Source organism: Cupressus sempervirens, chromosome 11, assembly GCF_028749045.1.
Source record: "Cupressus sempervirens isolate cs-2001-9-10 chromosome 11, ASM2874904v1, whole genome shotgun sequence".
NCBI classification, from domain to species: Eukaryota; Viridiplantae; Streptophyta; class Pinopsida; order Cupressales; family Cupressaceae; genus Cupressus; species Cupressus sempervirens.
In genome coordinates this window covers 322,095,916-322,384,273 of record NC_143128.1, presented here as the reverse complement: position 1 = coordinate 322,384,273, position 288,358 = coordinate 322,095,916, and the positions used below count along the sequence as shown (strand labels likewise).

General features: G+C 35.3%; 1 protein-coding gene across 2 annotated transcripts; it reads left to right on the top strand.

Annotated features, from left to right (window-relative positions):
• Positions 1-120,870: 120,870 nt before the first annotated feature.
• UBP25 (ubiquitin-specific protease 25) lies at positions 120,871-229,650 on the top strand. 2 transcript variants are annotated; one of them, XR_016358409.1, is made up of 10 exons: positions 120,871-121,469; positions 122,564-123,035; positions 150,247-150,322; positions 150,406-150,498; positions 177,677-177,763; positions 177,958-178,943; positions 190,790-190,918; positions 228,615-228,752; positions 228,871-228,972; positions 229,126-229,650. XR_016358409.1 is itself a non-coding variant. In XM_089808470.1 (9 exons), exons 1-8 carry the CDS (start codon positions 121,307-121,309, stop codon positions 228,721-228,723), a joined length of 2,115 nt encoding a protein of 704 aa, XP_089664596.1. In that variant the 5' UTR covers positions 120,871-121,306; the 3' UTR covers positions 228,724-228,752; positions 228,871-229,650. The 2 variants fall into 2 exon arrangements, 1 of the variants encoding a protein (XP_089664596.1); XM_089808470.1 differs by having other exon boundaries at positions 228,871-229,650.
• Positions 229,651-288,358: the final 58,708 nt, after the last annotated feature.

Sequence of the window (288,358 nt, the reverse complement as noted above, 5' to 3'; positions counted from 1 at the left end):
TCAACTACAATTTCACATCTCAAGTCTCAATACCAAGTATTTAAAATTCAATGCATCATCTCACCAAATTTTTCATTTTGGTAAAGCTTTAATAATGATACACAAGAATTCCTTTCACATATTCCTTTTAGGTTTTGTTTAGAGTCATGTTGTTGCATCAACATTTTTTGTCACCTTCAAAGAGTATTGCATCATCAAGGCATAATACATCTTACTTCTCTAATCTAGTCTTTCTATATATCAACATGCTTTAAATTCAATTTTATTTCTTACACTGGGATAAACTTTGGCAAAACCCCTTTTTCCAAAAAATTCCCTTATTTCCCATGTATTATAACAAGTGAGAAATGCATGCAAAGACTTATATTCATATATGGAGGAGAGCTATAATCTACAATTAGTTAAATCTAAAAATGTTAGTAGCAGATTGAGCAAGGCATCCCAATTTAGGGAGCAAGGTGATGGATACCTCAATATCTTTTATTTTACTTGGATTTCATGATGCAAGTCAGCTAATATGATTTTCTTAAGTCTTCTTCCAAAATATACTTGTAAATCCTTTCTATTCTTGTGCATACACAAAATCATCCTTTCACCCTATTTAGCCCCATTTATGGCATTCTTTATTTATAATTACATGATTGTAGTGCCCAATAATGAAGGGTCATTGAATCCCCTTTACACTTGATCCACCTTGATCCTAGTGGAATATTCTCCTTCCAATGTAGGTGGATAAGTATTAAGAGGATTCCTTGTTGCATGCATAAACTTGTGGATCTGTTTCACCTTTTCCTACACTACAACTTATGTCTAGTATAGATCATACTAATTATGTATTAAAACAATATATTATTGTGCTTAGATTTACTACCTCCTTTTGAAGAATATCTTAGAGTTTGGATTGTCTTAAAAAATTATGAAAATCAATTTATTTTATACAAACTTGGTATGAAATATAAAGTTAATTTAAACTTTATGAAATTGATGTTCTACAGAGAATGCATGATTGCTTATTTTCCACTGCCTTCGAAATATTTTGAATTAATTTTATTATTATCTAAAACTATTGTTGAGGAGTTCGATAAGTCAATAGTTGAACAAGATCTCATAGGACTAGCCCCTTGGTGAATCAAATTAGCAATGTCAAGAAGGATTAGAGATAATATGTATACACATGCATTTGGCCTATATAATAATCATGCATGTCTGACATAAATTACATTATTAATTAGGTGTGCTCAAATTAATGTTTTTTTATCTTTTATTTATCTAACGAGATCAAGTGCAAAATGAATGTCCTTAAATGTTATGACATATAACCATAACAAATTAAATATAGGCTACTTGATCTTATAATAACTAGTAAAATGAGTAATTAAAGTTTGAAGTTGAAATTGAGGCTTTCAAAATTCAATTATCATTCTCATTCTCTGTGGGATTGACTTGGATTGATTTGAAGCCACTTTGAAACAATTTATCATCCAATTAAGTGTGGGTCTTCAATAAGGTGTAAATATTTGAAATTAGTGTAAATAAAGACCAAAAGAAAAGATGAATATACAAATTAGAATTTTATAATATGAAATTTGATTAATGGTAGACCACCAATTCATGCATACATTGGAAGGGGTTATAAAATATGGCCCCTTTTGGAAACTAATATATGATTAGCACAACCCAAGTAGAGAGAGGGGTTCTAATTCAAGATCTTGTGTCAAAAGGATGTATGATTATAGAGTCCTTTCCATCTAATGTATGAATGTATTAATGTAAATGTAATATACATGCAAGTAAAGTAAAACAAATCCTTAAGCAATGAAAAACAACAAGATATTATATCCAATAGATCAAAGTATGTGTTATGAAATGATAAAGAATGCAAATATGCTCATTAGAAGAGGATGCAATTTTAGATATGCAAAAGCCTTGTCAAACTGTGTCAAATCCGGTAACGGGTTTGGATCTAGAACTAAGAAGATTGAATTTGCAATATGGGAAAATCTTAGAGCTCTAGGAACATGTCAACTTACTGGTTATATGTAAAAATTTATGTAGATAGGTCAAACTTGGTTCGTCCTATACCTGAGATGTTGAAATTGAAAGTCACAGGATAGAGACCAATACTACATCTTCAAATTGGAAAATTATAATTTAAAACTTTTTGATCTACACCTAGACACAAGAGAGAAAGAGAAATTATTATGGGGAGGGGCTTGCCTTGGTCTAGCCCCTGGTTAGGGATTTACCTTGAATTAAAACAAAGGAAATAATATCATTAAGTAGAGATTAAATAATAATGAATAATATCATACCATGCACTTGGTATGTAATCAAGTATGTTGATGCTATATCTTTGACTCAAAAGAAAAAAGAAAATAAAACCATGTAAGACAAAACATTATGTAGTAGAAGCTTTTAATTTTCCTTAATGTTGAATTTAAGAAGAGAAGAGGAAGAATTGAAAGGATGAATGTAGATCTCTTCCCTTTATGACCAATACTTATACCTTCTACAGAGAAATAAGAGAAGTATATGTACCATCTATAGAGAAACAAGAGAAATATATGTACAAATGAATGCTTGATTTATTATTTTCTTAAAACTATTGAATGCACCTTATCTTAGTTTCTTGAGAGCTTAGAATTATTTATAGAGATGAGATGTGAAAATGAAGAGAGTAAGCCTCCTTTTATAGTGATTTCAGGGTTAATTTTCACAAAGATGAACTCCACTAGGAAGGAAAAATCAAATACTTAACCTCAAGCCTTAAAACTCACCAAAATTAAATTTCCAAGGTATAGGTTGAATTAGGTGTAACCTATACCTGAAAGTGTTAATTTTGAAGTAAATTTTGTGCAGGGTTCGAGAAGCATTTTAGTTTCGCAAGAAAATAGAAAAATGGGTGGGGAAATCTAGCATAAATGCTAAGATAGGGCCTAAGAGGGAAATTAATTATGTGAATCGATGGATAAATGAGAAATTGTGCATAGAAATTAGGACCAAATTAGAGTTTTAAGAAATATTGAAGGAGAAAGAGGACTTTGATTTAAATAATGTATGCAATTAAATGCAATGTGAGATTCTAATATAGCGATCACATTATCACACTAAGGAGGGCTAAAAAATGATCTAAAAAAACACAAAGTAAGTACTTATTTTTTAAGACTATACATTTAGCCCCAACTTTAGTGGGCATATGAGAAAGGCACATGCTCACCATAGAGAGAGAGAGAGAGAGAGAGAGAGAGAGAGAGAGAGAGAGAGAGAGAGAGAGAGAGAGAGAGAGAGAGAGAGAGAGAGAGAGAGAGAGAGAGAGAGAGAGAGAGAGAGAGAGAGAGAGAGAGAGAGAGAGAGAGAGATTATTACTTAGTCCCAGAAATATTTTTTATTTTATTGCAAACCATGAAAAAGTTATAATTGAAAGTCCTATTGAGTTAGTACAAGAAAGAATTTTTGCTTTATTGCAAACCATGAAAAAGATATAATTGAAAGTCCTATTGGGTTTGTGTGTCATGCTAGTAAATTCTCAAAAAGATCATGCCTAATGGAACCTCTTTTGATGTGCACTTCATAAATGTACATAGATCACTTATATTATGAATATTATGTTGTGTGTACACTTAATTGATGGATATATATCACTTATAACCATGAAGGTTGTTTTTGTGTATGTGCACCCCATGATTGGATAAAATCTCTTATAAAATAGGGATGAGTTTTTGTATGTGCATCTCATGGAAGTATATAGATAACTTATAACAATGAGTATTGGTTGTGTATGTTCACCCTAGGTGTGGATACAAATCACTTATACCCATGGAGAATGGTGCAGGAGAATCTATTGGCTTCTGATTTTGAAGAATTTCAACTACCTTATAAAATGTGAAATATGCCTAGTAGATAGCTAATTCCCATAATTAGTATATCACATCATTAATAAGTACCAACTAAAAAAGAAACCTAGCTTCCTACACTTTGAACTCTATAGGATTCAGGTGGGTACACCTAGGATTAGACTCATAATCTATGATTTCAACATCTTTACTTTATTCCTTGATAAGAAAATTATAACCTTTAAATCTCCGTACTCATGTATAATAACTCATAATGTAATATCTAATCACATTGTTTTGTCCTTCCACAAGCAAAGTGAGGGTTGACACTTCAGATCTACAATTATAAATGAAAATATGATTTTAATTTGATTTTAAATTATGAGATGAATAAATGCTTGCTTGAAAATTAACCATAGACTAGTGCCCTATCCATTGGGTTATTCCTAATTTGCTCACAAAACACTATTTGAATGATTTATTTATTTACTTTGCAAACAAAAATTAGGAAATCATTATAATAAAAAATTATTACAAAAATCCTCTACAAAAATTCATTAACTTAATCAAATTATACCAAGCATTTACTAGATCCCTTATATCTATAATAAAGCAAAATAAGACATACAAATTAATTTGCAACTATTATTCATGTTATTTGTTCATAATATATAGAGTATCATAAAATCTCAATAAGAGAGAAAAAAAAAACTCATAATAATAGAACTTCTTGTAATGCTTTCCTTGTATTTATTTCCTTGAATGTAAGACAAATGGACATATGATCAAAACACGAAATGAAAACAACAAAGACTATTATTTACTCTTATTAATTTGTCACTTTAGTACCTATTGACATTAAGGTCCATTTGTTTACTAGTGATTCACACTTAGTCAATGTACAGTTGCTACCAAGCTTCAGAACCTATGTATAGTTCATGCCAAGTGTAGCAGTGTTTATCAAGTTGTTCAGAACAAGTGATGGAAACTCCCACGTTAACCGAGCTCCATAGTGTTAACCAAGTTACACAATGTTAACCATATTCTCCAGTGTCTATCGAGCTAGCAGTGTTAGTGATGTGAATCTAGTGTTGACCGAGCCATAGAGTATCAACCGAGTGATTCAGTATATGTCAAGTTTTGCAATGTTCACTGAGTCACATAGTGCCTACCAAGTTCAAGCTACTTGGAAGTGATCAGTATGAACCGAGCCTCTTTTTCAACCAAGTGCTAGATTATTTCAAGTTTTGACAATGGTTGTCGAGTATCAAAACATCACCGAGTTTGTCATCAGAACTTAAGTTACAACAGTTGGGCTAACTTTGTGGATTTTGGTGAAACTTGTATTGTAGTTGACTCCAATAAGTTGTGATTTGGATTGGTATATATGTAATGCTATGTATCATACCCAAATAAGGTATGTAAGCATATGATGAGCAGTAGTGAAAATTAAAGAAGGCTATAAGCAATATAAGGGACATCAAAATATTATCTATCATAGTAAGGTGATCATTACAATTCAAGGAATCTCAACCAGCAAATCAGACATTGGCCTCTAGTTCATCCTAATAGGTACATCAGTCAAATCCTTTAACAAGGTAGACTTAATAGTATTTGATAAATCTCTTTACTAAGTCCACACTTCATTATATGTTTGTAAATCCTTTGACAAGGTGGATCTCATAGTCTGTATTGCTCCTAACAGGGCAGATCATCAGAAGTGATCAATTGTAAGCCTTAATAGGCCAACTTTATACTACAACACTAAAGCTTGTTGGTATAATCTCCACCGCAATTTTACTTTCTATTTGGAAGGTTTTTAGGTCACCATACCTTGTGTCAAATTCCTATGAATTTTTATTTGCTTTCATTCTTTCATGCATGCAATTAGATCATAATATTATATGAAAGATTAATTGGTGAAATAAGATTAAGTTTTATTGGTTATCGATTCACCCCTCCCCTCTTAGTAACCTTGCCTAACTCATATTTTTAACAGTACCAACATGACATCACATTTACATGGCATATTGATTGATCAAAATATAGAGAAGTATTCATACCAATGAAATTCAAACCCCTTATCCTAATCTTGATAATCCTTTTATAAAGAAGGATTACAAAATGCTTCAAATATGGGAGAATGACACATGTCTTTTTTTAAATTGGATACAAAATATTTTATACAATAAGACAAAGTGTCCACATTTCCAAAATAGACAGCTAGCAACACATATTCTTCAGGATCACTCTTGGTTTGTTATGTAGGCATGATCATAGAAATTGAAATGTGAAGGTAAAGCATTCTATTCATGTGACCTATCCTTCCTTGCATATTTTTCATCCAACTTTATCTTTAACTTCCCTCAAGTAGTGGTGTAGAAGCTTTAACTTTGTCCTTTTCCCCCAAATCAGGTGCCACCTATGCATTTGCCTCATCTAAATTGTATTTTGTTACCCAATCATTAAAAAAAGTGTCACTAGGCCATTGAAACTAAAAAACTTTATATTTTGTTACAGTTAAATATTTCAACCTTGCTTTCAACTATTTTACCTCAAGCCTAAAAGAATCAAATAAATATTTCAGCCTTTACAATCTCCTCAATAGTTCTTGTAAATAAATAATTGTCATCATTGCTAATATTGTTGATTCTAGAGTCGAGGATGACATCTAACTCTTCCACCTACTCTTCATGAGTTTTAATACTTTTGCATCTTTTAAATACAAGGAAAAAGATCAAAATTAATTTTAACATACTAAAAAAGAAGAGACTTCATCTTCCTTTGCAAGGAGTTTCATTTGATGGAAAACTCTAGCAAATTTGCAACATAATTATATGTTTTCTCAATAAAATTATCTACCTCTATGTGTTCCCTGGCCATTGAAGAAATCATATCTAGCTCATTTTCTTGACCAATCCACTTATTTAAAATCCTCTCTAAAAGATTCTAATCCTCTTTGAAATAATTTTGGATATCAACAAGCTTTAATACCCAATAATAAAGAATCCTAGTATTTACAATATTGATGAGATGAAAAATTATGTGCTTAATTTTCTCTTCATATCTCTGGACCACATTTATTTCCAAGGCCTTGAGCTTAGCCTTCTCTTCTTGTAATCCTTCATGAAATTGTATATCAGGGATCATTGGGGAGGGAGATATTTAAAAAATGAGGCTTTTCGGGGATGTGGGAGATGATGCAATTAATTTTTAAGAGGACTTGCCAATTTACAAATGTTGAGCACCCATATAATGCTATGTGGACATAATAATTTCTCTATGCAAACCAAACTTTCAACAAATTTAGACCACTAAGAATTTTTTTTACATCCCTCAACCAATTACCCTTGTCATACAAACCTTCATCAACCTTCACACGGGGTGAACTAGGGACAAGCATTTGTTTCCTTTTGTAAAATATTTTGTGGACTGGTCTAATTATTCTAGGAAATCATCATAAACAACCCTATCTTGGTAATTTATTTTTCCAGTGAAATCCCTATGAGGTCATTTTGTGGTCTCGAGTTTTCAAGATACAATTCAACATAATACTACACAATATTTTTACAATAAAATGTAAACTTGGCAAGCTCACAAAAAATTACTTACTAATTTAAAAATGGGAACCTGTAATATCTATCGCAAAACTCTAGCTCTAAAAAATCTTTTAATCAGCACCTTCACATAATCCAATTTTTCTCTAAGTATCTTGAAAACTTTGTGAAATGATATTTATCTTGGAAGGAATTATAAATCTACAATACTAATGGTCGCACACTCTACATTAGTTTCCACCAAAATTGAATGCTACAACTAATGCATGAAAACTCCACCGTGAAACAAGTTTGAATTTGAGTTGTCGATCAACTTCCATGCAAGCATGTTTCTATGGTTCATATTCATCCTAAAATATATTGGCCCACCCTTTATGTTGACCAAAAATTTGACCAATGAAAATAAAACACCTTTAAGCCACTTGGTGAGCAGACCCCACCACCAAGCCCTCCATCCATCATAGACAAATGTCACTCAATTGTGAAGCCGTGATGAGTAAAAATTATGCAACTTTCCATTATGGGTTTGGAACTATTGTTTGATCTTGCCTGCATTAACTAGATCTCTTTCTACTTTTAAGGACATGTGTCACTCAATTGTAAAGCCACAAATCTTAAACAAACTCCATCTTCCCATCATGGGTTCATTACCGCCATTGGATCTTACCTGCATTAACTAGATCTAACTTGCATAGTAAAGTGTAAAATAAATAACTGTTCTTTAGTCATCAATCCACAAATATTAAAACAAGCTCCACTTTCTCGTCATGGATTCACAATGATCATTGGATCAGATCATAATCTCATCTTGTCATGTTTGCACTGTGAGAATCACCAGGGACATGTGGCATTCAATCACAAGGCCATAAAGAGTAAACCTCATACATATCTTTATCATAAGTTTATAACCACTCTTAGATCTAATCATATGATAGTGACATAAGATACAAGATTGGTGAGTTCACTATTATGGACCAAGCATTATCAGTGAGAAGCTACCATACATAATAAAAACAAAACACCATCAAACTGTATCTCTATAGGACCAAAAAGGTAATTGTTCTTATGGACTTAGGGACTTTTTAATAATGATGACCATGGTAAGACCTAAAACATTAAAAGGTTATGAATTGGTAGGAAAACAAAAAGGACCTTCCACACAATAACCAACCCATCCTTAAGTTATATGAAGAAATAACTTTGGGATATAGAATAGCAAGGTATGAACATCAAGATATATCATTAGGAAAATTAAAACCCCCCCTCTCCACAACACGTGAAACCTTCTTTAAGTTGCTTAACAAGTAACTCAAAAATATAACATGGTGAGGGTTTTTCAAAGGTTTTACCTAGGGTTTCTTGCACTTAGATAACTTTTTTAAAGATATCTAGAAATATGCAGAAACCCATTCTCATGACAAAAGTTGAAAGATTTATGACACATCTCCAAGATTTTACATTTCACTAGAAATAGGGCTAATAGTGACTCTGTCTATAGATGATGGGAAACTTTTGTCTATTCAAGAACATTAGAATCTTAGGGTGAGAAAACCACAAACTCAACAAATTGACAACTCAAAGAGTACTAAGCAAGGAAACAACAACAAATCAGGAAAAAACCAAGGCAAAACATATATAGAAGAGAAACAACAAAACTGAAAGCAAAAACACCTATGTACAAGATCTACAAGCGTATATATACCTATCTACTATTCATAGAAGAAAATATTTTCAATGGAATTATTTCTTTAGGAATTGTCCAAGAATAGGATATTCCATAAGGTTACTAGAATGTTCTCTGATAAGATATGAATTCTCACCCCATTTCTCATGGATCAAGTAGGGTCATAACTAGATGGGGTTAAAAATCCCATGTTTATCCTTATCTTCCAATTTAGTATTCCACAATAACACATATTCATCAATTTTAAACTTCCTATTAGTTACCCTCTTGTCATAAAGATTTTTCACCTACAACTGTAATTTAGCATTTTTTACTGCATCTTCCCTCGTGGTTTAATTTAGTTGTAATATGTCATCTATTTTTCTCTGAATTTCATCAAAGATGTCATTATCATATGATTGAAAAAATTTATACATATCCATCAAATTATTTTGAGGCAACCTTGCTTGTATACCATAGACCAAATCAAAAGGAGCACATCCAATGGTCTTTTTTACTATCACCCTATCAGCCCAAAGTGCTATGGGTAGTTTTGTATCATAGGCTTTCTTTTTTGTATCTAAAATACTCTTGATAATCTTAAAAAAACTCTTTTTGATATATTTATCATGTCCATTTCCTTTTAGATGATAAGGAGATGAGGTGGACTTAACAATCCCATACTTTTCATATAATAGAGCATATTTATCTAACTAGAAATGTGTGACATTGTCTATAACAACCCTTGTAAGGCACCCAAATATTATAATGTTATTATTCAAAATAAAATCCATTACTATCTTGCTTGTCAATCTTGTTGGAAATATAAGAGGAGTAACTAAGAGGGGAGGGGTGAATCAGTTACCACAAAAACAAATCTAAGATCCCTTAAGATGTCAATAATGTTGAAAACAATTGGTTAATTGTGTATTGTCTTTGATGTTACACAAAATGTCATATCATTTCTAGTTTGTGTATGTCGAGTTTACTAAGGCGACAAAGGGAAGTTTGCAGAAGTTGAGTGTTAACTGAGCTCACTTAGTTAATGAAGGAAATGTTGGATGGAACCAGTGTTAACCAAGCTCACTCAGTTACCAAAGGAAATTTGTGAATATGTAGTGTTAACCAAGTTCACTTGGTTAACATAGGAAAATCGTCTCTGAGTTAGTGTCTACCAAGTAGGGTCAGCTAACAAAGGATTTTCTTGTTTTGGTATATTGAGTTTAATAGTTTTTTTTGTTGGTTCTAGCCAACCAAGGAGATGAATATTAAGAATTCTAACTTGTATTCAAGCTGACTTGACAATGTGTAAGATATAAAGATAAGGTCAAGTTAAGAATTGAATGTGTGGAAGAGAATAGAAGATTTGAGGATGCTTAGAGGAAGAAAAATAGAAGGATAAGTAGAATATGCTTGTTGAACTGCAAAGATACATTTGATCATAAAGGATCAAGTATACAAGCTAGAATTGAGATCTATAATCAATAATTATGTTACATCATTAATTAAGTCATCTCATTGTAACTCTCTAACCATTATAGTAGTGATCTAAATCTCTTAACAGAGTTCGCTTAACAGCTATTTGTAAATCCTCTAAAAAGGTGGCATTTCTAGATCGAAGTGTCTAAAGATATCTAACAAGGCCACTCCTAACAGGGTGATTAAATCCCTAGCAGGGTCACACCTAACAATGTGTTTTGTAACCTTTAATAAGGTTGGATCCTAATAGGGCTCACTTCAAAAGAGTGAAAATAAATAACTAGTTACAATTGGTAGTTTTTCCCAAATTGGGTTTCCACGTTAAATCTTAGTGTCACTTGTGCTCATTTTATTTCTATTATGTGTATGCAACTAAGTTAAGTAAGATTAATCATAGATAATATCTTAAAATTTTCATGTTAAGCAGTTGTTGAGTTATTTCAGTGCTTACCAAGTTACAACATTTTTGTTGTGTAAATTGAGGGACTGTGTGTTTACCGAGCATCAGTATTTTTAATGAATTTTTTGTTATGTATTGACATCTAAGGGATCTAGGATTTATTTTTGTGGTAAATGATTCACCCCTCACCTCTCAGTCGCTCCTCTTATATTTCTAACAAATACAATACAAAACCAAAACTTTACTGAAACTGAAATGTTGTTGTAACTTTGTTGACATGGGAACACTCAGTTTACACTAAGAATTACTATCACTTGGTAATCACTAAAATAATTACTTCTTAAGATTTTTAGTGTGTTTAACCTTAATTAACTTAGTTGTATAATCATAAAGAAAATAACATGAACACAAGAGACACCAAGATTTAACGTGGAAACCCAATTTTGGGAAAATCACCAATTGCAACTAGTTATTATTTTTCACTTTTTTGAAGTGAGTCGTGTTAGGGGCCAACACTATTAAAAGTTAAAAAACACAATGTTAGTTGTGACCCTGTTAAAGGATTTAGTTCACCCTGTTACGAGTGGCCTTGTTAGAGGTCTTTAGACACTTCGATCTAGAAATGCCATCTTGTTAGAAGATTTGGAAAATAGTTGTTAGATGAACTATGTTAGGAGATTTGATTCACTGGTACAATTATTAGAGAGTAACAATGACTTGACCTGATTGTTGTTGCAACTATCTTTGCTGATTTTGGATCTTTGTTCTGGCTTGAATACTTGATTGTCTTTGATCAAAATGTTCTTTGTAGCTTGGTCAACTTGGATACTCTGATATCCTTCCAATTCTCTCCCTTGATTTATTTTTTCAATCCCATGCTTCTTCACAATTCAATCATCAAGTTGACCTTATATTTATATGATTTTCCTTTTCAAGTCCACTTGAATACACTTTCAAACAAATAAAATTCATCCCATGAGTTGGCAAGAACTAACCAATAAAACTATCAGATCAAATAAACTGATATAGGAAAATCCTTCATTAGCCGACCCAACTCGCTCAACACTAACTTAGAAAAGACTTTTCTTTAAACTTCCTTTGGTAACTGAGTGAGCTCAGTTAACACTAGTTTTGTGCCAACTTCCTTTGGTAACCAAGTGGACTCAGTTAACATTTTTTCTGTGTTATCTTTACTAGAATGGTCAACATACATAGGAAACTTCCTTCAACACCCGAGTGAGCTCGGCTGATAATGATTGCTTAGTAAAAGACTTGAAATTTTTGTAACATCAAAGACAACATACAATTAAATGATTTTATTCAACAGATCTTCTAATAGGGATGGTTTCCACCCAGTTGGTAAAATAGTCAATAGCTACCAATATCCATGAATGGACCCCACTAGACTTATTTGAAATTTCTCTAATGAAATCAATTTCCCACTGTTGAAATGGTATTTTCACCTCCACTTGCTTCAATGTAAAATTTCTAGAAATTTTTTATTTACCAACAAATCTCTAGCATGCATCACATTTCTTTACAAGTTGGTAGGCATATCTAAAAAGTGCAGGCCACCAAAAATCAAATCTTATTACTTTGTGCATGGTACTCTTAGCCATGTAATGGCCTCCACATACTGCATTATGCATCTCTTCCAAGATATTACTAGCTTGTTCCATGTCAACATCTTATGCCATACTTTACATAATATAATGATATATTTAGTAGCATGCAACTTAAGTGTTCTCTTCTCCTTGTCTCTTTTCTTAGGAGGAAACTTAATCTTTTGTAAGTAATGAATGATGTTATCATACCATTCACATCCATCCATATCACACAAATAAGCTTGGTGTTCCTCTTTAATGAGGTTAATCTTATTTGCATCTAAGTTAGTTTGAGTCATCAATTTAGAAAGTGCTTGACCCCTTACTAACTTTATGATTTGGATATCAATATTTAATTCTTGAATCCTATTGATCCATTTACATATCCTTCCCGAGACCTCTTGTTGAGTAAAAATATCTTTCACAGCAACACTTGGAACATAAATAAACACAATTACTCCCATCAAGTAACATCTAAAGGCTTTCATAACCTTGACCAATGCATATGTGTTCTTCTCACTTGTATCATTCTTCAATTATGTTGCTTGGATAGATTTACTAAAAAAATCTATGGGTTGTTCAAATCCTTCTCCATTCTTTTGTAACAAAACTACTATAACTATGTGAAAAGATGCAAAGGAAAATATGTGCATGGGTTTAACATAATTAGGTGCTCTCAAACTAGGAGCATCCTTAATATTTTTTTTTATATTCTAAAAAGACAATTTAGGCGCTCCTTCCCACTTCATCTCAACACCTTTCTTCAATATATTTGAGATATGTTTTCTTATTTCTACAAAATTAGTTACAAATCTTCTTAGAACATTTACCTACCCAAAGAAAGACTAAATAGCTTTGGTATTCTTAGGCCTAGGGATTTTTCAATTGTTGTAACTCTTTCTAAATAAATCGTGACTCCTTCCTTAGATACCAAACGGCCAAGGAATTTTCCTTTTGTTACTCCAAATGCACATTTTCTAGGATTAAGAGAGACACCATACTACAAGGCTCTTATGAATATTTTATGAAGATGCTTGCAATGATCCTCCTCTTTTTTGAAAAAATGGTGTAAGGTCATTCTGATATACTACTAAAAAATTAGCTATGAATTCAGAAAATGGTACATCCATTGTTCTCTAGAAAGTAGTTCCAACATAAGTCCAAATGACATTCTCACATAAACATATGTTCCCCAAGGTGTAGTGAATGTTTTCTTATATTGTTCAAATTCTTTCACCATCACCTAGTTATAACCTAAGAATCCATCCATCATAGACATTAGTTTTGATCTTGTCACCCTCTATAACATTGTTTCCATGTTAGGTAGACCATAGTTATCGTTTACTGATGAAATGTTAAGGTTCTAAAATCTACACAAGTCCTGGTATCCCCATTCTTTTCCCTAATAGGTACTAAATTAGAAACCCAAGATGAGTATCTAGTTGGTTTGATAATACCAACATCCCTTAATTTCATCAATTTTTCTTGTATTTTTGGGGAAAGAGTGTGATTAATTGGTCTCGACTTTTGTTTGAACAATTTGGCATTTTCCTTTAAAGGGATTACATGTTGAAACAAGTCCTCCCTATAAGCCTTCAAATCAGCATAAGACCAAGAAAACACGTCTATACTTTCTCAATAATTCAATTAATGTTCTCCTAACAGTAGGTGCTAGTTTCTTACCTATGTACACATTCTTTGGAGCTTCATTTGTGCCTTAACTAATGTCTTCCAATTCCTCAAGATTCTTATCTTTTGTATCAATTCTCACCCTTATTGTAAAAAATATTCTCCAAAGTAACCAAACCTTTAGGTACTTTTTTTCCTTAAGTTGGATTATCTTATTTCCTAAAATAGTATCCTTTCGATCAATTTTTTCTATAAAATCACTGCAATCTATCTCCTAACCATGGTATTTTCCTTCACCACCCAAGACATTCAAGATGTCATAATGATCCTCAAATACTTTCCATCTCTTTATATTATCTAGTACAAATGGCCTTGTTTGCACCTCTACCTTTGACATTCATGCAAAGGTCATATCATCAGGTTTTATGGCCACATTAATATGTCCATCTGTCATTTTGTTATTAACCATGTCCATCCAAATAATCCCAAAAGCATCAAATGCTTCTATCTCATCCCATACAAAATTCTTATATTGTTGGAGTCTTTTATTTTTTGAAGCATAAGAGGATCTAACTTGTAACACTATTAATTATAAATCTCCCACCACATGCAGACATTTTACACCATGTTTTGCAGCCAATCTCAAACCAAGTAATAAGGCCTTGTATTCTACAATATTATTAGTACAAGTGAAATCAAGAGTAAAAGAAAATCTAAAAGTTATCTTCTTAAGTGAGATTATTAATATTGTTACACCAACCCCTTCTTTAGAGTTAGCACCATCAATATACATAGTCCATAAGTCTCCCTTTTAGAATCTTTCCTCACCTTTTTTTATTGGTGCAAGTGTTACTTCCTTTTCCAAAATAATGACCTCTTCTTTAAAAGCATTGATATTTGTATCCATAAAAAAAGTTTTTTCTCTATCATATGCGGCACTCTAGGCTCTCTTTCCACTTTTACAAACTAATCATCAATCTATAATGTAGTATAAGACAAATCACATTGTAGACTTCCCCCCATAGCTGCACTTCACTTCCATGATAGTAACATACCATAATGAGGAGGAATGTAAATAAATAATACACTCATAGTTTAGTCCTTTTTGGCGTAAGCCACAAGTCTATAGGGAAAAGATTTGATAGTTCCAATAACATGAACATCCCTAAAATCCAAAGCACAACATCTACCTTGACTAGTATCTACCTCAAGACCTAGTGATTCCATCACCTTGTAAGTCATAATAATATTTGATGCTCCTGAATCAATCATGAATTTTTTTATAGTTCTGTTGTTCACTAAAACACTAAGGAAAAATGGGTCAATATTCTCTAAATATGCGATAGCAAAATTGACAAGGTACATTTGTGGAAATTGAGAAACTATGCCTTCATTTACTTTCACTTTTCTAGACTCCTCTACATGATCAGTAGACAAATTAATAGTAGGGGATTTTTCATCAATGATTGTGTTAACCCATGCCAAAGCTATGTTCTTATGTTCTTCTATTCTTAAAATCTTAGCTAAGGTAACTTCAATAGTAATTTGGGACAATAATGATAATGTATCAATAGGAGTATATGTAGGTAATTTAAATTGCATACTATTTTTTACCTTTGGACTCCCCCTTCTTTGCAAAAATATTTGATATCCCAACTCCTTGAACTTTTGCATTATGGATATCAAATTTCTCAATCTTCTTCTTCATATATTCATGTATCTCAAGAGTTTTGGTGACTAGAGTTGTATTTGGTTCCCACTTCTTATCTTTGTATCTCTTATCTTCATAGTGATGTTGTCACTAGGCTTACCAAAATTTTATCACTTGAACCCTTTATAAAAATGCTCGCAGACCTACCTACATCTTCATTAATCATTTTATTTCTCAAGTTTTAATTACTCTTTACTTGAGAAATCATACATGCAGTAACTCTGTCAATTTCTTCCCTAGACGACCTTCTATAGATACTTAAAATCATCCCAAACACTATATCAATTTATTTAATATTTCCTTTGGCATTATAATTAATTAATTATTAATTAATTATATTTGAAATATTCTTCTACTTATTTAATTAAATAGGTTCATTTTCCTAATGTATTTAAATTTAATTTAAATACATCCCCTCTAATGTATTAAATTTATTTAATGCATAGTGCTCCATAAAATCCCCTTTAAATAAATTCTAATTTATTTAAGTCCTTCCACTTTATTAAATTCTTTAATCCTATGATTAAGTTAAATCCAATTTAATTTAATCATAATCTCATCCTAAAACCTAGTCTACACCCATCACTCTCATCCTTCTAAGTCTACCCATTAATTAATCTCACTTAATTAATCCTAAATACCTTTCTAAACATATTTTAGTCCCTAAGTGTTTGCTCACACATGTGTGAGAAACTCAAGATCCAAGAATGCTTCCCTTTTATTATTTTATTCAAAGCCTATTACAGCTCTTACACACTTGTCCCCTTTTCTTTTCTTCAAGGTTGCTCACACATGTGTGAGTAAACCTTGAGCCATCTCTTTCACCAAAAAGGCTTATGTTGATGGTTGCATGACTTGTCCCCTTGGCCCATGTGTCTCCTTTTTGGCACCTATGTGGATGCCACATAGATGCCACCTCCCCAAGGCCTCTCTCAAGCCTATAAACAGAGCCCTTGTCTCAAGCATTTCTCATCTCCCTCATTTGCATTGTTATCATGCTAGTATAGTGTTAGAGTTTTCTTAGAGATTTGCATGCTTATTATTGACCCTTTGGTAGATGTTATATTTATTGAATTTATGCTTACATATTTCATGATAGCTTATTATTGTTAGTTTTCTTATTCATTTCCATATTCACGTCTTTAAAATCCTTTGAGGTTGACTTACTCGTAGTCATTTCTTGAAGATATTCTACACTCATCTTAGTTTAGATTCATATTTCATATTGCATTTTCATTTCAATCACTTTGGGATTCATCATAGTTGTGTTTAAGGAGAGAACATTCACATCATTCATTCTTAAGCACACCAAAAAGGTCTCTTATGGGTGCCCTTATTGAGCTACTTTGAGGTTGCATGAGGATTCTAGTTTTTTGGTTGCATAGTTTTAAAACTCAAGTCTAACATTAGTTGTATTTTGATTTGTTTTGAATTTTTTACATGCACATGTAGAACTAATGTTTGCTTATTTATGCGTGCTCCTAATAGGTTAGGATTTCTTGCATACATTTTGACACACTCAGTGGGACCCACATCCCTCTTCCACTTCTAAAATTTGGTCAAGAACTCAAATTTCATTGTTAAAACTATGCACTATTGTCTCTGTTAGGACATTGTGTCATCTATGAAGACACTTTGTCATCTTCGCAAATCAGCATCTCTGCTATTTGGCATCTCCACCACGACATCTTTTCAAAACCATTCATACTGCAAAACAAACCCATTCTGTCATCTTTGTTTCATGATGATGTCTCTGTAGTTTTGATTATCGTCTGTGTTGTTTTACCTAGTCTATTATCTTTGTTGTGGGTAGCCTAATATCTTCAAAATCTTAAACCATCATCTCTGAAGCTTAGCAGTAGACTATTGTCTATGTTGTGGTGAATTTAAGCCTATCATTTCATTAAACTACCATCTCCATTGTTTTGTCATCTATGTTGTGGGCAGTGAAAAGTCAATATTTTTAGTATTTTGTCGTTTGCGATATTCTGGCAACTCTGAGTTTTGGTGTCTTTGATACTGTTATGTCATCTTTCACTACAAGGTGTAAGTGAAAAGTATATCGTATTGGTTTGTGTTCTGTCATCTTCAAGTATTGTCATCTATGTTGTTTGTCATCTCTGCCTATTTATTGTCATCTTTGATTAGTTGTAGATTGAGTTATATTTTTGATGCCTAACTCACTAATTACTTGACATACAAGGATTATTAATCTAATTTTTATTGTAGGAGACAAACCTTGGAGTATTTTTTTTAGTGACTTTAATCACTTGAGATATTTATAGTGATTTTAATCACTTAGGAGAGTTATACTAATTTTAATCACTTTGGAGATTTATAGTGATTTTAATCACTTGTAGGATATAGATGACAAATGAAATTGTATGATTAATCACTTTTCCTTGGAATGTATGTTGCAACTAATACCAAAATCTAAACAAACTCTTGAAAGCATTTAAAGGTAACATTACACATATACTCTTGAATATTTTAAGGGAATTTGCATACATTTCATTGTAATGAATGTTGCTCAAATACACTCTTGAATACCTTAAGGAATGAACAAGCTTTTCATTGGATTGGATATGTAGAGTATCAAAATTCAATCTTGAGTGCCTTAAGGAATTGACATGCTTTTCAATGGAATGAATGGATAGATAGCAAATACACTCTTAAATGCTTAAGAATCAAAGAAGAATGTGATGAAATATTTTGATTTGGGTTTAAAACACTCTCATACAATCTTTAATGCTTAAGGGACAAAGAATCTTGTTATGAAACATTTGGACTTGGTGTTTAAAATGAATACACTCAATCTTGAATGACTTAAGGAAATTTGTTCTACTTTCATCAATTTACTTATGTTGACGACAATTGATTCACTTTTGTTGATGAATCTTCACTTTTATTATATTTATGATGTTGTCAAGTTGGAAAGAACAATGTATGCTTAAACACAAGTGTCTTCAAGAGTAGATAGAAAATCTAAAGCTTCATTGGAAAAGAACAAGTGTCTTTTAAACCCTGAAGCCACTTATGTATTCTCTCCTCTCACGCCTTCAGGTGATCTCAAGTGCAAAATAAATAAGTGGTCTTTTTTTTATTTTTAGGAGGCCTTCTTGGGGATTTCATGACCCCTTAGGATGACCTCAACTCTAGTATTCTGGCGAAGTATAAACATCGGGAGGTGAATCAAAAGACACCTCTCTTAGAAGTAAAATTTTGTCACTCTTGGCTAAGCCCCAAAGAACTTTATACCTTTGGGAAGTGAAGGTGGATATTTTTGTTACCGTCTCCTCTTGGCCATGTGGCACTATTTTCTTTCATCTACAAATTTGGGCCTCACATATCTTGTGTATATTGAGGATGCCATTTAGTTGATCTTTGTACATCTTAGTTGTAGCCTTAATAGGATTGTTGATGTGTTCAGCGTGCTTGAGTGTTTAAACATCCAAAAACCAATACCAAACATCAAATAGGTCTAAAACAAGTGAAATGGTGAGCTAAACATTCAGTTAGAAAAATGGTTGTAAGTGGGTCCTCTTAACCTATGATTATTTTAATAAATCCTTATACTTGGTCTAGCATTTGAAATTCATTAGGTCTTTTAGTCAAAATGTTTTTGTAAGATTCTTGTGCTTGATCTTGTAATTGGGGTTATTTTGTTCTTGCCATGTCCAACAAAGTCAAACTTAAGAAGGTGAAACAATCCAAACCATTTACCTACAAGGAAAGGAAAAGCCTAGCATACAGTGATAAACAATTCTAATACGCTATCAAAGATATCAAAAAGGATGAGGCCAAATAGGATCGTTATGGAAAAATCTTATACAATGCTAAACTTTGAAATTGGTTTGTTTTCCTTGGAGTAAACCCAAGATTTTTGTTTCCAATGAGAAAGGATTAAGCTATCCACATGGTGACCACATCACCCTCATTTTCCACATCAATCCATTTTCAAAATTTATAGTCTTCCATTTTTTCAAATTTCCTCTAGAGAGCTTGATCATTTGAACCTTAATCCTTTGGCCTAAGAAAATCTTAGTTACAAAACTTCTGAGATTACAATACTAGACCTTTATCCAAAAGCAAACATTTATCGTAGTTGCACTTACTCATTTGGGATCACAAGTCCATCTCCAAATTTTAAGTAATCTATTCGGTGTCCTATCTTTTCCAAATATCATTTGTCCATCTTTGGTAGTAGAAAGATAGTTTTATCCTTTATCACGCTTGGTTTGCCAAATTAACAAGGTTTTTTGTTCACATTTAGGTTGTTTTCCCTTTTATCATATAAGGTTCAATTGCTATCTCACATCTCCTTCTTCTACAAGCTTCCACTCATCGATTTGGTCACAATTGTATGGTACAAACATGATCTGGCAGACTCACATTCAATCCTATGTCACTTTTACTGGAATCACTAAGACAACAAGAGATGGATAATCATTTTCCTCCTTCATTAGCCTAATGGGGGAACACATTTCTATTGAAACAATTGATTAATTGTGTATTGTCTTTGATGTTACAAAAAATGTCATGTCATTATCAGTCAGAGTATATCGAGCTCACTCAGGCATTGAAGATCATTTTCTATGGCTACCGAGCATTTTAGAGTTTGTTCAATTCAGAAGACAATATCTACCATGTTCACTTGGGCGCTAAAGGAAAGTTTGAAGAAGATGAGTATTAACCCAAATCACTCGATTAATGAAGAAATGTTGGATGGAACCAGTGTTAACTAAGCTCACTTGATTATCAAAGGAACTTTGCGAGTATGCAATGTTGACCAAGCTCACTTGGTTAACATAGGAAAATTATTTTAGAATTAGTGTCTACAAAGCAGGGTCAGCTAACAAAGGGTTTTCTTGTTTTGACATATTGAGTTCAATTGTTTTGTTTGTTGGTTCTAGCCAACTGAGAAGATGAATATTAATTATTATAAGCCAACTGAGAAGATGAATATTAATTATTCTAAGTTATATTTGAACCGACTTGACAATATGAAAGATATAAATAAAAGGTCAAGTTGAGGATTAGAAGTGTGTGAGTGTATTTGAAGATTTGATGATGCTAAGAGGAAGCAAATCAGATGAATAAGTAGAATATCCTTATGGAGCTAAAAAGATATATTCGATCAGGAAGGATCAAGTATACAAGTCAGAATTGAGAACTGTAATCAGCAATTTAGTTGCATCTAATTCAAGTCATGTAATTATTACTCTCTAACCTTTGTAGCAGTGATCTAAATCTCTTAACAAAGTTGGCTTAACAACTATTTGTAAATCTTCTAACAAGGTGACAATTCTATTGAATTGTCTAAAGATCTCTAACAAGGCCACTTAATAGGGTGATTAAATCCATTAATAGGGCCACACCCAATAGTGTGTCTTGTAATCTTTAATAGGGTTGGGTCCTAACAAGGCTCACTTCAGAAGAGTGAAAAATAGTAACTAGTTGCAATTGGTGGTTTTTCCCAAATTGGGTTTCCACATTAAATTTTGGTGTCAAATGTGTTCATGCTGTTTCTTTTATGTATTTGCAAATAATATAAAGTAATAAGTAATCACAAATAATATCTTAAGATTTTCATATTAAGTGTTTGCTGAGCAATTTCAGTATTTACCGAGTTACAGCATTTTCAATATGTTTACCAAGCATTAATAGAGTTAAGTTTTCTCAAAGATATTTTGTATTGACATCTAAGGGATCTGGGATTTATTTTTGTAGTATTTGATTCACCACTCCCCTCTTAGTTACTCCTCTTATGTTTCTAACAATTGGTATCAGAGATTTTTGGTACTTGCAAAGAAGGTTTCAAGGACCTACACTAAAGATTAGGATGTCTTACAAAAGAGAGATTCCCAAGCTGAACCAAGACAACTTTGCAGCATGGCAAGGACTTATGAAGTTACATCTGGCAACTATCAGTGATTCAAGTTGTAAGTATCTTGATACTAAATAGAAGACTCCCACTGGAACATTATCAATTGAATATATTGTTGAAAAGAAGAATCATAGCATCATGATGATTGATATTGCATCTGCTCTTAGTTATATTGAATTTGATGAAGTAAAAGACTGCAAAACAACTCATAAAATGTGGACCAAACTAAAAGACATTTATGGAGGAGATGAAAATGTAAGAAGAGCTAAAGTAGAAAGTCACAGAGGTCATTTTGATCAAATGAAAATGAGAGAAGATGAAAATAATGCAAAATATGTGGAAAGAATCAAAGCAAGTGTAAGTGCAATCAAAGCATCTGGAGGAGACATTGATGACAAAGTAGTTGTAAGAAAGGTACTCATAAACCTTCTTCCTATTTATGCAATTAGAATGTCTACTATTCAAGAGATGAGATGTGATCCAAATAACAAAATAACTTTGGATGCTCTAGTTGGAAGATTGACAACTTTTGAGTTGGATAACTATGATAACTATGTTTCTAGTTCAAAAGCTATTGAGTCTACATTTGAAGCCAAATTCTCACTCAAGAAAAAGAGTAAGAAATCAAAGGCCAATCAATCGATAAGTGAAGAAGAAGAAAAAGAAAGTTCTAACAGTGATCTTGAAGTTGTTTAAGCACTACTTGTAAGGAAATATTCCAAAAGGCAGAGAAAAGTACAAAGGTAAAATTCCTCTAATTTGTTTTTCTTGTGAAGAAGTTGGTCACATTGTTGCTAGGTGCCCAAATAGAGAAAACAAGGATGAAAAGAAAAGAAATAAGCACAAAGGCAAGAAGGAATTCAAAAACTACAAGGACTACAAGGACAAAGGTAAGAAATCTTGTTTTATGACTAAACATTATGATAACAATGAAGATGAAATGGTATAAATTGTTGTAAAAGATGAATCTGATGATGAAAGAGATGAGATGGCACTTATCTCTCATGTTAGCAAAAATGATACATGGATTATTGACAATGGTTGCTCACATCATATGATTGGATTGACAAAACAAAGTTTGAGCACATGGAATATTATGATGGTGGTAGTGTGAGATTTGGAAACAATGAACCTTGTTGCATAAAATGAAAAGGATGTATTTCTTTGACCAAAGAACTTGTATGTGATAATGCTTATTGGTTTGAAGGACTAAAGCACAATCTACTAAGTGTGTCACAATTGAATAACATTGTGTTTAAGGTAGAATTCATGGATGGAAAGGCCAAACTGCTGGATGGAAAAGGAAATCTGGTTGGATCTGGCAAACAAACAAAAGGTAACCTATTCAATCTTGATCTCAATGAAAGCTCATGTTTTAGTGCTCAAGTAGAAGAAAGCTAGTTATGGCACAAAATATTATGTCATGTAAACTTTGATAATCTGGTTAAGATAGCAAACACAAAAGAGTAAGAGGTATTCCTAGCTTGAGGAAACCTGATATGGGTCTATGCAAGAATTGTCAAATTGCTAAGATGAGAAAGACTAGTTTCAAAAGTAAGAACTATCATTCTAAAGAAGTCTTAGAGCTTGTGCATACAGACTTATGTGGACTTATTTGAATAGAAAGTTACAATGGAGATAATTTTTTCATTCTTTTTGTTGATGACTATTCTAAAATGATGATTGTAATGTATCTAAAAGAAAAATCAAAAGTTTTTCAAAAATTCAAGTGGTATTTGGCAAGAGTAGAAAAAGAAACTAAGAAGAAATTGAAATGTTTGAGATCGGACAGAGGTGGTGAATTCATCTCCAATGAATTCTGCATAGAAAAATGAATTAAAAAATAAGTATCAGCTCTCGCTACACCTTAGCAGAATGGCATAGTTGAAAGAAGGAATAGATCCATCATGGATTGTGTAAGAACATTGATGATAGAAAAGAATGTTACAATCAAATACTAGATGGAAGCAATTAGCACTATAGTTCATACCTCGAACAGAGTATAGCTAAAGAAAGGCTCAAACCAAACTCCTTATCAACTATGGTATGGCTACAATTCTAATGTAAGTTACTTTAAAGTATTTAGTAGCAAATGTTATATTTTGAAAGAATCTAGAAAGGAAAATTTGATGTCAAAGGTGATGAAAGCATATTCCTAGGATATTCTTGCAGAAGTAAAGCATACAAGTGTTTGAATCTATCTACTCATAAAATCATAGAAAGTGCACATGTGAGAACTAATGAGTTTGTAAAAAAGAGTGAAGAAGAAAGTAGCAAAGAGCCAGAGGATTACAGAAAATTTGTTTACTATGAACTTGATACCCTTCCAAACCTATCTGAAAGAAAGGAGGCTTCACCACTTGTGTCCCCAAAATCTCCAATAGTTACAGAGTTGAAGATAATGCAACCTGAGTCACGGTCTGAAGGACCTGAGTCACAGTCAAAGGCTACTAAGCTAGTTCAAACTGAGTCTAATAGATTTGAGTCATGGACAATGGGACCAGAGCTTGATATTACAGTTCATGATGAAATCAGTTAAACTCACTCCAAATCCAAAGAACCTGTCTTAGCAAGATATGTCAAAAGATATCATGCACCTGATCAGATTATTGGAGACAAATCAGATGGAACAATGACAAGAAGCAAATTGAAAGGTACATGTTTACTTGCTAAATTTGAACCTAGAAATGTTAAAGATGCATTGGATAATGAAAGTTGGATTGAAGAAATGAATAAAGAAATAGAACAGATAGAGAAGAATAAAACTTGGACTCTTTTTTCTAGACCCAAGAATAAAAATGTAATTGGCACAAAGTGAGTACTCAGAAACAAGCTAAATGAAGATAGAAAAGTTTATAGAAACAAAGCAAGGTTGGTATGTAAAGGATATTCTCAAGGAGAAGGTATTGATTATGGTGAAACTTTTGCTCCTATTGCAAGACTAGCAGGTGTTAGAAATTTACTAGCATATGCAGCTCAAAGAGGATTTAAAGTTTATCAAATAGATGTAAAATTTGCACTCTTGAATAGAATTCTTGATGAGGAAGTCTACATTGAATAGCCTGAGGGTTTTTTTAGATCCTAGCAAAAAGGAAATGGTTTGCAAATTACACAAGGCATTAGATGGACTCAAGCAAGCTCCCAGGGCTTGGTATGAAAGACTTCATAACTACTTGATACAAATTGGTTTTCAAAGAACTAATGACAACAATAGTTTGTATATCAAAGAAGGACCAAATAAGAAGATTGTGTTGGCAAAAATATTTGTTGATGATACTTTATTCACAAGAAATGATAACTTATGCAAGGCATTTTAAAAAGAAATGAGTAAAGAATTTGAGATGTTTATGTTTGGTGAGATAAAATTATTTGTTGGATTGCAAATTTGGCAAAAGAAAAGTGGTATCTACATTACTCAATCTAAATAAATTTAGGAGATACTAAAGAAATTTGGAATGGAAGATTCAAGACTATTTGGAACCCCTATGTCTATTGGACATAAGCTTTCCAAGAATGATGATTCCAAAGAGGTAGATCAGACCACAGACAAATCAATGATTGAAAAATTGCAATATATAGTGCATACAAGGCCTGATATTGCATTAATAGTTGGTATGGTGGTAAGATTCTTAGCAAATCCCAAAGAAAATCGCATGATTGTAGTTAAAAGAATCATGAGATATCTGAAAGCTACTAAAGAATATGATTTATGGTACAAAATAGGAGGCAATTTGGACTTAAAAGTATTTACAAATGCTAATTGGGTAGCAAGTATTGATGACAAAAAAAATACTAGTGGTGGAGCATTCTTTCTTGGTAAAAGACTAGTGTCTTGGACAAGCAAGAAATAGAATTGTATCTCTCAATTCACAATAGAGGCAGAATATGTGGCAGCAGTAGTTAATTGTTCTAATATTGTTTGGTTCAAACAATTGATGATAGGTATGAAAATAGAGATCAAGGATCTAGTAGTCATATACTGTGATAACACCAGTGCAATCAATATATCAAAGAATCCAGTGATGCATACCAAAACAAAGCACATTGCTATAAAATATCATTTCTTAAGAGAATTGGTAAAGAATAAAGAAGTCAAATTGGGATATGTGAATACAAAATAACAAATTACAGAAATATTCACCAAGCCATTACCTAAGGATGAATTTATGTATCTAAGAGGTAAGTTAGGGGTCATTCCCCTATCTGAAGCTCACCAAATGAAGTTTAGCGATGCATCAACCAAAGCATGTTGAAGATCAACCAATTGGTGCAATATTGACAAGGGCATATTGCAAATGAATCTGTACTTGAGGTACATTGATATTCATTGAGCATTTTCCTTGGCATGAGATGTCAAAGAGGGAGAAGTATACTGTCATATCTCATAGAAATTTTTTTGTTTAAAAGAGGGAGAATTTTTATAAAGAGATGTCAAGAGGAAGAGAAGAGATGCCAAAGAAGGAGAATGAACTTGACAAAAGTTTTCTGATAGAGGGAGAAACTAAAAGCAAAAAGAGTTCACACTGACAGAGGGAGTTCTGATGGATAAGAATTAGATTAAAACTAAGTGTAGTGCCTTTCCCTTTTGACTTTTGTAAGTCGTCCTGATGGATGCAACCTTGTTGATCTTTTGCTGTGATGGGATCATGATTCTGACCATGAGTGGTCTACACCATTGAGGTGATTGGATTTATGTTTTTGTATCAGCTGCTTTGTTTATGCTTATGGCTGATCTATGAGATTATGTTATGATTTATGGTTCACTGAGGTTTGTGCAAGTGCTTACCAGGATCAATGTGGTAACATGAGGTTGTTCCATGATTACCTTGAGATGTGTGCAAAGATTGCACTATGTACTATTACCATGCTACACTGAACTAGGTTCTTGTAGTAGTGGTTAGTCATGTTTATGACTGTGGTTGTTTATGTGTTTTAAATTCCTTTTAATGCAGAGTAATCAACCTTTATTAAATGCTTAAATAATTAGAAATGTATTGTCCATTTGGATTACTTGGTTATGTGTTGCGGACATTTACCTTGTTATATTTTGATCTGTGAGATATTTGTTACTTATGTGATGTTTTACATTTGAGATGACCTGAGGGTTAGATGTTATACTTTGATTTCAGTATCATAGGCTTTAGACTACTATGTTGTTCAATTAATCATATTGCATGATGATGCCATTTTGTGATGACAGTGTGTTTTATGATGATATCTGGTTATCTGGTATTTGGACATACCTTTGATTATGTTAGGAGATGGATTTAATGCTATGATTATTTACTTCATTCCTGTGTTGTTATGCTTTATGTGAATGTGAGTGATGTAAATAGATTATTTTAATATAATTAAATAAATGGTTAAATTAAGTGATTTAATGCATTTATTGCTTCAGCTATGTTATTGTTACTCATTTTCGCACCCTGCCAAAAATTCAAATTTTAAATATTTGCCCGCCAACGGCTAGTTCCCAGAGTTAACATTATTTTAATGACCTGAGAAACGTCAAAAAAGATAAAAAAATAAAACTTGTTTTATGATCTGACAAGCCTACAAGTTTCTCGTCATTGGATCTCCTCAGATCAACGTTTCTCGCTTCATCACTAAGGAAAGCTACCCGATGGATATTTACAGCAACGTAGCAAATGATTACCACGTGTCTCGGCGGGCCCAGTCTGGTGGTAGTCTATTTTATTCTCCGACGTCGAGTTTTGTTATTGTCAACGGCGCTCGCTACCTCGCTACCAAAAAACTCAGGACTCCTACTATTGGCGAGGTAATGAGTCACCATAAAATAAGTGACTGGTGGGACCTCTATGATGTGGAAAGGGTAAGGTACATAGGAGAGATTGTGAGCATCAAATTAAACGAGATCAATTGTCCTCGCTGACTCACCAAGGGAAATGGCATGTTGTTTAGTCTATGCGAGTTAGCGAGAATGGGACCATCAGATGTTTAGAATGTCGGTTGCAGAATCTTGACCACTGGATCAACTTAGATCGATGGCTCTCATTTTCTCGCTATAAGAAGATACACAGAGTTTAAGTATAGCGAGTTGGCGAGTGTTTGCCACGTGTCCTTGTGGGCCCTATTCTTTGAGTTGCGAAATGTAGGACTGCTGACAATTTTTTGGGTATTTTTAGGGCCGTCGGATCAATTCAAATCGAAGGTGCTCATTACCTCACCATGGAGAGATGCGTAGAAGATAAGTATGGCAAGATAGCGAGTGAGGGACCCACCGTTGTTCTCGTTAGGATGTATCAAATGTCATCCATAGGATCAAAATAGATCTACGATTCTTGTTTGCTTGCTATAGAAAGGAGCTCGATGGTTAGGCATAGCGAGTTGGTGATTCAGCGACACGTGTCCAGGAAGATAGCACAGTTAACGAGTTGGTAGTTAGGTTGTGACCATCATGATTAAGTTTGACAGGATACCGTAGTTAAGTAAAGAAAGGATCAGTCAACTTCGTGAAGACTTTAGCAAGGTGGCAAAATAAAAGAAGCCGGTTGGTCCACGTGGCTCACCCTGGTGCTAGGGTTATATTGACTAGTTCACTTGCTAATTCGCAAAACAAAAACAATGGAAATAATATTTTGTCGCGCGATTCGATCCTGTGATCAATTATAACCACCCTGGAATGAATGTTGAATGAGGAGGAACTCTCCATCGCCTCCAGTGATCCATCTACCTGATCAGAGCGCAGTTATGGTGCCACTTCTATCTTCTCGAGGCATTCTTCAACATAGAAATCAAATTTTATGATACTTAGATCAGATTTCCTCAGATTCCTATGCTTGTTCCCTGCAGGACTTAATGGTGGTGGTTGTAGGAAATTTTGGAGGAAAATATCTTAGTTATGCCTGCACTATAAAGGCAATTTTTGTACATTTTGTTAAGGTCGACCCTTCTTTGACTTTTTCTTTGCTATTACTCTATAATTCTAGTGTAAAATTACCCCTACCTTTGAACCATATGACATTCTATTTTTCTCCCTCAGCCATTGGTATAAAAGTGCAGAACTCTCTACCTCTTACTGGTGTTTTGTGGAAATCATTAATCTGCATGGTTGTATCTCTTTCAGCCTTTGAATGAAATATAAGTGAATATTCTTCCTTGTGTCATTCATACAGCTTTTTTGATTTGCATGTGATTACTTGATTGAAAAAAGTTTGAATGTGTAATATCCTTAGTTTCATTCTGGTTCAACAGTGCATTTATGGGCAGAGATTGGTCTGAACACTCTATTTTGGTGCATCACCTCTTTAGATTAGATTAGGTAGATTTTATTTCATGCTCTCCTTCTCCATTTTCCTCTCCAAGAGTAGTTAGGTGCATCCTAATAGTAAGAGGAAGCTGGCCTTCTTCGGAGACTCAACCTCACAGTTCAAGTCCCACAGCTTGGAGGTTGTTTCCATGTTTCACTAGGTTGTCCTCAAGCATAAGCTCTGGACAAGGGTGCAAACCTAAGTAATAATAGTTTTTGGCATGCCTGGTGGAACAACAACAAATATGAAAACTTCAAGCCTACTGCTATCAAAAGGGAAGATGTCAAGATCAATGCCGACGAGATAGTACTGGCTTCGGTGTTCAAGCCTTCAAGAGGCTCATTCTTCAAAGTACTTGGTGACTCTGAGCTTCAAATACATATCTAGTTTTAGACCAAAGTTGCAATGATTTATGCCCAGAGTTGAAACAAGGGCATCTTCTAGAGGTAAGTTTCATTATCGAGAGCTTTCACTTTCAAGCCCTAGAAGAAAGAAGACTAGAATATCTTTATCACTAGTTAGGAGTGCAGTAGTAACAAATACCCCTACAAGATCTATCTCTACTCCTCCTCCTGTTAGATCTCAGCCTAGACTACCATCAATACATATCAATAGATCACTTGTCTATATGGCGTTGCCTAGAGCTCATACTTTTTCCACCTTTAATGGTGGGAGCCCTCTTCTATTAGCCCAAAGACATGACATACCAGTAGCTGCTCTCAAAAGTATACCTAAGTTTACTGGTGAAACTTCTATCTCTCCCTTAGAACATATTTAAGAGGTTGCAAATGTCTGCAATATTCATGGTATTACAGAAGACAATGTTGCAGTTAGGCTCTTAGCCTCATCCTTGAAAGGAAAGCACTACAATGGTATAGAGGCTTAGCTCACGGTTCTATAATAGATTGGGATGGATTAGGAGCAAGATTGTGCAAACATTTTGAGGATAAAAGTGACTACTTGTCTCTTTTAGAATAGTTGACTACTATAAAAAGAGCTTCCCATGAATGCATGATTGATTTTAATTATAGATTCCAAAAGACATGGAATAGAATACCTGCTTCAGTGAAGCCTACCCCTAGTAATGCCTTCTTGCATTACCTTAGAGCTTCTAACAGTGATATTGCTACCACAATCCAAACTATGGGAGGATATACCTTACCTAATGCTTATGAAATAGCAATAGAATCAAAAAATATCCTAATACAAGGAGGTAAGTTAGCTCCAAGGCCTCCTATGCCCTTCTTTCCTGATGCTCCAAATCATCAACCAGCAATGGCTCCGCTTCCCACAACTTCTACATCTCAATCCCTTGTCCCAGTCCCTCAAGCTTCCACATCCTCAAATGGGACAGATGAAATCAAAGAAATGATGCAATCTCTGATGCTGAACATAGATAACAGATTGCAAGGCCAAGAAAAGAACCTAGAGAAAGCATTACAAGATCATGCGAAGGAGTTAAAAGAGCAAGGAAAGAGGCTGGAGGATAATTCCTTTGTGATATAGAAAGTGAGCAACAAGGTGGTTACTTTAGAAAGATAGCAAGCTCAAGGTAGTAAACCTCATCAAGTGCAATATCAGACTCCAAGTGGTGGTAGGCCTCCAAATCCTAATCATTGGAATAATTCTTTTGATCAGAGTAGGTAGGGCGATCATGCTTCAACCTCAAATGTAAACCAAAGTAGGGCCATAGTCCGTCAAAATAATATGGCTCAAGATCAAGATTTTTGTCCATCCTGCAACTACTCCTATGCCTATTGCATGTGTCAGAAGGTTGAATCTTTTATGGCCTTGACAGTCCAAGAGCCTACAGCAAAACACTCATACAAGGAGGACCAATGTAAGAATTCCTCAAATATGCAAAGACAAGGTGATTGCTCTTTTATGAATCATCAGATGGAGGAGCATTGTAATGTAAACCAAGATTCCATTGCTCATAACACTTGAAGCAAAAGAAGAGCTATGGAAGATGATGTCCCTCCTCCTGCTAATCAGGCCTCAACTTCAAGTGCAACACCTCATGAGCAAGCAGCAAATAATCAATCAAGTACCTTTCAGCAGCAAAGGCAAAATCATGGCAGAAAAGACACAAGTGATCCTCAGGTGATCCCACCTCAACCTCATACAATTGCAGCTCCCGAAGCTTCTACTAAAACACCTGCTATGCCATTCAGTTTAGTAGAGCAAATGAAGAAGAAAAATGTGAATATCTCTATGCGGGATGTTGTTGCTACTATACCCATGCAAAAGAGGTTGTTGTAGCAAGAATTGGAAAGAATTGAACCAAAGAATCGGACATCTAGTATGGAAAGTGCCACAAGTCTAGTATAGCCATCAAGGGAGGTAGAAACAAGCAAAAAGGTTAGACCTCCTCCATTTTATGTTTCTCTAATTATAGGAGGCAAACTAGTCCATAATTGCATGATTGATTCAGGGGCTAGCAGTTCAGTGATGCCTAGGTGTGTTGCTGATGCTTTAGGAATGAAATATGAGCCCATTGTTAGGGATGTATTACAGCTGGATGGTAGTACTATCAAGACTGTATGGATCCTTAGGAATGTGGAGATGGCCTTACATGCATGCCCTGGTTGTACTGTAACCCAAGATATTTCTGTTGCTGAGGTCAAGCCATATTTTTCTATCTGCCTATCAGGAGACTTTACTGCCCAAATAGGTGGTTTCATATCTTCTGATTGGTCATATATGTCTTTCAAGATGAGATATGGAGCAAATTCTTCAATTAAAGAAGAGCTTCAAGCCCTCCATCATACTCAAACCTACACCCCCAACCCCATCAACATGAATTGCCCTATCCTAGAGATGGATGAGAGTGACATAGTGAATGAGCCCACTACTTCACTAGTAGAGATACCTTATTTTTTTTTAGATGAGTGGGCTAATGCATATCAATTTAACCTTATATCAAAAACCCTTGAGACAGGCCTCAGTACGTATTGTATAGTGGAAGAAGATGCTCCAGTTCCTAATCTTGTGGAAACTAAAGAAGATATAAGTGGGTTATGGAGTATGTACATTGATGGCTCAAGGAATAAGAATGGATCAGGGGCTAGTGTGATATTGATTTCTCCTACACAAATAAGGTACTACTTCTCATTCAGGCTCCAATTCAGTTGCACTAATAATGTAGCCGAGTATGAATCCTTAATTCAAGGTCTCCTACTTGCTCAAAAAAGAAGAATTCAAGCCTTAAGGTTGTATGGAGACAGTGAGTTAGAGGTTAATCAAGTGAGAAATTAGAATATCACCAAGAATGGTTTGCTCAAGTCTTATAAACATAGAGTGTGGGATTTGCTTGAAGGTTTTAATGCATTTAATATTCAAAGAATCCCTAGAAAAGAAAACAGACATGCTAATAGACTTACAACAATAGGTGCATCTTATGATGTGCCAGGGAATCTTGAGGAGGAGAAGAAGAACCAAATCAGGGTGGTAGTAAGGCCTGCCATCCTTGATAATAACATCCATTGGCAAGTGTTTGAATTTGATGAGAAAATTGTGAGCTTCTTGCAGAATGAGGCAAAATTTTTAGGCAGAAATCAGTCAAGATTGCAAGATCAGTATGGTGATCAAACCATTCATCTCAGCTCTAACAAGTTGCCTAAGGGTCTCATTACCCTAGAAAGTGTTTTCAATCCTGGTGATCAAGCAAGGGACAGAGGCATGAACCTAGTTGTTGATGAAGATGATCATATTCTAGTCATGGTTGCTGATGGAAAGTCTTTGAACATGGGTAAGGTATGTTCTGAAATTGAACAAGAAAATTTTGTTCATCTATGTCAAGAATTTAATGATGTATTTGCTTGGACATATGATGATTTAAAGGGTTTTGACCCAAGGTTATTTCAGCATACCATAGATCTAATTGATAATATAAAACCAGTAAGGAAAAAATAGAGGCCAGTGAATCCTAAAATTGAACCCTTAATGAGAAAGGAGCTATCTAAATTGATTGAGGCCAATATAATTTTCCCTATCAAGCACTCATCATGGGTAGAAAACCTTGTCCCTATTAGGAAGAAGAATGGAGAAATCAGATTGTGTGTGGACTTTAGGGACCTTAACCAAGCTTCCCTTAAAGATCACCATCCTCTCCCTTCTATGGAGCAGATTTTGTCCAAAGTCAGTGGTTCAAGGAGATTTTCATTTCTTGATGGATTTTCTGGTTACAATCAAGTGCTGGTTAAAGAGTCTGATAGATACAAGACTGTATTTACCACTAAGTGGGGTACCTATGCTTATTGCAAGATTCCATTTGGGCTAACCAACGTAGGTGCTACATTTCAGAAAGCAATGGAAATGGCCTTCAAAAGATTGATTGACAAGTTAGTCTTAGTTTACCTTGATGATATCACTGTATATTCAAAGAATGTAGAAGATCATTTTGATCATCTGAGACAGGTATTCTTAAGATGTAGAGAGTTTGGGGTTTCTCTTAACCCAAGCGTGTCTTTGCTACTAACCAAGGAAAATTATTAGGACACATTGTATCTAAGGATGGCTTAACCATTGATCCAGAGAGAACAAAAGCAATACTTGCCCTCCCTCTTCCTAAACACAAGAAAGGGCTACAAAGTTTCTTGGGTAGGATAAATTTTGTGAGAAGATTTATCCCTAACCTTGCTACCATGGTGAAACCTCTTACAACTATACTCAAGAAAGGTATGGTCTTTGCATGGACCAAGGAAGGGAAGGAAAGTTTTGAAGAGATCAAGGCAGCCGTAGCCTTAGCCCCTACTCTCATGAACCCAAATTTTGAGAAGGATTTCATCCTTTATACTCTAGGTGGTGAGTCAAGAATTTATGTTGTCTTGACTCAAACAAATGACAAGAATGAAGAGCAGCACATAGCTTTCTTTAGTGAAGGGCTTAAGAAATATGAAGACAAGTACAGCTATGTAGAGAAACAAGCCCTTGCAGTCATTAGAGCTTTGAAGATATTCAAACACCTCATGTCCCATAACAAGATTCATTTGCTAGTACCCCATGCTAGTGTGAAGGATTTCCTTTTGAATAAAAATATTAGTGAGAAAAGAGCTGGCTAGATTACTAAGGTAATGGAATATGATGTTGATATTCAGATTACCAAGCTGGTAAGAGGGAGGGGGTTGTGTAAACAGATGCTATCATCTTAGGAACCTAATGAGGAGGTTTCCATTGTATTAATAGAACAACAAGAGGTAAGAAAAATTGACCCAAGAAGTTGGATGGATGACATGAAGAGTTTCTTGCTAGGCAATGGATACCCTCAAGGATTAGATAGAACTAAAAGGAGACAGTATAGTTTATAGTCAATTCCTTATGTCACAGTTGATGGTGTCCTTTTTAGAAGAGATTTCAATGGACCCTTATTAAGATGCCTTGATATAGACTAGGCTAAAAGAATGATCAAAGAACTTCATGATGGTCCTGATGGTGGTCATTTCTCAGCTAGAAAAACTGCAATGAAAATCATGAGGGCTAGTTATTTTTGGCCATCCTTGTTCCATGATTGCCATAAGTATGTGAGGAAGTGTGAAAAATGTGTCTTCTTCTCTGGAAAACAAAGACTTGCAGCTCTTCCCCTTCATCCTATTCAGCTGGATCAACCTTTTGCTCAGTGGGGATTGGATTTCATAGGTCATATCAATCCTCCTTCTAGTTCTGGCCACAACTAGATTTTAGTTGCTACAAATTACTTCACCAGATGGATAGAGGTAGTTGCATTAAAGGATGCTATTGAATCTTCAATTGTCGAGTTCCTTGATGGAATTATGACCAGGTTTGGTGCCCCTTCAACCATCATTTCAGATAATGCAAAATCTTTTGTTGGAGCTCAGATTTGTGCATGGGCAGTGGACCATAATATATATTTGAGTACATCCTCAAATTACTATCCTCAAGGTAATGGTCTGGCCGAATCATCGAACAAGAACCTGATCAGAATCATGAAAAGGACAATAGAGGATAGTCAGAGGTGTTGGCATAAAAAATTAAGGACAGCTCTGTGGGCTGACAGGATAACACCTAAAAGATCAATAGGGAATTCTCCATTCATGCTGGTATATGGTAGAGAAGCAAGGCTTCCAGTCTCATTAGAGTTCCCAGTCCTAGAGTTAGCTCATCAGTTGGAATTAATTGAAGATGATGCCATGATAGTGAGAATGGCAGAACTGATGGAGCTGGAAGAGAAAAGAAATCAAGCCATACAGACCCTAGAGACACAACAGCAACAGATGAAGAGAAGCTTTGATAAAAAGGCTAGGGTCAAAATCATCAGGGAGGGAGATTTGGTCCTGAAGTGGGATGTAGATAGGGAAAAACCAGGAAGACACTCAAAATTTGAAACATTATGGAGTGACCCCTACCTGATTGAAAGTTGTAAACAGGCCAATGCTTTCCAATTAAGCAAGCCTGGTGATGAAATTATGCCCATTCCAGTCAATGGAATTTATCTTAAGCCATGTTTCTGACAGGGTTTGAGGTTCTATGTACATATTAGAGTAGTTTTCTTTCTGTTGGTTTTCGGCTTTCCAAGAAGTGCACGAGCATAATTGTCTCTGTGAGATATCCAGTTTCAAAATTTTGAAGGTTGCAAGAGGAGGTTTTGTCTTTGGTTCCAGTTGCAGAGATGAGGGTTTTAGTGTTTTCCTCTTAGACAGAGGGTTAGGGTATCACAGCACTCAGAATCTACCCATTTTATGACTCTATAGCCCAATGGATGCTTCAGGCCACTGATCTTATGCATAGCAGGCTCGCATCCCCTGTGAGTCACCAAAAATGTTACTCATTTTCGCACCCTGCCAAAAATTCAAATTTTAAATCTTTTCCCACCAACGGCTAGTTCCCAGAGTTAACATTATTTTAATGACCTGAGAAACATCGGAAAAGCTAAAAAATCAAACTTGTTTTATGATCCGACAGGCCTACAAGTTTCTCATTGTTGGATCTCCTCATATCAACGTTCCTTGCTTCATCACCAAGGAAAGTTGCCTGATGGATATTCACAGCAATGTAGCGAATGATTACCACGTGTCTCAGCGGGACCAGTCTGGTGGTGGTCTATTTTGTTCTCCAGTGTCGAGTTTTGTTATTTTCATCGGTGCTCGCTACCTCGCTACTAGAAAACTCAAGAATCCCACCATTGGCAAGGTAATGAGTCACCGTAAAATAAGTGACTGGTGGGACCTCTGCAACATGGAAAGGGTAAGGTACATAGGAGAGATTGTGAGCGTAAGATCAAACAAGATCGACGGTCCTCGTTGACTCGCCAAGGGAAATGGCATGTTATTTAGTCTATGCGAGTTAGCGAGAATAGGCCCACCAAATGTTCAGAATGCTGGTTGCAGGATCCTGACTGCTGGATCAACTCAGATCGATGGCTCTCGTTTGCTCGCTATGGGAAGATACACAAAGTTTAAGTATAGCAAGTTGGTGAGCATTCGCCACGTGTCCTTGTGGGGCTAGGTCTATTCTGTGAGCCATATGGTGGATCTCGAGCTGATGACGCATTAGGAACAGATGTACAAATGGGTGACACGCTGGCAGTTGGTGAATTTTTCATTAGTTAGGCGATGACAATGCAGGGTGGGCTAGTTTCTTTAGTGCACAACTTTTACTATCGTCTGATCGGCACATATCTACGGCCATCATTAGATTGCCAAAAGAAGATGCATGTCGGTTATGTATGAAGAGTTAACAACCTTGTGCCACATGTTCTTGTGGGCCCTATTCTCTAAGTTGCGAAATGTAGGACTGCTAACAATTTTTCAGGTACTTTCAAGGCCATCAGATCAATGAAGATCGAAGGTGCTCGTTACCTCACCATGGAGAGATGCACAGAAGATAAGTATGGCGAGGTAGTGAGTGAGGAACCCACCGTTGTTCTCGTTAGGATGTATCAAATGTCATCCATAGGATCAAAATAGATCTACGATTCTTGTTTACTCGCTATAGAAAGGAGCTCGATGGTTAGGCATAGCGAGGTGGTGATTCAGCGACACGTGTCTAGGAAGACAGCACAGTTATCAATTTGGTAGTTAGGTTGTGATCGTCACGATTAAGTTTGATAGGATAGCATAGTTAAGTGAAGAAAGGATGGCTCACCCTGGTGCCAGGGTTATATTGATCGGTTGACTTGCTGATTTGCAAAATAGAAACAATGGAAACCATATTTTGTCGCATGATTTGATCCTGTGATCAATTGTAACCACCCCAAAATGAATGTTAAATGAGGAGGAACACTCCATCACCTCCAGTGATCCATCTACCTAATCAAAGCATAGTTATGGTGCCACTTCTATCTTCTTGAGGCATTCTTCAACACAAAAATCAGATTTTATGGTACTTACATCGGATTTCCTCAAATTCCCATGCTTGTTCCGTGCAGGACTTAATGGCGGTGGTTGTAAGACATTTTCGAGGAAAATATCTCAGTAATGCCTGCACTATAAAGGCAATTTTTGTACATTTTGTTAAGGTTGACCCTTCTCTAACTTTTTCTCTGCTATTGCTCTGTAATTCCAATGTAAAATTCCCACTACCTCTAAACCATATGACATTCTATTTTTCTCTTTCAGCCATTGGTATAAAAGTGCAGAACTCTCTTCCTCTTACTGGTGTTTTGTGGAAATCATTAATCTGCATGGTTGTATCTCTTTCAGCCTTTTAATGAAATATAAATGAATCTTCTTCCTTGTGTCATTCATACAGATTTTTTGATCTGCATGTGATTACTTGATTGAAATAAGTCTGAATGTGTAATATCCTTAGTTTCATTCTACTTCAACAGTGCATATATGTGTAGAGATTGGTCTGAACACTCTATTTTGGTGCATCACCTCTTTAGATTAGATTAGGTAGATTTTCTTTCATGCTCTCCTTCTCCCTTTTCCTCTCCAAGAGTAGTTAGGTGCATCCTAATAGTAAGAGGAAGCCGACCTTCTTCGAAGACTCAACCTCACAGTTCAAGTCCCACAGCTTGGAGATTGTTTCCATGTTTCACTAGGTTGTCCTCACGCATAAGCTCTGGACAAGGGTACAAACCTAAGTGACAACAGTTATTATATACAATTGCACTTGATCATGTTGTTTAGTATGTAGGATTTATATCCCTGGCAGTGGGACATGGAGTTAGTGATTCAGCCATTCATATTTTACCAATATCATCCTTATATGGTTGACGTATCCTTATTTTAACTATTTAATTAAACCTTTCGGTGATTATTAAATCAAAACTCATTTGCATTATGTGATTAGACCAGTAAGCGTGTCTATGCATTTAGAGGTTCGTATTTTTGTGAAAGTTATTAAGAAAGTTTATGTGTTTTTGGGTTTTTTGGCTTTTTAATTGATTTATTTTAATTTCTATTAGCTTTTCCATAGATGAATTCCTATTTCTTCGAATAGCCTGTTTTCATTTGGGTCAATTCAGGGTTTAACTAGGTTGTCTAGTTAATTGCCCTAATCAATTATTCACTTGAAAAGTGAATAAATATCCAAAAAGGAATTTAATTCCTCACTTCTCACTTTTGAATTAGAAAGTTGGAGAGTAAAACCCAAAATCCTCTTCATGAGGATTTATTGTTTTGTTCGTTGTGGGAGCTATGGGTGTGGGATCATCGCGAGGTGGGCTCATTAGATCCAGTTCGGGGAAACCTTGGATTGCTGCGACTTTTAGCTGCTTCTGCAAGGTATTTATTTTATGGTTCAGATTCTCGTTTTGCCCTTTTGGCTGTGAGGTAGGGCTTTCTCATTTTATTGTTTCTGCTCCATTTATGCTTTTGTTTTTGGTAGTTGTTTGTTCGGAGGTTGAGAAGTAGTGTTCCCCTCCTTTTTTATATGCTAGTTCTACCCGGTTGGGCGGGTATGAATATTTTCTTGATTTTCAAGATGAGGGTTTGAGATTTTGCACCATTATGTTGGTCGTTTTTGCATACGGTGTCCAATTTTATTTATTTTTGAATTTTTGGAGTTTTTGTACGCTCAAATGGGTTTTAATATCAAAGTTTTCCAAAATTTTGGGGTTTTTACCTTGTTTTTCATGTTGCCTTATTTTCTTAAGTTTTCTTGGCACAATGTGGGTTGTGGATCTAGATGATCCATTTGGATATCAGTCAAACCACTATTGCACTTTTATGTTGCATTGAGATGCATGTTGCATCCATACTCCTGACGTTGTGTTCGGTTGAGTGACTTTTTTACCTGTTGTTATGGCTTCTTTTGGACCTTTTCTTTTGTTTCATGAATGCTAGGATTCGTGTAGAATCCATACTCTCGAATTGAGGCTAATTGAGTGAGTTCATGATGTTTGGTCTTGTTACATCATTGGGATTTGTGTAGAATCCATACTCTTGGATCGAGGCCAATTGAGTGATTTCATGATGTATGATTTTATTTAGCTTTGGGATTCATATAGAATCCATTCTTTCCGTGTTGCTTTCAGTTGGGTGTTTTCTTTTGCATTATGTTCTCATCCTGTCTTTGTGTTTTGATCTTCATGATGGTGGTGCACCACACATGATTACGTGCACGTACATTTGTCAGATGACTTGCAAGGCCCCATATTTCATGGTACCTCCAGAAGTTATGATCATTGGGGTTGGGATTGGAGTATGCATGCCCATGGGCACTTGTCATAGGATGAGCATGGGTAGGGTAGGGTAGCATATGGAGGGGGCTTCTATCTCTCAGCTTGACATTTATGGCACCAAAGGTTGATGGAGGATAGAAAGTTTTAAGTAAGTGATAACTTAATTAAAATGTGTGAGTGTTAATAAAATTTAAGATAATAAAATGTGTGAGCACCTGATTAAGTTTGAGGACACAATGTGTGAGCAGCCATTTAAGTTTGAGGACACACGATCCAAGCTTGGGCTTGTTCTTGCCAAGTGACTCTCCATGATGTTAGCCCCTACTTAGTAGCCTATTGAGTGTCTGACTAGGACCTGTACTCATTGCATTGTCTTAGGTTCTTGGTTGCAGCCATCATACTATCTAGCGTGAGTGTTATCCATGGATGTTGTTTTGTGTGTTTTGTGGTTGGATCTTTATCTCCATCAGCATGATGGGTGTGGACGTATGGGTGCCATGTCATTGGGAGGCATAGCTACCTTCACCACTACTAGGGACCGGTGTATAGAAATGATCTTTTATCCTAGTGCGACCGTTGCTGGATGTTTTTACTTGGTACTTTAGGTTTCGGAGTATGCTTTCTTGTGATTTATGCTTTCATTGGAATGCTTGGATATCATGTTTAGATGATGTTAGTTTATTTGATGCATTTCCATATTATGATGTTTAGCATATGCTTAAATGATGTGTATTGTTGTATTAGAGTATCTATTACTTATTGGTTTAGCAGGTTAGATTTCCTTATTATGATGTTCAGCATGTAATAGGTGATGTTATCTACTTGTAGGATTATCTGATGTTTTACTACTAGCATGTTAGATTTTCTTATGCTTATGTTGGTAGCATGTTTAGTAGTGGCATCCCTATTATGACAGTACTGACGATTTGGTCAGTGGCTTCGGATGTTATGCGCAAGGGATGGCTAGGACCCACAATGGTCTTATGATGCTATTAACGGTTGGGAGGAACCGCGTAATTAATTTGGTTATTTTTTTATTGTGCTATTATCTTTGTACATTGTGATGTTGCTTATTTTCAATGTGATGTTGCTTTCAATACGTTCTTTTCTACTGTAGTTTTAGATGGATAGACGTATCTCCTTCTTAATCATGGCATCTTGTTGATTATACAATCGAGTGCTCGCTCCTCGATCTATGTGGATCTGGTACTCCCTGGTGTGGAGGTTCTAAACTCAGTTTTTCTCTATTTTTTCCCTTTTGTGTTTTCCTTTAGTGTTTTTTTGTTTCTATGGGTGACATTTTATCATCATGGTGAGACATAAAAATGTATCGCACGCCCATAGAAATTGTGTTGTACGATGCTAGAAAGTATCACACGCCTCTTCGAGAAATGTTGTGCGATACTAGAAAGTATCGCACCTCCTTTGGAAAAATGTCATATGATACCCTGAAAGTATTGCAAGCCCTTGAGAAAAGTATCGCACGCCCTTGAGAAAAGTATCGCTCAAACTCTAAAGGTGTCACCCTCTTTAGAAATGTCGCGCGATACTTTTTAGTGGTGTATTAAAGTATCGTACGAGTTTTGTAAAAACTTGTGTGGGTCCGCAGTAGGCACTTTTTGATTTGATCCGAACTTTTTTAGAGTTGTTTTGGATACCCTTTTTGGTGTTCTTCAACCCTACATTATTGCTTTTTGGATTCAGGTTGTTTTCTTTCAAATCCTTTTTGTGTGTTGTTGTTGTAGTCCTTTGGGGTTTAAAATATATCATTTAAGTATAAGTTGGCATATATTTAATTAAGTTGACATATATTTAACTTCTTAATGTATATTTAATTAAGTTGACATATATTTAATTTCTTAATGTATATTTAATTAAGTTGACATATATTTAATTTCTTATACTTAAGATATATTTTAATATATGTGACGAATCTTTTGAGATAGGTTTCAGACCTCTCGGAGATAAGATAAAGATTCTAGGGAATTTTAGGGCTTCAAAAATCCAGACTTAGCCAATTTTAAGGGCTTCAGGATTTCAAGCTTAGCCAAATTTCAGGATTCTGCATTTTACCCCAGCTTGGTGTTTTGTTGATGAGTGGTCGTTTCTTGAGCCCTCATCATGTGCGTTGTCATTGTTGGCTTTGTTTGTGTGTATCAGTTTGGTTGTGCATTTGGAGATTCATTGGTTATCGGGATTGTGGTGAAGTCTTCCATTGCGATCTTTGTGATCCCTATATGATGTTGTCATGTGCATTCATACTTGTAAAAAAAAAAACTATTTGGCTTGTATTTCATCCTTGTTTCCAAGGATCTCCAGGCAGGGCATTACACTAAGGATATGTTCCTTACTTTATTTTTGCTCCAAAATTTCATTGTGTTATGACATGTTGTGTTGCCATCAATGCCAAAGAGGGAGATTGTTAAAACAATTGATTAATTGTTTATTGCCTTTGATGTTACACAAAATGTCATGTCATTATCAGTTAGAGTATATGGAGCTCACTCATGCGTTCAAGACAATATTTTATGGCTACTGATCATTTTAGAGTTTGTTCAATTCAGAGGACAATATCTACTGTGTTCACTCGAGTGCCAAAGGAAAGTCTGCGAAAGATGAGTGTTAATCAAGATTACTTGGTTAATGAAGGAAATGTTGGATGGAACCAATGCTAACCAAGCTCACTCGGTTATCAAAGGAACTTTGCAAGTATGTAGTGTTGACCAAGTTCACTTGGTTAACACAGGAAAATTATTTCAAAATTATTGTCTACCAAGCAAGGTCAACTAAGGAAGGGTTTTCTTGTTTTGGCACATTGAGTTCAATTGTTTTGTTTGTTGGTTCTAGCTAATTGAGAAGATGAATATTAATTAATCTAATTTATATTTGAGCTGACTTGACAATATGAAAGATATAAATAAAAGGTCAAGTTGAGGATTAGAAGTGTGTGAGTGTATTTGAAGATTTATGATGCTAAGAGGAAGCGAATCAAAAGGATAAGCAGAATATCCTTTTGGAGCTAAAAAGATATATTTGATCAGGAAGGATCAAGTATACAAGCTAGAATTGAGATCTATAATCAACAATTCAATTGCATCTAATTTAGATCATGTCATTGTTACTCTCCAACCTGATCTGAATCTCTTAATAGAATTGGCTTAACAACTATTTGTAAATCCTCTAACAAGGTGGAAGTTTTATTGAATTCTCTAAATTCCTCTAACAAGGCCACTCCTAATATGGTAATTAAATCCTCTAATAGGATCACACCTAATAGTGTGTTTTGTAGCCTTTAATAGGGTTGGCTCCTAATAGGGCTCACTTCAGAAGAGTGAAAAATAGTAACTAGTTGTAATTGGTGATTTTTCCCAAATTAGGTTTCCACATTAAATCTTGGTGTCAAATGTGTTCATGATATTTATTTTGTGTGTTTGAAACTAAGATAAAGTAATAAGTAATTATAGATAACATCTTAAGATTTTCATATTAAGTGTTTGTCAAGCAATTTCAGTGTTTACCGAGTTACAAAATTTTCTGTATGTTTACCGAGCATCAGCAAAGTTAAGTTTTCTCATAGGTATTTTGTACTAAAATCTAAGAGATCTAGTATTTATTTTTGTAGTAACTGATTCACCCCTTCCCTCTCAGTTACTCCTCTTATATTTCCAACAATTTCCCCCTAGTACAAACTTTGGTATGCCTAGCTCAACATCCACACAAGAACCAGCGAATCCTTTTCAAAATACTACTCTAGGGAGAACACACATGATGAGGAATAAGTGTACCAAGATGAGGACCCCATTGACAATAATAACATCCCTAGTGATGTTTAAAGATTTCTTATGGACCCATACAATTTGTAAATGTTGGAAAAATCTATTACGACAAACAAGATTGATATCTTCTTAAACCTAGTTAAAGATGTTGTTAATGTCTCTATGAGTTTTGATGAGAGCACTTTTTTTAGAGAAATTACCAAAAATGATGCTCCCATATTTTTGATTTCCATTATAGCACAAACATCTGGCAAGGGAAAAGAACCTATAGTGGGAACTAGTTTTGTACCTACATCAAGTGTTTCAATGTAACCCACATTCCAATTAAGTGCAGAACACATTCAACAAATCATTAGTGTTATTCCCAACATAACTACACATGCTAGTATTTCACAACCAACCTTGACAGGTCTAGCTATAGAATGCTTAAAAATTGGGCAAGTACCTATACAACAAATGGCAACCTTGACACAACTAATGTACTCCTATTTACAAATGCCAAAAAATATGACAAAAACATCTGTGCCAATCCCAACGACTACATATCAATACATTGGCCAAAGTGGTGCACCACCACCTCCATCACCCTATAATACATTTGGAAATCCATACAACTTTTGAGGTGGGCTCATCAATTCCTAGCCATGACAAATGTTATTCTAAAAATGGTTTTGACACTTGATTGCCAACACACTTAACCACTTTCTACATTAAAGCTGAGTACACTATGCAAGCCGAGCCATAGCATGTGCTGAGTCAACAAAGTCTTTGGATGCCGAGTGATCTTCAGGTGTCGAGTGAAGATCAAGTACCGAGTGACTATGGGTGCCGAGCGTGATCCAAGTACCAAGCAATATTTAGGTGCCGAGTTATAAAGGATGCCAAGCATTTAAAAGTGTCAAGTTACAGAAGGTGTCGAGCATCAGGAATTAGTAAGTGTTGAGCAACTTAGAATCAGCATATGAGTTTGTAACTTCATAAACTCAGACGTAAACTATTTTCATGGCCGACATGAGATGAATCTCGAAGGATTTAAATGATAAGATCAAATCATTTATATTTCCTATGCAATCTACATGCAACCAATAAGGAAAATGGAGAAGGCATGCAACCATTGATAAAAGTGTAAGGAATAAGCTAGAATCGAAGATTCAATATGGATCATAGATCCATGTCTAACCCTAAGTCTTCGAATGTCTTTATAAGGAAGATGAAATCTTATTTAGTCATATAAATGGATAAAGGAGAAAATGAAATCACAAGTGGAGTTCAGAGAGAAGAGTAAGAAGACTTAGAAGAAGAGATCAGCAGTTAAATATTCAGTTCATCAAGAACAAAGCAGGTGATGAAACAAGTATCAGATCTCAGAGGATCAAGATCAGAAGAAAGCAAATCAAGTGCCTGTATTCAACAATCAAGGATTGTAAACTATCAGGTTTATCTTACCTAATACTCTCTAGCAATTGTATTAGAAAGGAAATCCTATGATGATAGGTTAGCTTAACAGCTATCTTGTAGATCCTTAAACAAGTGATTAAATCCTTTGACAGGGTAACACTTCATGTAAAGTGTTTTCAAATCCTTTAACCAGGTCACTATTGATACAGTGTAAACCTTTAACAGGGCAGGCCTTTAACAGGGCAGACCATCAGAAGTGGTCAAACATTATTACTGCAGTGATTTTGTGGGTATCATCCCCACCCCAGTTTTACCTTCTTATTCCTAGAGGGTTTCTGGGTTACCAAAATCTCAAGTGTTATGTGGTGATGCTTATTTGTTTTTCATGATTGCTTAATATTTGTATGCATGCATGTTCATTTCAAAGATATGTTATTAAGGATTTAAAACAAGTCAAAAAGCTAGTACTTCTTATTCAAACCCCCCCCCCCCTCTCAGAAGCATTCTTTCTAATAAGATATTACAACAATTGGTAACAAAGCTACTTTCTCTCAAAAGGGAGCCTAATAGCTTGGAGGAAACGATCTAAAGATGGAATTTTTCAAACTTGGAAAGATCATTGAGAACCAGGTGATAGATGTGCATCTCGCTCTACAAAAAGTAGAGGAAGCTAGAGTGGAATTAAGAAAATCTTTGAAAAGAAAAAAGGAGATAGCCATAGCTGAAAATGATATACACTACAAGGAGATTGATACCACACAAGTGTTTGCCGATGGAGACACTAAAGAATTTGATGCAGCAATAGCAGAACTAATGGAGAAAAACAAAGTTCAAGTAGATGAGATAAGATCTCTCAAGATGGAACATGAATCACAGGCCATAATGTTATGTGAAATCACTGAACAAAAGAAAAGAGCAGTTGAGGACAAAGTCATGATGGAAGACGACAAAAGGAATCTTACAAACAGACTGGAAGAAAAATGTACTAAATTAACAAGGATCTCAAACATGCAGATGGATACACTAGCTCAAATGATGAACCTTCATCATGAACTCAATATGAAAGATATTGAGATCTCTACTTTGAAAATACATAATGAACAACTGTAGAATGAATTGAATAGAAAAAAAGAGGTAGCAAAGAATCTCAACAAATCAAGTGAAGCCATCAAGTACTTTGAACAGTTGGTGAAATTTTCGAGATCAGTCCATGATACATCAGGACTTGGATACAACAGTACTGAAGTTGGTGAATCATCAAAGAGTGTTGAGCAAAGAAGTGACAAAGGTAAGGATTCTAAACCTACTTGTCATTACTGTAATAAAAAGGGTCATACTGCTAATGTTTGCAGGAGTAGAAGAATCAATCAGACAAACACACCCAAAAACAAGAGTTACTATCACAAGTGCAACATGCAAGGACATATGACACAAGAGTGCAGATCCAGAGTCACAAGGACACAAAGATTTGATGGACATTGTCATAATTGTAAGAAGTATGGACACAGAGCATTTGAATGCAGATCAAAGGCTATGTGGACATCAAATCAACCAACAAAAACAAAAGAAACTGAAAGTCAGTACCATTGGGACTACAACACTAGGTATAGTTGTCATTATTGTCAGGAATATGGACATATACCCCAGAATTGCATAAGAACACATTTTAGAGGAAATTACAGCAGGTGGCTAAGCTAAACCACATGTTTCAGTTGCTTGAAAACTGTACATGTCAGTAAGAACTGTCCTACAAGGTCAAAAGCACCAAAAATTGAATCAATCAAGGGCAAAGAGAATATTGATGTGGAACACCTAAGAACAAACATGAAGAAGACATGGAAAAAAAAGAATGAATCAAGTACATCCTATGAAAGAGTCACTTCACCCATGAAGTCAAGTGATCATTTCTCATCTAACTAATCACAAGATAAGCCTATAGGGCTGATACATAAGGAAGTATCACATATCAGCCCTAAACCATGAAGAAGCACTGCAAAGTATAAATTTGCATAAGATAAGATGCTAAGACAAAATTCCAAATGGTGATGCTAAGTGAAATTATAGTGGATGTCGAGTTCCTAACAAGCGACCGAGTTGATGACTGATGCCGAGTTGGGTAATTCTTATGGAAGCCGAGTAATGTTAAAATCCTTCAGAAGCCAAGTTTGCAGTTGAGCATTTAATGCGATGAAAATAGGGTATATTATCGCGATTTCAATCATTTTTTTCCCATCACGAACAAGAAGAAAAGAAGATAAAAGAGCACAGAGCGACTTGACAGCAAAGCATCTAGCACTTTAAGTAGATTTCAACCTCTTACAATGCGCTTTCATCGATCTTCAAGTATTTCCTTTAGGTGCCAAGTTTTAGAATTTGAAAATTTTCTTTAATTGTTAAACCATAGTTTAGATAAAAATGGCATCTAGTTTGAAATCGACCCAAGGGAAAATGAGCCATGAAATTCAACTTGTTAGCAACGAGGTTAAACAACCTGAGTTTAAACCTATACCAGAGGTTGCATACAAAAATGATCCTGCTAGTGCCCTATCCACCATCCCTAAAACAGTTGTTATGGTTCAAGATGTGTGAAAGTGCTATAATTGTAAAATAGGAGCCATAGGAGATTTGGAAATCTCTAATGCCTATGAAAAACTATGTGAAAATGGAATCCTAAAAAATGAGTTTTCTGTTGTAGAAAATAAGGGTTTGACCAAAGCCCTAGTTTTTCCAACTGTATTCAAAAATGAATGGATACGCATAATACCTAGCAGAATCCATAATGGATCATTTTGGTTAGAAAAAGGACCAGTCAAGATTACTAAGATAATGGTTCATAGGGTTATAGGTTTTCCAACCCTAGATCGGCCAAAGACATTGAGAAGTGAAAAGAGGGAAACAATTGAGAAGAACAAAGGTGTGAAATGGAACAATAGAGGCATGACTATAGATACCATCACTAATCCCCTTCTAGACTTTGCTGTAAGGATCATATCACACAAGTTCTACCAATCTAGAAGGTTAAATAGTGTACCCTGCATAGCAGTGGATGTGGCACATAAACTTGTAAAGAAAGACCACACATATGACCTTGTAGAGCTCTTATTGCAACAAATCAATGAAAATCTTGGAGCTATTAGAAAGTCCAAGGGAGCACAATGTAAATTTGGCTCAGTGTTGGTTTGTATATTCTTCTATGTCATGAAGGAATTCCCTTCATTTGGTAAAATTAACTAGAGTCAAGATAAAACCATTGTTGATCAAATTAATGATTTCATTACACAAATGGGAGATAGCTTTAACAATCAAATGTCTATCTATTTCAATGATTTCGAGAATGCAATGAAGAAAAGAATGAGGATACCAGTTTCTCTGGTAGAAAAGCATATAAATGACATATGTTTTCTTGTTGATATTGATTACACTTACATTCAAGCAGTCCTTCCAAGAACAAGATGGCTTAGACCATTGGGATATGAGCTTGATGTTGACCAAGCTTCTGCAGCCATCACAGCATTACTTGCAGAGGAAATGGATAAATCTGCAAAGGCATTTGGGATATATGACATTGTCAAAACAAGAGTTGTTATAGAACTCAAGATAGCTATAGCAGTGAAGAAGAAGGACAAGCTGGTAAAGAAGATAAAGAAGAAATTTGGTGTTGGAGAATCAAGTGCAGCAGGCAAAGCAGAAGAGAGTAGTGAAGGAGAAGAAGAAGGTGAGCTAGAGTAAGAATTGCCTCAAAATCAAGATGAAGAGAAAGATGAGAGTGCCAAGGAAGCAGAAACCAAGGAAGCACCCATCAAAGGCAGAGTCATCAAAAGGAAGACAAAGACACCTCCTGCTTCTCAGCCTTCACCAAAGAAATCTTCCATACAAACACCCAAGAAGCCAACCACCAGAGCCACAACAAGGGCCTCTACCGAAAAGGCCAAAGAGGAAGCCACAAAGAAGATGACAGTCAAAAAGGCATAGGAAGAGCCAAAGAAAAGAAAAAGATATGTGGCCCAACCTAACACTGATGAAGAAGATCGGACTAAAAGGGTAAGTCATCCTCCTAAATCTTCAATTGATACTGTTGGAAATATTCAGGATGAAATGGGTTACTGAGAGGGGAGGGGTGAATCAGTAACATATAAAATTTTATGCATTTTAACCATTCATCATGCATTCATCTAATCTACTGCATAAATGAAAGATCAATTATTCATAACACATGAACACAATGATTTGGTGACCCAGAAACCTTCCAATTAGAAAGTAAAACTGGGGTGGGGATGATGCCCACAAAACTTCGTTACTGCAGTATGAAGTTGGCCAGTTAAGGCTTACAATGATCACTTCTGGTGATCTGCCCTCTTAGGAGCAAGTAGGACTGCTAGATCCACCTTGTTAGAGGATTTACAAACATACAATGAAGTATGCACTCTGTTAGGAGATTTACAAAAGATTGTTAAGTCTACCCTGTTAAAGGATTTAAAAACTAATTCACCTATTAGGATGAAATAGTGGATCTACTTACAACTTGTTTGTTGATAAGATCCTTTTGCATTGATCACCTGATGTGATAGATATAACTTTTCTGCTCCTTATGCTGACCTTTCTGTATTCCTTTTGCTCTATTGCTGATAGCAATACCTTCTTCACATGCGAACAATACTTTCTTATTTCATGCCAATATGTTTGTATTCATATTCATGTATCAAAAATGATATCATACATTACATATATACCATTCCAATATTTTACAGTTACAAAGTCGGCCAAAACACAAGTGAATAAAACATTACTGAGTCGACTCATTAGTAAACTCGGGTTCACTGAACTGACTCGGTGACCTTCTGATACTCGGCATCCACTACATTACTCGGCATCGTCATGCACTCGGTAGAAGTAGAGACTTGGTTCATACTAGTCACAGAACATTTCTTAGAACCCGATAGCCATTAGTGACTCGGTAGATGTAGTGTTACTCGGTAGAAACTATCTTCTTCGTTTACCTTGCTTATCTCGGTAAACACTAAATCCTTTGTTTTCCTTTTTCACTTGGTAAACTCTGTTGATCTTCGATTACCTTTTTCACTCGGTAAACACTACTGATCTTTGATTACCTTTTTCACTCAGTAAACACTGTTGAACTTCCTTTACCTTTTTCACTCGGTATCTTCTGAAATGCTTGGTGAGAACTGTTTGCCTATTGAACTTCTCATTCATTCGGTATCTTCTGGAATGCTCAGTGTGAACTGTTTACCTACCGAACTTATAAGGTAACCACTGACTAAGTGATGAGCAAGATAAGCATTCAAGATAGAATAAGTGTTTGCACTAATGACAAATATATCATAATTCCAACAATCTCCCCCTTTGGCATTAGTGACAAAAACACTTATGAGTAAAAAACTTATGTACAAAATTTGATGTACTAATTTACATATATCTCCCCCATACAATATGCTCGGAGTATTTACAAATATCTCTATCTTTTCTAACTCTATCTCCCCCTCTAAACTCTATCTCCCCCTTTTTGACAATAATGCCAAATTAAGCAATATATATTTACACAGAGACACCAAAATGGGAGATGAATTAAGAATGTACCTTAAGAATAAGAGCCAAAGTCTTATCCCAATTTTCTTGCAAAATTTTGCAGGAGGAAATTGCTATTTGAACTTCTGCTGAAAGTTCAATCATATGATCTGCAACTGAGAAATTATTGGCATGGATCAATGTTTTGGAGTGGACAATGTGTTTCTGCATTGTGTCCATGATAGGAAGGATCATGTTCTGGATTTCCATTAAGGTAGACCTGATCCTTACTTCCTCTCTCGGCAATTCTACTTGCTTTTCTGACAAAAATCTGATTTGGAGATGATGGGATGAACTTGAATTGGGATCAAGTTGCAATATTTTGGCACTTCCCTTAATATCCTCATCAATTTTATTCAATTTTTCCTTGATCTCATTGGTGTACTCGGTAACATCACAAAGTTTGGCAAAAAGTGAAGTTACATTATTAAAAGAATTTTCAAAATTGGCCAAAATTGTAGATAATTCTACCTGTTTTATTGCAATGTGCTCAAGCACCTTATTATCAAATTTTCTTTCAGCCTTCTCAATCAATTTTTCTTGACCAGAGGTGTCCTCGTTGAATTTATTTATAGCCTCTTCTAATTGAATCAAAATGTGTTGAGTAGAATCTACTTCAACACCTATAGCCTCTGTAATAATGTTCTTGGTGTCCTCTATTATTTTGTATTCATTATCCCTTTCAGATCTAACTGCTTCTGTGTAGCCTTCATCTCTATTAATTGACTAGCATACCTCATTTCTTCAATGGTAGCATTTTCATAGTCAATTTTTGGAATAACTATATCTGTGTTTAAATCAATTTCTTCTGGTGTTTCCTTTCCAGTTATCAGAAGTCTTAATGGTTGCTTTTGTTTGACTTCTGTGGCCATTGGTTTAATCTTAGGAATAGACACAATAGTAGAGATGGAAGGGCTAGCAGCAAAAACTAGGATAGGACTTGAAGAATGAATGCCAATAGAAGTATTTACCAGATCAAAAATTGGAATACTTCCCAAAAATGATGATATACCCATTATAGCAGTATCTGAACTAGTTATAGTTGAAGTAGATGCAGATAATGTTGTCAAAATTGTTGGAACTGACAAAATTGTAGAACTTACTGATATGTCGCCTAATGATGTTGGAACAGAGGAGGCTAGGTTGGTGACTAAAGAAGAGGGTTGCAGCTCGGTAGATGAAGTGGTAGACACTTCCACTGATGATACCTGGAGTTGTGAAGTGGCAAGTGTAGATGATAAATCTCATGAAGATGCTATCAAAATTGCGGAAGCTAACTCCAACCTTGATGATGTGATAGTTTTAGGTGGAGAGTGAGGAAGAGATGCAATGATTGCTGCTACAATTTTTACTGGATCATCTTCCTCCTTATTTTCCTCTTCAGCTTCTTCCTCTTTTTCTTCCTTGTCTTCCTCTATTAATGCATGCATCTCTCTTGGTGAGACTGTGATGCATGGAGAGGTAGTTGTATCATCACTGTCACTGATGTCATCATCCTGGATTTCTACTAGATCTTCACTGGGCTTATGCAGATGATAGATATTTTTCCACATGTTTGTTGCATCATTTACAACATGCTCAATGTCTTTGATTAAAATCAAACAAGTGTGAAATCTAATCATCATTTTGCCTTAATGATTTTTCATTGCAGCCTTTATTTGTGCTCCAACGAGATTTGGTTGAAGGTTTTTCAGAGATTGCTCATAGATATCTTTCACCATTTTGGTGGTTGTTTCCCATCTTGGTTGCAATCTCTCCAGTAGTTCCTTGGAGATTTGAGAGGCAAGCTGGTCCGGGGAGTATTTCCATTTTTCCATCTTGGAGAGTACCAGTTCCTTTATCTGCATTTTCTCAGCATCTATTCTTGTTTCAAATTTCAAAGCTTTGAAATTTGTGATGCCTGCCCCTTCTTCCAATTGTTTGATCCTTTCCTCAAATGTGAGTGAAGGTCTGACCAGTACAGGTTCCTACTTGCCTTTTCTGGTTCTCCTTGAGAATACTACAATAGGTGTCTTCTTAGGTTTGGTAATGGTTACCTTACCTTTCTTCTTTAGAGGTTCTTCTTTTGTAGATTCTTGTTCTTTTTCTTCTTCTCTTCCTTCTTCTTCATCATCTTCTTCATCCTCGCCCTTACCTTCAATTAGCATAAGAGGATCGGTAGCAGTTTTCATTTTGGCTATCTTCCTCTTGCCTTTGCTTATTGCCTAAGGCAGCTTGATTTCAAACTCTATTTTGGACTTTGCTTCATCATAGGTTCCAAAGGCAGGGATGTTAGGGATAACTGGTTCATTTACCAGCACCTCAATGATATCTCTTGCATCATCAATATTTAATTCATAACGCAATGGTTTTACCTATGCCACTCAGGGTATGAATGCCTGTATGTACACATGATCACAGTCAACCATGAAACAGATATCATCTTTGTAATCCTCAACAAGCTTAGGAGGAATTTTGAACCTGTTATTCATCCTTTCCTTGAAATCTTCAAAATAGTTATCCATGACTTTGTCAAAATTTTCACCCATCTCTGCTATGAACTCATTAATCTGATATAAAATTGGAGTGTCTTTCCTCCATACTACAGATCCTTTTGATGGAAAAAACTTTTGTACATAAAAGGTTAAACAAATTAACAAAGAACCAAATTTATAGGGGTTATTCTTGGAAGTCCTTATGCTTTCCATATTTTTATTCAGTTGTCTTAATAGCAATTCTGACAAATCAAATTCAAGATTTTTCTTTACAATCTTAAATGCTAAATCCACAGCTTCACATGTTACACTATTCAATCTGCTGGAACCGTATAACTTATATGCAATCACATAAATTTCGAATCTGAGTTCCACGTCAGATATATTGTTAAGCTTTAGTCCTCTACCATCCCACTCTGCTAGGGTTTTCTTCTGTAACTCATCCCAACCTAGGGTTTTAGTGGTTTTAGCTTTGCTTAGCATAGGCAAACCCGTGATTTTATGAATCATCTTTTTGGTTAACAATATGAGTTGTTCCAACCACAACTCACCATTATGAACACGGCTCAAAAGATATCTAACCCATTTAACCTATAAACTTCTTGGTAGGCGCGGAATATGGGTCAACCCTTTTCCTTCTAAGTGTTTGTGCTCAAGTTTTAGGGCTCCATCAACACATAATTAACCTAGGGCATTATCCATATCTAATGTACCAATTTCTTGAATAGCACATTTGAAATGAGCACGAATATCATTAACAAGAAGTACCTTAGGAGGGATTTTTAATTGAGCTCCGTGAATGTCAAGTGATTCTGCAACTACGGGCACTACCTTGAATTTTGGGGCTTTCCATTCGACTCCTTTTACGAGCATTTCAGAACCCTTCTTCACCTTGCTGTTGCTGGTGCTTGTGGATGCCATTGATGCTCAATAGATGAAAAGATTTTCAAACAATTACTTCGCAGGAATTTTCCTTCAAATCGCTTGGCATGCAACTGGAAATCCTTTTGGCTCTGAGAATTTTAAGTCACGGTGGAAAATGAAATCAAATTTTGCCCTTTTAATGAAATACTGTCATTAAGGCTCGGTATGAAGGTAGATGAGATGACATAGTGTGTGCCAGTCTGTCATTGAAATACTTGGTAAAACCTTGCAACTTGGTGGACTAATAAAATCTTTGATACTCCCGACCTAGCTCGGTAAGGTTTTTAGTCAACCTTGCTCAGTACATGCAACTCGGTGATTGATACCATTTCTATGATCCATGTATCTGAAGTACTGTATTGATCATTTGCACCCATTTTTATAATCTGGAATTGTTTAAGATATGGCTAGAAGATGCAGTTCCTGAGTCTTCTTAAGTCTCAATTGGAAATTATGGAGTCACCCACTTCTTGAGTGACATGATCATTATTTGAACTGTCTTGATCGGTAGATTTAGGAATCCACTATTGTCTCATTTGCTTCCGAATGTTATCAACTTTTGCTTTCTTTTCATCTTCAATTATTCCAGTATTCATGCAATTCTTAGCTATATGACCAAGTTCAGTATATGTGTAACATCTTATGGTTGTATCCTTCTTTCTTAGGTGATGTCTTGCACAATTTATCCCAATGTGTCCATATTCTCCACAATAGTGACATCTGCACTAGGTATTGTAGTCCCAACCAAATATTGCTTTGATAATTTGTTCTATTGGATTAAATACCTTTGATCTGCATTGAGATGCCTTGTGACCTAGTTTCTTGCATTTGTGACATTTGCCTTCAAATTTTGGTTTTTCTTTGCATTCATTAGCTTTGTGACCATGCTGATTGCAGTTGAAGCATTTGCCATTTAATTTTGCCTTTCCATTACTCCAACATTTGTTTGATGTATGACCTATCTTATCATAGTGATTACAAGTAGGCCTTTGATTTCTTTGTGCACCTTGATTGGAAGTTTCACCTTCTTCCTTGTAACCAAGTCCATCTTTGCCTTTTTGTCTATGAAGATTTTGCTCACTTAGCTGATTTAATTGAGTCATGTCTGCTTGTGATTTCATCATTCTCTCATTGATTTGATTTTCAGTGTTTAGTTCATTTTTCAAACTTTCACTAATTTGTCTTTCAGTGATCAGATCATTCCTCAGATCTTCATTTTCAGATCTCATATTCATAATTGCTTCATTTGCATTGGAAAGTTTCTTTTAGTGATTAGATCATTCCTCAGATCTTCATTTTCAGATCTCAAATTCATAATTGCTTCATTTGCATTGGAAAGTTGATTTATAAGATCTTGATGCTGAAGGGATTGACTATTTCTTACCTCTAAGTCTTCATTTGCCTTGTTTCTTTGTTCCAAGACTTCACATAGCTTGATTGATTGGATTTCTTGTTCTCTTTTGAGTTTTCTTACTTCTTCCTATAGGGAACCATTCTTTGCCAGTAGTTCCTTGATTGCCTCATTAGCTTCATTTGAACTACTTGATGGTAAAAGGTCTTCAATCTTTTCTTCAACATACTGATGATCATTCATTTGTCTACCAAGTTCCTTCCTTCTTTTCAGGGATTGAGAAAGATGTTCCTTAGCTTCTTTGAGTTGAGCCATAATCATTTCCAGATCTAACTTTTCATTTTCAATAGCTTTGTCAAGTTTGAATATCTCCATTGCTCTTGATCTTTGCTCAAGCTGTCAAACTTTGTCCTAAGAACCAAATTCTCTGATACCAATTGTTGGAAATATTCAGGATGAAATGTGTTACTGAGAGGGGAGGGGTAAATCAGTAACATATAAAAATTTATGCATTTTAAACATTCATCATTCATTCATCTAATCTACTGCATAAAGAAAAGATCAATCATTCATAATGCATGAACACAATGATTTGGTGACCCAGAAACCTTCCAATTAGAAAGTAAAACTGGGGTGGGGATGATGCCCACAAAAATTTGTTACTGCAGTATGAAGTTGGCCAGTTAAGGCTTACAATGATCACTTCTGGTGATTTTCCTTGTTAGGAGCAAGTAGGACTGCTAGATCCACCTTATTAAAGGATTTACAAACATACAATGAAGTATGCACTCTGTTAGGAGATTTACAAAAGACTGTTAAGTCTACCCTGTTAAAGGATTTAAAAACTAATTCACCTGTTAGGATGAAACAGTAGATCTACTTACAACTTTTTTTCTGATAAGATCCTTTTGCATTGATCACCTGATGTGATAGATATAACTTTTCTGCTCCTTATGCTGACCTTGCTGTATTCTTTTTGCTCTGTTGCTGATAGCAATACCTTCTTCACATGCGAACAATACTTTCTTATTTCATGCCAATATGTTCTTATTCATATTCATGTATCAAAAATGATATCATACATTACATATATACCATTCCAATATTTTACAGTTACAAGGTCGGCCAAAACACAAGTGAACAAAACATTACTGAGTCGGCCCATTAGTAAACTCGGGTTCACTAAACTAAATCGGTGACCTTATAATACTTGGCATCCACTACATTACTCGGCATCATTATGCACTCGGTAGAAGTAGAGACTTGGTTCACACTAGTCACTGAACATTGCTTGGAACTCGGTAGCCATTGGTGACTCGGTAGATGTAGTGTTACTCGGTAGAAACTATCTTCTTCGTTTACCTTGCTTAGCTCAGTAAACACTGAATCTTTTGTTTACCTTTTTCACTCGGTAAACTCTGCTGATCTTTGATTACCTTTTTCACTCGGTAAACACTGATGATATTTGATTACCTTTTTCACTCGATAAACACTGCTGAACTTCCTTTACCTTTTTCACTCAGTATCTTCTGGAATGCTCGGTGAGAACTATTTGCTTGTTGAACTTCTCATTCAGTCGGTATCTTATGGAATGCTCGGTGTGAACTGTTTACCTGTTGAACTTATAAGGTAACCATTGAATGCTTGGTATATACTTGAGACTAAGTGATGAGCAAGATAAGGATTCAGGATAGAATAAGTGTTTGCACTAATGACAAATATATCATAATTCCAACAGATATATTATGTAAGGAGATTAGGAATGGAGAGTTAAGTGAAATGAAAGAGATTGATTTCAATAAGTTTAGTAAAGAGGAACAAAATAGCATAGAAAAATTAGTCTATGCATTAATGGCACAATTCAACTATACACCTCTTGAACTAGATGGACAATTGCCAAAGGAATTGTCTAAAATTGTAAATTACAGGTGGCATTTATGTCTAATGATGGAAAAAGAGATGAGGGAATCAACCCTAGCAAACCTATTGCTTGATTTAACTAAAGAATAGGTAACTCAAGCAGTCAAAAGGCATAATAAAAGTTTTACACCTAATTATAGGGCATTCTCCATCCTGCAAAACAAAATTGAAGAAGTTGTGCAAAGAACTACAAGAGTTTGGAAAAACTTGTACAAGACAACTGAAGATGTCCTTGAAGAGGTATACAAGGAGGAAGCTGCTACTAAACCTAAAGAAAGAAGGAAAAGGAAAGAAGAGAAAATAGAATAAGAGAAAAAGGTTGAAGAAGAAGAAAACAAGAAAGAAAGAGAGGAGGAAGGAAAAGATGAAGACAAAGGAACTGATGAACAGCAAAGTGTGCAAGACACACAACTTTCACCTCCTAGTCTGCCTCACTCTACAACCACACTTGGAGAAATTGTAAAGAGTAAGGATTTTGTTGACACTACATGTAAAAACATCAATATTAACTACAGTGGATCTTACTAAGATCCTTGACCAAACAACTCTTCAAGCACAATTGTGTACAAGTCCTATATTGGTCAGTGTGGATAATCTTCAAAAGTCAGTAGATAAACTCACAGAAGCCAAGGTGTTATCACAAGGTCCACCTCAAATCATTCGAACTACTAGGCTTACATTCCTACCACCTCTGTCACCACCAAGATTAGTCACTCAAAATCATCAAGAGCTGAGTGCAACAACAGAGGTAGTCATAGGGATAACAGTTCAGACAGCAAGTACACCTCTAATAGTAGTAACACAAGAAGAAGCCAAACAAGAAGCAGAGGACAAAGAAGAAACATAAAATAAAGAGGAGTCTGCAATAAAAACTTTGGTTGAATTACCAAAAACAAGAACTCCCACCAAACCAAGTTCAAGTTCTACTAGGGTAGCCAGGATCATTCATTATGGTATTCCTGAGCTTGATGAAGAAATTAAAATACCCTATTATGATTCAAGCACTCTAAATGAAGAAATGATGAATGAAATACAGAGTGCATTAGATAAAAGGAGGCAAGAGGCAATGAGGATAGACTACAAATACAAGCAAGCAATGAATGAGATAAAATATATATTCATGGATGCTTTTAGTCTTCAACCTCCAGATGCAAACAGGCCAATACTTGAGCAACTATCTGATATAGTTGACCAAGTGAATAATGAAGACCATGATACTAATTTAAAACTAATGGAATGGTTAGAAAAGAAGTTTATAGGCAAAGTCAACCAGAGAATAGCTAATAACATAATTTTGGGACAAGTTGACCTAGCTACAAAATTGGAAAATGTAAAGAGTGTATTAGGGAACATATTTTCCCTTTATAGCAAATTGTGTGATTTTTCCAGGTTCACACAAGAAATAAATCCAAAAATTTTGAACCTTGAGAGTAAATTGAAGCTCTCTAGCATGCAATTACCCTTAGATCCTGCACAGAGTGAAAATAAATTTTCACAAACACTTTACACTCAGAGGGAATTAGCTGCATTATCAGCAAAAGAGGCTACTATCAAAGAAAAGCTGATGCAAATCCAAGCCTCCATCACCCCTCACTTAGAAATATTACACAAGGAGCAAATAAAAGTAGAAACAGTCCTGAAGAAGGATCCAAATCCTTCTACACATGACGGACTTGTTGATCTAGCAGCAAAGCTAGCAATCCAACTAAAGTCATTGGATATTGCCTTAAATAACTGGGATGTAGCTCTCCAAATACTCCTTGAGGTAAATAAAACATTTTTGGCAAACATGGCATTTCTATTTAGGACCCTTTGACATCAGTATCAAAAAGGGGGAGATTATAATATTCTAAAGGGGGAGATAATGTTAAGGGGGAGATAATATTGTGAAGATATCATAATGACACAAGACATCAATATGATCAACTCAGGGGGAGTTATAATAATTTTTGAGGTATATATTGTAAATTACAATATTTTGAGTACTCATAAGATCAGATAAATAATGCTTAGTTAAGTGTTTTTGACACTTATGTCAAAGGGGAAGATTGTTAGTCTAAAAATGGTTTTGACACTTGAGTGCCAACACACTTAACCACTTTCTACATTAAAGCCAAGTACACCATGCAAGCCAAGCCACAACATATGTCGAGTCAGGAAAGTCTTTGGATGCTGAGTGATTTTCAAGTGTCGAGCAACCTTTAGGTGCCAAGTGAAGATCAAGTTTCAAGTGACTACAGGTGCCGAGCATGATCTAAGTACCGAGCAATATTCAGGTGCCAAGTTATAAAGGATGCTGAGCATATAAAAGTGTCGAGTTACAGAAGGTGTCGAGCATCAAGAATTAGTAAGTGCCAAGCAACTCAAAATCAACATATGAGTTTGTAACTTCACAACCTCAGACGTAAACTATTTTCATGGCCGACATGAGATGAATCTCGAAGGATTTAAATGATAAGATCAAATCATTTATATTTCCTATGCAATCTACATGCAACCAATAAGAAAAATGGAGAAGGCATGCAACCATTGATAAAAGTGTAAGGAATAAGCTGGAATCAGAGATTCAATATGGATCGTAGATCCATGTCTAACCCTAAGTCTTCGAATGTCTTTATAAGGAAGATGAAATCTCATTTAGTCATATAGATGGATAAAGGAGAAAACGAAATCACAAGTGGAGTTCAAAGAGAAGAGTAAGAAGACTTAGAAGAAGAGATCAGTAGTTAAATATTTAGTTAATCAAGAACAAAGTAGGTGATAAAATGAGTATCAGATCTCAGAGGATCAAGATCAGAAGAAAGTAGATCAAGTGCCTGTTTTCAACAATCAAGGATTGTAAACTATTAGGTTTATCTTACCTAGTACTCTCTAGCAATTGTATTAGAAAGGAAATCCTATGATGATAGGTTAGCTTAACAGTTATCTTGTAGATCCTTAAATAGGTGATTAAATCCTTTGATAGGGTAACACTTCATGTAAAGTGTTTTCAAATCCTTTAACCAGGTCACTATTGATACAGTGTAAAGCCTTTAACAGGGTAGACCATCAGAAGTGGTCAAACATTATTACTGCAGTGATTTTGTGGGTATCATCCCCACCCCAGTTTTACCTTCTTATTCCTGGAGGGTTTCTGGGTTACCAAAATCTCAAGTGTTATGTGGTGATGCTTATTTGTTTTTCATGATTGCTTAATATTTGTATGCATGCATGTTCATTTCAAAGATATGTTATTAAGGATTTAAAACAGGTCAAAAAGCTAGTACTTCTAATTCACCCCCCCCACCCCCCCCCCCCCCCCCTCCTCAGAGGCATTCTTTCTAATAAGATATTGCAACACACAAATGCAACCAAACCAAGATCTAGCCTAGCAGTTACAAGAAATCCAAAGTTTGGTCCATAATATGAGCAATAAAGGGGTGAAAGATTTATCTTTTGAGGAAATTTGTCCCTTTCCATTTGAAAAATCTATCAACATGATACCATTTCTACCAAACTTTGAGATCCTTAAATTCAACAAATACATGGGAGAAACATGTCTTGTCACACATCTCAAAAAAAATTGTCTGTCAAGAAGTGGCCAATAGTGAGGATTATCTTAAAAGACTCTTCACAAGAAGCCTTGGAGGCCCCGTACTTGAGTGGCTAATGAACATACCCAAGAGTTCCATTACCTCATTCAATGACTTAATAGGAAAATTCGTAGCACAATACTCCTACAATATTGAACATCATGCTTCCTTGAGTGATTTGTGAAACACAAAACAAAGAAACAATGAAATATTTGCTAACTTTCTACAATGCTAGCAGCACCTTGCTAATCGCATGCCCTACAAAATTGAAGATTCCCACCTTGTAGACATATTTATTAAGAATTTGATCCCAAAAAAGTCTTTCCAAATGAAGATGGCTAGTCCTAAGGACTTTGCCACATTAGTCAAGAAAGGAAAGAACATTTAAAATGGACTCTTAGACAAAGGTTCCTTTAAACATTATAACTCTTCATCCTCAAACAATGACATGAATAACAATAGAAAACTAAAATTTTGGTCAAAAAATAAAGGTGTTATCCATAATGGCGTCATCAATGTCAAAAGTGTACAAAACCTTCAAGGTGTAAATAATAACAACAACCATTGCAATCGAAACAACAACAATTCAAAATATGACAATTAGAATTAGAACCAAAACAACAATTAGAACAACCAACAATCTTGTAATAAAACACAATCCTTTCCTCAAAACAACAATAATAACAACTATAGTCATGATTATGAATGAAATACAAAGTTCACTAGCTTTCGTGAAACCTTAGATTTCATATTCCAAAAGCTAGTGGATCACCATTTGATGATTTTTCCCAACACACAACCTTTTCATGAAAATCAACCCAAATCCAAGTGGTATAAAGAAAATAAATATTGCAAGTACCACCACATCAAAGGACATGACACTAATAAGTGTATCAAACTCAAAATCTTCATCCAAAATCTTGTCAATGATGGGGAAATTGAGGTTAAAGGAGGACTACCCTCTAAAAATGCAAAACTGAAGATATTTCAAAAGTCGTTCCCCAATCACAACAATGACAATAGTAATGGAATAAAAATAAAAACAATGTCAACCAAGCCTCCATGTCTAATGCACTCCATTATGACTATTCTACTAACCGCATATCGGGTTTTGACTCCTTGTGTGGTAAAATAGAAACAAATGATATATGTGGCTTTGATTCCATGTGTGTCGGCATTGAGGAGGTAGACACTCATGTGAATGCCCTCATCCTATAAGTAGCTGATTGTGGTGCAACCACTCAGCAAGAAGAATTATGTTGCAAGCTCTCACCCCTAATTCAACTAATCCATCAGTTACACATGTGCTTGTTATGCCATCCACTTCACAAAGACCTGCTTCTCGCTATGATGTCCAATCTCAATCAGGGAAGACTCCTACACAAATATTCATTCTTGAACTTCTCACTACCTCACCTATCCACAAAAATTCTTAAGACTACTCTTTTAGAGTCTCGTGTTCCTAAAAACATCAATGCATCTCAATTCATTTCCATGATTGGAAATCTTACCGCATAACAACACCTTATCTTCATAGACAAAGATTTCCAAGGTCCCAATCACCACCAAAATTTGTTGCTCCACATTGAAGTCCTTACACAGTGACACAAAATAAAATGAGTCCTTATAGATAATGGATTTGGTTTGAACCTTTGTACATTGAAGATGATCAATTTCTTGGGGCTTCCAGAAGACCTCCTAGATATCAATAAAAGGATAACCATTAAAGAATATGATGAAAGAGAAAGAGAATCAAAAGAGGTTATCATGCTAGTACTAAAGGTTAGGTTGGATGTAATCAATACTGAATGCCATGTCCTAGATTTGGACTTACCATATAACATCTTGCTTGGTTGACCCTGGATACATACACTAAAGATGGTTCCATCTACTTATCATCATTGCTTGAAATTTCCCCACCAGGGAAGAGAGGTCACAATTCCAAGCAATCCTTTGCCTTTTTGTTTTTGTAAGAGATTGGAAGGTGCCCCAATAAATTTTTGTCTAGTCAATGGGTTTGCTAAGGTTATACCTAGATCTCTCACCATAACAGAATTGTAATGTTTTTGTTATAAAATAAATCATTAATCAAACTATTGTTAATGGGTCAATTGAGTTAATATATCTCAGACCCATTTTTGTTTTGTCTATGTAGTTTGTGTTGTCATTGGCTATCTTTGTATACCCTCAAAAAGTTTGCCCCAACGGGTATTTAAGCACGACTTGTAGGTAGTCATTAGGTATGCATTTTAGATTATTTTCTTTATACTACAAATTCCTATTGGAGTTCTGGTTGGTTTTCCATTTTGGAAGTGAAAGATCTTCCCTATTTGGCTCTTAATGTTTTGGTGGGATTCAACCCTCACCCTATTCCATTGTTGCATGTAATACTACATTTAGATCTAGCAAATCAGAGCACCATTTATTGGAAAATATCAATTGAAGGTTATTCATGTTCAAATCTTTATTCTTGTTTGGATTTATTTCATGAATTCATATCCATAAGTTTGTGGTTACAGGAACTAACATTCCCCTCCATTTCACACATCATTTGTCACTGTAACTCAACATAAATAGTCATACATCTTCCCATCAACATCCCATATGACCATTTGGGCCTATCATATGGCCATTTCTTGTCTCTTGCTTCATTTGTAGCAACTGTACAACTTACTATAGCCACCGTACGACCCTCTCTTTCATACTCTAGGACCTTGATCCATATGACCAACTACATACTTCTCTATTGTACAACACCCACTTCCTCGACCCGCACCGTATGACCATCACCCAATTTCATACCATACAACATCTAGATGTTCAACATATGGACATCAACACACACCATACAACTTGTCTCTTCCCCTTCCAATTGGGTGTATGGACTCACCTGCATTGTACGACCATTTCAATGGTCTAAAATCTGAATTGTGAATTGAACAAAAAAATCATCAAACAGAGGGAATATACAAAACGAATCATTATAGTGGTATCAAATCTTTGATACTACCAATCTATGGATAGTGAATGAGATATTATAGCTAGAAGAGAAGAAGAACTTATTTCATTGATAGAATGGTTGTCAAACCAGAACCCATAGTTGTCGAACTCATGGCACCACTGAGAGAACTTGCCAAGAATTAGGCACAGATCAATGATACTTAGCGACTCATGGAAGAGACTCTCAAGAAGTTGGCAAACAATAAAATATCTAAAGAACAAAATGGTCATAGCGTAGACTCAGTGTCAGGTAAAACAAACCCTCATCCAACACACTCTTGACCTTTCATGTCATCTTATCACCCACAAATACAGACACCATTCGGAGGGAAGCAACTGACCTTTGAAGAAATACAAGAACAACTGAGAGAAGACTGGAAGAATGCTAATTTTGAGGAAGATAAATCCTACAAAGATTATGCAAATCTAAGAATGAGATATTTAGGAGGCGAAAATAGAGGATAGTTTAATGATGATCCCAAGAGGAAGTTGAATAAAGTAAAATTGTCACCATTTGACAGATTTGGATCTATATCTATGCAAGTGTAGGTGATGAAGGCAAATACTTACTTCTAGCTTAATCCCATGCTAGAAGAAGAAGCAATTAAATTTGCAACCTTACACTCAGAGGGAGTTGCACATGAATGGTGGCATCATGACACCATCACACTGGGGCATGATCAAATAAATACCTATGCAGAATTCACCAAGAGACTAATAGATCGATTTGACGGTAAAGATTCGGAACTCAATTTCAAAGATTTGGCACAATTGAGGCAAAATAGATTGGTTGACCAGTACATTGCAAAATTTTAGAAACTTTCTATTTTGGTCACAAACATTTTGGAAAGAAGACAGATAGTGCTCTTCATGGACGAACTGACAGAATTGTTGAAAGGATGGGTAAAAGGGTTCAATCCTGCCACCTTTCAAAAGCTATTAAGAAGGCAAGGAATATGGTATCATCAACAATGTCATCCTCATGAAGTTACTCACATTCCAAACCACTGGTGTTTTCGAGGGACAAAGATAACAAACCTTCACTAAGAAAGTTGTACGTGGACGAAGCTACCAGACAAGAGCTCTGAAGGAAAAAATTATGTTTCAACTGCAAAGGACCATGGGAACCTAAGCACAAACTCCTTGGAAAAGGAAAGATCCACTACATTGAGGTCATGTCTGATGATGAGGATGAATAGGAAAAAACACCCTCTAAAGACAACCAACATCACGACGATACCAACATAGCTAGTTTGAACCATATGGAAAGAATTGCAGCATTGGTATGGTGCAAAGGAACTATCGCCCTAGATGGTAGCCCAAGGTAATAGTGTTTTGTGTACGGGGAACCCTTCAAGGACAAAGAATTATGGTGATGCTTGATAGTGGAGCTACTGTAAACTTCATAAACTCCTCTCTAGTGAAACAAAGAAGTCTACCTACAGAGATGCACACAAGATTTCAAGTCAAGGTTGCTGGAGGGACTCTCCTGCCCTGTACACACCTTGTCCCTCAACTAAGTATCACAATGGTGAATCACACAGTGGCCGAGGATTTATTCATAATAGACCTTGATGATATGGAGGTTATTCTAGGCATACGGTGGATGGAGACACTTGATGAATACACTTAGAGCTTCAAATAGATGGACTTCACTTCTGTTGTTGATGGAAAGAAGGTTGTTCTCTATGGAATGAAAAATGAAGGTTTGAAGGAAGTTTTTGCACATTGGATGGAGGCAATTTTTTAATGTGATGACGTTGCTTGGGTTGCACATTATTTTGTCTTGGTGGAACCTATAAAAGGGCAACGAACACCTCCCCAAGATAATGATCTCCACAATATTTTGAGTGAACATGATAAAGTTTTTATTGACATTCCTCCTAGCATACCACCTCATTGAGGTTTGAACATACTATCAAGTTGGAAGCTAGAGCCAAGCCAGTCATAAACACACCCTATCACCATCCCAAGAAATTCAAAGATGAGATCGAAGAGACTATTCAAGAACTATTGGAGAAAGGAGAGATATGTCCTAGTTCTAGCCCCTTTGCATCATCAATAGTATTGGTCAAAAGGAAGGACGAGATAATGTGCATGTGTGTGGACTATCATGTATTGAACAAAATAATAATAAAGAATAGATATCCCATTCCAAGGATAGATGAGATGTTAGATGAATTACATGGCGTAGTCTATTTTTTGAAAATAGATCTTTGTTTCAGATACCATCAAATCCACATGAGGGAGGAAGATGTGGAAAAAATGGCCTTTTGTTATCACTATAGGCATTATGAGTTCCTAGTCATGTCATTAAGATTAACAGATGCACCTGCTACATTCCAATCATGCATGAATTACATCTTCAACAAATAATTGTGTAAGTACTTACTAGTATATTTTTATGATATTTTTATTTATAACAAGACATGGGAAGAGCACCTGAAGCATCTGGATGAAGTCCTAAGAATCATGAAGGGTCAGTCTTTGTTCACCAAACAATCCATGTGTAAATTTAATATTATAGAAATATTGTACTAGGACATGTTATCAATAAATATGGCATTCAAGTTCATCAGAAGAAGATTTAGGCTATCCTTGATTGGCCTTCCCCAAAATCACTCATGGAGTTGCAAGGATTTTTTGGACTGTGCAGTTGTTACTAGAGGTTTGTAAAGGGGTTCTCTCAACTTAGTGCACCACTAATAGATTTGACAAGAAAGGAGTCCTTCCAGTGGAATGAAAAGGCAATACTCAATTTTGATAAGCTAAAGGAAGCAATAAGCACTTGTCACGTGCTTGCTTTACCTGACTTCACTTGACCATTCATTATGGAGTGCGACACATCTAAAGAAGGAATTGGTGCAGTTCTGATGCAATATAGACACCCCATAGCCTATGAAAGTAGGAAGCTTATGTAAACAAAATGCTTATATTCCACCTACAACAAAGAGATGTTGGCCATCGTACATGCACTAACCAAGTTCCAGCAGTATCTAGTGGGTGCTAAGTTTGTCGCTCGTACAGATCACAATAGTTTGAGATATTTTCTGGAGCAATGGGACTTGAATGGGAGGAAACAAAAATGGGTAAGCAAGGTCTAGGCTTTTGATTTTGACATTGAATATGTGAAAGGAAAGACCAATGTGGTTGCAGATGCTTTGTCTAGAAAACTTGCCATCTACTTACTATCCTAGATTTTAGCCAACTAGAAAGCACATCTGTTGGTAGAATATTACAAAAACACATTTTCCTGTGAAATAATGGATGGCAACACCCAAGATGATCGGTACAAAGTGGTGGATGACATTATTTACTATAAGAATTGGATTTTTTAGTACCAAAATCCAAATTGAAGTAAAAAATCTTGAAGGAGATACATGACTCACCCTTGGTAGGACACCCAGGCTTCCTCGAAATGTACACATGTCTCAGGGAGAGGTTTTCATGGAAAGGACTTAAATGAGATGTATTGTAGTGTGTAAGAGAGTGTGGGATCTGCCAGCAGAACAAATCTAAACATACTCTGCTTGATGAGTTACTACAACCACTGCCAATTCCAGAACATAAGTGAGAAAGTATATCGATGGATTTCATAACTAGACTTCCCAAGGTGAATGGAAAAGATTGTATCTCTGTGGTGTTTGACAGATTGACAAAGTACATACATTTCTTCGCCATCCCCTTAGATTTTTAGGCCACACAAGTTGTCAATCTATTTTTTAGAGGTCTTTTGTCTGCATGGGTTACCCTAAAACATGGTCAGTGATTAGAATGGGCGATTCATCAGTATCTTTTAGACAGAATTATTTCAGTCAGCAGGGACATAATTGTCACCAAGTAATAGTTACCACCCTCAGACATACAAACAAATGGAGATTGTGAACAAGTGGCATGAAGGTTACCTTTGGAACTCCATTTTGGCACAACAGAGAGTATGGGTCAAATGGATACACTTAGGGGAATATTGTTACAATACCATGCACCACATGCCCATCAGAATGGCACCATTCAAAGCTCTATACAAGTAGAAACCCCTTTCCTTCACTAACATAGTTCTGGGTGACAATCACGCATCAAGGGCAAGGGATTGGCTTCAGGAGGGACAGGACATCCTCAAATACTTGAAGGAAAACTTACAATGAGCACAAAATCAATAGGAGATGTATGTTGACAGAAACCCAATGGAGAGGAGTTTCAAAGTAGGGGACTTGGTCTATCTCAGGCTCCAACCATATCAACAATCCTCATTGAAGGAGGTTTATGACCCCTATCATGTAGTTTGTCACATTGGTGAAGTCACCTATGAGCTAGAACTTTTGGAGGGGAGTCATATTCATAACGTCTTTCATGTTTCATGCCTGAAGAAGATAGTGGGGTAGAACATCACATTAGCCACAAACCTTTTGTCGCTCAATGAAGAAGGAAAGCTCATATTAAAACTAGCTAAGATCATTGAAGTACGTGAGAATACTATGAAACTGCACAGTGAAGGAGTATTTGGTGGATTGGAAACACTTGTCATTGGATGACATGACGTGGGATTGCAAGCACATTCTTTAGCACCCGACATTGCATTTTCTTGAGGACAAGAAAAATTTGGGACAGGAGGACTATAATATTTTCGTTATAAAATAAATTGTTAATTAAACTATTATTAATGGGTCGATTGAGTTAATATATCTCGGACCCATTTTTGTTTTGTTTCTGTAGTTTGTGTTGTCAACTATCTTTGTACACCCTCATAAAATTTTCCTTGACAGGTATTTAAGCATGGCTTGTAGTAGTCATTAGGTATGCATTTTAGATTATTTTCTTTATATTGTGAATTCCTATTGGAGTTCTGGTTGGTTTTCCATTTTGGAAGTGAAAGATCTTCCATATTTGGGTCTTGTAGTTTTGGTAGGATTCAACCCTCACCCTATCATGTTGTTGCATGTAATACTTCACTCAGATCTGGCAAATTAGAGTACCAGTTCTTGGAAAATATCCATTGAATTTTATTCATGTTCAAATCTGTATTCTTGTTTGGATTTATTTCATGAATTTAGATCCATAAGTTTGTGGTTATAGGAATTAGCATTCCCCTCCATTTCGCACATCATCTGTCACCATAGCTCAACACAAACAGTTGTACATCTTCCCATCACCATCTCATATGGCCATCTGGGCAAGGTACTCTTTAGTGGCTAATATTCACAAATTGGCTAATTTTAGATTTTTTTGGCCAATAATTTGGCTAATAATTTAAGATTTGATACAACTTAAATTGCCATAGTTTTATAAAATTTAGTTCTAGAATATTTAAAATCGCTCAATAATTTACTTTATTGAAAAATTTAAACTCAAATATTGGCCACAATATTTGTTACATTATTAGATTTGAGTGAAATTAAATTGAACTGACCAATAATTATCATAATTATTAGTTACTTTAGGGATATATCACCAATATTTATTTTTACTATTGATTTAAAGTATATGTAACGATCCTCATAATATTCCACCAGGTAAAAAAATGTTCAATTTTGATTTGTAATATTCCATGGTAATTAATGAAAGTTTCCTATTATTATTGAGATTTGTCAATATTTTATACAAAAAAATTATGATTTAAAACAAATTGCCAATCTTAATCATATTTAGAATAAAAAATTGAGAGATTTGCCAATAGAAATAATTTTGTTTTTTCAAAATAATGAAATATTTGCCAATATTTTATATCTTTTTTTGGAAGCAGCTTTCTTAAAGTTTACCCTACATCTAGGCCTACCGTACGGCTATTTCCTTGTCTCCTACTTCATCTGTAGCAACTATACGGCTTACTCTAGCCACCATACGACCCTCTCTTTCCTATAGTATGGCCTTGATTTGTACGACCAACTACATACTCCTCTACCATACAACAACCACTTCCTTGACCCACACTATATAACCATCACCCAATTACATACCATATGGCATCTGGATTTTCAGCATATGGCCATCAACACGCACCATACAGCTTGTCTCTTCCCCTTCCAAATGGGTGTATGGACTCACCTGTATTGTACGACCATTTCAATGGTCTAAAATCTAAATGGCTAATTGAACAAAAAAATCATCAAACAAAGGGAATATAGGGAATGGATCATTAAAAGAATCACCTTCCATAGCAATTCCAGAGTCATCTAATGTTGATTCCAATTCCCATAAAGGGTAGGAGATATTAAGGTCAATGTTTCAATAAAGAAAGTTACTTTTGTCGATCAAGGAATGGGAGAGTATAAGTTTGAAAATGCCTTGTGTTTTGGACAACTACCACTCTCCCCCTGATCCTTTGGTAAACCTTCCCAAATATCTCCTTCTACAAATAAGGATACTATGCATGTTAATAAAACAACCTGTGAACATTGGGGTTCACTTAGTGATGAACACATGGAGTCTAATTTGTTAGATTGGCTATATTATGATGGAAAAGATGATCCTATGGAATTCCCTAAAGATAAGTATTTTAAAGCACCTCCCATAATTGAGAACATCAGATATCTTGGTATCGGCCTTGAACCTAAAGAAGATGGAATCAAATGACCCTTGAGGTAAATAGCTATCCTAAAGGACATAGTTTGGGATCTGTTAAACCCAAGGTGTCCTTTGCTGACAACTATTGTATAGTTGAACTTGATTCTAAGACTGAGGAGGAGAAATTATTCAAAATACCATTCCAATACATTAAGGATGACCTAGATAACCATGTATGTGCCATTACCATAGCTAACCTATCATCCAATGACCTACCCCTCACCAACCCTTATACGATAGACTAGGACCTTCAAGACACACCATTAACTCTTGATATCTGTAACTCTGACAAAGCATTGATGACACTCTTTGGCCTTAAGAATCTCCAAGATTACAAACATGAGGTCCAATACAATGAGGAAGCCTACTTTGGTATCCAAGTCAACTCTCTTAGTCACAAAAGTTGAAAAGAAAAGAAAAATAAAAAAATAAAAGAAACATCCTCTAGTGAAAACTCTTTTGGAGCACTTTTTGATGAAGAAAAAGATAAAATAAAGGATGCATCTTCTAGTCAAAACCTTGCCAGAAGAGGGAGAGACTAACTTGTCATTCAGAACTCTACCACCAGAAAAGCCATCTATATTGAATGAAGACACAATTCCAATTAACTTGGGTACAGTAGATAATCCACAAATCACCTACATTGCCACTATCTTAAGTCCAGAAGAACAAGAAATGATGACTCGATTCCTACAAAGAGGCAAAATCAATTTTGCATGGATATACAAGACATGCTTGGTTTAGACACAGACTTAGTTGTGCATCACCTAGCAGTGGATCCAAAGATTAAACCTATGAAGCAAAAGTTACGCAAGATGCATCCTAAGGTAGAACTTTTGGTCAAAGTAGAACTGCAGAAAATGTTAGAGGCAAAATTCATCCAACCTATTGATTATCCTGAGTGGGTTTCCAACATTTTTCCTATAGGTAAAGCCTCTGGGGGCATCCACATCTATTTAGATTTTTTAGATTTAAATCTCACATGTCCTAAGGATAATTTTCCACTCCCCAACATAGAGATTATAATTGATTTGACTGCCAGACATGAAATGTTGTCTTTCATGGATGGTTTCTCTAGTTACAATCAGATCAAAATTGCAGAAGAAGATCAACACAAAATAACATTTACTACCCCATGGAGAACCTTTTGTTATCAAGTCATGCATTTTGGCTTGAAGAATGTTGATGCCACCTATCAATGTACAATGACTACAATCTTCCATGATCTTCTACATGTAATAATGGAGGAGTATGTTGATGATATTCTAGGAAAATCTAAGAGACATGATTCCCACATTGTTCTTCTTACTACCATCTTTGAAAGGTTGGAGAAATACAAAGTGTATCTTAATCCCAAGAAGTGTGTTTTTGGGGTCTAATCGAGAAATTTGTTAGGGTACATAGCATCAATAAGAGGTATTGAGGTAGACCTCACAAAAGTGAATGCCATCATGGAAATGCCTCCACCTACTATATTGAAACAACTCCACGGTTTCCAAGGGTGGTTACAGTCCATCAGATGGTTTGTGTCCCAGTTAGCAGATAAAGTTCATCCCCTCCAACACTTGCTTCAAAAAGACACCAAGTTTCAATGGGATTTCCTATGTCAGAAAGCATTTGAGCAAGTTAAAGTCTACTAGGCTAATCCACCAGTACTAGTCCCTCGAATTGCACACAACCATTGATTCTCTACATTTATGCCACTTCAATTTCCCTAGGTGCTCTTTTAGCATAGCTAGATGACAATGGTAATGAATAAGCTATCTACTATCTTAGTCAAACATTAGTTGGCTATGAGTTGAATTACATTACTATTGAGTGAGTTTTTTTGGTAGTAGTCTTTTGCACACAGAAATTGTGTCATTACATGCTTAATCATACTATACACCTCATTGCTAAGATAGATCCCCTCAAGTATTTGTTATCGAAAGCTTCCCTTACTGGTCATACCACAAAATGGGTCTTGATTTAAGTGAATTTGACATTGTCTATAAAGACCACAAGGCCATAAAATGGAAAGTAATTCTCAACCAACTTGCAAAAGCACATCTTCAAGGAGACCATCCTATCATAGTAGATTTTCCAGATGATATAATTATGAATATTACCCCTAGTACACAATGGAAGCTTTATTTTGATGGTTCCTTCATACAAAAGGGATTGGGGGCTGGAATTTTGTTTGTTACATCATAGGAGACCTTATCCCTAAGTCTTACAAAATTTCATTCCCTTGCACAAACAACATAGCCGAGTATGAAGGATTAGTAACAGGCCTCCATCAAGCTATCTGATGGAATATCAAGAGCCTAATTGTCTTTGGAGACTCCCAATTGTTCATTAGGAAAGTCACAAATAAATACCAAACAAAGGATGAAAAATTTTTGCCATATCATCGGATAGTAGAAGATCTTAAACAACACTTCACTGAGATAGTCTTTCAACAAATACCAAGAACAAATAACAAAGTAGTAGATGTTATGGCCACCATCACCTCCATAATCACCATGCCTAAATACAGTCCTAAGTGTGAGTTTCTTGTTGAGAATCTTTTTCTTCCTACTTATGAGCAACCAAAATCAGAGCTGGTGTGTGAGATTGTCGGTCTTGAGTCTCAATGGTATTCTAAATTTTTTGCCTACCTTCATCACAAAATAATCACCATCGCCCTTTCCATGAACCAAAGCAAAACCTTCATCCGTTACATGCCCAATATACTGTCCTAGGTGACAAACTTTTCCAAAAACACTTTGATAGAAACCTCCTCATATGTCTTAGTTCAGATGAAGCTAGAAGGGTGTTAGAAGAGGTTCACCAAGGAATTTTTGGTGCCCATTCTAGTGGCCTTACATTAATGAAAAAGCTCCTCAAAATGGGTTATTATTGGCCTACTATGGAATTTTATGCTTATCATTTTATGAAACATTGTATTCCTTGTTAGCAACATGGAGATTTGATACACGCTCCCACCCAAGACCTTTAACCCACCATTACATCGTGGCCCTTTTCGTGTTAGGGTTTCGATCTTGTTGGTCAAATATATCCAAATTCTGCAAATGGCCACAAGTATACTATTGCCACCACTAAGTATTTCATAAAGTGGGTTGAGGCTATACCCTTAACCTAAACCACCAAAAAATAGGTTTTGAATTTCATCTTGAACTACATTATTTTTTGTTTTGGTATCCCTCATGACATCATGATTAATAATGAAACTCCTTTCAAAAATCATGAAGTTGCCACATTGTGTAGGAAATTTGAAATCACCTAGCATTTCTCCACCAAATACTTCCAAATACTTCCCCCAAGGCAATGGCCAATTTGAAGCCACTAATAAAATCATTTTGAAAATCCTAAAGAAAACTGTCAATGTGGTTGGTCATGATTGGCACCTCCAAATTGCTCCCGCCCTTTGGGTTTATCACACTTCCATCGATACCCCCATAGGAGCCACTCCATTTTCCCTTGTTTATGGTTTTGAAGTTGTCTTAACCTTCGAAATTGAGCTCCCTTCCCTCAGAATCTCTCTCAAGAATCTAATGTCCAAAGAAAAATATTGAGTTACTCGCTTGCAAGAGCTGCAACTCCTCGATGAGAGATGCCTCAATGCCCTAAACCACCTTTGCATGTATCAAAATCTCCTTCAACTCCAATTTCACAAAAAAATTAGACCTTGGGAATTTGAGGTGGTTGACCTATTTTTGCAACATAACATGAGGAACCTCCATAACTGTGAAAAGAAAATAAATTTTGAAGTTAATTGGCTTGGTCCATTTATCATTACTACCAAACATGGTTATGGGGCATATTAGATTGCCACTTTAGAGGGGGATTCACTCCCTAAGCCTATAAATATTTAGCATCTCAAACGGTTCTATGCTTGAGTTCCACAATTCTCATATAGTGTTGTTAAAGTTCTGCAAAAATCAAAATCAAAATCAAAAAATCAAAAACTCCAAAAACATTTGTAAAATGTTCCTAAAGAAAAGACTAAAAATGAGAAAAAAGTTCTTGAAAAAAGTTTGTTGTCAATGAAGTCCATTATCTATAAGGCTCATCTCACTTCGCCACATTTCCCCCATTTCATTCCATCTTTTTGTAGAAGTCCTATCTGACTTGTGCTTTTCATGCATCCAGTAAAAGACCTCATGTTTGCAAGGCATCCATTCGCTTTCATGTCTCAAAAGACCTCTAGTCCGCACGACACTTTCATATCCTACTCCTATTACACTAAGCTTTTTACCACAATAGTGACTGCAATAGAACTTAAACAAATCATGTGAGACTTAATAATTTGAGAAATTTTTTCTTTTCACAGCCATTACCAATGAACACTCAGGACAACAACTTAGACAAACAAACTTTCACAGGATGAATCCTTCCTACACATGGCACTACAACCTTCACTCTTGGACTAGCGTTCCTAGTAGGAACTATGGGCTAAATGACTACTTGGTCATGAGGTCTCTTTTGGTTGATTTCATCTTTGTGTGTTAGTAGTGGCCTTTTATGGTATACCTTGATCTTCCATATCTTGTATCACCTGAATGGTTCCAATTGACTACACATGTTGTTTGTGGTATGATCTATTTTCATGATTCTTTTGTACATCTATATCAATTTTGAGTTATGGTTATGCATTGCTCACTGGGGGCAACAGGTTAGCACACTTTCCTCCAAGATCCCTAAAAAGAATTTGGGTGTGTCTACACCTCTCCAGTTCATATATGACATTTGTTCCATCATGACTATGAAAACTACATGTATTTTCCTAAAGTCTCTATTTTTGAGAGTCTAGTCCATGCAAAGGAATCTTGTCATCTATGCTTCTATAGCATTACGTGCATAAATAATTTTGCAAAATCAAACTAGGGTGTGCTCTCCCATATGAACACAACTAAATCCCTCGGTATCATGTAGCTAGGATTCATGTAGCATAGGATTTCATTGCACTCTACTTGAGACAAGGGAATTTTTTATCCCCCCCTCCTGTGTTAGGCTACTTGATTCCTACAAGTTAACACATTTGACACAAGTCCATCATTTAGGTCTCATTCATTTTTACATTTTTTATTTACACTTTGTGCTTACATCATTTTATTTTGCATTTTTATCTCATTCATTAATTAATATGTTATTGACATTCTCATTTAGGATACATTCATTGTTCATATTATTGCATTCATTATACCTACATTATGCATTTCATTCATTTATCATTAGGTCACATTATTTGTTCGTTACATTAATCCATTAGATATCATAATCATTACATTTAGTGACATACACATCATGATACATCTAATGCAAAGCATATAGTAAATCCATACATGTGAAATAACAAAATGCATACACCTCATATATCATATAGGACCTACATCATCCACACATTAGTCATCATATATGCATCATAGGAAGCATTACATCACATCACACACATCTTGCATCACCAATGTCGGTAACAACATCATCACATCATGCATCACATATAGTACACATAAATTTCTCATAAACATAAGCAATAAAATACCATTATGCATACACATTTAGGCTCATCAAATCATTTCATGTATATATCAAAAGAATACATGTCCATAAATAGTCCATATACAAAAGGAATCATGCAGTACATCATGCATAATGCATCATCAAAAACTTGTTTCATCTACATATACATCACTATGTCAAAAATGAATGCTATAGGGATCATGTGCCTGGCTCTGAGGGCCCTACCCCCCCTGTACCCCCTCCTCGTAGAGGTCTGCCCTGTTCAACTAATGACTCTAATCTTTGTCAGCCACCTATGACCCATGAGTCAGATGCCTCCTGGAAATTTGGTTGTCACTGCTCTACTGGCACAACCTCAAGATACAATGACCTATAGTAGGTTGCCTCTTGCATAGCTCGTGCCTCATGTTAGCATGTAGTCAAGGCCTCATGCATCATTGTCACCATCCCTCCACCCTAAACCATTTGCCTAGCAATGTCTCACTGCCCATGATACTCATCCACCTAATGTTAAAGAGTCTCTCTATTGCTCAAAGGGAGGCCACATCTTGTCATAGAGTGTCTAACTCTACCAGGTCCACTACATCTGCATGCATCATGAGATCACTAAACTCAACAGCATCGATCCTTGCCTATAGTGTAGCCAGGGCCTCTTGTGCACTATCTACCCTTTCTTGTCCTGCCTGTACCTCCCCCTGTAGATGGGAAACCTCAGTTTGGAGGCTATCCCACTCAAACCTCACTGTGAGGTGGCCTTGTAGTACCTGAACCTCTAGCCCCTGTACCTGTGGACCTCGACTGTGGTCCCTGCCCTAGTGGTGGCCCTGCTAGTGTTGGCACTCTTTATTGATGAACTCATCATCCTGGGACCCTATTGTGGTCCCTACCCTGGTAGTGGTCCTACTGCTACCTGACCCCCCTCTCCCCCTCCAACCCCATCTCCCCCACCTCATGGTTGCTCTACTAGTGGAGGCGCTGCTGGCACTATCACTCTCAATGGATGATGAGTTGACCACCACTGTGTATATGTTGGTGTCATACCTACATCCCCCTAATCTTGCCTGTGTACCCATGGCATTGGTTGCATGTCACACCATGAAGCCCTAGCTAATCTCAAAGTGGTCTTGTGTCCCCATAATCTATCATACTCTTGAGAGATATAGGAATTTGTCTAGCACAGCATCCTAAATTCAACCAAATCGTCGTTGCACCCTAGAGAGCATATATCACATGACTATATGAACTGCCTAGCTAATTAACCAATAGTTTGTTTGAACATACTACAGATGGAGCTAATCCTTGGTGTCATCCTCTCTCCCTACTGGCAATATAGCTCCCCACTGCTCACTACTTGCATGTGGTGTCCAATCAAACATAATGATCGTGTTTAGACATCTCCTCCAAAATCCTATCAACTTAGTAGATGTGTATTGAATAGGTGGCTTGTACCGACATACATATGACTCACTAGGTTGTCATGTCTCTTGTCTTGTAATAGGTCGGATAATGCCTATATGCTCCCACAACCATACCATCAGTAGAGTTAACCCTGGACCTATGGTTTGATGTGTCCTATAAGCACACATATGAAGATCATAATATAGTTGGGCCAAGATGGTGTGACCCCAACAAAAAATTGCATCGTCATCCTATAAAAGAGTGCTTAGCACTCACACCTATTCGATTGGAAATCCATGCCCAACATGGTCTATTATTATCCTCCATATGAGTGAGGCCAAGTATAGAGCAAGTCATGGCAACCTCTAGTCCAATACCTCCCTCCATGTCAGCCATGATTGCTGAATTGGTAGCCTTTGTCCCTACCACCCAAAACACTCATGCAAATATGGATCTACACCCTTTAGCACATACTTGGGATATTGCCCATAGATTATTACTTGTACAATCTACCATACATCCAGTAAGGTAACTATTGCCTTTCTTGTAGACAGATGGAAGTTAGAGGTCGGTGTATGTCATCGCTCTATCGGTGCTGACAATTGTGTTGAATGTGCCCTTAGGTTAGGCCACACGTGGACGTGCTCAAGTCCACATAATTGCACATGACCCCTCTCCACCTCTTTTAGTCTCTCTCCCAACACCATCATCATTGGATAGTGTTCCTATGACCGAAATGTCACCGTCACCATTTGCAACATAGATATGCAATAGTCAATATACCATTTGTTTCTCATTCTTTTTTGTTTATCTAAGCATGGGGCATCATGCTCTCTTACCCCCCCTCGGTCATCCCCATCACTTGAATCCATTGATTCATCTAAATTAGTGGATATGCCAATCCACACAAACATGGATTAGCAGAGACATTGATCTAGCATCTCCAGTGGCTGCGCAAATGTTGGTTCTCTTGCTAGTGACTGCTATATTATCGTCTACAGAGATAATGACATAGAGATTGTCATCTCTGAACCCATCTTTAACCTATTATTTCTCCACTTTGTTTTCTATGAAGATGATAGGATGAGCCCTATCATCTTCATATCCTATCATCTTTGGAGATGACAAGACGTATCCTATCATCTCTACAAAGATGGTTGTCGTCTGCGAAGATGATGGAGTGGAGAACTGTCGTCTCCACCTTGATCCTATTTTTTCCCCATTTCAAACATCATAAATGCACATTTCAAAAGTGTAATTGAAAATTTGACAAGTTGGGATAACTGACTTATCGATGGTCCCATGTTGATTGGTCTCTGGTGCTCCCAAACGCACTCTCCAAGCTGTAGTCTCTTGATCGAATCTAGCCTTCACTCTGGTTTTATGGTCTCTAGGTGTGCAAATGACTCTTCCAAGAGCCCCTGGGAGGCTTATATAGGTCCTCTAAGGTCCCTTTTTGCACCCATAACTTTTCGTTGGCCATATCTACCCTGGTTTATCCCCAAGTCATGCAAAGTGTTCATCTATGTCTTTTTCCTACCCTTTCTTTTCTTCTGAGGTCTTTTTTCATGAAAATTGTACAAAATTTATTTTTTGCTCTATTTTTGTGAGGGGGTACCCTCCTCCCCTATTGTCGCTACAACATAACTCCTATGACTCCTATCCTCTCTAGGGCAACTTTTATTTTCTTTTCTTTGATATAATGTTGTCCCAACATCACATCAAAGAGGGACAAAATGTAGACACTTAAAATTGTCCAAAACACTATATCAATTTATTTAATATTTTCTTTGACATTATAATTAATTATATTTGTCATATTCTTCTTATTTAATTAGATAGGTTCGTTTCCCTAATGTATTTAAATTTAATTTAAATACATCCCCTCTAATGTATTAAATTTATTTAATGCATAGTGCTCCATAAAATCCCCTTTAAATATATTCTAGTTTATTTAAGTTCCTCCACTTTATTAAATTCTTTAATCTTATGATTAAGAGTAAATCATATTTAATTTAATCCTAATCCCATCCTAAAACCTAGTCTACACCCATCACTCTCATCCTTCTAAGCCTACCCATTAATTAATCCGAAACACTTTTCTAAACATATTTTAGTCCCTAAGTGTTTGCTCACACATGTGTGAGAAACTCAAGATCCAAGAAAGCTTCCCTTTTATTATTTTATTCAAAACCTCTTACAACTCTTACACACTTGTCCCCCTTTCCTTTCTCCAAGGTTTCTTACACATGTGTGAGCAAACCTTGAGTCGTCCCTTTCACCAAAAAAGCTTATGTTGACCTTTGCATGGCTTGTCCCCTTAGCCCATGTGTCTCCCTTGTGGCACCTATGTGGATGCCACATAGATGCCACCTCCCCAAGGCCTCTCTCAAGCCTATAAATAGAGCCCTTGTCTCAAGCATTTCTCATCTCCCTCATTTTCATTGTTATCATGCTAGTATAGTGTTAGAGCTTTCTTAGAGATTTGCATGCTTATTACTAACCCTTTGGTAGATGTTGGATTTATTGCATTTATGCTTGTATATTTCATGATAGCTTATTATTATTAGTTTGTTTTTTCATTTCCATATCCACATCTTTAGAATCCTTTGAGGTTGGCTTACTCGTAGCCATTTCTTGAAGGTATTCTACACTCATCTTAGTTTAGATTCATATTTCATATTGCATTTTCATTTCAATCACTTTTGGATTCATCGTACTTGTGTTTGGGGAGAGCACATCCACATCCCTCATTCTTGAGCACACCAACAAGGCCTCTTATGGGCACCCTTGTTGAGCTACTTTAAGGTTGCATGAGGATTCTAGTTTTTTGGTTGCATAGTTTTAAAACTCAAGTCTAACATTAGTTATATTTTGATTTGTTTTGGATTTTTGATATGCACATGTACAACTAACATTTGTTTGTTTACACATGCTCCTGACTAGTTAAGATTTATTGCATACACCTTCTTAAACTTATTAGGTCTTTATCAAATTTAACATTACAAGCTACATTATCCAGGTCTTCATCATCGCAAAAAAAAATTTGGTGAAAAATATCATAATCCTGTCTCTGTGTTTCCATATCAACATCTCTAGTATCCTGATCTAATGCATCACTATCTTTAAAATATGAATAAATAATATTACAACCAATATTATCAGTGCTATTTTCATCAGAGTTATCTTCTAGGATTTCATCATGACTAACAAGTCCATTGACAAAGCAACTACACAATATTTTGACAGATGAGGAGACTGATGCATCATACACCAAGGTTTATCTTTAGAAATATTCACACAATTTATTTGCAATCAGTCAGGAGTAGACTTATCATTGATATTCCTTGTAGGAGAAGGCATAGATTTTCCATCTTTCCATTGAGTGTTGTAGGGAAAATTTTGCAACCTATTTTGCTCATTGAAGTCATTGTAGAAGTTATTATTCTAATGTCTATCAGCATTGTAACCTTTTTCATTTATGATATTTGATGGTTTCAAGTCATTAATAGCACTAAAAACTTTCTCCAGATGATTCCTTTTTAATAAAATTACCTCATGCACCCTTCTCATTGTTGTTACCCTGATTATTGTTTCTACCAGTGAATAAATTAGGGTCATCTCTTCTCCCTAACTTCCCTGAAGCTCTCTTATTTCTTTCTATGTTCACTAAAATTTTGAAAGCATCTCTCGGGGTTTGGGGATCTTATCTCTCAAGAGGTATGCCATTTTATTGTAAAATGCATTAAAATAATTAGTGGGACATACATTCTCATCCAACCTCATGACTTTAAACACTTCACGCATTCCCTTTTGAAATCTAATATTGAAATAAAAACTTGATTTATTCTGGTTCTTCTTGATGTTATTAAAATTATTCAACATGAAACTAGCATTTGTCTTATCCCCATATTGCTCCTTGAAATATTTCTCAAAATCATCCCATGAGAAAATGTTGCCATCAAGAAGTCTTTTGAACCAATCTCTTGCATCTTTAGTTAGGGATTGAATAAATATTTTCATTACTATATTTTCATGCTCAACCTCATAATCATTTAACATATCAACAAAATATCTTAGGTGTTCTTCACCACTTATAGCATTGTTACGAGTGAATTTACTGGCCTTGTCCCTTAATTAATTTGGGACTACATTGGTGTATCTAGGCATACCCCCAAAAACTATTTGCCTATACCTTTCAAGTTGTACAAGATTTCTTTGGAATCTTATGCCAACACCTCCACTAGGTCCAACCATAATACTTATATTTCTTAAGTTTACACTCATATGTTTTCCAAACATAACAAGTCTTATTCCAACTAAGGCAGTTGTGGGCCAACTTTGAGAAATACTAGAAGTATTTTTTGCAATACCATAAGTGACTCCAAAGGTCACACCTTGACTAGAATTAAATGGCCTAGTAGTATTAGAGGAAGATTTTAGAAACTAAACTTTTGTTTTCATTTCTACAACATCGGATTCATTCTCAACCTTCTCCAAATCCTTATCCATATCCTTGTATTTCTTTCCAGCCTTTTTCTAATTCTATGTCAACTTTTGACATATGAGGATTACCCTTTGAAATACTTACAAGTTCCTTGATATGACTCCCACCACCTTTTGTTTACCTTAGTATCATTTTCTATGGCTTTAGATGTAGTGTTTTTAGATCTAGTTTCCTTTATGGTTTCATATTGGTGTACTTGGCTTATTACAAGACCACCATTTCTAAATTTATTTTCTTGCAATATGAATTCTCTTTCTTAGCATTCACTTCTCAAATTTCCTAAGTCACCAAATAGATTTGTATACAAGGTGTGAGGAACACTTTCAATCCTCTTGTTTTGTTCTTTTAATAAATAAAGCAATTCCCTTGAATAGATTAACTCTTTCAAACAATGCATTTAAAGTCTCCATCTCTCCTTCCTTTTCTATGAATATATGTATAGCATTTTTTCCTTCATATTTCTTTCTAAGAGAATCAATTTCTCCAAACAAAGCTTCTCTATCAGGACTAGCTGTTTTAGAACTTGATGAATCCTCTAAATCTATAGAGTCTACTTCATTTTGAGAATCAATTCTTGAATAAGGGTTTTGGAGATCTTGAGACATTCTAGGTCGTATATCTAACGTAAAACTATACTAATTTAAATATTTTGTATGCTCAATATTTTCAAGAGTGACATTGAATCCACTTTATGAAACACATTTATCATTGCATGCACTTCCTCCTTGAGGCCTTGAGGAGTGTCAAAAAATCCCCCAAACAACCCCATACTTTCTAATTTAGATCCTTTAGATGAAAATTCTTCTTCTTTTGTAACATGATGCAAAGTAGTGCGTACTTCATCCTTCTTTTGTTTCCATGTAGACGCATTACTTGTTTCATTGATCTTCCTAAGCCATCCCTTTTTATTTCCATGAGGCAAATCATTCTGTTGACCAGCCTCAGGATGAGCTTTGGTATGTGCTCGAGTATTTTTTCTTTTATCGGTCATTTTAATATAAAACAATAACACTAGTATAGAAACCACTTTTATGAGTCGCCACCCTATTAGTGAAAATGAGCTTTTCTATTAGACAAACCTTGAGAATCTAAAAGAAAAGACCCAAAACATGGTTGAAAACACAAAACCCACCTCTCACAATAAGATCAAAATACCATGGTAAATAAAAACTTATGCAAGTACCAAAAGACCACTGATCTAACAAGGCAAAGTACTCTACAATACTCTTTGCTCAGTTTTCCAAGAAACTCACCATTTTGTTGGCTTTTGATTTGGAAAAAAATTAACAACCTTATAAAATGGGAAATATAACTAAAAGATAGCTAATTTTGGTAATCAACATATGTCATCATTAACAAGGACCAACTAACAAAACAACCTATTTTCCTACACTTTGAACTGTCCATGGTTTAAGCATATACACCTAGGATTAGACTCATTATCTCTAGTTTCAACATCTTTACTCTAATCATTGATTAAGAAGATTATAATCCTTAAATATTTTGTATTTATGTATAATAGCTAAGAATGTGATAGCTAATCACATTCTCTTGTCCTTCCATAAGAAAAGTGAGGGATGACACTTTAGATCTCCAATTATAAATGAAAAAATGAGATGAATGGATGCTTTGTTGATAATTAACCAAATGATTAGTACCCTAACAATTGGGTTATTCCTAATTTGATCATACACCACTACTCAAGTGTGAATAGAAAGAAAATGGAAACCCTCTTCCAACCCTAATTTCCAAAAGGAATGATCCAAATTGATTAAACACAAGAGAGTATTCAATGCAAAAATGGATCAAGCGATGGAAACTAGGGAGAAAGGGGGTTATATGATCTTCCTATTGTGGGGAGTATGTGCCAAAAATCCTAAAATAGACAAAAGACAAATACTCACCTTAAATCTATAAAATGTTGTTTTCTAATGTCTGTATGTAGTTTCTAGAAAATTTGCAACTTGTTCTAGACTGGAAATGTTGAGATGGAGAAAATCTAGAAATATTTTATCTTTTTGAAGGGAGGTCGACCTTGACCCTATTGGCGGGGCACAATCTTACCTCAAGGCACAATTGTACCCTAAAAAGTTGACCTTGACTTGCACTACTCCGACGAAATTTATGTTTGTGAATCTCATAAGCTCGATAAAAAGGGTATCCAAATATGCTCTCCAATTCATTGTTCCACACCTATATCTACAAGAAAAATGATTTGTTTGTTGGATGGGGGGTTTTCCTTAGTCAAACCCCAGTTTGGAATTAACATTGAAATATAATTAAAACAATATATGCATAAACAATGTAAATTAAACTATTCACCTTACTTATGAGGAAATGTTTGTGGAGGATTCAAATTCTTGAGTCCACAAGTATGAATGCTCCAAATATATGTAGAAATGTATGTAGGATATCTCAAATCAATGTTGTTAGATCTTCAACACCAATCTTGAATGTATCTTTTCATAGAAGAAGGCTTGGATGAATGTGGATGAAATCTTCAACAAGAGGGCTCCATAGAGATTGAATTGTAACAATGGATCTCCTTGATGAATTGGATACTTGAACACTTGAATGTTTGAATGCTTAATAGATAGTAGGGCTTCAATTCATGTAGGTGGATGTGCTCATAACAATCAAATAGCTTGTGGATATGTGTGGATAATAGAGAGATTGTCAAAATGAGGGAAGAAGGCTTCCTTATATAGTGATCTAGGGCACTAACTCCTAGAGAAGGCTGACATAGGAGCATTGAATCCCATTTAACCTTAACCCCTAGGAATAGACTTAGATTAAATTTAATTTAAGAGTCTACCATTCTGAAACCCAAAACAACTGACCCGGAAGCGAGAAAAGAAACTTTCTGAAGCCTGAAATTCTAAAACTTCGAGAAATTGAAAATGGGACATGGGGTCAGGGATGAGGACGACCTTGCCCTAGGTTAGGGTTGAGGTCATCCTTTACATAGGTCAAGGTCAAGGTCGACCTTGACCCAGAAGGTCATCCTTGGCCCAGAGGCCAAAATCCTTAGTTTCACAAAGCAGTTTGTCAAAAATAGGCGAGAGAGAGAGAGAGAGAGAGAGAGAGAGAGAGAGAGAGAGAGAGAGAGAGAGAAGCAAAACAGAGGGAAAACAATTAGATCCATGCAAAGATCCATTCAAGGTACTTGACATGACCCCAAACCACTTACTCGAAGGGCTAAATGCTCTTAGAATGGAAGTGCTTCCATTTTAAGATGATACAAAGTGATCTATTCATTTACTTTGCAAATGAAAATCAGAAAATCACTATGAATTTTATTCTTACATATATCCTCTATAGAAATTCATAAACTCTATCAAATTATACTAAGCATTTACTAGATCCCTTGGATCTACAACAAAGCAAATTAAGACATACAAATTAATTTTCAACTATGGTTCATGTTCTTTGTTCATAAAACATAAAGAATCATAAAATTTCAATGGGGGAGACAAACTCATAATAATATAACTCCTTGTATTTATTTCCTTCTAAATGTAAGACAATAGGACATATGATCAAAACCCATAATGAAAACAATAGATTGAGACTATCCTTCACTATAATTAACTTGTCACTTTAGTACCAACATGACATCACATTTACACACTATATGGATTGATAAAAATATGGAAAAGTATTCATACCAACAAAATTCAAACCCCTCATCCTAGTCTTGGTAATCCTTTAATAGAGAAGGATTTCAACAAGCTTCATACATGGGAGAATGACACATGTCTTCTTATAATTGGATACACAATATTTGATACAATAAGGCATAGTGTCAGTATTAAAGCCTTGCAAACAAAAAAAGAAGGAAAATGGGAATAATTTCAAAAATAGACAACTAACAGCATGGATTCTTCAAGATCAGTCTTGGTTTGTTACATAGGCATGCTCTTAGCAAGTGAGTTGCAAAGGTAAAGAATCCTATTCACGTGACAAGTCCTTTCTCTATTTTCTCTACATAAAGTTCATCCATATTTATCTTTAACTACCCTCGAGTGGTGGTGTAGAAGCTTTAACTTTGTCCTTTTCTCCCAAATTAGGTGCCACCTGTGTACCCGCCTCATATGAACTATATTTTATTACCCACTCATTAAAAATATTATCATCAAGCCATTGAAATTAGACCACTTTCTATTCTATTATAGTTAAATCTTTCCATCTTGCCTTCAATTATTTTACCTCAACCCCAAAAGAATCAAAAAAATATTTCAACCTTTAGAATCTCCTCAATAGTTTTTGTAAATAAATAATTGTCATCATTACCAATAATATTACTAATTTTGGAGTTGAGGGTGATATCTAACTCTTCCACGTACTCTTCATGAATTTTTAATATTTTACATCTTTTAAAATACAAGGAAAAAGATCAAAATTCTTATTGAAGTACTAAAAAAGAAGAGACTTCACCTTCCTCTACAAGGACTCTGATTTGATGGAAAACTCTAGCAAATTTGTAGCATAATTATATATTTTCTCAACAAATTATTTGACTTTATGTATTCCATGGCCATTGAAGAAATCATATCTAGTTCTTTTTCTCAGCTAATCCATTTATTTAAAATATTCTCTAATAGAGTCTTATCCTCTTTGAAAGAATTTGAGATATCAACAAGCTTTGATACCCAATAATAAAGAATCCATATATTTACAATGCCGATGAGATGCAAATTTGTGTGTTGATTATTCTCTTCATAGCTTTGGACCACATTAATTTCTAAGGCCTTGATCTTTGCCTTCTCTTCTTGTAATCCTTCACCAAATTGTATATCAGGGATCATTTGGGAGGGAAGCATTTCAATAATGGGGCTTGTGGTGGGAGAGGGGGGTGCAAGAGATGATGCAACTAATTTATGAGAGGACTCACTAATTTGCATATGTTGAGTACCCATACATTGTTATACGGGGCATAAGAATTTCTTTGTGCAAAGCAAACTTTAAACAAATTCAAACCACTAAGTGTTGTTTTTACATCCCTCAACTAGTTACCCTTGTTATAAAAACTATCATCAACCTTCACACGGGGTGAACTAGGGAAAATGGTTTTTCTCCTTTTGTGAAATCATCTGTGGACTGGTCTAATTGTTCTAGGAAATTGTCATAAACAACCCTATCTTGGTAATTTATTTTCCTAGTGAAATCCCTATGAGGTACCATTTGTGATCTAGGGTTTTTGAGATACAATTTAATAGAATGCTACACAATCCTTTTCAATCAAATACAAACTTGGCAAGCTCACATAAAATGACTTACCAATTTGATGACAAGAACCTACAATATACATGGTGAAACCCTAGCTCTACAAATTCTTTCAATCAAAATCAACACCTTTACATAATCCAATTTCGCTCAAATAATCTTGAAAGCTTTGTGAAATGACAATTATCATGAAAGGAATTATAAATATGCAACACCAATGGTTGCATGCTTCACATTAATTTCCACCAAAATTGAATGTTGCACCTAATGTATGAAAACTTCACCATGAAACAAGTTTGAATTTGAGCAGTCATTCAACTTCCATGTTGTTATCAAAGCATCATCAAATATTTCAAACAAATAAAATTTAGATTAAGGTTCATAATACAATCTATGAATGAATACCTCTGATAAGGATGGGTGATAATAGAAGGAACTCCAATAATTTTGTAGACTTATTTTTGGCACCCATGTATCGTAAAATTATAAGCACTTCAATGCCTAGATTGTATGTGCCTTGTAAAGATTTTGTTCAACTTAGAAGTCAAATACAATTGGCCAACTGGTACTTCGTGGAAGAGTACACTATATTAGGTTTTATGATTCAATGGTAGAACCCTACAAACTTCCAATACATTTCACCAAGAGGATTTTTTACATTATAATATGTATGACATATGGAGAGCATATATGTACTCTTTCATAGTTATCAAAAGAAAACCATATTTCCTTCCTTCGTTTTCTAATGTGGAGGGTTTACATTTGATAGAAAGGATTCAAAGTGGTACACTATATTTTTATAGATTTTAAATTTGATGTTGATAGTCACTAGCAGTATGATCCACAAAACATAATTGGAACAAAGCTTATATACAATGGCAACTCCACAATCAAATGTCAACATAAGAGTATGCCATTGTTTGAAAATTTTAAAAATAGGGACTCCTTGCAAGTGGTAAAAAAAGAGACGGAAAATGCATCACTCAAAACAATATTGTAGTACAAGAATTGTCAACAAAAATTATAGCATTACACAAAAAGAAAGGAAACGTGTAACTATAGCCTAGGACATCCTATAATTTCTATCAAAAAGTGGATCATCCAACTAAAAAATCTATTCCATATGACATATATAAAGATTATGAAGTTGATGATTGACCTCCAAAAAAAATTTTGATTTTTGGGAAATGAGGAAGAATCTCGGTTAGCCAAAGACATCTGTAAATCTTTATGTTGTGACTCAGGATAATTTTTTAGCCAATTATGGGATAATGTGAATCTAGATGAAGCAGTAGCACAATACATTGATTATAAGGGTGAAGATAATCAACATAAGGCTTCTACACCTGCGGATCCCCAGATTGCTATAATCTCTTCATCATTAATTCTACTCTCTAAGGAGACAAGGGAAACTTATGGAAAAGGAGAAAATATGATTTTAAAAATTAGGTTATTTAGGTGATGGTAGATTGGGTCCAAAAGGTCAAGGAATGTGGTTACCACTTCACACACTAGATACACCAAAAGGTGGTGTCAAGTTGTCCTTTGAGGTGAATATCAACCTTAGGTTCATAAAAAAAAGTTTGATCTAGAATGTTTGGAGTTGCACCTTCATTTATCCCATCTTCAAGTCCAACTCCACCTATCTAAAACACTCATATTCAATATGGTATAAGAGTCATTGTCATTGGTGAGGATGGAATGCGTAGTTCTAATGGTTTAAAAAGGATATTACAAATGGACAAGAATCCCCTACTAAGTCAACAAGGCAGTATAAAGAATTAAACGATTATGGTAACAATGTCGATAGTGAGTCAAACAATTCTCGTTGCTAATTGGGGACATGAAGGAGTGTGCCTACAATAATTGTGAGTACTAATTCGATGGCAAGTATGAAAATTCCTTTAGGACAAAACCCTTAAGAAAGTTGAAAAACTCCGCTTGCAATTATTAAAACATCAAGCATAGTTGAAGGCAAGTACATCACTACAAGATCTCTTTCTCCTTTCCAACATCATATTATGTCAACAAACTTAGAATTTTGTTGTAATTTTTTGTAACAAATTTTAAACAAACTAGAAATATGATTAGACAAGATAATAAGGCATTAAAGAGAGATGCATTTGTCATAGCCTATAATGCAGAACCCATATTAAGTAGGGTATTTCCCACTTATGAATAAAATAAAGAAATTATGGAGTAAATGGTTATTGTTACCCCATAGAGATAATAATACATTAGATGGTCAAATAGATCCATTATAATTTATTGTTAGTACCCTATCAATAGATTTCTCCAAAGTAAAAAATATGGACAAAGTCAGCGTGGCAAAAAAGCCCAATGATGTGATCTGTAGTTCATTGTTCAAGATGGAGAGGGAGAGAGAGGAAAGCTAGAGAAGGTAATTGAAAAGTTACGAACATACTTGGAAAATGAAAAGGCAAAGGAGAAAGAAGCAGATAATAGGTGCAAAGAATTAGAGAGAAGGATAAAAAATTGCTTCCTCTCAAGAAGCAATTGCATGATAAAAAATACGTAGGGAAAAATTAAAATTATGAGGGAACAACTAGAAGACAGAAATTAAAAAACTTAGTAATGTAAATATGGAGGCAAAAGTAAAACTCAAAAACCTAATGAAAAATTGGAAGAAAGCAATAAAAAACTTGAGGGTGAAAACATTTATTCAAAAAGTGTTGGCAATATGGCTAGTTAGATGTCTAGAGAGTTGTCATTTATGGAAATATGTATTCAACATTTCATTTATGCATTTACAGATAGAAAATTGTCTAAGTGTTAGACAATTTACAACAGTACAGAGATAGATGTGATGCATATGGATGACACACATCAAGATAGCTCATGTGTAGTTGAGGATAGCTTTATGAAAATGTCATGAAGATGTAAGTCAGTGTGCAGATGTGTATCGATAGTACAATGTAAGTTAAGGTTAAAATACTAATTTAGGTATTTGACAGAACAAAACAAAGCATATCAGAAATATGAGTTGTATGACTTAAGGAATTATTTTGGTGACAAAATAATTAATAAGTTATGATGAGATGAATTGTGGATATTAATCCATAAGTAATTTTATATATGTCAAGTATGTGCAAACATGAAGGCCCGCTGAGTAGAGAATTATAAATTTATGAGATATAAGTGGACATCTTATCTTGTGCAAATAATGTGAAGTTCATACGAAAGATGTATGACATGCAAACTATTGTGAAGATAGCTTGAAAGATATGTGAGCCTTATGTGATGTGAGATCTGATGTACGATCAAAGAAAGTGTGAGTTTCAATAGTGAGAAAGTATTGTATGTATACCTATACTTGTGAAGAACTTTATTGATTATTGTATGTTAGGGTGGTGAGCTCTTCTTGTATGCATTGCATTTGATCTACCAACTCTTAACAGGTTTAAGGCTTCTAATAAGGCCTAGTCCTCTAACAAGAACTCAAGACAATATATGTACTCCATAGACTCCTAACAGGGTCAATATCCTTAACATGATTCTTTTGTTTAGTGGATCATCTAGTGGGTATCATCCCCACTGGGGTTTTCCCTTGGCTAAGGTTTCCCTAGTTAACGAACAATGGTGTTATGAGTTCTCTTTGTGTATGGTTATATTTATTATACAGAAATGTTGGTTTACCTTCATATGCAAGTTATAAAGTAATTAACAATATTTAGTTGTGGGAAAAAGTTTGTAGAATGTTGATCCCCCCCTCTCGGTATTATATATTTCTAACAAAAAGGTGGAGTCTACAACACATGAAAATACTAACTTAAATAAAGAATTAGAGAATGAGTGGGAAAGAGAAAAATTGCGAGAAGAGAAAGTAGAGGAAATAAAGAAACTTGGTGAAAATTAGATGTCAAAATTGGTCCAAGAGCTACACGAGGAAACTAAACAAATCACAAGCTATGGAAACAACTTAAATGACTCAAATGAAAAAAAAAATGCAGTCAAGAAAATTAAAGAAAATATTTGAGGGCAAATTAAGGCAAATGATGATAGGTTTTGTAATTAGTTTGAATTCCTTGTGAGTGTTAGAGTTGTTTGTGGGAAGATCAAAGAGTATGTTTGGCACTAGAAAACTCTTTTTTAGTTAGAGAACAGACTAGTTTTACACCAAATTGACACAAACAATGATAGGTATTTGGAAAGTAATGGAATTGATGACCACATTCATGCAAAAATAATGACAACAACTATCCTACAAAAATATTTAAAAATAAGGGAGGGAGAGTGTAGACACCTAAAAATCCTTTAGAAAATAAAGTATTTTTATTTTCTGAAAAAGTCTTGATGACATCATCATTTATTAATTAATTATTAATTAATTAATTAATTATTTTTTATGCCATTAAATCCCTTTATCTTAATTAAAAATATTTAATTAAGGAATCCCTCCCAAAAATGTTTAAATCTTATTTAAACATTATTTCCTTATTTATTAATTATTTAATTAATAAATTGACCAAAAATCCCAAAATAAATTATTTATTTATTTTTTCCCAAAAGTTGGCCAATTTCCTTAAGACCAATAACCTCTTCCAAAATCTTCTAATCCTTCTTTAATTTTGATTAAAGGCTAATCCCATCATTTCATACCCCTAATCCCAACTCAAAATATTTAATTAAGATTAAATATTAATCTTCATGTTTATTAAAAAAGTTTTAATAAATATCTCCTCAACCCAAACCCTTGAAATAAATAAAATTTATTTATTTCCTAAAAATCTAATTTATCCTCATCCTAAGAAGTTCTAGACTCTTCTAGAAAGTCTTCATCCTCATCCTAGAAAATTCTAGACTATTCTAGAAAGTCTTTATCCTCATCCAAAGTCTAGACTCTTCTAGAAGATGTCTTTAAACCTAATCCTAATCCCCTCCTAACCTTGTCACATTCTCTAAACATGGGTTAAAACTTACTAACCCAAGCCAAAGTTAACAAATATCTCCTCCTTCACCCACCCTCATTAAATGCCATCCACTTGCCTATCCCTAAGCTAATCCTAAACTATCCTAATCCATCCTCTAATCATTTGCACAAGCCTAAACAAGCTTAAAACCTTCCTAATCAAGTCCAAGTCAAAATTGCTCTCATCACCCTCAAAATATCTCAACCATAAAACTTTATGAAGTCCACTAGGCCATAAATGACTCTTACAAGCCCTTTTATTGCTCTTACAAGTCATTATGAGGGTCTTTATGAAAATTTTATCCCTTGAGCCTCCTTTGTTGACTCATCCTTCCCTTTTCCTCCATCCTCTCACCATGTGACATGTGTCACTCCTTGATTGGCTATAAAGAAGCACAATCCATGTGCTCTCTTCTCATGCAATCTGAGTTCTCCATGAGCTTTTTCCCATCCTTGCATCTTAGCCCTCAATCCCTCAAGCCTCTTGCCTATAAATTGGATCCTTCCCCTTTGCAAAATAACACAATCCATGAAGTAAAGTCATAATGCCATTTTGAGAAGCCATTTTACATCAAAACCATACACTCACATCCAAATTCCAACTCCATTTGAAGCCCTTTTTGAAGCATAAGCTTGAGCATACATCCTATCTATTTAGACAAAGCTACTCAACAAGAGAGCTTCTCATTGAGAGAGCCCATTAATGGCTCATATTCTCAATTGAGAGCTCATCTTAGTCTATCTTGAAGTTTATGAATTTTGTTTAGTTTGTAGAAGCTTTATTTAGATTTGGTTTCTATTAGCATACTAACATTGCTCATATACATTTTGGCACACCCGGTGGGACCCCGCATGGGTCATCTTCATTAGCTTTTTTAGTCAAGTTTTGTATGTCATTTGCTGATTTTGGCTAATTTTGCTTGTTTTGTGATTGGTAGGATTGTATAAATTGGTTTTGTAGGTCCACATGAGCATGAAGAAGACAAAGGAACCCATAGTCTATCTCATAGTATTTGCAGATTTTTCAAGCTTATAGGTGGACAAAGCACTTGGAATTCTTCTTCCTCTTCTTGTCTATATTCTTCTTATTCCATCTACTACTTCTTCTTCTTGTGGGAGATCTTGGCCATTTTTTTTTTTAAGGAAGAAAAATCATACACACTTCTTTTTAGTGCTTAAAATGAACCCCCAAATCATACTTAAATCCATTAAAAATTTTAAAATTTGCAAAAAAGAAAAAATCTTTTCAAAAGTGAAACTAAACCAATCTAATCATTTGCATCCTTGCAACATCGAGGTTTTAGATGCATTCATGCAAAGTTAGGAACACTTCATTTTTGGGAATTTAAAAAGAACTTCAAGTTTCCATTTCAAAAGGTTCAAAATCAACACTAAGTGCACACTAAAATTTAAATCAAACTCAAAGCATCAATCAAGCATAAAATGAACCTCATTTGAAAATATTTTAAAGTTATTTTAAAAATCTCATGAAAACTAAGAGTCCTAAAACTTTTGTTATTTGTTCCAAACAAATGTCTTGTTGCAAAATCTTGAATGTTTTTTAGGTTTTTCATGCATCAAAACAATCTAGGAATATCATTTTTGAGCTTAAAACATGCAAACTAGAACACAAAATCTTGAATGAAAAGCAAAGTCCAAAGAGTCATTTTCACTTTTGAGTCCAAAACAATCTTGAATGATCTAAGGTTAAAACAAAGCACTTCAAATTTCTTAAAACAACACACAAAATCTCAATTTTGAATGCTCAAAGGAAAAAACTTGAATGTTTAATCACTTGTCTTTGAATGCATGTTGCTAAACACACTCTTGAATGCCATGGATTAAAATCAAATTTTCTTTGAATGCATGATTAAAACAACAAATCCAATCTTGAATGCCAAGGATCAATTAACCATTGCAATATCAAACGCTTCATTTGGAGCTTTTAAAATTGAACAAAACAAATCTCTTTTCCACATGCAATTTAGGCAAAGTTTGATTTTTGGACATTTAAGAAACTTCGTTAAGTTAAACACAAATTTGCAAAAATCAATTTGAGTAGTTCCTTGGACTCACCTCTTTTCTAATCACCCATCAAATATTAATCATTGGTTGCAATCTCAGCGCCATTCATGGGGATGGGTCTACTTGAAAAAGGTGTTAAATGTTCCACAATCTAACTCACTCACTTGGTCTTTGAACGTTTGCTTTAACTTTATCAAAAATTTTAAATGACCAAAACTCTAGATTAAATCGATCACACTTCAAGTTTGGGCACTAAAATTGAACAACTATTGACGTGGAGGGCCTCCGGGCGCGCGCTTGGCAATCGAGTTTCACACATATTTGTTTTGGGCTTAAAACAAACTCACACTCAATCTTGAATGCCTTAAAGAAAATTAATCGATACTTGACGTGGAGGGCCTCTGGGCGCGCGAGTTTTCTTTTGTTGACCCTAACTCTTCTTATTGTTTGCATTCTTTGATCGATTTACTTTTGTTGGCGCTTCAAGTTGGAATTGAACATTGTCTCTTAAACATGAGTGCTTGCAAAGTCTAGATTAGCACACATAAAAGTCAGTTGGTAAAAGAACAAGCGTGTTTTTTAGCCCAAGGTCATCCAAGTCTTCTCTCCCCTTGTCGTCTTTCGAGGCCATCTTGGGTGCATAAGATTAGGATCCAAAACCTTGTTTCTTTTTAGGAGGCCTGCTTGGGGATTTCATCACCCCTTGGGACGACCTCAACTCCAGCGTTCCGGCAGAGTATAAAGATTGGGAGGTGAATCCAAAGAAACCTCTCTTGGGATCAAAATTTTGTCACTCGGGCTAAGCCTCAAGGAACTTTATACCCTTGAGAAGTGAAAGAGGAGAAGTGGGTTACCGCTCCTCTCGGTTGTGTGACATCTTTTTGGTTTCATCTACGGATTTGGGCCTCACGTACCTTGCATATATCGAGGACTCTTTAGCTAAACCAAATTTCATCCTTGTAGAAAGCTTCCTAGGATGTTGGTGTGTTTGACGTGCTTGCTGAAAACTTTTGTCTACTTGTTTGTTCATAGCTTTTGAATGAATGTTTGCCAATTTTGGTCGAAATCCCAAAAAAGCAGAAATCTCCCAACTCAAGGCATACTTAGCGTAGTCACTGCCTTATCAGAAAATCATCCAAGCTCCCCCGATGCAACTGAATCTATCTAGTTCTTTGCCTTAGAACAATCCCAAATTCAAAGTCCATCCAAATCATCCCCCCAGCCAGCTAGCAACCCAATCCAAAATCACCCAAGCCTTTAAAGAGTTGTTGTTACTCTGCTAGAATTTGTTATCCAATCAATCCTACCAATCAACCAATCTCACCAAGGTTATTCCTTTGACAGAGCATTGTCTAGGGTAATCCAGCTTTGTCACTTGTATCTCTCATCACCTTGAGCTAAAGGTTGGGATCCACAAGTGGTCAATCTCGTGTCATGCCATAGGATCACTAGTCTATCCTTAATTTGACACAATCACCACGAATCCTGCACATAAGAAAGCAAAACTCTCACTTTTTGATAGCATACCCTTGAAGTCTTCCACCCACAAGAAAGCCAAAAATATCCAGCCAATCCTCCTTAGGTCTGTCATACAGCTTTGACTCTCCCTAGGAAATCTTTCATCAGCCAATCCAAAATCTGTGCTTAATCCAAATCCAACCATGAGCTTCCATGTTCATCCATACGCAAGACCCCATCCCCATCAAACTCATCATCAAAGCATGAAGTACCAATCCTATCATGATGTGTTTGGTCGCATTGTCCTTGCTCCCGCCACCTCCTATTCCAATGATGATGAAAATCTTGTTGATTATGACGGATATATTGAAAGCCTTAGAAACATTCCCCCAAGCATCCCCCAAAATCCAAGAGTTATTCCAAACTATCTAGTCATGCCATCCGATATTCCAGCTTCCCCTCCACCACCCCATTAACCAAGCTTCCAATCTTCCACCCCCATCAGACTAACTATTCCTGTCAATCCACCTCCACCTTAGACACACGAGTCTCCAAGGAATCTCCTAGAGGAAATACAAGAAAAGTCGCCTCCAACAGTCGATAAGCCATGTCATCTAATCCAACCATGTGAAGTAGTCAGTGATGAAGCTTCCCCATCTATAATATCACCTCCATCTCCCATAGCTATCATCCCCATACCATCCATCAAATTGCTTAAAATCCTTCCACTTCCCGCAAGCATCAAAATCCCACCACCTATCAAATCCCTCCAAATCCTATCCACATCGCCTCTAAGCATTTCCCAAATCTCTCGTAATGACCCTTATGCATCCATCTTCTACTCACCCATCTCCACTACTGAATCTCCCATCTATCCATCCGCTGCCTTTGAAGAATCCATCCCTTCACCTCCTATCGCACCATCCACTCCAAACCAATCCTATCAAGATCCTGCCCAAAAGCATGTTGACATCCCCCAAAGCATAAATGGAGATATCATCGTACAATGTCTTCCATCCATAGTGCAGTCACCATCTCCTCCATCTCCAAAACCTCAAGCCATATCTCCTCCACTACAAGATACCTTGTCATCCCACCAGCTACATCAAGATCCTATCCTTCCATCCCCCCCGCTCCATGCTTCCATCTCACCACCTATCCAAGCTATTCCACCATCTATAATCTACCCTCTTGGTTCACTTACATTCATCCATGGTGGCCCTCTCTCAGCAGAAGAATTAAGAACAGTATCTCCCTATTGCAATACACCTAATAAATCACTTCTACCATTTTCTACAAGCAAAAAGTTTCCTCAGCTTGTTCAAATGCTCAATCGATGGCATTATCAAGGTCAAGGTTTAGGACCACAAGAGCAAGGAATCAGAGAGCCTATTATTGCACAAAAAAACTAGGATTTCATGGTCTTGGATATGTATCCAAAGGCTCACCATCTAAAGGTGTTGGTACACCACACCCCCAAACCAAGCCTATCTCCAAGCCCACCATGCCAGCCTCCCATCACTCCTTCAAGAAATCTTATGTCATCCCCCCTCCACCATCTTTGCAACCTAAAACAACCTACCATATCCCCCCTTCATCCGCTAAATCCATTTTGGGTCCCTATGTCCCAAAATCTACCATCCTCCATCCTCCTATTAGCCATCATAAAAATCCTATTCCATCCATTCCTATGCAAGATCAACAAAGGCACATATCAGGGCACATCATCCATGATCATCCCCCTACATGCTCTTTCATATCCTCTCCATCTCACAAAGCTTCTCCTAACCATCTTCCCAAAGCATACCACAACAATGTGAATGCCAACTTCAAAATGCATAAAGCTAAAAATCCACATCCTAGGCAATCATATGTCTATTCTAAAAGACATACTCCAAAAAGGAAAAATCCAATCAAAGAATGCAAAACAATGCAAAAGCCTATGAAAAGAAAATCCAAAACCATGTGGATCCCCAAGAAAAAAGTTGAAACCCAATGCATAATGGCATCCACCATTGCTAATCCCCCATCTAGTGACTCATGTCCCCCATCTCCTAACTCCATCTTGGGTGCCTATATCCCCAAGCACGCTTCCACAAATCCTCCATTACGCCCACATCTACCATCTATCCCCCATATGCTCTTTTCACACCCGTTCCAACATGTGCCAATGTTGCTCTTGCAAGCATCCCCATCTCATGCTCCTTTCCAACATTTTCATCCCTCCATCTCCTACCATCAATCCCATCTAATCCGATCTATTGCATAAATCACACATCCGGTGTACCAACAGCTAGCAACAAAATTGAACATTCCAACAGCCAGTGAAAAATCCCAAAAAAGCCAAAATAGCTTAAGAAAGCCAAAATCATTCCAGCTAAGTCCAAAGTCAAAAAGTCAAAAAAAAGTAAAGAAAAATAAAGCGTCCACTGGTGAAAACTTGGCAATTCAAGCGCCTTGGACAAGTACCATGATGAAAACTTGGCAAACAAGCATCATGCATAATCCCGCCATCCCCAGCTTAGCCTATCACCCTCATGCTTTTGGTCATCTCTTGACATCCAACTCCATCTTCCAATCTATCCACCTATCCTCCACTCCATCTTCCATCTCACACCATCCACTAGTCTCCTGCAACTTCAGCTAATCATCCCAGCTATCATCCATCTCCCTAGCCCCTTCAACTTTTTCCATCCTAGCTTCAATCCTATCACATCCATCATAAGACCTCCTTCTGCATGTTATCTTCTGATTGGGGGCACTATATTCATTGGAGATCTTGTCTTGTCCATCCTCCCTTGTCATTGGTATCTAGCTCTAGGCTATCCTCATGCAAACCCAATGTCATCTCTTTATATCCATCATAATCCTAGCTATCTACCATCCTATCCATCCATCTCATCCTGCTCCTCTAGCTATCCTTGGTCACAAAATCTCTCCTCATCATTGGATGCATCCTACCAAATCCATATCTTTCGCTATCACCCCACCCTTAGCTTTCACATCTTGCACAACATCGAACCATCCCACTACCCTCTCATCCTGAGCTTTTTATCCATCTGTATCATACCTATCATTGGTCTGTTAGCTTGTACCATATCTTGATTAGCCCACTTGTAAATATCTTGGTCTGTCAGCTTATACATCCTCTTTAGCTTAGTACCGTTGTATCTATCCAACTTTCGTGTTTGTTCCTCCTTGATTAGCATCTTGCACACATCGCACAACCCTTGGTTAGCTATTCCAATGCATCCTTTAGCTAGATCTCTTGTCACCAAAGTGCTATCCTTCTTAGTTCAGCTTGCCAGATGCATCACCCATCCAGATCCATCAGCTTAGGTGCTCTCCGATAGTCCTTGTAGGATATAGCTTTCCTCATGTCTGATCTTGGTCCGTTAGTACCTCATCCTACCCATCTCGTTGGCAAACGGTTCTCTTTTGGATTTTGACTTTCTTTTGATTTGGAATCTTCCCTTTTGGGTCTTGAAATATCTTTTTCCAAGCAATCTTTTTGTTTCCTCCTCAAGGTTGCCACAATCTTCCATATCATGGTATGCTACGAATGGGGCAATCTGAGCGTAAGGTCTTGATCAAGTCTTTTGTTTATTTTTCTTTTCTGCTTGTGGGTTACCCAGTGTCGGTTCCACACTACTTCCTCTTGGACTCATGTGTGATGCTGGGGCAATCCTTGCATGTTTTTTTTGAGTCAGTCCGTCAGTCCTTTGGACAATTGGTGAAAAGGCCTTGATGTTCTTGGTAACCTTGGCAATTAACCAACAGTCCTATAGCAAATCTAGTGCTCAACTACGTGGTGGTACTTCTCTTTGAAGTATCCCCCCCGCTCAAAAAGCTTCAATGGTTTTCCTTCATCTCCATTATCCCCCATCCATATCCAGCATCTGTCTCTCCTACCCCACCTTATGCATCAGTATCTCTTTGAATCACTCCTCACCTTTAGCTTTAGGGATCCACAATCCTAGTCTTAGGGATCCACCAATCCAATCAATCCACCAAGCCTCATCTTTCGAGATCCACAATCCTAGTCCTAGGGATCTCCGAAACCCATCTTCCGCCAATCTGACTCTTTGAAATCTTGTTGCATTAGCTTTTTAAATCCCCTCATCCATCTTCCCATCCTGAATTCCTTTTATAGCGCTCTGCTCCTTCATCCTCCCCCCAATCCCAAAAGTCTTAAGCTTGTTTCCTCTTGTGCCCCTAATTTCCCTTTATCATCCTCTCGTAGTGAGAGTTTGAGCTAATTCAGCCCCTTCTCTTTGCCAATCTGAGTTTCCTTGCTCATCTCGGATTCTTGTCTTTTTCAAGAAGCCACCGAGCCTCGCTTTCTCTCCCCGCCGCCTTCTTGAGGGGGCATCTCACAGTCCATTCTCTCCTCTTCTACTCTAGCCTTGGGCATCTTATTTTCTTATCTTTGATGCCATGCCACTTGCAGCATCACATCAAAGAGGGGCAAAATGTAGACACCTAAAAATCCTTTAGAAAATAAAGTATTTTTATTTTCTGAAAAAGTCCTGATGACATCATCATTTATTAATTAATTATTAATTAATTAATTAATTAATTTTTATGCCATTAAATCCCTTTATCTCAATTAAAAATATTTAATTAACGAATCCCTCCCAAAAATGTTTAAATCTTATTTAAACATTATTTCCTTATTTATTAATTATTTAATTAATAAATTGACCAAAAATCCTTTAGAAAATAAAGTATTTTTATTTTCTAAAAATTTCCTGATGACATCATCATTTATTTATTAATTAATTATTTAATTAATTTATTTATTTTTATGCCATTAAATCCCTTTATCTTAATTAAAAATATTTAATTAAGAAATCCCTCCCAAAAATGTTTAAATCTTATTTAAACATTATTTCCTTATTTATTAATTATTTAATTAATAAATTGACCAAAAATCCCAAAATAATTTTTTTTTTTTTTTTTCCCAAAAGTTGGCCAATTTCCTTAAGACCAATAACCTCTTCCAAAATCTTCTAATCCTTCTTTAATTTTGATTAAAGGCTAATCCCATCATTTCATACCCCTAATCCCAACTCAAAATATTTAATTAAGATTAAATATTAATCCTCATGTTTATTAAAAAAGTTTTAATAAATATCTCCTCAACCCAAACCCTTGAAATAAATAAAATTTATTTATTTCCTAAAAATCTAATTTATCCTCATCCTAAGAAGTTCTAGACTCTTCTAGAAAGTCTTCATCCTCATCTTAGGAAATTCTAGACTATTCTAGAAAGTCTTTATCCTCATCCAAAGTCTAGACTCTTCTAGAAGATGTCTTTAAACCTAATCCTAATCCCCTCCTAACCTTGTCACATTCTCTAAACATGGGTTAAAACTTACTAACCCAAGCCAAAGTTAACAAATATCTCCTCCTTCACCCACTCTCATTAAATGCCATCCACTTGCCTATCCCTAAGCTAATCCTAAACTATCCTAATCCATCCTCTAATCATTTGCACAAGCCTAAACAAGCTTAAAAACCTTCCTAATCAAGTCCAAGTCGAAATTGCTCTCATCACCCTCAAAATATCTCAACCATAAAACTTTATGAAGTCCACTAGGCCATAAATGACTCTTACAAGCCCTTTTATTGCTCTTACAAGTCATTATGAGGGTCTTTATGAAGATTTTATCCCTTGAGCCTCCTTTGTTGACTCATCCTTCCCCTTTCCTCCATCCTCTCACCATGTGACATGTGTCACTCCTTGATTGGCTATAAGGAAGTACAATCCATGTGCTCTCTTCTCATGCAATCTGAGCCCTCCATGAGCTTTTTCCCATCCTTGCATCTTAGCCCTCAATCCCTCAAGCCTCTTGCCTATAAATTGGATCCTTCCCCTTTGCAAAATAACACAATCCATGAAGTAAAGTCATAATGCCATTTTGAAAAGCCATTTTACATCAAAATCATACACTCACACCCAAATTCCAACTCCATTTGAAGCCCTTTTTGAAGCATAAGCTTGAGCATACATCCTATCTATTTAGACAAAGCTACTCAACAAGAGAGCTTCTCATTGAGAGAGCCCATTAATGGTTCATATTCTCAATTGAGAGCTCATCTTAGTCTATCTTGAAGTTTATGAATTTTTTTTAGTTTGTAGAAGCTTTATTTAGATTTGGTTTCTATTAGCATACTAACATTGCTCATATACAGAGAAGACTATTTGAACTCATTTGGAGAAAAAATGATAAGTCTTGGTTTGTAAATTCATTTTCCTACTAACTCATCAATGAAATTTGTTGGAAAGGAAACTTACCTGAAAGAGTTGGAGCACACAATGAGGTTAGTATAGAATTTGATGATGAAAAAATTCATATATCCCTCGATATCCTACATGCAAATTACCTGTTGCAAGGAAGAAAGAAAGGCAAAGAGAGAGAAGGTTTTGCTCAGTGAACAAGAAGATTGAATTTACTTGTGCAAGACCTAATTAATGAATTTACAATCAATCAATCCTTATGAAGGAGATCAAAACCTTAAAAGGAATACCCTAAGAGGTAAATGACATTTAATAATTACTAATTAATTATTAAATGGAAATGCGAGGTGCATAAAGTGAAATATTAAGAAGGGAGTAAAGGTAATTTAATAAATTAAATTAAATTAACCTTTTACTCTAACACTCCCCCTTAAGATGAGCAACAATGTAGCTACAAATAATGCAAGGAAACTGCAATGCATAAAGAAAACTCGAGTCCTGATAACAAGGCCTGATGAGGTAACCAAACACAACCAAATCTATATGAAACAGAGAAATAGAGAAAATTGAGTGGGAAAAACCCTATTCCAAAAAGAGATAGAAAAGGATGCACAAATGAAACATCTCAAGAGAATCTCTCAAGACCATAAGTACAATGAAAGCCCCCATGATAGAAGCTTGAGACTCCATAGCTCCCCCATAATGGCAGAACTCTTGTGTCGATGAACATACCAATATGGCTCCAATCTTAAGGAAACAAAGGTAGTGGACAAGGATGATAAAGCACATGTATGTAAGGTGTAGCTGGAAGTCCTAGTTGGTGCTTAAAGGAGAAAGCATGAAAATCCTAAAATGGAATCTCCAATGGAGGTGGGATAACAGGTGGGTTGAATCTGTCATCTGAGAGAAGACATGTGTCCTCTAATATATCTTCAACAATTGCAATAGGTGGCTCGATGATTAGAGTTGCAATAGTAGGTAATGTTGAAGAGTAATCTTGTGCGAGAGATGGAATCTGAACATGAGGTAGAGGTGTAGAAGTCACAACACTGGTCTCAAGAACAACATATAAGTTCAACCAACCTAACTTCACCTCAGTAGTCTCTCGTGAAGGAGAGTAAGTCTTTGATAGTGGAGATGGTGGACCAAAATGTGAGAAGTAATATAGGTGGGAAGAGTGATCAACAATCCTTGTAGCAACAATATTGCTTGTCTCCCTATCTTTGATGTGCAAGATTCAAACTCAATTGTCTTCCCTGTCCCATTGTGTGTAACCTAATAGATAGAAAGAAGGTTAGAGGATAAAGATGGAACAAAAAGTACACCATGAAATGTACCATCATCAATGTCAATAGAACCTTTCCCACTTATAGTCATAATAATTTTGTTCCCCATCAAAATGTGTAGAGTAGGAGAAGCCTCAAAAGAAGAGAACAAATCCTGAGAAGATGCCATAGGTATTGACCCTTTCCTATATCTTTACCATCTGACTAAAATGATGATGATGAAGACGATCTATGAGAAGTAGAAGGAATATTAATTTTCTCTTCTGAAGGAGAGCAGTCAAATTTGAAACTTGTTTGGCATAGCCATCTAACTTCTTCTCATAGCAATGTGACTCATCGTGATTAGGCTTATTACAATAAGCATACTTTGATCTTTCTGGCTTTGGGTTACCCCCCTTAGGAGGAGGTGGCCTTGATGAACTATGAGTGCTAAAGTCAATATGAGACTCTGTAGAATGAGATTTATGTGTCTTCTCTTTCATCCCTGAAGATGGTCGAGCTACCAATGCATAAGTTTGCGAGCCTGTGAGAGAATCCAACTAAGAGAGCTTAACTCGCTGTCAAGTCAAATGATCAAAAAAAACTTCAAAGAATGGTATGGTAAATCTATTACCTAAATCATCTTTGGTGGAATGGAAGGTAGAAGAAAAAATCTGAAAGTTTCGACGAAGCTTAGAAAGAATCAGATAGATGCACTCAGTGTCAATCTTGGTTTTCCCACAACCCTACAATAAAGATCTATGTTGATTGAACTTCATCAAGAAGTACTCAATGAAAGGAAAAGAATTTGGTACAAGAGAGGTAATATCTACCTCAATCTAAAGTGTCCTAAACTCATTCACTGTATCGAACAAGCCTTCAATCTTGGTCCACATAGCTAGAGGGGTATTGCACCCATCAAGATGAAACCATGGACTATCAAATACCTATAAAGTAATCAACCCCATTGCCTCATCCATATTGTTCTTGTGCTTTGAAGTTTGATATTGACTCTGAAATATTGGTTGCATTGTATTTAAACAAGACCACAACCCTTTTGATCAGAGAAGTTGTGCCATCAAGGTCTTCCATGTGTGATAATATGAGCGGTCAAAAGTTATAGACAAGAAGAGGTCTCGACCATTATTTTAGAAGGTGTTAGATTGTTTTTTAAAAATGTTATGGTTTACAAATGTAAATAATAGAAATAATTATACAAAACATCCCCCATAATACAAAAAATCAAACCCCAGCTGCTAGAAGGAATACATAAACAAGAAGAGAGAGAGAAAAAGATTAGGTTTGAGTATCAAATGAACCTTTCAAAAATAATGATGAAAATATCAGAGACTCTAGATAAGGCTCAAGAAGAGCTTTCTGGTGCTTTTTCCAGATCAAAAAATGGAGCTATAACGAACAAGTTACGCTCCCGAAAGATTGAAGACATCAATGAACTTCAAGCACAAAAATAGGTACCAAACTAAAAATAAATGCCAAAAAATACATGCACCATTATTTTTGTCTCTAAATAAACTTTCTAGTGCTTCTTTTAGATTGAAAAAAGACCCTTGTATGCTCAAGATATCGCAAAAAAAAAAATAGGGCCTTCGTAATAACAAGATTTTAATTTTAATTTTTATAATAAATAAATATAAAATAAAGTTGACCACCACACCATAGGATGGTGGAGCCACCAGAAAGGGTGGCGGTTGAGCACGAGAGTTGAATAGGCGATGTTGTTAGTGGAGGCCAGACCGGAAAGGGTGGCAGCCGAGTGCGAGAGTTGAATAGGCGACGTTGCTAGTGGAGGTTGGGCATGGGAGGAACACTGGTGGAGCGTAGGTGGATGGCAGGAGGAGACTAGGTGGCCACCGGGGAAGTCGCTGGTGGTTACTGAAACTACCAATGATTAGTAAACCTTTGCACTTAAAAACTTAATTGCTAGTTTTAAAAAAAAGTTGTTTATTATTATTATGATAAAAATACCCCACCTTAGAGTGCATGAAGAGGTTGTACGACCCTATTATACAAAACAAAATTGCCTCCCTGGTCAACATTGTCCAAAATCGACAAACTTTACATGAAAATGAGGGTTTTGACGCCTTTTGAATCCAACCGTGGGGTTTGTTTGCCCTCAATGTGGTCCAAAAATTAGAGACCCTCTGTTTTCACAAAAATCCCTGAAAAACACTAGATCTATTATGTCTAACCCTCATTCTTCTTTTTCTTCAAACAAGAATAGATAGCCACAGGCAAGGCTCTGATACCATGTAGAATTTGATGATGAACAAATTCATAAATCCCTAGATATCTTGCATGCAAATAACCTGTTACAAGGAAGAACGAAAGGCAAAGAGAGAGAAGGGTTTGCTCAATAAACAAGAAGATTGAATTTACTTGTGCAAAGTATAATGAATAAATTTTACAACCAATAAATCCTTATGAAGGAGATCGAAACCCTAAGAGGTAAATGATATTTAATAATTACTAATTAATTATTAAATGAAAATGCAAGGTGCATAAAGTGAAATCTTAAGAAGGGAGTAAAGGTAATTTAATAAATTAGATTAAATTAACCTTTTACTCTAACAGTTAGAAGTAGTCAAGTTTTCTAAGGACATAACTCTTGAAGGCATTGCAAATTGCATCATAACATTAGAAAATATGAACGACTATTGGATGCAAGATTGCTTTCAAGTAAATCTTCCAAATATAGATATCTGAGAAAGTTGCAGGTCATTTAATATAACATAAAAAAATAAAATGTTGAAATTCTAGTCGAAGCAAAATGGAACATCCTAAAAAAGTTGGTAGAAACATCTCATAATTAATTAATCATTGTATCTGAACGTACTTTTAATAATCTCTATATCCTACATTTTATTTCTATTTCTAATGGTTTGATATGAGTATAATGTTTATGCTTTGTTTCTTGAATAGGGTAAATGTAGAAAAATCTAGATGCTAATTTTTTGAATAGGCCTATACAATACAAAAAAAATGTTGTGATACTAATTTTGATGGTACTCTTCCCATCAACCTAAAGCTGTTGGCTCACTTATTTCTATAAAAGGGAATTTAGGGTGATTTGCTAACTCTAAGGGTTATAACTTATGATTGTCAAATTGGGCATTGAAATTTAACTTTTACATAATGAATTCATGGAATTGTATCAATTATCATATGTGTAAATAAAGTAATGAGAATCAATAGGAATTGTTATATTTTCAAGAATTGCATGAAAATATTCAAGGATTGTACCATAACAATGTACCGTATGAGCCTAATAAAGCAAATAAAAATCAATATTAATGGTAAAAGTTGATGATTCATGACATCTTCAATCATACATGTTTGTTTGACATTAGAATATGTTATAACTTATTATGCATGATAGATGATGAGATACATAGAACAGTGTCTAGAATTGAGAAAGTAGACTGTAATAATTACTAATAAGTTCAATAAATACCTAGAGGCTAACACCTATTGCTTCTACAAGTATCAAAGTTGCCACATCATCTCATCATATAAATCCTCCTTTTCCTCGCCATCATGGTCAAGTTCAAAGAGTCCTTCATTATTGATATGTTTTCTCTAGTTTGCATATGTCTGCTTAACTGCATCTCAAGATCCTCAACTTCAACATCAACACTACCAATACCATTGCTTGAGTTATTGATAGTGATATCATTGTTTATGAAACTCCTAATTTGATTTGAAATGTTGTCCAATCCTCTTCTTTGACATTTATTCCTCCATAAATTTAGTGTCCTTTCGTATGGAAAATTATGGACTTCATACTTGGATCTATATAGGCTCGGATAATTTTCCAAATTCTTGTCTATTTTATTTCTTATTTAGTAACCCCAAAGCATTGTTAACTCTCATCCACCACTGACCCCAATATCATTGTCAAACATAAATCAACAAGCTTGAAAAATTTTGGTATTGAATCCATCAACACTTCAGTCTGAGCTAAAATTTTCAAAATCTTGGTTGTGGATCCTTGTTCTCTAGGGTCCTGCACAAGATCATATTGTTGCTTCATTGTATCTACAAAATGACAAGATCTATCTCTTAAATGATATTCATCTAAAATTCCATTCATAGTTACCCCATTGATTACTTTGGTTTTGCAAAATTTATCTATCAAAGCCAGTAACTTATCTCTAAAATATTTCAAACTTCTGAGACTCCAATAATTGGTAAACATAATAGACATGGCTCCAAGAAACTCACTTGGAGGGAATATTTTTCTAATCTACATGGAAAGATCATAAGAAATCTCCTCCATAGAATTAGTTACAAGCTCAACAATTGTGGGAAAGAATTCCCTTGTAACAATTCAATTTTACTTTGTATGTTTCTTTCCTCATCTCGTGGACTCAGGCCTACCAGAGTAGTACATTGGTATCTCAACATTTTGTATATTAGCATGTAACTCCCTATTTGCATAATTCTTTAAAAAATTATCAAGATTATCCAAATTTGTGATTCTACTATGCTCGAAAAAAAATCCTCACAAAATCATGTTCGATGTTTATATAGATTGTCTAGAGTCCTATATGTCATTTTACACAACATATTATATTCTGCAATATACATATCTCTTGGTTGGATCTTGTTCATTTAATTCTTCATTTCCTTTAGCATGGGGAGAATAGCTACTATCATTAAGAATGTCTCTACATTACTTGAATTTTGAAGTAGGTCACAATATTTTTGTATGCCATCCTTGTCACGAGTTGACTCCATTGTACTAAGCAATGATGGATATTCAAAAAAAACTCGATGCACTAGTCCATCGAAAGAGATCCATCTGGTATCATTATCCTAAAGAGGTATGTTCCCATTAGTCAGTCCTTCAACAGATTGTTGAAATTCCCTAAATCATTTAGGACTTTGACAAATTTTTTGGTAAATCTCTTTGATGAAAACTTCAACTTTGTGTACTTATGAATAGTTGTCGACAATTCTAGGAGCTAGATTCATTCTATGGACTATGTAGTTGTTGGTGTAAATAAGTATTTACTTATTACACTTACTTAAGTTTACTTAGGTTAATGCATTATTTAATTATTTTGCATTATTTTATTTGTGAGACACTTAGGAGTTTGTGCACTCTTGTGTATTGTCAAGATGACATCACAAGGGGTCCGCACCTCTTTGAAGCACATGGTGTCTACAACATAGGAATCTTCTACACACATGTGACACTTTGTCATTCTTATCCATTCATCTAGAATGTTGGATAAGGTGCTCAATTGTCTTATCTTCTAGTTGTTTCTAGAGACATTATAGGTGCTTCTTGAGAGGCCTTTATATGCAGGCACTCCTAGTGTACTCTCAAGTATGACATATTGAATACATTGTCATTCTGATTATACTCTCTTTGGTCTATTGTGTGCTTGTGTTTGAGTTCTTAGTTCCTGGGTGAATTTTTCCCTTAGGCAAATTTGTACATTGTATCAGAGCAACTTGGAGACTTTCTCATCACATAGCCGTTCGAGACCATGCTTACTTCAACACCTTAGCTTGAATTCAGAGTGCTACAGAAATTGGGAGTGTCTAGAGCTAGATCTGACCTCGCCATTACATCCAGAACATTAAACTGGTGAAAAACAACTATAAACTCGATTACTTTGGCCCAAAGTCGACCATGAGACAATTTGTTTTACAAATCAGAACCCAGAGGCCCCAGTTTATAGCATGGGTATGGTCATTTTTCGCAGATTTAATTGATTTATTTCAGATCTGCTTTTATTTTCTCTGTATTTTCATCAAATTTTTTGCCCTTTCGGGCACCCAACAAAGAAATTTTTTTTAGCAGACCCAGGCAGTGACACCCCGGATCTACCATTTGGAGATTTATTATTTTGTGGCTGGAACAATTTTTTTTTATTGCAGATAATATTTTGCATTAATCGGGCAGTACTAGACCCACATATACCTCTGCGGGTTTCATACCACCTACTGGCCAAACATCACAGCGATTTAAAAAATTTCACCGACCAACTATACCCACCTGCCAGCGGCCCAATCCCTACATCTGGTGGGCACCTCTTTCTCAAAGCACCTGCAGGAGTATTCTTTTAAAAAGTGCTTAAAGCGCACCCACATTGCATGTGGGATTATTAAATCCCACCCATGACTGTCATTTTTGGCCTTGGCATCGAACGACAACAATTGTTGCATCTTTTCCAACAACAGTTTCCATTCTCTGGAATGCAAACTTGAGACTTCTGGCCGCGACTGTCTTTTTCAGCCCTTTGAATGATTTCTTACCTGTAGACTACCCAATCCATTGCCGTTTCATTTTCTAGCACAGTGAAAGGGAGATCCGCTTCGCAATTTTTAAATCTAGGCAACCTTTAAGTCTCCCGCCCACAAGCTCAAACTTTTCGACGACCCGCATGTTCCAGCATTCTTAGACAACGCAGAACTACGTGGACAGTTATACTTTGCCACGTCAGCCACCAGCTTGACATGCCCATGTCAGTAGTACGGGTTGCCATGTCATCTAATTGTACGGTACAGGCATACAGTCAGTAGCCCCGTCATCTGTCATGTCACCCCATGGCGATATTTTTTGCTGGCATCAGCATAATGCTAGGTTAAATTTGACACCTATTTGACCGTCATTTTTAGTTGTTTTACAACTGTAGTGACGATTGTTTGACCGTCAATTTTAGACTCACAGTTTCTCTTCAAGACCCCTCTTCAGATTATTTTTCCGTTTGGCAGCCTGACTTTGTGAGCCCATATCTCAAACATCCGAACTCTGATTCAGGTGCAATTTTTTTTGAAATTGGGTAAAATTTCTTGAATTTTCCAATGGCCATGTTGTTTTCTAGTTTTGGAGCATAGATTTTTCAGAAATTACATTTTTTGGCCATTTTACTTGGATAATCCTACGTTTTGCAAATTCAGAAGCTCTGTACGGGCACATCTGGTCACTTTTCCAGGTTTTGTTTTTTTTGAAAGTGCATATTTTTTTGTCTACTTTTCAAATCTAAAGTTAGATTCTAAGGTTGTGTGGACCAATTTCTCACTTTCAGAATTAGGCCTTCTTTGGCATTGTAAAGCTTTGGTTCTTTTTCAAAATTGTTGTAAACCTAAGCTACAGTGCTTAAGTGACAAATTTCAGCCTCATAAGGCAATTGTAAAAGCAAAATTAGAAAGTCCACTTTGTTTATTTTGACAAGTGGCCCATTGTAAACACACTACTTATAAAGTGCCAACATCATTTTTTTTTTTGTTGGGGGGGGGGGGGGGGGGTCTTTTGGTTGAGTTAAAAGGGGGGGTGTGTACTATTTTTTGTGTCACTCTCTTGTGCTCTTTTCATTTCTGCATCATGAGTTTTAAATGTCCTCTAACTTCACGCAACTATTCTACATGGAAAGATATTGCATGGAGTAGATTAATGGAAAAAGGATATAGTCTATATGTTGATGGTATAATTACCAAACCTATCGATGCTAAAGAAGTCATTGATTGGCAAAAATAAGACCAACAGGCTTTAGGAGTAATTAGGAGTTGTGTACATAGCGATCTTCTCTTCCATATTAAAAATTGTTCAGAATCCAAAGAAGCTTGGGATAAACTTGAACAATTGTATGGTAAGGTGGATGAAGAAAAGGGATTTCAGATTAAGGATGATCTACTTCTCTTGGATCCTAAGAATTATAACATAATTCAGGATTACATCATCAAAGTCAATGAGTATAGGGCACTTTTGAAAGATTGTGGAAATCCCATTAAGGATGGCAAGTTGATTCATCACATCCTGAAGTGGCTACCTTCTGAGTACACCAAATTTGTTTCGAGTTTCAATACTCACAAGTTAACCATGGGATCCGCTTATCTCAAGCCTTCCTTTGGTACATTTGCAGACATGCTGATTGTTGAACAATCTCACTTGGTGGATTTTGGACTTCTCAAGTCATTAAAGACCAAAGCCTTGGTGGCTAGTGATGATCAAAAATCAAGTCAAGGGGGAAAAAACAAGAAGAAGAAGAAGTAGTGGAAGCAGAAATCACAATCTGAGACACAACAATCCTCCTCTCAACAAGGTGGTTCTTCTTCAAACAAGAAAGGAAGTAATGAAAAGAAGGACAAACTCATTTTTGCATACTGCAAAAAGCCAAATCATGATGAGCATCATTGCAAGACAAAAAGAATCGATGAGTTAGAAAATCTACTTAAGAAGAACAAGATTCAAGTGCCAAGTACTTCCAAGGATTCTACTCCAACCTCTTTGGTCAAGCACTTATGGCAAACACAAGTTCTTCGGAATGGATACTTGACTCAGGTGCCTCTTACCACATGGGTTCTTCAAAGGAAGACTTTTCTTCATTGAAGCAGTCAAAGGTACCACACATCTTCATGGGAGATGATACTAAGATGGAAGTTGAAGGGAAAGGACATGTGGAAATGGAAAATGGAGAATTCAAAGATGTTCTCTATGTTCCAAATCTAAGCTCCAATCTCCTATCAATTTACCAAATCACTCACCTAGGAGATGGTCATAAGGTTGAGTTCCTTCCAGATTCAGTGATGGTGCGAAGTCTTAAAGATGATTCATTGGTAGCAGTTGGGAAAATCAATGAGAAGAGGTTATACTCCTTCTCACACTTTGTGCCTAAGAGTCCTTCCCAAGCCTTGTTGACTCACTCTACTTCAAAAATCAACCTATGGCATGAGCGGTTTGGTCACCTTGACTTTCACTCTCTTCAGCAACTTTTCTCGAAACATATGGTCAAAGGTCTACCCAACATCAACTTTTCTAAGGGAGAATGTTCATCTTGTTCAGTGGATATGAATCTCAAGGAGAAGTATGATAAAGGGAAGTCTTCTCAAGCTCTAGTTGTTCTTCAGCTAGTTCACATGGTATTAGCAGGACCCATTGCAGTGACTTCAGTCAGCCAAGGCCGCTACATACTCACACTTATTGATGACTTTTTGAGATTCACTTGGGTCTACTTCCTTCATCATAAGAATGAAGTGGTTCATAAGCTTCAAGACTTCAAGACTTGTGTTGAACACAAGTCAAGGAAAGCCATCAAAGTATTAAGGGTGGACAATGAGAATAGATATGTTGACAAAAGACTTAAGAACTTTTGCAGAATTGAGGGAATTGATCTTCAGAACTCACCAGCATTTAGTTCGCATAAGGCAAATGTTACAGCTATAAGGGTTAGGACTCTCAAGACCATGGCAAGTTGCATGATAAAGGCCAAGTCTCTCAATCCTACACTTGAAATTGAAGCCATTAGCAGTGCTACTCACATACTTAACAGGTCTCCTCATCCAGCCTTAGATGGCAAGACTCCTTTTGAGGCATGGTGTGGAAGAAAACCAATTGTGAGTCACCTAAGAGTCTTCAGTTGTCCAGCATGGGCAAACCTATCTTTGAGGATTTGCAAGGCACTGACACTTAGACCTTGTACCTTCATTGGTTATGAAGACAATGTCAAGGCTTACAGACTAATGGATCCAGAGACACATGAGATTTTTGTGGAGAAGGATGTTCACTTTGAGGAAAGCTCTCCCAGCTTATCCTCTACTCCTCTTCGCACATCATACACAGTGGAAACTGGTAGTGACACCAGCGATAGTGCTTCAACAGGCTTAGACATGTGGGGTTTTATCGACAGTTGCAGTGAGAGGTCACATCAGTCCAGTCCACATGCTTATATTGCCACAGTGAAAGGTCCATCACATCATGGTACATCTCATCTTTCAGCTCCAGCTTTAGTTGATTTGGGAGACAAACTTGAGGACTTACATCTTCTCATTGATGAAGGTGATCCTTCTACAGTTGTTGTGAGGGCTCACTCTGACCCTCATGTCCATTCTTTATATGATCAATCTTTCAAGGTTGGCATGATTGTGGATCCTTATGAACAACAATTAGTGGAGGTCTCTTTGTCAGTTGAGAAGACAGATGGTTCAGTGGAACGGGTTCAACAGACATCGTTGCCACATTTGCATTCATTCTTTTTAGCACAGTTGGAAGGGGTGAATACCAACATTAGTACAAGGATACTTAGCAGGTTTTAGGGCCACCATACATCTTCAGGACTGTACCTTTGCCTTTGTTTCTTCCTAAGGGGAGCAACACCTTTCTGCATTCTTGGACCAAATTCTTCATCGGAGCGGCTTTCACTTGTTGGCATTCTTTTTTTTTTTTTTTTGGGGGGGGGTGGGGGGAGTCTATTCTGTCTCTCTTCCTTCTCTCATTCTCTTATGTATATACTAGATGTATGTCATAATGGGGGGGTCTTTATTACTCCATCCATCGGTGCATCCTTATTTATCTCTCTTTTTGGGGGAAGGTTTTTCCCATGAGGTTTTCCCTCTTTCCCCGCTTTATGGGAGATTTGCATCTTCATTATGTACATGGGTACCTAACATGGCCTAGTAGCTGGGACCCATTATGCATCTTCATCCTAGTTTCATAAGCTTAAGGGCATTCCCCTAAGTTGCACTTAAGGGGGGTGTGTTGGTGTAAATAAGTATTTACTTATTACACTTATTTAAGTTTACTTAGGTTTATGCATTATTTAATTATTTTGCATTATTTTATTTGTGAGACACTTAGGAGTTTGTGCACTCTTGTATGTTGTCATGATGACATCACAATGGGTCCACACCTCTTTTAAGCAAATGTTGTCTACAACACAGGAATCTTCTATACACATGTGACACTCTGTCATTCTTATCCATTCATCTAGAATGTTGGATAAGGTGCTTAGTTGTCTTATCTTCTAGTTGTTTCTAGAGACATTCTAGGTGCTTCCTGAGAGGCCTTTATATGCACGCACTCCTAGTGTACTCTCAAGTATGACATATTGAATACATTATCATTCTAATCATACCCTCTCTTTGGTCTACTGTGTGCTTGTGTTTGAGTTCTTAGTTCCTGGGTGAATTTTGCCCTTAGGAAAATTCTTACAGTAGTGAATGCCAATAGCATAAAGTGCAAGGAAATTTTGTATCTTTGCCACAAAATCATTCTTGTGGCCTTGCATTACTGAAGATTCACCTACTTCAACACACCAACTTTTTGGCAATAGTCATATCATCTATACCTCCATGTTCAATTAGAGAACTCTCTACTTATTCAAATGTGTTTTTTATTGTTGCATTATTCTTCATTTTAACAATAGTTAGCAAATTAGTTGGCGAATGAAATTGTGTACAATATAAACATGTATGCATACCCAAGAAGTATTGCCTACTGTTGTCACCTTGTCCAAATACAATGCAATATAATTTGACTCTTTAATTTTTGCCTTTATATTTTCCTTTTCAACCTCAACAAGACAACTTGTCCATTCCCATCCCCTATTTACTGACCAGTAACTCTTTGGATAATTACAAACTTTTAGAAACTGTAATAAATAACTCAATGATGGGTAGTCCATCACATCCTTTGCTCAAAATATAAAAGACAAAACTTAATTGAAGATCTTTCCTCATTTGTTCTAATTTCATTATCTTTTCAAGAAAAACTTCAATTGAGCCTTTAGCTTCACTAAGCTTCACTTGTATCTTCTCCTAAAAAATTCAAATATTTTTGCATTCTTAACATGTTGACATTCCTCCTTAGTTTTCAATCTTATCATTGATTATTATACTCCATCTATGATTTTCTTCTCATAAACTTTACCAATATGCTTCTCTATGATGTTAGTTTTTAGGTGCAACCTCTTTTCCTTTTTATTTATCCTTGTGCATATTTTACATCTACATTTTATTGAAGGCTTACCTTCAATTGTGTTGTTCACAAGTTCAATAAATGGATACTTTGAGGCCCATTCTATTTGAAAATTCTTGATTGATACATCCCACTTCTGATCTTTTTTTGATTGTGTATCATTTTTTTGCTTTATATTTTCTTTTGCCCTTCCCTAGTTGTGCACCATCATCATTTTTGGAATTCTCATCCAAGTTATCTATATCATTTTGGCTACTCTAGGTATTTACTTGAAAATATTCTTCAAGTTTGTCATGATTAGATATATAAAGTTCACCAACTTCTTCAATATGTGGCACTAGTAGTGATTAGGAATCTTGTGGTTGAAAATATTGTAAATGTACTTGTGATGATGCAATTCCTTGATTTGGGCCACAAAAATTTCCACCACTAAAATATGATGATAAGGTTTTGTGTTTTGCTTTCCCCACATGTAGGGCTCTTACCCTAATTCATGATTGACATCTCCTGTAATACCCCTCCTTTGCTACCATTGTAGACTTAGTTGTTAAAGTTCTATATGACTCTTCTATAGATGTGTTAGCCCTTATTTGATATTTGGAGTGCAATACTTTGATATGTTGAGTAATTGATTACGTCGGGTTGTAACAATTTCCTACTGGTAGTGATGATGCTTTAATTTCTCTAGTTAGTTAATGAAATTACTTTTATGATGATGTCATATGGTGTCTTGGAAAGATGTTTATTATGTCCTCATGATGGTGAGATATTCATGTTAGAATATGATGTTATTTATATTTAGGATTTACTATTATACTTACCCCCGTACTTGTATGTGTATGGTGTGTGTGTTTGTTCTACATTTATGTTTGACATCACCACCACCACATGTAATTTCTTCATTTCATGCCCAGTAAATATTACTATACTTAATGAATAATGGAGGTACTTATTACATACAACACAGTTTTTAAGAATTAACTCTAGCCAATTTTTTGATATCATAAATTTCCACTTTACATACAACACTATTTTTTTTTTAGGTTGAGAGGTTAAAAACCTGATACAGGCTCACATGTACACCTCATTAGCTCACAGACAAGGATTGAGGGGCATCCACACTATCAAAATCACTTCAGGCATGATCCCGACCTCATCCCTTATAGTTTCGAGCCTTGCACTCAGCAAGATTTGATCCCTGGTGGGCTCTTTGTGAGCCATTCAACTTCACCAGTAGACCGAGGGCCTTTCAACCAAACAATACTCTTTTTAAGAATAAATCTTAGCCAATTTTTTGATACCATAAAATAAATTTATGGTATGAGACATCAAATTTGCCATCCAAAGTATCTCATACAATACAAACCTATGGGTTAATTAATATTCTCAATTCGTTGAATTTACTCATTATTGTTATAAGGGCCTACATTGTATGCTTCTTATTAGTCCCTATCTATATAGGCAAGGAATTAATGTTTTCATTAGCCCTTTTTAATTATTTTTTAGAATGCTAATGTTGCTACATTCTAAAGTAATAAAATCTCTTATTTTTAAAATAAATATATGAAGATAAATTTATATTTTCCTATTGGTTAGTACTAATTATCTTGGGGATTAAATCATTTTTTTAACATAGAAAATATCAAAAATAAAAGTGAAACTTTCTGAAAACTTCTAGCACTCTTTAGGAAGCTTCTAGCAAGGATTTCTTCTAAACATGGAAGCCACCTCTCAATTTGTTCAAGAGCTCATCATCAACAGATCCATTCACCTTTTTATCTTTGTAGTTAGGAGTGTTGATGCATTTTTGAGGAGTAGGATGACACCTCATGTATTGAGTGGTTGACAATGTCTTTAAATATAGTCTTGTTCTGATCAAGAGACACTGCCATTGTTGGAAATAGGCTTCCATAATGTAGAACCCTTGTTTTCTTAAAACTTTTGTTCAAATAGGAAGAAGGATTTTGCAATTGTCCCATAATCAAATCTAGATAAGATCCAGAGCACAACAGTTCCACCATTAAAATCTAGATACTTCTCAAATTACAAGATATTATTTTTCTGAATAGTGGAAATTCTCACTTCCATAATACATGCAAAATGTTGACTTTGTTTCAGCTTTAAATTTTTTATAATCTTAAAATGCAAGAAAATTTTGGGGCATAACTATGAAGCATCATATTTGGGAAGGGCAAAAGAGAGTACTCTATTGTCCTTTGGTGAATGTCCAAACTTAGTTCCATTTTTCTATTTTAACACAAGCAAAAGTTACACTGGCAAGGAGTTTCAACTTTGGCTTTAAACAAATTCCTTTTGTGGATATCCTCCAATAAGGGTTTCAGAGAGACCAATTATTTTTGGTACATCCAGTAAGATAAATTTCTTTCAATGCTAATGCCAACCCACACACAGTAATGGGACTATTCAGGATGTGATTTTGGGAATGAGAGAAAATGGGGATGAAAACCATTGACTCAAACCCCACATCATTAGTGAGCTCTAATGTAAAACTCATAATCTAGACATCGTTCAATCCTACAAATAAGAGAAGATAATTCCAAAGAATTAACATGAAAATGAAGGAAAAGAAGAAATATCCAATGCAAATTTTGAATGTGATATCTTTCAATACAATTTGTGATCTACCCTTCTAAAGAGCAAGAATGCTCTTCAAAACTGCAAAGCCAACACATCCAAGTCAAAGCTGTTTGAAATCCCTAAAAAAGAGAGATGAGAAATGGAGAATCAAAACAAGCAAGTTTCATAATGAAAATGGCAAAAACAATATGTTTATTATCAACATTGATCTTGATTTAGTTTCTTGGTGTTGAGTGCTTTGATCATTTGCTCGATACTTCATGATAGTGCTATGTTGCAGTTGAATGATTGATTATAGGTACTTGTGGATACTTGAAGACTTAGATGAGGCTAGAGTTCTCTTGATATGAGAGACATGTTGTTGAGATGTATATTCTTGATGAGATTTCAATAGAAAGTTCGAGGAGCCTACACCTTTGTTGGATGTGAGTTCAATAGAGACATATGAGGATATTGTTCTTGGATAGGTCACAGGGTGACTTGCATATCTTGGAGGATCGTTCTCATTCCCCGCTCTTGGTCTACTCGATACTTTATCATTTGAGAGGTATTGCCCAATGTTACTTTCAGGTGCTTTATGTTTTCTTTCATATTGATGGATCTTGAGCTACAATTAGATGGTTCTGGAAGATTTATTATGAGGGACGGGTAACATGATTATCTCGTTGAGGTGTCTTTTCATTTATAATGACAATAGGAGATGGTAGTGGGTTAATTTCCTGAAATGGGAAATGAAGTTGTTTGATACTCTTTAAGAGGCTTACGTCCATATAGATTCATATCATGTTATGTTTGATCTCTTGAGGTTGAAATTTTTTGGATGTTGTTGTGGATTTTCCCTTGGGGTTGTGAAAGAGATCATACTTTACATAGTTGACATTTAGAAGTGTTTGTAGAAGGACATTATACATGCTTATGATTTGCAGATTCTTTCTTTGGTCTTGGTTATCTTCTTGGATGTTTGGATTCACATAACATTATTTTTTGAAATCTGTTGGAGCTGTGGTGGACACTCTTTTGTGGTCTTTTTTTTTTTATCACTTGTACTTCATTTTTTTTTGTGATGACAAGGTGGTTCCTTTAACTGTTTTCTTTGTTGGACGTGGAGAACATGGGAGAGTTGTGGAGACTAGATGAGAGAGATTTTTCTTGCAGTGTTTTTGCTACAAGATTTGCATATCTTTGTGGATGGTCATTGGTACTACATGGTTAAACTTTCTTTGTGTTTTTATTAGTAGACTCAGTATGCCTTTTGAATTTTCAGATTTGAGATTACCCATGCAGTGGGAGTTCTTGTATGTGTTTGGTCTTCCTTGACTGGTTTGCACATAGAGCTTGAGGTTGTAGTTTATGGGTTGGTTATGTTACTAGAATGAGTTTTCTGGTGTTGGATACCTTTGAGGTATGGGTGATTCGATGAGTTAGCATTTACTATGGATGCTATTTTCAATCTCGTGGGTTTATTAGTTGGATTGAACCAATCAGTTTGGTTGTTTTTTTGGCTGATATTTTATCTCATTTTCTGGAGGATGACTTCACAATTGTGTTGGGCTAAGAAGTTAATGTTTTTGATTCTTTTGTCTATCTCATGAGAATAGTGGAGTGGTGGTATTATTGTGCAACCTTTGTTATCACTAAGATCTTATGCTTGTGTTGGTTGGACTATTGTGTAGTTGGAGCATGAGAGCATGTGTTAAGATTTATGTGGTTTTATGAATGAATGTGATGATATAGTTTCATCAGTTTGAAACTTGTAAGGTCTTCGTCAAGTGGGAAATTGTTGGGATAAGGTGACTCAACCTTACCGCAATTTGTTGTTTTATTTGTGCTTTCTTGGAAAGTTGCTAAATGAAGCTTGATTCTTCCATAAGAAAAAACATGGAGTTGAAAAACATAAAGCTTATATTTTATGGTGATTTATTCTCTCGTGCTTTGTTTTTATGCAAGGGTTGTGCATAAGGAAGCTTCTAAAATAATTTGTAGATGCCTAATTAGTGGTTTATATCTCATACATACATATATCTATGTACAAATATTATCATTTATACGACATCCTTTTTTTGTTGGCATTTGTTCTACTCTTTTCCCTTACGTAGTTTGATTCTTTGGTTGTTTGAATCATGGATTTCTATGTTTATCTGTTGTATTCAACTCTTTTTTCTGCTACATTTTAAGTTTTGGAAGATAACAATATATAGTTTATTTCTTTGTAATCCATCTTTAAAAGGATTTTAGAACTACCTAGTTGTTCCCTCTAATGGAAGAAAGATGATCATAGCATCAAAGAACTCAGGGTTCTTTAGATTGTTGGATCGGGGAATCTAATTTTATGCTCTTCTGGTGCTCTATTTTTAGTTGAGGTATGGTTTTCAGAATCTTATGTTTAATCAGTAGTGGTATTTCTTTCTGCTCAAGACATGGGGAGGTAGCTTTCAGTATTTCATTTTTGGGGTATCTGTCTCTTACATAGGCTAGGTCAATTTCCCATGATCTTCTTATCTTTTGATCGCCCACTTGTGTCCTTGAATGTAGACACTTTAGAAACAGTTTCCTCTTGTACAAAAACTCTATAAGTCATTGTTGTAGATAATTAAGAGAGAGATGAGAAGTTATTTGCACAGGGTTATGCTGCTGAATTTTCTCTATAATGGAGCAAGATGTAAATCTTCATGTGAAGGCTAAAAATGTATTGTAACTTATTGTTGAATAATACATTAGCTTGATGATTTGGAGCAAGATGTAAATCTCCATGTGAAGGCTGAAAATGTATTGTAACTTATTGTTGAATAATACATTAGCTTGATGATTTGGAGGGTGGGGTTTTTACCTAGAAAGTTTTTCCCCACGTATATCTGTGTTCTCTATTATGTCTCATTCTTCCAGTTTTATGATTGTAAAATAATAATATGTATGTCATAATGCTGTTGAAATTTATTCAGATAAGTAAATTGTAATCACTTTCCTTTAAGGTTTTAATTGTGGGAAATCAACTATGTCTGTTTTCGCTTTTATGACATAGTAGTATGCACTTGTATTTGCTTATTAGAAGTTATTCAAGGAACTATTGTATACATGATGTGCATATTGATCTTAGATGACTTCCGGGGGTGCTCTCATTTCCCTTCAATTTTCATTAAAAAAACTAATGTCAAATATTATTACAATATTCTATAAATCTAATAGAAAAATCTATCACAAATACATCATTATTAGTCAACTTCCTAACAAGTCATATGACTATTTGTGGAAAGTCAACTTCACCATGGACCATGTGCCCTTTGACAATTGTATATCCATTGCAATTATTGATATAGTTGAATTCAATCTTTTACATGCATATTCATATTAAAAATTAAAATCATATAAAATTCTACAAATCCGATAACTTAATAGCATTAGCAATTATCAAATTTGACTAAACTTTTTACACCATTAGTTGAGATGTTACCACTAAAATTGTTGTCCAAGTGCAATTAGTAATTTACATGTGTTATTGTCCTATATGCTTTTATGCTTTTAACTATTTAGTAACTAAGATTTAACCGTCACAAATCTTTCATTTTTGACAAAAGGTAGAGACTCGAGAGCAGCAGCCATTGAGACACAAAAACAGAAAGGTGCACACTTGTTTTTTTTATCAAACCTTTTCAAAAAGCAACACAAAATTTCGAGACTCAAGCTCCATAAAGCTCTTGTTAGTTATCAATTATCAATTATTTATGATTCTATTAAGCTGGATATTTATTCGAGTGGAGTTTTTGCCCTGTGACCTGACAAGTCTTTAAATCACCATACGATTAGTTCTTTTCCCTTATGTCAGGGAAAATTATGCGACAAAGGCACATCATACCAACCAAATCTTTTGATTGGATAATTAGTGGTTTGATTTTTACCGTGCCTGTTAACTATAAACGATCCAGAAACTGAGAGAACATAATTTATTCTTCGAGATTCATCTGTCCGGTAGAGTTCATTGACAACGACGATATGGCAGACAATTATGTTTTAGTTTGGTTTGTAATGGTGTAGTTTGGAAGAAGAGGTGGGAATATAAAAGAGGTCAAAATGAGACAATAATCATTAGCGGAAGCAGAAGCAAAAGCAGCTTCTGCTGCTATGCTATTTCTTCTTCTTCGTCCATGCGCGCGGATCAAATGCTGAAGAGCGTATGGAAAGCGAGGAGCGTATACGCACATGTACGTATATGCATTTTCTCCGAGGTTTAGGGTTTGATATTTCCACAGATGGCCTTGCAAATGACATGGCAGGCATACCGTCGGAAAAGCAGTACGCCTATGGGATTGAAAAATACGGGCAACACATGCTACCTCAATAGCGTCCTTCAGTGCCTCACATTCACGCCACCATTCGCCAATTTTTGTCTCGCTAATAAGCATTCTTCATCTTGTAAGTAACGACTTCGTTTCTTGAATAAAACCCTCAAACTAGGGCATTTTTAAAGCCTTTTTTGATTTATGGTTGTCTTTACTGTTCGTAATTTTTTAAGTTTGGTATTCTCAACTGATGTATGCATTTTAGTGTTTAAAATCGGGGTTTAAATCTGCATGTTTGAAGTTTGCCCCCGGTTTGTTGGTTCAGGCCAAAGCTTGATAAAGCCTTGATATTAGGCTTTATTTGGAGTTTTGTAACTGCCGGTTCTTCCAGATTTAGGCATCAAACCACATAACTATGTTTTATGTATTACTACGATTATCGAGTAACTTTAATCTGGTATATTCCAATCACGGGGCAACCTTAGACTTAATTATTGTCACAACTGGGGGTATCTATGCAGACAAATGTGGAATTGAACCCATTTTCAACTTTCTACCTATCTTTTCTTGAAGAGATTCGGACCATCCGTTCACAAATAAGAAGTCATATTTGTAATTTTGTACCTCTTGAACCATCCTCTTTCATAATTATTAGTATTAAGCAAGTATTTGCCTTGTTCGTAATTGGTGCTATATTTTTTCTCTCTATATGGGTGGTAGTTTTTGCTTTTGTGAAAATAATGCATTGAACTCAAAATTTTGGTCACATGTGTTTGTACCATTGTTGACAAGGGTATCCTGTGTTGTTCGTTTTTTTTTTCCCCATCAATATGAACCTCATTTCTGCAAAGTTTGTGCAACAAATCTTGTGATGATGGTTGGTTTGTATTGTTTTTTGTTGAAATGTCAATTTATCATGGTATTTCAATTTGTATGCGGGGAATCATGCAGATGAATTCCCAAGTACTTGGAGTGGGTGTGCACAGTCCTCTCCAGAAAATGATTTGCTGGATACTCTCATCTTTGTTGACTAAGAGTTGTCTGTCCTGTTTGTAATTAGTAATTTTTCTTCCCTCTACTGGGAATGGGGGTGTGAATTGGTATCGCAAATTTAAATTTAATTGAAATGGAGATGTGCCTTCAGTTAAATTTTAATTGAGCATTGAGAACGTAAAACTCTTGGGTTCGCCTTTTTGAATACTGGCTAATTTGGGCAAAATGAAGCAGGTCCATCATGGAATGCCAACCGGAATACTGCCACCTGTCCATTTTGCTTGGTGGAAAAAAGGATCGGAAGGTCTTTGAGTTTAGATAGTCTCTCAGAACCACCGTTGAGGATGGTGAACTCATTGCATCTTTTTGCAAAACATTTTCGCCCTGGAAGACAGGAAGACGCTCATGAATTTCTCCGTTTTGTGATAGAAGCTTGTAATGATGTTTGTGTCAAGATGTACAAGGCCCGTAATAATTTAGGCACAAAGCAGTTAAAGCAGGAGCCCAATACCATTGTCAAGGAAATTTTTGGTGGTGTATTGCAGAGCCAAGTTAGATGCCTTTCTTGTGGGACAGAGTCCAACAAGATGGATGATATAATGGATATCAGCCTTGAGATTTTACATGCCAGCTCTTTGAAGGAAGCCCTTGGCCGTTTTTTTCAGGTTGAAGTGCTGGATGGGAACAATAAGTACAGTTGTGAAAAGTAAGTATTTCATATGTTCTTTTATTTTGATAATGCTATCTTGGAATTCTGTACTTTACTTTCATGTTGAATTCTATTTTGAGATATAGAAGAGACCAGGCTGTAAAGAAACTAATAGGCAATTCTCACACATACCGTTTGTTCTCTATGTTCATGTGGTCATAAGTCGGTTAACACTTTAAAAAATATTATCTGTGTTGGTATTGGAATTAATGCAATATCAAATCTGAAACAATGCAATTTTCAATAAATAATGGCTTGAAATGGATATTAGTAAATGGGATCGCAAGGTTTAGAAAAGTTAGACTTATGCAAGTTGAATTGATAGAAATTCTTCTGGACTTCTGAAAGGTGATAGGGGTCTGATGCATCATATAGGCAGATGACTTGGCTCTAAACTGCCATGATCCTTAACTTAACCATACAATGTTAATAAAATTAGTGCCACATTTTATTTTCGAAAAACATGATAGATTTTATTTATGCTTTTCTTGAAACATAGCATTCATTTATGTACTGTGGGATGCATCTGAATCTGCAGAATACCATGTATGAAATTCAGGAAATAGAATTGCGGGATCACAGTATGCCTGTTTATATTAAAATAAGTATCAGCTAGAAAAGGGGTATTTGGAATGGAGGGAACAACTTTTAGAGGAAATCTTCAAATGGTGCCAAATTTTCAGCCAGCATGATTTGGATTAATCATGTTGGTAGAAAAGACCGAAGTCATATATGATAGTGGAAAAGAATGTTAAGAGGCATTTACTAACTACAAAATATGAGCGGGCATCTTAAAAATGTGTTATTCAGAGGCTGGATGAAAGTCTAGAAATGAGACACATTTATTTTCTATATCTAATATGGTGTACGGAAATTAAAATGTTTGATATATTATATTTAGACAAAAAATTCAGAATAGAAAAAGTTAAATCTCTTAGTTTTGATTATTTAAATGGTACGATTAAAGTTTATCCTAATAAGAAGTGTGCTTCAACTTTGAACCACATTTTCCCTAATCAATTTTAAAATTTGACTTTTGTTGCTCTATATTAGAAATCCATAGTGAAATTCTACATGCTTTGGGATATTTGTGTAGTGAAGCTTGTACCTGCATTTTGTTACAACCTTTTCTTTTCTAATAAGTGGTTCATGGTAATATATAAGATAGGTAGATGAACTATATAATATGTAGCTCATATATTAATTTGGTAAGCACCAAGATCACTAGAGAGTTTACTTAAAAATTATATGTATGTTTTTCCTGTTTTTACATTGAATTTTTCATTCAAATGTAAATCAAATTAATTTGAACTGTTTGTGTTGTTTTTATTAACATGCTTGCTATGTATTAAATATAAAGTGATTGTCATATCTTTCCCTTTTGAGAAGGATAAGAGTTTTCAATGATATTCAGACTATACTATACATGTTGCCTACATTTCTCACATTTTTTGTGGTTATCACAGCAGCCTTGTCTAAGAGATTACTAACATTATACTAAGATTAAACAATGAGCTTTTCAGAAAATTTTAGTAATCCTAAGTGCAATATTACCTGTTGATAAGAAGCCCTTATTAATGTTTTGCCTAGAAATAAAGATAAGCAACATTAACCAAAAATGAAGAACAATAAGACACAATAATTTATCCTAGGAAAACCTTCTAACTTGAGGGGGAAAACCTACCGCATCGAAAAATATTTCTTCTATTAAAACAAGTTCAAGTAATACAATACTTATCACACAAAACAATCATATATGTATATACACATATCTATATACATAAATACACATATATTGTATGTATATATGTATGTATGTGTATGTATATACATATACAATCATATGTATATATGTATGTGTATGTATATACATATACATACATATATAGCTACATGTGTGTGTGTGTGTGTGTGTGTGTGTGTGTATCTATATATATATCATAGTTACATCGCCCTGGGGGATGGGGTGATGGTGGAATGGGGGGACAAGTTTTCTGGGCGGGAGGATAGATTGGCCAAAATTTGAGGATGGTGGTTGTGGACATGGGGGTGTTGTATATGCTATATATATGGTACTTAAAATGGTAGTTATGAAAAACATGGGGGTGTTGTATATGCTATACATATGGTACTTAAAATGGTAGTTATGAAAAGACATGTTGTAATATAAGATACTAAGATGTAAAAGAGTAAATACTTGAACATTGCATTGAATTAGACCATTGAACATTGAGCATAAATAGTCAAATCAACAAACAGTGAAAATTGAGAAATTCCCCATCCTTAGTGGAGGTGGTGGAATTTGGTGGCCCCACTGGGGACAGGGAGACGGAGTCCCCAAGTCCTTGGTGCGTTCGCCTCTTCGGGAAGTGGGGCAAATAGGGGTGGATGCGTCTTTGGGTTACTATGATATATATATATATATATATATATAATTGAGAGACTCTTTGTATCAGCACTGAAAGTCTCTTCATTTTCCAAATGAGAGTCTTCATATTTCCAAATGCACGTCTCTTTGTATGTCATATGTCTCTTCATATAATAAAATTTTGAATATACAAGGTGACACCTAGCAGGCTAGCATACCTTGAATGCCACATTGTGCTAACTTGGAAATATCATCATATATTTGCACATATAGCTGCAACCAAAAATGTCAATAACAAATTCTCATCACAAATTTTTTCATTACACCATAGCTACTTCTAGAGGGTGAACCATAAAAGCATAAGATTAAAGTCACACAGTCACAAACATGATTTCCACTATTGCTACTCGCAGAGGGTTGGTTCACCATACCTACTCATAGAGGGTGGAACAAGGGCTTCCACCATAGACTTTGCCTAGAGAAGAATGCATTTCCACCATGCCTACTTGCAAAGGGTGGAGCAAGGGCTTTTACCTTGGACTTCTCTTAGAGTAGTATGCATTTCTCTTTTCTAGTAATACCAGAGGTAAAAATCTCTATTGCAACTATAATCTTCAACACTCCTCTTAGCAAAGAGAGATCTTTAGTATAGTAGGTACACATAGTTGCAACCAAAAATGTCAATAACAAATTCTTATCAAAACATTGTTACCAAAGCATAACACTTCACCATAGCTACTTTGAGAGGGTGAACCATGAAAGCATAAGATTAAAGTCACAGAGTCACAAACATGATTTTCAGTATGGCTACTCGTAGAGGGTATGGTCCACCATACCTACTCACAGAGGGTGGAACAAGGGCTTCCACTTTAGACTTTGCCTAGAGAAGAATGCATTTCCACCATGCCTACTCGCAGAGGGTGGATCAAGGGTTTTTACCTTGGATTTCTCCTAGAGAAGTATGCCTTTCCACCATGCCTACTCGCAGAGGGTGGATCCATTGTACCTACTTGTAGAGTGGTAGAACAAGGGGTCCACATTGAACTTCTCTTGTAGAGAAGAACTCATTAGCAACATGTATAAGAATGACTAAGATTCTCTCTCAACATAGGGTCCCACTTAGCAGGAGCAACATTCTCACTGCATTGACTATCATAATAAGAGAGCTGATTCTAAGTTGACCAAACAGGGATCTATAGTAGCCACACTGCCACACTAGGGAAATAATAAACCATGACTATGAATTTTGAGATAGGATTGATAGTAGTGCTTAATTGTTCGAATTTTTTGTTGGTGGGAGCCAAAAGTGTGAACTATGGTCTAGAACAAGAGTAACCGCGTAAATTGGAGCTTTCATACCACTAAAACACTGAGGGAGAATATTGAACAACACTCACATCTATGTGGTTGTAATGCCAAACATGTCATCACTGGTCAGGCTTCACCACTTGATGGTTATCTGGATAGAGGACCATTATTAGAAGGAGATTAGGAGGCTAACAAATTAGTCATAATACGTTGTAAAGATTGAGAAGAGTCGCCTACAAGAAACTATCATGCAAACTCAAGAACTAGTAGTTACATGGCTATTATAGGAAACAATGCCTGATTTGACAACGATGGAGAAAACCATTGTTTGTCAAGTTACATGCAAAGATTAGCTGATACAACTCATTTGCGACTATCTAGGTTCTTTTATCAGTTGTAACTATTCTTTGTGTTTGAGATTACTAGTATGCATTGAATTATTTGGTTAAGAATTTACAAATGAATATCTAAGTCTAGGAGAGGAAGATATTTTGATGGATGGAGTTGGTCTAGAAATTATTTTTTATCAATATTAATTTTTAGCTATTGTGTAATTGTTCTTGGTTTGTGAGGTTTCATTTTAGTATTCTAACTATTTGTACCGAGAACTAGAGGGAAACTTGGAGAGGGAAATTTGAATAGTAAATCTTCAATACCAGCTTGCAACAACTACTATTAGTTTGGGTAAAATTTGCAGTCTAAGCCTTACCCATGATATTATAGTGGTATCATAGCAGTGAACTCCCTACTTAGTGGATAATTGTTTTGAATGCATCAGTATATTAGGGAACCATGAAGGATTTGGAGACCTCTTGTGATACCAAAAGTAAGCACAATAACAGAGATTGTGGGAGTTCATTGAATATTGGAATTGCTGCAAATTAGGTGAAGGATGTGGATAGAGAGGCCATGGAAACATTGAGAGCCCTCAAAGAAGGACAAAACCACGGTGCTGATGTTTTACAGTAGCTCACTGAGGCAATACATCAATTAAACACAAAACCAAGGATGCCTCAAAGCCATTGCAATGAATTTGGAATTGCAACTAGGTCTCTATGAGGTGCTAAAGCACCTACATGTACCATAGATAGACCATTAATGGTAATATTTGTTGAGAATAATGAGAAAGTTGGAGTGGGGAATACTTGAGCAACGATGACTAATCTTGAGGTTGTTATGGCCATGTACGCTGAGTGGGATGTATTCATTGATAATGTTAAGACGAATTTGAGCTTTGTTCAACATATGGGAAAACGAAGGGTGTTGGCAAGAACTAGACATGAGAGGAGGTCTAGAGGCCGTTACTAGACTTGAAGCATGGTGAACAAGTTGACTTACCTATATTTGATGGTAGCAGGAAAACCACAACTAGGGTCTAGATATACAAGCTGGACACATTCCTCACATTAAAACCCATGACTGAAACCAAGGCAGTTAAGTTCTCACTACTATGCACTTGGGCGGGGCAGCTTATTGTTGGTGGCATTACAAAGTTGTTACCCAGGTTGACAACATGATTAATTCATATGAAGAGTTTAGTAGCAAGATGATCACTTGGTTTGATAAGAAGGACATAAAAGTCTATTATAGGGAATTAGCCCAACTCAAGCATACTGGTGCATTTGACACATTGATGAGTTTTAATGGATATCCATCACACTTCTTGACTCGTTAGAAAATAGGAAGGTGATGTTGTTTGTGGAAGGTTTAAGTGAAAGATTTAAAGGGTTTGTTAAGGTGCTGAAACCAAATACTCTTTAAGATGAAATTAGGATGACACTTGATTTGGATAGTTTGCCAACAACAATTTAACCCCCTAAGAAGCCTTTCAAGGGATCAAAGACCAATTTGAAAACGTCAAATTAGAACAAAGTCACACTACCCAAGTTGAATTGAGTCTAGGAATGAACCAAGAAGGAAAAAATTCTGCTTCACATGAAGAGGAGCTTGGACTGTGGATCATAGATGCCTTGGAAAAGCTAAGGTTTATTATATCTAGGTGGTTTTTGATGATGAAAATGAAGGTAACAGATCTGATGATATCGTTGAGGAAGGTAATCATGAGCAGCCCTAGATAGAGATAGTTGGGTGACAAGTTTCAGATGAGCCTCCTACAATTGCCACCCTCTTAGCAATACGTACAAGTAGTCTTATCTGTTTGAAGGAATTGGTAAAAGGGCAACAAACATTTTGTTAAGTGGATACAGGAGCTACACATAATCTTATTAGTACCTCCATAGCAACAAAAAGATAGTTGCAAGTGAACATAGTTCCCAAATTTGATGTTAAGGTTGCCAACGGGGATTTACTTAATTGCTTTGATTTGGTTTCACACCTTAATATTTTGCTGGGGAGTTACATATTGATGGTAGATTTTAATGTGATTGAGTTAGGAGGGATGATCGCTATTTTGGCTTAAAGTGACTTTAAAGTCTTGGCAAGTACACTATTGATCATGACTAGAAGTAGATTGAGATTATGAGAGAAGATCAACATGCCTTTGTTAGTGCCATGACTGACAAAGCTTCGAGGATTGTCTCAGCTTATTGGATGGAGTCCATATTGAGGCATGATGATACGAAGTGGGTAGCACATTGCTTTGTCTCGACTAAATCCTCTTCAAATTTGGGAGAGCAACATCATGTTGATATACAGTTAGAGCTAGATAAGCACAAGGGAGTTTTTGGTGGCATTAACCCTAACATACTTCTCAGTCAAGGATTTGAGCATGAGATAGAGTTGGAAGAGGGTGCAACGCTGGCCATTACTACACCTTATCACCACCCTATACATCATAAGGAGGAGATTGAGTGGATCATTAGGGAGGTACTAGCCACGGGACATATTAGGCCGAGTTCAAGCCTATTTGCTTCATCAGTGTTTTTGGTTAAAAAGAAGTATGAGACTTTGCAGATGTGTATTGATTATAGGGCTCTAAAAATGAGGACTATCAGGAGTAGGTATCCCATTCCTCACATAGATGAGTTACATGGGGCTGTTTATTTATTGAAGATTGATCTTTGTTCAGGATAACATTAGATTTGGGTCCATTAGGAGGATTTTGCATAAGACAACTTTTAGATGCCACTATGGACACTATGATTTTTTGGTGATGCCTTTCAGACGCACTAACACCTTCTACAATCAAGTTATGTATGAACTACATTTGGATAAGTAGTTGCATAAGTATGTGTTGGTATTCTTTGATTATATTTTGATAATTAACAGGACTTGGTTAGAGCACTTACACATTTGGATGAAGTTTTGAGTATCATGGAGCAACACTCATTGTTTGCTAGAGAGTCCAAATGCAAGTTTGGCTTGATGAACTTCTTATAGTGATATTGCTATCAGGATTTAACTATGTAGTTTTTGAGTCAAACTCATTGACCCATGTTTCATGAGTAGTGATTCAACACAAATCCATCTCTCATGAGAATAAATGGAACACTTAGCACTCATTGGATCTAGGTGATGCTTATAGAGGTGAAGCATCGGGACTTCTCGGGAGGTCACCCATCCAAGTACTACTCCATCTTGAGCGTGCTTAACTATGTAGTTTCCTCCATAGTTATCAAGCTTCTTATTACCTTGGATATGTTATTGGAGTTAATGGGGTCAAAGTTCAACAAGAAAAGATACAAGCTATATTGGATTGGTTGCCACCAAGAAAATTTTTGATTTGAGAGGATTCCTTGGGTTATGTTCTTATTAGTAGAGATTTGTGAAGGGGTTTCTCAGCTTGTGACACCACTTATTAATCTCATGAAAAAGAGTGCTTTTAGGTGGGTAGAGGATACAAAAACAATATTTGATAAGGTCAAGAGGTTTATGAGTACTTGTCCAATACTTAGCATTATCGGATTTCTATAGATTGTTTGTATTGGAGTGTGATGCCTTAGGTGATGGAATAGGTGTGTTACTCATGCATGATATGCATCCTATTGCTTATGAGAGAAGGAAGCTGAAGCATCACGAGAAGTTGTATTCACCTACGATAAGGAGAGGTCAACCATTTTGCATGCTTTAGCTAAGTTCAGGTAGTATGTGGTGGGTGAACGGTTTGTAGTAAGAACATATCATAACAATTTGCATTTCTTGTTTGAATAGAAATAATTAAATGAGAGGCAACAAAAGTGGATTAGGAAGGTTCATGCTTATGGTTTTGGCATTAAATACGTGAAGGGGAAGAATAGTGTAGTAGCTGATGCACTTTCCAGGAGACCAACTAGTGCTACTTGTTGTGTTATGTCAGAGAGTTCAGTTATTTGGAAGTCTCAACTTCTAGTTGAGTTCTCTAAGAATACCTTTGCATGCGAGGTGTTGGATGGGCAAATTCAAGATGATAGGTACATGGTTATTGATGATGTAATCTATTACATAATCATAATTTATCTATTTCTTGAATCCAAACTTAAGGATCAAATTTTGTAGGCGGTGCATGATATTCTGATAGCATGTCCTCTTGGATCCTTCCAAAGTTATAGGCAGATTAGAGTGAGGTTCACTTGCAAGGACCTTAAGGATGATGGTCTTAAATATGTTAGAGCATGCTTGACTTATCAACAGAACAAGTTTGAGCATGTGTATCTTGTTGGTTTATTGCAGCTCTTATTGATTCTTGAGCATAAATGGGAGAGTATATCCATGTTCTTCATCACAAAACTTCTGAAGGTGTAGAATAAGGATAGCATATTTGTTGTAGTTGACTGGTTAACAAATTATGCTCACTTTTTTGCTATGAGGATATCTCCACAACTACATTTTAGTGTAGCAACGAGCTTGGGTCATGTGGCTGTACTTGGGCGAGTATTCCTTTTAACTCGAGGTATTATATGTCTATTGACATAGCTCCTTTTAAAACACTATATGGTTATGATACGTCATCTATCATGGATTTGGCCTTAGCAAATAGTAGGACTCCTTTGGCAAGGATGTTGGCAATATGGCTAGGTAGGACGAGTTCGGGTTGTCATTTATGACAACATATATCTTAGGATGAGATGGTAGGTTATATAGTTGAAGATTCTATAGTCAAAGACAAAAAATTGTCTAAGGACAGGTATAATAAAGTGTCATGATGGTGTACCTAAGTGTGCAGATTAGTACAAACAATACGGACAAAGTTATAGGTCAAATACCAGTAAAGACAGTATGCACACCAAAACAGAGTACAACAAAATTGAGGAATAAATTGTTAAGGAATTATTTCGGCTACAGAATAATTAATTAATTATGTAGGGACGACATTCAAGATGTTTACCCTAAGTTAGTATAACGTGTGATTGCATCAAGTCAACTACATAAGAGTTTTTGTGAAAGAAAAGAGTATAAGTAAAGAATCATTTAAGTGAAGTATGAGATGTGTGTTAGATGCGATAATATGCAAACGTGAAGTTTATGATGAATATGCAAACTATGTATCTGCCATGCAAACTTGTATACGAGATATGGGATGAGAGTTTTGATGTTAGATCAGAGCTATGCGAAATACAACAGTCAACAATAAAGAGGTTTTTGTATCTATCTCATTTTGGATGAGGCACTATATTGTATAATTGCATGTTAGGGCAGTTTGCTCTTCTTGCATACAATTGTAATTATAATACAAACTCTTAACAAGGTTGAAGCAACTCCTAACAGGGTTGAGGCTTTTAACAAGACTAGTCCTCTAACAAGGACCAAGACACTATATGTAATTCATAGACTCCTAACAAGGTCAATATCTTTAACATGATTCTTTTGTTTAGTGGATCATCTTGTGGGTGCCATCCCCACCGGGGTTTTCCCTTGGCCAGGGTTTCCCTAGTTAACAAAATATGGTGTTATGAGTTCTCTTTGTGTATTGTTTTATTTACAGTTCAGCATTATTGGTTTACTTTCATATGCATATTGCAAAGTAATTAGTAATATCCAGTTGTGGGCAAAAGTTTGTAGAATACTAATTCACCCCCCTTCTCAGTATACCCTATTTCTAACAAAGGATTGGTTACAAGAACAACAAAATATTGTGTACAGGAACAACAAAACATACTTGCATAACTCAGAGAGATTATGCAGTGAGCTCAGATCCAACATAAGATTTTTGCTGATCGCCATAGGAATGAGAGGGTATTTGAGGTTCGAGATATGGTGGCTATGTGCCTCCAGCTCTATCAACAGAGTTCATTGAAGAAAAGTGGAGTAGAGAAGCTCAAACCTCGATTATATGGGCCTTATAGAGTAGCGAGGCGAGTGGGGGAAGTGACATATGAGTTGGATTTACTAGAAGGTAGAAGAATTCACAATGTCTTCCACGTTTCATTCCTCAATAAAACTATTAGTCAACACATTATGTGTTCACAAAGATTACTCCCACTCGACGAGGAAGGGAAATTAGAATCAGTACCTACTGAGGTATTGGAGATAAGGGAGAGACAATTGAGAAACTAATATATCAGGGAGTATCTGGTACGCTGGAAGGACTAGCCTATTGAAGATGCGACTTGAGAGAGTGAGCACATACTTTAACATCCAACATTGCAATTGCTGGAGGGCAAGCAATTCTCGGAAGAGAGGGCTGTCATCTTCGCCCACCCTTGCCCCTTCTTGATGTGACCATCAATCACCTACACGTAGCCTATTTGTGCATCTCGAGAGGCTAAAGTTTTTCTGCAAGGGATGACATGGTTGTTGTGTCCCTTAGAGAATACCCTTGAATTAAGGTACAACTAACTTGAATCTTTATAAATTATAGTGAATTCTTGAGAATGCACAATATAATTTAATTAATATTAATGCCAATACTATCCGTGATTTAGTTAGTTCGGTTCCCCCTTAAGGGAATGCATTTTTAATAGATAAATCTATAGCTATATTCGTTATGGTAGGATTATCTCCAAAATGGCCTTCCTTGTACTTACTAATAATCTTGTGCCTATGATGGGTGCCAATAATGGTCAATGGAGCCTTTCTTAGGATAAATGGAAATAGTTGAAAATCTGATTTGAATGGACAATATATTAATTTTATGTTTGTTGGTATGAGTGATAATTTGATGTGGGCAGATTTTTAAGATTATATCCACCTCTGAAAAATCTACACTAATCTGATTATGTATTCTTTCAATAATAATAGAATCATCTCGGGTGCATGAAATAAGTTCTCGCAACATTGCTGAGTGATGCAGGGGCATCCTAGGGTAGTGGGCAATCCTGCAAGAGCATCAAGCTTGGATTTTGTGAACCTTATGTTTCGTGCAGTTAGGGTTATGTTTGAGGCATATTGGTGGACCTTGTCCCATGTGTGCATAAGGATTGGAGTGATTGTATTGGAGTTAGAGCTCTTTTGGTGGCTGCTAGTAACGTGTTCCTATTTCCTAGGTAGACTTCGGAGATTGTTTCCGCACGCTTTGATTTGTGGGAGTTGGCTTATGTGATATTAGATCTAGATCATTGGATGGTGTGTGGGCCTATGGCTAAGGGCACATAATGTTATTTTACCTTATGAGTTAGTTATGCATTGTAAACTTGGGGCTTGTTCTAAGTGTTAATTAATTTGCTGGGTTAATTTGCTGGGTATCTATTTAAGGTAACTTGCTAGGCTGACTCGTGGCTTGGTTTGCTATAAGTAGGGGGTCTTGTGATGTCCAGAGTCACTCATTCATGATGGAGTTGAGCAAGAGTTGTTGAGACTAGCGAATTTAAGTAGAGCTAGTAGCAAAGTGTGGGCTTAGGAAACAAGGAGATTGCTTGGTGACTTGTGAGCTCAAGTTTAGATCTTTCTTGTAGTGTCTACCAGATTGCTATGCCATCATAGATTTGGGCTAGCGAGGAGTTACTTGGATCTTGTGAGATCTTGCAAAATTGTTACTATAATTGCTTTGTATTTGGCCATAATTGGGAAGGCCTTATAGCTTGGCCCATTGCATGTAATCAGCTATTTGATCAACAAAGAGTTGAATTATCTATCAAATCTTGTGTTCTGTGGTGTATTTTTGTTGTGTGGTTATTGCTGGGGGCTAGGTCATCTTCTTTGGAATTACACTTGTGTAACAAACGGTTTTTCATAACAAAAACAAAGATAGTTTATAAAGAGATATTCCCAACATTCATTGAATAGATATTTGATTTCCTTTTCATATGACTTTAGCTGTTTTAACTATCAATGATTAACTGAAATAACCATATTCAATTGAGATAACCATATCAACTATCAATTGAAGAACCTAGATCAACGATTAACTGAAAATAACTGTATCAATGATCAACTGAAATAACTAGTTTAACGATTAATGGAAAATAACTGTATTCATGATCAATTGAAAATAACTAGATTAATGATTAATTGAAAATAATTGTACCAATGATCAATTGAAATAACTAGATTAATGATTAACTATCTTTTCTACATACAAGTAAAGTAAATGCTTATCATGGAAATAAAAAAGAGACATACAAGTATCATCCGGTGGGTTTTTAGCTAGTTGTGCAAGCCTCTGCTTTCAGTAAGAGGAGAAGCATTGACTTAGGCTTAACCTCTCAACTTCGGACCATACTTATCCCCACACAATCTATTGAATTAGAAAGGCCCTCCCTACCCTGGTATTGGGCTTGGGATATTCTTAGTCCAGCCACCTGAGCATTCTGGTGTTAGAATGTCCTCACAACTATGGACGAACATGTCTGCATAGTTGGCACCATTGACATCAAGTGATCAATAGATGACAAACATGCCTTTAACTTACCTTGGCTAAAGTTTTTTGATGGGTTCAATGATCTGATCACCATTGCTCGACTTGACAATAGGAAATATTATTAGGGATGAGCATGAGCTATTAAGTATGGTTATATAATTTTATTTAATCATATCTGATTTCATCTTTCGTGTTCTTGCAGAGATCATTCTCACCTCTTCACCTTTTCATGGCTATGCAATCGGTGAATCCTAGGTGTTCAGATTCTTAGAGCAATTGGCTTGTTCTGTTAATTCATGACAAGTAGTTGCTTCCAACATTTCACATTCTGTGATTAAAAACTTGCAGAAATAAATTCATTATATTCTAACTTCCAATAGTAAAACAAATCATGGTTTCATGTCTTCTGTACTTTGCTATGATTCATAGTAACAATTTCCAAAGATTATTCAAGTATGAAATGAGTATAATCTGCAATTTATTGCTATGGAATTTAAAATGCATTAATGGTTATTAAGGGAAATATAGAAATATTTGGAGAATGATCAACCACATGACCTGGTATAAATTTTGGAAATGCCTGAGCTTTGCTAGACGTTGGATATTTGTTCTTCTTCAAAATGATTTCGCAGTGTATAAAAGTGATCTCAACTTCAATAAGGTGGAAATATACGACAACCTGTACAAGAATGGCAACACTTATATTCTGCAGAGATCTGAGTTTGGCAGAGGTTCGAATGGTGTGTGAAGTCGGAACTATGAGCAATGGAAAAAGGCAGAATAATGGAGAAGTTGGGAATGGAAAAAAGGAGCCGATCTTGAGTAAGGTAGTTGAGTGCTTGGAAAAAGACATCTGCCTCTCACTCACGACTTCAATAAAAAGGGAAAGACGTGACTCCTTGGCTCCATAACATAAGAATATTTATCAATTAAAAATACCAAGTGTTCAATCGGTTTCAAACAAGGAAAAGAATAAAAGATGGAAAAAGAGTTGGAAGGTTATAATTCGAAAATTATCATGATTTATATTTATATACGTACTTGTAAATATATTGGTGAGGTGGCATCATTTTATTATTAAAAAATAAATATGATGGTGTCACTTCATTTTTATAGCTGTGTACATACATAGATATATATTATAATAATATGGTGAAAGATCATTTAAAGTCTTTTGAGGTACGTATTATATTTGAATTATATTATTTATATTTCTTAAATTATTTATTTAATAGCTCATGTGGGTCCTACAGATGTATCTTGAGTTCAAGTCGTTAGGTCCTTACCAAAGAAGTTTAAGGTCATACTTGTCAATCTTGTTGACTGGACTAAGCAAGTATTCCATTTCGTTGATCCCGTTTAGCAATGCTTCCCCCCTTTATCTTCTCCTGCAATCACCTGTGAAACACTTACACCATAATTTTCATAAAAACATTTAAAAGACTTTAAATTATTAACCATAATTCCAAATTCAAGCAACTGCTAAACATCATATAACAAATAATGGTTAATGACCATCTTTATTAACAGTTAATACAACGGATATAAATAACTACCTACTTCACATGATTATGAAAGAAAAATCGATTAAATCCGACGACTATGAGTGAATTTAAAATTAGGTCAAAATTTGGGACAACTTGGCTTACACTGCATCTCTAAGTGTCCACAAATATTAGTCTTTCCTGATCGTATTGGCATGGATAATTCTGGGTACTGTGTAGTTATTGTCTTTTTCTTTGGAGTGAAATTTATATTACATAGATTGAAGGGTTATTCTCATTGTGATTCTCCAAGAGTAGTACCTATAATGGTTATCAACCAATATTCGCCCAACATCCAGAATGAAATGGTAATATGTATATTTTCCGCCTCATGGTATAAACTGGTTATTCTCTTCACTTAGGGCCCGTTTGGTTGCAAGCGTAGGAATTGAGAATTAGAATAGAAAATTTGAATGAGAATGGAGAATGAAGAATAGGAATGGAAAAATGCAATCCAATCTTGTTTATCCCTTGTTTGGTTATGCAAGCTTAAATTGGAATAGGGTTAACTTGCAATCGACGCCATTTGAAAATATTTCTGAAGATGCAATCGGCGCCATTGGAAAATCGCTGAAATATTTGAAAATATTGAAAACAAAGTTCCAACGCTCACCCCAGGTCAAAGCGGATTTGAAAATTTAATCAAATTTGAGAAAGTTAAAATGAATGCAAGAATAGCAATTCCAATTACAGGTATTTTTTGGAATGGACAAAAGCTCATTTTGGGGCTAAAATGAGAATACGTATTCCTATTCCCTATTCCTATTCCACGCACCAAACAAAGAATACAAATCATATTCTAATTTCCTATTCCTATTCCGGTTGTATTCCAGCAACCAAACGGGCCCTTAAGTATTCTACTTTCAACAAGAATAAGAATATCTCTATTTCCCTTGTGACTAACAAGGACCATAAATGTTCTTTGGCTTCAATGATTGTCTTTAGTCATTTAATATTCTCAATAGCATTTGTTAGCTGCATGATGTCTGAGACCAATTGCTTCTGCGATAAAATTAGGCCTGGATATAATTTTCCTTCATTCCCAAACTCTTCTCACCCTGTAATGGATCGGCTGTATGCTACTCCAACATCTCTTATTTGATTTCAGTATTTTAGAATTCTTGTGTGTTATTTCTTGGAGGCAACTGTATTATTTATGTCTATTCTTCTCTTGTTGTGTAGATCATTTCATCTCCTACATATGTAGCTTTGCTGACTGTAAAAACTATGAAGAATGCTGATTGGAGAAGTATATGTTGATTGTGCATGTAAGAAAGTACTTATTGTTCTTTTTTGATGCCCGGTGGTATTTTCTCACATCTATGGATGAAAATAAGTTAAAAATAATGATTGTTGACTGGATTAAACCACCACTCTCTTCCCTTCTTTGTTGGACTATATATCTATTTCTTTATCCCTGGGAGTTCTTTTTTCTGTTCAATGAGATTATCAATTGAGTGACTGCTGAGTGTGATATATCTCCAGGCGATTATTGGATTTGCTGAGTATACTTCACGTCCCCAACAAGTCTGATATGATGTATTTTTATGCAATGCTAAGCATGGGATGTCACCAAGAAACATGCCCCTATCTTTCCTAAAAGTTGGATTGTTACTAGATGAATATTGCAAATTCATATGATTTGCATAATTGTTGTCTCATCTCACTGCATATAGTAGTTCTGAATATCTTAATTGTCAATTTTGCCAAAAATATCCTTTTGTGTTGGTTGCCATTAGAGTTCATGGATAATGGAAGATATCAAAGGGAATTATTATCGCAGTATTAGTGTGATTAATTATTTGTTGCAAGCTCTCACAAGGATAAGATATATATTAGCCCTTGAATATAATTTTGTGATTAAAAGGCATAAATAATTTTGGCCAGTTTTGAATATATTTGCCGAATGATCAAAGAGAGCAAGGAGCATATTGGAGGTATACTGATTTTAACTTAATGAATATTATTTATTATTGAATTTTAATCCTTTTATTATTATTATTACTTTATTTATATAATTGTATACTATCAACCTTCATCACTTTATTTACTTATTGGAGGACTATTTATAGTTTTATTTTCTATTTAATTTAATCAATGTAGTTATAATTAGAGTTCTATATAATTATATTTATTACATTTAGTAACATTAATATTTTAATTTGATTATCATTATTGTAATCACTGTAGTTATAATTATAATTATAACTACATATTATTATTTTAATTATTCATTCTTATATTATTATTATTATTGCAAAACTCCATTTCTATAAGGGGACTTTACATGGCCTAAAACTAAATGTTAATGATATCTCTTTAAGTGCTGATGATTCATTAGTATGGCCTTAGGAAAGATTTCTCGTCTTTGTCTTGACTGAGATTCATGAGGTGGAGTTGGATTTTCTGTTGTTGGCGTGGCTCGTACTGTTCCATATGGATGGTGTTTTGCTTTGTAATACCCATTATTGTCTCTTTGGGTGATTCCCTTGTAATGCTCCTCTAGCTTCTCTTGTGTATATTTGTGATTGTGTAATGCCTCTGCAAGCATCTTGTCAAAGGGTAGATGATGTGGTCTCAGCCTTTGGGGAACGCATGCTAAGAAAATTTGTTGAGGAATATACGTGTTTCTGGTCATTGTGAATGATTCTGAAGGATGAAACCGTTTCCATTCATGTGTTGGACGTACACCTTATCACATCTTCTGAGCTCTTTCAGTTAGAAGCTAGCGTGAATAAGATTGACCTTGAAGACAAGGGAAACAATAAACCATTACTAGGAATTTTGAGACGGGATTGATAACAGTTCTTGGCCATTCAAATTTGCTATTGGTGGGAGCTGAAAGTGTGAACTGAGGTTTGGAACAGAAATAACCGCATGAACTGGAGTTTTCTTTCCACTCAAGTACTAAGGAAGAATATTGAACAACACTGAGAACTATTGGTACACGATTGTAATGCAAACATGTTGTGATTGGTCGGACCTCATTACCTGATGGTTATATAGATATTGGACCATTATTCTAAGGAGATCAGGAGGGTAACAGATTGGTCATAATAAGTTGTAGAGATTTAGAAGAGTTGACTACAATAAATTATCAAGCAAAATCAAGAACTAGTGGTTACAGGGTGATTATTGAAAACTGGGCCTGAGTTGAGAACTGTCAAGTTACATGCAAAGACTAGCTGATACAGCTCATTAACGGGTTATCTGGGTTCTTTTATCTATCGTAACTATTCAATGTGTTTGAGATTACTAGTATAAATTGGATTATTTGGTTTTCAATTTACAAATGAATATCCAAGTCTAGAAGAAGAAGGTCCAGAAGAAGACGATAATTTGATGATTAGAGTTGGTCCGATTATAAGTTTAATCAATATTACTTTTTTGAGGGGAAATTTGAATAGTAAATCCTCAATACCAGCTTGCAGCAATTACTTAGAGTTTGGGTAGAATGTGCAACCTAAACCTTACTGAGGGCATTTCAAGAAGGCTTTCTTTTCATACATGCACTGACTTTTGATCAGACCAATTGTAATTTAGAAACTGTTACAAATCATAGCCATTGCCTACAAACCATAGAGATTGTTGAAGGGTAACCTCAAAATGAATTGACGACATGAACCAACGTGAGTAATATAGGAACTGACAAAAACAAACAAGTTGTCAAAGATGACTTAACAACTGAGCCACAAGAAAAGGGGCGTTAACAAACATAATAGAAGAGATGTTTTTTCATTTTTGTTGTTTCTAAATTAAGGCCTAGACTGAAAGTAGTTTTTTAATAATTTGTTTTTCATTTTTTTAAATTATTAATTAGGCTGATTTTGTTCTTCTTCTGTGAAATGTAGTGTCAAAATAATCTTTCATACTCATAGTCATGTTACCAGTGGAGATGAAATGCAGGTTTAGGCTCAGGGTGCAGGTCTATCAGATTAAGAGGTTGAGCATGAGGAATGTTCTGTTGCTAGTGAATTACCTTCTATAGATTTCCCCTCTCATCTTTTGACAAAGTTTTCTTGGGCTCCTTTTGTTCCCAAGTCTCCGCTCAAACAATTTTCAACAAGAGTAACAACCCCAATGCCAACAAGTGGTGGCACAAGAAAAATGACAATGTAATATTTATGGTGTAGGATGGTATAGGAGCAGTACTAGAGTTAATGCACACTAGCTTTTTTTGGAGAGGACATCATGTGAGTTCACACAAATTTTTGTTGGATGCTAAAAATTCAAGTACAAAATCGAGATAAACAAGGTAAGGGGCATTCCTAAGGATAGTGCAGTTGCAGTGACTCTTTGTTTTCTTGGCAACATATTTAGGCAATTCAATAGTTATAGAGCCAGCCACATACTTGTACTTGTGTTATGCATCAATGAGTAGGATTGATACCAGGGTCATTCTTAAGATCTGCTCCACTTAGAGGACATCAAGGGAGGCCGATTGCTAGGGGAAACACAAGGCAAAAAAGTTCAAGTAACCCCATAGCTGATTTGTTCAATGTGCATTTGAAGGATTAGATAGAGGATTCCATTGGAAGGTTGTTTTTTGCCAATTTCATATTGTTGCATGTTAGTCAATCTACTTATTATAAGTAGATGATGTCATAGTGGTTGGGGGGACATAATTTGTACCACTAGGCGAGCACAATATGAGGAACACAATCCTGGATAATCAGTATGATAAGATAGATGTTTTGATGGAGCAAATGAAGGTATGTTAGATACTTTGGACACAACATTGTTATGGATGGGTGGACGAAGATTAGCCATTGTCTTCTCATCAACATAGTGGTTACATGCATAGAGTGAATACTTTCTAAGGGAAGTTGATTGTTGAGGGCATTGTAAATATGTTGATTTTTCAGTTTCACAATCTCAAGGAGGCTATTGAGGAGGTTGGACCACTAATATGGTCCAAGTTGTGATATATGCAATACATGTGTGTGAAGCTGCCGAGATGCTTATTGAGGCACCCCATAGACATATATTTGGTGGACTACATGTGTGCATGCCATGAATAATGTACTCAAGGACATGGGGAAGATTGATTGAATTAGAGGAGTGGTAAGTGATACGATAGATGTGCAAATGTATATTTGTAACCACTGCACTTCACATGCACTCTCTAGGGGCATTGTGAAGGCCTTCTTGAAACTAGTTGAGATCAAATATGTCTTGTACTTTATTCTTTTTGATAGAATACTTGAGTTGCAAGAGCCATTGCAACTCATGGTTATGATGCAAGATTGCAATCAGTGGGATGGGGATAGGATAGAGTAGAGGAGGTGGGTGAAGGAGATGGTGAGGGATTACGCATTCTGGAGTGATACAAAATACACAGTCTCTATCATCACTATGACTTTCTAGGTCATTAGATATGGGGATGGGGATGCACCTAATCTTTGAGAGGTGTGTAAGCCCATCAATTTTCTATTATCACTATGACTTTCTAGGTCATTAGATATGGGGACGAGAATGCACCTAATCTTGGAGAGGTTATGAGTTCATTGATTCCATGCTTGGCTAGATGAGGTTAGTTGTGCAAGAGGACCCCACTTTGTAACAATGAGCACATTTAGTCAATCATTCAACAAAGGTGGGACAAGTTGAACACTCCTTTGCACATGGCTATTTATGCAATGATTTAGAAGTGGCACATGGGTAGGCCTGACAAAGTTACACCACTTTTAGGATGATGAGGTGCAGGGAAGGTTCTTCAGGGGGCAAGATGTATGATAGTGAAACTGCTGGCCAAATTTGCTTTGAGTGGACAAAATTTGTCACTCTTATAGGTTATTTTGATGCGAAATAGATTGATATTAGAACTATGGCACACAAGCATCCAATTTGGTGGTGAAAATGTCATGGATTTGAGAGGTCAAATATTACCACAGTAGCCATTCGTTTGGATCTTAAGTTTCAAGTTCTTCAATTGCACAGAGCAAAATTTCATGTAAGAGAGCGAAGAGTGGGTGTACATAGTGCCTTGCGTATAATGGACTGTAAGACACCCATGTACAAGGAGAGCCCATCAACATGATGGGATGTAGAGCTAGAGGAGCTATTATGGGTTGATGAGGATGACATTATAACAACTACAATTGTAGGGCTGGTTGGATTTCCATTGGTGGATCATGAACCTGAGGAGTCCAATAGTTCTATTGATAAGTAGTTTGCGTCGGGGGATGAATGCATTGCTCCCTTCACTACATTTTGACGTGATTTTGTGCTTGTTTTGATATCATGCTACTCATTTTATTCATCTTTACAATATCTTGATATAGTATAAATTTGAAACTTCTATTTGCCAATAAATCATAATTTCAATTTTAAATAGTCATTGCTAATTCAATATTCAATGTTGTTCTAGTATACTATATTCTATACTGGGTATTTTAGTATGGTGCAATTTTTCTATGTTCAAGTATTTTGTATTTTTATTGTTATACTATTTATAAAGCCTTTCATAACTTGCATTTCACGTACTATGTGTTGTACATTATAGCTAGTGGATCTTAGCATTGACATACCCATTGAGTTTGAAATTTGACTAGCAGTGTTGGTGGATTTCACTAGCATAGTGATCGGAGGTGCAATTGTCAATCCCTTCTTGTATTTTTTTGCATTGCAAAGTCTCTCGAAAATATTTTGAAGGGTGTGATCTCATTACACATCATTCAAAGCAATGCAAAGCTAAGCAATCTGTTATCGCAAGATAGCTCACAACCACCAATGCGAGCCATGTTAATGTCTGCCATAGGGGGTCGAGGTCACAAGTGACTAGATCTCGTACTTACTTTTTTGTGCAAATTGTTTTTAGTCAACAAGATTAAATGTGGTATTTGAATCCGTTATCTAAGCTTTTGGAAAAATTGGCCTTGTTTCATCTATATGAATCGTAAATCATTTCAAATTACTTTGTTTAACTAAATGAATTGATTGAATATAACAGCTGGGGTTAGGCCCAAATCTAGAAGTATTATTATTATTTCATCTATTGTAGTAATAAATTATTTCAAACATCTAGTTTAGGAGAAGATGAGCCATCATTTAGAATGGTGGATTGGAGTCTCTTGTAGGATTTTGACGAAAGACGAGTGTTAGTTTTGCCATTCAGAACGATATGTATATCCAAAATGCGTATGCCTCGTTGATTTTACGTGACATAAGATTGCTTTGATGAATGTGTATTGACCACATGATAGAAAGGACCTAGATCATAAGAATCATGGGAGATATGCTCGCTACATCTAATTTGACATGTTTGGACTCGATGGTTTTTAGTATAAGTTAATTTTGATTGGCATTATAACAAGTTATTTAACAAGGTTGACAAAAAGGTAACAACTTCATGATTATTTCAAATTCATTTAAGACACAAATGTAGGTTTGGAGTATTCTGGTACATGAAATTCTTAGCACCTATATATAGTAGACCAATATGATGTTTGTTGGGTTTTGTTGTGTGTAATATCCCCTATTCTCCAAGAAGAATTTAATAAGTAATAATTAAGTAATGAAATTTGACTAAATAAATGTTACAAGATTCAAGAAGAGTTGGCAGATTAACGGATTTCCGGATGATTCATTGATTAACAGAGGAACAAATGTGTTCCTTATAAAGAATTACAAGGACGTTGTTTCTAAAAGAAACAACGTAGACTAAAGACGGAATTAGAAACAAAACTAGAGACAGGATAGGAAACATTCCTATCTGGACTGAAGAGAAAAGAGACGGGATAGGAAACATTCCTATCTAGATTGAAAGACGGACTACAAACAAGTAGTTGACTATTATAAAAAGTATAAGATATTATCTTAATACCCTCCCTTAATGGTCAACGTACGAATGTCGGAACATTCTGTGATAACTGAGACCCTCCCTGGATCTACAGAATGTTGAAACCAAGAAGCTTTGCCAGAAGAGTGCTATGACTCAAAATAAGTTGCAATTACAAAACTTCGTTTTTGTGGAAAAAACGGTAAAACCCAGAATCTCACGCAACCTTGCTTATTACAGACAACTTGAAATGATTTTTGAGGAGAAAATCAACAAACCCAGAATCTCACGCAACCTTGCGTATTACAGACAACTTGAAATGATTTTTGAGGAGAAAATCAACAAACCTAGAATCTCACACAACCTTGCGTATTACAGACAACTTGAAATGATTTCTGAGGAGAAAATCAACAAACCTAGAATCTCACACAACCTTGCGTATTACAGACAACTTGAAATGATTTTTGAGAAGAAAATCAACAAACCCATAAAAAACAGAAACAAATTCAGAAGGCGAAAAATGCAGCTATGCCTTGATCAGGACCCGGAGAAGTCGGACGCTGCCTAACACCCAGAACAAGTTGATCGGTGTTTTGATATTCGAAGATTGCGATGATGCGCTGCTTCCAGGTTCCATAATTGCGACCATTGAATTTGGAATTATGTTCGAGCAGATTATTTGTCAAAGATGCCATGGCACGTTTTCCAATGAAAAACTGTGAAAATCTGTGAAGGCACGTTCTTCGAGGCAAAAATACGAAAGACCCAAAAGAATCAGAGAATGATCGAGAAGAGAGCTCGAAAAATCCAGAAGGAATCTGCTGTTGTTTTTTGGATCCGCTGGCTCAAAAATCGAGGCACAAAAATTGAGGCACCTAGAAAAACGGATGACAACCCAGTTGAGCTCTCGAAAAACCCACCAAAAATTTGCAAACAAAATATTTTTTCGACCCCAAAAATTAGGGTTTCGAAAAAAAAGGCCCTAGCTGAAAAAAGCTTGAAAAAACTTCAGATTTCTTGATAAAAAATGGCAGATTTTTCTTCAAGGATCGATGTGCATGGACGAATGGGGCTAGAGTGTGTTGAACAAACACAGGTAGACCCGAGTTCGGGAATTTCTCTAGGCTGAAAACCCTAAGTGGGTTTTAGAGAAATTCAACAGAAATAATTTTGAAAAAATTTAAACAAATAATTTCACGAAGAAATTATAAATTTTTTCGAAAAAATTTAAGTAATAGCTCTGATACCATGTTACAAGATTCAAGAAGAGTTGGAAGATTAACGGATTTCCGGATGATTCATTGATTAACAGAGGAACAAATGTGTTCCTTATAAAGAATTACAAGGACGTTGTTTCTAAAAGAAACAACGTAGACTAAAGACGGAATTAGAAACAAAACTAGAGACAGGATAGGAAACATTCCTATTTGGACTGAAGAAAAAAGAGACGGGATAGGAAACATTCCTATCTAGACAGAAAGACGGACTACAGACAAGTAGTTGACTATTATAGAAAGTATAAGATATTATCTTAATAATAAATAATATCTAAATTAATAAATTGATATAAAATTATACATAATCTAGCATAATAAATAAATATATTATAATATTAATATTTGATCTCATATTACATTCTTATAATGTAAATAAAATTTGTCAAATATTATATTGAAATATATAATAATTTAATACACCATAAGATTACACAATAACATAATATATAATAAATATATCAAATTGAAGTTTATATGTATATCTCAAGTTAAAATTACTAAACATAAATATGTTATAGACCAAATCATATATATATAAAATAAAACACATTTGAATTAAACATGATATAACCACTGATTTAAGAATAGTCATGGCCAAGAGACACAACGTAACACATCCTGCTCCTATATATGAAAGAGGGAAGATAAGGTATGACAAAGTGAGCAATACTTCGTGAACAGAAATTGAGAAGAGCGTTAGAAATAAAATATGGAGGAGTTTCACCGATGACTTAGCCATCATAGGCAGCAAAGAGCCAAGCAAGCACTGTCAGCAAACAAAATGGAAAGTATGTGAATTCCATTCAAAACAGAAGTAACTGGCAATACTTAAGCAGTGATGAGGCGATAATCTTCAGCCATTGCATTAGATAGAATGTCCTTCAAACTAGAAGAAATAATATTAAAGTGATCACCAAATCAAGTGGTATCGGTGGAAGGAGTGAAAGGAAATAAACAAACAAAAGAAGTCGTGGATGACACCATGGAAAACAAAGTCATCATCCGATGTTTATAGAAGAGGATAGAGGATAAGATAGGCATCGAAGTCTACAAGAAAACAAGGAATCCGATAAGATGGGTAATTCAGAAACAATAACAGCAATGGAAAGATTTATTACAAGAATCAAATGTAATCTTTTGAACTGAGAAGTCTGCAGACATATGCATGTAGACTGGGACGTCCAATCACCATTTTAGTATTCATAGTGGCATCATAGACAATCTTGGCGAATATCTGAGATAACTGATCAGGCAAAACCATGACCAAGGGAAGAGAAATGAAAGATTTTTATCAACAAATGATCAATTATACCAAGAATGACCAACGAATAAAAGAGCTATTATAACTACACACCAGCCAGCGATTAATATAATGGGTGCAACATTGATATAACAATATGGAGAATCATTCGAATAACAATACGGTGTAACTATGTTCTTTAGTGTCTTTTTGTATTTTACTGCCTTTTGAGTTAGATTGTTGAAAGAAGGAATATGGACTTCTTTGTTCCTTGAAACACTATTTTAGGACAAATGGAAGGGGCTGGACTATTTTCTTCGAGGACTATTTGAGTTTACTGCTTTTTGAGTTGAACTGCTTGAAGAAGGATCATGATTGTTGACAACACAAAATTTCTTTGTTGAGGCATTGGATTCGTATTCTTCTAGTTGATGTTGCAAACTATTTATTTCTTGACACAACATCTTGTTTTGGTTGGAAACTCACATAGAGCCTGATATTGATGCCAATATTAATTTGTAGAGATGACATGTCATTGGCATTTAAAGTGGACATGATTATAAATACTACACTTCGGAATTAGGTTCTGCCAAATGCTCAAAGAAAATATAGTTCACAACACCTTATGGCATTTGCTATCAAATGAGAATGTTTGGTTCCTTATCACTCAAATAGGTTGCCTTTTCTATATACTGCTAGACAGATATACTAAACCTCTTGATATGCTTGTCTATATCAGAAAGCAATGTTAAAACATGTGCAAGTAGAGGGGTACATGGCACATAGGAAGCGAAGAGACCCACCTCGTCAATGACACACATGTAGAAGATGGAATTTTATTCAAGCAGGATTTTGTCTTATGATAGAGACAAATTGGTTATAGAGGGAATGAAGGTAAAAATTGACCATGACTTTATTTCTCCTTGAGGACTATAGGGAGGAAACCAGATTTTCCATTGTTGCAGCTATATTTAGGAATTGGGTATAGTAGTTCAATAGTTATAGCTGTACTTGTAAATGTAGAATGGAGGTTCCTTCAATAACAAATGTTGCAATTGTTTAGTTTGCAAAATGTGTTATGATTTTTGTTAGCATAGATTTAAAGAACAGCTTATCTTTGAGATATGTAATTCATCCGTACAGTGGAAAATGTCTAACATGACATCCCAAATGACGGCCTAAATGAGTTTGTCACTTCCTAATAAAAATCACTGTTGTAATAAACTTTGAGTTTAAAAGTGAAAAATCCCCACATTACAAGAGAGTCATGGAATGATTGCATAGTAAAAAATATTGCTTTTGAGGAGCATGTGAGTCATGGATGGGAAATGAAATGTTAATGTTAAGCATGTGAAGGGCCATGACAGTGATCATGGAAGGGTTTAGGCTGGTGACAAAGATTGTTTGGTGGTTGACAATACTGCACTGTAATATAGAGCATCGCTGATCATTTATTTTATTCACTTCCAGTTGGACGTGGAAACACTCTAGCACAATACAACAATAAATACCATTTGAAAACCTGATTGTAGAAGAGGATTTAATTGTTTTACAAGATCAACCACATATACCCATTCTTTGGTCCATGGAATTATCGATCCTGATTTTTTAAGGCTCCCATAAGGCAAGTTCAACAAATAAATTGGTTCAATAAACTCACTAATGCTACATTAGAAAGCAACTTTATATGCAATATTTGTTGCATGTTTCATATGACGAAGTGCACCATTTTATACACAACTTGATTAAATCATCTCATCGGCATGTAAGTTTTTTACACCTTAGTAGGCCGCTTCAAAATGGCTCCCCCCCAGTAGAGCTGTTCATATTGACAGAATGACATAAAGTGCAGATTGTGTTGAAGCTATAACAGGGAACTTAACATTTTAGATGTTATCAAAATTGAGGTAATGCAGCTGCCCACAATATGTTCAACTATAAAATTGGCCAAGACAATAAAATGCTCTCAGATAAGGTTCAAATCTAATATCTAAGAATCAATGTAATGAACTTTGAAAGGCATGAAGAATTTTGAAGTTGAATAAACACAGGAAGCTATATATATATCTTTGTGTGTGTAGAGCTTATATTTTGGAACTCAAGCAAGGGCAGATTATGGGTTCTCAAGAATATGGCTAGTAAGAAACAAATTTAGGATTGCAAAGAGAGGATAGCGGCGATAACTGCAAAGTATAAAGCTGTTCATTTACTGATAGGTGGTAATAGAGCCAATAGGGTGTATTTATATGGTAGGAAAATTGAATTCCCCCTTTGAGTATATGATATATCTATGTATGCTTAGGGGATAGAATGCTAAAATATTTCTACCTTAGATTCAATCGATTTGTGGCTAGAATTGAAACCTGATAACTACTTTGATACAGATGTCAGGCTAGAGAATATCAAAAAATGATTGACAGATGAACAAGACTTGGACATCCAGAAAAAATGCTCAATGTAAGCTTATTCATCTCAATCAAAATGCACATATATTTATCAATAAAAATGATTGTTTAGTTTGTTTTTCAGATGACTGTTCCACTTGTAGTGGCCTTTTGCCATGTGAATTGTCATTTAAGCTTAAATCTAGCAGAGAGATAAGAAAGATTCAAAACATATTATTTCCCAAAATGGATTAGAATCTTTGAATGGAAGCTACTGAGTGAATTATCTTTGAGACTTTGTATGAGTTTTCTGGATCAGTCTCTGTGAGAAATTCAAAACCCAGAGACCTCCAATATTGATATTCTCAAACCAGTCTTAAAGCTGAAAGTCTGAAACCATTGATAATTTTGCACTTGAGTGAATTAGATAGACATTAAATTTCAAAGTCGTAGTTAATGCTGCTAATTCTATTTCGACTTCAGAGAAAATAAAATTGAATTTTATTTGTCTTAGTCCTTTCTGGTCCAGTAAGTAAATTTGTTGAAATCTCTTATTGCATTGATGATAGAAGGGCCAACTGCAACTTCTGCATTATGTTAATGTCTTGCTAATTTGATTTTACCAATATGTAGGTGCAAAAAGTTATCAGCAGCTCGCAAGCAGTTGTCCATCATTCAAGCTCCCAATGTGCTTGTAATTCAGCTGAAGGTAAAGAAACTGATTTATTTCTAATGTGCATATGTTTGCCTTACTAGTAAATCTAACTATCTTACCAAATTTGCTTTGGACAGAGATTTGAAGATGTATTTGGCAGTAAGATAGATCGCAATATCATCTTTGAGGATCACTTGGAACTTTCTGGCTATATGGCTAAAACCAGTCAGGTATACATATATTCTTTTTTGGTTTAAATGGAGTGCTTCATTCCTGTGTATAAAAAGCACAAAACTACCTGAATCTGTAGGGTCAAGTGTAATGTTGCATATGGGGACTTTGCTCTGATTTACTGTAGAATTCCCAAATAAGGTATGGATGATCTTGGATAATATAATTGACAACTTAATTCCCTGGTTTTGAGCTTGCAAGCAGGTTAGTTTCAAAACATAAATAAACATATAAATTTATAATCCAACAATGCTTTAATTAGAATTCTAATTCAATGTCCAGAGTGTACGTAAGGGATTCCTTTTAAAGTTCTATTGAAACAACCCATTGTCATTGATGATCACTAGTTAGGAGATCATGCAAGGCACCTTGGGCTGTTCCACCCAGCCCAGGAGCATGGGAAGACAACCAACAATCAGCCTCCCAACCCTACTCAGGGTTGTGTCTACTACAATGGCTTCATAGCTATGTGCATTTCTCATATCGACTCCCCCCTCCAAAAAGGGATGGCTGATTTAATGAGGATGTTAAGGGAATTGTTATTTTTAGTCTATTGTGCATAGGCAGAATTGTAGAATGTGTGTGTGTGTCTATATATATATATGTATGTATATATAAGAAGCTTATATACATATCCAATATTTTGGTGTAAGTATAATGCATAACGATTTGGTGCATTACCATTGGTCTGTCATTTGTTGGTAGAATATTACAGTCACACATCCTGTGTTCTGCACCTGATTAGACCATATGCTCTATGATTCTCTTTTTCCAATGCTTTGACTTGGTCAACATTTGGACGATTATTATTTACTGATTGAATTGATGAAAAAATTGATTGCTGGTCTGTTTGCTTGATTCCCAATAGATTTTGCTAGATGATTGAATCATTTTTCTGATTTGGTATATTAGTGAATGATGATTGAATAAATCAACTGGGAATTCACAGAGAGATGAGTGATGATTGGAGTGTGTCCTGGCTTGATATATTGGCGAGTGATGATTTGATATATTGGCTAGTGATGAAAGATAAGTCCCTTAAATGCTTGATTTGATGTATTGGCTAGTGATGATATGTGTGTGTGTGTGTGTGTGTGTGTGTGTGTGTGTATCCAATATTATGGTGCAAGTATAACGCATAATGATTTGGTGCATTACCATCGGTCTGACATTTGTTGGTAGAATATTACAGTTACACATCCAATGTTCTGCTCTCTGATTAGACCATATGCTCAATCATTTTCTTTTTCCGATGCTTTGACTTGGTCAATGTTTGAATGTTTATTATTTATTGATTGAATTGATGGAAGAATTGATTGCTGGTCTGTTTGCTTGATTCCCAATTGATTGTGCTAGATGATTGGATGATTTTTCTGATTTGATATATTAGTGAATGATGATTGAATAAATCAAATGGGAATTCACAGAATGATGAGTGATGATTGGAGTTGGTGAGTGATGATTTGATATATTGGCTAGTGATGATAGATAAGTCCCTTAAATGCTTGGAATGTTTTCTTCTTTATACATTATTGGCGGAAGGTCACCACCTGTCATGGGAATAGAGTCACCACATTTCATTGTTGCTTTCGAAAAATAATATAATATTCCCCTAGGCTGATATCCCTTTGGTCCTCCTCAAATGAACCTTTCTCTCCTTTGTATTTTCTGATGTAAGAGAGAAGTCATCATGTTTGCTCCTTTGAAATAGTCAGAACCGGCAATAACTTTTGCCTTTTGAAGGAGTCACTGTATGCTCAATGGATCTCTTTTTTCGATGCTTTGACTTGGTTAATGTTTGAATGATTGTTATTTACTGATTGAATTGATGGAAGAATTGATTGCTGGCCTGCTTGCTCGAATCCCAATTGAATTTTGCTAGATGATTGAATGATTTTTTGCGATTTGACGGTTTGAAATATTAGTGAATGATGATTGAATAAGTCAAATGGGATTTCACAAAGTGATGAGTGATAATTGAGTGAGTGCTGACTTGATATATTGGTGAGTTATGATTTGATATATTGGTTAGTGTTGATAGTTAAGTCACTTAAATGCTTGGAATGTTTTCTTCTTTATACTTTATTGCCGTAAGGGCCACGACCTGCCATGAGAATTGAGTCACCAGTTTTCATTGTTGCCTTCGAGAATAATACATTATCTCCCTAGGTTGATCTACCTTTGATACTCCTCAAATGAACCCTTCTCATCTTTGTATCTTCCAACATTAGTGAGAGGTCATATCTCCATTTTGGCCTTTTGAAGTAGTCACCTGTTTACTTTTCTATAAATGCTTTCTTGGTTCACACCTTGTCTTTTCTCTTCCTCCTCCTTCCCTTTTCAAGCAAAGTTCTTTTCTCTGTTTTAAATCTCATGTGTGGGGAGTCAGAACTTTTCATCTCATGCCTTTTGATCATTCATTAAACTTAACTAAACTCTAGTGATGCTATTTTTAAATATGTATACTAATCATTAATTTTTTTGTTTTATTCTTCCCATTTTGAATTTATTATTAAATCCTATTCCAAAATGGGACAATATAGTTTTCTCTTCCCAAAGTTGCTTGTCCTCAACCAATGCCAGTTATATCCAAGTCTTTTGATGTGAGCCCCAATTATATCTCTTTGTGATGTATTTAGCTTCTGCTGCACAATTATGATTTTATCTCATATATCTGTAATTCAATTTTGAGTAATGTCAACCAATGATTGGAAATTTGCAAGGTTGTAATATTAAAACAAGTTTTCTCTCACTTGCATAATGTCACAAACTCCTTGAATTATAGCAAGGGTATCCTTTCCACACATTAATATGAGAATTATAAACATGACATACATCTAGAATGTTGTGTATTAAAATGGAGGATGTGTACCTCATTTTAATTGGAAAGGAAGAATACGGAGCTAGAAACATTCGTAAGTAGCGAGTGTTGATGTTTGGTACCTCAGTTGTGGATAAACTATGAGACTAAAGTGGAGATATGTGTGTGTGTGTGCGCGCGTGAGAGAGAGAGAGAGAGAGAGAGAGAGAGAGAGAGAGAGAGAGAGAGAGAGAGATAATATATGTCTATGTATCAATTAAATAATCAATTATTATGTGAGATATTATATAGAACTAAATAATCATTTGCCATTATATTAATCAGATAATAATGGATAGACATGTCCCATGAGGGGAAATGTCTCTCCATGCCTCATCCATAATATTAATAAGAGAGAAATTGCTGCCATTGAAAAACACATACCTTAACAGGCAGTGCCATTAGACTTGAAGCGATTGTCTGAAACCCAACATGGTATTAGAGCAGGTTAAAATTATAGAGAAGTAATCTTGAGAGGCACTTTCACATTGATGGGGTTATCTACTTTTAATTGACCATGAAATTTGCAGATCAGTCTTTAAAGGATGCAATATATTGGAAAGCTATGATAAATAAGCACTATATAGTAAGTGGGCTAATTACAAAACATAAAGATAAGTTGTCGATTAAATATAGGCAATCATTGTCCAACTAAAGCAGTAATTACCATGACTATTGTGAGAAGTCATATTATTAGCGATTATCAGAAATACTAAGAACTGCAGATTGTTTGCCAATAATGAAAACCACAATTATCAATTGCGATTTTATTGCATATGACAGATAGCTTTGTCGTGCAATTTAGGAGATTCTGCAAGTGTAAGAGGAGAAGTTACCGTATATGCTTTGCCATGGATTATATGATTTGCTGTACAATTGATTAGGTTCTGCACATATATATGCATCCATGCTTCTGCAGCTGTAAGAGTGAATTTCATGAATTTAAAAAGGTAACCAATGTGAAGAAATGGTTAGAGATTATTTATTCCACATTCTACTTGATAGAAAGACTCAAACTGTATATTGAAAAACAAAAAAGATAGAAAAATAAGTCAAACGTGAGATTATCATCAAAACATAAATATCTTCACCATCATAAAGTGATAGCCCTATAGAATGTGGGGAATACATATGGTATGAAGTTCAACCTAATAAGATGATAAAAGTGTTAAAATAAAGGGAATATAACGTGAGTGCTGCTTTGGACAAGACATAGGAGATGTCGCAAAGGACATGTGAGCCAATAAAGCGAATCATGAAGGGACCAATGAAGTAGGGTGAAGGGGACACATCAAAGACGTCAAAGACGAATGAGCACAAAACAATGGGAATTTCAAAATGGAAAAAATCTCCCATGGAAACCTTCAACACCACAAGGCACTGTGTGAGGAATGGTGTGCATGCCGTTGATTGATATTTGAAGGAGGTAAGTACATGTCTTGGGTGATAGGGATACACCTCCAACCGAGTAAGTATAAAAGGTGATATTTGGTAGGGTTACACTCTATTGAGTAAATAAATGCTTACTGAATACTTACAATAAGGAAAATGGGAGGTAAGTATAACTTTTTAATGTTAGTTAAAAATAATAAATCTGATACAAAGTAATAAATAAGAAGAATAGAATATGGTTTGAACAAATAGGTTATATGGACATTAGTATATGAGTAACAAATAAAACTATTTTATTATGATTATTTTGTGATTATAAATACGAGTTGCCACCTCACATTTATATATGAAGATATTGACCAAAGATATACATAATAAAATAAAACTTATCAATGTCAAGGGAAGGAGATGAGTGACAAATAGGGTTAGTGATTCATTATTAAGCATGAGTATACTGATATAATTTAACTGGGAGAACAATCTTATGAAGATAATCACAAATACTATTCAATTTTATATAATTAAATTTAATCTTGAAAACTACCTTATATATTTTTGTAGTCTCCCTCTTATTCGTATTGCTGTATGTATTATAAGAGCTATTTGGCTCTTTTCCTCTGAGAATGTTCTTGCAGGAAGAAATTGATATTAGATTTACAGGAAGTGTGACACATCTGTTTGAAGGAGCAGATGGAGGATATGTTTCAATTGATCTTTGAAGTTTTTGATCATATTAGAATCGAGGGAGTTTTGGCTTGATGTAAAGTTTTGGAGTCATGCGTGTGATTGCATGATTTAATGGGCCTACCCATTGTGTACATCACGAGGAAGTGGTGAATTCCAAATGATTATCACTTGTATTTGCAGAAGTTATTGGACGGTGACAATCTTACAATAACTTAAATCATGATATACATTTTATGTAAATGTTGAAACAGATCATGATAAATTATATCTTGTAAATCAACAACTAAGTGTTAAATGTCATTCACTTGACGGTCTATGAGTTGTTTGTATAGATATATGATAGGTATTTGGTGAATATCATGTGTTGATATTTTTTCAGGGCATTACCTTATTGAGTACTTGGTGAATATCATGCAAATTGATGTTCAAGAGGCCATTACTCATAGTTTTGGTGAATATCTTGCAACTTGTTATTCAAGAGGGCATTACTCAAAAAGTACTTGATGAATGTCATGTGACTTGACATTCAAGTGGCCATTACTCTTAATATCATTACTTAGAGTATTTGGTGAATTTTATGTGAGTTGACATTTAGGAGGGCAATACTCGTGATATCAAATGTGTATCAAAATGGTGGAGATCTTTTGATCAAAGATATCCTTAAAATTTTCCATTAATCTTGTGTTTATCCTCCCTAGCTAAGAGGGAATGTTGATGTTTGGTAGATTCAGTTGGATAAACTATGAGACCGAAGTGCATATATATATACATATATATATTTATATGTGTGAGATATAATATTTATTTATATATTAATTGAAGAATCAATTATTATGTGAGATATTATATAGAACTAAATTAATCATTTGTTATTATGTTAATTAGATAGTAATGAATAGACATGTCCCATGAGGGGACATGTCTCTCCATTCTCATTTATAATATTAATAAGAGAGAAATCACTGCCATTGAGAGATACATACCTTAATAGGCAGTGCCATTAGACTTGCAATGATTCTCAAAAAAGCAACAATGAGTGCACATACAGTAACTTGCTGAAAGCAAACATGTAAATTCACATAAGTTGTGATGCATATCCATTAATATTTGTAAGGGATGGAGTATACACATATATCTCACATAATGATTGATTATTTAATAAATATATAGATAATATTATATCACATAGACAATATAACACGAAGCATGAAATTTGTAGGTTTGGCCAATATATTGGAGGAATGATAGTTTTTTCATATTATTGTTTTCATAAATGTTGAGAGAGAGAGAGAGAGAGAGAGAGAGAGTTATATTAATTAAACAATTAGTTATTATGTGAAATATCATAGAGAACCAAATCATAAGAGAGAAATTGCTACCACTGAAAAACACATACCTTAACAAGTAGTGCCATTACACTTGCAACAATCCTTAGAAAACCAACAATAAGTACACATAGTATTACTTGCTGAAAGCAAACAAATAAATTCACATAAGTTATGAAGAATATCTGTTAATATCTGTAAGAAACTGATAGGTATTACATATTATTGTTTTCATGTGTAAAAAGTATTGCCAGGATATTTCTCGACTTTAAAGTTTTTTTTCTTGTTGATATTGTATCATTTTTGTCCACTTTGTGTGGATTTTATTTATTTTTTGCTAATTTATGGATCTATATAATCGTTATTTTTATCTCGTAAAAAGTAATAAATCTCATATTCGTATGCACTTTGTAGATTTTTTAATTGTTCGAGCCTAACCTTGTTTGTTGACTCTTACTATCTTGAAAGTATGCAAGAAAAAGAAGGCCAGCAAGAAGATTGCCAATTTATATACCTTGCTAATCAAATGCAACACGAATAACTTGATAACCCTAAACAATTGTTGTGAATATGACAGCCATTGGATAAATGTGTTGTTGGAGGCTATGCAGGCACATTATAGGAACCTTTTGAACTTAGATAAATCAATCGGAATATGAGAACCCTAAGAATGCCCTTGTTGACCACATTTGATGGCGAGCTCAATACTTCTAAGACCCCTTTTGGAATAAGATTTGATATTAAATACTAATAATATTGATACAAAATATAATATAACTAAAATTTGCTTAAGTTTAATGAATGGTCAAGAGGATCAAATGAAGAGCTGTGCCTCCCTCGAACATGAGATATAGAAGGGATGTAAAATTATTTGGAAGGGGAAATGGAGGAATAATTAATGGAAGAAGGAATAGGTAGAAAAAAGCAATCAAATATTTAAAAGGGCAAAAATGATGACAGTGTTTTACTATCTAAAAGAGTGGTGATTATGAAAGGTTGTAACTCTTTCAAAGGGCAGATATTATGAAGGATTGACCAGTTTTTTGCATAAGATTTTAAGTCACTAGGAAGCTATACCACTCTAAGTTGTGATACGTTATTTGTGCGTTAAGCACACATAATTGTGGGAGACAACAAAATTGGTAATGACGTGTGCGCTCACTCGACCACCTTTTTTCCAACCAATTGGGTCCACCACTTGTTTTCTTTGCATTGAAAGGGGTTGACTATCCAATATGCTTAAGTAGCGAACAACCGTGGAGCGTGGCTGCGAGGAGATTGTTGTGTGGTTTTCACACCATCACCCCATTGCAAATAGGGACACCCTCTTTTTGCTTTAGCTAGTAGGAGTAGTTGTCTTGGGCAGTTTTGGTTAGCAGCATTTTTGTTTTCAAGTCTCCAATTTTGGGGCGAGTTTGATCAATTTCAGCTCCTTGGGAAGCAAATTTTGATCTTGGGTTTGTGTTAAGTTTTTTGATGCCACTTAGAGGAATTTTCATTGTCCAAGTCCAAGAGGAAAGTGAAATCTTTGGTTGGGGAGAGAAAGGTTTCTATGTTGGAAAGGGGGGTGAAGTTTGTGAGAGAACCAAGTCCTGGTGGATATTTTGGATCTTCTGAAATCTCCCCCTTGGTGGAAATTTTGGATCTTTTGAAATTTGCCCTTCGATGGAAATTTCGAAGCTTCTAAAATCTCCCCTTTGGTGGGAATTTCACATCTTCCAAAATCTCCCCCTTCATGGAAATTTTGGATCTTCCAAAATCTCCCACCTCATTTCTCTCAAAAATCTCAAGACTTTGGCCTTTTATTTGGTGACAACTTAAGATTGCAATATTAGAATGATAAGGGGAAGAAATTGATAATTTTTCCAAAGGATTTTCCCTTCGATGGAAATTTTGCAAGTTTGGAATTTTCCATTGGTGGAAATTTCACATCTTTCGAAATTTCCCCCACATTGAGTCTCCCAAGTTTTGCCTCCTCTAAGGCATACGAAAATTGGTTTATGGCATGAAGGTAGCATCATGATCAAGAATAGATTAGGGAATTGCCAAGGAGCATTAGCATGAAGATACCTTAAGAACACCAAGTCTTGGTGGAAATTTTGAATCTTCTGAAATCTCCCCCTTGTGGAAATTTTGGATCTTCCAAAATTTCCCTCATCCCTTCCCATCTACTACTATGCCCCAAAATTATTTAAGGGGAAACATTTTGCCTCCTAAGTGTGAAAAATTTGAGATTGATGGTGTTAAGGTGACCCTGGCTCCAAGGGTAGTGATTTTGTTTTTGCAATTAAATTTAAACATCTGGGCGTTATCACCACTAAGATCTCTAACTTTGGATGATCTAAAAGGGAAATCTGAATTATTGCAAGACCAATTGAATGGGTAGAGTTGCGAGAGAAACGAATTTTAATGCAAAACGGGATGAATCTTGTTTATTGATGTGATTTTACTTTTCCGTTTTTTCACAAGCTTAATGCTTTTCTCTTTTGTTATGCAAGGTGAATTCAAGAAGGAGAAAGGTTGAATTAAAATTCATTCTTGGGAAATCTTGGAAAGTCAGGGCGTTGCTGGTGCACATACCCTCCATCATCACGCCAACGAGAAGGAGAAGCAAGAGGGTAAGGTGATGATCAAGGCCACAAACTTCAAGTGGATACTGCAAGATGGCTTAAGCCCAAGGACTTAAATTGAGAAGGAAGGATTCATGGTCAAGCTATAAACCTGCAAACTCAAGTCACAATCAAGACAAAATTCAGGATAACATGAAGGATCTAGTTGCATGAGGACATATCTAAGGGAAATCAAGAATGATCAAGTTCATGGGTTCGCAGAAATGCAAGTGGTGCAAGTTGATTCCATGAGGAAATTTTAAGAGATGGAGAAAGTCATAAATGTTTGGGATACTCTACAGGCCAAGACTCCAAACCCAGGATAAGGATGATGAGGTGGCAATTGTTTGCCTCCTCCAATTAGAAAATTTTAGTTTCAAGCACACTCAATCAAATCATGCCGAGTGTCGTATTTTCTCACTGGCTATCAAAATCATTGTAATTTTCTTATTGGGCCATAAACTGGTGCCTTAATGTAATTGGTTGTAAATTTGGCAACCCTGATTAGGATTTGTGGGATGAAATCTCGGTCCTTGGTCTTGAATTGTTCTTGACCCTTCATTGTAATTGAGCTACTATAAAAGGCCAAGGCCTTCTCATTTGTAAGGGGTTAGATGAGAGGAGCTTAGGAGATTAGTTTAGAGATTAGAGGTAGTAGAGAGCTAGAGTAGAGTAGGGTAGCTAAGGGAGAGACTTGATGAAGTTGTTGCTATAATACTTGTTAAAGTAATTGATAATTCCTTGTTGGTTCTTCATGGTGGATTACTTGTTTTTGCTTTGTAGTATTGCATGGTTTCCTCAATCTTTTACTTGGATTATATTTCTTTTCATGTTGAAGAAGTTTAGTTGAATGGAAGTTATTGTGGATGTTTACTTTTCGACTTGAACAAATTCGGGCCAGTAGCCTCTTGCTGATGCTAAGAGTGCTTTGTGTGGTAAGCCGATGAAAACACTTAACTTCGATTGATGTTCGATCTTTGGTTTGTATCCAGATGATGGGATTGGAGGGAGGATATTGATGTGAAAATCATTTGTGTATCCCTTAGAAGCTTGCACTAGGTGGGTAGAGTTGCTGGTGATATTACAACTAGTAGAGTCCAAGTTGTCCATGACTCCTTGCATTCCTAGTTAGAGGTAGAAGTAGAAGTTAAGTTTAATTTTAAGTGGATGTTTGAAGACCAAAATCACATTTTCATTGCACATTGTAGAGCCAAACCTTTAGAAGTGCAAATAATTAATATCCATTAAATGAATAGTGTAAGTCCCTTTGTGTTACTAGCAAATCACATCATTTTCGTTGAGAGAGTATCCACAATAAAAGGAACCTTGAAGTCGCCTTGTGATCTTAATTTGCAAGCTTAACACAAGAAGTGATTTTATACCAAAGTCACGAGACTTGTTGTGAGTCAGGTGAGTCTTTTGGGTCAGCCAGTTGGCTTACTCTAGCCAGTCAAAATGATTTGTAACCCCTCCCGCATGACTCTTCTAAACTATAGGTTAGGTATGGGACTCGTGGGTTAGTTATGTGACTTGCGGGTCATGTGCATCGTGACTCGATCGTGGCTGGGCACATCCAAACACCAAAAAAACATAAAATTTGCTTTTTAATTTTTTAAAAAATGTTTCTTTTCCTACTAACCCTAAAAGGGCTTTCATAACATTGTTATGTGAGAAAAAGAAAGAAAGAGAGAGGAAGCAAGAGAAATAGAGTGCCATTGTTTTGCAACCAACTGAAAGAGGAGAAAAGCTTGCATTTGTGACATTAGAGCAGCGATAGACTTGTTTTAACATTTTGTTTATCTTAACGTATGTTTGAAACATTTGATGATGACTATTGATGTGATGGATTTGATATACATTTTGATGGATTTTATATATTTATGTTTGCTATTTCCTTAAACTACAATTTAGTATTTACCTTTGTACTCATCACTTATGTGATCAAATTACCTTCTATTTCATGATGTTATTGTGTTGTTAAGCTTTATTCAATAATGGGTACATGGAATGTTCTTTAAATCCTAAAAATCTCTAAATTTCAAGGGTTTTGTCACTTGTTCGAGTCATTGCCGAGTCACGTGGAGTCCGAGTTGGGTCATGAGTCGAGCTACCCTTGTTGAGTAAGGGCCGAGTCCGAGTCTCTTTACTTTGCTTTCTACCAAGAGATAATTGAACATCTGCTGTTTTGCTTTGAAACATTGTGTTTGATTCTAAATGTTGTGGTGGAATAAAATTCACATCCATAGAGATGAGCTCAGTGGAGAGATGATTTTACTACTGAATGACAGTTGGTTCATTTTTTTACCCCTGCGACATTAATCAGCTTGCTATCTTGGCTAAAAGGTGGTAATTGTGGATGGTTGTGACCCTTGCAAATGGTATATATGGTGAATGATTGTGACTCTCCCCAATTGAAGAAGATTTGAAGGGGAGAAGCTTTCACATCCAAGGCAGATAAATTTTTCAAAATATATTATCATTCTCAGATGCAACAATGAAAAATGGCGATGCAATTCTTATGAGAGGTGCGGCTCTTTCACCAATAATGAATAAAGGAGAGACCATTCCAAGTATTTGAGGATCATACATCAATTGTCACACACCATTCATTGAATCATCAAATTAAAGGAAATCATTTAACCATCCATTTATAATCATTTGGGAATAAAGTAATCGAACAAAAAAACCACCAATTAATTGTTCCATGAATTCAATGAATCTAATATTAATCATTCAAACATCCATCATGTAGTTGTAGACATTTATTATAGAAGATTTAAGTAATAATTTTGAATTTTTAGTAATCGTTTGTAGACATTTATTATAGAAGATTTAAGCAATAATTTTGAATTTATAGTAATCTTTTGTCAATGTGAAGGATGACCAACTTTTCGAGCTCACAACACCCATGCATGCCACCTCTAGATAAGTGCTATGCTTGTGTGCTAGGGGGCATTGGATGCCCCTGAGCTTGATAGTCTTGTCAAACGTGCCACCTTGAGATGCATGGAACGGTCATACTCGTGGGCTAGGGGGCATTGAGTGCCCTTGAGCTTGAGAATCATATGAAGTACAACAATCTAGGATGGTTGGATGGAAGATCTGCCTACGTTATCGCAATACAAAGACAACTGTCCTTGAAGTTGCCGTTAGCATGTTATTCCCAATGAACAACTAATACCATAATTGGCACACTCATAGATTAATCTGCGATTAGTAAGAAATTGCCAAGTTTTATAGCTCGACAAGTTTTAGGCGAAACTAATCGCCCATTTCAAAACTCGGCTGCACCCCAAAAATACCAGATTACTCACCGATTTTCCGGCAAGTTTTTATGAAAAACTTGTGATTTTCTGATTAAAACTCATCCGCATGATTTTCTGAGTTATTATTCAACTGGGTTGATGTGTAGTCAGTTGTTTTCCATTTCATGGTGTAGGCTGCCTATATGATGGACTCCATGGAAGCAAAAATTAACACTGCCAAGAAATATTTCTACTTTTAGCTGCAATCATAATCTGTTGATAGTTAACCTACATGCAAATAGATTCATCAATTGAAAGCTGTCAAGGACATCTTGGATGTTTTGTTTTGGAGGGAGTTGTGATCAAACTATTGCAAATTTGTGCCTTGTTTCTTTTTACTGTTGTCATTTCTTTGTGAGTGAAACATACAATTTCTTAAGTGGGACTTCAGAAAGTCAAAAGATAATTATAGAAACAGTGCAGGTTGAATCATTAAGCTTTTGTAGCATGTAGCCTCATCCCCATTGTGCCTTTGAAATAGAAACTATTTATTATTTACTTCTGGTTTGACAGAAACTATTTACTATTTTGCTTCCCACCATCGGCATTCCACATGAGAATGCAATTTTGTACCCACTATCCATTTATATATATCTAAACTCTGCCTGTTTCTTTTCAGTTCTATAATTAACTCAGTAAATGCATCTTCAAAAGATAATTATAGAAACAGTGCAGGTTGAATCATTAAGCTTTTGTAGCATGTAGCCTCATCCCCATTGTGCCTTTGAAATAGAAACTATTTATTATTTATTCTGGTTTGACAGAAACTATTTACTATTTTGCTTCCCACCATCGGCATTCCACATGAGAATGCAATTTTGTACCCACTATGCATTTATATATATCTAAACTCTGCTTGTTTCTTTTCAGTTCTATAGTTAACTCAGTAAATGCATCTTCAAAAGATAATTATAGAAACAGTGCAGGTTGAATCATTAAGCTTTTGTAGCATGTAGCCTCATCCCCATTGTGCCTTTGAAATAGAAACTATTTATTATTTACTTCTGGTTTGATAGAAACTATTTACTATTTTGCTTCCCACCATCGGCATTCCACATGAGAATGCAATTTTGTACCCACTATGCATTTATATATATCTAAACTCTGCTTGTTTCTTTTCAGTTCTATAATTAACTCAGTAAATGCATCTTCTCATTGAAATTTGCAAAAAAAAAAAGTTTTCTGAATTAAATTTGAGCAGTTTTTTTAGGTTCTTGAGTTTTTTTCTTTTTTTAAAAAAATTGGCTGATTTTTTCTGGAATAAACTTTTAGGGGCTTGGTGAGTTGTTGCTGAGTGATTTCCAACTATGACTAATATAATTGACTGTCAAAATATACTTGTTAAAAATGAGATTGATGTGGGATTAGATACTAATGATGGATTTATGGAATCAAGTGATATTATGGATTATTATTAATTTCACTACAATAAGTTTCTAGTGGTTAATGATGTCTGCTGTCTTAAACCAGAAATAATTCCTACAGGGAACCTAGAGATGGAAATATTATTACTGGTTAATGTTGTTGAGGATAATATATTTCTCATCTGGAGTATTACAGAAGGGGACATTTGAATGCCATAAAAAACAAAAGTAGAGGGGCATACAATAGGTGTCACATGAAATTTATCAACAGCATGGCAACATTCTATTTAGTATTAGGAACCAGCCATTGTATGTCACTACACCTTGTATAATGTTTAATTTACTATTATGTGTTGTGCACCTAGGGATACTAACATGACTAAGATTTAACATTTTTTGGGCCATTTTATGGGTTGTATTTAATTTAATTTTGAGGAAATATTGATAAAGCTGTATGTGATCAATTTATTTCCACATTGAGAAGTATGTGGACAGATTCCTCTTTGCAGTAGAGGAACTAGCAACTTGTAGAAGGAGGTGAATAGCAAGCATACTCAACTCTAATGCATGTTTCCTATGCTATGTTTATCATCCAATATGATCCATTAGAGCTAATGTAGTTTTATCTATCTTCTCTTCTGGTTTGCTGAATGTCAGACCACAAAGAATAGTAAAGTAAAGCCATTTTGTGCAAAGTAAAATCAACTTCTCAATTAAACACATGTTTCCAAGGTCCTTCGTAAATTTTTTGTTCACCTTTTTCTCTTCATAATGAGGGAACCTACCAGGTTTTGGTAAATCCCATATGTGATTGAGAGAAAATACTGCCATATGAAGTGGGGCATTTATCATATTCCAAGGCCACATCACAATGGGCTTAATTTGTTGCTCATAATGTCCCACAATAACATCCCTGTTAGAAATTGCTTGCTTTTTTTTTTTCAAGTATGCTTTCAAATGTCTTATAAATCTCTGCAAGGCTTGGAGATTTTGACTGTGTATCCAATGACATCCACTCCAGTCTAAATTAAATAACATCAATTGTAGAACCTCGTACACCTCAGGGATCTTCATTATCAAATTAAAATAACTGGCATACCTTGACTCTATAGGCTTCAGGAGTTCTGCCTTTAAAAATGTCTTGAAGAGAGCGGGGTGATGGTTGCAAGTAAACATCTAAAAATCTCCAGCCTTTACAATTTCTTGTTGCACCTAATCTATCTTCCCTATGTCTTTCAATGAGACATTCAACACACAAACACAACTCATGACTATTTACCATCAAACCAACTAAATTGCACACATACCAAATTAATGACCACCGACTCTAAATTTTGATGCCCAAAGCTCCTCTAAGGCATCTCTCAAACTAAGAAATTGGAATTTTGTATCCATGTGTTTCCCAAAACAATTAATAGTTCTAAGAAAATATTAGCCAGTTGAACACGTGACTTTGATGTTGATAAGTGGCTGAGTTCAAATAGCATTCCGCCCATCCATGACGATAGAGCAACATGTCCTAATCGAAAATTGTCTGATGTCCTCTTATCACCACAAACAGCTTGGAATATTCTTTGTCAAGGAGTGTAGTGCGTAGTTTACATTCTTTAGGGGCTGAATGAGGAGCTGATAACATCTTACATCTTTGAACTTTTTTTTGGAGGAGGTGTTACATGGAGAAATTTGGCTTTGAAGGACTTTGCCACATCGCGTGCATGCACATTGAAAACAATTGCTACAATATTTAGCTGCCTACTAGAAATAGCCTTCTTCCCTTTTCTGGAAACATGAATAACACTACAGTACTACCACTAGGACTGCCAAATGTGGAGGGCATATGTATATCTTATTCTGTCTTGATGTGCAATGTATATGACCATCCTCTCTTTGTCTTTTATTTCTTTACAAACCTTCATTGCCTGACATTTAAAACCCAATATATAATAATATACTCTTCTTTAGCTCCCATTAAAATGTTAAAAACAAATGTGTCAACAATAATATACTACATGTGAAATTTTCTTTTTCTTTTTGTCTATGATTGTTACCAATTGAAGAGAGTTTTTTTTGGAGATAAAGGAGCCTTGTGCATTTTTTTGAGAACTTCAGAAGGGTATTCAGATGTATTATCTTGAGTATGTCCTTCACCCGTACCACTCCTACACCCTGTGAACCCCCAAGTAGGTTTTCGTTTCCTTCTTCCCTGTTATGATGTGCACTATTCTTCTTGGACAGAGGTGTCATTGATGCCAAAATGTCAATGATGTCAAAGATATATGCAGAAATAGTTTACTCAATATACCTGGGTCAGATGGTATGATAGCATGTGATCAACAACAATACAGTGCACTGTCTTTGTATATGAGTTGCACGATTCAGATACAATGAAGACCAAACATTTCCAGCAGTTTTTGTGCACTGTGCATGATATTTTTTGAACTTCTTGTTTGCCACGTCAAACTGAAATGATGTTTTATCAGGGTCAATGTTTTATCAGATTGAAATGATGAATTTGAAAAGACTTGTATTGGGCCTCATCTTGTGCAGAATTTCGGCTACAGATGCACACTGAATATTGTCCTAGTTATAATGATTTGAAATTCCTTGTTCTTGGTTAAGTTTTAATAAGAACCAATGCTTATCTGTGGGTTCTGTTGCTATAACAAAGAACAAAGTCTTCTGCCACGTAGGTGTTTAGTGTAGGTTGTCAGTGCCACATGATAAAGTTTTTAATAAGTTTGGCATGAAATCAATTTCTGATGAGTTTGGTGTGGAAGTTATAACCAGCATTCAACATTGGTGAAATTTGTTTATGTTCAGTCTAGCAAGCATCCAAACAGGTCCTGACAATCATCTTTGTCAGCAAGTAAAGACAAAACTAATTAAGGCGCGCTTTGTAAAGAAGATTTCTGAGACATGTAAACATTCAATCATTTGCGAATGATTATCGTGGATTAGGTTAAAAATGAACTCCAAAGGTTAGAATAAAATGTTTGCCATATGTTATTGTTCTTGGAAAGCCATCAGGGAATGAACAAAATTTCGATGTCATTAACAAAGCATATACATTATTGGTGGTGGCATGAATAAGTTTGAAGTAGTTAATTAGAGTCAGTTGCATACTCAACAAAAGATAGTTAGAACCATCTCCAAATTATGCTGGACTGGTACGCTTTATATTTAGACATGCTCTTACATTTGATAGTGAAAAAAAAAACGGATTTGTAAAGTAGAAAAATCTTAAATAAGGAGGTCTGAACTTATCTGATATCAATATTCAGATTGGATACATATTGTTGTTAACTTTGGAATTCTTTGAACTAGAACATTCACAGAAGTACAAGTCTATGAAATGATTGCAAAGGGATTCAGCAAGTATTGGAAGAGTCACAAAGTGGTAAAAAGAATTTATTAACAAGGTTTTTGGAGACAAGAAGAAGACACAGAAATCACTGCAAATAATGATGCTGTGGTTAACCAGTTAGAGGAATCTGAAGAGTATTCATCTTGTTGTGACATCTTTAGAATTTGGAACACGTATATTACTTTCTAATCAGCCATATTCTAAACAAACAGTTGTAAATAAATTAGGGCATCTTTAATATTACTTATATCTTCAGATTTGCTTCAGACATACTGTACAAATTACAGAGATAAAAGTTTACCTACAGATCTGAAATTAAGAATGTAGATTGCAAGCAAACTGTCACGGAGATCTCATAGGTTTATCCTCCTAAAGCTACCAAAACATCAACACTCCCTCTTAGGTAGGAAAGATAAACAGAGGACAGGTATTATACCATTGGTAATATTAGGGAAGGCAAAATTTAAAGATATCTTTGATCAGAAGATATCCATGATTTTGATATCACATATGATATCAAGAGTATTGGCCTTTATAATATCAACATATGATATTCACGAAAACTTTGAGCAATGGTCTCCAAGATATCAATACATGATATTCACCATGTATACTCAATCAGGCAATGGTCTCCAGAATATCAACATATGATATTCGCCAGTTTGATATCACATTTGAGTATTGGTCTCTAGAATATCAATATACGATATTAACCAAATACCCTTTGAGTAATGGCCTTCAAAATTTTGAGATGCAAGATATTCATTAAGTATTGTGAGTGTTTGTCTCCTGAAAATCAAGTTGCATGATATTCACCAAGTACTTCGTGTAATGGCCTCCAAAACATCAATTTGCATTACATTCACCATGGACTAAAAAATGTTTTTAAGGTATGTGCACACGCATTCTCATAATGTGCACCACATAAACATCCACCATGCAAAGTATAATCTATCATGATCTGCACATATATATTAAGATATCCATCATATAGAAATTAAGTTATTGTAAGATCGTCACCTTTCAATAACTCTACAGATACAAGTGATGATCATTTGGATGTCATCACTTCCTCATGATGTACACAAGGGGTAGGCCATTAAGGTCATACAGTCAGACACAAGGACTCTCAAAAACTCCCTCTCAAAATCATTCATTTGAGATGCTCAACCAAAGTTGCCTTTGATGAAGTGTCATACTCCCTCTAAATTTGATATGATTGAGATCTTCAAAGATGAACTGAAACATATCCTCTATCCACTCCTACAGACGAATGTATCAGAGTCCCTCTAAACATCAATCTTCTGAGCTCTTTTACTTTTGAAGAAGTGTTAGACTCCCTCTAAATCTAGTATCAGTCCTCCTTTTCCTGCAAGAACATTCTTGGAGGAAAAGATCAAGGCACATAGCTCTTATAGTGTGTATAGAAATGCAAATAAGAGATTAACTACAAGAAGTAATTAAATGTAGTTTTCAAGATATTATAATAATAAAATACTTATCTCATTATTTTGAAGGAAATATCCAATGAAATCCTTCATGATGTGAGTCCATTCCCTTCAGATTATTATAGATTTTGCCAAGTGAATTTTCCTCATCGTGAATAGCCATAACAATTAGACTTGATCAATGTCTCTGCAGATATGTAGAATTATGTAGCGTCTCCATCTTTCTCATAACTATATTTAATGCTTATTGATTCCCAATCCTTAAATCTTCAATTTGTATAAAAACATATATCTAATATAATGGTCTTTATACTTTATACTCAAGTGGTTTTATCTCCCGAGGTGTAATCTCGCACACTACATTCATCGAGCAATGTCAACTGAATCCCACACACTATGTCTGTTGTATGGTATTTTGATTCTCATTTGCTTGCTACGTTCCTTTTATTAGTCCCTTCAAAGAGATAATGACTTAAAAGATGAATTCTTTTATTTTTTATTTTGGGGTTTCGCCCTTGGAAAATGACTAGGAGGGATGCCGAGATCCTGCTTTTCATTTTTCTGCGTTTCTTTTGTTTTAAATATTGACTGGATTTTGAAGTTGGGTTCATCACTGAAATCATTTCATTTGATGTCTCTGACTCTATGCTAAGTTGGCAACTGTCTTGAACTCTTGAGAAAATAGACGAGTCTCTAGTTGTTGTGTTGTTTGAATCTCTTAATCTCCCAACTGAGTACTTGCGGATTATGTAATAAATGCTTCAAATTCTTTATTGTATTTAAATCGCTCAACCATAGTCAGTTCTCTGGGATGTGTATTTTAATACGGCGCTGTAACCAGTGTGCTATATTCCTGTTTTCTCTGGAGATATGGTTTTTTTCCTTTTTTATTTTTTTTCTTCCTAATATATAAGCTGCATTGGTATTTTATTTGATTGATGCCATCTGTATAGTTCCTCCAAAGAATAGACATTTAGTATACAGTCTGTGGTAGATTTCAGCAACTGATTTGATCTGTGATGATATCCACTCTTGATCGCTGGTTATAAATTTATGTGTTATTCCCTGTCAAACTCTTATTTTTCCTTGTATTCAATACTTTAATCTTCTTTTGTTCCCTTTAGCACTTGTAATAGAACTTGGTCACTGTGATGATGTAGATATTATTGATGTCAACAAGTTTGTTCTTTATCCGGATCTGTTATTCATACTCAAAATTCACATGCAGACATTGATATAAAACAATGATTGTCCTCCTCCATATTCTGCCTGCTGAGTCAGACCTCCATTTCCAGACATCTCTCTCATGCATTTGGAACCCATCCTGATGTATTTAGAACCCAAAATTGAAGACAAACACAGTAAATAATTTGTTTGTCCATCAGAAAAGACACTTATTATTGGTAAAGAAAGGTTGTATGATGACATAGCACATATACAAAATCTTTCTACCATGTCTTTGACCATTTATCTTACATTTGCAGCCCAGCTTTGATATCATGTTGATTTTCCGAATTGCTGCAAATGTAATAACACTGCCATAATGTTTGGTATGTGTTTTCCAAATGGCAGTGTCCTCTTGTATTTGTATGAGGAATAAACCAAGAGAAGAGACATGTCCCTTCATGAGACATATCTATTCAGGAATTTAATTAATATAATAGCAAACTTAATTATAGTTATATATATAATATATATATATAAATTTCTCTTTGATCTCATAGGTTTATCCTCCTAAAGCTACCATTATAGCAACAGTCCAAATTATGCGTTGTGAAATTTGTACAGAAGCTTTTCAGATTTTGATTACGAATACTGTTGTCGTTGAAGGAGAGTAAATAAGTGATCCACCCAAAAAACAAAGTGCTAAACTATTGCGGACTTACGTTTATGGAGCTGGCAAATAAACCTGCAAGTGCTCCGAGGATGAAGAGCTGGGAAGCAAACTGAGTGTTTTATTATGAAATCTAGCTTATGCAATTGTATGTTTCTTTAAAAAACTTGTTGGATATGATATTGAGAATCAGATCCCTTGGTTTACCGTTATGTTTTTGAAGTTTTTAAAGTTCATTAGCATAGTTCCTTAGTATTAGGACGACCTTACAGTTTTTGATGGTGCCTACCATATGGTAGGTTTAGTCTGAAGTTCTACGCTAAGTTTGTTTTTTAATTGGCAGCTTTAGCTCTTAAAAACCTGTTGAAGAAAATTAACTAAGTTACCACAGTCGTATGTTGAACAAGACACAGTAGTCGGTTCATTCAACATTCGAATGTGATTCTCATTCGATCCAAATTTGCTATTTGTCTGGGTCATTTGCTGCCAGATTGGTCAGTATTACAATAATAGATAAGACGTCTATTATTAGTTAATGGTTATCTTGTAAATATCTTTAGCTTTAGTTTGCTTTCGTTTTTTGCTTTCTCTAGAATAGAATGTTTCTATTCTTTACGATCGTTTCCTAAGGAAACATCGTCTCTTCCTTTTGTATAAATTGACCTTTCGGTCTCTGTTATTTATAAGCAAGTATTTACCAATTACCTTGTAATATGGTATCAGAGCTAAATGCTTAAATTTTTTCGGAAAAATTTATAATTTCTTCTTGAAATTATTTGTTTAAATTTTTCCAAAATTATTTCAGCTAATTTCTCCAAAACCCACCTAGGGTTTTTCTGCTTGGAGAAATTCCCGAATTACGGGTCTGCAAATCGCGTGGAAATCGTGGCCATTTTTTGAAGACTCACGTTTTTGGGGTGAAAATCTGCATGTTTCTGTATCAAATCTTCATGCTCTTAGCCGTCTCAGTCTGTCATCGTGCTCTGGGAAGCATATTCAACCATTTTTCATCAAGAAATCTGAAGTTTTTTCAAGCTTTTTTCAGCTAGGGCCGTTTTTTTTCGAAACCCTAATTTTTGGGGTCGAATTTTTTTTTTGTTTGCAGATTCTTGGTGAGTTTTTCGAGAGCTCAACTGGGTTGTCGTCCGTTTTTTCTGGGTGCCTCGATTTTTGAGCCAGCAGATTCAGAAAACGACAGAAGATTCCTTCTGGGTTTTTCGAGCTCTCTTTTGGGTCATTCTCTGATTCTTCTGGGTCTTTCGTATTTTTGCCTCGAAGAACGTGCCTTCACAGATTTTTTCACAGATTTTCATTGAAAAACGTGCCATGGCATCTCTGACAAATATTCTGCTCGAGCATAATTCCAAATTCAATGGTCGCAATTATGGAACCTGGAAGCAGCGCATCATCGCAATCTTAGAATATCGAAACACCGATCAACTTGTTCTGGGTGTTAAGCAGCGTCCGACTTCTCCGGGTCCTGATCAAGATACATGGGATTTGAACAATCGAGAGGCAGTAATGCTTCTCAAACTCTCCGTAGCTGATGACCAGCTTTCTCAGATTCCATCCGGCAAGACAGCGGCCGAAATCTGGACACATGTAAAAGGTCTTCATGAGACTTCCGACAAGAGCAGAGCCTTCTTTCTGAAAAACACTCTGTTTTCTATTGTCATGGATGAGTGCACCTCGCTCCAGGCACACCTGAATCGGATTCAGGAAATCCGTGATCAGTTACTTGCCATCGGTCGCAAGATGGAGGAAGAGGATATTGTTGTAATCACTCTTCGGAGTTTACCAAATTCCTATGAGCATTTTATCGAGACTCTCAACATCACATCTACTGGTGTTGATCTAAAGTTCACTTATCTCTGCACCTTGCTACTTCAGCAAGATCGGTGGAAACAACTGTTCGGTAGCAGCTCCAGTTCCACCTCCACTGAGCAAGCCTTTGCTGCGAAATCCTTTCAGAAGGATAAGGGCAAGTTTCAGCAACCATCTCAGCAGAAGTCTTTTGCTCCAGCATCCGATGGTACCAAAAAGAAGAACATTCAATGCAACTATTGCCACAAGTATGGTCACATGAAGGTTGCATGTCGGAAACACTTAGCTGCCTAGTCTAAGCAATTAGGTTCGCAACCCAAAGCGAACAATGCAGAGCACACTGAGTAGGTGGAATCTGCCTTTTATGCCTTCATGGCTAAAAGACCCGCAGATCATGTACAGTCATCTGCCTGGTACATTGATTCAGGTGCCTCTCGACATTTCACTCACCGCAGAGACTGGTTTACTGACTACCAGCCTTATTCAGATTCTGTTATCTTTGGTGGTGGAGAAGAGTACACGGTTGTTGGTAAAGGCAACATTCAAATTCAGTCTGTTGGGAGGAAGCTCATATTCCTTGATGTGTACTACGTTCCAGGGATGGAAGTAAATCTACTCTCGGTCAGTCAGTTGCTGCGACATTCTCCACACTTGGCAGTCACCTTCAGTTCACATCAGTGCACCATCACTGATCGGGCGACTAAGTCTACTATTGCAGTTGGTCTTGAGGATCATGGTCTTTTCAGACTTACTGATTCTGGTGATTCTCAGGACTTAGCTATGGCTGCTCGGCGATCTTCCATCAGCTCACTTTGGCATCAGCGATATGGGCACTTAAATGTGCATTATCTCTCACAACTTGCTCGGGATGAGCTTGTTCTTGGTTTGCCAGAGATTCAAACCCAACACCTTGGAGTTTGTGACGCATGTCAGGCTGGGAAGCAACATCGCACACCTTTCCCCAGTGGCGATTCTTGGCGAGCTTCTCAAGTACTTCAACTTGTTCATGCTGATATCTGCGGCCCTATGGCTACTCCTTCTGTTCTTGGGTACAAGTATTTTCTATTGTTTGTAGATGATTTCAGTAGAAAAATGTGGGCGTATTTCCTTAAAAAGAAATCCGATGCATTTATTGTATTTCAGAAGTTTAAACCCTTAGTTGAAAAAGAGTCTGGGAAATCTATTATTACTCTTAGATCAGACAATGGGGGGGAATTTTGTTCTAATGTTTTCTCTAGCTTCTTGGATACACATGGCATCCAACGCCAGTTCACCACACCCCACACGCCACAACAGAACAGTGTAGTTGAACGTCGGAACAGGACAATCACCGAGATGGCTCGTTCCATGCTCGAACACAGACATGTTCCGAAGCATTTTTGGGCAGAAGCAGTTAACACTGCAGTTTATCTGTTGAACCGGTCACCCACAGTGGCGGTCAAAGGTAAAACTCTGGAAGAGGCCTGGTCAAGTCGCAAGCCCAGAATCAGTCACCTGAAGGTTTTTGGCTCTCTTGCTTTTGTTTGGATCCCTGATGCTTCACGCACCAAGTTGGATGCCAAGAGTCAGAAACTGATGCTTGCTGGATATAGCAGTCTTCACAAAGCCTACCGCCTTATTGATGTTGAGAAATCTCGTCTCATATACAGCCGCGATGTAGTCTTTGATGAGTAGCGAGGACCATTCATGCCTGTTTCTCCTGTTCCTGATCCAACAAACCAGCCTATGCAGGTTCATGATTTGGGAGTTCGGCTTCCATTAGGTCCACCTGATGGGAGGGCTCCAGTAGCTCCTACAGCTCCAGTCCTGCCAGTGATACCTGTACAGCCACCTCCGGCTTCTCCTGCAGGATCACCTCGTTTTGAAGATGCTTCACCTGAGTTTGATCCAGATTCTTCTGATCAGGATCCTGCTGATCAAGCATGTCCTAGTACTACTGTTGGTCATTCTCCTCTCCGGCCTAAGTGGTGGGCTAAGACACTTGCTAATCTTCATGATGATGAGCTCATTGATGGGAGAACTACTCGGAAAAAGAGCAAAACTATAGATTCTGTTAACTTTGCTCTTATGGCCAACATTCATAGTGTGTTTGAACCTCAAACATATTCCAAGGCTAAAGGAATTCCAGAGTGGGAACAGGCCATGCAATCTGAACACCAGAGCCTGCTGAAGAACAACACTTGGGTCCTTTCTGATCTTCCCCCAGGGAAGAAACCCATTAGCTGCAAATGGGTCTACAAAATCAAATACAAATCAGATGGTACTTTGGATAAGTACAAAGCTCGTTTAGTGGCAAAGGGCTTTTCTCAGCATCAGGGCATTGATTATGAGGAGACCTTTGCTCCTACTGCAAAGATGAGCACCATCAGATTAGTCTTAGCCATGGCAGCACAATTTGGCTGGAAGGTCCATCAGATGGACGTAAAGAGTGCTTTCCTGAATGGTGATCTCCATGAAGAGGTCTACATGACGCAGCCTCCTGGTTTCAAGGTTGCTGGTAAAGACCATCAGGTTCTCAGATTGGTAAAAGCTCTCTATGGTTTGAAGCAGGCCCCTCGGGCATGGTACATCAAGATTGATACGTACCTCAGTGATCAAGGCTTCAAGAGGAGTTCTTCAGACTCAAATCTGTACATCAAGACTACTGACAGTGACATCATCCTTCTGGTTATCTATGTGGATGATCTGATCATCACTGGCAGTTCGGCATCTTTGATTCAGGGAATCAAACAACACTTATGCCAGTCTTTTGATATGACTGACCTTGGGCTCATGCATTATTGCTTAGGTGTTGAAGTTTGGCAACAGTCTTCTGGTATATTCATTTCTCAGTCCAAATATGCCAGAGCCTTGTTAGACAAATTCCGAATGCAGGATTGCAAACCTGCATCTACACCTATGGAGAAAGGTCTCAAGTTATGAGCCAAGTTTGATTCTCCTTCCGTTGATGATACTACGTATAGGCAACTAGTAGGCAGCCTCATCTACCTATCTACTACTAGGCCTGATATCAGCTTCGCAGTCAGCTATATTTCACGCTTTATGACAGCTCCTAAGGCTGATCATTGAATGGCAGCAAAGCGTGTGCTTCGTTATGTGAAGGGCACTTCTTATTATGGACTTCTGTATTCTCGGAGTTCTAATCCTAAACTCAGTGGGTTCACAGATTCAGATTGGGCAGGCTCTGTTGATGATAAAAAGTCAACATCTGGATATGTGTTCAGTTTGGGATCCGGTGCAGTCACATGGACTAGCAAGAAGCAGCAGGCAGTTTCTCTCTCTTCTACAGAGGCTGAATATAGAGGGACTGTTAAGGCAGGATGTGAAGTTGTCTGGCTTCGTCGGATGCTTGGGGATATGCAGATGTCACCAGCAGGACCGACTACTCTGTTTGTTGATAACGAAGGCGTTATCAAGTTAGCACGGAATCCAGTCTTCCATGAACGAACCAAGCATGTGGATGTTCATTGTCATTACATACGACAGCTGGTTGAAGACGGGACTATAGATCTGCAGTATGTTCCTACCTCAGATCAGACTGCAGACATTCTCACCAAGCCTCTTGGTCCTGATAAGTTTGTCAAATTCAGAGGACAGCTTGGTGTGTTAGATAGATTAACCATTAAGGGAGGGTATTACAATAATAGATAAGACGTCTATTATTAGTTAATGGTTATCTTGTAAATATCTTTAGCTTTAGTTTGCTTTCGTTTTTTGCTTTCTCTGGAATAGAATGTTTCTATTCTTTACGATCATTTCCTAAGGAAACATCGTCTCTTCCTTTTGTATAAATTGACCTTTCGGTCTCTGTTATTTATAAGCAAGTATTTACCAATTACCTTGTAATAGTCAGAGGGACCCTGTAAGACGATAAAATGAATGACGACGAATTTAACAATAGCAAAATGACTCAACAACAAATTTGTAGCGATTTCCAAGCAAATTTTCCCAGTCTTCAAGCCAACTCAAATTTTTAGCGGTGATTTTTATAGTTTTTAAATTGCCACGCAAGCATTTTTCTCCCATTTTTGGGCCACAGAAGAATGAAGACGCCACACTTTTTGTAGAATACAACATTTTGTTGAAGAGCAGGTCAAATACAACAGTTTTTGCTGGTCGAATACAAAGTTTAGCACAATCTAGCACAACAGACATCTATCCGTCATGTAATGGCATTTTCCTGTGGGTCATCTAGCACAATGTTGACATTTGTGAGTTTTCCTGTGGTCATCTAGCAGAAGAGCCACATATTCTTCTACCTATGCTACCGCAGGTAAGACTTTTTAAGGATTTTTTGAAATGGTAAAGCTTTATAAATTGTTGACTGTTGATTCTTTAATAATCAGGGAATGGATAGTTAGTCTTCATTCATTTCATTGACCAATGACAACTGTTACAGGCTACAGTCATTACTACTCAGGTTAGAATACATTACTGCTAGCCATTGGTAATTAGAAAGTGGGTGCAACACTCATATTAATTGTTAAGTGGTCATATGCATAGTGGTACAGTATTAGTGGGAGTAAAGGAACTCAAAGCTAGTGGTTACATCTTCCTTTGACTGTTACACCAATTTGAAAGCTAATGGTTACATCTTACTTTGACTGTTACGCCACTATAGAAAAATAATTCTTGTACGGATGAACCCAAAACAAACCCGAACCCAGCCCAATTTTTATTTGAGTGAATGCCAGGCCCGAATGTCGAATCCGTGTCTGAACTGGAATCTGATCCGGCAACTTAGAAAATTAAAGATATGCCAAGCAGTCTTGTGGCATGCTGAAAATGCATCAATCATTATTGTTGAAGACACTGTTTGATTTTCCATCCTATTAGTATAAATATTTTTTAGTGGGTGGCACAGGTGGGGAGTTATTAGCGGGGGACAAATTTCTGTTCTATGCTGTTTATTACATTTGTTGGATGTGAAGTACATGTTAGAACTATTTATTTCTTATCCTATGAGCAATGCTTCACATTTTTCTTTCTTATTCAGGGAATTAACTGCTTTCTCTCCTACATTTTATGGAAGAATGTCATTGATCACGAATACTGTGTTTTTCCTTCACGTCAAATTTTTCCTAGTTATTGTGATTCATGCACAGGTTTCCTAGTTATTGTCATTCATGCACAGGAATATAACTACAGGATGTTAAACAATACAGGACACCCTGCCAGAGTATTCTCTATTTGGTACCGTTGTACATTCAGGCTATTTGCAGGACTCTGGGCATTATTATGCATATGTCAAGGTATGTTACTGCTGGGTCATGCATATTCGTTGATAACTAGTGCTCAAATAAGACAAATTCTTGGTACAATGCATTTTGCTGTCTCTTTTTCAACTGATTTCTTTATTTCTGAAATAATACATCCTCATTTTGATAACAATGGCCCATCAACAGCTAGTCAGTCGTTGATATAACTATTATAATGTTATACGCAGGATGCAAATGGCCATTGGTATTGCTGCAATGATGCACATGTTTCTTCCGCAACTATACAGGCTGTGTTATCGGAAAAAGTATATATTTTGTTCTTTCTTCGGAGCAATTTAAGACCAAAACGAGGAAAGGAAACAGTGTTATGTAATGCAACAGACGCCACAAATTCAGATGGAAATGTCGAAGATGTTTCCTGTAAACAAAGTTTATCTTCAATATCTAATTCTTTTGTTGGAAGGCATTCTTCAAGAGACATTCCAGCTGGTGGTGCCTCAAAAGTGCATCACAAATCACAAATGAAGTCTGTAAATCTGGAGTGTGCTGGTTCTCAACTTGGGAGGAATGGTTCTGCAGAGAATGGTTATGACACTTCTAAGATTGATGTTACTAGAATGGGCAAAGAATGTGAAACTGAAACATCTGTAAGGAAACCATCTGAGAGGAGTTACCCGGATGTTTCTTTTTCTAGTAAAAAGGAGGAACAAGTGATGTATAGACAAAATCCTGAATCCAATGGTTGGTCTACTAATGGAAAGCAATTGCTGTCCTCACCATCTCCTGTCAACAGGGTTCCAGAGTGCTGTTTTGAAACAAGCAAGGAAAGTTGCACGAATGGTAGTACAAATGGAAACACGGCAAAACCTTTTCCCTCTGGTAAGATTATCAGGAAAGCGAATGGTTACTTGCCCTCAGAAACATTACAAGAGACTAGAAATCATACAGTTTCCAATGGTAAAAATCAAGTGGTTGGGTATGATTCCACAAGTCATGTGGGGAAAAATATTCAAATTTTTTTGCCTAATGGAGGGGAGAATGCTATGGAAGAAAGACTTTTAAAGAGACGAAGAGGAGAACCTGAAAACATGAATGCATTGAATGGCCATACTCAACAGGATGACTGTGTGTTAAAACACAATGCTGTATCTAAATTGGAAAATGAACCAAACGGGGCCGAACATGTTTCCAAGCTTGACGAGTTCAAAGAAATGTAAGAAAAACTTGCTTTCAATGTTTTCTTCTCTATGTTCTGTTTGTTTTTTTCCCTCTGGATTTTTGTTTGGGAACACATCTTCTTGGCTGCCCTATTTAATGGAAAACAGTCTTTTTATTTTTAGTATTTTATGTGTTGTTTTCTTGTATGCTGTGGCTTTCCTGCAAGCTAGATAAACGTTGTTTCTAGCCATAATCTGGATTAATTTAGTAAATTCTTGCTGATTTTCTCTTTTTCATTACTTGAGGTTACAAACTCTTTTCTGATGTTTTTTCTGTTTGTATTTCCACCTCATCTTGAATCTAATGCTTTTTGAGTTTGGATTGAATCATTTAAGTTTTTCAGTTTTTTCAGAATTTGCATCTTTTTTGCTATTTTAGTTATAATGCTTCCAATAGTAGTTGCATTTCAAGCAACACATGCATAATATGCAGCGAAGAAATTCATTTGTTTGGTCACGAATAAAATATGCATTTTCAAGAAATATGACTGAGATAGAATAGTTTTGGTGTTGTTCTAAACAAATTAATTACACTTTCAGTTCAGCAAAGCTTTTTGGCCCTATCTGTACATGTATCTGGGGATGGCACGAAACATAGCTACATTTAAGCATATAAGATTTGACTACATCGTTAGACTACTTAGAACAATTGCCATTTTACCATTCTCTTCACAATATGATGAAAAATCAGTTATATGCTGCAATAAACTTGAAATTATTTCTCTTCAGCAGGTCATATCTATGGATATATCTATTCTTAGAAAATTTCCTACCAATATACATAGTTTACAAGAAGTTTCGTCAGGAATTAGTGGCAAGAAAAACAGCCTGGTGAAAAATGTCAGCATCCAAATTTACTGCAGAAACATTTATTTAATTCACTAGCGGCTTCACATTAGTGTGACTGTACACAATCTTCACATGAATTAGTTCAACCACCACCAAAATCTTTATTACTTACCATTTCATCATACCAAATTTCTGTTTCAGTAAGATATTTTACTAATGATTTCATTATTGAAAAAGCTTTACAGTTTGAGGCAAGAGCCTACAACACAATGGTAAATTGTGAGCCTCTTATCGAAGAGGTCTTGGGTTCGAATCTGCCTGTGCTTAGTTAAATAATAATTAATGATAATACATAATAATTAATCTTGGCTTTGGCCTCTTACCGATCAAAAAAAGAAAAGAAAAGAAAAAGCTTTACAGTTTGCACATTCAATGTGCTTCAATATATTCATTGGGTCAACACAGTGCCACATTTAAGGATAGTCAGAAGCCCAGATTTAGCAGTTCTAAACTCAGTGACAATATTTGTGAACACAACAATGAACTCATGAAAGCATTTCACAGTGTGATTCTAATCTGGCTTAGTGCAGAAGAAGCTGGAATATACATATCATGACAATTCAAAATATGGGCTGACAATCTGGGGACATCCTACATGTGGACAAAATACATGTATGGATGTCCTTAGGGTAGCTACATATTTTTCGAACAACTAAGGAAACTTGAGGATTTTTTCTCTTTTTTTTTTTGAGAGACTACCAAGGGGGCATTTATCCTACTTCATATTTGGACTAAAGATGTTCAATACATATCCCAAGGATGTCTACTGAAGTTGTTGATTCGGGTTTGTCGGTTTAGGCAATTTTTTTTTACCATCTGGGTTCATGGGTGGGTTCGTGGGTATATATATACACAAAAAAAAAAGAGAAATGTGCATAATTGTAAAACTAACTTACTAAGTCATTTCATAGTATGAATATATTAGAAAAAATAGATTGTTAATGTTTTTAAGTTCACCTTTTTGGCCCCACAAGCCGTGGGTCTTGCAGGGTCCGATGCAGTAATAAAATGGAGTTAGTGAACATCTTCTGATTTTAATGATGTGTGTCCCGGACACAATATTTGGAGGTGTCAAATTCACATGAAACTTTGAGCATTAGTCCTAATGCTCAGATGAGAGATACTCTTAAGAAATACAATGCTTATTACCTACTATTTGTCAAGGGAACTTGGGATACTACAAACTATCCTTGCGTTGCTTAAGCCTGATTGATAAAGATTTAAATGGATTATAAAATGCGTCTGTATTTGTTTCTATGCTACATTTACGTGATGGATTCAATTTTAGCAACCATCTTCATCTGACCTTAATGATGTGTTTTGGATACAATCTTTGGAGGTGTCAAAGTCACATGAAACTTTGAGCATTAGTCCTAATGCGCAGGTGAGAGATACTCTTAAGAAATGCAATGCTTATTACCTACAATTTGTCAAGGGAACTTGGGATACTACAAACTATCCTGGCGTTGCTTAGGCCTGATTCACAGAGATTCAAATGGATTATAAAATGCATCTCCAGTTGCTTCTATGCTACATGTACACGATGGATTCAAGTCTCCAAGTGCGAAGAATATAGAGAATGATGTTGACCTCTTGGTTGGTTATAGTTTACATAATTGACAAAGGATTGAAGAGTAAGAAATCTTCGTTAGTACTAATCACAATTACCTGCAAATGTCAATAGCAAGAGGAGATAGCATTCTAAGGGAAACAATGTGATACTAGAGATGGAAATTGAAGGAACCTCTAATGCTACCCTATTAAAGAGCCTTTTGAGAAAATTAGCCTTAACTTTTTATTTGGAAGAAGGAAGCAGATTACTTAAGAAGGATGTTGATTAGCATTTTCTCTAGAATAGTGAGATAAGTATTATTTCTTGAATACCATTTTTGTTTTTGCAATTAATCTCTTATTTTCTTATTTTTATTAAGCTTTTAATGTCTTTGGTATTAATGTGGCTGTTTTTGATGATGTGTCTCCTTGCATTGATATCACTACAAGATGGCAAGATCATAGCTTTGATACCACATTATAGTGGTATTAGAGCTATGATCTTGCCATCCAGTGGGGTAAAGGCGAGTTGGTCAATCTTTGTATTCAACAGAAAGAAATGTAATAATATACTTGGATAATATTCAAAGATATGGACAAGCTAATAAACAAAAATAATAACAATAATCTCTATAAGAAATTATGTCTCCCTCACATTGAAAGTTATAAAAAGGAAGAACATTTAATTCAAAAAAATTATCATCATATAGATCATCGAATAAATTGTCAATTACAACAATGATAGATTCAAATAAACCATTTTTGACGTGAATCAATCATACATTCATCAATCCGAATAGCATATAACCAATCAAAGTTGAACCAATCATAACATGAAATCAATTTATCTTCGACTCTTGGTTGTATTATTGACTTAAAACTTGATAGTTGATGAAATATCCCAAACCGGATATTTACTTGATTTTTCCTCAAAATATATTCAGATCTAAACATATGCAGAAGTATTACAAAACACAATAGAAACCAGCAGAAACTCCAACAAATATTAAGTCATTCTTTCTCAAAATGATACTTAGGATTCAAGCATATAAAAATGCATTACAGACTCACAATATAAAACCAGAAAAACTCTCATAAAACTCCTTAAAATGTTATTGTATTATACAACAGCAATATAATAACTAGTACTCGAAATCCAACCTTAAACACATAATTTACAATAAGATTGAAACACTCAGAGAAGAACCTGTCCGCGCTTAGTAGACACCTGAAATGACGTCTCCACGGACAATGGGTTTGTGTCCACTGTCTGTCGGCACGAGGGGCTACGTCCTCACACTGGCTGAAAGCTGAAGCTTTCAGTTACTCTCCCAAGAGAGAAACTAAAATCTGAAGAATAAAATCCTCAATGAGCAATAGGTAGATATTTTCAACACCTGGATCCCAGACCTTGTTGTCATAACTAGCCGATATGATAAGGTAGAAATGTATCCATAAACTATGAATAACCCAGAAGATGGTGACAACCCGACCTAAATAGATGATGTAAGAAACAAACCGCTCAAAAAATGAAAAGACCACCTTGAACGCATCAAATACCATACTGTTGTCATCAATCTGGAGAACCTCCGAGTACATAGGGACTATGAATAAGGATGAAGCTGAGAAACTATTCCTTGAGATTGAAACGTAACTCATATCAATACTACACCAAAATTTATCCGAACGCTGATGCATGTAATCCAGCCAACTCTTGTATGAGGTGAAGTTGGAAGCCATATTTGGACTGATCCAATGACAAGTGACTGTAGTCAAATCATTACTCCCATCCTATGACCTAGATTCATTGCTAGGAATTGTACCAGGGTTCCATATTCTGAAATCAAAATTATCTTCTTCAAGACAATCAAAAGGAGTTCCCTCGTGTATCACAAAAAGGGGATTATTGGAAGTCCAATCAGCAACAACTTCAAGCAAGGGGTTGTTTAGAAATTGAATGTGATTTGAAGTTCTGATAATTGATCATTTGGGGCAGCTATCCAAGTCACACGTCTGCTGAATGCTATCAAGTGAATTAATGACTTCTTAGAAAAACTCTTGCTTCGCTTTACCCTCATGTTCTCGAGAGTGATTCGTTACCTTGATTTGACTTTTTGGTTCCTGAAGAGAAAATTGAGTTTCATCCAATGCCCAACAAGCATACTTAAGCTCCCTGTTGAACTTCTTAATCTCATTCTTTTCTCTATCTAACTGATCAACATGTATTTCAGCAATCTTAAGAATATAATCCCCGTCGGACAACAAATTTAAATAATTTGATTTCCTAGCTTCGAGTGCTGTTTTGACCACCTGCAAATCAGCAACAAGCCAAACTCCTTCCATTTCCCTTTGAAACTTCCTGTAAAGATCTTTAACCATCTTGTGAGTGCTGTCATAATGTACGAAAGATGCCACAATAATGTCTTAACTAACCTTTAGTTGATTCTTTAAGGTGTGCATTTCATTATTGTCTTGTTGAAGCGATTCATCGTCTTGTAGTGTCATCTCAGACTGTTCCTCTAAATTGATGTCATGGGCCTCAGAAATATATCGTTCATCATTCGAAGATTCCAACCTGCAGTTTCCGAGTGTGCAACCGATCTCATCAACCTTCTTGTCAAAGCTAACCTCTAAATCTCCAACGTAGAAACTTGCACTTTGTGTAACATCTATGTGATCGCAAGAAGGCTGCGAATCAGTGGTAGTTGACTGTTCTTCCTTGAAGACCGTAAATTCTTCATACACACCTTTGTGCTGATCTTTTGCAGGGGGATTTTGAACCAATTCCAAATACTTTCTTTTTGCCATATCAGTCTTATTTTGGTACTCTAGATGTAAATCCATGTAATAATTGAATGATAAATCATTCTAAATTCGAGTACGAAGTTCTTTATACTCTCCATAAATGTCGAGTATTTCCGCTTTTATATCGGATTTGGAATTTTGAGTTAATTGCTCTTGTAGCTTCATAGTACCTTTCCTGATTTTATCCAAATCTTTTTCCCATTGTAGAATGTTGTTATCTTGCTACTGTAAGTCTAACAAATGGCTACATTCTACCCTAGAATTGCCTTGATGTTCCTTAATCTCTAAGTTTTGTAGACTGGCATTGGGTTATTTATTTTTGCAACAATATTTGAATAATTAGGAACTTGTCAATAAGAAACTGCCAGTAGACTCAATTCCACAGTGTAATCTGTTCTATTCTTCGTAATATGAATTCTACAACTTAGAGTCACAATGACATTTATGGAATCCCGACACTTAGTGACCACCCAAAATTACTTCATGGGCTTTTGAATGCTGAATGTCTTCAGAAGTTGGGTAGATATAATCTTACTCAGAGTATTCGAAATTCAAATTTGAATGCTTCAAATTCAGTCAAATGTCGGAGAAATTGTGGAGTTCCAAATGCTAGCAAATCTGAATCATCAGATGCTACAACATCGACCTTACCAACTTTGCATAAAGTTGCCATTCTACCTCTGCTTTAGAAGGAGCCTGAAGTATGGTTATTCCTATGAGGGCTAGAAGTAACTTGCAATCCTCATAATGTTTTTTGGCAACCTTAACTGTTTTTGATTATTTTCTCATCTGGTTGCTTGCAAAGATACCCCAGCAGACCCTACCTCAGAAATGACTGTAACCATCTTTTTTCCCATCCATGAAAAGATGCTTTTCACTCATGTTCACTATTTCTATAGTGACATCCTTCGTATTATGTGATTGATAAAAAACTTTTCCATTTGGAGTTCGAACTACACTTCCCTGTCTGCCAGTAATCTCTGCAGCACTTATTTTCCAATGACAGTTACCTATTTAGACTGTCTGTCTGTAGTTCTGCATTGCTCCATGATTCTATTGTAGCCATCCTGTATATTGGATATTAGCAATAATTGTTATATTGACATCTGGAGATGACTTAGGGAATCTTATGTAAATGTAACAACTTCTTCCGGCAACAAAGAATCTGATGCTGCTTTCAATGCTTCCAAAAGAAAACATTCTGCTCTATTTGGTTCGAATTGATAACTGAACAATATTGTTGTGGGTGTGGTAGCTTTGCCTGAATTGCAGATAAGATGATGAACCATCTTATGCAGAAGACTAGAGTAGACCATCCAAATGATTTCTCCCGTTAATAAATTTGCATCCCGTAATTTTTGGAAGTTCCAAGTGTAACACCTAGCAAACCTCACAGTAATGAGATTATTCCTCCTACATATAATGATAGACATGCAACAAAAAACAGGGGCTCTGTGTGGTAAGCATACAATATGAATTCCGCTGGTATTTTCATATATAAATAAGCCTTCGATGGAAGCTTAGATAAAATTTATTTCCCAACACTACTGTTTCAAGGATTGGCAATTCCAACCAAGAATGTGTTACTTTCAGCATGGTGTTAATTGCACACTATTATTTTCTCCTGTATTCCGAGCAACATAATGCAACAATGGTGTCATCTGCAGCTGACTGAGATTTCATGCAACTTGCAGAAGTTGTCACGTGCCTTCCCCTATGTGCCCATGTTGGAAGAAAGAAACTACCATTGCCTTTGGGAAGTTTTATCACAGACCTGCATTGGAATAACAGGTTGTCTGCTCCCAATGCATCCTTGCTCCTTCTGTGATAATCTTGTTATTTTTTCTATTGTATTATTGATGGTCTAAGAACTTTGGTGATTCACGGAGATGGCAAACATTACTGTTTAGAAACTTACACAAACTGCAAATAAACCTCTCAACGTGGTTCTCACTAGCCTTTACAAGTGTCATGAACAAACATATCTGTGAGTATGTGGAAGGTTAACAGTGACAATGTAACTGGTGCCTGAGTTGGAGTTAAAAAACAAAAAACTATAGACGTCTCTGCATTTGCCGTTAGGGACGATATTTTATTCTTTTGGTTTCAAAACAATTGACGTTACTCACACGTAAACTGAGCCCTCTAACTTCCGTGATTCCTCAATATATTTTGATCAACTTTCTCTGTGAAATAGTGTATCTGCTCAATTGCTCTTCGTTATCCAATCATGGAACAATGGGAAAGAATCATTGGTCATCGGCTCTTGGAGTGTTTGGAATGACACTTTCAAATCCCTTTCGATGCAGGTTGCTTACAGTTGGGTTAATTTAGACGTCGTAATAGGGACTCATGGAATACCTCCAACTCAGGAGTGTCAATGTGCCCACAATTCTACTTGGGTGTCGTTGAATCAAGCCGTAAAGGTTTTGTTCAACTTTTGCAGTAAGAAGAGATGGAAGAAGTATCTTTGTCTGAACATCATCAATAAGCTGAAGTCCTGATGTCAAAAGGACTACAGTTCAAATATGTGAATGTTAACTCTCCCTTCAAAGGCTAGAATATACCAAGAGAAAATCCAGAACAAGACAATAGCTCGCTGCTCTACAATTCGATTCTCAAACCAATGAATGACATTGTGTGTTGATTTCAAGAGTTAAGGTAAATAGAAACTCATGTAAAACATTTAGATTGTCACTCAATCAGTTGGCTGTGAAACTCAACTCAATATTTCCAAACATCCATGATATCACACAACATATCAGGACTCTCACTTTTGCCACCAACTCTGTAAAGTAATATTCCAGGAGCATTGTACTCTATATATTTCCCTCTGGGCTAATTAAAATCTTTACTGCAGATTTGTCTTTAACCAACCCATTTTGAAAATACGTTTTGGATAAAAAGAATCTCTCATAAATATTTTTGACTAAATTCTATAGGATGGTAGGACCCTTGGCTCTGATACCACTGAAATATCCCAAATCAGATATTGACTCGATTTTTCTTCAAAATATATTCAGAACTAAACATATGCAGAAGTATTACAAAACACAATAGAAACCAGCAGAAACTCCAACAAATATTAAGGCGTTCTTTCTCAAAGTGATACTCAGGATTCAAGCATATAAAAGTGCATTACAGACCCACAATATAAAACCAAAAAAATTATTATAAAACTCCTTAAAACAATGTTATTGCATTAGACAACAGCAATACAATAATCCGTACTCGAAATCCAATCTTAAACACATAATTTACAGTCAGATTGGAACACTTAGAGAAGAACCTATAAGTGCTTACGAGACACCTAAAATGACATCCCCACGGACAATGGGTTTGTGTCCATTGTCTGCCGGCATGAGGGGCCATGTCCTCACACTGGCTGAAAGCTAAAGCTTTCCGATTACTCTTCCAAGAGAGAAACTGAAATCTAAATAATAAATCAAGCATGCCAAGTGAATGTCTCATCCCTTTTTATCTTCACAGCTATGACTCTTCGACTCCCTTTCTGGCCTTTTGTCTTATCTCTCTTAGTCTTTTTGTAGCTCACTTTATAATATTGAATTGACGTTTTATAATTTGAGTCCACACTCTCCAAGTCAATTTTAATATTATACAAATATATCTTTTAACTTTTCTAATGTCCCAAAAAGGGGACATTACAGTTGAGCAAAACTCTATAACAAGAGCTAAGGGTCTATTGAGATCTAATGATTCAAATGAAAATAGTAATTGCTTGAGGACAAGCAATTTCGAGAGGGTAGGACTATAATATTCCCACTAATAATAAAATCTAATATTGATATTCTTATTTATAAAAAGGATTTATATGTAATAACTAATTGATTATTAGATAAATAAAATAAATTTATACATTAGATATACTGTGATAATTTAATAATGGTTCAATAAAATAGATAATTACCAATATATATAATCAAAGATAGATTACATCTCGATATAAATAATTGATATATCATACATATAATAATCAAGTAATAAATATTCATATAAATCAAAATCAATTAATTATCATTATTGATTAAATAAAAAATAATAAAAATAAAGCAGAAAACATAAATAAATGACCATAAAACAAACCCACTAATAAAGGAACATCGTCATAATAATGAGTCACGACCCATTTCCTGTTAAAAAAGGAAATATATATATATTTAATTCAGAACAAACTAGACAATATGGATGACATTAAAAAAAGAAAAGTAGTGAATGATAATGAATAAGGGTCCGCTTGGTTGCTGGAATAGGAATAGGAAATTAGGAATATGTTTTCTACTTTCAATTTGGTGTGCCGATTAGAATAGGGAATAGGAATACATATTCCCATTTTGCCCCTAATAAAAGAAGAATATAAATCCTACGTGGGAAGTAGGTGTATTAATAAAGCTTGGAAAAGCAAAAATCCGAATAATAGGGAACCAAACATGGAAGGAATTTAACGTTGCAACTGTAAATTAAAGAACATTTAAAAGTTATTACTTGTCCGAAGCTAACCCTAATACCAAGGACATTACAAATACCTGGAACACTATTCATTCATATATTATCATTGAAGATCTGACAACTGATTTGACTGTGCAGATCGCACAGACCTTATCATTCGCAAAATGCTGAAGGCCTAAGATTTATATTGCTACTTCTAGGCATGATCGGCATCCCTTCTTGAAATGATTGTGTTAACCTTAACTAATCTTAATTTAGCCTACTTACATATTCAATACCTTGTTTGGGCGCCGATTATGAGAAAGCATTATGGGTGAACCTAGATAGGGTCATGTGCCTTCCAGGGACATGCCCTTTGGGTATGGTATTTATGTAGGGTGTGGTTGTAGTTAAAGGACACACAAAGAATATCAAGTCTGCTCCTTTAAGCAAGTCTGCCCTATTCGAACACTTCCAGAAATAAAGGATTTCAGAATAATAATTTCATTATTGACATCTCTTATACAAGTCTGAATAAAGATAATCTTCACCAAGCATTGGAGAAGGTATTATTTCTGTTTGATCACACAGAATTTGCAGAAACTTTACACAATGTTATGGCTGCTAACATTACATTTATGAACTTAACCTTGTCACAACACTCGTACCCTAAAGTCTAACCATACATGAGTTAACTACATAAAGCTTGCGAAGAGACTCAAAACAATTTTTCCAGCTTCCTTGACCCAACACAATACCAAATTTTGCACGGGCACACTGATACTGATATGGTATCTGATATTGTTGCACCTAATTTTCAAAACTCTCTGAGAAGCGTGTGGCTAATTTTCAGGACCAATTAATATGGATACAAGATTAGTAAACAGAGGTATATTTGCCTACATATGAATACAAAAATGTCATTCTCAACATTCTGAACTCCAAAATATCGAAATTTTGAACATCATAGAAGTAATACGTGATTATTGCTGCACTGTCTCAAAATATTCATAGATATGATTTTATCATCAAAATAATCGCATCCACAGTATTGCATGCTACCAGCAACATTGTCTTTATTCCTCCCGAAGCCGTAATTCTGTATTGTCAGGTCTCCTTGGAGAATCGTGATAATTGCATTGGGTACACCAGCTAACTTAAGTCCTAGAGTCTGATGATGATGCAGTAAGCGAATTAATGTATCTGTGCATTTATGGATACATTAATGTCACTCATCTCATGCTGCACATTCCGAAGCTTACAGGACCTTTCTTGCAGTTGACAAAGGACTATGATAAGAGGTAAAGAGTGGAACTGATATACAGGTTGTCAATTTTATTCGCTGCCAGCTTTTTATGCTTAACAGGATGGTGTAGTCTGCTTAATATGTTCGAGGTGTTATATATCTTTTAGACACCACACAACCAGTATCAGTAGTCCTTTTGGCCTTTGCGATGTGCTTGATTGCATAAAAACATTATGGAATTATGATTTATCATTTTGTTATCAGTGCTTCTCTAAATGGAAGTTTGATAGCCTGGCAGCTTTTAAACTAACCAATTGTATTCAGAATATGAAGTCTTATCACTTCTGCTCTGCTCTATGTTTTGTGTTCAGATCTAGTTGGAGATTTATGTACAGCCAACATGTGTGTCAAGTGAGAGAATATAAAGAGCCATCTAATGAGTGCCTTCTTCAAAGGTGACGAGTTTATGATAGTGCTAGTATAGTGGTGCAGGGAAACTACAAGGGTTGCTGTCCCTACGGGCAGAAAGCAATGGATTAACATTAATAGATCCTGTTGAGATTGTAGCTTCTACTCATGGATCTTGAAAACAGTTAGAACCATTTTGTACTATGAAAACATAACTTGCTAGACCTTCTTATGCATCTTATGATGGAAAAAAAGTGAAATACCGTGGAAGATGGTTGGAGGGTCTGGGACTGTGTCAATAGTGATCTATTATTTTGTTATTATTTTCATTAGGCATCTAATTTTGGTTGAAAGCTTTGAAGTTAGAGATGATGATTTAGTCAGGTTATAACTGGGTGTTCTCTTTGGTGATGTTTTTAAATATTTAATCGTCTTTTGAGCAATTTATAATGTTCATAATTCTGGTACATATCAATTTTTTGTATCACTAAATATATACTTAGTATTATTTATAATTTACATATGTTCCTTGTTCAGTATTTGCCAAGAAGCAAGAGAACATTTGAAGTCATGTGGCTGGTGTGATAACGTACGAGATGCCATGCGAGTGAGCAAGAGAGCACACATTGATCAGATGCCTTTGTCAAGTACTGATATTGATACCAGGTATTTGCTGAACTGGATTCTTTGTGATATACTTTGTGTTCATAATAAATATAGGTTTTGTCAGTGGCTGTGAACAAATTTAAATCATCTAATACGATGAGTGGGAGTGGATACTCTATCTTTAGAAATATTTTCCTCACCCAGCTCTTATTCTGTGGTTGCCAAAAATTTGTTAGAGGGAGTTTTTGATTGGGAGTGGGTACTCATATCTGTGGAATAGTTCATTCAATAACTGAAGGAAGGAATGGCTGACGTGATTGGTACTTGTCTCTTAAGAAATATCTTTCAAATGTCTTCTACTCATGTTGTTGGGTGTTCATTCAGTAATTGTGCACAGAAACTCAAATTGGTTAGTAGAATGGGAAATTAAAGAATAAGCTGCAGCAGATCCATGCATTTTTTTGGTGAAGAAGGCTAGTCTGATCAAGGTAGTGGGAATAAGTGATTATATAGGATGTTAGAGAGCCTCACCAAAACTGTAAGGAAGATATGAGCATTTCCAATTTGTAAGCCATTGACAATTTGGGAATAACTTTCTTCATGACATGTTTCTAGTTGATTGCTTTTGTTTACATTTAGGATGCAATTTCACAAGTATCTGTTGAATATTTTACATCAAGCAAGATCTGTTTAATTTATGTGTACTCTCTGCAGTCATTCTGAGCTTTGAGAATTTCATTAGAAAACACCTTCCAGGCTACGTCAAAGTAATTATGATTATTTCTCATCTCTGAGATAGGTTCTTGCTGCTTGGTACTAGTTACCTGTTCTCTGTGTGATCAAGAATTTCATTACAAAGTAAAACTGATGTGTCTGAGATAAGCTCTTGCTGCCTGCTTTTAGTCACAATTGATAGGTATTTCACTGTACTTGGTCGTTTTATTTTCTAGTATATATTCTCTATCTGAGTTCTGATGCACTTTGAAAGATTGGATTTATGTACTCTTGTTGGAGTGGTTCTGTGCTTTATCACAGTCATGATCGTTTTTCGAACCTTTTTTTTAATCTCTTCATTTGATAGAACTTTGAACTGTTTTGGTGTCTGTTTAACAAGACTAAATCTCTCTCTCTAGTAGTATATTTTTAGGCCAAGCATTATAATGAACTGCTTAATTTATAAATTGAAGCATTTTTTCAGCCTTGGTTACTACTTATGAGAATCATTCTGATAAATTCAAAATGAGAATCTTCATGATAAATATAAAATGAGAATCTTCATGATGAATTTCTTCCCAAGTCAAATTTAAAAAAGCCATAGATTTTAAATACTAAGTCTAAATCTGTATTTCTTAGTTTAATCAGGAGAGTTTGACATCAATTTAGATATTAATTATTATTCTACCAAATTGAATAAAAACTGTGTAATTTGAATTTGGTTGCATCACATGCACCTGACAGTAGCACATAGACAGAAATGAGCTCTGCATTAGATGGGCTAAATATTACACTCCAGATAAATTATTTCCCTAAAATGTGAAATTTAGTATCTTAAAGAAAGTTATTGAAATAGTGTTAGGCCTGGCTAATGTGATCCCTAAAAATGTCTCTTGAACTATCATTGAATTGTAAGAAAATCCACTTGTTTCTTCTACTGTTACCTGCATTACTATTAAAAATTGTAGTCATTGCATGTTGCAACAATTGCAGTTTGAATGGAAAAGACATGCATTTCAATTTATCGTTCATCATCTTAACAACAACCCTTTTTCAGTTCCATGGAAGTGTATATTTCCTGCATTAACACTTCTGGCTGGAAGGAGAAATATTATAAAGTGGTTGTCTCTTATTTGTATCTCCTCAGACATCTAGGATTTTTTGAATTAAGCCGTGTGATATAGTGTCTCATTACGAGGATCTTTTAGCAGTTGTCTGCTTTCATATTTGCCTTTTGCATTTTCTTTTGCATTTTGGGATGCTTCTTTATGGAAAATTGTCAGTTCCATTGTTATTTGAACTGTATCATTTAGACTCCTGCAGAAATTCATTAAATGATGCTCATGTATGTAATTACTGGTAAATGATTTTTACTTATTTGTTTTTATATTGATTTGAAAACTCAATGCTTGATGAATTGGAACTCTTGCTCATGGGCAGGGCTTGGAAACAGCTCTCTAGTTATGAAAAATATACCCTTCAAGTGAAAGGATTGCCATCTGTACTGTCACCTTTGCTATTCATATTCTGAGGCTTACTCTAAAATGGGCAATCAGAGAAATCTTCTGCTCTTCATCTGCTTCACTGCTGTTTTCTGAGCTATCTAATGCTTGATTCATTAATAGTAGTATATAAATCTCATTAGCAAAATCTAAATTTGCTAATGAGTTCTTTCCCTCATCCAGCTGTGTATTCCAACCTTTCAGTCTTCTGATTCAATAAGACGTACATTTTATTCAAGACAATCATGAAATCTTTTTCCAAGAATTGGCATCTCTTCTCAACAATTATTTTTACTTTGTTATTTCTCTCTAATAAAATGTTGTTTGAAAATAATATTGCCTGACGCTCTAAATGACCTAAATTTTCAAACAATGTACTCAGTCAAAGAAGAGACATGGCAGGGGCAATAGCCTTGTTTCAAGGAACAATTTGTTCAGTGGCTCTAAAATAAACCTTGAAAGAAATATTACAAGATCAAATGGTCACTTATAATTGCATGGCTTTTAATGATCATGATAAAGTGGAACTATGTTGTATCACTACTTTCAACTAAATGGTTAATGACTCAATATTGGAGCTAATAACTCCTAATTGTTATCATGGCCAGAAGTGAGAAAGTACTTTATTAGCCAGAATCTTGTAGGCCATGGAACCACCTTTAATAGCAAACTGCATGAAATGAGTTATGCCTAGTCAAAATCTATCTTTTCTTTTTATATGACAAACTTTATTTTCTGGGACTACCCTTATTACTGAAGGATATGGCCAATCTCCAAAACCCTCTTGAAAAGTGACTTATAGAGTGTTTAAGGCCTTTCTATATGAATTAAGCTAAGTTACCGGTTCATGTTTGGTTCCAAGTTCAGGTACGAAGGACCAGTTCGCCCGTGTTAAATTTAGTGGTCAGAGGTAACAGTAAACCGGAAACAGAGAGAGAAGTACAGGAACGCACCATGATTACCCTGGGAAAACCTCCTAGTAGGAGGGAAAAACCCAGCTCCAAATTAGATCATCTATTATTGCCCTTAAGAATCAAATTGCATAACTCACAGCTATTGATTAGCTGAAGATCACTGATCAATGAAGCAAATCAGTGGTATCGTCAAACAAGGATGTATCGCCAATGCATAAATAGATGTAGACCTCAGAAGAGTGATAGATCCGAAGAGATGTATGTCCAGATCTGACCTTGTGCTGCTGCCCTAGATCTTGAATTTTCTGTCACAGTCAAGCTTTGTAACCACCTTCTAATAAGTATGATTCCAGATTCCTTTATATGTACCAGGTTCTGATTTTAGATCACAGTCTTGAATCTAATTTTATGTAAAGGAGTTATGGTTGACAGCCTCACAGGAGTTATGGTCTGAGTATAGCTCACAGGTATATCACATTTGCTGCTACCTTTGAGGAAATTTCATCTCTTGCTCAGTGTATATCAGACCAGATTGCTGCTTTATAGAATATTCACTGCCTTGAATATAGATCGCAGGTATTTTGCACATCCCTTGTTTACAATATCATGCCTTGTATATATATGAAGGCATTACACATCCAATTACAAAGTTGGCCCTTCTTAGCACCAATAATTTTTTACAATTTAAATTTAACTTTGGGCCCAGCCTGTTCTATTTACACAAGGTGATATACAATGTAAATGTAATTGATTAATAAAAGGACCCAATGATCTAATCAAATCTAGCTACGATCCAAACTAGCTATAATCAACTCCCCCTCTTAGCTAGGGAGGATATTAAAAGCATCATGGACTCCTTCCATGATATTTGCCCATGGAGGATGAATCAGAAGATTATCATCATGGACCCCTTCCATGATGCCCATCATGCATACCTGTAGGGGATGGATCTACCTTGCATTGCCTGCAGAGGGTGCTCCCACCTTACATTGCCCGCAGAGCGGGTGATATAATAGGTGTATTGATGATGCTGAGACTCCCTCTCAGGGAGGGCCGTGTTCTCCACAATTCCAAATCTATCTTTGAAGTAATCAAAACTTTACTCGAGTAAGAGGCTTCGTGAGAATATCTGCTATCTTTTCCTCAGTGCTGATATAGTTCAGCTAACTGGCACCTCTTTGTACCATGTGTCGAATATAGTGATAATGATTTTCCATATGCTTTGTCTTGTCATGAAACACCGGATTGACAGACATCTTAATACAGCTTTGATTGTCACAATGAACAACTGAAGGATCCAAAGGTTGTCCAGACAACCTAGTAAGGATCTTGCAAAGCCATACTGCTTCCCTTGAAGCAACACTAGCAGCAACATATTATGCTTCAGTAGTACTCATAGAAACCGAAGACTGTTTCCTACAGGCCCATGGAATCATAGCGGATCTCAAACTGAAGCATAATCCTGTAGTGCTCCTTTTATCATTAACAGTACTTGCCCAATCTAAGTCAGAATAACCTTCCGAGGTAATAATGGAGCTGAAAGCATATCAAAACCTGTAGCCAATACTACCACACAAAGTGACAAATCTCAATCTGTGTTTGGCTGCAATGAGATGGACATGCCTCGGTTAATTAACGAACAGGTTAGGAGCATTGACTGCATAGAAAATATTCGGTCTAGTGTTAACTAGATACATCAAGGATCCGATCAACTGCCTGCACTAAGTTGGATCCAAAATAAGAATCAGCAACACATACACCCAACCTTTTCAAGTTAGTTTCCATAGGTGTTAGAGATAGGTTTGGAATCCATCATACCAGATCTTTTCAAAATATCTATTGTATGTTTTCCTTTACTCAGGATAATCTCATCAGATCTTTACTATACATCTAAACTAAGAAAGTAATGCATTAATCCTAAGTCTTTCATGTCAAATTCAGTAGATAATTCTTTCTCGCATGTAATTATTAGACTTCCATTACCAGTTAGAAACAAGTCATCCACATATAAAACCGAAATCAGTATTTCATCATTAAATATTGAGAAATAAAGATTAGGATTACCATCATTGTCACAAAATCTTAAGCTTGCCAAATATTTGTTAATTCTTTCATACCCTGTTTGAGGGACCTGTTTGAGTCCATAAAGAGCTTTCTTTAATTTGGATACATAAAATTCCCTTTCATGGATCTCACAATCTTCTGGCTGCTCATTGTAAACTTCTTCCTCAATGACACCATTGAGAAAAGCAATCTTTACATCCATTACGTGTAACTTCCAACCTTTAGCTGCAGTAATGGCTATAATAGATCTAATAGGAGTATATCTAGCTACAGGTGCAAATGTTTCCTCATAATCTATGCCTTTTTTTTGAGAAAAACATGAGCTACAAATCTAACTTCATATTTCTCAATACTACCATCAGCAAAATGTTTAATCTTAAATAACCATTTAGAGGGTACAACAGAGTTACCTTTGGGTCTTGGTACATTCTCCCATACATCATTCTTGATTATGGATTCATATTCTTCATCCACGGTGTGGTTCCATGCTTGCTGGTTCATGGCTTCTTTAGTGCTAGAGGTTTCAGAATCAATAAGATTGTACATCGATGCATTGTAGTTGGAGAACTTTTGAGGTTTCCTAATCTCTCTAAAGGTGCCTTTGGGAGCTGCAAAATTAACAACTTGCTAAATGGTGTTCGTCACCCAAAGTTGTCTTTTCTTGCTCATTGCAATGTCTCTTGGTCCATCAGTAGGATGCATAGGTTCAATGTACTCTGATGGTTCCGAGGGTCCTGCATACTCTCTTTGAAACTCAACATCATGGTCAATATCTGTATCTTGATTATCATTGACATCATTTTCATACTCTATTAGTGGACCATTAGATTTCTTTAATGCAACATTCTCTTCAAAAATAACATCTCTACTTTACCTCAATGTATTAATGTCCTGGAATGTAAATTCTGAATGCTTTGGAATTTTCATTGTAATGCACAAGTATACCTTTCTTACTTGAAGGTTCCATTTTGGTTCTCTTCTCCTTGGGAATGTGAATGTAAACTGGGCTCCCGAAGATTCTCAAATTGCCAATGTTTGGTTTGGTTCCTGTGAAGTCATATCTTTTAAGACACTATGAGGGCACCTGTTCTGAATATAGACAATAGTCCTAGCTACTTCAACCCATAGAAACATTTGTAGGTTTTGATCATGAATCATTTTCTTTGCTGCCTCTAGGAGATGCAATACACATAGGACCACATAAATTAGACTGAACAAAGCTAGTTTCTCCTTAGCTCTCGATTCACTTCTATGAAAAGAGCCTTTTGTATTTTTTCATATGGCACAACCTTTAGATACATCATTATGAACATGATTTAGTTTAGGCATACCTTTAACAATTTTCCAAGGATAGGAAGAGCCCGACAGTAAAGATCTCCAAGTCTTTTATGCCACAGATGGCTAGATTCATGTGAGGCATGAATGAGAGCTTGTAGAGACTTTCAAACCTGTTAGCAATTACCTGAGCTGATTTGATGTCGGAATTCTTAGGTCATGTAAGCACCCTTCCTTCTCAAAATGAAATTTGATAATCTTTATCTTCTAGAGCAGAGACAGAGATAGAGATTAGATTTCTTTTAGTTCTTGGTACAAATAAACTAAGTTACCATATTCGCCCCTCAGCATGCAAATTCGACATTTGATTCGTAGCTAACTCAAAGTCGGTCCCGGTTCTTGTCAAATTTATCATTTGTCTGATGAATTCCCTGCGGATTCTCTTTTTCGGACCATTTAATGCAAGCATGATAAGATCCTTGTCCACCACCTCACCATCAATGGCATTTAGCTGACCTTGAGTTCTGAAATCCTCGTGAAGAATGCCATGACAGATTCACTCTTTCCCATCTTGATTTGAAGCAATTGTCTTCTCAATGTAAGTGTCTTGCTCATGTTGTTGCTCTCATACATTCCTTCCAACTGTTTGTACATTCTCAGGCTGTAGGTATCCTGGAAATGGCAGGGACAAGATGGTCTTTGATTGAATCTGTTAGGATCTTGGCCTTTAGAGCATTCTTTTTAAATTGACGAAGCTCATCTAGATCTTTAGGTACAGCTTGTTATTCTCCTTGTACAAACTCAAGCAATTCATTTATTTCAAATGCAAGAATTCACACCTTCCAAGAGTTGAAGTTTAGTGCTCCTTCCAGCCTATCTTCTACCTTTAAAATCTGTCACCATCTTGACAATAGAAGACAAAAACAAGGAGCTGGACAAATATAGTTAAATCTGATCAGTAGTTAGCATAAACCTGACTCTGATGCCATGTTAAATTTAGTGATAAGAGGTAACTGTTTACCGTACAGGGTAAAAGAGTACTTAATGCATGTAGTATAGTAAGATATAACGCAAAACAAATAGTTTATTCATATATGTAATATGCTTATTACAATTACTCCAATGATTACAATCTGATTACAATGATGATCCAAAGTCCCTTCTGGACAGTGTACATATATTTTCCCGAAGGGCTGACTCAACTGTCACGCCCCTGTTCGGATACTATTCTACCCGTCGGCTACAATATAGAAATTACCTATATCATCATCCCCCCCAAAAAGAAAAGTCATCTCCGGACGACAATTATGAAATATCTGAGACAAATTAACAAAATGGAATACATTAACTGACTAACTATAACAAGATAGATCTGTTTTTGTCACATCACATTCACATTCCTTCTATGCCTGCACCAACTGGTCTCCAAAACACGTTGCATCTGTAGTTTCTGCTAACACAATATTGTCTCGTTAGCCAAGCTAACCTTGATAGCCACCTGTGCCGTAGTCTTTGCTTCCAACTTCTGGGTATGTTGCGCCAAGTGTCGCTCTACTGCATCCAACTAGATGATCAACTCCTCCGAACTCTCTATTCATCCACCAAGACAACCTCACGTCCAACACCTACTCCAAGTGCCTCAAAGTGTAGCATCCCTCTCGAAAGGCTTGCTCCAATGCTCTCTCCACCTTTGTCTGACAGAGACTCCATGCCTGCAACAGCTCTAGGTCTCATCAACTAGTCACACTTCCCACGACTGATAATTGAATTGATTGGGGGTCTAAGGAGCATCACCCCTAGTGAGGTCGAGGGGTAGTGCTATCAAACCCACACAAAAGTCCATGGAACACACCATTTTTGTGATTTTTTTCTGATCCCATACTCTTCCTGCCAACCGCTTATGTTTTACTACTTGTTTATGTCTTTCCCTTCCCTTCGATATCATATGTTATTCATTATGGACTGTTTTGATTTGTCGTCGTCGTTTTTGTTCTTTTTATGGCTCTTGCTTCTTGAAGAGTACAACTCCTTCCTCTTGAATGCTCTGGTACGGTTTCCGAAGGGTAACTTTATTATCGTACCTCTATGATCCCTTTTATTATATTACCACAACTCCGTACGGTGTACAACCACCTGATGCAGTGCTTCTATAGTGTTGGCAGATTATATTATTGTCCTTGTGAGCTGTATGATCCTTTCTTTTGTTCTTGTGCCTGTATGCTCGTACGACACATTTGCATGTGTCCTCCTTCGTCCGTACGACCGTATTTGCTTCCACTTCCTGCTTGATTGTACTATACGGTGTGGCTGCCAGATTTGTACGTTCCTCAAGGCTGTACGACACACTTTATTGGTTCCTCACATTTGTATGTCCGTAAGATGACCACAATCCTTCAGTTGATGGCCGTACCTTTTCCTCTGCTAGCCATACGGCTTACCTGCTTCTCCTCCTGCCTTGCTTTTATGCAATACGATGTTTATCTTCTATGTATGGTGCCCCTCTCTATCCGTATGGGTCGTACGATTAAGGTTCTACAATGTCTTTTGTGATTTTAACGAAGGTTGTATAGTATGATTGTTGCTACAAGGTTCTCCTATCCGTATGACAGTACGACCCCTATTTTAGTCTTCACGGGTCGTGTAATGGTTTCTCTTTAACATTTTATTCCCCAAAAGGCCGTACAGTTCTAAGATGAATCTTTTGACTGCTGTTCTCCTGTCCACGTTCTCAGTTGGCCCTACAATACCTCTTCAAAATCTTAATTGTTCGTACGGTGAGCTTATATGCCTTTTGTGCTTTAAATGTTTTGAAGACCGTACGCTCTAAGTTCATATTTCCTCATTACGCATTTAATATTTATCTCTTTTCTTCAGCTTACATCTAAAAAATTTAATATTCTATTTTACACTTTATTTTACATATATACACCAATATTTGTTATTTTTAGACTATTTCTCAGTTGCTCATCCACGGAGGTGCATTATTTCTTTCATGGTAGATTCTTAGCTTTGACCCATTCAATGTATCAGCTACTTCCTTCCTGTCGAGCGTCTATAATTTTATTGATCTGTTTTCGCCCACTTTACAGATTTTACATGGCCTGACTCACTTTATTTTAAATTTGCCTGGTCTAATCTCGTTGGGCCTCTTATACTTCAAAACTAATTGTCTCGATTGAAATCTGTTCAACTTCAAGTGCTTGTCATGCCATGCCTTATGCCTATTCTGTATAACCTTCGTGGCCCATTGTGCTTGCAATCGTTGCTCATCAAGTTTATTCAAGTTATACAATCTCTCCCTCAAGCTTTCCATATTGCCCAGTTTTTTCTTGAAACATGGTACTGTGAATTCCGTCGGTTGCCACTCCTTGCCTTCAATAATTGTATTCTTGATTCTAGAATCTTCACTCCGTACAACTGTAGTTTTTATTATGCCCTTCCTCTTTGTTTCTTGTGCAGACCATATGATGTGTTTTCCTTGTTGTCGGCACCTTTCTACTATATCCGTGGTGTGGTGTAACCTTTTCTTTCCACGCGGTCAGTTCACCGTGTACCGTACGGTGGAATCTTTCCTTTTGCTAGGTTCGTACGGTATGTTCTTCCCTTCAGCTTCAGCCGTAACCGCCTTTCCTTCTTCCACTTCTCCATATTCCTTCGGACATTTATTTTCCTCTCCTTTCTCACCTTCGTCGACCCTTAACATATTACAGCTCAGAAAGAGCTTGTAATCCTCCATTAGCCAGTGGAAAAGGCCGTTCACCGTGTCTATGTCGTCATCATTCGACCCTCCTAATCTCAATGCTCCTTCGTCTAGTTCCATTCTCTTCTCACCTTCACCTTCACCTTCTAAGTTTGACGATGCTGCATCCTCCCCTACCATTTGTGTGTGTAGGTTGATTATGAATCTTCTGCCTTGTTCCATGGATAGGGTATTTTGATTTCAGTTATGTTTCACTTTTGCTTGTACCAACCAACTCCATCCAAGGATAGCATCATACCCTCTTTTTTTCAGTGGAATGACCACAACATCTAATAAAAATGGTTGTGTTCCAAAGGTTACTGGTTGTGCCATCAAGGTTCCCAATGGTTTGATTTCGTGTTGATCCGCTGTGAGTAACTGAAATGTAGGTGGCCATAGTATAGGTTGTCCTAACTTCTTCCATATATCTTTCGATAACACGTTCATGCTTGATCCTTCGTCCACAATTGTGTCTGTAAGTACTGTCCCCAGGATACCCATCTCAACTACTATCAGATGCCTTCTCGTCGTGAGTGCCACTAGCATTGGGTCTACTGCAGTCGTTCCACTATTGTCCTTTCCTATTTCCTTCGTTGCTTTTGGAATCGGTGTCATATTCAAAATCGCCATTCGCAACTGGGGCATTGTAAGAAGTTCGTTTAATTTTATCAAAACTTTTGTTTGCATTACCTGCCTTATCATATTTTGTTTAGCCAGGTTCCTTTTCCAGGTATTGACAATGTCTTTTACTTGCAACCTTCCTGTTTTCATTTGTCTTTCCAACTCTGTTCGTGCTTGCTTTAACCTCTCCTTTTCTTGTTTTGCATCAAGGTATTTTGCCTTCTTAGCTTGCTTACGTGTAACAGCTAGTATCTTCTCATCACATGCTTGAATACTTAGCAAATTTGCCCCCTACGTCGGGCATTTTGAATCATCGTGATCTCCCGGACCACACCATTTGCATAAAAGCTACGGCGTCTCCTTTGTGGTACAATCTCTGGCGAAGTGCCCCCAGAGGTTGCATGCACGACACTCTATCATTGGCTGTCCACTCGCATCGTACTGTATCCGACTTCGGCCTTCATTATTATTATTGTTATTATTGCCACCCCTTCCGTGTCGATTATTTTTGTGATATCCTCCCGAAGTTGCATTATTGTTTGTGTTTGTTCTGGCAGACACTTCTTGCGTCAGTAATACTTGCTGTTGTCCTTTTAACATGCTGTTGTCCTTTTGACTTCATGTTAAATGGGCACTCCTTTCTGGAATGTCTCGCAACTTGGCAGATATCACAAAATTGTTTCTTTGGGCATGAGCCCTTTGTGCGGTGATCCTCTTTACAGTCCGTGCACCACAATTCTCCCTTTACTGAGTTTGGATTCTTTTTCAAATTCTTAAATTCTTTCATCATTCGTAGCATATCTTTCTATAACGCTCAAAGTTTCTTGTTTGATTCTTCATCACTATTGCTACTTTCGGATGATGAATCGTTTGAATCCGATGATTTATGCTTCTTCTTACTTGTCTTATGTTTGCTTTATAGATCCATCGTGCAATTATATGGATCAACGTACAATGTTGGTGGTACAATCTTCATCTTTTTCAGAGCCGATCGTAGCCCCTCAACAAACCATCGTTTCTCCAACCCGTCAACTGGTTGACTCTCCATCTTCCCAACCAGCTCTTTCAGTTGTCTTGCATAGGCACGAATTGTTTTGTTCTTTCCTTGCTTGGCACTGTATATCTCTGCTACAATTTCATTATTGTCCCGTAGCAGTTGGAACTTTGCTATGAACTCCTTTTTGACATCCGCCCATGTAGTCAATTTCTGAGGGTCGACATCCGCAAACCAATCAATTGCTACACCTTGTAGGGTCGTTGGAAACTGTCGAACCCATTCATCTTCGTCTGTTACACCATTTGCTGTCCATATTGTTTCACACGTCTTGCAGTGTCTGATTGGATTTGCCGTCCCATCTCCATTAAACTTTGGCAATTTCTCCTTTGGTCCTGCCATTACTACTTTCTTCTGATTTTGAGGTACCTGCTGTGTACCCATGTTGTTTTGAGCACCCGCGTTGTTTTGCACACCCGCGCTGTTTTGCACGCCTGTGTTGTTTTGAGCACCCGCGCTGTTCTGCACATTGGCGTTGTTCTGCACACTCACGTTCTGCACACCCACGTTGTTCTGCACACCCGCACTATTCTGTACAACCGCATTAGTTGGTGAAAGATCTTCCTCAAGTGAAGTTGTTTGATTTTTCGCCTGTATACATTCGTTGGGTGTATCGGGAATGAAGAGTTCACTCTGTTGGTTCCCAAAACCGCAGATTGGAAATCCAAGAGCCTGCCACTTCTCTGGTAGGACTTCTCAATCAGTTTTGACCAACGAACGGAAATCGCTCAGATTCCCCTGCACTTCGGGCTCCGCTACACCCAGGCGGGTAAACCTTCACCTTGAACATTGACTACCCAATTCAAGGGTTTTCTATAGCGAATTTAAACTTTATGAGTTCCTCCGTTGGCAAGGTCCTTGAACTCGATTAGAATGAAACTGAAACTGAATGCTGAATACTTGATGATTGAATGTTTTGTATAAATTTTGTAAATAATGAATTTGATGCTTGCAGGAGGAATATATAGATTTTCTGACTTTAATAAAAAGACCAGTGCCTTTGCTCATCTGAGCGATAGAGTCAACTTCAGAGAATTTTTACATACAACTTCATAATGTTCAATGCATTTGTACTGCCAATAATTTTGATAATCTAAATGCGACAGACCAATTATAATGTAATCTTAAATTAGTCCAGATTGAATTTTAACTCCACTGAGACAAACTGGACACAGTTGGGGAAACAATTAAATATTTCACAACACCTATGATGATCAAATTTAAAATGCTTAACTGACCATGTCCACTTATCTGATAACAAAATCATATACAGAATTTTAAAATATAATTATGAAGGACGATTCCCCTCAGTTTAAATCTCTATGCCATTAATAATAAACAAAGAACATTTTTATTTTATTATTAAAATAAAATAATTTTATAATAATAAAATAATGGAACTTCAATATAAAATCATACTGAACCCTTATTCCTCCTTACAATAAATATAAAATGCCTCTTCTCAATATGAATGTGTGAATGTTCGGATCTGTCTTACAATGTCTCATTCTCTAACCTTATTTATATCTTTCTTACTATAGAGACGTGACTTTTAAATGAATATTCTTACCTCCTCCAACATGACCGCAGCCTTAAACAAGATTTTTTGAAGACTTTAATTATTTTATTATCTTAAAACATATTGTGCCTTTCATGTATTAATTATTCGTATATTTCCATTGCGTGATCGCTATTACTCACGCTCAAACATCCCTCCTTGGTCATGCACGATATGCACTGGTGGCGCAATCCTCCCTGTTAATTCTTTGTTGATGTATTACTGTTGGATCCTTCTATATCGTTTGTGCTATACAATATTCTCGTCTCTCATGCCGACAAAGTACTTGCTTGCGCACAGGATCCCTTTTGGTCTCGCTTACAATGCATTTGTAATTTTTTTTTTCTTGTCACGCTGTGAACACGTTACAGACTCCCGTGAATATTGTCCACAATCTGAACGACTCTAAGAATGCCTATGGCATCATCTCAACCCTAGTTATCCATTCTGTGTGAGTCATGTCAGATTTTGCTTGCTGTATCATGCCAAAACCAAAAGATTTCTTCAGACTTTCAACTGAAGCTCCTCATGCAATTGGAATCCGACTCACTGCCTTATTGCCCTCCATAAAAGATTGCTCCCGACGCCTCAATATATCATCGTTTCCCTTTATACAGTTCTGTCTTCCACCTTTAGTAATTGTGTCTTGCTACGGTGATAAGCATGAATACGATATGTTTTATTTTTGCTTGAAAGAACTCGGTGTCTGCTATCTTTCCTGGTTCTTATTGCCGAGTGGGAATTCATTTCTCCTTTTTGGTGTGCAGCATCTGTAATAGGAGCAGCAGCTTTTGGATAAACATTGTCTTCATCCAAAACACTGACAGTATTTTTCAGGCCGATAGTCCCAGGATCAATTTGGACCATCTGCTTACTGCCAGTAGTGAAATCCACACCTCCCTGGGAATGTGCCTCTGTATCATGCACTTCATCTGTAATTACGTCACTATCTGATGAACTTTCAGAATCAGAATCATTAGAGGAAGATCCAGAATCACTGCTTGAGCTGCTGGTGGAACTACTGGATTTGATGCTGGCAGCTATCACGTCCCTAGAATCTGCAAGCAACCTAACAGGCTCTGAAACTTGCAAATGTTCAGCTCCTAGTCCTCCGTCTCTCAGATAATTGCCCACAAGAATCTGAAGCTCCCATAAATTATTGTCATTGAAACACTCAAGATCAACCTCAACTTCATCATCACACTAGGTAAATCCTGTATGCTTTTTTAGGAAAATATACACTTGTTCTGGCATATTAACAGATAACTCCTCAAGATTCTTCCTAAGCTTTGCCTTCTCAGTAAATGACATTAGGGGCCTGAAATCTTGCACATTCTTTCCAGTCTTCATTTTCTTCATACATTGCCAGTCTTTTATCAAATTCTCAACATTATTTCTTAAATGGAGATCTAAATTTTGCAAAAATTTTGAGCTCCATCACACTCCATGCTCGTGCTCCCTCGACACTTCGAGCCATGCGAGTTGCTTCCCTTCCGTTCGGATGCTCTACCCTCGGCGTATACAAGTTAAGGAACTCCTCCTTTGTTTCTTCCACCAAATTCAATTGCTGTCGAGTCTCTTCTAGCAATTCCTCGATGCTCCTCGACCTTCTAGGTGACTGCACTCCTTCCGTTTGTGCTCCTTCACCCCCTCGTTGCCCGTCAGCAATCTACTGAAGCTTCTATTTGTGCTTTGCCTGTTGTGCTAAAATTAAAACTTCTTGTGCTGTGCGTATTTCATCCTTATCCTTTATCTTATTTCTATCCCTGTTAAGCAAATTTGACATTAATCTTCATAACATTTCTTTCGTTCCAGGTTCGTCTGACAATAGTGCCAAATGTTTACCATACAGGGTAAAAGAGTACTTAACGCATGTAGTATAGTAAGATATAACGTAGAACAGATACTTTATTCATATATGTAATATGCTTATTACAATTACTCCAATGATTACAATCTGATTACAATGATGATCCAAATTCCCTTCTAGACGGTTTACATATACTTTTTCGAAGGGGTGACTGAACCGTCACGCACCCATTCGGATACTATTCTACCCGTCGGCTAGAATATAGAATTTACCAACAACAGTAATGGTAAACCGAAAATAGAGAGAGGAGCACAAGAACACAACACGATTACCTTGGGAAAACCTCCTAATAAGAGGGAAAACCCCAATACCAAATTAGATAATCTATTATTGCCCTTTAGAATCAAATTACATAACTCACAGCTATTCCTTTGCTGAAGATTACTGATCTATGAAGCAAATCAGTGAGATTGTCAAACAAGGATGTATTGCCAATGCATAAATAGATGTAGACCTCAGAAGAATTATGGATCTGAAGAGATGTATACTCAGATCTGACCTTATGCTGCTGCCCTAGATTTTGAATTTTTGTTACAGTCGAGCCATGAATTTGTTGCAATGAATAGCTTGTAATCGCTGTCTAATAAGTTTGATTCCAGATTAGTTTATATGTATCAGATCTTCAACTTTAGATCACAGTCTTGAATCTAATTCCCTGTCAAGGAGTAATTATTCACAGCCTTGTATCTGAGTATAGCTCACAGGTATATAGCATTCGCTGCTGCTTTTGAGGAAATTGCATTTGTTGCTTGTTTTATATTAGAACAGATCGTTGCCTCATAGAATATTCACTCCTTGAATGTAGATTGCAGGTATTTCACACATGCCGTGTTTACATCATGACATATATATGTGTGTGAGGGCTTTACAAAACCAATTACAAAACCGGGCCTTTTCAATGCCAATAGTTTTTACAATTTAAATTCAACTTTGGGCCCAGCCCATTCTATTTACACAAGCTGATATACAATGCACATGTAATTGATTGAAAAAAGGTCCCGATGAATTAATCAATTCTAGCTAGGATCCAAACTAGCTATAATCAACAATCTGTACGACAAAAGATCGAAAAGGGATTTGGGTTCAGTTTGGTTCATTAGTAGAAGAACATGTGATATATATATATATATATATATATATATATATGAAGCCGAGAAGTTGAGCTAAGACTAGAATGTTACATAGTATCAGAAAACATTTAAACAATAAAATCACCATAAACTTGTAATCATAGCATTATGAATCATGATCGTAGCATCATAATCATATACTTAAAGTTCAAATTAAAGAATTCAGAACATTAAAACTAAGTCGCAACATCAAGTTCAAGTATCATAATTTTAAGTTCAACTAATGGATTAAAATTTTATTGACATTCTTCCTTTTCTTCTTCATCTTCATCTTCTTCATTTCCCTTTTAAAGATTTTTCTCTGGACAACATGTTTGAGGTAGTCTTAGGTGGTCTAAGGTGATACCAATTTTCAAGTCTCCAAGTTTGAGAGTGAGTTTGAGCAATTTTGTCTTATTGGAAAGTAATGTTTGTCTTGGGAGCAAATAGTTGAGATAAGTTTGTTAGGATTATATGATAGATATTAGAAACCCAGTGATTTGTGAGGAAATGAGTCAGAATTATTAGAAAATACTTGTTTCATCTTTAGTTTCCCTCAAAAAGCCAGGATAGGTTGTGGGAGATAACACTGCTAAAGGTATATTGAATCCTGAAATTTGGCTAAGTTTGGAATTTTCTAAAATTCCCCAAAATCAAGAATCTGCATTGTAACTCCTGTGAAGCTGAAACATATCTCAAACATCTTGACAATATTTATATAAATGTCACTTATACTTGAATGTTATATTTTTGTAATCCTCTCGCCCTTGAGCTGGAAAAATGACCAAGTTTTATATTTGTTCGATGAGTTAGTGACTTCTCCACCTTGGTATAATGACATATGGGTCATTTCAAATTGGGTGGCTAAAATTTGTCCACTGCCTCAATAGTTGAATTGTACCAAGACTAGGTATCAGTTCGAATTTCTACTGGTTAGGGAGGCAGTTTTAATGAACTGTGTTTGACCAATACAAGGACTACAACCATAGTTGGAAAAATCTCACTCGGCAACAACTCACTGAGCCCCCAAAAATATTTGGGGAAAACTTGACCTGGTTTTCAAAAAAACTTGGGAACCTAAAAAACAACTTAAATTTGATTAAAAATACATTTTTTTTGCAAACTTCAATGAGAAGATGGATTTAATGAGTTAATTAAAGAGAACACAAAAGAGACAAGCAAAGTTCGGATATATATAAATGGATAGTGTGTACAAAATCGCATTCTCATGCAGTATGTTGATGGTAGGAAGCAAAATAGTTAATAGTTTCTGTCAAACTAGAAGTAAATAGTAAATACATCAATACAATCACATCTTCCTTTTCCCAACTCTACTAACAGAAAAGAGAGGGGGTCTAGGTGTAGAAGAAGAGCCATGCATTGGGAGCGGCTGTGATTGTGAATTCCGTGGTTGTATCTCCTCCCTGGACATCCCTATTGACAAGCTCTATGTCCTAGATGTATCTCCTCTTATTTGTGGCACTGGTAATGACTCCTTGTTTGAATCCCTATCGTCCTCATGCTCAATGTCATCCATTCTAACCCCCTCCTCTATGGCTTGCCTCTCCAAATTAGTGATCTTATCCATTGGAATCAATAGACTTGGCTCCTGTGCGATCCAATCAAAATAAGGATCTATATCATCCAGATCAAGTGGACGAGGTACTAAACACTGTGCCTTTTTCATGTGCAACTTCACATGAACAAGGTCATTGAGTTGTTTTTGAGTCAATTTGTTTCTTTTATCTATGTGGATGGACTCAAATAAGCTACAGTTGTGCTCAAAATGGGATGTGCTATGAGGGTGGCACAAGACTCCAAGAGAAAATTGCTTCAAATTTGGGGTATTGCCTCACCAAGTTGCTCACTAGGTACTTGTAAAACAAAATATACTAAGTTATAAAGCAATGAACAAAGATAATCAGCAAACATAACTTATCAAATTACAAATGTTTTAAAATTTAAACTTTTATGGTTTACTTGGGGTTTGAGTGCCTCTTGCTCTCTTTGCTAGCATGGAAGAGGACTAAGTACCCTTTGATTCCACATAGACTACTTGTTCGGTCACAACAAAAAGTGAAATAAAGTCTTAGTACACAACCTTTAAAAATAAAGTAAAATGAAGTTTTAGTAAAATCTCAAGGAGAATTATAATACTTGGAATGGGGGTTGAGGAAGTAGCCTGCTGCATGAATGGGTTGGTGGAGCATATTGTTCCACATATCAATTATTTCCCGAATGGGATCAAATTTGAGTTTGGTAGAAATTTCTAATGGACTCTTGGCCCTATCCAAGGCCTCATAAAGACATCCCATTGGAGATTGTTGCCTATCAACTATGCGCAAGACTCTATCTAGTGGCTCAGACATCTACAATTGACATTTGAAAAACACAAATCAGTTACTAACATTGTAAGTTACAAATTAGTAATGAAACTTGAATCAACTAAAGAACTAATGTTTTAATTCTCAAAGTTACCTTCACAATCTCAGTAGCGTTTTCAAAAGAACTTTCATCTAAGACAATCTATGCCATGCCTCTTCTTCAATCTTCTTTGAGTAAGGTGAAGCAACCCAATTAGGACACAAACATTTGTTTCAAAGGCAATATTGTGTCAATAATATGTTGCAATATCAAGAACACCGTTGCAAACCTTGTGACAATGGGTCTCACCAAATCTTTGTCTTTAGTGATCTTTCTCATCAAACTGAGAACCCGTGGGCGCTTATAGATAAACTTGGTGACTCATGCTGCATCCCACAACTGGACTCAACCAATCAAGTTTCCCTATGTTGTATAAAAGAAGGTCAAGAGCATGTGTTACACAAAGTGACCAAAAAGGTGTGGGGTGCCTCCTTTGGAGGATTCTACCGAACATGTTACTAAAAATTCAATAATTAGTTGCAAACTTTACATATTTTACATCGAAGCTAAATTGAATAATACCATAAAATTAGATTCATGATTCATATCGAACATAAAAAATTCAAATTACATTCTGCCACATATGCTGCCACTTTATCTGTGATGATTTGCACCGCATTCTCTATTCCTACCTTCATGAAAATATTCTCCAACATTAATGCCATTGTTTGCATTTTTCACTATTTTTAAGGCATAAACAGATTTCCAAAACACCACATCATCTTTGCAAGCAACCGAAAAATTAATTATGGTTCTACTCCCATCTATTCACCCATAAGAGAAAATGGTGCATGCCATATTTCTTCCACTCTATTTTTTGCTCTACCACTATTGCTCTTGCCCTATCAATCACATTGTCAAGCAACCTACAAAATTAAAGTGAAATCAAGTGTTAGTGATAAATATGAAATAACAATTAAAATTTAAAATATAAAAATAAAATAATAAATCATTGTGAGAAGGGGGCCTCGTACCCGTTACTTGAAACTGTTAATGTGTTCACCAAATTCAGCCAATAGTGACTATCTACCATATTCATTGAGAGATTTTTGAAATACCAAAAATCAATACATGCAATATTAGTTTGTTCATGCGCCTCCTTATTCCATCCAGTTCTCGATAATGATGGTTGTGGTCCAACTCTGCTTTTGGGCACAAAGTAGCTCCCTATACTTGATTTTGACGGTGATGAATGACTAGGTGTTGTAGAAAGGGGAGTGAAAGTGGTAAAAGAAGCACTTTGTCTGTGGATTGGTGGGCCACGAAAAGATTCCACAATGTTCTCGAGTGTTGGTTCTTCAACATAGATACCAGCTCTTTGAGATTCAGCTATGGCTGCCCTCATAGTTAATCTTCCCCGCTCCCTATTTAATTTTTTCTCTTCATCAACTACAAGTAGGGCATTAATGAATTTTTTTATTACTTTAGTTGCCTTTCCACAAGGACTTGAATCATGCTTTTTTATACCTACAAGGTGGTATTTGAAGCAGTTTACGCCTCTAGAAATTACTTTTTCACATAAAATGAATATTACCTTCTCAACATCATTTGAAGCTTCATAGGCCTACCGGCATGCCTTATCTTGCATTTCTAGGCTGAGTGCCTATATATCCAAATGGGCATAGTGTTTGTGGTCACTCGTCCTCTAAACTTACAATACTTATTTAATGCTTAACTGCTGCCCTACACATTGAAATATAAAACACAAATTAAAATTTATAGAAAAATAATTAAACAAAGTTAGAACTTAGAAATAGAAACTAGGTAAATTAGTTTGATTGTTTTTTAGACATAATTCAAAGTTAAACATTAACTACATAAATTGCTAGGGTTTGTTTTAAAAAAACTACATATTCTTCAAAAAAACAGCAATAGATTAATTTTGTTTTGTCAAACATAGAGTTGAAATGCTTTCAAATGATTCAAAATCATTTCTAATTATTTCCAAATGAGTTTGAATTCATTTACGTGCAACAAAAAACAATAGAACATTTTTTAAAAGTACAAAAACAAACTTAGGAGACCTACTCGGGAAGGAGATTTTTCTTCCAAAACTGGTTGAACCCCTCTTGAAATCCACTTAAATCCACGTTCAATAGCATTCAATCACCTCACAATGCTTTGGAACCCTTTTTATCTCCACCACTCAAGCTGCAAAACAATGTGGTAGAAACAAAATTGCATTTTTGCACTTTTAATGCTGAAAAGAAAATGTGGCCGAGTTCTTTTCAAAAACTCAGAGTTTTTCCCAAAAACTGAATGATTACTTGGCAAATTTTTGGGGAAAACTCGACAATTTTCCCCTAGTAGAGTGACGATTTTTGGGTGAAAAAATTGCATGGCAGAAAAATTGTGCGAGTTTCAATAACTCGTCGACTAATGCCAACTATGACTACAACATATAATCATGCGAATCCTTCTTTTATGTCAAAGATATGGCCAATTGACAATATTCCTAGTGCAGCCCCAAGCAAGAGTAATTGCTATTTTATGACTGTCTTTTTTATTTTCAAATCTCCTAGTATAGAGGAACCATGAAGTGCTCAGAACACATTGGAAATGTGAGGTTGTCATACATATTAGAATATATTAATGTTAGTCTTTAGCTTGTATAAGTAGTTTCTATTTTCGTATTTAGTTCATAATTCTTTCTTTTAGAAACATCGTCTTTGAAAATCTCTATAAGGAGCTTTGATCTCCTTTGTTTAATACAAGTACAACAAGATTGATTTACCATAACATGGTATTAGAGTGGGTTGATGGGATTTCATAAAATTTGGCGAATTTCTGAAGATAAAATTCCAGCTTCTTTTGATTTGATAAAATTTTCGAAAATTTGTTTTCCAAATTTTTAAAATAAAAATTTCTAGAGGAGAATCAGAAGTCTTGTTGAGGGTTTTGATCGCTTGATTTCTTGGTTTGGGCAAAAGTCTTTGATTTCCAAAGGTTGCATGTATTTGTGAGTGTGTTGCACGTTCTTGCATGTGCTGTTTTACCTTGCAAAGTCTCGTGTGTTGTCGCATGCAGGTTTCTCTTATGGGCTTTCATAAATTTCCTAAATTACCGATTTGGGTTCAGGGTTCAGGTAATTTTTTTTTCCCATTTGGGTTCGTAGGTGGGTTCGTGAGCGTGTGTGTGTGTGTGTGTGTATATGTATGTATATGCAAAAAAGGAGGAGAGGAACATGCATAATTGTAAAACTAAGTCATTTCATAGAATGAATAAATCAACGTTACTTGCTATTACTTGCTCATTAATCTATGTTCATGATTGTAAAGAAAATCATACATTGAATTACTAGATTGCAAAATGAAATTTCAAAACATAAACTAGTTCATCAGATTGACATATATTAAAGTTTGAAACATAATGATATATGACAAATATTTAATCGTTTATCAGTGATCATAGACTCATAGTATCAAAGATGCAAATGCCCTTCAAGGGTCAAATGGGTCATCGAAAAATGAGGGATCAATGGGTTCATCCCTAACTATATCTATATCCTCATCATTGGAACCCAAATCAGTTCCACTAGCCCCAAATGCCGTCACACCCTCCTCCTCAACATCTAGCAAGGCAATTCTAGCTAGATTTTGGACGGTCATCTCCAACTCAGTAGTCTTGAGTAATACATCCCACAGCTTCTCTACCCCCTTCTTGTATTTGGGATCCTTGCATGATAGGAGGCACTAGTTGTGAATATATACCAAGTCCTTTGCTTTCTTGGAACCCAACCAGTTACTCTTCATTGAGTGGGTAAAGGAGTATGTACTCCAATTCCGCTTAGTAGCAGTAGAGTATGCAACCTAGAGAGACAACCAGCAAAATTTAAAAAAAAATAGTAATTGTGAATTATAATATAATAGGTATTTAAGAGTGCTAATTCTATAAACTAAGTGGCCATAGAAAAAGAGAAGAAAAAGAAACTTAAATACTTACTTGTGAGAGGATCTTAATGGCAAGAGGTTGGAGGTACATATAACCTTGCCCATGTAAGTACCACCATCCAATGACATCCATTCTACTTTGGTCATTGATTGCATAAAGGTTTGCATTTTTTCTTGAGAAAAAGTTTGCAAACTCTCTTCTAACATTCGATGTCACCTTAGGATCACTAAAGAGCCCGCTTAATGCCCTCTTATACCAACTAGCAACCTCAAGGCCTCTATATGATGCCACTCGACCTGGAATAGAAAGTGTCTTACCGCTATAATACTTGGGAGAAAGTGCATATGCCAAGAGGTGTAGTCATCTTGTTTTAGCGATGTGGAACAAATTTCTCCACCTGTTTGTAGAAGGTTTCCTCGAGATCTTGATCTCTCCTCTGAATGATTTGGGATGTCAAACGATGTTCATGTAAGTTATCTTGATGTAGTCTTAATTAAAATTAAAAATTAAAAATTAAAATCTCTCAATAAACAAGGATAAAGTATTGTATAAAATTATGAATTTACCATTTTTACTCTTTATAGCATGGAGTCCATGACATCATATATGTCCCCCAAATAAGGTTCTTCAGTGTCCCAAGCCGAAGCATAGACATGACGGGCTCGGTGAATCTAATACATATTCTGCCCTATTCAAAAAATCATCACTCAAGGTCAAATCCTTTACATTTTTAACTCTTTCTATATCAACTTGCTTCCATCCACCCCATTGGTTGGTAATAACCATTTGGCCCAATGCTTGTCTCACCCTCACAAGTCCTCTAAGGACGATTGTGTGTGAAGCAAACCTTGTTTTTGCAACCTACTAGCATGTTAATTCAAATTGGAAGTTAATAACACATTTCAAATATGTAAACAACACAAAACATTTTATTTAATTATGTAAAGTATGACACAAAATGATAAATGAAACTAAATAAAGTTACATTCAATAATTCCAACTTGGAGAGATTTCTGAAAATTGCTTGTGACATATGGTGGTTTGTCACAAAGATTTGAATCTCCTCACCCTCCTCATACACTTTTTTTCACCCATTCAATTTGGGTGCCAATTGCTTTCATCACTAAGTTCAAGGAGTGGATAGTGCATGGTGTCCAAAAGACACGATCAAACGTGCTTCTACCAAAGCACCTACAGCCCTACAACTTTAGCATTGTCCATTATTACTTGGACAACATTGTCAACTCCCATAGTCTCTATGGATTCAATGAGAAGCCTAGCAATAAAATTTGCATCCTTTACCTGCCTGTCACTATTAACCACCCTCAAAAACATTGCTCCCTTGGTGGAATCATCAATCACATTTATTAATGGATGGTTTTTGCAATCTTTATATCCATCAAAGGAAATACTAAACCCTGTTTGGATCCGAGAATCTCTAATTGGTTTGAGGAGGGTGTCTACATACTTTTTCTCGTTATGCAATATGGTGGTTTTCAACTTTTCATATCAAGGGCCTCGGTAACCACAAGAGGCTTCATTTATTGCTTGCACCATCTCTTTCCAATAAGATGATCTCACTAGATTGAATGGAACACCATTTGTAAAGAGGCAACAACCAACTTTTATGTCAGCAATTTCTTTCAATTCATTTTGAAATGCCTTATCTAATGGGTTTCTCTTGTGGGATGGGGGTGTTTCTATTTCTTCTTCATTCGTGGAAGGGTTAGGTAGTAAGGGATGTTGTCTAGTGGCTGTTTGAGAGGGTGGTTTTTGCTTTGTTCTATCTTTTCCCCCTTTTGACACTAACCTATCAGCCTCTTGTTGTTCATTTAACATGACTACTATTTGAGAAGCTGACAACCCCTTTCTACCTCCATTTGGGCCCCCCCACACATGCTAATCCCTTGACTTGTTGGGCCTATGAAATGATGTTTCACTTGGTAATTTGAGCTTCTATATTGGGTTTGGCAAAAAATGCATTTCCATATAAACCCTCTCCCTCCAACACATTGCTCAATTCTTGTTGTATACTTCCACAAAGGAGAAGTTTTATCTTTTGAATCTTTGGGATCTCTTAGCTCCCATTAAACTTTGACTACTTATTCTTGTAATCTATAAAAAAAGAAAAGAAAAAAATTTCAAAACTTATACAAGAACTTGATAAAATTTTAGAACAATTACAAAACTAAAAACAAACTATCAAAGAAGCAAAGGGAAGGATCAAATGCATGACTAGAACACACAACACTATTTCTTGGAAGGATTTGAGACTTCTCAAACAATCTCTTCCAACTTCTCCTCAAACTTGCAAAATGCCCACACCAAGATGAGAGAGCAAAATGAGAAAGAAAATTGGAGATTAGAGGAATGAAATGCTTCTTATTGGGCTTCTTTTAGAGTTAGAAACAAAAAAACAATAAAAAAACCAAATTTTTAATGATTTTTAAGTGACTTTTTTGGCCGCAGGTCCTTCTAGATTTGAGCATATCCTAACTTGGACCCAAGCTCCAGGGTACGAACCCGACTTCTTAGTAAATTTCTCCTTTAAAAAAATCTTGATGGGTTTTCATAATTTTTTCCGTTCAAAATTTTTTGATGGGTTTCATAAATTTTTCCCTTTAATTTTTTTTGATGGGTTTTCATAAATATTTCCCTTAAATTTTTCTTTGGGTTTATATTTTTTCTCTCAAAATTATCTATTAGGTTTATAATTTTTCTCTCCGAAATTATCTAGTAGGTTTATAATATTTTTCTCAAAAATTATCCGTTGGGTTTTACCGGTTTTCCCTGAAAAACTATGCTTTGTATGTTGATTCATGAGTTGGATTTTGTTGTCTGGTTTTGATCGGTTTTTCACCTCAAAAAGTGTGTTTTTTTTGGTTATTGTCTTAAAAAATTGTGGCTCTTTGCAGTGTATTTTGGAGCACCATGCACATTTGCAAAGTTTGGAGAGTTTGCCTTTTTTCCTCAAAATTGTGCCAACTGTTCTCAGTGTTTGTCTCTGTCTCAAGGGAAGAGCAGCTTCATTATCCAACATCATGTTGGATATTTTTGTGATATCTGGTCAGTGGTTTTGCTGATTTTGGGAGGGTGAGTGACAAGCTCCTCTCAATGGTAGGCTCTTGTTTCTTGTTGCTGTCATGTCCCCAATTTTTGGTTACAGTTCGATTTAATTAATTTAATTAATGGTTGTCCAAGGACGACTAATTAATTATTTTAATTAAATAAATAGTTATTAAAAGATAACTTTATATTTAATAAAGTGACTTGGAAAATATTTAATAAAGTCACTTAAGAGATAAGATCAAAATTGTTCTAGAAGTCTCTGGAGAAGGTGGAGAGAAAAGAATAAATAGGCACCCCGGGGCTCCATTCGAATCAAGCAGTTGTTTATCTCTCTTTGTGTTTCAGATTGTGATTCAATCACGGGTGCATTGTGGAACCTAGGGTTTCTACAATTGTCACAGTTGGCCATTGAGAACGATAACTCTCAATTGGTGCGCAATTTTGAGGGTGTGAAATATCATTTGAATTATTGCAGATTGGAGGTGACATTCAGTCATTTCATCTGAGCAAAAATATGTGGTCTAAGGCCAAGTTGGGAAATCCTTACATTACTGATTGATTGAGAAGAATCATTTGTCATCTATCAAATTATTGCAGATCAGGAGAATTTCGGAAGGAAGCTGGAAGCATATCTATGGTTATAATTTCCTCATACAGGGTCGGATTTGCAAGCAAATTGACACTTGGTTATACCTGCACCTGGACGGCTTTGTCCTCAGCCGGATTGGCTTTTTGGTGGGCAATATAAATTTAAACAAAAGGGGCGCAGCGTGAGCAGACAGTAGAAGGGAGGAGCAAGATCGGGGCGGATTGAGGAGATCCAGACCCATCTCTCCGATCCGTTTCCATCAATGGCAAATAAACGAATGTTATCCACACAGAGACTGCCACAGTATATAGCTATCATAGCTAGAAACAACAGTTCTTTAATCATCGATTTGCACTGAAAGTGGAGGCGCCTCATCCCTGGTGTCAAATTGAAAGAGCCGGCAAAATCAACAGGGCTCAGATTATTCGCAAGACTGATTCCCGATTATAGGATCAATCTTACAAAGGTGGGAGTACATCGGTTTCCAGAATTGGCGAGGGTGTAAACGTCTTAAATTGGCCCGCATCACCCCTGTAATCTTCTGACAACCGACGGACATAACTTCTATTAGTTCGGGCATCTTGTTGATGATTGCGATTTATTAAAACAATCAAGGATAGTGGTCGCCAAAGTTGGGATAAGAAACTTTCCGCGGAGTATAGATAATGAGAAAATAAACCTGCAGGTCATAGGTCGAATCACCAAATTAAGGAAGGAGTGCAAATCGTATCCGTTCAGAGGTATTGGTGCGCAAATTTGTATAATTTCGCGGGAGAAATTGTGCACAGACCGAACAGAGGGTGGTAGTAAGTTGGCGGCATCAGCTTCCTCTACCAATTGGGATTAAGCAGACTTTGTCTCAGGATTCTATTCTTGATATAAAGTCCAGGTCTATTATTTGATTATTGAATTTGTGATTAAACTTTGAAACATTTGATTGTAGTAAAAATTCTTTCTTGAATATCGCTGGTATTATTGCCTATTTGTTGCATCTATATTACTTGGTGAATTTGTTGGAAATAATACAAACTGAAGGTTACATGCAAAGTGTTTGACGAGACATCTAACCCCTGAAGTATAAAGAGTTTTTTGGGTGCGGGAGTAAGCAATAACCTGTCAGGGTCATTACAGTGGTATCAGAGCCTGTTTGCCAACTATTTGACGAATTGCCACAGTACAATATTGGGATTTAGTGACCTTTATAGCTAGGGATATTTCAGTTGCAAAGCATTCTCAAGAAGGGGACACCCTCTTTGTTCATTTTTTGGATAGATTTTGGGTTCTTGGTCAATTTACATTTTGCAAATCCAGGGAGGGTCTCAACAACAACAAAATGTTTTGAAAAATTTGTGACCAAAAGACAATAGTTAGACAATGACCATTAAGGGAGGATATTAGAATATTATAATGTTTCTTTAATGGTCATCGTAGTTATTTTTTAGCTTATTTAAGTAGTTTCTATTTTCGTCTTTAGTTCATGATTGTTTCTTTTAGAAACATCGTCTTTGTAAATTTATATAAGGAGCTTTCATCTCCTTTGTTTAATACAACTACAAAAACATCGATTTACCATAACATTAGGTACCCCCAAAAGAAGGGTGTTAGAGAATCTACTGGTTGCTAATGATTACGTAATGCTCAAGCAACTTGTCAATCTGAGTGATAAGCTAATAACACCAAGCTCTATGCAATGCACACATGCCCTAAAAGCAAAATTCATTCTACTAAAAACACCAAAGTGCCACAAATAGTACCCTCCATGGAACAATAGTTCTAAGCTTTATAAGCTTGAAATAATTAAGTTTGATCAAAAGCTACCATGGGACCCTTGGCATGGGCCATATGGTCCTTGACTCATCAAGCTAGCATTATTGTGTTGCCAATATGTAAATGTGAGAAGCCTTGAAGGGCCATATTCACCATAGTGAGTGGATGTCAATTCTTAGATGGCCTTGAACAAGCACTAAAAAGAGTTCGACACTGGTAGCCTGATGAAGCATTGCCATCCTCTGAATGGATGTGAACCTAAAAGACATAGTTGTAGATGGATAAGGATGTTTGCATTGTGTGGTATCACATCAAATATATAGCAGCTTATTGAGCATATAAGATGGAATCATAATTGAGAGCTACATGAATCTCTCCTTGAGCCATCATGCTGCTTTAACAGTCACATCCATGATGATCATCATATCCTTGAGCATGGTATTTGTTCCATGCATGTCGATCACCGTGTACGTGCTTATATCTGTCAAATGATGATTGCGTGCCGCATTGACATTCTCTCGTGTAGGTAGAAGGACCTAAGCCATCTTTCGTGTTTGTTCACTTCTTTTAAGTTTGTGAAGCATTTGTTCTAATGCCATTACTTTCGACAATAGTGGCAGTTTCTTTTGTTTTATTGTCCATGTGTTGCTTCAAGATTGTGTGTTAATTTTGTATGAAAATTTTGGGTTGCACTTCGTGATCCATGATCAAGATTTAGTATTGCTAACAGAGCAAAAAATGCTAGTGCATGCCTCTGCTTTGTTGTAACTATGTATGTACAAGACTTAGAACAGTAATTCCAAGGTACGCAAGGCATAAAATGTATGTGAGACTGACAGTGTAGGAACTGAGAGAAAACATGTAATGAAATAACTTGCACAGTAGAAGAAATAATATGGAATATTATATAAATACTTGATAATAACTAAGAGTAATAGGCCACTTCGAGGGGCAACCTCCAAATATCTCCAATGAGAACACACTTCACAATATGATATTGAAATAAGACTCACAACCTCCTATATATACTTAATTATGCTTAGGTTGAATAGACACAACCTTACATAACACCGAGGCTGACCTACCTACCTAAATAATAATATAATAATGATAACATGACTTAATCATGGATTAAGATAGCCACAAGTTGACTATTCATAACCCTATATATAACAATATTAAGGGTGTAGCATGCCCCCCCTCTTGAAAGAAGCATTGTTCTCAATGCTAACCAACTGTGAATTCTTTTGAATGAACTCCTCATCCTCCCATGTGGCCTCTTCAACTTGTAAGTTCCTCCATTTGATGAGATACTAAGTCAGGGTTATGTTTCTTAGCTTCTTCGTTCGTGTTTGAAGAATGCACTTTGGTTCCAAAATTATTCTTCCTTCTTCATCAAGTTCTAGTAGTATTGTTTGAGTAGGAATATTTTGCCCAATTACCTTCTTCAAACAAGAAACATGAAAAACTAGATGTATCTTTGTTGTTGGTGGCAACTCAAGCTTGTAGGCAAAACTACCAATCTTTTGCATGATTTGGTATGGTCCATAATATCTTGGAGACAACTTACTATTCTTTTTTTGTAGCTTCATTGAGATTTGTTTATAAGGCTGCAATCTCAAGACGACATAGTCCCCAACTTCAAAATTTCTTTCACTACGATGTTGGTCCGCTTGTTGTTTTATTTGATTTTGTGCCATAGCTAAATTTTCCTCGAGTCTTGAAAGTACCTCTACTCCCTGAACTCTTGGTGACACTTTTAATGATGATGTGATGGAAGGAGGATGATATCCATAAAGTGCCAAAAATGGAGACGTTTTTGATGAGTTATGAAAAGAAGTATTGTACCACAATTTTGCAAGAGATAGCTAGTCTACACATTGAGATTGTTTTTCTGAAGTGAAACAACGTAGATATCCTTCCAAACATTTATTAACAACCTTAGTTTGCCCATCTGATTGAGGATGGTATGAAGAACTATGAGCCAATTGAGTACCCAAACATGAGAATAGATCTTTCCAAAAGTGATTGTTAAAGATAGGATCACAATCACTAACAATATTCTTAGGTGTACCATGTAGCTTTTGGATATTCTCCAAGAAAACTTTTGCCACTATATTTGCTGTAAAAGGATGTGATAATGCAATGAAATGTGCATATTTAGTGAGAAACTACTACCATGAAGACATTATGACCTTTAGATTTGGGAAGCCTTGATACCTCTTCCCAACAATGGTTAGGAATAGATAAAGGGTGCAAGAGACCTGGTGTCTTAATTGTTTCCCCCTTATTTTTTTTGACCAGCCAAACGTTCAACCACAAATTTTTGAACATCACCTTTTAGCCCTTCCCAAAAAAATTCTTGCTTGACCTGATAATATGTTTTCAAAAATCCTAAATGACCACCGATTGGGGACTCATGTAGTGCTTTGAGAATCTTGTATTTAAGAGTGGAATTCTTGCACAGATACAAGCACTCTTTATACCAAAGAATATCCCCCTTTAAAAAAAACTTTTTTGAACTACTAGGGTCACTTTTTATTTGCTGGATGAGATTACTTGTTGCAACATCGTTTTGCCTCTCATCTTTGGCTTCTACCACACAATTTTCTTGTAATATTGAAAGGGCACACAATAAGGCTTCATCTTTTTCATCCTTCTTGGAAAGTGCATCAGCTACAATATTTTGCTTCTCTTTCTTGTATACAATTTCAAAGTCATATCCCAACATCTTAGTGACCCATTCTTGTTGCTCTTCTGACGATAGTCTTTGTTCCAAAAAATATTTTAGGTTATCATGATCTGTCTTAACCTTGAAGTATTGGCCCATTAAATAAGGCCTCCATTTTTTAACTGCATGAAGGATTGCTAGCATTTCCTTCTCGTAACTGGTTTGAGTTGATTTTTACCTTTTAACGACTCTCAAAAGCAATTGGTCAACCTTCGTGCATGAGCACTGCTCCTATCCCATTTCTAGAAGCATCTCATTCCACAATGAATTCCTTGGTGAAGTCTGGAGTGGCAAGCATTGGAGTTGTACACATAGCCTTCTTGAATTGCTCAAATGATACAGTAGTAGATTCATTCCAATGAAAAGAATCTTTCTTCAATAGAGTGGTAAGGGGTTGCTGCTATATGACCATAATTCTTTACAAATCTTCTATAGTATCCTGTCAATCCCTAGAAACCCCTTAGCTTCTTAATAGTTTTTCGAATAGGCCATTCCATGATAGCCTTAATTTTGTTAGGGTCCACCTTTACTCCATGTGAAACTGTGCGTCTCAAATACTTAACCTCCTTAAGACCAAAAGCACACTTGGATGGCTTAGCATAGAGTTGATGATCTTCAAGTAATTTTAATGCTTGATCTACATGTTGCAAATGTTCTTCCCATGTCTCGCTATAAATTAATATATCATCAAAAAATATTAACACAAACTTTCTCAAGAACTTCTTAAAAATGGAATTCATCAAACTTTGGAATGTAGATGGTGCATTGGTAAGACCGAATGGCATCACCCAAAATTCTTAATGACCCTCATGAGTTCAAAACATTATCTTACAAATATCTTCCTCTTTAATTCGAATTTAGTGATAACCCAACCTAAGATCTAACTTGGTAAAATACATAGCTCCATTTAATTCATCTAGAAGATCATCGATGACTCGAATAGGAAACTTATCTTCAATGGTGTACTTGTATAGCACTCTATAATTTGGAGACATGGGCGAAGTTTCATCCTTCTTATGCACAATCACAACAGGTGAGGAGTAAGCACTTTGGCTATGCCTGATAATTCTTATTAAGATAATATCTTATACTTTCTATAATAGTCAACTACTTGTCTATAGTCTGTCTTTCAGTCTAGATAGGAATGTTTCCTATCCCGTCTCTTTTTTCTTCAGTCTAGATAGGAATGTTTCCTATCCTGTCTCTAGTTTTGTTTCTAATTCCGTCTTTAGTCTACGTTGTTTCTTTTAGAAACAATGTCCTTGTAATTCTTTATAAGGAACACATTTGTTCCTCTGTTTATCAATCAATCATCCGGAAATCCGTTAATCTGCCAACTCTTCTTGAATCTTGTAACATGGTATTAGAGCAAGGTTGAATTTTTTTGAAAATAATAATTTCTAATTGAAATTATCTAGACCTTATTTTCGAAATTATTCATTCCCTAAATTATTTTGCTTCATTATACCTAGTTCAGGCTAGGGTTTGGGATGCAAAGAATCTGCAACTCAGGACTGGAAATCGCGACATCAGTTTGCAAAACGTGGCATTTTTTTCATGCTTTTTCTTGTGCCTTCGAGTCTCTACCAACTGCAATTGAATGCCCTATTTTTCGTTTCTTTTCAGGGGATCGTTCCATCTGCAAATCGTGTTTTTTTTTCAAGCTCAAATCTGCAAAAACGCGACTTCAGCTTGCTCGCGTCTGTTATGTTTTGCATCCCTTCAGTGACCTCTAATATTTTGTGCGTTTGTTATCGCTTGCGTAATTTTTCTCTTGCTCGTTTTTGACTGGAAATCGCAAGCCGTGTTTTGCAGTCTTTTTTCCCTGTATCTGCAACAAAAACGTGTCTGTAACACCATTTTTTGGTTCGAAATCCTCATCTCTACTGCCCAATCAGTCCGTCAGTCCCTATTCTGAAAAGAGAAGTCTGATTTTTCACAGAAAATCGACATTTTTTTGCAAATTTGACCTTCAAATCCGCCGACTAGGTTTTTTGCTCGAAACCCTAATTTTTGGGGTCGAAAAAATATTTTGTTTGCAAATTCTTGGTGGGTTTTTCGAGAGCTCAACTAGGTCATCGTCCGTTTTTCTGGGTGCCTCGATTTTCGAGCTAGCGGCTCCAAAAAACGACAGCAAATTCCTTCTGGGTTTTTCGAGCTCTCTTCAGGGTTATTCTCTGATTCTTCTGGGTCTTTCGTATTTTTGCCTCAAAGAACGTGCCTTCACAGATTTTCACAGTTTTTCATTGAAAAATGTGCCATGGCATCTCTGACAAATATTCTGCTCGAACATAATTCCAAATTCAATGGTCGCAATTATGGAACCTGGAAGCAGCGCATCATCGCAATCTTCGAATATCGCAACACCGCTCAACTTGTTCTGGGTGTTACGCAACATTCGACTTCTCCGGGTCCTGATCAAGATACATGGGATCTGAACAATGGAGAGGCAGTAATGCTTCTCAAACTATCCGTAGCTGATGACTAGCTTTCTCAGATTCCATCCGGCAAGACAGCTGTCGAAATCTGGACACATCTAAAAGGTCTTCATGAGACTTCCAACAAGAGCAGAGCCTTCTTTCTGAAAAACACTCTGTTTTCTATTGTCATGGATGAGCGCACCTCGCTCCAGGCACACCTGAATCGGATTCAGGAAATTCGTGATCAGTTACTTGCCATCGGTCGCAAGATGGAGGAAGAGGATATTGTGGTAATCACTCGCTGGAGTTTACCAAAATCCTATGAGCATTTTATCGAGACTCTCAACATCACATCTACTAGTGTTGATCTAAAGTTCACTGATCTCTGCACCCTGCTGCTTCAGCAAGATCGGTGGAAACAACAGTTTGGTAGCAGCTCCAGTTCCACCTCCACTAAGCAAGCCTTTGCTGCAAAATCCTTTCAATAGAACATTGGCAACCATCAGTCTTCTTAGCCTTCCCAGCATCAACCTTCTGCTCAATCCTTGGATGGCTCTACGAAGCAAAATGTATAGTGTAATTACTGTCACAAGTTCAGCCATATGAAATTCGAGTGCCAGAAACGTTTGGCTGCCCAAGCAAAGCACAATGCTTCCCAGCCAACAACACAAGTTGTTGAGCTTCCTAATCAAGGCGAAGCTGCATTTTTCGCCTTCTGAATTTGTTTCTGTTTTTTATGGGTTTGTTGATTTTCTCCTCAAAAATCATTTTCAAGTTGTCTGTAATATGCAAGGTTGTGTGAGATTTCGGGTTTTACCGTTTTTTCCACAAAAACGAAGTTTTGTAATTGCAACTTATTTTGAGTCATAGCACTCTTTTGGCAAAGCTTCTTGGTTTCAACATTCTGTAGATCCAGGGAGGGTCTCAGTTATCACAGAATGTTCCGACATCCGTACGTTGACCATTAAGGGAGGGTATTAAGATAATATCTTATACTTTCTATAATAGTCAACTACTTGTCTATAGTCCGTCTTTCAGTCTAGATAGGAATGTTTCTTATCCTGTCTCTTTTTTCTTCAGTCTAGATAGGAATGTTTCCTATCCTGTCTCTAGTTTTGTTTCTAATTCCGTCTTCAGTCTACGTTGTTTCTTTTAGAAACAATGTCCTTGTAATTCTTTATAAGGAACACATTTGTTCCTCTGTTTATAGATCAATCATCTGGAAATCCTTTAATCTGCCAACTCTTCTTGAATCTTGTAACAATTCTTGCCTCTAGCATTTCCTCAACAATTTTTGCTATCTCACTTTTTTGTATATGTGGGTACTTATAAGGCTTGATGTTTGGTGGTTGGCTCCCTGGAACTATTTGTATAGCAAGGTCATGATCCCTCTTAGGAGGAAGTTCTTTAGGCATATCTCCAAGAATCACTGAGTGACGATCAATTATTGCTTGTAAATTTGGATAAGTAAGAGCATTAGATTGAGAGACTTCTAATGAACATAGCTGGGCCACAAATCCATCTACACCTTCCTTAAGAAAATTTTGCATTTGATGATAGCTTACTATTTGTGGGGATTTTGCCTTCAATTCCCTTAGCTCCACTACCTTTACTTTTGATTGAAATCGCATGAATAGTTCTTGGAAGGTCATCTCAATTGTTCCCAATGTAGTAAGCCATTGTACTCCCAAAACAATATCTGCCACACCCATGGATATCACATACATTGGGGTATCAAGTTGATAATTTCCCATGGATAATTTGATGCTATGAGACTTCCTTGAATAACTAACTGTGCCCCCATCTGCAATCAAAACCTGGAACTTTGGGGCTGGATATATAAAACAATTCAAAAGAGTTGCCAACTTTTTGTTGATGAAATTATGAGTACTACTTGAGTCAATCAACACTATTACTTTCTGCTTCTTTAAGAAGCCCACTACCTTGAGGGTTTGTGGTGTACTGAGACCTGAAAGTGCATGACAAGAAATGATTAGTTGAGAATCATGTGATTCCTCACCTGACTCCCTATCCTCCTTTGATATGGGCTCATCCTTTTCTTCCTCACACCTTCAATATAGAACAATTTCTTTTCACTACATTTATGCCCTTGACTATATTTGCTATCACAATTGAAACACGACCATTTTGCTCTTTTCTAACCTAGTAGGTTGAGGAAGAGAAGGTGTTGAATATCCTTTTTCTCTTGTCACATTAGCCCCTTGCTTTTTAGGAATCAAGAACTTCTCCTTTACCCTGCATGCCAATATAAAAGACTCATTTACTAAGCTGGGACAAAACATGTGTACCTCATGTTGAATGTGATCCTTGAGACCACCCAAGAATAAATCATTCAAGTTCTCCTTTGTAATTGTATCCACTCTTAAGGATAAATTGTGGAATTTTTGAATATAATCCGTAAATGATCTTGTTTGTTGAAGCTTAACAAGTTGGCTAAAGAAGTTTTCTGTCACACTATTGCTATATTGTACTTGGAGTTCTTCTGTAAAAATTCACCGTGATACAATGAGACCCTTTTTCCTCCTATGAGTACAATGCCAACGATACCAAATGAATTGATCTGGTTCTAGATATAAGGAAGCCATTGTGACCTTCTGTCCATAAGGGATTTGATGAACTTCAAAATAATTCTCCATTTGATTTATCCATGTTAGAGGATCCTTTCCATCAAATAGATCCTGGAGGATTATTAAAATTTGTGTCATTATTAGTCAACTTAAAGGTTTTACCTTGATTGCTTGAGAGCTCCTTCCTTGTTTCATTCATATAGGTTGTTAACATGTTTTGTAGCTCTAATATATCTCCTCATAGCCCTCTTGACCTCTTCCTTGAACTTACTAAGTATCTCATTTGGATTACTATTTTTTGTTGCTTCCCAATCTTGATCAGAGGATTTCCCTAGTGTGGTAGCATTCTTTTTGCCTCTTGTTGAAGGCCTTGTCATGATGGAAACCAAATTTTTTGAAATAAATCTCACAAATGAAATGTAAATTGTCTGATTAATTTTTTTATGCAACTTACTAGGGCTAAGATGCCCTTACTCGGAAAGAATCCCCAAAAAATTAGCAGATTTGCTGCCTTGAGAGAGATTTTTTCTAATTTTGCAATATCTTGCTTTTAAAAAAAAAAATAAAAAATTTCTCCAAGCTTTGAAATTTAGGCTTCTCTACAATGTATTCAAAAACTCAATACAAGTTATACTCCAATTTCGCAGGATGTGAGAGATATGAAGATCTCAATAAATTTTGTTAAAATAGTAATTCTGCAATAATTTTTTCAAATTTGTTCGAATTCCTCTAAATTTTGGACTATAGCTTCTTTAATATGGTCTTCAAAAACCCTTTAAAAATCTTTGAAAAATTTGCTAAAATTTGAAAATTATGCTTTTCCCAAAATTGCCCTAGTTTTGAAAAAAATTCTTGCCTCTATGGTGCCAAGATCATGCTCTGATACCACTTGTAATGAAATAACTTGCATAATAGAAGAAATAATATGGAATATTATATAAATACTTGATAATTGCTGAGAGTAATAGGCCCACTTCGAGGGGGCAACTTTCAAATATCTCCAATGAGAACACACTTCACAATATGATGTTGAAATAAGACTCACAACCTCCAATATATACTTAATTATGCTTAGGTTGAATAGACACAAGCCTACATAACACGTAGGCCGACCTAACTACCTAAATAATAATATAATAATGATAATATGACTTAATTAAGGATTAAGATAGCCACAAGTTCACTATTCATAACCCTATATACACCAATATTAAGGGCATAGCAAAATACAGGATATCATTGTAGTACTTATTTTATTCATATATTTTTCTAAGATATTTTTCATTTGTTATTACGTGGGAAGCTATATATTTTTCTGGAATTTTTTTTTGTTGAGATTCTGGATTAGATTAGTTCTTTTCAAGGGTGAAATAGGAGATGCATTTAGTGTTTGACAGTATAGGAGCTGAGAGAGGGAACACAGGAAATCATTCAAGAATTTCAACTTTTTTTTTTTTTAAATAGGCTTAAACGCTTTGACCTGGAGCTATGAACCAGTGAGGCCACAAACGGGGGACCTCATCCCCATGAGATTTGAACCTTGATGGCAAGGATATCAACGCAACAACTTAACCATCACAACATGTCACTATTGGCATTCAAGAATTTCAATTTATAAAGAGATCTTTTTTGGGTTTTATAGGATTTCTTTTTACTCATCTTTGTATGAAATGTTTGGAAATTGTTCTTATCTGGGACTTAGAATTGTTTCATCAACTGCACACCAATTTTCTTCAACATGTGGTTGATGCTGTAGCTATTTTCTGGTTTACCATCATCGTTCTTTTAATGCAACATACCTTGTGATTCAGAAAGTTCATCTATCAATTTGACAGGTACTTTCTTTTTCTTATGCAGGAAGATGCTAATATGCAATACAAAAGATCCACTTATTCAACAACTTCCAGATTCATTGAAGCAAGGACTTTTAGAACGGCTTCGTTCTTTTTTTAATGGGGAGCCCTGACTGAGATTTTTAATAGTGTTGTTCTCATGGTATGCCTGTGCATTGTTGCACATTTGTATCATTCAGAAGATCATTTTTTTTGCTATTGAGAGATTATCGTTCTGATTATGTTCGAAGCTGAGGTAAATTGCAATGTAATTTGTGCAGCCACTTCACTGCTGCTCTCCGGGTCGATTTGTATAATATCTACATAATAAATGCCTGCTGATCAAAGGTCCAACAGCATGCCTATATCAGTGAATACGGAGGGTATGGATGCTGTTATGCTTCACAATTCATGTTCCCACAATAGCTTTTAACATGAATTCATGTTTACTGAGGTCTTAGGGCATGACAGAAATGAGGGATATATAACATTCATTGAACGCGTACACATATCATAGGTTTTTATTTCTTTCTCAGGTGTAGATGCAAAAGATGTGATCGTTAAGCTAGTCGTGATTGTCCTTGAAGGCTGTATCAATAATTGGGTGGACGCCAGTCAACATTCGAGACAATTTTTGAAGTCCCTCCTGTTTTGTCTCATGGAGAGCACGGGTTCTTTTACCATCTTATAATGATGCAGTAATTCTTTTTGAAATTTAGGAACATAATGTGCAGCCGTTTGAGGTTTCGTACCAAGTTCTTCTTCATGGGAACCAGAAAGATGGTTTTATATATGCTTGTTCAGAGGTGTATGATATATTTTATTCGTATATTTTACAAACCACTTTTACAAGTGGATGTGTATCATCGCAATAGAACATTTTCTCCCGTTTTTGTTGAGTTCTTGACTTGTATTTTGGAAGAGAGTTAACAATCATTGGCCCATCCTGGGAACACAGAATAGTGCTATTACAAGTCAAGGTAGCCTCTACTACATTCATATATTCAGATGCTGGTAATTGCTGAAAGACACAAATAATCAAATAATTTTTTTGGCCTCAATATCAAGTCTCTTATTTCTGAGTAATCAATTTTTTGAGTGATTTAAATGATGGACTATTCAACTTGCAATGGATACAGCTTCTGAGCACCCTTTTAGGGTGAGCTAGAGCGCACATAAATATCTAGGGAAGAACTGTCTTTGAGTCTTTGTGCTGACATAGGGGCTAAAACAGATCCAGGGAATCTGGATGAAATTCAAGCCAGAAAGAGGTAGAAGGGGCATGCATTGCATATTATAAATGTCTTGAATAGCTGGATCAGATTTTTGGTAGTATGTAAAATATGAGGATGTATAAAGTTTATGCATCATCTTGTATTCAGTCGAAGAAGTGCTGAAATGGTTGGGGCAGTAGACATATTGGATTGCCCTCCGACTTCTTGAAGCAACAAATGTACCGTTACTTCGTGTATTTGTAACTTTCATGCCTTTCCTCAAGTTTGCTGTAAAGTTCATGCATGGGTAATTGATGCCATATTCTTGCATTGCTTGTGCTGTTTATATGTAGTTTTCAGCAGCTCTCCAAATCTAATTACAGCAAGTATTCTGCCAAATAATTTGCACTTAGCTTGACTTCAGAGGAAACGTATCTTGGAAAGTGTTATTGAAATTTTATCCACTAATTAAGGCTAGTCAAAGGTTATTGGTAGTCAAAAGATGAAGGCACGACTTTTATGCAGATGTGGGGGGAATTCCCTTTCCTCTGTTGTCTGTTATACTACTTTTGTAGCTCTTGAAAATCTATTTGTACACTTATATTAATCTGTTATGCCTGTGTTGAAATGTCTGACCTCCTTTAGTTTCTATTTCTAGCATGTTCCTTCTTTATCCATCACACTACATGGTTGTGGCTTTAGAAATGTTCTGATTTGAATGTTTGTAATTGTATGCTGCACTTGTCTGTGTAAAGGTGACAAATCTGTCCAGCGGATTTGTTTTTAATACATTTAACTTTTGTTTTAGTGCGCACATAATTTGTATGAACATACACCAGATTTTTTTTTCTTAGTGTTAGCTTGAGTCTGAAACTTTAAGTTTGTTTCATTGACCTTGTTTCTGCTAGATATGACAGTTCATTCTATACCTTCACGTTTCCATGACATGAATTCACATTAACATGAACAAATCTCCTCTGGCTCTTTACATCCTGATGATGGATCACTGAGTGTGAACCGAAACATTGATGCAAAAATATGACCCACAATCGGATCCAAAGTATGCATCTGTATACTATGAATTCACATGTTTCATAAATTGGCTATTGTACTTTGGTGCTTATCATAGTTCCCAAATTCAGACGGCTCATACTTGGCAAGGTTGACTCGACTTGAACCTCAACCTTAACTTGAACTCACCGATGATTGGCAAAATGAAAAATGCCTTTGAAATTTAGAGATTTATAACAATTTAAAACTTGTTTCATGCACCCTTTATTGGATATAACTCAAAGACTTCATAACATCATTAAATAGAAACTAATTTGTAATCACATACATAAATAAGGAACATAAACGATAAATCCATCTCATAAGTAAAGTGTAAATTCATGAAATTGTAGTTGAAGGAGATAGAAATCATAGAATCGTATGGCATAGATATATGTAATTATAAATGTTGTCAAGTTTATGTAAAATCCAAGAAATCCATGGCATCAAATGTTCCATGAAACATGTATGTGTATTTGTGAAGTGTAAACAATAACAGTATGGACAAAAAACTAGTCTATTTGTTTAGGATGTAGCTCAAGCTTCATCGTCATCATCCTCAACCTCTAACTCAATCTCAAGAATATCTTGTTTGCTTTTTAGGTCTTGGAGGACAAAGAAGCTATAGCATCCACCATTGAAGTGAACTCATGATCAACAATAGTACACGTGTGCTAGAATGTGCTATATCCCCCTCCCTTTCCATAACGATAACGTCAACTTTTGTGTATGTCTGGTCAGCCCACCCATGGTCCTCAATGAAGATTGGATCTGTAGCCTTACTCGGGCTTTGGATCCATCTCCTTTAGAGTGATTAGAGCGGAGTTAGTGTCCAAACTTTCCTTGGTCCTAAGATGGAGGTTGTAATGAGCAAATACAAGATCATTCAACCTCTCTACAAAAAAATTATTATGCCTCTTTAAGTGGATGTGCTCAAACATGGATTGATTACACTCACAATCAGAACATATGCCTAAATGACTCAAAATATGGAAGACAAATTTTTGAAGATTTGGAGTTGAAGGCTCAAACATTTTCCATTATCTATCAAAAATAAAGAAAAGAAAAAACTACTTTCATTTACAAGTACAATTGTAAGGCCAAACTGTAAAATATAAAATCTAAATGTAATAAGCTATAAACATAAGAATATATCTTTTGCCTAGTTCTAATTTTGTACAATATACATCATGCTTGAGAAAATTATCCCTTCTTTATTATTATATTTATCTACCTCAATGGTTGTAGTTGATGTTATGCTTTGACTATACATACTTTGCACCAATGTATATATGTCACTAAGAACCTCCTCATCTGCCTTGAAGCTCAAATGGAAATGAAATGCCAAATCAAGGTAATAAGTTGCAAGGATGTAATATCTTAGTCAAATGTTTTCCCCAAATTTACTCAAATAATTTTCAAAAAAAAGAATAGATAACTTTGCAAATAAATCCAACAAAATAAATTGACAATGAACCAATAAATGCTCATTAAAAGACCTTAGAATATGTTATAACATTATTCATCAGTAATGATATTAAAACCCAATTTTAAACACAATTAAACAGTCAGATTGGAAAGGAACAATAAAATGCACGTGTAGTCTCAGATGTGAATTTTGATGCAAATCCATTTAGATGACGAATTGGGCTACATCTAATCCACCTAAAAACTCTTGAAGGTTTCCCTCCCCAAGCTTCAACAAGAGAAAGCTAACAACTTCTCAAAGTTCTCTAAAGAGAAACCAAAAAATCAATCTCAATCCAAGAATAGCTAAAAATGAATGGGACTCTTTCTTTTAATGCTAAACAATACCTCTTCAAATGCCTTCTATCTCTTCGTCTTGTTCCCCTCTTTTGCCACTTTGGTCCACATTACAATACTAAATTAACCCCTTTTAAACTATCTATAGTATGTTCTCATTAGTCAATATTAGATGAACATCTCCTTAATTGCTTAATGTTCCAAAAATGGGACATTACAGTTCTCCCTCGAGATTGCTTGCCCTCAAGCAATCAATAGTCCATAAACAATAGCAAGATCTCATATCCATTAGAGTCCATAAACAATAACAAGATCCCATATCCATTTGCTAGCATCTCGGTGGTCCACACTGGTAACTCTGAAGTCAAGACTTGCTATGTTGTTTTCCCAAAAATAAGAATGCAACTTGTGTTTCACTATGATTCTCGTATGCATCTCTATTGCGGCTGTAGGCTGCACAACTTTAAGTATAAATCTCCAACTCTGTACATATATAGCTGCTGTCATAAAAATCAGAGTTCTCATTGTTCATTTCTTGCTGGTCCTTAAAGTCTTCCTCAACATAATGAGCCTCATATAGATAGGGTAAAGTGGTAATACTAAGTTCATCCTCATCCTCATTAAAGGTGTTGATCCCTTTTACAATCTATATGAGATTCGTTGTTCAATGATCATGTCCATCATCTATGCAAGTGGCTGAATTCTAATTTTTAACCTAATGCAATGAGTTGTGTCATACTTAGTTGGAGACATAAGTCATCTACATCTTTATCTTCAACATGTTTAATTGCCATATCCCTGTCTTTGAGCATCTTCAAATAGTCTGATTTCATTCTTTCCAATGCCCTCTTAATTGTGTAAAGGTATGCACTGTTAATTCGATTCATTATTCCCTTTTCATTTTCAACATTATTAACCTCCCACATGACTTCTTCAATGTTTTTATGGGTTTGGTCAAAATGCACTAGGGCTGCAATGACCATATCATTTGATACTTTCAACCTGTCCTGTACAACGCCTCGCTAGGAAACCCAAGATTAATTGACCTATAATGTTACTAAGTTTGCTAAACATATTTTTTTGAAAGATTAAAACAATCAAGAGATAACAAACTGGAAGCAATAACTCAAATACACATCACATACATATAAAAGTAATACAATAGCAATTACATCTCTCAAATGTTCTATAATGTTGAATCACACATAAGTTTTATTAAGTTTAATAAATAAACAAAGTCCATGTCATAGAATAACATGTACAAAATCACATGAAAAAATATACAAGTATACAAGATGCCACATGATACCATTTGGTATAAAATGCTAAAAGAATATACATCATGGTAGGATACAACATCCTATTGGATCTCAAATAACCAAAGTACAAAATACTAGAATATGACTACGAAACATAATCACAAGATAAGGAAAATGGAACAACTGCACAAGGTACATCTAACATTAATGTCCAACTATTAGATCTCAATGGTATAGGAATCACTATCATCCAACCCGAGGAGGTTGTCCCAAATCCCAAACGAATAACGATGCCAAAAGTTAGAACAAAAATATAGGTGAAGGAATCCTGATAGCATTTTATCTCAAAGGTACCAAGTACACAAATGAACATCTAATCCCAGGCAAATAAAGACGCGTAAGAAACCTAACACACATGTGCAAGTGTCATCACATGAGTCAACTCTAAGGTTATCCTAGTAGTCTCTCTGGACTCCAACCCCCTCTTGACCCTATGTGGCGTCAATATCCTTTCTTACTAACAAGGAAAGATCACACCCTAGTTTCCTCTCTACTCTCATCCTAGCCTGTATTAGAACATGATGCATGGGCAAGGCAATATACTAACTCTCACTAATAAAATTGTTATCACTTATTAAGAAAACATACAATGAGTTATCCTAACAACCTCTTTAGGGCTTCAACCTCCATTGCAAGCCACTTCGTAACTTACACATAAATAACCTACCCTAAGCTCATAAAAGTACATCTCATAAAATCAGAATAATCCTAGCAGTCCTAAATGAGCAACTTGAAATCACTAATACAAAGAAAACATACAATGAGTTATCCTAACAACCTCTTTAGGGCTTCAACCCCCATTGCAAGCCACTTCGTAACTTACACATAAAGAACCTACCCTAAGCTCATAAAAGTACATCTCATAAATTCAGAATAATCCTAGCAGTCCTAAATGAGCAACTTGAAATCACTAATACATCATAGATCAAAACCTCAAAGGTTACATCAAGAAAATCACAACATATGAGCCTTACATAGAAGAACTAGTTCTCATAATAGAAGTACATATAAAATCAATCCCAACATAAGTCACTGGAAAACAAAACCCATGCCTTTGGTATACATTCCTAATTTGGCCAACTACAAGATATCCCAAAACCCATCGTTAGATAAAATATAACACCATAAAAGATATTTAAAACACAAGTGTAGTTTTTCAGCCATGTAGGTTTCAGTAAATTTCATGAAGTTTAATTTGAAGTTCCATAGGTTTTCTAGTTGATAGTCTTTCCAAGTTTAGTTTGATCACAACTTGATCTCCATTTCCATAGTTTAAAAAGAATTCTCGATTTCTAGTTTTAAATGAACTAGGTATTCATTGGTCTTAATACTATTTATTATTATTTACTCAAAATAACATTAATATTTGAAATTAGTGATATAGGAAGAACGATCCTTTTTTTTTTTTTTGCATTGAATCTATCTATCTATCTATATAGCTATATTCAATTGTATTTAATATTTAAATATAATTATATTATATACTAATTAAATTAAATTTAAACCATTTTTTTAAAATTAACATTGAATAGTAATAAAAATCTAAATATAACTAAATTTTATATGAAACAAAATTAAAATAAATTGATTTTAAATATATTTAAAATTTAATAATAAAATCAATTTAAAAAAACCTCTAATTAAAGAGTGTCGATGTAGAGCCCGGAAATAGTGGCTAGGGCTACCTTGGAAACCTCTGCCATGGTTGCAGATTCGACTATTGTGTTAGCCTTGGTTGCCTCGACAACTATGGCTAATGGAAGAAAAAGAACGAGGGTGGGGAGGTGGTAGCCCTTGTTCCCAATTACTTTTTTCTTAAAAATATATTAGTTTAATTTATTTAATTCCTTTGTGCATGTTTAGTGCCTTAAATTAGAATAATGTTTTTTTAATATTGAGAGGCCTTTGCATGTTAGTGAAATGGGAAACTCTAAGTAGGGTTAGAGTCATTATTAAGAAATTGAAGCTCATTTATGCACAAATAGGTTTGTAGAAATCTTTGTAGGGTAATTTCTCTTGGGTTCATAGCAAGGCATTATATCCTCCAAATTATATGCTCCAAAATTATCATCCTGAAATGGAATTTATGATTGGTCCTTCAAATTAACTCCAATAGTAACATCATCTTTCTCTAGATTTTGAATGCTAGATTTGATTTCAGATTTACTATTTTAAGAGTTTCCTTCTATTTTCATTTGTATCGTCTCATCAACTATTATGCCATTGTTCTCAAATAGTCCATCCTCATGGAAATGTACTTTTTAATTTCTAAGCATGTCATGCAGATACACATCCTCATGAAAGTGCTTGTCAATAACCACTTACAAATAACCAAATAAAAAGCTACAACAATCCTTACCATTACCCATAGAGGAACCCTTCTCATAATCTTCATCACATTGAAGCTGCACTAACAACTCCTTAACTTCCTCAATACTGATATGTACTTCTTAAGCTGACTCTTCTTTCTTATTTTTCTCACAAGTGTGATCAAGTGATCAAATATGCTTACAATTAAAACAAATCTTCTCTTTCCTCATTTGGTTCTTTCTCATTTTCTGAAACTTAACCTGTAATTCTCTCGCTCTTAATTCTTCTTTAGAACCTTGTTGACCAACTTACAAACAACTTTTGCAGCCTTTTGTTCTCTGTTTGAGATTGCTAACAATATTCGTACAAGTGGCTAAAAATGAACATCACTTTCATTAATTTTCATGACCATAATGTCTTCCATCACTGCAATAACATCTACGTTGTGTTCTTCCCTGATTGTGCCTAATCGATTTTGAAACATGGCATGTATTAATTGATACAATCTTATGTCAAACATAATATTGCATAATCTGAATTCTGCAAATATCTTCAATATAGAAACCCTTCTAGAGAAATGACTACTACTGCTATCCCCAAGATTTTGAAAACTATGAACAATAAGTTGTATTACTTCTTTATGACATTTTCTTAATAAGGTTGATGCGGTGCTAAAATTCTAATGACTTCCATTAGACAAGAAGCGACTACTACTAGGCAAGAGCTTAGAACACAACGATAACTTGTGAGCCTCTCATATAGAAAGTCTTGAGTTCAAGTCTATTCAAATTTAATACTTAATAATAACTAATATCAAATAATAATAATAAATAGTCTAGATTTTGACTTATTAAAAAAAGAAGCGATGATAGCCACTTGTGTTGATTGCTGTCTGCAATAAATTAGAGTGTGATTTCTCTACCATTGCTAGGCATCCTTCCAATTCATATAATGCGCCAAGGACCTTTCCATTAATTTGAATTTGTGTAACAAAAACCACAAATGTATGGAGCTAGAGATTAATCAAACAAATTGTATGCTAGGCTGCATGGCTTCAACAGAACTTGTTTCAGAACTGTTGTTACACTGAAAACTCCACTGCAAAGTCATTCTTTGATTATCCATCATACAAACTCGAATTATACTCTACACACACCCAACACTGGATACTTGATGCACACAACAGTCAACTGCAACTACTAATTTCTGTCAGTTAATATCCAACTCTTAGAATAAATGCCCATTATAACAAGGTCTTCCCAATCATGTTCCAATTTTCTAAAATGCTTTCACCAGCTCTTCTCTGAAGTAGAACAGTAACTATCTTTCCCCTGTTTGCTACTGAATTTTTCTAAAACTTGTTTCCCTTCTGAGAATAAAGTCAATTAGTTTGTGCTGATCACTGAGTTTTCTCTTTACTTAAATGACCCCACCCTTGATTCTGAAGATTCCTTTCCAATCTGATCCTTTGTATAATTCTTGCCACAATATGTATGAATATTCATGGATGAAGTTTAAGTTTTCGATCAAGTTTGTCACAACAAATGTTAAAACATTTGCGGATAGAACAACAAAAACTGTCGATGTGTTTTGAATATGCAAGGGAATCGACAACTATAAGAAACAAATGACAATAATGTTGCATCCTGAAATACATTCAGTTATTAATGTAGACATGTCTTCACATTCACAACTACCAGATTGCTATAAATAATTAATGGAAAAACCGACTTGGGCATGAGACAATGTGATTTTTGTAAGGTATACTCGTGATCGCTTGTTATCAGTTTCTTAACGCATGTTCTCAATGTTTAAGTATGCATCCATTTACATTTCAACTTCCTCCTCAATACCTGACTCTGGTTCTACCCAATGTCATTGTTTTAACACTGCAAATGTCAGGTGCTTGTTTTCAGATGATCATTACCTCCAAGAAAAGTTATAAACTTAGGAAGCAGTGAAAAAACTATTCAAAACACTGTGAAAATGAGCCATTGCGCTAACACCAAATTGGAATGATGTTACTCTTATAAAACCATTCAAATCATTCCAATCAGCATCACCTTTGCATAGTTGGGTTCCAATTTCAGATCTTCAATGCTCTGTGTTCAGAAATGTTATAGCTTCCCATGAGAGAATTTGAGTTTGACACTATTTTCCAGAGCTTCTTACCCTCTCCAAATTAAGACCCATGCTACAAATATGTGATGATAATTAACACCTAGAAAATATTGTACTCTACTTTCGAAGAATATATATATTTTTAGATTATAGTTAAAAATCTTCAAAGAAATATACACCATAATTTTCTTTTATTTTAATTGCTGGTACACTACTCTTGAAATTTAATCTCACATAGTTTTCAGAAAAAATAAGAGATATCTTTGCAAGTAAATCCAAAAAATAAACCAACAATGAACTAGTAAATGCTCATTAAAAGATCTAAGAATATGTTATTGTATTATACTTTAGCAATACAATTATCAGATTTTAAAATACAATCTTAAACACAACTACATAGTTAGATCGGGAAGGAACAATAAAATGCACCTATAGTCTCAGATGTGAATTTTGATGCGAATCTACATAGATGATGAATCGAGGCTACATCCAATCCACTTAGATAATCTTGAAGGTTTATGTCCTCATGCTTCAACAAGAGAAAGCTAGTAGCTTCCCAAAATTATTTAAAAAGAAACCAAAAAATCAATCTCAATCCAAGCATAGATGCAAGTGAATTAGACTCCCTCCTTGATAATATTAAATTGATCCCTTTTTAATCATTTATATTATGTTCTCATAAGTCAACATAATAGTACATCAACATCTCCTTAATTACTTAATTTACCAAAAGGGGGACATTACAATGGATGGGCATGTAAAGCTGGCTTTGCCATCTCCTGTCAATGATTATCCCAAATGACCCATACTTATCCTTCACTCTTGCATGTTAGGATCTAATGCCCTATTTGGCCCTTCCCATGTCCACATATATGTTATCCATAGAGGGCTTCTCTCCATCAACAACTTGCAGGAAAAGTTAAGTTTATAAATTAAATAAAAACAAGAGTTCTAGGAGAGCTTAAGTCCATGCCTCATTCAAGGTTTAGAAGGTATGCAAGGCAAACCACTTTTGTCATTTTACAGTGTTAAAATTTGATTTACAGTGGTGCAAGTGCTAGTTTTTATTTAATTGGAATACTACACATATCAAAATGACAACCAAAGTTGGAAAGGGACAAGCATGGTACCTTCATTTTTGTCCAAAAAATTATAAAAATAATATTATTTTGAGATCATGTTTTAAGAATACAATAATATTATTGTATATTTAATCATCAATTTTTTGTAAACAAAATTAAATTATACTTTATAATTCTCATTCAAAATATAGAACAAATATAAATATTTATTTTTTAAGTTATAATTACATTTTTGAAAATAATAAGAATCAAAATGACATATTCTCATTCGTTGGAGTCTTTGATCTAAATCATAAGAAGAAGAAGAAGCATCGGGAGCCCTTGATAATGGAGGAGGATTAAAGGGTTGGGATCCACTCATATGTATTGCAAATGTTTGACTTGGGCTAACGATTTGGACAGAAAAGGGGAAAGGACACAAGATTCATTATTCTCTCTACCATTATTATTTTGAGCCATCTGTTAGGGCAAGAGGAGAATGTGAGTTAATGCCTAGAAAGACACGTTTAAAAGCAAGATCAAATTTTATATTTTTTCTTATGTTTGAGAAGAGTAATTGACTTGGGACTCGTTTTGCTTTGATTGATACTTGGATAAGATGAAATGTTTTAAATTCACATAATGATAAATTGGACTTTCTAGGTGTTGAATTCACTAGAGAGACTGTTGAAAGAGACTACCTTGAGATTCTCTTATGACAACTTCATCCAGAGGTGTATTAGGGCGTAATTGAAGTTGGAAGTCTTCGTCTCCATGCCCAGAGTGTTGCCCTTGCTTGCATTTGTGTCATTTGTGAGTGAGATTGAAGTGAGACTGAACCTTATCTAGGTGAACAAAAAATGGTGCCTTTATAGGCACAGAGGAGGGTGATGGTGATTGAAGAATGTTCTAGAGTTTTATTTTTCTAAACTTTTATCTCAGAAAATCTATTTTACTCTCGGCATATTAGCCAATAGAAAAATAGAAATTGTTGATTGAAGATTAATTAAAAAATAAATCATTTGAACTTTAGATTATAATGACGGGTTATAAAAATTAATTATGAACTGCCATTCCTTACCTTATAGATAAGGCAGGGACTAATAAGAAAAGTTGCATAGTTGAAAAACAAATAAAAAGATGCATATAAATTAAAAGTAAAATTAAATTATTAAACAAGTAAATACTAAATGTTAGATTGTAAAAGTTTACCTCCAATTTTTTTTCCAGAAGGGGTCCAAAAACTTGTCTCATCATAAATGCAATTTGCCACATCTATACCTACAATAGTTGTAGCATAGGATGAGGAAGTCCACACCACTCCAACAAACATGCGCCTCAAATCTCCCCTTGACATTAACAAGGATTCCAGTGTGATAAAATTTGACGAAAACCTTGTGATATCATGACGAGCCAACTCTTTTTGCTTTGTGTATCACTTCAATATGCTAAAGACCAATGCATAATTGTAAGTAAGTTTGCAGATATTCTTGACCCTTTCAACACATGATTTGACGCATTTAGGCTTACCAATATCCTACATGAGGTCAAGTTAATGGGCCACACATGAAGATAATTTTTTGGGGGTGCCTCTCCATCCAAAGTTTACTTGCCTCAATTTTAAATTAATTAGAAATTTAGACATATTAATTTAAAAATAAATAAATTTATAGATGTCTCTCCATTGATTTTCAAAAATTGAGAAATTTATTTGCATCACAAAATAACTTGTTGCTTCATCTATCATCACTTGTACCACATTTTCTTCCTCCACCTCTTGTATGACTTTCTCAATAGCCTCACATAAGTTTGTGTCATTTTAACATGTGAGAAAACATCAATAGATTTTAAGAACATGATGGATCCTACAAATTTTTAATAGAGAAATATAATTAATTATCATGGATCAGTCAACAAATCAAAATTTGAATTATTCAATGCATGTAGGGATTCGTAAGAAACACAAAAAATTTAGGAGTGTTCTATTCCTCTTATTTGTCTAACCATCTATCATGATGGTGCAATCCTTCTGGCTCCATGACTATCAGTGATTCTCTAACCCATATTTCATATCCTCAACCATTTCTAATAAGAGGTGACAACTGAATTCAACATCAATAGGGGCTTTAAACCTTGTACCAAAAAAAGGTACACCTATCATGCCTTGCCAATAAGGAAAATCATCACAAACATACTATGATCAGATGATAAATAATTTTGATTGGACAAAGTATACTTCAATTTCAAAGTCTCAAATTTAAACTATAAATTTAAAACAAACAAACAAAAAAGTATTATGTTCTTGCAACAAATGATATCTTCAAAAGTGACAAAATTTACAAATTAATTTTTTAACATCTTGAATCTATTTGTTCCAACCCATTAACAAGATTGTATGAGTTTCTTATTGGTGTGGTAAAGTGTTGAAGGGTTGTGTAATTACAATCTTGTATGCAAGAGGCTGAAATCAAGTACAACGCATATGTCAACCATTTAATCTACTCTATTGGGAATGCAATGAGGTTTTGATATGAACATTATGGGAGTATTGGACATTAGTCCTACGAATAGTGGACTTAGTGGGTTTACCCTACATTGTGCTAAGTAGCCTTTCAACTACATTCAAGGGTAATTTTTTTATGCTTGTCATTGTTCTAGTGAAACACAATAAAAGCTTTAACAAGACTTGTGAAAAATAATAATTAAAAAAGCTTAGTTTCTTTATAAAATTCTCCTAGGATCACATCAAAATGTACATTGCAATCTATAGTTATCCAAATCTCATAGCCAAAGTATTTGGAACTCTTACACAATATTTTTTATTGTTTGGGTATCAATTAATTTGTAGAATGTTAGTTATAAGAGTTTCTAAATTTTAATTAGGAATTTTGTACTTGCATTGTGATAATTGATATCAGTTTTGATTGTGTAGATTCCAAAAATTAATTGATTATTTCTTATTGCTAGACTGACAATTAGTTATAAATCAAGAACATTGTTGTAGATCAAATTGTAGTGCATTGGCTTGTTAGTAGTTGAAATCATGCACATGAATTAAGCTATCATTATGTTCGAGATATTTTCTTAAGAAAAAACACAATTTTAATGATTACAATTTTTTTCTAATTATTTTTGTTGTGAACTTATGAAATGACTAAAACTTTGAACTTGAACTTGAGAAAAAATTTTAGTGGATATGGGCGAATGGTTTGCTTAGCACTATATGGAAAGTATTATAATATTATTTATGATGCCTGTAGTGCCTCTCATGTTTGCATTCTGTACCTTTTTATATTTTGGATTCGAGAGATACCTTGTAACTCATGTTGGATGACATTCAACATGACTATATGGCCAGATACTATATTTTGATTGCCAATATCATAGATGTTAGATGCTATGCTGTTCAGTTTGATTATATATGCATGATGATACTTAATGATGTGGCATGATGCTTTATGATGATATTTGGTTATTTTGTATTCAGACATATACCCTATTTATGATTATATGATGAAATTTTTGGATTCTGGATACTATGATTCGATGCTATGTATATTTACTTCATTCTTGCTTTGAGATGTTTTATGATGCAGTGAGTGATTTAAAAGATTATTTTAACGTGATTAAATAAATGGTTACTTATGCAATTTAATGCATTTATCACTTCATCTATATAATTATATGTAATTGCGCTTGATCGTGTTGTTTAGTGTGCAAGATTTATATCCCTAACAGTGGCACATGGAGTCAGTGACTTGACTGTTTTTACCTAGCAAATGTCATCCCTATATCAGTGACATATCTTGTTTAGTTGTTAATTAGACCCTTCGGTGATTTAATAAATCCAAATTTTATTTGCATTATGTGATAAGATCCGTGAGCATGTTTGTACATTTAGAGGTTCACATTTGTCACAAAATTTGCTAAGGAATACTATGATTTAATAGTTAATGGGAATTTTATATTTGATTCAATCATTTTAATTCTTGACAGCTTTGCTGTAGTTGAATTCCATTTAATCAGAATTACTTGATTTTGTTTAGGTTGAGAAAGGGTTGTTTTAGTGGGGTAGTTAATTTCTTAATATTATATTTCACTTGGATTTACTATTTTATTCGCTGTAGGAGCTATGGGTGTGGGATCATCGCGAGGTTGAGCTTGTTGGATCCAACTTGGGGAGACCTTCATTTTTTGAGACTTTCGATGGTGATTGTGAAACAATTATTTTATAGTGTGTGTTCCTGTTTTAGCCCTTTTGGCTGTGAAGTAGGGCTCTCCCATTTTATTTCCTTTGCTCCATTTTTGAGTCTGTTTCTGGTATTAAATAGTCTCGAGGAAGAGAACTAGTGTTCCCTTCCGTTTCTATATGCTAACTATACTCGATTGGATGGGTACTAGTGTTTGAAGATTTTTGAGCTTGGGGTTTCGAGGTTTTAGGCTGTTATGTTGACCATTTTTGCATACAAAATCTGAACCCAAATTTTATTTGATATTTGTGACTTTTTATCCAATGGCATAATGAGTTTTAATTTTATAGTTTTTGGGCAATTTTGGTTTTCATTTTAGTTTGTGTGCCGTCTGGCTTTCTTGGGTTTTATTGGCATTGAAGTTGGTTGTGGATCTAGATTATTAGTAGGGATATCTATTTGACCATAGATCTTTTTTTATTGCAATGGGATTCATGCCAAATCCATACTCTCGACAATGTGCTTGGTTGAGTGATTTGATAATTTGTATTTTATTTATTTCTCATCCAGCCCTTGTTGCTTATGATCTTCGTGTAGTTGGTGTGCCTACACACAAGCATGTGAGCATGCACTTGTTGAGTTTTTATGGGGCCCAAATTACTATTTGATATTGGTAGAGTTATGTTCAATTGGGGGTTGGGTTGGGAAATTTCATTGCTTGCAAGCACTCATCATGTGATGACCATGGGTATGTAGGGTAGACATGTGGAGTGGCTTCTCTCATGTACCTCAACTTGGAAGTGGCCATCAAGGTAACGTGAAGAGGTTTTTAACAAGTGATAACCAAAATTAACAATGGAAAATAAATAAACTTAATGAAAGATAAGATTAATGAATACTTGGCCTTTCGTGGGAGTTGATCGAAGGTGTGTGTGTCTGGCCTCCTAAGGGAGTTGATTGAAGGCATAATATCTGGCCTACTACGAGAGTTGATCAAAGATACATTTCAAGTCTGGCCTCTCGAGGGAGTTGATCAAAGGGTCAAAGTACTTGCACTACTCGATGACAAGTAATGACACTCCACTAGAGTTCCTGCATAGTTACCCTTAGTGGGTATGACTAGTAACCTATTGTACTGCATTATCTTTTGGAGCATATAGACATTTTGTTTTATATTTTTGGTTTCATTCCTTTGTATTGTTTGGCATGAGTGTTAGCCATGGATGACTGTATTGTGTGTGCTTGAGGTTGGATCGCTATCTCCATCAACATGATGGGAGTGGGCCTACGAGTTCCACATGGTTGGGAGGCGTAGCTACCTTTACCATTGCTGAGGACTGGCATACACAGTTGGCCTTCCTCCATGTTTAGTTCTGGAGTTGGATGCCCACATGGTTCTTTGTATCTACCAAAGTATGTTTCTATGTGATATATGTTATTTCAGTTCATTGAGATAGTTGATTTATGCACATGTATTATCACTACAATGTTGCTTTCTGCTTGCTTACATTAGATACTATAGATTATATGTTATGGTTAGATGTTAGAATTATCGATCTCCTTATGCTTTTGAGTGTTTACTCCTCAACTATTATGGATCTGGTACTCCTCGGTGTGGAGGTTCTAAATCGTTCCCCCTTCTTGTTGTTTGTCGAGATGTTTTCTTACAAACCTAGGTGACATAAGTTTAGCAATGGGCAATATTGGAAAAGTATCACACAACTATATAAAGAAATATCATGCGATACTGGAAAGTATTGCATGACACTAGTAAGTTTTATCATGCAACATTGGTAAAGTATCACACGATAATAGTATAGTATATCATACGATACTAGAAAGTATCACATGGTAGTCGTAAGGAGTATCACATCATACTGGAAAAATATCACCTGGTAGTATTGTACAATATCATATAACATTGGAAAGTATCGCCTAATTTCTATGCAAAAACCTGCTCAAGAAAACAACAGGTATCTCCAGACTTATGGGTTGAGATTCAAAGGGTGATTTGGATACCCTATTGTAGTGTGCCCCTTCCTACATCTTGACAGCTTGGAGATTTTGGGTTTCTTCTTTGTTTAACTTTTAGAGTTGGGTTTTGAATGCATTACTAAGTAGTGGTGCTTGAAGATCGTTTGTTGTGTGGATTGCTTGGTCAAGTCTTTTGTTGTGATATTTTGATCAGTTGCATGTTGATGTTGTTTGAATCCATGCTTGTTACATAAAAAATTTATTGGCTTTTATTTATCCTTATTCCAAGGATTCACGGTGGGGAATTACAATACCTAGATGGTATGATTCAGTTTAATTGAAAAATGGATTATAGATTGGGTTGAGCATTACAATCTTACACATTATTAGATGCTAAAATTTAATTATGTTACAATACTGTATATTTTAAGTGCTGCATGGTAGTCGTAAGGAGTATCACATCATACTGGAAAAATATCACCTGGTAGTATTGTACAATATCATATAACATTGGAAAGTATTGCCTAATTTCTATGCAAAAACCTGCTCAAGCAAACAACAGGTATCTCCAGACTTATGGGTTGAGATTCAAAGGGTGATTTGGATACCCTATTGTAGTGTGCCCCTTCCTACGTCTTGACAGCTTGGAGATTTTGGGTTTCTTCTTTGTTTAACTTTTAGAGTTGGGTTTTGAATGCATTACTAAGTAGTGGTGCTTGAAGATCGTTTGTTGTGTGGATTGCTTGGTCAAGTCTTTTGTTGTGATATTTTGATCAGTTGCATGTTGATGTTGTTTGAATCCATGCTTGTTACATAAAAAATTTATTGGCTTTTATTTATCCTTATTCCAAGGATTCACGGTGGGGCATTACAATACCTAGATGGTATGATTCAGTTTAATTGAAAAATGGATTATAGATTGGGTCGAGCATTACAATCTTACACATTATTAGATGCTAAAATTTAATTATGTTACAATACTGTATATGTTAAGTGCTGAAATGTTACTGATGGTGTATAGTCCAAAATTGTAAGCACCTAACCTATTGTGCCCACTTTAGTGTATTTTCTATGGTAGGACTTCATATGACATGAAAAGGGCCCTCCAACTCCTTCAATCTTACTTAAACTTGAGGTTGACCCATATTTTTAGACATGTTTTCTCATTTTCCATCCAATTTCCTAATCTATTTCCTCACCTAGGGCTCATTCACTTATTCTTGGCCTTTTTGACTTGCCCTGACTTGGTAACGAGTTCTCTTTGTAAATTCACATTTATACTATCTTAGTGGCACTCAAATTTACATTTAATTCCCCCAAATTTAATGAGTCCTCAAACTTTGGTACCTGTTTGTGTGTTGGGGTATAACTTGCATCAAAATAATAAAAACTGGTAATTTAAAAAAAAGCATATAGAATCAACTGTAGAAAAATAACATGTAATTTATTTTGAATTTGGTTAAGTATATAAAAAGCTAAAGGTAGACCAATGTCTGTGAGGACTATCAAGACATTGGTAACAATAATTGAAGTTAACAATATTAATATTGTCCAAAAATAGTAAAAATTATATGGTCAGAAATATAAGAAGACGTGTAAGATTACGGTGGTGATTTTGGCGATACACACTTCACCATTAGAAAACCTAATGAAGGAAAATAAGATAATTTATTTTAGAAGATGAAGAAATGTCCAAATGGAAAAAATGGAGGGATAACAATCTCTCAAGCCTTTAAGTCATTTCCTTAGGCTGTTACCAAGCCATAAACTGATTGGGTTTCTAAGATTCAAATAAGTTGATTAGGTTATTAAAATTAAAAAGTATATTCAAACCTTGACCGGGTTTGAAAAAGTCAAAATTTACTTGTTTAAAACTTGATCGGGTTTTGAAGAAATAAAAATGGGCTCTACTCTAGAGGCCATAACTTTCACATTCAAAGCTTGATTGACTCTATTTGAAATGCATTGGAAATCTATTGAAGAATTGACAATGTGATGTAGATAAATCAATCCGAGGAAAATTATTTTTAGTTTTCAATCCATTTGAAAAAGCATGGTCTAAAATAAATAGCCATTGTTTCCCAAATATGCAATAATAAGTAAACATGAATCCTACCATATTTCTCTCTCTCTCTCTCTCTCTCTCTCTCTCTCTCTCAAACACAGAAACACTCACTTACTAATTCCTAAGATATATCACTTACTAACTCCTAAACTCTCTCATCCTCTTACTAAATCCTAAACTTCTCTCTTTATATAATTTGTTACCATTAACCTCTGTCTCTCTTTACCCCCCTCTCTTTCTCACTAACCCCTAAAATATATATATCTCTCTCTCTCTCTCTCTCACACACACACACACACACACACACACACACACACACACAATCCTAATATCTATTTCTTACTAAGTCCTAACCTCTCTGATTATCAAAGACCCTTAAATTATCTCTATAACTAAGAGAGAGAGAGAGAGAGAGAGAGAGAGAGAGAGAGAGAGAGAGAGGTTAGGATTTAGTGAGAATGAGAGAGGCTAGGAATTAATAAGAGATAGTGAGAGAGATTAGGAGCTTTTTAATGCATGTTTGAGAGAGAGTGTTTAGGGTTTAGAGAGAGAGTGTTTAGGGGTTAGTCAGAGAGGGGGGTAGGAATTAGTTAAAGAGAGGTTAAGGATTACAAGCTAGACAAAGAGCATTAATGAGCTAGTGAAAGAATGTAAGAGGTTAGGAGTTAGTGAAAGAATGCGAGAGGTCAAGAGTTAGTATAGAGAGAGAGAGACTATGATAACACTCTTACCTAATTATTTGTTCATGTTTGGAAAAAAAAAACTACTTATTTTAGAACATACTTGATTCAAATGGATGGAAAAGAAAATTTTATTTGTTAAGATTATTTTTGGTTTAATTATATTGTAGAGCTCATCAATCTTTACTATTAAATTGTTAGCTTATACAAAGTATCAGAGAAACTAATTGTTAGCTATATTCTTCATAAGCTAGCTTACAACATTCAATAGTAAAGATCAAATAGATATAAAATAACATGCAACACAATCATCCGCACATTTTGACACAAATATTTTTAATGTATAAACATTGTTAAGGGAAAAACCACTTGGGACTGGTAACCCAAAATTTCACTCTTATGAAGTGAGCTCGGTTATGATCCAACCTTGTTAAAGGTTACATGCACATTCTTAATGTGACTTTTTAGGGTTAGATTTGCACCAAATATCATCTAGACCTTATCAATCCTCAATTGAGTGGCCTAATATAAAGGATTTACAAAAAAAATCAATGGAATGTCACCTTAAAAATGATTCATTTTAAGAGATTTTCTGTTGCAATCTCTAGAAAGAAACAATGAAATGATTTGATAAAATCAATTACGTTTATTATTTTGGATCTCCATTTCACTCATTAATTGTCCTAGTTTATTCCTCTTTTTCCAACCCACTCACACACATCAACCTTACACTTTACTTGCTTGATCTTTCAATGCAATTTTTCTCAGTATCCACTTCTTTCTTTTCCTTCACAAATGACTCTGATCAAGAATTCTTGGTAAAATGATTGCATTGGAAACTAAGCTTTGCACGTATGGATTATACATCCATTATAGCATCCAAAACTATCCATTAGACCCCTTTACTCGATCAACCAGGGACGAAAAATTGAAATGATGTCCACAAAGTAAATGCTTTAAACCTCTTTAACTACAATTTTCTATCCTATGAAATTAAGAACATGGACAGTTAAATCTATGTTCCAATGTAAGAAACCTTAACTAAATGACATAAATGAAATACAAACAAAGCTCTACACTATTTATCTCTACTGTAGGAACAACTATTGGTTCTATTACAAATAGCTACAAGAACATGTTGGAAATATAAGAGGAGTAACTAAGAGGGGAGGGGTGAATAAGTTACCACTAAAATAATTTCAAATCCCTTAGATATCAATATAAACTCCCTTTTAACTCATAGCTCTGTTAGTACTAGATATTCATTGTAACTTGGTTAACAAAGCAATCTTAAGATAATGATGTGTATTAACCTTTAGTAACTTAGTTGCAGAAAGATAAAGCAATAAGAAAATAACATGAACACGTGAGACACCAGGATTTAACATGGAAACCCAATTTGGGAAAACCACCAATGTAACTAGTTACAACTTATCATTCTTCTGACGTGAGCCCTATTAGGAGCCAAGCCTATTAAAGGTTACAAAAATTACTGTTAGGTGTGACCCTATTAAAGGATTTGAATCACCTTGTTAGGAGCTGCCTTGTTAGAGGTCTTAAGAAACTTCAATCTAGAAATTCCACTTGGTTAGAGGATTTACAAAATGACTATTAAGTCAACTCTATTAAGAGATTTCTTCATTGCTACAATTGTTAGAGAGTAAAAATGATTGACTTGATTGATGAAGAAACTGAATTGTAGATTCAGATAACAATTCTAACTTATCCTCTACATCCTCCCTGATCAAAATATTCTTTGTAGCTCCTTAGATACTCTACTCCAAATCAAATATCCTTCTTTATTCACATCTTATCTTCTTCTCCACTTTCTCATTTCTCCAATCCACATCTTGACCTTTCATATATATGAAACCCAATGTCAAGTCAGCCTGAATAACCTTTCAAATGAACAAATAACATCCACTAAGTCAGCTTGCATCAACCAACTAATAAATAAAAACAATGTGCTGTAGGTTGGCTAAAATTGAAAAATTGGGTCACTTAGTTACCATAGAGTTCATTGGTAACCAACCTGACTCGGTTTACACTGAACTCCTTTGGTAATCAACCTAGCTTGGTTTACATAGGAATCCTTAAACTTATGCTCAACTGATATTGGATTCTTCTGAACTCGATTCCAACTGGTAGTGCTTAATTATAGTATAACATTTGTGCAACACCAATGACAATATACAATTGCATAATTGTTATTAATAATCTCCCTCTTTGGTATTGATAGCAACACAAAATGTCATTAAAAAAAGAAAATTTAGAGCAATCAAAATGATTTATAAGATTTTATAATATCCTTGGTTTCATTCTGATTCTCCATCCATCCATGAGAACTCTCTGTGAGATTCTCCCTTTGCCATCTTATCTTTAGACTTTATTAGATCAAGTTCTCCCTCTTGTAGATTACTATGTATGATTCTTCTTTGATTACTTCAATCTCTCCCTTAATGAATATATGACATGATTCTCTCCCTCTTTGTCATCAAATTCCAAAGACTTGACATAGTTATTTTACAATTTACCTGATGTAATGATTCATATGCAATGAGCTCTAACTTCTTTGCATCAACTTGATAGATCTTCAAAGTAGTTTGGTTGATGCATCTATAATTTGTACTCTAGTGAGCATCAGATAGGGGAATGACCCCTAGCTTTTCTCTTAGATACAAAAATGCATCCTTAGGTAATATTTTGGTAAATATGTTAGCAACCTGCTCCTTTGTGTTAACACATTCTAATCTAACCTCTTTACCTTGAATTGATTCTCTCAGAAAATGATACTTGATTGCAATGTGTTTTGGCTTAGAGTGCATTACTAGATTTTTGGATACAATAGATAACCAATAAGTCCTTGATTTATTCCTTTATTCCTGACAACAACTGCTTGATCTAGACTGTGTTGGAACAATTAACTACTGCAGCAACATATTATGCCTCTGCTGTAGAATGAGAGATGCAATTCTGATTCTTATTGGTCCATGATACTAGTCTCTTTCCAAGAAAGAATTCTCCTCCACTTGTGTTTTTTCTATCATCAACGCTTCTAGCCCAATCTATACCAGTAAAGACTTTTAACTCAAGGTTTTCTTCTTTCTTGTACCATAGACCATAGTCTTGAGTACCTTTTAGATATCTCACAATTCTTTTGATTGCCATCATATGATTTTTTCTAGGATTTGCAGAGAATCTTGTAATTATACCAACTACTAATGCAATATTAGGTCTTGTATGAACAATATAACAAAGTTTCCCAATCATAGATCTATACGTAGTTTGATTTACCTCTTTTGAATCATCATTCTTGGATAGATTATGTCCAATAGACATAGGTGTTCCAATTGGTTTGGAATATTGCATTCCAAAGGTCTTCAATATCTCTTTGACATATTTTCACTGAGTAATGTAAATGCCATCCTTCATTTGATGAACTTGTAAACCAAAAAAGAATTTTATTTCTCCAAACATTGACATTTTAAATTCTTTCCTCATTTCTTTAGATAATGACTTCCATAAGTCATCATGAACTATAAATAGGATATCATCCACAAATGTTTCTGCTAACAAAATCTTGTTCTGTGGTCACTCTTTAATATACATATTGTTGTTATCATTAGTTCTTTGAAAACCGATCTTTACTAGATATCCATGAAGTCTCTCATACCATACTCTAGGATCTTGCTTCAGACCATATAAAGCTTTGTGTGACTGAAAAACCATGTTTGTTTTATTTCGGTTAATGAAACCTTTAGGTTGATCAATGTAGACTTCCTCTTCTAGAATTCCATTCAAGAAAGCTGATTTTACATCCATTTCATACACTTTGAATCCATTTAAATGCAGCATATGCAAGCAATGTTCTGACTCCTTCAAGTCTAGCAATAGGAGAAAATGTTTCTCCATAGTCTATGCCTTCTTTTTGAGCATATCCTTTGCACACTAGCCTCTCCTTATTCATTGACACTTCACCATTTTCATTCAATTTTTTTTCTAAATACCCACTTTTTAGAAATTACATCTTTTTCCTTGGGTCTAGGAACAAGAGTCCAAGTACAATTTGCTCAATCTCTTCATTCATTAACTCTATCCAAATTTCATTATTCAATGAATCTTTAACAGTTCTAGGTTCAAATTCAATAAGAAAACATGTACCTTTTAGTTTGTTCCTTGTCATTGTGCCTACTGTCTAATCTTCAATTATTTTACCAGGTTCATGATGCCTTCTGACATATCTAGCAAGTACAAGTATCTTACTTCTAGATTTTGGACTGGATCCACTTGGTTTACCATGCTCAAATGTTCTATGAATTTCTAAATTTTTCTCTGTTCTTGCTATTTGAGACTCATTTCCCACAGACTATGACTTGGGTTCTTCTATTTGGGATTTGGTTTGAATTGTCTCTAGCTCAGGTTGAATTGGCTGCAACTCGATTGATAGTGGATGTGATGCAAGAGCATCCTAGGGTAGTTGGCTATCCTGCATGATTTAGAGATTTTGGTGGAGTTGAGTGGACCTATTTGGGTCTTGGGTAGTTAATTTTGATGTATTTAATAATTATTGTAAGCCTTTAAAGGAATTTGGTATTTAATTCCTATTGGACCCTGACTTGTGGCTCTTCAAGTATTTAATGTTAGGTTTATTTAGTTTTTAGCATTTTGGGCTAACTTGTGGCTTATATTGCTATAAGTAGGGGTTGTGGTGAAGTCTTTAGTCATTATTCATCCATCTTGGAGAAGAGGAGGTGGTAGTGGAGCAAATTTTGAATAAATCTAGTAGCAGAAGCTTGGGAAAAAAGGAGATTGCTTGGTGGCTTGTGAGCACAAGTTGAGATCTTGTAGTTTCTACCAGAGTGTGGATCTAGACTAATTAGGATTTGGATTGGATCTTGAGGGATCTAGTAGAACTATTACTTTCTTTGTATTTGGCCATAATTGGGAAGGCCTTACAACCCAACACATTGCATGTAATTAGTTATATCTATGAATATATTATTGTGACTTGGCTTAAAATCTTGAATTTTTTTTTATCTTTCATTGTGTGGTTATTTGATGGGGGCTAGGACATCTCCTTTGGGGATTCTTCTACCTTGCACTACATCAAGTGGTATCAGAGTGAAAGTTGTTCCTGAGCATGTAGATAGATCACTGAAGTTGAGGCAGTTTGCACTAGGACCTTGGGAGGACATACAGATGGATCTATGGTTGTGAGGATTGATCAGTTGATGATTTGTTGTAGAGGGTTTGCAAATTTCTTGGAAGATGGCTTTGAGAGGATTGGACCCTAGGATGATTGCGAGTCTCCGTGATATAGTGGAGAGGAGGACTAATGAGACAATAGCTCAGGTGTATGTTGTTTTTTCTAAAAGAGTTGAGGAACCAAAGAAGGAAGTTGTATGCTACTGGAGTTGGAGTCTACTGATCTAAAAGAGATTTGTCTAGCTAGTTAGAAGACTTGTTCAAGAGAGAAGATGACATAGCAAGGTTGAGGTGGAAGAGGTTGGTTTTCTTGATCAGTTTTGTTGGTGATTTAGAAATTAGAGAGACTTATAAGAAGCTGTGTGAGAATGATGTTTTAAAAGAAGAAAACAAAATTATAGAGTGAAAAGGGTTAATGCATGCCCTAGATTTTGCCCAAGTTTTCAAAATAGAATGGATAAAGATCATATTGAGCCATATAGACAACAATCAACTATGGTTGGAGAATGTGTTGATCTTAGATTAGTTTTGACAAGTGAGTGTCTATACACTTAAGTCATTTACTTAGTTCATGTTGAACAACTAGTATATGCCGAGCACAACATGTGTAAAATAGAGCATGTGAGTCCATAGTGAGTGTTTAGGCACTCATGTGCCAAGTCACTCAAGTGCTAAGTAGATAGTGTGTGCTAAGTGATACAAGAGCCGAGAAAACAATATATGCTGAGTAATATAGGAACTGAGCAAGTAGTGCATGTCAAGTCATTCAGATGTCGAGTCATAGTATAAAAATTAGTATATGCCAAGCATCAGAGACTTCAGATGCTGAGTAACATAGTTTTGACATAGTTATTTATAATGGAGCAAACTACTATGTAAACCATTTTTGAGCCCACTTATAGATTGAATTACAATATTTTGATGATAAGGATGAATCTTAAGTTGGAATCCCTATGAAGGACATGCATCCAATCAGGTAAAGGGAAGGTTTAAGTGGCAAAGTGGATGAATTACATTCATTGATTCATACCTAACCCTAAGTTACCTAGATCTTCTTAAGGAGGACAAACCCTAAACTTCATATGCATGTGGAAGGAGTGAAGAGAGAAGCTTGCATGCACAAATAGAGCATTCATGGTGGCTAAGGAATTATGAAGTGAAATTGCATTGCAAAATCAATTAAAGGAGAATAAAAGAAGGAAATAGTACATAATAGAGAGACATTTGATCAAGAAGGATCAAGAATAAATTAGTTTAGAGGTGATCTATCATCAATCAACAAGTGCTAACCACTGGATCAATGTTGAGTCATTCTAATAGGAGAATCAGTTAAATCTCTTAACAGAGTAGTCCTAATAGGCTACATTGAAATCCTCTAACAAGGTGCTTACTTAATTGTGAGTTAAAGTCCTTTAACAAGGCACACTTCTAACAAGGTGTTAAAATCCTTTAATAGGGTAAGACCTAACAATCTTTGTAAGCCTTTAACAGGGAAAACCTTTCATAGGGTAGATCACATTTCATGATCAAACATTGTAACCTTCATTGGATACACTTTATTACTATAGTAGTGAAGATTTGTGGGTGTCATCCCCACCCTAGCTTTTGTTAGAAACAATAGTCCACCAATATGACTGAGAGGGGGGGGGGGTGAATTAGTTATGTGATAATTAAAACAATTATCCCTTTTAAACAATCTTGATCAAACAACCAATGTAAACAACAACCATAAAGAGATGCTCATACACAATTACACTAGATATGTTGACTAGGGAAACCCTTAATTAGAGGGAAAACCTCAGTGGGAATGATGCCCACAAAATGATGTACTAATATGAATATTCCTTGTTAGAGGATGGACCCTTTTAGGAGTCTATTACAACACTTAGTACAAGATTCCTTGTTAGGAGACTTTGAATCCTTGTTAGGAGATTCCAACCCTGTTAGGAGTTTTAGAAGGCAACTAAACCCATTGTCCAAACAACTTTAGGATTAGATCAACAAACCCACTATCCAATTGACCTCAGTAGTATTCTTTTCAAAATAATAGATGTGTAACAAGCTTTTACTTCTTCCTCTATCCAGTATGTCAGACTCCTTCACCTTTAGATCATGCAATCAGATCTGGAATTTTGTGATCAGTAATAGTAACCCTTAAGGTCACTTACATGCATTAGTAAATCACTCTACTCTGCTGATTATTAATTCACAAGTCTTCTCCTTGTTCATGTTTCTAAAACATGAAAAATATCTTTCCTTTATACCATGCTCAATCATAAATCCTTGAGTTAGCTTCACACTTTATTATCATACATTAATTAAATGAAATACCCATTTAATCAATGCTATTGGCTCATAGCTATACAAAAACTTTCACATGTGCATCTTTCATACATGCACACTCTCTGACATCATCATCAACTAGTATATTACCTCCTTTATTCCAAATGCAATGAGCTGCATCAATCATTCAATAGGAACTACTTTATTAGTGCTATGTTTTCATGCAGTTCTCTGTATATCAACAATATCTTTAGTATACTATCAATTCAGGTCCTGCGCACTTGCCCAAGTAAAAAATACATACTGTAGTATGCGCTGATAACTATGCATAAGTAGATAAGTAATAAAATGTCCTTAATATAGAAATCACAATCTGCTACTCTGTCAGTCTTTTACAAACTTATTACTATGTTGTCATCAATGATAAACATAGTTATAAATACATCATAACAATGTTCTATAATGCTCCGCCATGGCATCAACATTCATGCTAACAATCTTCCCCTTTGGTATTCTTTAGGATCAGCCTGAAATCTTGCCACGATTCCAACCGCATTTGCTATATCAGGTCTACTATGAGTTAGATACTGCAATCCTCCAATCATAGATCTATACTTCTTTTGTTCAACAGTAGGTGTCTCATCCTTGCTTGATAACATGCGACCAATTACCATAGGAGTTCCAATAGGTTTACAATTATCTACACCAAATCTTCTTAGAAAATATTTTAAATACTTTGTTTGAGAAATAAAGATTCATTCTTTGTTTTGAACAATTTGCAATCCTAAGAAAAATTTCATTTCCCCTATCATGCTCATCTCAAACTCATTCTTCATATCTTCTAAGAATTTGTTACTAGCTTCATCATTTCCTCCAAAAATGATATCATCAACAAATACAATAATTATTAGCAAACCATCTTCTATTTCTTTCAAGTACAAGTTACTATCTGCTATTACTTAAGCAAATCCAAGCTTTGCTAACTATTTATCTAACCTTGCATACTAGGTTCTAGATGCTTGCTTTAATCCATACAAGGATTTCTTTAATCTACAAACCATATCCTTCTCATCTGTCAAAGGAAATCCTTCTGGCTGCTCAATATAGACTTCTTCTTCAAATTCTACATTCAAGAATGCTAACTTAACATCCATATGATATACTTTGAAATTTTTATTTGCTGCATATGCCAAGAACATTCTAATTGCTTTCATTCTTGCTACAGGTGCATATGTTTCCTCGTAATCAATTCCTTCTTGCTAAGAGTAACCTTTGCATACTAGTCATGCTTTGTTTCTTATGACTTATCCTTGTTCATTCATTTTTTTTGAATACCCATTTTGTACCAATCACATTTTTGTCTTTGGGTCTAGGAACCAATTCCAATGTGTCATTTTTTATTATCTATTGAAGTTCTTCTTCCATTGCTTTCAACCAATGATCATCCTTGATTTCTTCATATGTACTTTTTGGTTCTACTTGAGATATTAGGCATAGTTCTTAACTGATTCTGCTTCTTGTCATTACTCCTTTTTCTTTACTTCCTATTATCTAATCAACAGGATGATTTCTCATTACATTGTTATTTGGGGTAGGAGTTGCTGCTTCAACTCTTATTTTAGGTACCATGCTATGTTCTTCTCTTACTTCCTTTGTTTACAAATTATTCTACAAGTCATTGTTAGTCTTGAGAAATAGTTCATTGCATCTATTGGTCATCCCAGAATAATAATCTCCATTAGAGTTATAATCCATCATCTTTTCCTCAGTGCCAAACTTTTCATCTATTTTTACATTTGCGCAGTCTACTATAGTTTTTGTTCTATAGTTGAAACATCTACAAGCTTTACTTTTTAATGAATAGATAAGAAACATAACTTCATCGCTTCTTGGATCAAACTTACTGATATCATCATCTCTTTTGATGTAGCATTTGCTTCCAAATATCTTGAAATATTTGACTGCCGGTGAGTGACCAAACCATAACTCATAAGGTGTTTTCTCAATACCTTTTCTAATTTGTACTTTGTTCAGTGTATATACTGCTATATTGACTACCTCTCTCCAAAAGGTTTTTGGTACATCATTCTTGAATAACATAGCTCTTGCTACTTCAACAATTGATCTATTTCTTCTTTCAAGAATCTCATTCTACTTAGGTGTATGGAGTGAGTATAGCTGTCTCCTGATACCATGCTCTTCATAATATGTATTGAATTCTCTAGAAGTGAATTCTCCTCCTCTATCTGATCTTAAGCTTTTAATTTTAACTCCAGATTCATTCTCTACTTTGTTCTTAAATATCTTGAATTTCTCAAATGCTTCTGATTTTTCCTTAAGAAAAGCTGCCCACATCACATTTTGGTAAAATCATCGACAAAAATCATAAAATATCTTTCTCCACACAATCCTCTTGTTCTTACAGGACCACTCAGATTTGTATGAACCAATTCCATCTTTTGTGTAGTACCAAACTGCTTGCTAGGAAATGAGACTTTCTTTTGCTTAGCCAAGATACATTCCTTACAAATAATGTTAGTGGGCTTAGTGATCTTAGGTAAATCTCTCACAACAATTGTATTACTTGCTTTCACAATGTTATCAAAATTAATGTGACAAAATCTTCTATTCCATAACCAATTGTTGTCAACTTTAGCTACCACGCATGTTGTTTCAGTGGAGTTTAATTGAAATACATTACCTCTGGTTCTTGTGCTTGTACCAAGTAGTTTTCCTTCATTGTTCTTGATAATGCATGTGTCATTACTGAACTACAATTGGTAACCTTTGTCCATAAGCTGACTAACACTTAACAAGTTATGTTTCAGTCCATCCAAAAAATAAACATCATTAGTATTTGTTTTACCATATAGTGTGATAGATCCAATTCTTGTAATGTGGCAAGTTGCACTATTTCCTACTCTGATAATTCCTCCATCATGGCTTTTGAATTTGATAAATTTTTTCATATCACCAATCATGTGATGTGAACAACCACTATCAATGATCCAATCTTTCCTTTCAACTTGTGAGATCAGTGCACTTTCTTCTCTGATTTCTCTGTCAAGATCATCCTCCTTTATAGCTATGAATCCTAATTCATCTTCACTTTTGCTTTGATTAGATGATTCTTCTTCTTCTTCTTCATTGAAACATAAATAATTTCTAGGTCTTCTAGATTTGAATCTTCCCTTATAATTTCTTTCTCTTTTAGGACACTTAGATGCACAATGACCATATTCATTACATGTCCAACATTTAAACATATTCTTACCATATTTTTCTCTTTCCACAAGAAGAGCCACTCCTTCTTGGATCTTTTCCTCAATAGACTTGCTACTTCTTTGGTGTTCCTTGCTAGACCATGTTTAATGTTAAATGCACTAAATGCTGTCTCAACTTTTGTTAATTCTCCAGATTGTTTTATATCAAATTCTTCAACTTCCAATCTACCAAGCAATGTTTTTTTGGTGAAATTAGTGGTGCAAGGTAACATTACCCAAATTATCTATGTTATTGTCTTGAAAGGTGGTGTCAGACTTTTCAAGATCTTCCATATTAATTCATCATTAGATTTCCTTCCACCAAGAGATGTGATTCCTGCAACAATCTCAGATATTCTTCCAATATAGGTTCTCATAGATTTATCTTCCATCATCTTAGCATCTTGGAATACAAAATATAGATTTTATAATCTAACCCTTTTTACATGTGTATCACTCTCATAATTAGCTTCTAAGGTTTTCCAAATTTCATGAGATGTTTTGAGTTTTTTTACTTGGCTATACTCACTTTTAGGTAGAGCGGACAATATTGCTTCTCTTGCCCTTATGTTGCACATGAATACTTCTCTTTTAGCTTTCAAGATTGTCTTCTTCTGCAATGTTTTTATATGCCTTGGTTACAAGCCAATATCCTAGACCCATGCATAGGAGATAAGTCTTCATTTTATCCTTCCAATTGTCATAGTTTGTGCCATCAAATCTTGGACTTTCTTTTCTGAACAAATTCGCCATGGATTTCCCAAAGTCGCTAAACTTTTTCTTCAATGATCTGATGCTCTGATACCAATCGTTAGAAAAAATAGTCCACCAATATAACTGAGAGGGGGGGGGGGGGGGGGGGTGAATTAGTTATATGATAATTAAAACAATTATCCCTTTTAAACAATCTTTGATTAAACAACCATAAAGAGATGCTCATACACAATTACACTAGATACGTTGACTAGGGAAACCCTTGATTAGAGGGAAAAGCCCAGTGGGAATGATGTACTAATATGAATATTCCTTTTTAGAGGATGGAACCTATTAGTAGTCTATTATAACACTTAGTACAAGAGTCCCTATTAGGAGACTTTGAATCCTTGTTAGGAGTTGTGGAAGGTAGTTGAACCCATTGTCTAAACAACTTTAGGATCAGATCAATGAACCCATTGTCTAGTTGACCTCAACACTATTCCTTTTAGGATAATAGATGTGTAACAGGATTTTAATTCTTTCTCTATCCAGTACGTCAGACTCCTTCACCTTCAGATCATGCAATCAAATCTAGAAATCTGTGATCAGTAGTAGTAAACCTTAAGGTCACTTACATGCATTAGTAAATCACTCTGCTTTGCTGCTTAGTAATTTGCAAGTCTTCTCCTTGTTCATGTTTCTAAAACATGGAAAACATATTTCCTTTATACCATGCTCAATCATAAATCCTTGAGTTAGCTTCACACTTTATTATCATACATTAATTAAATGAAATACCAACCAATATATTACCTCCAGTTAATTTCACAACCCTTTATTCCAAATGCAATGAGCTTTATCAATCATTCAATAGCAACTGCTTTCCTAGTGCTTTATTTTCATGCAGTTCTTTGTATATCAACAATATCTTCCATACACTGTCGATTTAAGTTCTACACACTTGCCCAAGTAAAAAATACAAACTATAGTACGTGTTGGTAATTATGCATAATAAAATAAGTAATATAATGTCCTCAATACAAAAATCACAGTCTGCTGCTCTGTCAGTCTTTTACATGCTTATTACTATGTTGTCATCAATGACAAACACAATTATAAATACATCATAACAATGTTCTGTAATGCTCCCCCATGGAATCAACATCCATGCTAATAGTTTTACCTTCTCATTGGAGGGTTTTTGGGTAATCATATCTAATGTCATATATATGTGAATGCTTACTTTTTTACATGATTTAGATGTACATGCTTTACATGGTATTTTAGTTTACTAATTGAATGTATGAGATGAATGTGTAGTTAATTTTTTATGGGTAAAGTTTAAATTACTAATTCAACCCCCCTTAGAAGTTTTCCTTTCATATTGTAATTCCAACAATTGGTATCAAAGCCTTTTTCTCTGAAAGAGAAGCTTTGCAAATTTGAGGAAAGATCTTGAAAATGGAAGTCTACAAGTTGGGAAAGATCAAGAGAAGATTTAAAGAAATATTTAAAGAGAAGGAAGGAAATTTATATTGAGGAGAATGCCACACAATAAAAAGAAATGGACACTACTAAGCTATTTGCTAATGGAGACTAATGAATTTGATGTAGTAGTTGCGGATCTAATAGAAAAGAATAGAGCCCAAGTTGAGGAAATAAAAAATCTCAAGTTAGAGCAAGAATCACAAGCCATACTACTATGTGAAGTGATTGAATAGAAAAAGAAAGCTATGGAAGACAAAGACATGATTGAAGAAGACAAAAGAGTTTTGACCAAAAAATTGGAAGAGAAATCATTAGAGCTAACCAAGATTTCCAACATGCAATTGGATACTCTGAGTCAAATGATGAATGCCAACTATGAATTGAATATCAAGGACATTGAGAAAAGAACACTAAAGTTGCAGAATGAGCAATTGAAAAATGACCTAAAAAGGGAAAAGGAATTTACTAAAAGTTTCAATAAACCAAGTGAAGCCATCAAATACTTTGAGCAATTATTGAGATCCCCTAGATCTAATAGTGATACATCTGGAATAGGATACACAAGTACTAAAGAAGGAGAATCATCCAAAAGTACTCAAGAAAGGAGCAAGAAAGGTAAGAATTCCAAACCTACTTGTCATAATTGTGGAAAGAAAGAACATACTGCTAATGTGTGTAGGAGCAAGATTGTAAATCAAAATGTCAAGCATAAGAGCATGGTTCACTGCCATAAGTGCAACAAACAAGGTCACTAGGCACATGAATGCAGAACTAAGACAATCCACACAAAAAGATTTGAAGGATACTATTATAACTATAAGAAGTATAGACATAGAGCTTTTGAGTGTAGATCCAAACCATGTGGTTATCAAATAGGAAAACAAAGGAAAAAAACAATGGAAACTCTTACAACTGGGATTATAATACAAGATATAACTATCATTATTGTCAAGAGTATGGAAATATTCTTAAGAATTGCATTAGAATACACTTTAGAAGTGACTACAAGAGGTGGTTGAGTCAAACCACATGTTTTAGCTATTTGAAGATTGGTCACATCAGTCCATGTTGTCCAATAAGGTCAAAGGCAACAAGTTGTGAGTTCAATAAAGGTAAAGGCAAAGGTAAGTTAGATATTGAAAATGTAAAAAATGAAATGAACAAGACATGGAAGAAAAAGGAGGATTGTAACACATCAAATGGAGAAGGGATCACTTCACCCAATGAGTCAGGTGATCACACCTCAAACTAATCAATTAAGAGGTATGTGGGATTGATATTCAAAGTTTATATCATACATCAATTCCAAAGGATTTATTACTTAAAAGTCTACATAAGCATGAATAAAGATGCAAGATGTTATTAGGAATCAAAGAAAAGTCTTTAAGTTTTTCATGTTATTGCCAAGCATGAAAAGTCTCCTATGATTGCTGAGTGAAATGCTAGAGGATGCTGAGCTAACATGTTGGCTAATTGCTTTCAAGCTCATAATGATTTTCGAATGAATAAAAAGACTAATAGATGCCGAGTGAGCTTGAAATTAATTGATGCTAAGCTTACAACTCTGAAAGCACTAAACATTAATTATAGTATTTCAAAGGGGTATTTGATCAATTTTAGCTCATTTCAAATCATTTCAAAATTGAGAAAGAGCAAGAAAAGCTAAAAGCGATCTAGAAATCCATTCAAAGCATTTGCAAAAGATTTGAACAAAAATTTGACACCATTTTATCAAATTTTGCAAGGTATTTATCATGTACCAAGCTACGCTGTTTTCATCTTCATAAAACCTAGTTTTGCATAATGGCATCTACTTTTTTGAGGGCAAAAGAAGTAGAGGGTAAGGAGGTTTTGAATGTTTATTTGGTTAGTAATGAAGTTAAACAACCTATTTTCAAAGCCATACTAGACATTGCATACAAAAAAGATCCCTCCAGTGTGTTATCCATGATACCACCAAAAGTTTTAATGGTTTAGGATGATAGAAAGTGTTACAAATGTAAAATTGGAAGTATTGGAGACATGGAAATAAGAGAAACATATGGAAAGCTTTGTGAAAATGGTGTGCTAAGGGAAGAATTTATAATTGTAGAGAAGGGCTAACTTGTGCCCTAGATTTCCCTAATGTGTTCAAGATTGAATGGATTAGAATTTTATTGAGTAGGATACATGATAGTTCAGTATAGTTAGACAATGGGCCTATCAAAATCACAAAAAAGAATAATCCATAGGGTAACAGGGTATCTAACCCTAGATCGACCTAAGACTATGAGAAGTGAATTCAAAGAAGTTATTGAGAAGAACACATGGGTTGTGTGGAATAAGAGGGGAATGAAAATTGACACCATCATAGATCCTTTAATAGATTCTGTAGTAAGGGTAATTGCACACAAGTTTTACCAATCAAGTAGATTGAACAATGTGCCTTGTATTGCAGTAGATGTGGGTCATAAGATTGTGAAGAAGGATCATACATATGATCTTACTGAGCTATAGCTACAACAATTGATTGAGAACGTAGGAGAAATAAGGAAAATAAAGAGTGCTCAGTGAAAATTTGGACATATTTTGGTATGTATCTTCTTTTATGTTCAAAAGACATTTCCTACATTTGGCACTGTGGCATGGAAGACAAATAGGTCTATAGCAGTTCAAATAGGAGAGTTCATTGAACAAGTACATGAAAATTTTGAGTCAGTATTGATCAGTTACTTTGAGCACTTCAAGCAATCTATGAAGAAAATATTGAGGATTCTAGTATCATTAGTGGAAAAACATTATGATGATGTTTGTTTCCTAGTTGATGCTGATTATACATTTGTTCAAGTAGCAACTCCAAGAGTAAGATGGCTAAGGCCATTAGGCTATTAAATCAATGTAGATGAGGCCTCTACAACAATAACAACATTACTTGTACAAGATATAGATAAAGATACAAAAGCATTTGGTGATTATGAAATGGCTAAATCTAAGATTACCATAGAATTGAAGACTGCCTCTATCATAAAAAAGAAGGAGAAGTTGGTGAAGAAGTTGAAAGCTAAATTGGATGAAGGTGCCAAATAGGAAGATGATGAAGAGGAAGAGGATGAAGATGAAGAAGACACTTAGACCCAAGCACCACTTGCATTAACACAAGGATTGGATGAAGATCAACAAGAGGAAGAGATAGAAACGGTAGAAGGTGCTGAGGAAGAAGAAGCTAAAAAATCACCTACTCCTACTGATAAGAAGAAGAGAAAATCTAAGGAAAAAAAAATGATAAGATCCAAGAAGATTGCCAAACCAAGCCAACCCAAACCTGCAACACCTACCACAAGGGCTAGCACACGTGTCACTGTACAAAAGGCAAAAGAAAAGATCAAACTTATAGAGCAAGAAGGAGGAGAAAAGAAAAGACCAAGGAGAAAGTACATTTCTCAATCTTAATCTAATGAGGAAAGAACATAATCTAATGACAACAACCAATTTCAAGTTGCGAGTCACAATCCAGCATTAGATTTAGAAAACCTTTGTGAGAATATTAGGAATAATGCAGATTTGTTAGGATGTTCTCACATTGATTTTGATAATCCTGGAAAATTTGAAAAGAATCAAGTGGAGGAGGAAATATATGCCATGATGGAAAATTTTAAGAAAGCCCCACTAGAGATTTCCAACTCAATGCCTAAAAGTTTATATGAAAGAGTTGAACAAAAATGGTATTATTGTTTGAACCTAGAAAGGAAAATTAGGGAGACATCCCTTGCTCAAGTCATGCCTAAAATTAGTAAGGCACAAATTGCTGAAGCCATGAAGAAATATGTTGTTAGATTTGTACCCAAATATAGAGCCTTTGCAGAACAATATTGAAAATGTTGTAAAGAAGTCCACATAGATTTGGAAAGTCACATATGGATTAGCTACAATAAAAGTAGGTGAACATGAGCCTATTGAGGTTAAAGATGATAAAGAAGATCAAAAAAATGAAAACACAGTTGAGGGAGGTACTAAAATGCACATAGATGACTAGGAAACAACTGAAGTAGAGTAGCAAGAGGAACAAAGTGTACAAGATACACAATTGCCAAATGTCATCCCTCAACAAACAACAAGTGTAAATATTGAAACAATTATAGTAAAGGATTTTTTTGATCTCACTACTTAGAACATCAAACCCCTAATAGAGGAAGATCTAAAAAAGATACTTGATCACTCTACACTATAGGAAAAATTGTGTGACAACCCTATATTAGTGAATCTAGATGAAATTTAGAAAACAATGACTGACACTACAAGGGAAGAGGTGAAAACACAAGAACCACCTACCATCACCCCTTAAGTCACTAGTGTACAACCTTTAGATAAAGTTCCAGACATTTTACCAATAGATGTTGGTACAGTTGAAGCATTATAATAGAAAAGGACAAGCCTAAAGAGACTGAGTTGACACCCAAGCTAAAGAAGCAACATCCATTCAAGCCTTGGTGACTTTACTAGAATTTGACACTCCTTCCACTCACACTCTTCAAAGGCTGAGCAAAGATGCAACACTTTGCAATTTTTAGTGCCAAGTCTAAGTTCATCAAAGGTAGAAGAGGTAGTAACATATGCAAATGTAAACCTGGATGAAGAGATTGTTTACCAAAATATGATTATGACACAATGATAATTGAGTAGATGAGTATACTACAAGAAGCCTTGGTTAGAAAGAAACATCAAGAACTGCTCAAAGGGGAGCATAGGTAGAAGAAAGCTTTGCTTGATATTAAAGACATCTTCCTAGATACATTCAATCTTCCTACTCTAGATGAAACCAAGCCACTAATTGAACAATTGACAAATATAGTGGAAAAGGTAAGTGATGCAGACCTTGATACCAATGCTAAATTATTAGAATGGTTTGAAAGGAAATTTAAAAGCAAAGTGAATGAGAAAATATTAGGTGACATAACACCTACACAAGTTGCATTGGAAACTAAGGTAGAGAGTATGAATAAGGTACTTGAGAACATTTTCTCACTATACACCAAATTGTGCAATCCCACACTCTTTAGGCAAGAGACAAGGAATCACATATTGAGCTTGGAGAGTAACATGTAGTCATTAGGGGCTAAATTTCCCATGACTCCAACTCAAAGTGAGAAACATTTTAGAGCTTTATTGTGAACCCAAAGTCAATTAGTAGCATTATCTACTGAAGAAGTCAACATAAGGACCAAACTAATTAGCATCCAAGCAATATTAACTCCTCACATGGAGATTTTGCACAAGGAGTTAGTCTATGTAGAAAATCTTATGAAGCAAGACTCCAATATTTCTACATTAGATGGCCTAGTCCACCTTGCTGTTGAGATGGCCATCCAAATTAAGCCTTTGGATGTAGCTTGTAAAAATTGGGATGCATCTCTTAAAATTATCGTTGAGGTCCATAAATCTTTCTTGGAAAAACATACTATGAGTGTATAACCTATTAACATCAGTTTCAAAAAGGGGGAGAAATTAAAAAGGTAGAGAGAGAGTAGCCAAAGCCAAAGGGGGAGCCAAAGGAGGAGAAATTACAAAGTAAAGGATTAAGAATAAGAAGAGAAAGAGAGCTAAAATAGAGTAAGAGCATGAGGGAGCAAGTATGAAATAAAAGAGTATCAGTTGAGGCATATCTACTTAGCAAGAGTGATATTTTGAGTACAGAACCAGACCTATCAACTCAGGGGGAGTTATCAAATTTTGAGGTATAAGTTGTTGCAAAATTTTGATATTTTGAAATTTTGTACAATAGTTGAATAAAAGATATGTTATGCTCATAAGAATAAGGATATCAATGCATGATCAAGTGTTTTTGACACTCATGTCAAAGGGGGAGATTGTTGATCTTAGATTGGTTTTCACAAGTTAGTGTCTATACACTTAAGTCATTTACTTAGTTCATGCCAAACAAGTAGTATATGTCAAGCACAACATGTATAAGATAGAGCATGCCACATCCATAGTGAGTGCTGAGTAGACAATGTATGCAAAGTGATACAGGAGCTGAGAAGACATTGTATGTTGAGGGATACAAGAGCTAAGAAAGTAGTGCATGCCGAGTCATTCAGATGCCGAGTCATAGTATATAAATTAGTATATGCCAAGCATCATAGACTTCAGATGTCAAGTAACATAGTTTTGACATAGTTATTTGTAATGGAAAAAACTACTATGTAAACCATTTTTGAGCTGATTTATAGATTGGATTATGATATTTTGATGATAAGGATGAATCTTAAGTTGGAATCCCTATGAAGAACATGCATCCAATTAGGTAAAGGGAAGGTTTAAGTAGAAAAATGGATGAATCACAACTGTTTATTCATACCTAACCCTAATTCACCTAGATCTTCTTAAGGAGGACAAGCCATAAACTTCATATGCATGTGGAAGGAACAAAGTGAGAAGCTTGCATGTGAAAATAGAGCATTTATGGTAGCTAAGGAATTGTGAAGTGAAATTGCATTGCAAAATTAGTTAAAGGAGAATAGAGGAAGGAAATAGTACATAATAGAGAGACATCTAATTAAGAAGGATAAAAAATACACCAATTTAGAGGTGGTCTATCATAAAGTAACAAAATACTAACCATAGGAACAATGTTGAGTCATTCTAATAGGTGAATCAGTTAAATCTCTTAACAAAGTAGTCCTAACAAGCTTTATTGAAATCCTCTAACAAGGTGCTTACTTAATTGTGAGTTAAAGTCCTTTAACAAGGCACACTTCTGACAAGGTGTTGAAATCCTTTAATAGGGTAAGACCTAACAGTCTTTGTAAGCCTTTAACAGGGTAGATCTTTCACAGGGTAGCTCATGTTTCATGATCAAACATTGTAACCTTCATTGGATACACTTTATTACTATAGTAGTGAAGATTTCTGGGTGTCATCCCTACCCCAGTTTTACCTTCTCATTGGAGGGTTTATGGGTAATCATATCTGGTGTCATATATGTGTGAATTCTTGTTTACATGATTTAGATGTACATACTTTATATGGTATTTCAGTTTACTTATTGAATGTATGAGATGGATGTGTGGTGAATGTTTTATGGGTCAAAGTTTAAACTACTGATTCACCCCCCCCAGAAGTTTACCTTTCCTATTGTAATTCCAATAGAATGGAGTTATTAGAATATAAAAGAGGATCATTCATAGAGTGACAAAGTATCCTACCCTAGACAGGCTAAAGACATTGAGGAGTGATGCAAAAGAAGTAATTGAGAAAAATTCTGGAGCCATATGGAATAAGAGGGGAATTCCAATTGATATAATTGAATACCCTATTGTTGCATTCAGAATGAGAGTGATTGCACACAAATTATATTAGTCGAGATGACTCAATAGTGTGCCATGCATTTCCATTGACCTAGGTTAGAAGATCATCAAGAATGATCATTTTGATGACCTAGTTGAGCTACAACTTTAACAACTATCAAAAACCTCGAAGCTATCAGAAAGGAAAATAGTTATTCATGTAAGTTTGGTTCACTCATTTTTTGTACCTTCTTTTATGTGAAAACACATTTCCTACATTTGGCAAGGTAGTATGGAAGTCTAGTCAGTCTGTTCCCCAATAGATAGGTGAATTCATTAAGAAATTGGGAGAGAATTTTGATTCAGTAATGACCAATTATTTTGAAGATTTCAAGAAATCTATGAAGCAAAGATAAAAAATTCATGTATCTCAATGGAGTAACATTAAAATGATGTCTATTTTCTAGTAGATGTTGACTATACTTATGTTCAGACAACAATCCCAAGGGTTAGATGGTTGAGATCATTACCATATGAGATAAATGTTGATGAGGCTTCAATAGCCATAACTACATTTTTGGAAGAAGAGATTGACAAGGATGTCATATCCTTTGGGAATTATGATGAAGCCAAATCAAGAATAACTATAAACTTGTAGACTACCACCATCATTAGAAAGAGGAAAAATATGGTGAAGAAATTGAAAGAAAGGTTTGGTGAAGGAGGAGATGAAGTAGAAGAAGAAGAAGAAGATAAAGGTCAAGGAACTTTATGGCTTACACAAGGACAAGGAGAATATCAAGCTTCAGAGGGTGAAGAGGAAGCCAAGCAAGAACCTATGAAAACTAAAAACAAGAGGAAGACACAACAAAAGAAAGTTGAGAAACCAAAGAAAGTGGTAATGAGGAACAAAAAAATTCACCTGCACCTTTGACAAAGTCAAGAATAAGGGTTGCCATAATATGAGCTAAGGAAGCTCAATCTACTAAAGGTAGAAAGAAAAATGATGCAACAAAGCCAAGCATGCCTGCTAAGAGATTGAAAAGTTTGAAACTTTGGGATGAATCAGATGAGAAAAGGAAAAAAATAGATGACAATAGTGAATTCAAAGTGGTAAGCCATAATCCTTCATCTAATATTGAGAACTTATGTGATAACATAGAGAGTAATGTAGATTTGTTAGGTTTTCAACATGTTGATTTTGATAAGTTAGAAAATCGAGATAAGTGCAATATTGAAGAACCTATTTATGATGTGATGACTAGTTTAAAAAAAACTCCATTAGAGATTGCTAACTCATTGCCAAAAAGCTTATATGAAAGAGTTGAGTAGAAGTGGGAGTTCAGTATGGAGACCAAAAAAATAATTAGGGAGGCTACTTTAGCTCAAGTTATGCCTGAATTTGATAAGAAACAAATCACAAAGGATGTAGAGAAACACAAAGGGAGATTTTATCCTAAATACAAAGCCTTTCATTTTTGAGAAGTAGAGTTGAATAGGTGATAACCTAGAGAAAATAACTTTGGACAACAATCTATGGGTTGACCACACAATCAGTGGGAATAGTGGAAGAGAAGGAAGGAGTAGAGGTAGAGAAGAATGAAATAGAACAAGATGAAACTGTTCAGGATGACACAGTTGAGGAAGATGGAAAAGATGTCCAAGATGCACATGATGTCAATGTGCCAAGCACTAGTCATACACATGGTGAGAAAGAGAGTCAACAAGATAGAGTGACTATTGAGCACATACCTAATCACTCTGCACAAAATGTAAATCCATTGAGTGAGGAAGATTTGAAGACAATGCAACATGAATCTGCCAATACTGTTATACCATGCACAAATCTTGTATTGGTAAGGATTGACAAATCTCAAGAGGATGAGATTGCATCCATTAAGAAACAACAACCAAGCACATCTATTGTGCCCCCATATGTTGTAGAAGTTAAGGAGAAGGAAACCCATGATAAAATAATAGATTAAAGTGTAACTCTAGAACAACAAGATGATCTTAATCAAGAACCATTTTCAATTCCTACTATTTTCATTGAGATGAAGGAGAAGGAGGTAGATACATTAGCTATATCACTACCAAGTCTAAAAAGCTCAGGGTTGCAGACATTTTTCATTGTTGACAATAAGGGTAAAAATGAAGAAAAAGAGGATAAGGAAGAGAATCCTACACTCACCTCACTGAAATCCATTGTAGATTAGACAAAGGTTGAGAAAGAGGAAGAGGATAAAATAAATCTTGAGATAGAGGAACAAATAGCCATACAAATATTGGTCACCACACCTCCTCCTAGTACCTAGTTCCTTGAGAGGCCAAGTATCGATACACCTAAGGGTGACCAGACAACAACAATCACACTTGAATAATTGGTTGTTCTTCAAGAGGCTCTCCAAAGGAAATCAAGGCAAGAAATCTTCAGAAGGGAGCATAAGCAAAAATAAGTTCTACATGATGTTAGAGATATTTTTGTAGATTCTTTTGGTATTTCAAATTCATTTTCCAATAATCCTATCTTAGAGAAAATTGTACATATAATTGATAAGATTAAGGATGAAGATATAGAGACAAATGTAAAGCTATTAGAATTGTCTAAAAGGAAATTTTAGACTAAGGTTATGGACAAAATGTCTAGTTCCATTGCACTAAGACAAGTTGATATATCAACTAAGATGGAGAGGTGAATACAGTTTTGGACAACATTTTCTCTCTGTACAAAAAATTATGTCATGTTGATATCTTTACCAAAGAGACTCAAGAGTTAATTGACCAATTGCAAGGAGATTTATAATTAATAGGTACTACATTGAGTCAATATCTTGGTACTAGTCAAGTTCATTTTCAGAGATTACTACTAACATAGAGTAGGCTTGCCGAGTTGCAAGGAAAGGATGCAAATATCATATCAACTTTGATCATCATTTGGTCCATGTTAACTCTGCACATGGAAGTTTTGTAGAAGGAACTAGCCTTTGCAAGAACACTAATGAAGAAAGATTCTTAGCTTTCTACATAAGAAGGTCTAGTAGATATGGCAATGAATCTAGAAATACAAATTCAATCTTTAGGTGCAGCCAGTAACAATTGGGATTCCACTTTAGGAATCATAATGGAACTATATAAGCCATTTTTGGACAAATACACTATAAGTGTACCACCCAAATGACATAAGTGTAAAAAAAGGGGAACTTTTGAGATTTTGCAATTTTTGAAAAAATTTTCAAGGCAGATATCTACTCAAAAGGAGTTATAGAAATGAAATGAAGCATTTACTTAAGGGAGTAATAAGGTATGGGAGATAAAAATATTTTTCAAATTTTGAGATTTTTAGATTTTGTATAGAAGCTGAATAGAGATGATATATTGTCAAACTTAAGCATAACATAAGATTGTATATGCCATGAAAAATTGTTTTTGCCACTCATGTAAAATGGGGAGATTTTTAATCTCATTGTGGTTTTGACAAAGTAATGATGAAAAATTTAGTCATTATCTAGCAAATAATAGTGCAAGCCAAGTGCATAGTGCATGCCGAGCATAAGCCTCTAGTCAATACATACAAAGTAATATGACAGTTAGTGCAGAGCACTTAGTGTGTGCTGAGTCACTTAGATGCTAAGAAAATAGAAGGAGCCAAGAAAACAGTGTGTGCCAAGTGATTTAGGTGCCAAGAAAGAGTGAGTGCCTAGCCATTTAGAAGCTGAGTATTAGTATATAGAGCATAGTGAAGATTTGTTGTTTTCATCCACACCCTAGTTTTGCCTTCTCTTTGGAGGGTTTCTGGGTAACCAAAATCTTATGTGTTTATTGCAAAGGCCTATATGTTCCCCTTCCAATCCTTGGTAGTAAAAAAAATTAAAGAGGGGCTTGGGTTTCCTTTAGAGGAACCATAATAAAATATTTTCACCCATCCCTTACTTGGGAATTTCCACTGGACTACTTCCTTCGACATCTGCTCCTCTTTCCAAGAGATCCATCTATCACCATTTAATCCTTACACTAGGCCATTCATTTTAAATCATAAAATAATATTTTGAATATATAATCTCTTTAGTGTTCTACTAAGAGGCACCACTATTTCTCTATTTATCCTCTAATTAATTCTCTCAATGGATTCAATCTTTCCCTAAAATATCCTCCCATTCCTTTCCTTCTAGATCTCTCAAACCACTAGTGAAGGACTTATAGTTTATAATTCAGATAAATCCAATTTCCCCATCTTCCTTATCTTTATCATGAAAAATCATTTTAAATGATGAAAGAAAGGAACACATAAATTTAGTTTGGGTTTGACCATGTTCCAACATTCTTGTGCAATGGAACATTGTAAAAGTAAATGATCAACATCGTTAGATGCTTTCTCACACTAATGCATCTTGTAGGGCATCTAAAATCACATTTATTTCTCCTCTCCCCTACCAACATTCTTCCTCTTAAATTCAACTATAAAAATGAACTCATCTTAGGAAGACAGTCCTTAATCCAACATAGATCTACCAATCATTCATTTATTTCATTCCCAATATCCAAAAGATAATAAAATAGCTTGACTAAATAAATTCCACTATTTGCAACAAAAAAAATGATCTTATCTATGTATCTAGTTCTCATAAAATCCATTTTGTTTAACAATGTTTTTAGTACCCCAGAATTATCATGGCTTAACCCAAAATATGAAGTGTCTCTCCATTTCCATATGAGACCTACCTATAGTTGATATTCCTCCATATAATTTACAATTATTTCCCCCTTTTGACCTTGCACACTTCCTTAATTATCCTAAATATTTCTTGGTTTCTTTGAATAGCTCAGCCATTCCATGGCCCTCCCAAAAATTCACCTCTTTAACTTTCCCTACCTTCCAAGAGAGATTATTAATTATTAAGACTCTGCAATCCAAAGAACAAAATCCATATTATCGACCCTTTAGAAGGGTTCTATATAGTTTGGATCCTATTATTCTCCATAGAGTCCATATATTTTTCTTTTAAAATCCTCACCTATAACAAATTGGAGTTGGTGAAGATGCCTATAATCAAATCTTTTCCTAAGGCCATGATTATTTTATCCCAATCTCTCACACCTACCCCACCATCACTTTTAGGTTGGAAATTATTATCCCTAGCCAAAGGTGGAGTTTTTCCCCATCCCCCGATCCATTCAAATGGATGAATTTTTAATTTTAAAATTATATTCAATTTTTTAATCTCAAATTTAAAAGAGACTTAATCCTTAGTGAATTCTTTAAAACCTTTTCAACTTCAAAAGAAAAACAAAAATGGAATTGGCTAATATATTTTCACTAACATAAACACTTAACAAACCATTGAATCTCTTCTTAGAAAATAGATAAAAAAATAGGAATGGTTAAAGGAAATAATGTCCATAAACAAGGAAAAAACTTAAGATAAAATATTGAACACTCAACATATAACAATCTATATCTCAAAAAACTCATATCTGTTCTTTAAATCCTACAATGACTCAATCTCCCACCCATGTTTTGAACCTTGTACTAAAGCTCTCTATGTGTTTCTTCGGTGTTTCCCCTAGGCTAGTGGATCTTGTGGTAGTGTTTGGAGTATCATAGTCTTCTAATATTGTAGTTGTGGTATATAAGGCTATTATCGCCCCTAGTGTATAGTGGGAGGTAATGACTACTACCATTTCTAGCCCAGATCTCTTTGTCTCAAGGTTTCAAAGACCAAAGTCTTTAGATAGAGGTAATGTTGGATGTAGGGTTCTTATTGAGGTGATGTCAATTAGTAACCCCTAAAGTCTCTTGCTACTGTTGGTGAGAAGATCCTTTTTCTTATTTCCAAATTTTGTTCTTCTTAAAATGATATATATTGACCTCATTCATATTCCAAGATATTGCCTCTAATAGTGTATGACTAAGATGTGGTGGAGAATGTGAACTTATATCAACAATAGAGAATTATTTATAAATTCATTAGTTTCTAACCTTATCTTTTCAATCTTCATTGTGGGGTTACATATTCTTAGAGACATATAGTCCCTAATAACATTTATTTTTCAAGTTGTATGCAATTTTTTTTTTATTGCTTTGTTTACTTCTTCTAAAGAATGAGATTTTGTGCTAAGAAAGATATAGGTTTTGGAGACTCACTATTTCTTGGATAAACCATATAATTTTCTTAGAAAATCCCTCTCATTTGACCACTTAGTGTGTGTCTAGTGTGGAATAATCCCTCAAATCCCCCCCTTCATTTTTGGAGAACTCTTGTTGTGAGGTTATTGACAATTTAATAAGACATTTTTAAAGGGTGGATGAGTCTATGGAAACTATGGGTGTCTCTATCTCTCTAAATATATTTGTTGATAATGATACCTCTACATTTCTCCTTGGATATGTAGTTCTCATATTGGGGGATAGGCTATAGAATCAAGTGGTGAATTATGAGAACCTCCCATTTAGATGTTGTGCTTCTCTAGTGGTCACCTAATAATTAATTATCATCTCTTGCAATTTAAAGGAACTACCACTTGGTGGAGGAACACCAATGTTGAATATTTGACTTTCCTAGCTCTTCTTTCTTTCTTTGATGATGAATGACATGCTAATACTGAGTGCCCTTTGAGTGAAGCTCCTTCTACGAATCTAGGTGATGTTCCTACTGTAAATTGGGTATCATTAGTTTATGCTCCTACTAGTGTACTTCCCTTTGTTCATGAAAACTCTTATTAGTTTATTGCTCTTTCTCTACTCCAATCTTACAAAAGATGTACACTTTTCTTATAAATATGCCTCTTACATTGATAATCTTCTAAATCAATTTTCACAATCTATTCTTCCTTGTGGTGGAGATCCTAATGATATCATTATTTGGGAAGTCCAACAACATACAAAGTTTTAATCTTCGCCCTCTTATTCTTCTCACAATATTTCGAGTGAGTTGTCTACCACTATTCAGGTGGAATACTAACCTTTGGGCTAGTTTAGTATTTATCTTTGTAATTGCACCCCTATTTATGATTAGTGTGCCATTGATCTATATTAATGTCTTTGGACTATTATTGTATGAGGTTAAAAACCTTTTTTTTCTATTTATTTTAATAAAAAATTATCTATATTTCACATAAAAATATCGCAGTCTCACAATTTTTTAATTTTCATATAAAATACTTTTCAAATAACTATGAATCCTCAAAAGATGGAATTTCCATTAGTTTTTCATTCGAGTAGCTTGTTGGACAGTTAAGATGCACCAATTTATTAATTACTCATAAGCATTGTTTAGGGGATTTAAAATTTAAAAAATAATCTCCTTAATATTATCTCTCTTAGAAAAACTTCTCCTTCACTCTTTATAAACTATTCAACTTCATAAGAAGAAAATAAATTTCAATTGATAACAATATTAGATTTTTTAACTATATTTTTCTTTTATAAAATATAAATATATTAAAATAAATAATTGATGTAAAAATAACTTACAAACTAATTAATTGCTTCATGAAAAATGCACTTAAAATAAGTAGAAATTCTATTAATGCATTTATAACAACTAGAATTTCACAAATATATTTTAAAACAACTAGAAAATTTTAAAGAATACACATCCATAAATTTTTTTTTTTAATTCCATATATATTAAGTCTTAAGATGTGTTGATCTATCTTTGATTAGTCACACTAAAAAATAGTCTTGAGAAGGTCGTCTTGTTTTAAGAATTTTAAAAAATGAGAAACTTATGTTATATTTAAAATCTATATTTACTTAGTCACACTAAAAAAAATTCTGAAAAATGATCTATACCGAAAGAAAAATAAGAAAAATTGATCTCTTCCTAACAAATACATTAAAAACACTAGAAATTCCTTAAAGAAAGCTCTATCTAGAGAATGACAATATTCAAGATACCATATTAAGTTCTTAAGATAGATTAATCTATCTTTGGTTAGTCACACTAAAACAATAGTCTTGAAAAGGTGTTCTCCATTAAAAATACAAACAATGAGAATGTTATGTTACATCTCCAATCTATATATAGTTATTTACATTAGAAAAGAACATATGAAAAATGATGTCTACCATATATATATATAACCTCTTCCAAAGAAATGAATTTAAAATAACTAGAATTTAAAAAAGGAAACACTCTTCCAAAAGAAGCAAAATCATTCAAGATAGTAAATAAGCTCTTAAGATGTATTAATCTATTTTTAGTTAATCATAGTGAAGGTAATTTTGAAAAGTCATTCTTCTACTAAAAATATAATTAGTGAGAATATTATGTGACATCTCTAATCTATAGTTTTTAGTCACATCAAAAAATAATCTCAAAAGGTGATATCTACCCCATAAAGAAAATAATCTTGAAAATAGGATCTAAAAATAATTTTGAAAAGAGGGTCTCATTGAAAATACAAACAATAAGAATGTTTTGTTAATTCTTCAATCTAAATTTTATTAGTAATGTTAAAAACTCATCTCCAAAAACCCAAAAATGATCTTGAAGAGGGCGTCTCACATTAAGAATGCAAACAGTGAGAATGTTATATCTCCAATCTATATTCAATTGGTCACATTAAAAATTGATCTCACGAAATGATATCTATTAGAAAAAAGAAAATTATCTTTAAAATATGGTTTTACACTATAAATACTTACAATAAGAATATTATGTAATATCTCTAATTAATATTTTATTAGTCATGTTAATAATTGATGTGAAAAGTAACATATACCTAAAAATGAATTTAAAAATAGTAAGTTCCACATAGTGGCATGCACTTTTTGTTAGAATGCATTGTAATAGACATAGTAATCGAATATTAGAATAATTAACCGATATAGTAAATGTAACATTAAAAGATAGATGCATAATAAAATTATTATTCCTCAATTACATATTATATAATATTTTAGTAATATAATATGTTATAATATAAGTTAAATTTATGTATATATTTTTATAATAAAAGGAGCAAGAGGGTGCTGGCCTGTAGAACAAGAGAAGTAGAACATTAATAACACATTAACTAAAACTAGCACAATCACATCATAAGAAAGCAACCCTAGTACTCTTACATTTATCAAAACATAGTACAAACCACAATGTAGAGTATAAAAGTATCAACATAAAATGTATTTAAACTGAAAGTAAATATAAATGCTTCACTACACAATATAAGTAATAAAATTCTTGTAAAATTATTTTTTGAAAGCTATACAGGCTTTTGTGAACTAGAAAGAAAAAATTATTATAAACTATAAAACCTATTTTTTATCTATTCCTCCTAGTTGCTTGGAAAATAATATAGAAGTCCACTCCTCCTTGAGGAACTGAAATAATTTCTTCTAGTGCTCATCACTCCTGGGCTTAGTGTTAGTGATTGTCTCATGCATCATGCAAAGAGTGAGAAAGAATGCATTCATGACCTTGATAGAAAAAATGTTGGAATCCTTGATGATCCTTTTGAACTCATCCATCTCCTTTTTAAACTTGTGGACACCACCTTCAACATCACTAGCTAGTTTTATATGTTACTAACATCCCTTCCACCTTGGGGAAAATAATATCCATCTTTGTATCCTCCTTGAATGAAACCTGGATGGTGGGATTGGGGGTGGGGTGAGGGGGGGGGGGGGGATGTTTTCTCAATAGGGTAAAGAGAGTCATAGGTTTTTCTAGAAGAGTGGGTGGAGGACTCATGAATGACTTTAAAATAAAATTTATCAGAATCCATGGTCACATTTTGTCTAGGGACTACTTACATTTTTCTTTGGTAATTCTATTGGACCTATGGGCACCATGGATCTCAAATTGATCACTAGAGTCAACAATTTATCTACCTCTTTTTTACTTTTTTTGGATGACTAGTGTGTTTAGTGCTAGTTTTTCTCTAAAACACGGAGGAAAGGAAGACTCAATTTTAGTCCTTTTCCTACTATTACTAACTTAAGAGGGACAAGTATTATGGCTAGAGCTAGGTGGGGTATCTTGATTCATAGTAATACTAGGGACAAAAATAGGGGAACAAAGGGCATAATGGAAATTGTACAACCTAAACATAAGGCCCTGATGTTGAATAAATTTTTTGTTTCCCTTAAGAATTACCTCAGTATTAATTTCAATAGAGTGAAGTAAAAATAACATAATGGAAATAAGGTTTTTATTGCATAAATGATTGAGGGAAGGGAGATGATAGAAGTAGAAGACAATAAGTTTACCTTCCATGGCGGGATAGTCCATGATGTGTGGCAAATTTGTGGCTAGATGCTTAGAAGATCCTCCATACTATAACCACCTTGTCTCTTCAGAGGTTCTTCTTCAAGGGGCCTGCAGAACTAGTTGAGAGAATTATAATCTCTCATTTTTAAATTTATTTTCAATTTCTACCCTTCCATGGACAATCTAGTAGCCTTTGTAATAACCTCCTCATTTATCTCAAAGATGATATTCTATATTGTAACCCTTCTCTCATTCCAGGAAGAAATAAATTATTTGGAGATAATTTCATCATATCCTCAATTCATATAATCCTTGAAGGGATCACCTTTAGATTGTCCTTAAAGGTTTCATGAATTTTTTTAGGCTCAATACGCAACTTGGCTCCACCCATGATAACACCATGAAGAAAGAGTTGAATACATCTATAGATGAAAATGGAGGGTTCAAAATTAATAAAGGAAAAAAATTCCTTTTGATGGTTGCTTTCATCACCTATTTTACCATAATAATGACTATAATCACTCAAAAATGGTAATCTAGACTAAAAACCCCCTTTGTAGTATTTTTGTGTAATTTATCTATCACTTATCTTTGATCAAATCATCACTTTACTATTTATTTGATTATAACCTATGGTTTGATTACCACATCTGGAGAGTTTTATTTAATTAAAAGAACTTGTCCCCTTTTAATTAAATAAAGTCCCCAAAATCCCACTTATCCTAAGTGTGCATATAAAAAGGCACGTTCCTATTTTTAAAATAAAAGAAAAAGAATTTTTGTCTCACATGAGGTGCACACTTTCCAAGGTGGGTGGAATCTTTGTTCTCCCCCACACATCTTTTTCCTCTTAAACACCATCATTGATATATTAGGTGAGATACTTATGCACATGGATCACACAAGGCTCATTCTCCACCCTTGATTTTGCCTCTTAATCTCTACCGTCCATTTATCTATAAAAGGAAGTTCTCTCCTCACTCTCTCATCTCTTACACTCTCATGCTATTTTTATGCTATAAGTTTTCTTAGAGCTTTTGGAGTACCTAGAGCACTCACTTTGGACTCATTTTTTCATTTGTATTCTCTCACTCACATTTATCTTAGTCTTTCTTTTTGCATAGTTTAACTCACATAGCTTAACTAGGTGGTTTTATAACTCTTCATACTTGTCAGCTTAATCTTGCATCTTGCATCTCATACTAGCTTACTTGTATTTGTATTGCACTCTTTTGATTCTTGGATATTGAAATTCTTATATCTACTCTTTGAATCTTCCATTCTATTTTGCACCTTGCAAGGATTGCTTAAACTAGGTTCATTTGAGAGCCACAATATCATAACTCTTACACATCATAGATAGGAAGCTCTAAGTCACCATTCAAGGTTCCTAATTCATTAGATCCCTTGGATAGAATATCTTATAGAAGTGCAACTCTTTTTATGATTGTTTTGGCACCCATCGTGGGGTTCAAACCAATTTCTAATTCCACATTTTTGGATTTATCATATTTTTAATTTTCTTCATTTACAGATGAATTAACACTTTTGCATAGCATTTCAAAGCTTTTGTGATTGATTCTAGTTCTTCTACAAGTTCATGCAGTGTGTTTGAATACTACAAAAATGCTTTTGATTAGTCTTTTATCTCCTTTAATTAGTTCTACAATTCTTCTTAATACTTAGTGCATTCATATATTTCTATGGTCTCTTCAAGCACTTATGTATATATTTGAGGACTTGTGCAATACATTTGAGAATTTCTATAATGCATTTGAGCATATTTGTAGCACATTTCAGCATTTCTATAGCCCATTTGAGAATTATTGTTGAGGATTTTCTTATTTCTACAATGCATTACTATACATATTGCTCTCTTCCTTTTGCCAGGTGTTTTGGTGCTTTTTACATGTGTTTTAGCATATTTGCCATTTTTTGTAGCGCACTTTCCACTTTTTGTAGCACATTTACCACTATTAGTAGTGCATGCACCACTTCTTGTAGTGCATTTTCTATTTTTTGTAGAGAATTTTCAACTTTCTATAGTGCATTTGTATATTCCTGTAGTGCATTTACATAGAAGTGTTTAGGCAATTTTTTGATCATTTTGTAGTACTTTTGCACTATGTTTTATTGTATTTGCACTCTCTTTTAGCACTTTTAATGTTGTCTAAAGTTCTTATATCATTTTATGCATTACTTGTATTTCTTTCTACAATGCTTTTGAGGTTTTCTATAGTGCTTTTATCTTGTTTTGTTTTGTAGGGGCCTAATTGCATTGCTAAAAAGGAAAAATTGCAAAAGGAAAGGGCTACTAATGTTTGCTATAGGGCCTCCCAAGTAAAAAAAAAAAGCATTTTTTTAGTGTGTCTTCATTTAATTTCAATAGCTTGCATATGCCAGATGTTTTATTTTCATAGGAACATTAAAACCCATTAGTAAGCTTCATTTGTTAATAGGAGAGTATGCTCTTCACCTTCTTGGTGAATTAGAAGTCTCGACTTATGATTGGTTCAAGAAAGTGGGTGGCATATTCCACTCTTTAGTGGTCTTAATTAACCTTTTTAGTGTATTTGCGGTAAGTATTGGGGAATTAAAGGGTATTCTCCTCACCTTCTTTGTGAAAAAAAAATATTGACCTCCTTAGAGTGGATCCATTTTGTTCAATATCCTAGTGAGATTTACTCCTTTAGAGGGCCCTCTATTGGTGGAAATATACCAATAGGAAAAATCCAAATTGTGATCAAGAAAAATCCAGCTAATCCAACCTACTTTAATCAAAAATCCCTTGACAAAGGTGAAAGCCTTTGGGGAAATAAAACTTGACTTCACTTAGTGAGATTACTTGTGGTATTGTGAGCATGAGGAAATCATTAGATGGGTATTCCTAAGGTACTCTTGTGTCTCTGAGGCCTTTGTCTCATACCAGGTGCAAGAAGGGTGTTATGAATGAAATTCTTACTAAGAACCATAAGTTAGAAGCTACCCTACTTTTTTTCTCAATATCTTGGTGCAAGGATCAATCATAGTGGATTGTCAAGATCAAAACAAGATTTACACTCATATATTTTCCTTTAGATGTGGGTAACCCATCTACAATAATGCCAATATCTATTATCGGCAACTAATTTTTGTGAGGTAAGGGAGCACCAAGTTGTGGGCCAAGGTATTGAGTAATGATTTTTGACCTTTATGTTGAATGTGCTTGTTGTGTCATCAAAATGTGCTATACCTGTGGAAATTTATTGAACATACACATATTATCGTTTCTTAGGGATTTCCCCTTTTGAATTTCACAAGTGTTTGTACTATACAAGATTGATTTTTTTCTTGTTTGATTGCTTGAAGACTACTTTTTGTATCACTATCTTTCTTGTAACACTTTATTGTGAGCATCAAAACTTGTTTTTCTATCAACTATTTCCAAACTTTGTCAATCAAGTCAAAAACGTCAACTCAAAACCTTTTATTGTGTTGCTTGCTAGGGGGGGTTTCATAGTTTAAATTTTCTTTGATATATCTCTTGTGTTTAAACTTGCTTAAATGTATCTTTGGTCTTACAACTCTTGGTTGTTTTCTACCTTCTTGATCTATGTTAGCATACTAGGACTTTCTTTTTTCTGAAATGGTTACATTGATTGAATAGGAAATTTGTTGTTTTTTCTTATCTATCTACTGGGCTATTTATCTATTCACTTATTAGTTGACTTGAGTTGCTGGTATCATTAATTAGTTGGTCACTTTTCTTAACAAGTTAATTTCATTTCTCTTTACTATCTTGGAAAGTGAACACTCTACCTCTCTAGATCAAACATCAAGTTATCTTGTGTCACCTTATCAAATTCTGCTAGTCTCCATTATTGTTGACTTTCTATTTATCACTGTTGGATTTAAACCTTGTGCTACCAAACCTCAACCAAGACTAGATGATCCTAAGTTTCTTGAGGGAATTTTAATGCCTATATGATTCATATAAAAAGCTAGAAGAGACAGACGATCCTACTTGCCTTAGTCTCACTATGGACATGATAAAAGAACACACTAAATTTTAAAAAATGATAGATGAAATAGTGACATCATCACATGAGTTTCCCTCAAATCCTCAATATGCACATAAGTCATCTTCTCCAAGGTCATCCCCTTCTTCTAGGTCTACACATACTACTCGATCATGTTGACAAACCTATGTGTAGTGACATTCTCCTTGATACGTCCACTTCTTCCAATATGCATGAAATTCCTAAAACTTAAAATCTTTCCAACATGGATCCATCAAACAAAGAATCTACTACTTTTTGTATTGACTATGCATACCCTCAAGGGATACCTCTAAAAAAAACTAAAACTAACCTTCACTTGGTTGCAAATATTTTTTGTATTACTAAGACTAAAGATCCTCAACCTTCATGTGATGTTATACTTACTATACCTACTCTAACTAATCCTTCACCATCTCTTCAAGATCCTATTATGAAAACCTCACATTGTCCCTTGTCCTTAGAAGTGGCTCCATGTCAAGAGGACTCTAAAAAAGATGAAGATATAGATGTCAAAAAAGACTAGGATCAAGTACCTTCTCATCTCCTTCAAGATGTCACTCCTCCATATCCTATGTCTTACCCATCTCTCAAGTATGATGAGGATACCACTTCCACTACTTCCATTGAGATGATTGAAAATCATGAGAAAAGTTCTATTCCTATTCTATCCAAATAAAATTTTCAAGCTCAAAGTATCCCCTCTTGTTATACTTCTTCATATCCACTTCAAAAATATTATCAAGCTTCAAATGATCCTATCAAAGGTTTTGCTCCTATCAAAGATACTTACGAGTCTATTTGTGGCCTTGGTCAAGTTACCCACTCTAAAGATGATGATATCCCTATCCACTAGCCATTTGCATCTCTAAGTCTATCCTTGGTCCATCCATCAAAGATTTAGCCTTCAAACCTTCCTTCCATATTGGGTTCTTATTCTCTTCTATATCCTACTTCCACTCCTATCTGAATAGGTTGAAAATAGGTCCTATCCTCAACCCTAATCTCCAATAGGGGTAATCCAAATTGATTAAGCGCAAGAACATGATCGATGCAAAAATGGATCATGTAATGGAAAATGAGGAGAAAAGAGGTCCTATAATCTTCCTATTTATGAAGTATGTGCTTAAATCTTGAGATACATAAAAGAAAAATACTAACCTTGAAGTAGAATAATTTTGGAAAATGCTAATTTCTAGTTTCCATATACAACTTCGGGGATCTCTACAACCTGTTCTAGCTAGGAAATGTTGAGATGGAGAAGACCTAATTTTTTTTTGTCCTTTTGAAGAGAGGTCAACCTTGACCTTGATAGCAGGGCACAATCTTACCCTGGGACACAATCTTACCTCGGGGCACAATTATACCCTGAAAAGTTGAGCTTGACTTGCACTACTTTGACAAAATTTCTGTTTGCATATCCTACAAGTTTGAGGAAAAGGGTATCCAAATTTTCTCTTCAATTTTTTGTTCCATACTCGTATTTGCAAGATAATTGGTTTTTTTATTTGGATGGGGGGTTTGCCTTGGTCAAACCATAGTTTGGAAACAACCATGAAATATAATTGAAATTGCAATATGTATAAACAAAGTAAATGAAACTATTCACCTTGCTTATATTGAAATCCTTGTGGAGGATTCAAATCCTTGAATCCTCAATTATGGATGCTCCAAATGAATGTAGGATGTCTCAAATGAATGGCATTAGATCTTCAACACCAATCTTGAATGTGTCTTTGCATAGAAGAGGGCTTGAATAAATGTGGATGGAGAAATCTTCAACAAGAGGGCTCCGTAGAGATATAATACTTCAATGGCTAACAATGGACCTCCTTAATGAATTGGATACTTGGACACTTGAATGCTTGAATGCTTGACGGATAGTATATCTTCACTTTAGAGTAGGTGGATAATAATTTTTCTCAAATATAGTGTATGCACTCATTAGTTATGGATAGATTGTATATATCAAAATGAGGGAAGAAGGCTTCCTTATATAGAGATCTAGGACACTAACTCCTAGAGAAGGCTGACATGGGAGCATTAAATCCCATTTAACCTTAACCCTTAGAAGTGGACCTAGATTAAGTGTAATTTAAGAGTCTACCATTTTGAAACCCAAAATAGCTAACCCAAAAGTAGGAAAAATAAACTTTATGAAGTTCGATGTCCCAAAACTCTTGGAAATTAAAAAATGGACCTAGGGTTAAGGACAAGTCAACCCTACACTAGGTCAGGGTTGAGGCTATCCTTGACCTAGGTTAGGGTAGAGGCTATCCTTGACCTAAAAGGTCATCCTTGATCCAAAAAGTCAAAGACCTCAATTTCGTAGAGAAATTTGTTAGAAATAGGCTAGAAATGGAGAGAGAAGCAAAACAAGGGGGAAAAATAGCCAGATCCATGCAAAGACCCATTCTAGACACTTGACGTTATACAAGACCACTTACTTAGAGGGCGAAACACTCTTAACATAGAAGTGCCTCCATTTTAAGATGATACATTTAGCCCCCACTTTAGCAAGAGTATGGACTCAATACAAAATCTTGGTAAAGTAGATCATAATGAAAATACAATCTTATTAAAATCAAAGGGACAAAGAGATCATCAAGCCTCCAGAGACTTAAGTCTTTATCAACTCTAAGATCAAAATAAGAGAGGCATCTCTAGAAAAAAGAGAAAAGAAAAAGAGTATGATTATCTTGCCCAATGAGAACTTATGTCTCATTGTGAACCACACAAGGAAATTGACAACTAGAAAGGTGGAATTGAACCGCCTAGTGAATGTGGCTACTCACTAGTCAACCCATCAAGGATTCACTCTAAAGAATATTCTATTCTATGAGTAAAACAAAAAAGTAAAAAGAGATCCAATCTTAAGGACACCTTTGACCTTAAAGGATAAAAAATATTTGAAACTAGAGGGATCAAGAGATCTTAAAACATAAATCCATGCTTTAAGGATTAGTCATTAATCCAAAAAGGGAGAAAAAGTATCTTGAAAAATAATATATATGTATTGAAATATGCCTTTACGCAATAGGTGAGTAGAGTGTATGAACCCATGTTAAAGTCATTTCTTACACTTTAAGAGGAGCAATACAACTCCAGTGATTACGTTTCCACTATGAGATGCCCCCAAAACAAAGAGAAATCAAGGGAAATAGTACATAAACATATAGAAAACATAGAAGGGATCTACCTACTGTGGGGTTAGTATGATCATAAGATTATATATATATATATATATATATATATATATATATATATATATATATATATATGACATTATTGAAAATGAATTGAAATCATTCCCAAAGAAAGTAGAACTACAATCACAAAGGAGGAAATATCACATAAGAAATACAAATAAGAATCTTTTCAGACCATGATCTAGAGACCAAAAAAAATTAGTGCTACCAAGTCACAAATCCAAGTAGATTACACAAGAAAATATATATGATCAATAGCACAAGTACAACATAACATGAAATAACATATGTAAGAATAAAGATACATATGGAGGAATAATACAAAAGGTTCGATTCTTTTATCACCTTGTACCAAAAAGCATTAAAGATCATATAAAAGAATCTAACACATTTAACAAACACATCACATGAGAAATACAACATAGTAGACAAACACACAAAAGGCTACCATGAAGGACTAGCTAATCAAGGATGCCACCTAATCTTCCCATCTTGTTGTATATCATTTAGGGAAGGTGGGTAATTCACAAGAGGGATTATATCCAACATAGTAGGAATGCTAGCCAGTTCCAAATAAGAATCCTATTGAGAATCACAATGTTTGATACTAGGTGTAAGTATCAATTGTGAGGAATGCATATTAGGTAAGTCAATTTCAATAATTTTATATTCATCATTAACATCATCATCATCATTAAGAGTATCTTCATCATCTAGACTAATCAAAATAGGATCTAAGATATGAATAGAATCATCAGAATCATGTATCTTAACATCATTATTAGCAACAATTTCTTCTAACACATCATGCATAGTTGTATCCAAAGAAGATAAATATTTTCAAGCTTTAGCTTGAGCACAACACGTTTTACAATGTTCATTAGTAGATTGATTAGGATTTTTTTTGCTTGAGATGTGTTGAGAACTAGGAGGAACAACTATGGGACCCTTCACAAGTTCTATAGGAGAATTAATAGGATTATTAGGGACTGATAAGCAATAGGAGGACCTTGATTAATAGATGCAGAAACCATAGATAAAGGAGGCACATAAGGCAAAGGAAAAAGGCCATGGTTAAGATCCATAGGAGGTAAACTTGATGCAAGAATTTTATGATGCTTATAGGCTTGATATGAATGGTAAAGATGATCAAGTTGGACATGAAGGTCAAAAGAATTCAATGGTAAAGAATCCTTGGGCCTAGAAGTATGATATAAACTATGATTAACTATCTTCACTTCATCATCATAAACAAACTTAAGAAATTTATGAATAGGTGAAGCAACAACATGCATGACATTTAATCATGGTAAACAAGGCTTAACTTGACACAGATCAGAAGTAGGAACAACAACAAAGATAGTGTTCACAATTTTTCCACAAAGTTCAACTAGTAAATCAATAGAACCAAATTATGGATAAAGAAAACCATTACAAGTTTGAATTCACACATCCAATGTATCATAAAAATTACATTGCAAACCTTTCATAAAAATATTTTCTTCTGTAATCACATTAACTAAGGAGGTAGAATCAACAAGACAACCACGAGTGGGTATCTCATAAATCTTAGCATAAATATAAAGAGGACCATCAAGAGATTTAATAGTCTCAAAATCATTAAAGGTAATCAAAAGTTCTTGAGGTCATTTTTTCTTAGGTTTTTGTCAAGGTTTATGTTGAGGATTCAATTTTGGCTTAGGTTTTAGTTGAGGTAAAGCTAAAACTTGAGATTGAAGTGAAGGTTGAGACTGGGGTGGAGATACAAGTTGAACCACATGCTCCACTTGATTAACAACATGATTAAGATCATCCATCTTTGAATCATAAACAATATCCATAGAAGATGGTTGAGCAATAGTATTAGTATCATGTGTAGGTAAAGGATTCGTATAGATTTGAAGATTTTGATTAGGACGAGAAATATACTTATTCCCACTACCATCAAAATTATCAACATTTAAAGAATTAGAATCAATTAAGTCTTGAGCCTTATGTTTTAAAGAATAACATTTCTCAGCATCATGACCATTTTGACATGATATTGCCAAAAATATTTCCGATCAAAAGATTTAGATGCCATTGTTACAAGTAAAAGAGGTTGAATAGGAGGTAAAGAAATCATATTAGTAGTTTACAACCTATTCATAATAGAATTAAAGATTTAAAAAGAGGAGTAAATGTACGATTCAATTAAAAAGCAGTGGCTGCAGAAGTGACATTATGAGTTGCAACAACAACTTGATTAGCAACTACATTTTCTTGTTTATTTATCTTGACATAGTTGCTGACTTTTTGAACTTTATTTGGATTAGGAGCAACATCACTCTTATCAATAGGAACATGAGCCATTGGAGTGGTACTCTC

Excerpts from the sequence above, each read along its gene's own strand:
- UBP25 (XM_089808470.1), top strand. The coding sequence starts at position 121,307 with ATGGCCTTGCAAATGACATGGCAGGCATACCGTCGGAAAAGCAGTACG. Across the intron at positions 150,499-177,676 it reads ATATGGCTAAAACCAGTCAG|GACACCCTGCCAGAGTATTC; the intron begins GTATACATATAT and ends TAAACAATACAG. Across the intron at positions 178,944-190,789 it reads CTTGACGAGTTCAAAGAAAT|TATTTGCCAAGAAGCAAGAG; the intron begins GTAAGAAAAACT and ends TTCCTTGTTCAG.